The 288,358-nt window shown below is 44.2% G+C and overlaps 20 protein-coding genes across 20 annotated transcripts; 5 read left to right on the top strand and 15 right to left on the bottom strand.

Moving 5' to 3' along the window:
• Positions 1-470: 470 nt before the first annotated feature.
• LOC128706793 (organic cation transporter protein) lies at positions 471-21,676 on the bottom strand. Its single transcript, XM_053801735.1, has 7 exons — positions 21,200-21,676; positions 10,587-10,995; positions 2,051-2,631; positions 1,780-1,954; positions 1,031-1,176; positions 641-843; positions 471-561 (listed from the first exon to the last, which is right to left on the bottom strand). Exons 1-7 carry the CDS (start codon positions 21,674-21,676, stop codon positions 471-473), a joined length of 2,082 nt encoding a protein of 693 aa, XP_053657710.1.
• A 5,209-nt stretch (positions 21,677-26,885) lies between these two features.
• Positions 26,886-51,399, bottom strand: LOC128710273 (organic cation transporter protein). Its single transcript, XM_053805319.1, has 10 exons — positions 51,087-51,399; positions 31,423-31,892; positions 30,801-30,947; positions 30,296-30,551; positions 29,938-30,205; positions 27,725-28,025; positions 27,389-27,569; positions 27,184-27,329; positions 26,994-27,118; positions 26,886-26,913 (listed from the first exon to the last, which is right to left on the bottom strand). The coding sequence occupies exons 1-10, from the start codon at positions 51,397-51,399 to the stop codon at positions 26,886-26,888; spliced, it is 2,235 nt and encodes a 744-aa protein (XP_053661294.1).
• A 10,564-nt stretch (positions 51,400-61,963) lies between these two features.
• On the bottom strand, positions 61,964-76,845 carry LOC128710197 (organic cation transporter protein). Its single transcript, XM_053805241.1, has 4 exons — positions 76,770-76,845; positions 63,267-63,636; positions 63,053-63,196; positions 61,964-62,975 (listed from the first exon to the last, which is right to left on the bottom strand). The coding sequence occupies exons 1-4, from the start codon at positions 76,843-76,845 to the stop codon at positions 61,964-61,966; spliced, it is 1,602 nt and encodes a 533-aa protein (XP_053661216.1).
• A 4,303-nt stretch (positions 76,846-81,148) lies between these two features.
• On the bottom strand, positions 81,149-110,719 carry LOC128710003 (ribosomal protein S6 kinase 2 beta-like). The gene is made up of 9 exons (XM_053805043.1): positions 110,680-110,719; positions 99,921-99,964; positions 83,580-84,209; positions 83,204-83,512; positions 82,976-83,137; positions 82,585-82,907; positions 82,226-82,511; positions 81,575-82,150; positions 81,149-81,493 (listed from the first exon to the last, which is right to left on the bottom strand). The coding sequence occupies exons 1-9, from the start codon at positions 110,717-110,719 to the stop codon at positions 81,149-81,151; spliced, it is 2,715 nt and encodes a 904-aa protein (XP_053661018.1).
• A 1,632-nt stretch (positions 110,720-112,351) lies between these two features.
• LOC128707897 (RRP15-like protein) lies at positions 112,352-113,328 on the top strand. The gene is made up of 2 exons (XM_053802853.1): positions 112,352-112,379; positions 112,442-113,328. The coding sequence occupies exons 1-2, from the start codon at positions 112,352-112,354 to the stop codon at positions 113,326-113,328; spliced, it is 915 nt and encodes a 304-aa protein (XP_053658828.1).
• A 75-nt stretch (positions 113,329-113,403) lies between these two features.
• LOC128706853 (RAB6A-GEF complex partner protein 2) lies at positions 113,404-114,815 on the bottom strand. The gene is made up of 3 exons (XM_053801795.1): positions 114,688-114,815; positions 114,394-114,614; positions 113,404-114,329 (listed from the first exon to the last, which is right to left on the bottom strand). The coding sequence occupies exons 1-3, from the start codon at positions 114,813-114,815 to the stop codon at positions 113,404-113,406; spliced, it is 1,275 nt and encodes a 424-aa protein (XP_053657770.1).
• Positions 114,816-123,713: 8,898 nt separating this feature from the next.
• On the top strand, positions 123,714-128,895 carry LOC128706710 (ribosome-binding protein 1). Its single transcript, XM_053801652.1, has 8 exons — positions 123,714-124,175; positions 124,245-124,415; positions 124,494-125,381; positions 125,569-125,644; positions 125,817-126,202; positions 127,791-127,895; positions 128,124-128,693; positions 128,773-128,895. The coding sequence occupies exons 1-8, from the start codon at positions 123,714-123,716 to the stop codon at positions 128,893-128,895; spliced, it is 2,781 nt and encodes a 926-aa protein (XP_053657627.1).
• Positions 128,896-135,969: 7,074 nt separating this feature from the next.
• On the bottom strand, positions 135,970-142,745 carry LOC128709110 (ATP-dependent RNA helicase bel). The gene is made up of 3 exons (XM_053804093.1): positions 142,674-142,745; positions 136,169-138,542; positions 135,970-136,079 (listed from the first exon to the last, which is right to left on the bottom strand). The coding sequence occupies exons 1-3, from the start codon at positions 142,716-142,718 to the stop codon at positions 135,970-135,972; spliced, it is 2,529 nt and encodes an 842-aa protein (XP_053660068.1). The 5' UTR covers positions 142,719-142,745.
• A 2,028-nt stretch (positions 142,746-144,773) lies between these two features.
• Positions 144,774-145,898, top strand: LOC128710200 (ribosome production factor 2 homolog). The gene is made up of 3 exons (XM_053805244.1): positions 144,774-144,793; positions 144,861-145,076; positions 145,157-145,898. The coding sequence occupies exons 1-3, from the start codon at positions 144,774-144,776 to the stop codon at positions 145,896-145,898; spliced, it is 978 nt and encodes a 325-aa protein (XP_053661219.1).
• Positions 145,899-148,273: 2,375 nt separating this feature from the next.
• On the bottom strand, positions 148,274-150,912 carry LOC128707090 (acyl-CoA Delta-9 desaturase-like). The gene is made up of 4 exons (XM_053802037.1): positions 150,555-150,912; positions 148,724-149,246; positions 148,424-148,647; positions 148,274-148,350 (listed from the first exon to the last, which is right to left on the bottom strand). Exons 1-4 carry the CDS (start codon positions 150,910-150,912, stop codon positions 148,274-148,276), a joined length of 1,182 nt encoding a protein of 393 aa, XP_053658012.1.
• A 1,173-nt stretch (positions 150,913-152,085) lies between these two features.
• On the bottom strand, positions 152,086-159,067 carry LOC128710356 (acyl-CoA Delta-9 desaturase). Its single transcript, XM_053805409.1, has 5 exons — positions 158,680-159,067; positions 155,239-155,575; positions 152,557-152,742; positions 152,235-152,458; positions 152,086-152,153 (listed from the first exon to the last, which is right to left on the bottom strand). Exons 1-5 carry the CDS (start codon positions 159,065-159,067, stop codon positions 152,086-152,088), a joined length of 1,203 nt encoding a protein of 400 aa, XP_053661384.1.
• Positions 159,068-168,239: 9,172 nt separating this feature from the next.
• Positions 168,240-168,829, top strand: LOC128710210 (uncharacterized). Its single transcript, XM_053805255.1, has 3 exons — positions 168,240-168,401; positions 168,462-168,550; positions 168,616-168,829. Exons 1-3 carry the CDS (start codon positions 168,240-168,242, stop codon positions 168,827-168,829), a joined length of 465 nt encoding a protein of 154 aa, XP_053661230.1.
• A 1,238-nt stretch (positions 168,830-170,067) lies between these two features.
• On the bottom strand, positions 170,068-171,443 carry LOC128709789 (acyl-CoA Delta-9 desaturase). The gene is made up of 4 exons (XM_053804808.1): positions 171,185-171,443; positions 170,980-171,110; positions 170,350-170,845; positions 170,068-170,279 (listed from the first exon to the last, which is right to left on the bottom strand). Exons 1-4 carry the CDS (start codon positions 171,441-171,443, stop codon positions 170,068-170,070), a joined length of 1,098 nt encoding a protein of 365 aa, XP_053660783.1.
• A 5,394-nt stretch (positions 171,444-176,837) lies between these two features.
• Positions 176,838-179,038, bottom strand: LOC128710213 (acyl-CoA Delta-9 desaturase). Its single transcript, XM_053805257.1, has 4 exons — positions 178,726-179,038; positions 178,207-178,337; positions 177,075-177,642; positions 176,838-177,001 (listed from the first exon to the last, which is right to left on the bottom strand). The coding sequence occupies exons 1-4, from the start codon at positions 179,036-179,038 to the stop codon at positions 176,838-176,840; spliced, it is 1,176 nt and encodes a 391-aa protein (XP_053661232.1).
• Positions 179,039-185,965: 6,927 nt separating this feature from the next.
• On the bottom strand, positions 185,966-187,082 carry LOC128708266 (small glutamine-rich tetratricopeptide repeat-containing protein beta-like). Its single transcript, XM_053803227.1, has 3 exons — positions 186,718-187,082; positions 186,240-186,653; positions 185,966-186,173 (listed from the first exon to the last, which is right to left on the bottom strand). The coding sequence occupies exons 1-3, from the start codon at positions 187,080-187,082 to the stop codon at positions 185,966-185,968; spliced, it is 987 nt and encodes a 328-aa protein (XP_053659202.1).
• Positions 187,083-188,879: 1,797 nt separating this feature from the next.
• Positions 188,880-193,061, top strand: LOC128710218 (odorant receptor 94b-like). The gene is made up of 4 exons (XM_053805265.1): positions 188,880-188,913; positions 191,390-191,491; positions 191,805-192,928; positions 193,002-193,061. The coding sequence occupies exons 1-4, from the start codon at positions 188,880-188,882 to the stop codon at positions 193,059-193,061; spliced, it is 1,320 nt and encodes a 439-aa protein (XP_053661240.1).
• A 588-nt stretch (positions 193,062-193,649) lies between these two features.
• On the bottom strand, positions 193,650-194,900 carry LOC128710351 (odorant receptor 4-like). Its single transcript, XM_053805404.1, has 3 exons — positions 194,602-194,900; positions 193,764-194,526; positions 193,650-193,691 (listed from the first exon to the last, which is right to left on the bottom strand). Exons 1-3 carry the CDS (start codon positions 194,898-194,900, stop codon positions 193,650-193,652), a joined length of 1,104 nt encoding a protein of 367 aa, XP_053661379.1.
• Positions 194,901-247,041: 52,141 nt separating this feature from the next.
• Positions 247,042-247,950, bottom strand: LOC128710220 (zinc finger protein 501-like). Its single transcript, XM_053805267.1, has one exon. The coding sequence runs from the start codon at positions 247,948-247,950 to the stop codon at positions 247,042-247,044; it is 909 nt and encodes a 302-aa protein (XP_053661242.1).
• Positions 247,951-252,942: 4,992 nt separating this feature from the next.
• On the bottom strand, positions 252,943-258,958 carry LOC128710225 (CLIP domain-containing serine protease B8-like). The gene is made up of 8 exons (XM_053805271.1): positions 258,438-258,958; positions 258,073-258,368; positions 257,696-257,980; positions 255,138-255,357; positions 253,925-254,091; positions 253,719-253,830; positions 253,337-253,635; positions 252,943-253,274 (listed from the first exon to the last, which is right to left on the bottom strand). Exons 1-8 carry the CDS (start codon positions 258,956-258,958, stop codon positions 252,943-252,945), a joined length of 2,232 nt encoding a protein of 743 aa, XP_053661246.1.
• A 939-nt stretch (positions 258,959-259,897) lies between these two features.
• On the bottom strand, positions 259,898-261,720 carry LOC128709739 (CLIP domain-containing serine protease B9-like). Its single transcript, XM_053804755.1, has 4 exons — positions 261,633-261,720; positions 260,618-261,128; positions 260,265-260,554; positions 259,898-260,196 (listed from the first exon to the last, which is right to left on the bottom strand). Exons 1-4 carry the CDS (start codon positions 261,718-261,720, stop codon positions 259,898-259,900), a joined length of 1,188 nt encoding a protein of 395 aa, XP_053660730.1.
• Positions 261,721-288,358: the final 26,638 nt, after the last annotated feature.

A 288,358-nucleotide genomic window follows, 5' to 3' on the forward strand; every position in this document is an offset into this window, starting at 1 on the left:
CTTTATTATCACATGTTGTTTCCTTCGTTCTCGTTCGTCGGCGCTTTGCGATCCTGTATGTTCCCATTTGGTGCTTGTGTGCCTGCATTATTCTGCTGGCTGGCCGGATAAACACCTTTCATCCGCTGTTTACTTTATTTGTACACCAGTATCCTGACCCGTTCGAAATACTGCCATGAAATAGTTAACCTTAGCTAATGGTTAATATTAACGCGTTTTAACCTAATGCCACAGTTGATGCATTTAAATACTAGCTTTAAACTCTGTGATGAAATAGTACGCATGTTTCCTATTTGCTAAGCTAGCCCGATGAATCTACTCGCTAGCTGCATTAGAAAGATTATACTTATTTTATCCCAAACCGCATTCTATTCGTTACTTTCCATTATTATTAATTATAGTTGTTCACTTTAACCACACAGAGAGAAAGAGAGAGAGAGAGAGCGAATATAATTTGCTTCTACAAATCTTTACAGGAAGATGCTTTCGTTTTGTGCAAATCCTATGTTGCTGATTCCGGCCGGTTCTTCAGCGTCGTACGGATACTGAGTGCCAATGCGCCTGCAAGTAGACAATCGGCATAACACATTGTAAAGCGTTACAAAGCGGAGCGTTACCATTTAAAACACGTGCTGCTTACCGTTTTGAACTGTCAGCTTCCATCGCAGCATGCTGTTTTTCGTGAGCGATGGCGGTTGTATTCTGATAGATCGATGCTTGTTTTGCCGCCTTTCGTTGGCGATACTTTTGGCTTAGTTTGTCCTTCAGGATAGCGAGCGAAAGGGCACCAATAATACTGAACACTCCCATGATCGTCATCGGCAGGTACTGATCAATGTGTTCCTGTGAAGGAATGCGAGAACAAAAAGAGGTTAGAATTAGCCCACAAAGCTAGCGATGAAGTCTCCAAAAAGGGATGGAGTTCGCTCGTGAAGTTCCGTTGATTGATTGCATTGGCCGGACACGGACGAGATTGCACGAACAGCGCAGAAGAAACAAACAATACAAACGTGCTGAATGAAACACTCACCAGCAGCCACAGGTACGGTACAATGATAAGCGCCACGCCGGCAGCAAAATTTCCCACCCCAACACCAAGGTTGCGCATGGTGGTCGGGTACTGGTACGCGGTAAACGTCGGTATGATGGCATTACACGCTCCAACACAGCACTTGACTGTAGGGAGCGGTCCGGAATCGGGAAAGCAGTCGCGATGGAAAGAAATAAAGAAGCAGAATGAGCATGAAATGAGTGTGAGTATCAACTGACGAGGTGAAGCCATGTTAGAAAAGCCGACAACGTCCGCTTTTTATCCGACGTTGAAGTGAGAAATTGATAACACTTGAATAAATCAGTGCGTTGTTGGGTGCAACGTGTATCAACGGCACTCATCGGTGAGTACGGCTCCTGGAGAACACTGGAGCGCGCGACTAGCACTAATTGAATAATGTTTTAGTATCATCTCCGGATGCCTGTGGGTTGAATGTCGTCGTTTTGGGAACGGTGAAACGAACGTTGTCAAATTCGTTTCGGTATGATGAAGATGAATGCTAAATTTAGACATTTTTGAAGGGCTTTAAGGGCTGAAATTTCATCCCTATTCTTCGCACGTTAGCTGCCCGCCTGGGATGCATCCTCGGGGTAATTCTTCTCACGGCACCTTGATTAATTAAGCTGCTCGTGTTGCACTGAGTGTGGCAAAATTGGATTGTTCCACACACACACAAACACACACACACCCGCATGCTCCCGCTGTCCCGCTCACACGCAAGTACTCACCGATCATCGCCAGCGTAATTATCAGCCAGAGGTTACCATCCGGCACGAAGTTCATCACGATGCAGGACAATCCAGCGACGACCATGTAGAGGAATAAATTAATCCGTAATCCGAGCTTCAGCACGACCACGATGCTGAGACAGATGGCAATCGATTCGACCGAACCGGCAATGACCTGTCGGGGGTAAAAGAGAAACCACCGTGCAACATGACGCCGGTAGGTGAGTGGGATTGCTTCATACAGCGCGGCTTTGCACCTTTGCACCCGTACCGTGTTCAGATAGATGTCGCCTCCAAGATTGCTCAGATGCAGCGTAATGCCAAAGTAGATCAGTATGATGCCGAACCACACGACGATCATGACGAGCGTGGTGCGAATGTACTTCCGGCGGAATACGTCACCGACCGAGACGGCTGCTTCCGGTGCGCCGCCCGATTCCGTGCCCGATTCCACTGTTAGCGCCTTCCGGTAGTTTGCGGGCAGCTGTAGATTGTTGGTGGTAGCGGCTCGCTCCAACAGCTGGCAGAGCTCATCGAGCCGTCCCTTGGCCAGCAGCCAGCGGGGTGATTCTGGACACCAGTACCAGCTGGTGACGAGCAGCAGACCGGGCACCGTGATGGCGAACTGCATCGTGCGCCAGTCGCGCGCCACGTAAGCGATACCTGCTGCCAGGATGTAGGCCAAGGCCACCGGAAGTATGTTGAGGATGCCGATGATTGTGCGGTACCGGCCGCTCACCAGTTCCACCACCAGCACGAAGCTGACCACGGCGACCGACATCGAGGCGAAACCGATCACTACCCGCAGTCCCATGTACAGCTCGAGCGACGTCACGAACCCGAGCGCGATACCTTTGGTGAGTCGTGGGGACGAAAGAGAAAGAGAAAGAGAGAGATGGGGCGATTAGAAGGATGATTGATTTTTGCTAATTGTTTCTGTCACTGCGAGGTCCTCGTGTGACGGGGATATATTTGGTGGTTGATTGGTTCATTCCAGTGCGGATACTAACGAGTTGTAGTAATGATCTTGCTGAAGGGAAGGTTTTGAAGTTCGTCGATCGGTTGTGGATGGAGTATTATTGATTATGTTTCACCGATAGCTGTTTCTGTTATGGTTTATTATGCCAGTGGTACGTTTTACTTCCTTGCGTCTGTTATTACATCAGAGTATCATAGAGCATTTTGCTCGGGTAATAGATGTGTCAACACTGTCCGTAATTAGTATAAGCTTTACGGAAGTTAATGACGATTTTTACTACCAGCGTCTAACTCTGCTAATGGGGCTGTCCGTTAAGTTCTTTTAAATTTTAATGCTCCCGATCGTTCTCATCCAAGGTCAAATGTCGTCTAAGTGGTGTAATTTGAAGATCCTAATTTCCTGCACCAATCGAAGCTTTTAACGATCCAGATAGGAAGGCCCAAAGCCTTTCGTTTCCATTTGTCATTTGATTGCAGACATCGACGTCTCTCGGCGAGTTGATAGAAGAGAGCCAGCTTAGCCGTTAAAATGCCATAACTGCACGTACGTATACATGACTAACCGATTAGTTTCGCACAGTGTCCGAGACAACACACATGGTGGCACATGCTTCGCTAGAGTAGTTTGGTAAACAAGAGATTAAAATTATCTACCGAGTGCTGAAGGTGATGTGATTTGGGTGAAATTGATTTAAGATTGCTAATTATCTTCAGGCTCAACATTGTCACTCTTTCAACCATGGGCGAATGACTAGTGTACGAGTGACGCTTGAGCAAAATTGTATTGTAACTGTTGGGAGCACCCTGTGCTCGGCTAGTGCTGGGCAAGGCGCAGACGTCAAGCACTCCCTTTTGACATTAGGCGTCAAAGGTAGAGGATGATAAAAACGGTGCTCCAGAAATCAAGCTATTGTAAAAAAAATTGCAGCTAAACCGTTAAATCATCAATTGTTATTTTTGTGTTCTTTGGCGTAGGATTTTATTAGCAATTTAAAACACGATTATACTAAAACTGATTAATATGAGTGTTATGGACCACCCTATGTCGCATCTGTGGATCCGACACGGTAACTCACCGCTGACAGGTAACGGCCAGCGGTCGATGGTGTAAGTGCGATCCACCGGTGCCAGCGAGAGGTCAGCGTACGGGCGCGCGCGGCCAGACACTTCGGTTCGGACAAGCGACCGCGATGAACGTTTGAGAGGCGGGAGTGTGCATGTTGTAAGGTGTCGAATTTCGGTATAGAATATATTACTTTATAATACGTGTGTTGTAAACGGTTCACGTGTAATTCATTTTCGTGCATGTATAGTGTCCTCCTATTTGGCGCGAAAGAAAACATAAAAGTGGCGACGAGGAAAACGAAATTTAAAATAGGAACTATAAGTGTTGAAAAAAAAAAAGTTTTTTTTCGCGTGTGAAGTGCTTCCTATTTAAATCCTAGACAATTCCGTCAAAGATACCGCAAAATAAATGTATAGTCCCGGCGAAAATCCAGAGACAGACGAACAGCGTCGGTTGTCGCAAAATGGTGCAAGCATTTTGAACGCGGCTTTCTCACAACGCGTACCTCCACCATCGCAAAATGCATCGACCCAGCAACAGCCGTCGCAGCATCAAGGCGTAGCGTCACTCCAGTCAGGACCGGTAACGCAGAGTCCTGAATTCGGGTTACTGTACCAAATGCTGCAAGTAATGCAGCAGCAAATGCAACAGCAGCAGCAACAAGCAGCTCAACAGCAGCAGATGATGGCTCAGTTGATGCAGCAGCAGCACCACACGACACCCCAGCCCCCCGCCCAGCAACAGTCACTAGCGCCACGGGATCCCGAGCTGATCATGGACGCCCTATCGGGAAGCATAAGCGAGTTTCGGTACGACGCAGAATCCGGTGCCACATTTCAAGCGTGGTACTCGCGCTTCGAGGATCTGTTCGTACAAGACGCTTCCCGGCTCGATGATTCAGCGAAAATCCGCCTGCTCACTCGCAAATTGGGTACAGCGGAACACGCGCGGTACGCAAACTTCATTCTTCCCTGCCTGCCCCGCGACCTCACGTTCGACGAGACGGTAAGCAAACTAAAGAAGCTATTCGGAACCGTAGAATCGCTTAGTAGTAAGCGATACAAGTGCCTCCAAACAGCGAAAGAGCGAAACGAAGATCTGCTTCCGTTCGCTTGTAGAGTAAATCGTGCCTGCAACGATTTTCAGTTCGCTAGTATGACGGAGGACCAGTTCAAATGCTTAATGTTTGTTTGCGGGTTAAGAGAGGAAGTGGATAACGACGTCCGAACAAGGCTCCTAGCACGAATTGAGGATCGGCCGGATCTCACGCTGGAGCAGCTATCCGCCGAAGGCCAACGGTTAACAGGCTTAAAGGTAGTAAGTACAATGTTCGCCACTGGGAAGGAAGAAAAAGTTCTTGCATTGCAGAGCGAGAATAAGCAGCGCAGCGCTCAGAAAAACGAGCGTACTAACCAGCGACATCCCGACCGAAGTTCACCGGCATCGAAGCCACCGAGACCGTGCTGGTTATGCGGCGATTCCCATTGGGTGAGAGAGTGTACGTACGGCTCTCACAAGTGCCAGGATTGTGGGAGATTTGGCCATCGCGAGGGTCATTGCAGCTCGTCAGGCCGAAAAAAGAAGTTCATCCGATCTCACAAGCGCACTTCGACAGCGACACGTGTAGTGGTAGTGAATGTTCGTAACATTCATAAGCGCAAATTTGTAAACATTCAAATAGGTAACAAATCAGCTAGTTTGCAACTCGATACGGGATCGGACATCACAATAGTCGGAAGGAAAACGTGGAAGCAGCTAGGCATGCCGCCTCTAACGACAGCAAAAGTGCATGCGAAGACAGCATCCGGTACACGCCTTCAGCTGGATGGCGAGTTTGAGGCGAAAGTCACGATCAACGGTGTGACAAAATCCGCAACGATTCGAGTTGTTCCCTCTAATCTACAGCTTCTGGGGGCCGATTTTGTCGACATTTTTTCGCTAGGAACTTTGCCAATGGACCAGTTCTGCAATCGAGTCGAGTGTGAATCTGCGAAATGGGAGAGCAGATTTCCGACTGTTTTCAACGGCACCGGATTATGCACCAAGGCGAGTATCAAGCTGCAAGTAAAAGAAAACGTACGTCCGACCTTTTGTCCCAAGCGCCCAGTAGCTTATGCCATGCAAACAACAGTTGAAAAAGAGCTTGATCGGTTAGAGGCACTTAATGTCATCACGCCAGTCGATTATTCCGATTGGGCAGCGCCCATTGTCGTCGTAAGAAAAGGGAACGGTAGTATTAGGATTTGCGGAGACTACTCGACAGGATTGAATTCGGCTCTCCAGTCTTACGAATACCCTTTACCGCTCCCAGATGATATATTCGCAAAGCTGGCTCAATGTAAATTTTTTAGCAAAATCGACCTTTCGGACGCGTTTTTACAGGTCGAAATTGATGCTAAATACCGTCCCCTCTTAACCATCAACACACATCGTGGACTGTACCACTACAATCGCCTACCACCGGGTATCAAAATAGCACCGGCCGCATTTCAGCAACTAATCGACACAATGCTCGCAGGGTTACGAGGAACATCCGGCTACATGGATGACGTAATCGTTGGTGGTAAAACGGAAAGCGAGCACGACGAAAACCTTCTTAACCTTTTCCACAGAATACGCGATTACGGATTTACAATCCGTGCGGAAAAGTGTGCATTCAAAACGCACCAAATCGAATATTTAGGTTTCATCGTCGATTGTCGTGGACTCAGGCCAAACCCTGCAAAGATCGAAGCGATCCTAAAACTACCAGCGCCAACTAACGTAAGCGAAGTCCGGTCTTTCTTAGGCGCAGTAAATTACTATGGTAGATTCGTTCCGAAAATGCGCGACCTTAGATACCCTCTCGATGTTCTTTTAAAGAACGAAACCAGTTTTATCTGGACTCGCGAATGCGAACGCGCTTTCAAGCATTTCAAGGAGATACTATCATCGGATCTGCTCCTAACACATTACGATCCAAACGCCGAAATCGTAGTATCTGCAGATGCATCAGCGGTGGGACTTGGCGCCACGATCAGCCACAAATTCGCAGATGGCTCGTTAAAGGTTGTTCAGCACGCATCGAGGGCACTCACGAAAGCGGAAAACAACTACAGCCAAATCGATCGCGAAGGCCTTGCCATCATTTTTGCGGTGAAGAAGTTTCACAAAATGCTGTACGGTCGGCATTTTCGTCTGCAGACAGATCATCGTCCGTTGCTACGGATATTCGGATCCAAAAAAGGCATACCGGTCTACACAGCTAACAGACTGCAACGTTTTGCGCTGTCCTTGCAGCTGTACGACTTCAGCATCGAATATGTTCCCTCGACAAAGTTTGGAAACGCGGATCTACTGTCGAGGTTGATAAGCGAGCATGCGAAGCCGGATCCGGAATACATCGTAGCCAGCACTGAACTCGAAAAGGACGTAAGTTACATTGCCATACGGTCAATAAATGCATTCCCTCTTAATTTTAGAGACGTTGCGAACGCTACTAGGGCTGATACGGTACTGCGACGAGTTCACCGCTACATCCTGCAAGGTTGGCCTCAAGACACAACGTACGGCCAAGATTTGGCACGCTTTTTCAATCGAAGCGAAGCGCTATCCACAGTACGTGGATGCATTTTGTTCGGGGAGAGAGTGGTTATTCCCGCAAAATTGCGCCAAAGGTGTCTTAAGCAACTGCACGAGGGGCACCCAGGAATGCAGCGGATGAAAGCACTAGCCCGAAGCTACGTGTACTGGCCAGGGATGGACGAGGACATCGCACAATGCGTCAGAACGTGCAGTGCTTGTGCGGTTGCCGCCAAAACGCCACCGCACACTAAACCAGTATCCTGGCCAACTACGAAACAGCCATGGGAGCGAATACACGTCGACTACGCAGGACCGATTGAGGGCGAATATTTTTTAGTAGTAGTGGACGCCTACACCAAATGGCCAGAAGTCATTAAGACGAGTAGCACATCTTCATCGGCAACAATCGCCATATTACGAAACCTATTCGCGAGGTTCGGGTCTCCGGTAACGCTCGTAAGTGACAACGGACCGCAATTTGTTAGTACCACATTCGCGGAGTATTGTGCTAGCAGCGGTATTCAACACGTCACCAGTCCACCATTTCATCCTCAATCCAACGGGCAAGCCGAACGTTTCGTCGACACTTTCAAGCGTTCAGTAAAGAAGATTGAAGAAGGAGGAGCATCCCGTTCAGAAGCGCTTGAAATATTCCTGCAAACTTACCGAGCAACCCCCAACCCAGCGTTGGAAAAGCATCGGTCGCCAGCGGAGGCTATGTTCGGAAGAAAGATCCGGACAGCAATGGAGCTGTTAAAACCACCTTTGACACCGGAAGCAGAACCAGTAAGACGAGATCGTAGTTTCCAGGGAGGTGATCTTGTCTACGCAAAGTGGTATACGCGGAACTCATGGAAATGGGTTCCTGCAAAAGTCCTACGTGCAATTGGTAACGTGGTATACGAGATCGAGACCGAGGATCGTCGTTTACATCGCCGCCACCTGAACCAATTGAGGGAGCGAAATACTAGCGCCACTCGCCAGTCTTCCACACTAGCGCCTCGCCACCAGCTACCCATAGACTTTCTCATTGAAAGTGCTCCCGACGACGAACAGCTAGTGCCTGCTGGAGGCACTGAAGAAATACCTTTACCGAGTGGACCATCTCCCAGACCGATACCCCTCATTCCGAGAAGGCGACAACAACCAGTAGGATCACCACGCCGGTCTTCTAGGACTAGAAGACTTCCGCGTAGGCTCGAGGGGTATAACCTGCAAATTAAAAGGGGGAGATGTTATGGACCACCCTATGTCGCATCTGTGGATCCGACACGGTAACTCACCGCTGACAGGTAACGGCCAGCGGTCGATGGTGTAAGTGCGATCCACCGGTGCCAGCGAGAGGTCAGCGTACGGGCGCGCGCGGCCAGACACTTCGGTTCGGACAAGCGACCGCGATGAACGTTTGAGAGGCGGGAGTGTGCATGTTGTAAGGTGTCGAATTTCGGTATAGAATATATTACTTTATAATACGTGTGTTGTAAACGGTTCACGTGTAATTCATTTTCGTGCATGTATAGTGTCCTCCTATTTGGCGCGAAAGAAAACATAAAAATGAGAATAGAAACGGTTTAATATATAATAAAATACTCTTTTCCGTCCGTTCGGTCAACTCTCTCTGATCTACGTCCTTATTTGTGTCGCGCTCGTACTACTACAATTATAGTGTGTAAATGTCATTGAGAGTGACAGCGTTACAACACAGGGTGGTTGCCAATAGTTATCATCAAAATAATCGATTTTAAGTTTTAAATCTAATGAATCTTTCGACAAGATTCATTGAAAAGAATCTCTTGTATAGTGTCGTTCAAAGCATGAGTCGACTTTCAAAATATTCTTAAATCGTCAAGAACCCGATAATAACGAAACGATAATGAATCTTTGGAGATTCATGAATCTTTGAGGAGTCATAAACCAGGTGTTAGAGTCAATAATTCAGAATAAATATCTTTCAGATTTGCGAATCTGAATCATATTCACCCAACACCGGAATTGGAATTGTCTCTTTTTATGCGTTGAAATCACGGTCGGTAGTGCGAAATTAATGTAGAATGACCTGAAAGTTTTTAAGAATTTTGTTCAACCGACGAGGAAGTAATAAAAAAAAAAAAGAGTTAGTAAATAGACTAAGCCCTTTTTATTTTTAACTGAAAATTACATAATAAAAACATGCCTAAGCTTGTTCACGGTTCACGAGCTAACACAACGATCGTTCCTATGACATGAATAATACGTCATAGTACAACCATTAAATACGCCGCCATCTCACGGAATCGTGAAAGCTCAAGCATTATGTGTTCTCAGTTCGTAGAGAATCTTCACCTCAAGGTTATTATTAAGAATTTGTCGTGCAGTTGGGTGTATTTCTAGTGTACCGCCAACGTAAACCGATCGTGCGCTTGTGGTAGGAAATTGTTTTCCGCCATCCGCGATACTACGAGTGAATGAATCATTAAACTAACCGCTTCCACCGTAATGTGAAGGGAGGCGAAGAACAACAACCTACAGTTGATCGTTTTTGTTTTGCATTCCACACATTTTCTTATCTGTTGTCCACGGTAATAGCTGTTCCGTATGGGGTTTACTTACATTTTACCGAATTTGCACCATGTTTAGGCTCGTGTTTGTAATGATTTGCATATTTTTTTTTACAAATTCAATTATCTACTACAATACAATTACTCAAAACAAACAAACCCCAATCGGGACATTTTGATAATGGAAACAAAATTGTACCTTTACGGTCGGATTGATTGTGGATTTGTGACACGCAAAGAGGATTATCATTACCAGAAATAGTTGATCGACGTATGTAGTTGGGCAGGGTGGACAGTAGACCACCAAAACAGGCTTCATTGCAGTGCGGCGTAGCTAACAAGTTGAGCGTTCCGGACGGCACGCCACTAGCGCCCACAACCCGTGTACAATTACTACGAAAATTGAGCGTGTAATTGGTTGCAAGGCATGCAAATCAATAGCACGCCATTCAATGGTAGGCACGTACTGAGCTGATACCAAATTAGAAGTGATTTTCAGTGGGATTCTTCTAACATTAGTTTCTTTGACTCTTCAAAATTCTACCGCAGTTGATGCCTGACTTTTACATACATGTTCTATGATAAGATCTCCGAAAACAATGTTAAAACGACTACGCTAGATCTTCAAAATTGCTTCTAAAGTAACGGTTTAAATATCCTACCTGTAACACCCTGTATCAGTGCGAATCCCATCAGCGTGTGCCTTCGGCCGAACTGGTCCGAAATCCATCCACTGCCCACACTGCCGAGAGCAGCCCCGGCCAGAAAGCACATCTCCACGATGCTCATCAGATGGCCGCGATCGCAGACGAGCCCAAACTCGGCTATGATCGTTTGCCCGTAGATCGTATCATCGTACTCGTACGCACTGCATCCAATGCGCTCACTATCGCTTCCATTCTCCACCCCTTGGAAGTACTCGAGAATGCTGTCCACCGTCAGATGTTCGTACGGTGCCGCCCGAACACTGCACTGGTTGGCGGTGGTCGTTTGCGTGAGGTTGCGCCACAACTCCAACGGCACGGAGGTTAAATGTTCCGGTCGGGCACACCAAAAGTCTCGGGCAGCCGCCTAGCGAGGGATGAAAAGAATGGAGAGAAAAAGAGCTTTAACTCGGGATCATAAGAGTAAGATCTATAAAATACTTTACTAAATTAAATAATTTTGTTCAATTTAGATGACTTTCATGCCAGAAGGTAGTTAAAGTATTAATAACTGGAGCAGTCGTTCAGCACTACGGCTATAAATAAAACATACCCATTGACACCAAATAATCACGATAATTACCAACAGGTATTCAAACCCTCATTAATAGCGAATGCCGTTAGCGCCATCATTAGATCGGCTGACAGTTAGCGTACCGAGAGCCCAATAGGAGTACAATTCATCATATCATGTCACCTCCGCCAGGTATGTGGTGTGCCTTTGTTTTGTGGCGAGAGTGTTGGAGCTTACGTCTAAGTAAACCCAGGTCTGGCAGGTATGGATACGTAAATTATGCTAATGTTCTTCTTGCTTCACCCCGTACTCTAGTTTTCATCTCCAATAGAGTTCGCAAGTTTTGATAAATAATAGGAACACCTGCTGAACAGTGTGACCTGGTACCGGTGTGATCATGCAGCCGTTCCATTGCTGATGCATTGTGCATTGTGCACTATGCGTTTAACTTCCCATGCTTTCACATCCAAAAGCCATCCCTTACAAGGACACCATCTGCAGTCGGTAAGTGGATCAATGTGACTTCTGCATCAAAGCACATCTGTAACCATTCCATTCGACAACAACCTAACGAGCTTGCTTCAGATAAGCAATCTTTCATCGAAGCGGCAATAAACATCAATGGTACGCATCCACCGCACATTAACATTCAACACTGCGCAGTACCGATGCGATACCGTCTGTGATTAAGCGCGCAACCCCTATCCACGTACCCGCGCGTTTCTGTTGGCGCAAGGTCACGGTCTGTGGCATGTACCGAGCGGCCACCCGCAGCTTCCATACCAACGCGTGTCCTTTGCCGTGTGGGCACACGCGCCGAACCGTTTCTGCACATACGACCAAGCGTGCGCGCGCAATCGATGGGACCCATTCTAGACACCGTACACGATCGGCTCCAACTTCAACAGGTTGATGTGTTGATTTAATTTCACGCAAAGAACTCAATTATCCCGTACCACGCGCCTCGGCCATCTTGGCCGTCATCTTGACCGTGGCGTCAAAAGAAAATGCTACATTGTCCGTGATGGAAGCGGAGGGCAAAACCGGTATCATTATCTACTGCCGTCTTTGTGATGTCCTGTGCATTAGATTAAATAGATCGATCGAACGATTCAAAATCTAGCAGGCTGTGGAGGTGCGGACTGCGAAACGGGCGAGTGTAATCAAACGGGTCGCTTTGATACAGTTTTTGACATCTGTTTGGTTTCACATCTTCCAGCGTGTGGAGGCGATTACAGGTCGCTTCCTGGTCGATTGTTACCGATCCAAACTGATTGATTGTTTCCGTGCGGTGCAAGATAATTTACATGTAAAAAAGAAGGTTGGTTGATAAATCAGATAACAGTGCCAATTTAATGTTAATCAGGAAAAGTAAGAGTGACGCTACACTGGCCAGCATTCATGAGGATCGAACTGGATCGGATAGGTACGTTACATATGTTTACTTTTATCGCAAAACTTAAACCGGTGCCAGTGTAAGACTAACCCGTCTTTCGATACGAACCCTATTACATTCGTGTGCCCGACGTCGTTGGCGTCCTTGGGGACTGGGGAGAAGGTGGAGAGGTGGAGCAATGGGTGGGCAGGAAACAACAGTACGACGCGACCGTGCCTATTCGTCGGCGGTCGAGGTTTCGATTTCCTGATTCGCCAAAGTGATACTGGCGACCGGCGGCTTACGGGGGTTTTGTGGTGCACAATTAATCCAACGCTCGCCGCACGGTTAATCACTAAACGGGGTTGCCGTTGGGTGCGAAACCTTTGATTGATTGGGCGCGTGAGAGTGCATGAAGAGCCGAGCGGCTTCCAGCGATAGATTTGATTCGCTGTAAACCATTTTTATTCCCCCCTTCCACGTGGACATTGTGTTTGGGAACTCCTTTTTAAAGGCATGGCATGTAACATGAACAGGAGCGGCACACTGGGAGCGCCATTAAACTGTTGTTGTTTCTATGTGATACGTTTCTCTTCTTCCTACTGTGATTTTACAGCCGTTGTCAGTATTGTCCTGGTTGAATTCTATATGCTCCAAGGGACAGTGTTGGGAGCATATATTGTTGCGGTATCTTTTGTAGTCGTTATTGACTTATCAGACACTAGGAGGGCTTTATGATGTTCGCTCTTAACAGAAGTGGCTGGGAACTTCTTGTAATCATACGCCATCAAGCATCGAGTCATTTTAGTCTGTGTCTACCATGATCCTTTTTAGCTGATCTTCAGAATAGTTGAAATTTGAAGTCTTGGTTACTTGGTTTACTTGGTTTTACCACTTGACATAGACTTTTACTACTTTACGTTACTTGGTTTTACTAAATGTCAAAACGAAGTTCAAAATGCCGAACTAAATCTGGGCTATGCATCGACCTGTATCATATACCAACTTTGTTTTCCGGATGGATTATTGAGTGCTTTACACTGCAGTGGTTTCTCTATCATAAGACTTTGGTTAGAAGGCTAACATCCTTTCCAATTTCTTCCTCTCGACCTTCCTCTGGAACAGATATTTTTGATAGTTATGAACGGGATTCTTGTCTCAGGGACGTTTGTAAATATTGGAATTCTAACCATTTAACAGTGGACATTTAACATGTTGCAGTACAATGTACCGCGGTAGATCTGGAATTCTCCGCTCATAACGACTTTCTGACACTAGTGAAGTGTGTGAGTTTCTTCATAAAATGTGTCAACTCAAGAAAGAGCAAAGTATTACAGCTGTATCTTAGAGCATTATAGTTCAAGTTGAACAGAATCCAGTATTGGTTGAGACTCAGTTCAGTTGGAAATGGTGTGGTCCCGTTGGGTAGCGATTCCGCCCGGAAAAACTCTGTATGGAATGGAGCAAGGTATGGCGTATTCGAGTTAAATATGCAAAGATGATTCCATTTTTGATTTTTATCAAGTAAAAATTAAGTAGGGTCTAAGAGGTACTAGGTTTCTTCACAATTTCTGGAATACTTTCCAGCTAAAATTGATTCTGTTCTAAGTTTTTGCAATTCACACATTTTAGTGTTGAGTAAATCTGATTCAAATTCATGAATTTTGATGATTCTTTGAACTGCATGAATGATGATGCATCCAAAGATTCCTGACTCCTCTAAGATTCATGACTCCTCTAAGATTCATGAATCATCCCAAATTCCTCTGGACATCTATATTCTATGCTTCGTTCTTGGCCTTGGTGGTTCAATTACAAGCTTGAGAACTTATATTGAGTTCACATAGACTTAATCGAACTAATCGTTTTTAAAGTATTTCAGTATCTCAGAAAAACATAATGATACGATTAGACCTAATAACTGTGAAATTAGAATGGAATACATATTAAAACAGAAGAAGGAAGCAAATCAAATATGTACTTCTAAACAGCATTATTCATTTCCTCATACTAATAGCAAGAAATGCAAATAATTGACCTCATCGAGTATATCGATAGAACTATTAAGCAAACAGAAATATCCTCTACCGATAAACAGTCCGGACTGATAGCATCGATAGAGGCGTAATGTGCGTTACGGGTCATAAAACAATTAATTGCGCACAAGAAGCGAAGAAAAAAGCAGTGCCTGTACTATTTATTACGCCTACCGTAATGGTTTTGGTTTTGCAATGAGCCTACATTTAATGAATATTGATATGTTCTAACGCATAGGAAGTCATCGCGCGATGCACGACGGCACGGCGGGTAATGGAACACGATCCGGAAGGATTGCAGATCAACTTTTGTTTTGCCCTGTACCTGGCATGGCTATTAGAAACGCTGGTGGGGTTGTAGTCGATTGAGACATTGAAATACCGGCAGGAAGTTGCATCAGTTGGTGGAAAATGCGACGCAGGTCTGGTTTTCGATCGTACGTAATGGTCGGCTTACGCGTAATGGGGGGATCTCTCGGTCCGTTAGCACGCCCCTAGTCGGTGCAAACTGACGCGACATTTCCCTGCGCCAATGAGTTTGTCGAGCAAACGATCGAGACCACTGACATAGCGTCCTTACCCAAGGGACCAATCGTACGCGCCTGAAGCACCGGTCATTAGCAACATACCAACCGTGTCTCCGTGTTTTGACTCGTTCAAGTGCTTTTGCATGTTAGATCTGCACCAAATTGCAGTGTCCGCAAGCAGAAAGTGAAAAGGTCACCACAAATCGGCACAGCATGAGGCACTAATGCCCGCGGGGCATCGTGGGGAATGATGGCGAGCAATTGCTTCTGTAAGAGTTCTTGGTTGCGTTACGGTACCGATTCCGGTTCCGAGTGGCGATCCGCAGTTTGTGAAGAGGCCCAGCGATGGGATTGAACTTTTCAATGTTACGCACCGGCACTACAACGCCAGGGTCACTCGTAAGCCGGTACCCAGCCGGTCCCGTTCATGCAGTACCGAAAGGGATTCGCGCCGGTCTTTGACTGGCGGTCTTGGGTGACGCACCACCAGTGCGTCGTCTGTGCGTTGCCTGTGAGCGGTGTGGAGCAGGCGTTGTTGTATCGCTTGGGGCTCTCGCGGAGGTCAACCGGTTTGTGTGGCGCGCTGCCGGTGTGCCGATTGCTGGAAGGATGCAGGAAGCTGTTCGACTGACTTCGATTCGCCAAATCGGAACTAAAGCGAAAGGAAATCCCGTAAGTCGTTGCGATGCCGGACGTGAGATAGTTCTTTATTATTATTGTTTGGATTGATGTATTGTGATTTGGTACGGATATCAAGATTTTAATTCATTTGAGTTTAATCTTTAAAAAAAATTGTTGTATAACATTGATATAGAATAGGTAATAGAGTAGAAATTCTTGTTATCGAAGAATATACTATAAAAATCAGGTTAGATTAGTCTATAAAAATCTGGTAGTCTTTCATACCAATTCCAATTTTATCGTAGGGAAAAGAGTTCAATCACCCAAACGACCCAGAGTTATCCACCCGAGTTGCAATGAACGCACACCACAAGTCAAGGTCTAGGTCGTGTTGACCTGCTGGTATATTTAGTTCGCCTTTTTTTATCTCTGCACCATATAAAAATCGAAAAGAAACTCACGCCATAAACGAATGGTCGTAGAGAAAATGTCCAATGATTTGTACGTACTATCCGGCAAAACGTGGAACGGAACTGGAATCGAATCTGATCGGTTGATCGGATTTTCATTCGACCTTGACGCTTTTCATCACCTCAGAGCAACTAAGAAGTAAAGGTCTTAGTATAATAAATAATAGTCCTACAAAATCCCCCACTCATTCTTATCGTTTTGTGTGCTACTTTTAAAAGTCCAACGATTACCACAACTCAGGATGACGAATGCAATTTAGCAAGCATAATATATCTACTATAGAATGTACAGCATTTATCACCGACAAACAAGCAATAGAGCAAAAAAAAAAGAGGCTAACCACACAACAACGAGTTGACCTGGCACGTGCCACGTTCGCTGCTGTTGCTCTTCCGGTTGCGGGTTCGAATCGGCGAGCGAACGGTGTAGAAGTAGAACAAATTTATAACAGCGTATAAATAATGCATTTGCTCGGTGGTGCGAAACCTGGTAGATAATACCGAAAAAAAAATAATGCATTTATGAGCAGCAAAAAAAGGTGAAGGTACGAAATCAATCAACCTTTATGTGTTATGACTTCGATATTGATGAGTGTAGGCCCGGGACGCCCTGGCGCTTTCGTTACAAATTTAAATTCAAATCAGTGCATTTATCATGTCAAATGTAACGAACTGGGTGGCTTGCGTCATCCCCACGCGGTTACGATCGCAAAGACGTCCACCCAACGGGGTTAGTAAAACAGGCAATCCGAACTGGATGTGGAGTTCGAAAATAGTAGCAGCTTTTTTTTTCGAGTCTTGCGCCAGAGGCGGTTCCGTCCAGTGTCGGTAGAATGCTATCGAAATCGAAAGCTTGGGAGTATATTTATATGGTAATCGAAACAGGTCTTTGCTGTAGAACATATCGGTAATCGTAATACTCTCGTACTTGACGAAAGGAGTTGTGTTGTCTATTGGAATAAGATAGCAATTAATCTTTCGCACAGGATCGCCATCCATGTGTTGCGTAAACTGGCAATCGGCAATGTCCATCGAGTTCTCACGATCTTTGAGGTGAAGTTGGGATTATTCGCTTGAAAATTCTTTAGATTGTGTGACTTTACTGTGAACTTTATTCGAATTTCATGAGACACTCCGATTCTCTAAATTTTAAGGGCGATCAAAACCATGCTCTAAAAGTTGACTGACTTTTTTTAATGTTTTTATTTTTCTATTTCTTTATACGCAACAACAGTCTCAAGAGGTCTAGGCCAGCCATTTTTGGCTTTCTTCAACTTTATTTACCCGTAACCGTAACTGTAACGATTAGTCAGTCCTGTGTACGGGGGTTCGGAAGGGAATTTGGACCGGTCCTATCGTGTTGCGGGTTGGTGCCGCTACTAATCCACCACCAGGCCACTCCTGTTTTAATTTTACAACATACAGTCGCTGCCGCTAAATGATGTCTCTAACGCATGAATTTTTGTCTCAAAGCAATTATTTTTTTGCCAGTGGGCATTAATTTTTGTTCTCTCGTTGTAAACTACAGTTCCGATTAACCGAGTGCCGTTTATATATGTGTATGTGATAAAATAAGACCAAATCCTTAAAGAAAAGAACTCAAATTTACCTGAAAAATAAAATATACTCCAAACATGCCCTACCTGTGGCACATTACACACTAATTTTAAAATAAATTCGAGATGTGCTTTATATTCGTGTTATTCGATTATCCGGCAACCGGCGAGTCCCATTGATTACGGATAACGTAGAATAACGACTTTAATTTTCATTTCATCTTAATTTTTACAACAGTTTTCATTTGTCAACATAATCAACAAGAGAAACAGACGAAACTTGAGGCCAAAGTCTCTATAATTCTGATAAACTTGCACATTCATCAAGTTGTCCGTACCATGACATGATTTTTATTAAAAGAAAAAAATGAATCTTGTTTTATCTTCTCATATATAGCGTATAGCAACACCTCTATCAGGTCCGCCAATCAGCAGCTATTCATCAGAGGTGCCACGTTGTACTTGAGTTGTTCAATGTAGGCGCTCCATGTGGTCAATTTAGTCCAAACGTGTTCTATTTGTGTCCTACATTTATGGTTATCTTTTAAACAAATGGCAATATTAATCATTTTCCAGACAGCGTCGTCTTAAGAAGCTTTTCAAAACAGTTCAATGATGTGCTTGGTTTTCCGCGAGCTTGTAAATGGCTTAATTAAATAACCACGCTCTCACGCAACCTGTTGATGTCACACACGGCTAATGTCAGCACAGCGCACCGAAAAGCCCTTGTACGAAAAGCCGTACGCGGTATGCAATGGTGAAAGCTAATCGATTTTATAGTTGCCATTTGCGGGCGTTGTGTTGTGGTGTCTGAAGCGAAATTGATCGAACACAAACCAAACAACAACGCACAATTGCACCAAATGCATCAAAGCGTAACTCAAAACACACACCGCCCTTACTTAGGCGAAATGCCGACCGAACCCATTCGTACCACGCGACAAGAATAGCGCCCGAATTATGTTGCAAAGTCAATGGCCGCGGTGGTTTCGGTGCGGTTTTGAACGGTGATGGAGCGGGGCGAGCCGTTTTATGGTTGATCGGAAACGACAGGTTTCCCGCTTTCTTGCCACCGTCCACACGTTCAAGGTTTCGGCGGTGGCGAAACGTTCACTGGGGTGGACATTAATTTATTCCCAACACATGTCGGACAGTGCATGGTTTTGCTACAGCACCACGCAAACGATAAACTATGGACGATGTAAAACGTATGTTCAATCACTGTTTTATGTTTCCAAACTACGCTGGAGTGTCATTCTAGTGGAAATCAGTGTTTACGACTTAAGAGCACGATTGCAGTACAAGCGCAGTAGTTGCTGTAAAAAGTCTCTCTTCATTTGCTTGTATTTAAATGAAATTCTCGTCTATCTAGATCGCACTCGATGGTTGGGTTGTTTAACATCTATCAAAATCGAGAAATTAACCGAATAAAAACACGAAGTTCACACGAACCGAACACGACGTATTTACGCAGACAAAATGTCATGCTTAGTAGGCCAGATTTATTAAAAATGACAACCTCGATGTTTGGCAGTGCAACCCAACTATAGAGGTGCCAACCATCGAGTAACCCAACTAAAATAAACCCAATCAGTGGGGGTCGAGTGCATTTAAGGCAATTTCAGGCAACTTTGTCGATTATTGATGTATATCTTAATCGATTAATCGATGAAATGATACTAATAGTAGAATGCACACACTAAATTCGAGTAAAAGTACAAGTCGAATCTTTTCTCAATCGCCAACTTCATTCAAAACGACTGTTGAACGACTATTCGACTGTTCTTCAAGATATCGCCCAAAGCATGATCGATGGTGTAGGATTAGAAAGAATGGAAAATTAGTTAGGGCTGGTTTTGTTGAAGGTTGCCACAACCTTGACACGATTATCATTAGACGAAATCGTTGGTCGTAAGCTACAATTCGCTAAACTCCCCGAACGCCGCCCAAACGCGATTGGAACAATCGTTTGACACGTGCCTTTATGCCATTACCGGAGGGAAGTGCGAGTCAAGACGTCTGTCGCCTACTTGCTAAGGGAGTCATCACCCACAAACCCACTCGCCAAAGGAAGAAAAAATCATAATTCAGCGTGCAATTCCTCTTACTCACCCTGGCGCACCAAAAGAGCATTGAATGACATTGACCTAGCGTGCGGAAACCCCGTTTATGGATGTTGCTTCTTTGCTCTCGAAAAAGTGGCAAACATGAGAAACAGGTTTGTTTGGCGATTTGTTGTCACCGAATGGTTCGGGCTCCTCTTCTTCGGCTGGCGTGTCCCATAGTCCAAGGTCGGTGACGCGCGGTGGTCAAAAGTGTATGTTTGGGCTAAACCGAAAGTGAAAGGTGTCCATTTTGAGCGATTTGTCAAACAAAACGACACGTGAGATGTGGGAACTTTGGAATAGGAATAATGCGAAAAGCAGTCCAGTAAGGAAGCACTCTTTACGAAGAGCTACTCTTCAATCCAACTTTCCCAATGCCCGATCGATTACACAAAGCATGATCCACACTAACGGTGGCGTAAGTGGATAGCTTCAGTGAATCCATCCAATATGGTGCTGCGACTCTCGGCCTTATCATATTACCGGTAGAAGAAGCGCACTCGCCTCCCCGTTAGGAGCCAAGTGGCAATTTTGCAGGTGCAATCCAACACCAGCCATCGTCCCGGGAAAAAACCATTTGGCACGCGAGGAAGTTCGGTCGAGTGAGCGAGCAGACGGTGTTGCCGTATCGCAACGGAAATGAATCGCGAATCAGGGCCTTTGAGAATCCAATCAAGGCGCGCTTCATCGCCGATGGTCGAGCGTGAACTTGATGCCGTCTTCCGTATTCAATCAGCTGCCGTAATGCGTGCCCCATTCAGAAGAAGTGCCGAAGGGACTGGGAACACGGCTACGGTGTCCTGTGCATGCACTCGAACCAGATTGTTTAATATTAGCACTGCTGATGTTACATGAGCTGATTTCAGGCATATAACATAAATAAGAACGCGTCAGAAATTCATACTCCAACCTCCCCCAGAAGACCGCTGACAGTCAGACAAAGTCCACAAAAAGGTATTGAATTGATGATGATGTACAAATACATCAATGAAATTCCAATCACACCAATGGTAATGCATCAACTTCGATGGGCAAGGTTTTATTGTTATGATTAACATGCATAACGGTGGGTCACCCGGAGACGTTTTCACGTAGGACGTCCTAAAAGTAAACATCCATAAACTGATGCCGGTTCCGCTGACATTTTATGTGGCCTGGTTGATTGGATTCCAAGCCATAACCGTAACTGGTTACACCATTTTGCCTTCAAACGGCGCTATCTAAATCCCTGAAATTGCTGAAGGGTATCTGCCTATTCTTTGATAGCGTTCGACTGGATCTTTCAGATATCTCGGAAGATCTTTTAATGCAGAGCCTCAAACAGACAACGTTGTACACAGTGGTAGTTACAGACATCCATCACTCACCTGAAACACCAGACAGAAGATGTGAAACGTGGTCGGTATCTGGAACAGACACAGTAAGAACGTCCACCCAAACTGCCACCGACCGTAGTGACCGATATACTCAGATATTATATCACTGTCCTCGTCGTTCGCGGTCACACTGAGATTGCTGCTGTTATCGCTGTTATCATCGAAGGACGGATCGAGCATCTTACCGTCGGGTACGGTACCGCTGCGACCTACCTTCACCCCACTATGGGGCTGCTGGTAAATATTGACCGTCCCGAAGTCAACGACGGTCTTCGGCGGTCGCTGCAGAATCGACACAAACGTAGCACTTGGCGTGCGCATCCCGGTGATGGGTTCGGTACCACCCGGTACAGCCACTTCCACCCGTGGCACAGTGATCGTATAGATGCCGGTCGTATCCATGCCGGCCGATTCTTCACCCAACTTTTCTTGGCTATTCATTTTCTGCACGTAATAGTGTCGCTTCATTCTACGCTAGCACACGGACACCCCAAAAACACACCGGCGGTTTGGTATTGTGTAGAATGTTGTTACATTGACACGCGAATAACACGCACCGAATTTCGTAACGTACTGCACCACCGACTACCGCGGCACAGCCTTCTATTGCGAATGGTTGCGAAGCACCATCAACCTGCCTGTACACTGGCTTCGGCACGGCTTCGGTTCCCCAAGCACGGATCGCGTCACTCTGTGTACCCTTCGCAGGTTTAACCGTTGTTGCGAGATCGTAACGTCTGGTACCGTACGCGTTCACGAGACGAATAACCGGCCGAGTCGTGTTCTAGCTGGAAGGAAGCGTTACTAAACACTGAGCAGATCGTGCGCGTGGACGCAAAGTTAAATAGACTATCGGACGTCGTCCGGCACGTCGTGGTACCGCGATCTACAACACGTACAAAGGAACTACGGAGGTTCCCTTCTCTCCCCCCACTCCCCACACCACCCGATCTAACCGATCGTTCGGGCACTTTTCTTCCCGCAGCGCATGCAGCTGCCGACGGTTTTGCTCGTCGACATCGTTGACATTCCATTGCCGATCGGTGCTGTTCGTCGATCGCCACGTTACAGCGATCGAGCCAGCAAATGTCGGACCGGAAAGGCAAACCTTCGCACAGCAACGCACACACTTTCGCATCGATCCCCGTGCGGTCCATGCCGAGTTGTTTAGAAAGAACGTTCAAAGCAAACGCGCCGATTAGATTAGGTAGTAATGAGAAATGTTAACGCTAACACACCAATCCAATTGCCAACGGGCAATCTATCACTTACCTGCAAAGTGGTGTCCTAAAAGCGCCTTTCCCCGGAGAGTAGAACCACCTAGTAGTGGGTCCGCAGCTAGTAGTGGACTACTCGAAACAGTTGATTGTTTTTATTTTTTGCTTCACACATGCTCCCGTCACCCTACTTTGTGACAGCGACTTGCAAACGATTAGTACTGTTAGTTGTTTTTTTTTGTTCTGCCTTCCCAAGGCGCTGCAGCGTGTGTCCATAAAACAATCAGCACCCGCGGGTATGTAAGTGAGCCCACAGAACCGCGTGCGTTCTACCGTTACTGGCATGTCTCGCCGTGTATGTGCAGAGCAGAACGTGATCGAGAAAATGGTCCATTTAGGCGAGCGACGTGAGGTCGGATGATGACGGGTACACAGTGTCACGATGAACCACACAGCCAGCCGCCAGCGGTAGGGTTGTGGTGGTGTGCTAATCAAACGTCATCGCATTTAGCCACGATACACTGCCTGATAAGCTGTTGAAGGTGTAAAGTGTTGCAAACGTTTGATGTATGCTTGATCGGTTTGCTATAGTTAACGCAAGCGGGGTTTGCCGTACCATTTCTTTCCAAAAGGGCTGTGGCATTGAGTAGTGTTTGTTCAATATTAAGATCACATGCAGATCAGTCTTGATGTACTTATCTGTGACCTGTTATGTCTAACGACTTTCTCTACTATTCTCGTGATTTGAATAGTGTGTGTTCTTCACATTGACAGGATACTTCCGACATGAAATTTGAACTCAGACCGTGCGTATTATTGAGCCGTGTACAACCGATACGAATATGTAGAATTTTTTACTTAATACAATTCCATATATTTGGAATGCAGGATGGTGTTCAATCGTTGATGGTTTCCAAAAATACTGAAGTTATCGAATTACCAATACACACCACAAGCCAGAGCAACTTGCTATACGTTCCATTTACTAGAATCCACGGCATGTGTCCTTGAGCAAATGGCTGTTCCTTTCAGAATATATAGTCCGAATAGCTGGAGGTGATTTTTGGTGTCTGCATCGGGCGTTAATTCCTGGTTAGTAGCATGTAGTGATCATATCTAGCGGACATTTGAAACCAACGAATATTAGCCAAAGCGTTTCAGTTCGGTGTCTGGTATCGAATCTGACATGCTCTGGCAGAACACTTCCTACCGAGCAGCGTGTAAATTATATAGATGTGAGAGCACGTGGAAGAATAAAGCAACAACAACCTCATCGATCATGTTACCTTTATTTGCCGGTGCAAATGTTTGCTGAAACTTAAGGACAGCAGGTTGAAACCTATCAATGATCGGGAGCGTAATTGAAGAATTATAGTCCACGGGCGTCTGTCCTGATTTATGGGCAGTGGAGGAGAAACTGCACGCCACTGTCTAGCAGGAAGCTGCACCTAGCTGTCGACAAAACTTTTGTTTTTGTATCACTGTGGTGCATTCCTACCGGCGAGTCCTCGCCGGACAGAGCCACCGTTTATCGCACAAACACCACCGTGGTGTGGTGGTCGACCAATGTGGTGACCTCAATATCGATTGGCGGTGCGTTCTAGTGAGCGCGTTTCGTTGAAGTCGATTGTCTCCCGCTGGGAATTGGAGGCTAACTGTTCCGTTGGTGCAGGAATTCAGCCGTAACCTTCACTTCTGTCCAAACCTGCTCCTGGTGTACGAACTGTGAGCCATCGTTTCCCGAGCTTCCATTCATCTAGCTTCAATTCCCTGGGAGCATTAGAACTCAACAGAAGTTTCGCACCGTGTGGCATGGTGACCGGAGTACTTTTGTGGCCCCCCCTGTCAGGTGCTCCATCCTTTGTGCCTTCTTACGAAACATTGAAATCGTGACACTGCCGGACTGCATCAATTAACATACAATTAACTCAGTGGCTGCTCCGCCGGGTTTCACTTTTAACTTTTTTACCAAGAACTCGAATTCTTCCCCAGGTACGACCCGACAACTGTTGCCCTCTGGTGGGAAATTGAATCAATACTGCTGGCCATACGGCTCGAAGGTCGTCGGTGCGTGAAAATTGTAGATAAATCACACGGATGTGTACGGAGTGCAAGCCTGCCACCATTAGACGATCGTTTAGGCCCTAAAGAACTTTAGACGGGGGGCTTTTGTTTTGTAAGTGGCACCGCGTTAGCAGCTCAATTGCCGGTCGCGCAATGTGTCTAATGGTCTAATGGCTGGACCGAGTTTGGTTCGGATGACTTTAACCATGCGTTCAGCGAAGATCGCGCAGTACGGTAGTGTACCACATTTATTATGTCTAGCGTATTTGAAACTACTCATACTCGCCTTCGGAGACGGTTAAGACGGTTCACACTCATGCACGGTATTGGTTACTCGCGTTCACTTATCCTTTTTCGCCTGCCCGGCTCGTGGTGTGTAGTGTGTAGGTGTGGAAAGGATATATACAATGACGATCAGCCTCTTACACTAGCACCGGCGTGTTGCATTAGCAGTTTGCCCGTATATTTTTACTCTGCAGCTGCAATTTGCTCCAAACGCTTAATACTCATCTAGACACACACAGACACACATCCTTTTCGTCGTGTTGGATCCACCTTTGGCTCTCTAGCTAAATGCTCTAATACCTTTTTTAGTTTGCTTGAGAGCATCGCCAAATCGATATCCCGTCTGCCCAGTCGCGTTTGTTTGGATGCTGTAGTAATGCTTAAGTACGAAACGAGCGAAATAAATAAATTGGAAAGCTTCCATTGCTCCAACAATGACAAACACAGATCCGCCTCCATCTGACTGCGCACGGCTAAGTGAATCGCGTGAATGCGTTTTTGATCCTTCTTATTTGTGTGTGTGTGTGTGTTTAGTTTTTATAAACTATTTGCTAAATATTCTTATAACAACCCAACCTTTCGCGTGCCTGATTAGCTTGTCGCAAATTCCTTCGTATTACAACGTCCCTATTTATTGTAGATGTATTATAATCTCGATTTAAACAGTCATCACCACTGACCCGGCCCTCAATAACAATCCTCATTAACGATCAACCCACCATATATGCTCATCCTTTGCTAAACTATTAACACGAGCTTGTTACTCGCGCTCGGTAGCGAACAAAAACAATCTCCTGTTCCTTATGCAATTCGTTTTCTTTCGGTAGGCTAAGTGTGGCGAAGAGCATTACTGCTGTCCGTCACGGGACTTGCTCCGTACTGGCGACACGACACATGACACATTAACGTTTAAGTACAGCTAACATAGACGAATCACTCACTCCATGTTCGGGATAGATGCGCTAGGCCATGCTACTTAAACAATGATGTTTTTGCTTTTGGGTGGCTGCAACACATAACAACCTTACCGGGAACATTAAAAGGACAGTAAGAGAAAGAGAGCGACCTTCAGAAATGGTTTGCAACATTTGACCCTTAGTATAGTGTTATCCTGTTTTTTGTTTTTTGCCTAACGCCATGTCGAAGCTTTAAAATACACACATAAAGCACTGTTACATTCTATCGACCATTAATCGTTTGCAGCAGATTATTTGTATCATGAGTAGCTACTTTACAATGGTCTATATACCACACACACACACACATTGGGCTTTCCGCCTCTACATCCGTCGGACCATAACGTTGAGCATACGCTAAGGGAAGGAGCTCTGCGTGGATTGGGTTGGCATGGGCATGTTACTAAACGGTACGGTACAAAATCTCATTCTAAACACGTCTTCCTGCACTGGAAGATCTTCAACACCTGCCGGTAGGTAGCTGCGTGGTTCAGTAACTATTGGTTTAATGGTAATGACTGTGTTTTCATTAGTTGCAGTTGAGTTTATGCTTATTTGTGAACCGGTCACAACGACATTTTCGATCTCGCTGCGTAGCCCCTGGACCAGCCAGTGCAACACGCACGCGAGATGTGTTCGAAATGTTCGCTTCCTATTGAACTTTACGCTGCTTATTACACTTATGCTTATTGTAACCATCGTTTCTGAGTGTGAAGAACTGCGTTTGTCGGCTAAACGAAATGGTAAAGTGTTGTATTACATCATAAATGCTACCACGCTAGCCTGGTTGGGTTAGGAAACTAGGCGAGTACCTTCGCGCGTGGACCGGGTCTGCCCATACGTTACGGTGCGTTACATTGTGCGGTTCTATACACCAATGCGTTTGGAATGGGACAATTTCCCCATTCGTTCCCGTACAATTGACCGTTTAGAATAAAATTGAGGAACCCTCACTGTGACTGTCGGAGTTTGAGGTTTGTGGGAATCAAGTATGCTCCATGTGCTACAAAACTCGTGCAGGGAGTAGATATGGCAGTTGCAGTTGTATCGATCGTTGATCATTTCTGTACTCTAGCTCCGCTCTGTGCGTTAGCCGTCATGGAACGTGATGTTTTGCTGTGGTGCGTTCGAACATCTCGCTGCAATGGACGCACCTTAAGCAGCTGTCTGTGTATCAATTTCCCTGTTGAGTAAGTGAGGAGAAGATTTTTCTTACTGTAGAATTCATTACTAAAATGATATGTAACCGGGGACTCCACTCACTTGTCCTCATCATGCTCCTCGTGTTCGTGATGCTGCATGGCTTCCGGCAGGAAAATGATCACAATTGCGCCAAAAATACACCAAGCCGTTAGCAGTGTCATCAGCAGATGGTCCTCGATTTTCGTCTGCGGATGTTATCAAATGGTTAATCGAGGGTATATTGTTTTCAAACCAGGAAAAGTTTACTTACCAACATCGATAAATATGGCGTCAGGATGAGAGCAAACCCGGCAGCCAAGTTGCAGGCACCGACCCCGACGTTACGTATTGCGGTCGGATACAGTTCGGCCGTATACACCGGCATAATCGTGTTACCGGCACTAATAGTAAATTTACCTGCAGTAGAAAATGGTATTGTAAAGCTACCGAAACGCTACTATTCATTACACTCCTACCGATCATCACGAACGTTATTTTCATCGCTAAAAATTCCGGCTTTCCCTCGACGATCGCGGCACACAGACAGGCAAGGGCGGCGGCAAAGAAGGTCGCACAGAACAGCCACTTTTTACCGGTACGGTTGATGATGTACATTGCTAGTGCAATCGCAGGAATTTCCACCAAACCGGCAAGTGCCTGCGGATGTTAGCAAGGGCAAATCGATGAAGGCGCATTCGAGTTGTGTACAGCGGATTGCATACCATCCGGCGCATAAAGAACGTTTTATAGCAGAGTTTAAATATTACATCGTACGACGCAACCAGCATCGCGCGTACAGCAAATTAACTTACCGAGTTGAGATAAATGTTGCCACCGAAGCTGTTCATGTTCAGTACCAAACCGTAGTAGACGAGATTCATCGTGAACCAAATGCACAGGAAGCAAAATGTCACCAGGCGCAGATATTTCGAACGGAACAGCTCGCACACACCGGCCGCCGTTTCCTCCTCGTCCACCGGCGGTTTCAGCAGTTTGTCCAAATTGTCGGGCAACGTGCGCTTGTTGAAGGCTGCCGCCTTACGGATGACTTCCTTCACCTCGGTAATTCGACCTTTGCACAGCAACCAGCGGGGCGATTCCGGCAGGACGAACCTGGAAGAAGGACATTGAGGGCAACGTTTCAATGCTAATACTGACTAATTGTTTTACCATTTGGAATCATGTTTTGATGTTTAAACAGGTAGGCATTCACAAACATCGGTTGAGGGCCTCAATTTCAACAAACACTATTGCTTATGACGAAAGGACTTGTTTAGGTTGTGCGAGTAAAACAGCTTTAATGCGTGCCCCATGCTGACAACCGGTAGACAACATACCGTACCGACATTCCGATGTCAAACCACAGCCATCGGTCTGGTCAATGGTGCCGACCATCGGTACGGAAGGATGCCTTTTACCGAGCAAAACTACCACTAATTGCTAATTTGCAACGGAAGCACCATTTTCCAACGCTCCGCATCGTATTACGCCGGCCCGTGCAGGCAACATTCCGGCGGGATGGCATAGAAATTGGACGACACTGGGAAGGGTAACTCCCCCGGCGGCGGGGTTGTGCAAATGCCAACCGTGAACCGTGAGTGAAATTGATGTAAACATGGAAGCATCCGAAGGTCGGCACCATTTTCCACGCCATCGTTTTGGGGGTTTTTGATACCGGCAGCGTGTTGTTTGCCGCCAGCGCTCAGTCGCGTTGGAATTGTTTTGCAAGTTTTGCCTCGGGTTGACGTGTTGTCCTCTAGCTTAACAACGGTACGAAAAATTATTCGCAAACGAAGACAGCTGGCACCGTTGGTCGTGGTGTTTGTTTGATGGCAAAACAAACATAAAACAAACACAACGCCGGAATGGTATGTGCATTCTTCCCAGCGATTGAATTGTTGATAAGTTTGGCATCTCATTATCCGGTGATGATTTTTTGAGCTTAATTAGCTTCCCACTGACGGGTCGGTTTGACCGGTGGGTGGTACTTTAAACACGCGCATGCCTTCCATTCGTAAAATGTAATAGCGCCACATCTGTATCAGTTGTTCACACACACACGTTTGGGGGAGTTGTGCAAAAGTAGCTAACCTATTTTTAAGCGATCACTTAAACAAATTTTCCCCCCCAAAACACCCGAACCAGGGTCGTGTAGGATGTGGGCGAAGATACTACTTTCGGCCATTCTTGCGTGCCGTAACCTGATACCGGGCGAATAGGAAAATTTATGGGCAGTCGAGAAGCAACAAGTTGCAGCGACATGCGCCATGTACTCCATCGGCCATCAAACGGTCTGTGAAATGGTTCCACCGGTTTGACAGGTGAAGCGGTTCGTGTGTGGTTCAATTTATGACTAGCGGCATGGCTAGGTAACTGACTATTTGGGGAAGATCTTCTACTTTGCACAGAACTTCAACCGGCCGTAACATCACGAGACAAGTTCGGTGATGCACAGCAAGTAAGACTATTTCATTGGATATCAATTAAAGTGGAGTTCATATTATGGATGGATTTTTTTTAAGTACATCGTTTAATGAATCTTTGGAAAGGAATAATTCATATTCATGTTCAACAAATAGTTATTCGAATCATGAATCTTCAAAGACACATGAATGTGCAGTGATGCGTCTCTTAAAAGTGCTGAAACGTCTATGAATCTTGGGGTGAAGTATTTGGTGACTTCACCGCTCTCTCAGGGCATGACTGGTACAAAATTCCATCCGTAAACATGTTAAAATTGAGAATCTAGTAAGCCAGAAATGATGGATGGAAATTAACAAGAAGTTCGTTACGCCCTGTAGAAGAAGGGTCTTTAGAAATTCTTGAGATCTCCTGAGATTCGTGAGATCTTAGACAAGATTCTTCAGCTATTCACGAAAATTCGTAATTGAGCAATTCACCAACCTTCGTAATCGACAAGTCCAACTCTAATTTAAAGTCAATATATAAAATATAAAGTGTACTTTTAGTTACACAACTTGATTTTACCAACGTTTGGAAGGGTTATTTACTTAATTCTACTTACCACAGCAAGCACAGAAACACTCCCGGCAGACCAATGCACAGCTGCAAATTTCGATAGTCCTGCGTCAGGTAGGCAATGCCGGAGATCATAATATAGGACACGGGCAGCGGAAACAGGTTGTACATGCCGGCGATCGTTCGCCACTTGCCGTCCACGTACTCGATCGCCAGTATAAGTCCCGCGTACGTTACCGACACGGATACGATCCCAAGCAGCGCTCGCAGCACAAGATAGAACTCGAACGAATCGGCAAAGTAAAGAGCCAGCCCTGGAGGAGGGGAGATACAAGAATCCAATGGAGATCGTTAGCACGGTTAGGTTCGTTAGACACCGTCGGTTCGCCACTGAATCCCCGTACCAAAAATCGACTGCAGGACGGCGGAGATGAAGAGCATCATTTTGCGGCCAAACTTGTCGGACAGTACGCCGGACGTGATGCCACCGGTTGCGACGCCCGCCAGGAAGAACATCTCGGCCACATTCTTCAGGTACTCCTTGTCGCAGACGAGATTCCACTCCGAGGACCAAGTGTTGCCGAGGTTGTCATGTACGTCAAACTCCCAGGCGCTGCACGCAACCGTGTCGGTGAGGTTCTTCGGTAGCGAAAAGTTGCTCTGAAACAATCGTGCATAAAGGAAAGAGAATGTGTAGGTTTCCGCAGGAATTCTATGCGAGATGAATTTCCTCATCCTGCACAGGACCAGCAAACCACCATTCGTCCTGCGGCAATAGTTGGAAGTAATTCTTCCGCCTTTCCTGTGTGTTTCCTTTTGCCTTGGCTTCAAAAACGAAACACAACCACAAAGCAACAAAGCAGTGCTTTGAAAGGGAGGAGAGAAGGATGGCCACGGTACGCTACTTACCATCGACAGCTGGGCGCTCGTTAGCGCATTCCAGTCGTAATTCAGCATCCGGCAATTTTCCACCGAACCCGTCACGTTCCGCCACCGGTCGATCGGGACATCGTCCAGATGTGTTGGCCGTCGGCACCAGAAGCTTTTATCTGCTGCCTAGGACGGATTGATTATGCGCAACATTAACCGGGAAATGGGACACCGTATGAATATTGAAATGGGTTTTGCTTGTGGTATGGTTGCGTGCGGTAGCAGCGCAGCGAGTAGAAGAAGTAGAGGAAGGTGCGAGAAAACGAGAAAACGCTGGGCGCTTTCAATTGGTCTAATTATCTTGATGCGAATTCTTGGCATGTCGCAAATCTGTCGTACACGGGTTTTGAAGTTAAAGCACGACCGAAAAGGAACAACGGCAAGCGAAAACAATGGATTATGGCGGTTACAGTGTGGGCCGGTTGGTAATGCAACTGTATCGAGCTTTTGTTTCAATAGATTACTTTATAAAGTTTCAATATTGCAAGAATTCAGTACGAAATATTGAGGAAACAAGAGAAAAAATACATTCTACCATAGTCTCGTTTTCTCGCCCCGTCACTGTTCTACAAGAAGATTCCCCATGCAGGGGAGGCCTTACCTGAAATGTTGGCGAGTAGATGTGGAACGTGTTCGGCACCTGGAACAGGGATAGCAAAAACGTCATGACGAACTGCCACTTGCCGTAGTCCCCGATCAGCTCGCCAATGATGTCACTATCCTCGTCCGAACATTTGCTCTTCTTTTGGGGGATGTTCGTACCGTCGCCACCGTTGCCACCGCCCTTGCCGCTCGGTTTGCTGTTTGCCTTGCTGTTGCTACTGCTCCTGTTGTTGTTGTTGATGCTCTTGGCACCGGTTTGGTTGTGGCCGAAGGTGGCGGGTTGCGGGTTGGCGGAGGGTGTGGGCGACGGGGTGGCGCTCGGTTTGCCCCCCATCATTGAGCTGGGGCTGGTGGCCCGCGACGAGGGGTTTAGCGTAATATGCATCCCGGTGCAGTCCTGATCGGGATGGGCACCGGGCACTGGGGACGGTTCGTTCGGAGAGGTGGTTTTGGATTTGAACATCTTCACTGCAAAGAACAGACAAAAACGCGACACTTTCATTAAGAGATGTGATAAAGAATGGAAGTTGTTGGAGGAAAATTTCGTATTATCGACAGATGCAACACCCAAAAGGAAATGGGGACGTTTTGGCCACTTCACCACACTCGACCTAGCCTGTGGGTCAAGTGTGAGCAACAGTTCGTGCCCGTGCATAATTCGTGGACAAACGCGCACTTCAACTGCTCCGCACACCAGCAAACTCCATCGCAAATCATGTTTATGCATCTCACATACGGTGAGGATCCCTCAAAAGGGAGCGGAATGTATAAAATCGTTTGCTAAATAAAGACACTGCTCTTGCTACCTGCCTGGAATGTGGCGCTTTGATGTTATGCACCTTTGCTAGCGATTCGATAGCACTTCCGATGTGATATATGGTACCAAATTCCGCCAAGCTCCCACGTACAAACACCACAAACAGCACACACTTAGTGGCGGCGATCGTAACACTAACGCGTCTCACACTCCAATACCGAGCAGGGTGTGTAAACTGGGCCGCCCGATGTAGCCATTAAAACAAGCTTCTGTACCATCCCTTCCTAAACGGTGACCCTTCTCTAAACTGGCTTTAAAACAGCAACGCACCGAATAAAAAACCTTGCCCTTGGTGTACTGGGTGAAGTTTGAAGGAAACACCAAACTGCATTCGATCCGATCGGCGTTGCTTTTGACGCCCGTGTGCTACACGTTTTCCGGATTAAAATTCAATTTGTATCGTGGCGTAGCTTGCCTAACGATGAGCCTCTCTTCAACGCTGCCTTCCGGTAACACTCCATGAAGGAGGACGGTCGCTGGGTCAAGATTACACCCTGAGATGGTATTGTTTACACACAGGGTGGTGTACTGAGGTGTGTTTTTTCTATTAATTTAACTTGAAAACCATTCGATATTAATCATATTCGATAATTATAATTAGGCTTGAGTTGATGAAGATTCACTCAGGATGGCGTCAGTGATTTGGGATTATTTGAAATGAAAAGGACCATCAATAGTCAATATTTGAATTCCACACCTATGCCCAGGTCTATTCCATTCGATTAAGCGTCCCAGAAATCCTGAGGTAAAAAAGTCATTGCATTACATGAAAAGGAGATGTTATACGCATAATAAACCACCACCAAGGAGGGAATCGTTTTAGGTGGTGATCGTGTAATAGCAAATCTCCATAGTTATCAATTACCGCTTTGTTACAAGCAATCCAATCCCGCTCAAACATTTAATTAACGGTCGTACAACGTTCGCACATTGAAAAAAAAAATGCAACACTACTAACGTTATATTCAACGATATTAATAATTCATATCACACTTAATCTAAATACCTCTCGTGCCCTCAACCTTTACAGAGAAAAAAACAGCAGGTAAACCACACCACACAAACGGACCGTCTCGCCTTTCCCCTTTCCTTACGATGGCGCTAGCGGACACCTTTGGGTGGAATAACATTTCAATTAAGTCACGTACGACGTATCCATCAATCAACCGATTGCCACTCAAATCGGTTTAATAATGGCGTAAACACTGAAACCATCAATTATGGATCAGTATCGCCGCATTGGCGTTGTCGATTGAAGCAACATAAAAACAAAGAAGCACAAAAAAAACCGACACAATTCGTAGTGTTACATTTTAATAGTCAACGCACAGCAAAACTGTGGTAAAGAAAATCATTAATATTAATAGATCGTATAACGACGACCAGAAAAAAAAATCATGCCAATCGTAGTACTTTCGCTCCTATTGCCCATCCGCAATTCAGAGAAAGAGCGAAAGGAAAAAAAAACATGGATAAACGGAAATTACATCAACTGAACCGGGGACAGAATGCTTTCCATTTGATTGACATCTGAATGGGCAACATTACGCACGTCCCACCGGCCAACATAATGGGCTGCTTGACATCTCGAGAAGCCACGGGCTAGTTAATCTTCATTTCAACGCTTCGCAAACGCGTTTTTCGGGCGGGATCTTGTTTTTTTTTTTTGCAACCGTCAAATGCTTTGCGTTCGATTGATCGTTGAAAGGGATCTGTGCCGCATGATAGCGCATTATATCCATTAATCTTCGCGGCTTGATGCGGTTCGTTCGCGCAGATCGTTGATCACGCCGCCTTATAAATGTAAATTCCGCCAACGAGTTGAATGAAGCTCAAGTGCGATCGCAGCAGCAGCAGCAGCAGCATTTTGATTGCAGTTGAATGAATGGAATGTAAACATTGAAGCACATGTTTCCGTTCTGTACGTGTTTTTGTTGTTCATTCCCCGTGATCGGTTTTGGTTGCGGAAAGAGTATTATTTATTGTGCGGGCCTCCGTCATCCACGGTTACAATGTTGCTATGGCAGTTGATCTTAATTTGATAATTATTTGTGTGATGATGAGCTCCAACCAAATGTGTATAAGATAAAACAGTGAGGTATTTATGAAATTGCTGAACTGTTTTACAGTCCGTAGCATGACTATACGACTGGTTTCTTTTTGGGCATCAAAGTAATGGAAAAATGGATTATTGTGCATATTTCCCACTATTTAACAAATTAATATAAACAAGGTAATGTGCTGACCGTGTGGATGGTGTTCATGTATGGTAGAATTACCGTAAAAAAATCTCGGGATGGGAAACTGCCAATAAATTGCGGAGTACCCTGTATAATGTTTCTGTTTAGGTTAACTTATCCATATGGTTATAATTTTCCTGTACAGATCCTGTCCTGTGATTATAATAATTGTTATAATCACCAATATGTTTACTTATATTAAACGTTTGTTTTTTAAGCTGTATGCTAAAAAACATGAAATTAAAAACGTGCCTTTAACAAGCCACCATGTATTAAACAGTAGAACTCCGCATCTAAGTAATAATATTTATATGGCTGGACAGTCAGTCGACAAATTAGAGGATTTTTTTTTAATAAATGACATTTGAATGAATAATTATCACAAACAGTATTTTTTGACAGCGATCGCTATCGCTATCTAAATCGAAAACTAAATCGCGATCTGGAGAAGAAATGTAATATTGGGCGTAAAAACAGGATTCATAATTTTGTTCAGCATCATTTTCAAAGACAAGATTCAAGGTAAGGTAATCAACTACTATCATTACGCAAGAACAAGAAAGCCAATCAACAGAAAGCCCCCCAACCCCCCCTTAAAATCAAAACAGATTTCATCCTATCCTTTACCTTTCGCACATGATAAAGAGCAGATGATAAGATCAACTAAATAAACGTTTATTTACCCAATCCCCTCGAATGTTTCGTTCGCCAGTGACATCTGTTGCACCGCTTTCCAGTGTTATCCATCCCACGGTACAGGCACGGCAGGTGGCACATACTTCATTTCATCGCATCTTGGGATACGTCCCATAACGGGCGTAATCTCGGCGCAGTGCGAACTTTTCCAATCCGCCACCAGTTCGCCAAAGGTGAGCGAGTCGACCTGAGATTGTTGACTTTTAATTTACGTTCGCTTCGGGTTGTCCGCGGAATGGGTTTCGTGGTTTTGTGATTACAATTTTGCTCCACATCAAACGTTGCGGTGCAGCAAGCCAACAGTACCAGGTTCATTCTACCGATGGTACCGTGCCACGCGAGCACCGAAAGCCCACCCCCCCAACCCCCATCGAGAATATGGTCGTTGGAGTTGACGGGGTAACTTTGTGTAAAGTTTTCCTAATTGCAAAACGCTACCGACTCGGTTTGACGATCGCTGGGGCTGGTGGCAAACTAATATATTCTAACCCGATCGGTCGTGGGGTCATGGAGTCCGGGGGATTAGCGAACGAAGCGAGCGAGATAGTGGCCAGCTGATTGCTAGTGCAGACCTGAAACGTATGACAGTGGCTCTATTCTACCGGGGGAGGGATAGAATGGCTGCTGGAACGGATGAGATGAATGTCTTGTTGTCGTATCACGTCCAAACAGTTTCTACCTTTCGATTAGGTCGCTACAAACGCAACCGCGGGAGGTGCTTCTCTGTGGTAGATTTTTAATAAACATTCTGCCCACATCCTTCCTTCCACCATCACAACCAAGCCACCCAAAGGACCGTAAATAAATACCATTTCCGTTCGTTTCGGGTAAACCGCGGTAAACCGATTTGGGTGAAATTTAGTTAGAAACCCATTAAAATGTGACTCTGGTTTTTCTGGTTACGGAGCCAAGCGAAGACGACTCGACGTGATACAAATGTAACCAACATCAAACAGGAATGATAGAAAAGCACACACACACACAACGATCCGATCCAAAAAGTTCTACCACCGACGAAGAGCTACGGCAGTGGGAAAAGATCTAACGTAGCATGGATGAAAGCGATCCCATTAGAGGTTTTTCGGGGACTTTTTGGGGGTGAAAATTACTTATACAACCACAAACAGTTTTCAAATTAAGAAAAAAAAACACTCAAAAAGAAAACTAGGCAAAGGAAACAGCAGTAAACACAACAACAAAAAAAGAATTCGCAATAATTTTGCAATCTTAATCATTCCCAAACCGTACGGCACGTCATTTCGCACCACCAAATGTTACCCATCGGAGCCCAAGTGGCAACATTAGCGTCTGGCATGGCACCACACCTCCCGAATGCTACCAGACCGATTCCATCCATTCATCGTTGGTGCGGTACGTGACTTCACGACCCGAAGTTTGTCTTCCTGGCATCCTTCAATGTCTTTCTGTTTGTCTCTCGCTCCCTACGGTTCGTTTCGTTGGTTAGACCAAACCCGTACGTCTACGAATTTGCATCGTGGGAAAGTTTTCGGTTCCGACGTTCTATACATTCGTGGCACAATCTTAACTTTCTCGATTTGCAAAAGGATACCCACGGCACGTTTGTGTGTGTTGGTGAAGCAAACGATCCACCGCTACAGTTTATCATTTTAATGCCATCCGGCGTACGGCGGTTGGGGGAGGCTTGGTTTATCCATTTTAAGCTACAACTTGGTGAACATCTTTTCACTTTCACAAACTACATCTGCGAATTCAATCGGATGTTCGGGATGTTAAGCTGTACGGAGACGGAGCGGAGGAAACCGGGACAAAGGGCAGTGAAAAATTCAATTGAAACTTATTATAATTGCAAGCTGTTTTGGCTTGAGTTTGAGTAAACTATTACTACTATCCATCGGACAGAGTTGCTTTACTAAAGTTATTGGGTTGATTGTTAACAAAAAAATTGTTGTAAAGGTTAATAATGTGAATTCGTACGTCATTTTATCCATCATTTGTACTTTAGAAAATATACTGAAACAACGTTGAACCCACGCATGTTCATCTCTTCGCTTCATTAAGAAACAAGTTCGGTTTTCCAAAACAGTACCCACCCTATCCGGGGCCGGGAGAACACCAAGCTGTTGCAAGCTTTATTAAATTAAATGTTATGCTACAAAGTTTGACCACCGTCCAACCGCAGCTTAAATCTCGTAAACCAATTTGATACTCTGCTCGCGGATGTAGCTCGATACATCCACCCGGTCCGGTCGGCCCAGCCAAGTATTATGGAACTGCGGCGTAACTTGAGTAACGCACGTTATGGGAGTTGATGGCAACCGTGTGATTTATGAGCGGATACGACGCCACTGCGCACCACTGTTGCACACCGACACCGAAAGTTTGATGGATATCGTTTATCCAGTTGGCAATAAATTTGAAAGTGTTATTAACTCTTTTTCGGAAAAAAGTCCCACAAGGAGTCCCCGGGGGGAGGGTGGGCGCTCTTGTTTATTATGCATAAGGGGTAGTAAAACTGTCCAATAATCATTTGTTGACTAATATTGTCTCGTTTCACGACATGATGTTTAAAGCGAAACAGCTCGTTAATGTTTAATTTTGTTGGTGAAATATTTCTAAAACATTGCAGGCAAACTTTCCTCCTGAAATCCAGCACAATTTATGAGGTTGAAAATACCTTTTCCGACCCTCATGAACTGTGAACCGAATGCGAACCGAGACATATCCTTCGCTCGGTACTATATGCCCGTCATTCGAAAAGCAACAGTTTCGCTATCGGTTGACTTCATCCCGGTCGGAAAACATCATCCCCCTCCCCCTCCCCGCCCCCCCTTCCCCTCCCCCTGCAGCAAGTTAGTTCGGAAAAGAGCACTAATCGTTCAGGGTCATCCACTTGCAGAGATGCTGCCGCTTCACGGAAAAGGTCAGTTATTTCCGTGTTCAGATAGCCCGAGCCCGATGGCCCGGGAGAGAATGGGTGCCGGAGGAAACAGCACAGCACATCGCTACATCCTTCGCGACCATCGCTTCACATGCTGACGTTCTAAGGCACATCCTTTGTGCTGTTCGTCCGGCTATGCATCCTTCCATACACATACATACATGAGTCGATGGACTTGTCGGACGATTGATTGATTGATTGGCTCATCTCACCCATCGCTGGGTTAGCAAATGTTTTCTCATACTGCTCAAGGTGAGAGTGACGGTTGGAACGTACCATACGGTAGAAGCTGACCCAAGACCGGATGTACGTTTATTGGTGCATGGTTGCCTGACCTTCTGCACCGCACTTTCACCAGCAACGCGCGGGCAACGGTTAAAATTGGTATCCTTTTTGCTGGAACTGCAGCGCTGAGGCTGTGCGAGGTAAAACCGTGCCAAGCAGTACACTAGGTTGAGCAACATTAAGTGGGGTGGGACAGGAACGTTACAATAATACAGCAAAATAAAACGTCAATTGCGACTGACCTTGGAGAACCGTCAGCAAACACACACGCACACTCACACACACTCCGGCTATGATAAACAGACACGAGCGAGGCAGATGTGTGGCTGGCGTGCAGTCAACCGAGGTGACACATCCTGTTGATCCTTCCCATCCTGACCGGCACTACTTTCCATCGCAAATCTCTCGGACTTTTGCCGTCGCGTCCCACTAGTGCCTGATCTCTGGCACATCCTACAACGCACATACACACACACTGGACCAATGGCTTTAAAACGGAAAGGAAATGAGAACGAATGATCATTCCCACCCAAACCCAACCGAGGGTTCGAAATGAAGAAACGAAATTGTGTTTCGCATCGAAAATAGAATCTGCCCTGCTCGGTGGTCGTGTTTTCCTCACCGAAATCTTGCTTCTGCCCCGTCCCGGGGTGCTTCGATGATTCTAAGCACATATTCTGTGTTTTTTTTATTGTACGTCGTTAAGCCCAATGGAGACGCATGGTGCCGTAAGCGTTTACAAGGGATGTCCTGCAGGGCCATTCGCCGTGCCGACAATTGAATTAAGCTTCGCAAAACATTGCCAGTGAAAGATGGAGATGTAAAATAAATTCGTGTGTGTCGTGGTTGGGTGAGCTAGTTGGTGAGGTTTATCGGAGCGGGAGGGTTTGATTCCACGAAATCTGGCCTTAACAGGGATTTAAGGGTATTGCGAAACCGGGGTAAACATGTTGGGAAATCGCTTTTAAAGGATTAAGAGGTGAACGGTTAGCTTTCTTTTTCGGTAGAATAATACCTACTAATCCTTAATAGAGTGATATTAATAGGAATGAACACTTCAAAGTCACATCGCACGTTAGGTTCTTGTTCTTGTTAAGATTGTTTCTCGTATAATCTTGGAGTTAATAGAATTTGGTGGTATTTTCAAGCACCATACCAAAACATTTGTAGAAACATCACCACCAACATGGTTTCATGTATATTCATCCTTTTCCCTTTATGCATCCATTTTCCTTTCAATTCTCTATTCTCACTTTCTACAGTTGTATCATTGCTAAACCAACCAACCAGTAACTTCAGTGGATAGCACAATATTTTCCTTTCATGGTTGCTCGACGGTGCTAAATGTAAAAAAAAAACGTCGAGAAAAAACTTTTTAATCAACTGCAGACCGATCGTTTTTAACGAGAAAATGCTCCGAGCACCTGTTTTCCGGCTTAAAGACAACCGTACTCAACGGTCGTAGCAAGGCAGGCCTTCATTACGGTACCATCTTGAGCATATGTTCAAGGACGTTGAGGAAACTGTGGAGATGTTTTTTATCCCTCCGCTAAAGTTATCACTTTCAACATTAACAGCCACTGTCCAGCGATCGTCCCAATCATGCCCCATCGGAGTTTGCTTTATCTTGTCTCCATCTTCAAGATGCCTTCTCTTTCAATAGCTTTCGTTCAACCGTTGCGTTGCCCTTCGTTAAGGCGGCAATAACAATTTGTGCGGCTGCAAATAAACACAAACGAAAACTGCCAGCACCGCGTCAACGAAACGGTCTGGATAATGTTGGCAGTGAACAGCTCCATCAAGGGTTTGATTTTAAACAACAACAAACACACAGCGCTGTTTTCAGTTGTCTGGCGTTGTGATAGATGTGTTCAAGTGTTGCGAATATAACATTGCACCGATTGTGCCCCCGCGTGATTCTTCGCACAAACGCGTGCTTAAAGTTTTGCGATGAAGATTGACCTTGCCAACTTCTTTTTAACGCGAGAGTGCATTCTCAAGTGGGCCGCCCGAAACATTTTTACCACCACGGCAATGACGGCACCGGTTTTGGAGATGATTATGGAAATTCAAGGAAAAAGGTATTGCTCTCCATAGATTATTCATGAGCAGTTTCGGGTCACCTTTGTCACCCAACCGGATGACCGGATACTTCGCTGTGTGCGAAGGGGAAAAGTTTTCAGACGACGCTTACCCGCACCGTAACGAGATTGACAGCCGTGTGGGCAAGGCGTGGCAAAACAAAGTTTTGCAATTGAATGTAAGAGCTGGCTTTGCCAAAAGTATGTTACCAAGCTATTTGAAATGAGGCGATTTTTGTTTTGGAAATTATTTTATCCCCAACAGATACATTTAGAACATATCTGTAATGCTGAATTCCTGAAAGACCGCTAAACGATTCGAATAAACGATTTGCGCAGAGCGATACAAATGGTTCCGGCCAACTTGTTGGGTTCATTGGACGTTTAAAGCGCCTTATAATGTTGAATTAACCGCAGACAGTGGAAAGTCGCATTCATTCTTCATTTTACAGTTCAATGTGTTTAACAATCTTTTTTAATTGTAGCTATTTATATGCTTCTGTCTCGCCAAGATAGCTCGAATGCGAATGATCGGGGCGCCCATGACGGTTCTTGTTTACGGTAATCGAACAAGCTGATAGCCTGGCTTTAACAACCATTTAGTCGCCTTATTATCGAGCATATTTTGGAAACATTTTCCCTTTTTTATGGCACTTTGGAACGCGCAGTATCAAAAGCTGCCCCGGCCAGTCGGTTGTTGCCCTGACCGATAGGCCACCCGAGCTATCAGTGGCGCTAGCGTGGTGCTTTTATTATGGCATGTTTAACACGCTTCTGATAAGACGAACCACTGTTTACGGTTAACGTGTGCTGCTCGTAATGTAAATCATAACTCTTTAATCTTTGCGAAAAAAGAATGGCTGCGAATAATTAATCTATTTTGAAGATTAATGTTAATGTTTTCTTCGCGAAACGGAACGTATTGTTTTGGGAATTCTATAATAATAATATTAATATATTCGAGAGTTCGAGATGAAAAGGAATTCGGGATTTACCCGAAAGGTGGTATAAAGTAATACAGAGCAAAGGGCAATATTTTGATTGACCCAGTTTTTACAAATAAAAATGCCTCAAGAAAAACACAAAACAACTTATGAAAAAACGGCCGTTATTTGTTTGCGGTCTTAATTTTTTCAATGTAGTGGTAAACCTTTCCTTTTTCAAACCACGCAACGGAATGTCAGTGACACAAACTCTATTAAGAGGTTTTCTTCCTTGGTATTGGCTGTACGAATCACTCCATTTTACCTAGGATTTTATTGATCTTATTGAGTAATAAGAGTGACAAACAATGAGACAGTTTGCACCAAACTTACAGTAAAATGTGTACGCAGTATCATGTCAAAACATTGTACTGTACTGTCAAAACAACACTTTCAACATCTGTTTGTAGCGAATGAAACGCATCGAACGCCAAGCATTCACGCTCGCAAGTGCGCAAAGCTCTCATCGACGATGGCAGTAATTGTTCGCCCGTTCGCTCCCCGATTGGGGTTGGCAAGTTTGTCCAAGAATCGCAAAACCTGTTTGCACGGGCCGGGGGCAGAAAGGTGGATTGTATTGAAATGAGTATGATTAAGCCCGTGGTTGAGCAATGCGCGGCACAATGCATAGAATTTTAATTTCAACCGAAGCGATTATTCATCCGCGAGTGTGATTGCAGCCGTTTTGAGCGGTTGTGATCGTGCCTGGGATGAAACATTAGTTTGTAACGAAGGTGCTAGCGTTTGCGGCGAGTTGTACGTTTGGTAAACTGCATGTACACATTGTTGTTTGGCGTTTGTCCCATTCAAACTATTACAAGCTAAACAGAACATATTTACCCACATCCAATGGAGGGTTTCAAGAATGTCTCAATTAATGGGTTTTAATTGTGAGGAAGAATGAAAATTCGCTCCCCACAGTATGTTAACGAATTAGAGTCTTTCACAGAGTCTTAAGACGCTTTCAAGACAATAATTTAGTTTACACGTAAAAGCTCGAGCTTGAGCTTGAAAACAATCAAGGTCCACCACAGTGACGGGGTAAATAACGTTGGCGCTCTTGAACGATGATGGTACTATTGGTTTAAGAGAGTCTTTTCTGCCTGCTGCTGGACTATCATCACGTAAATCTTGGAATATTGTTTTTGTACCCTTTATATTCCATTATATCACACTTACGGATGCTTCCGTTACGTGGAGTGTGGCACTCCACCCACTTCTTCGCTTGCGGTTCTGATGGGATACGGAAGGTAAAATAACTTCAAGATAACTTCTGCTCCGATTGGAAGTAAGATACATGTGGATCGGTTTACCACGGTGCTTAAGATCGACCCAACCAAGGGATGCTTACGCAAGGCCCATCCATCCACCCGAAGCCGAAAAAGTAATCCCGGCTCACCGAACACCCGTACGGAGTTCCAATCCGTTCGCGATCCCATTGGAATCGCTATCAGCGTGTGGTGTTGATGGAATTTCTTGCGCATTTGCGAGCACGTTGTTCCATCGGTTACCGCACGTTTTGTTTGGTTGATTCAGTTTTTCGGATAGCACGAACAAGATAATCCTTCCGGTTCCGCCGTGTACGTGTGGTAATATGCTCGGTTGCGTGACCTTGGGTGAACCTTTTTGCGTGGAGCTTCACGCCAAACAACACCATTTTTGCCCGGTCCACCTTCACCAGATGACACTCCCATCGAAAGGGACGAGCCCCCAAAGAGAGAGGAGAGCGAGAGAGCATCGGAACAAGCACATCACGGCACATCGTTTGGCTTTGGTGTAATGATGTTGTAAAACGATGTTTGCCTGTACGTCGTGTACGCACCATAGCTCGATGGGGATGAACGCCCTACCAGGGAGCCGGGGGCTTTTGCACGGGCGAACGCTTCCGGTAGACAAGCGACACACACACGCTGTCGTTATCTTCATCAAATTCTCATTTCGTGGCCGCAACAGCAGATCAATCTGCTAACGATTGGTCTCGTTTAAGGTGCTGGCGCAAAGCAGCTCCGAACCGGGAGCACCCATGCATATGGTGCCATAAGACAAAGTGCTGCGGCACTCGGGCTATATAATGTACTCGCACCGTACACACGGTCCCGGGGGCGTATGGCGAGCGTATAGAACAGAGTGTATTCAACGTCACCTCGCGTCATTCAGATGTTGCCGAATGGATACCATTTCAATGCACGACAAGCTCATTATGTTGACATCTTGTCTCCATCTGGTTAGTTAACGTAAATTTAAATCAAATAATCAAACATTTGAATATGCTAAATTGCATGGTAGAAGGTTGCAGTAAGTAGCGCAATTTACGAACGTATTGCAAATTATATTCCTCCCAAACTGAACGCTACCCTGATGAGATATGTCGGACGCGATATTAAGCATCCGGATTGAAAACCGATCGTTGATGGATTTGTAGCAGTAGAATTAAAGGAAGAAATCAACTCTGATTGCTTTCCCCACAGGGTCGTCCGCGTACCCATGGTGCGCGGTTTATCGACATCCAGCTCCATCTGCATCCACCGACCCGGGTGGAGCGAGATGGAACCGGCTGGGGATGGAAGGAAACGAAATGAAACATTCTCGATGCCGAACGGAGCAAAGTATGGCTGCCATACTGGCAGATAAATCATTCTCCGGTTCATCGTGCCTGCTTGGCAATAGGATACACGGTACGAAGATGTCACAGACCGCTGCTGATGCTGATGAACCGTGCGGAGCAACAAGCGCCAGTCCCGTTCTGCTCCGTGCCAACTAACCGATATGGCATGCCGTAACTGGATGCTACTGGGGTTGGTATTGCAAAATAAGTGTTCAAACACATCACGTGTACAAAATTTAAATCAACAACCAGAAACCCTAGCCCAGGTGTTTCGAAGCTGCGATGGAGTTGCGATGGAGGCGCCTGGTGCATGACAGCGATAGTGAATCTTAACTCCAAACCACAAAAGCGTAACACAGCGTAACAGACAACATAGAAATCGAAACAAGTAAGAAACTTTCTGTGGATGCTTGCCAAAGAGAGAAACTAGTGACACTTCGGAGCGATAAGACAAAAAGAAAACCAAACTGAATGTAAAATATAAACCAATATAAAACAACTGACTGACCGGAAATGCCTTTCGAGAAGTTTTGTAAGAAGTGAGAGTCCACGGAAAGCAGCATCACACCAACGACCATTGCAATGAGGTCAAGGGTGGGGATGAATTTGCATTCCTCGTTGTACGAATCGGTTACATTTATTACTCCAAAAACCCGACTGTGGCTTCCCTGCTCAGCCAGGTGGAAATGGATGGGTACACACAAACAGATGCAGCTGGAAGCAGCAGATATCCGGCGCACCGAGTGTCTTACGGAGTTAAATCCTTCCTGCTTTCGGGAATCGAATGAGTTGCTCGATTCGATACGCTTCACCTGAGATGCACCCGTCTGGCTGGCGGCGATAGCGCTCTGTTCACTGGCGGCACTCGCTTACGATCGAGTCTTGTGCAAACCGAACCGAGCATTTTTTTTTTGTGAATGATAAACCCGTCCTTCGGCGGAATCCGTGCTGATGCTCAACAATACAGCAATATACAAACCGTATTCGGGTCGGTGGGTTCCTTCAACGGTTTGTTTGAAAACGTCCGCAACGGCAAACGAGTCGGTGCCATCGCACGGCAAAACGTTTTATGCGAAGTTACACAATTTGTCTAATGGCAACGAAAACGAACCTGGGAAAATTGTTCCAACGCAGCGTGTCCCATGGCAAAGACTGAATGGTGCCTGAATTTTCCTCACTCGTTGCGAGCGGATGTCCAACGGTTTTGCAGTGAAGCGTCTTTGAGAAGCAATCGTTACGTATGTAGAGGGAGGGTTTCTTTTTTTTTGTTACCATGCAACAACCAGCGACATGATGCATTCTAACCGGGTTGCCGTTGCTTTGAACACGGGCACGGGAAATGGAGATAAAAAAGATTAACAGGATACAATAATAAGATGTCCTTATCTACATCACGTTGCCGGAAGCGATTTGTTTCTGCGTTTTGTACGTACGTCTCGCACTCGAATGTAAATAAGCTGTGTGCCAGGGAACTTGGGGTTGACGTTTGAATGCTAATGCAACTCGGGGTTTTCTTTTATCTTTCCAGCACGGGAAATAGTTTTTGTTTCATGTATAACCGTGCAATATTTACACATAACACGTAAACAACTGGGCTTACACTTTTTGTGAGTAAAAAATCAATATTTTCTTTACGGTTTTTTTGGTGAAATAATACTTTGCTACGCTTCACACATTTCGAAATTTATTCCCAGAAAATCCCTTTGACCGATGAGCTGACTGTGTACTATGTCTCCTACTCCCCCTTCTTCATCCTCCCTCATCCTCCCTTCCCCCCCCCCCACCCCCCCCCCCCCCCCCTCAAAACATTCAAACCCATTCGAATCAAGATGCAACAAAGCGGAGATGAAAATCCTCACCTGAATATTAATGTAAATCAAATCACAATCCAAATAGGAATAGGAATAGAATAGCGTTTGCCTTCCAAGATGTGCGCAGGTGAGTAAATAGCACACATTCAGACAGACATCGAAGGCTCGACCGTATCGGCAATTAATGCAAATTTAAACATTTATTCGTATTACTTGCATATTACTGATATGGACGATTTGGGGGAAGAAAAAAAAAACATCCATGCGTTACATCAGTAAGTTTGTTACAAAGTGTTACCTTGTTTTTTTTCGGGTTTGTTTTCCACAGCAAAAACCGCTTTGCTGTTCTCCAGCTCTGGGTGGTGGGTGTGGAGGACTTTCAATGCAATGCGATCTGGCTGGCTACACACCACACTTTAACTCCGAACGCTCACTTATTACGAATAGCTCACTGCAAGAATAAGTAGTTAGCAGATCACTTATTCCAAGGACACCCGAATGGTTTGGGGTTGGTCATTTTGTGGAATTCTAGGAATCCTTGGAATTCTACGTTCGCTTTAACTTGTAAGCATAAGAGCAAGCTGTACTCAACCTGTAAGCTCGCTTGCAATGTGGTCACATCATGAGAGCAACTTAATTTAGGTTCATGGACATTGTTTCTTAATTGATAACGCGTACGACGCGTACGAAGTTGTTCTTGCAAGAAGCTTTTCCACACACCTTCACGATCAATCAACCGGTACCTTTTGGGCAATGCGCTAAACTAACTTACGAGCTCACCACCACACGCCACCAATACGCGCAATTTTTCAATCACAAAACCGCACGGAAACCGGTTTTCCCCTTTTCTTGCCACTGAAGGAACACGTTTGAGACAGAGTAGGAAAACGCTTTCCACCACTCTTGTCTAACTTTTACACGGCGGCAACGGCAGGATGCAATGTTTTAAAACAACCGCCACTCGTGCACGTTGTTCGGGGAAGATCGCAACGTGTTGCCTTGCACAGTTCCCACCGGGGTCTCCCAACCAAGCGGCGGAACCTGATGGGAAATTAAGCGGATTGCCCCGAAAATGGCGTCACTTCCGTTTGGATCTGGTACCGCGTTTCAGACACGTTTATGTCGACCTCGACGGCGCTCGTTATATTTTTCACCGCAAAACCCGGTGCAAGGGACCACGCGACTGTACTTCCCAACCCGTTCAACCCGGTTTTGCTGCTTAATGTTGCGGAATTGCAGCAAACACGCTGTACCTGGCTGTACAGGCCAGTGCGAGTGATCGAGTTGACCGTGCCGGAGCGACCAAACGAACGGGGCAGCGGATGAACGTGGCAACGTTGCAGAACAGAACCAACAAGACGGCCACCAGGGGCCGAAATCCGAACCGCGACTGAAAAGCGTTCAAACGCTGCTGGAATACCACTGCAACCCTTGCTGCTTAGATCGGATCGGATTTTCCCGAACGCCAACTGTGTCGTGTGTTGCGCGAAGAGAGAGCGCAAAAATAAAGCCACAGTGTCACAGCACACACACACACACACACAGCAACGGTGAAGGGTACATGATGCAGCGAGAGGCTGTATGGCGCCAACGGGCCAAATGGAGAGATGCTGTAAGAAATCCCTATCTCGCAGTATCTATCGGCACTGTCGGCAACGTGAGAGCGTGAGAATACGGACATCCCCCAACCGTGCTTGTATCGTCGGTCGAACCGATCTGTCAAAACGCGGTAGCAGGTGGTTCTTGTAACGACGTAACCGTGGCGACGTAGCATGCCGTCGCCGTTGTTTTGCTACATTTTCCTCCGAACGCTGTGTAACGTGAGATGAGTTTTGTCGCAGCAGTAAAAAAAACACGTTACTGTGGGGTGGGTGAAGTTACACACGAACGCATGGCAAATATCAAAGCAAAAACGACTGCGCGACTATTTGACTGCCCTGTTTTTTATGATTTGGTATGCCTTTTTTTTACTTGCATGCACTTGATGGGGCCGGGGCCACGGATGGATGGACGGTTCATTAGGAAAAGTAAACAAACAGACAGACGAAGCCGCGAGAGAAGTCGGAGAAACAGGTGGATGTTCGGTGTGCGTTTGGCACGGTTGGCAAAAATCCCGCCAAACCGACTGTTGCATCGGGTGGGGAATTGTGATACGTTGCAATGCTGTGCCGTTTGTATTATTCGCTTGCGTTTGTGGTTGAGGGAGGGAAAACGTGTTTTATGCATTACGCTGCTGCAACGTGGACGGACATTTTTAAACACATTTTCCACCTTCAAACAATTCCATCCATTGATTCAAAATAATATTCTCGTGTACTGTATGAGCAATTCGGAAGCTTATTACTTCTTGAGGGTTCAAAAACTGTTCCCTTAAAACGCCCAACATTTTAATCAACGCACAAGATGATGACCAAACTTTCAAGTAAGCATCTTAATTATAAAGTAGCACAGAACTACGAAAGTAACGATCGTAAACAACTCCTCTTGAAGGAAGTTATACAGTCAATACGATCAAGGTTCAAGAAATCTCTGGTAAAAAACTCCAAAACAATATCCTAACAAAACTTAATAAAAAAATAAATATTATTGCAAGGAATGGAAATTCATCTCGTGAGTTTTTTTCACATAAAATCTCGTTTAAACTTCCTAGTGTTACCTAAAATTCTAGGAACTTCAAAGCTTACTGATTTATTTTAAATTTTCATTTTTCTTTCAATTATTTCAAGAACTTCTAGTTCTTAACCCCATTTATTAGTACTTGAGGAGATTACTGAAGAGAATTACTCTTAGTTAGTTGTGGTACTCTCCTACGCCTTTAAGACATAGACCTTGTCCAAAACTGACGAAACCCTCTTGGCCGCCGCCGAGGAAGATGCTCAGAAGAATTTTTGGCCCCGTATGTGTGGCGACAACAATATTGATGTTGAGATACGATACTGGCTGCCAACCGGTCTTTCTACAGTCTGAGGAAACTTCTCTACTCCAAACGTCTGTGGTGACGAATGAAGCTGGGACGAACACCTCAGAGACATAGACTTTGTCCAAAACTGACAAAAATCTCTTCGTTCGAAAAGAAGAGGAAGATGCTCAGAAGGAATTTTGGCCCCGTATGTGTGAAAGGACAATGGAGAAGCCGCTACAATAATGAGCTCTCTACGAGCTGTAAGGCGAATTTACTGTCGTACAGCGGTTTAGGCTCTCCGGGCTCCGGTGGACTGGTCACGTCATGAGAATGACAGCCCGTGAAATCCTGTTAAGTCGTGCACATGGACAGAGGTGGCGTGGTAGGCCCAAATTGAGATGAAGTGATGGCGTTGATACGTCCGCTAGGAAGGTTGGGATGATGGATTGGCAGGCGAAGGCGCTGAAGGACCGTGAACGGTTTAGAGGACTCTTGTAGCCAAGGCCAAGGCCGGAAAGCGGTTGTAGCGCCGGATATGTAAGTAAGTAAGGAAGTATGTGTGGAAAGAGCTATGTGCTGTACTATGAACTCCCTATCGTACAGTGAATTAGACTCGTCAAACTCCGGTATGATGGCCATGTCATTAAAATCACACTTGGCCACCCAACCCGTAAAGTACTTTTAGGTCATGCACATGGACAAAGGAGGCTTGGTTAGCCCAAATTTTGAGGCAGTGATCGGGGGGCTCGATAGTGTATTTGTTAGTAGTGCCGGTCTACACACGACAGGACCGGTCCAAAATCCCATCCAAACTAATCCCTCGTATGCAGGACTTAACTATCCAGCTAAGGGTAAATTAAGTTAAAGAGAGCCAAAACTGACTGGTCTCTAGACCTCTGAGATTGTTGTGCCGACGAAGAACTACATCTATTATAGGCACAAATGATCGCAAACATGATATTGAATGATCATTGATTTGTACCAAAACGATGAACTTTTTTTTATTATTGTGTATAATATAACGCCAAATTAAAATATATACAACCTAATCGATCTTTCGCGAATAAAAAAAAAAGAAAATTCAAATGTCATTACTTAATTGTTTTTATCAAAGGTTCAGTCAAATCTATCCATCAACACCACGACATCTTTGACATTAGCGCTGCTTCTGCCATAGTACACGGTAGTAATAAAACAATGAATAAATCCAACACAAAGATCACCCATGATGCTCTATAAATAATAACTTATCATTTTCGGTGATTCCCTTTCTTGGCTTTCGTCGATGCAATCATAGAACGCCCATAACTCAACCCGCCATAAACATAGATGCTTCCGGCAAAGGCGTACCCTTGTGCCGGGGTGGTCACTTTCCGAACATCACCCCCCGCAAGCCATTTCTTCCCCCGTCTTCCCGCTCGCCATTCACCAGCCGCGGTCCAAATCTAGAAACACAGGAAACTAATCAACGCAATTTATCCGTAATTTGCATCCGTCGGCAATGGCGAATTGTTCGTATGGGTTGGGATCACACGATCGTATTGCGCTCGGAGGGCAGCGCATCACAAAACAAAAACCAACATGCCGCAAAGGAATCGTCGTACGCGACCAGTTGCCTTCTCAATAAGAAAAGTGGTCAAGATGCTGGGTTTTATCTTATTAACGACACCACCACGAAGGCGATACGATACGATTTCAGGTCCCACGAAGTTGACCACCACATACGGTACAAGTTACACCCCTTTTCTATTGGCTCCAATTGAGGGTGCTGGCTCCATTTGGGTTGGGTTGTTCGTGCTGCCAACGGTGGTGCGTGCGGTGATTGTATTTCCCAAATTAAACTACTCCGCTAGAATGCGAAATTAGCACCGGGTGGTGGGAAACAATCACACGCCATCCCATTGCTAATGGTGCGATTTATTCAATCTTCTATCGTGGATTGGATTGGTGGTATTGGGCAAATGATAGCTACGCAGCAGATTCCAAAAACTAAAGAAGAAATCATCGGGGCTTTAATTGAGAATTGAACTGATGAGCATCGTGAATGAAAAGGGTTTGGAGAATTAGCACCTATCGGAGAATTATTGAAGATATCGTAACTCTCCCTAATGAATCTTTCCCCAGTTTTATTTTTTCGTCCAAAAATCAGTATTTATTATCAATGTGACCAATGGACTACGACTCCATGAAATTCTAACCACGATCCTCGATTCCTGTGATTCATTAATTTTCTTTCGAAACAGGACCCCGGCAATAAAATACACACCCCAAAAACATATGAAAACCCAGACCCGTGCAACAATTAACAGCATAATCACTCACCTTTGGCATTGCCGTTCCATTTCCCCAACAGACGTTCGCTCGCCTCGTCCAACACCACTATCTCGTCTGCATCGCTGTGATCCAACGCCGGTTCGCCCTCGTCGCTCAAATCGGCATCCACCCTTGCCACTGGGCACCGTCCACCGGAAGTGGTCCGATGCCCACCAGGACCACCGTTCCGTGAGCGCGAGTGATCCCCATCGTCGTCCGTTACCGATTCGGCCAGCATCGAAATCTCGCACTCATCCACACCACCACCACCACCAGAACGTCGCCGGCGCCCAACTCCTGGGGACTCCCACCGAACGGACATGGTGACGGTGCTGTGGTTCTTTGAATGGCCGTTAATCGCCGTTTGTTTTACTGCCTCTCTCAACAAGCGATGCTGGCTGGTGGCTGTTTTGTGTTTCTCCACTAAACGATCGCGATTTTACGATCTCACCAACGCGCACGATTCACACCACAGTATAATCAAACAACGACACCAGCGTCAGATGGCAACTTTACACCAAAACAAATAAAAAAAGAACATGAACAAAACAATCTACCCGATCACACTAATGCGCACCGAAGAAGAAACAAATAAAAAAAACACCACAGCCAACAGCAACACGCAAACGAAGCACACAAACGATCGCCGTTTGCTCGCACTGATTCAATCAAAACTGATCATCACTAACCGGAAGTTGTACGGGGAGCGATGTTGCGGGTGTGTACGGTGCGGCCAGGCTGACTGTTGGTGGCAATAAACATTGGATGAACGCAATGATAGGAATAATAGAAAAGCAAAAAAAAAACACACTACACCACCCGCACACTATCACAACACTTCACGCTTAACAGATTCGATCTACACGCACACGCACTAGCTGGGCAGGCAGCTAACTACCCCAAGGCCACCGGAAAGGCACTAGGGGCTGTGTCACACTAGGGGCTGTGTCCTCACTTCACGCCTTCACACTTGACACTGACACGCCGTGACGCTATCGAGGCATCTCTCCGATAAGCCCAAACATTCCGGAACCCATTATCCTTGCGCTCAGTTTCGGGTCCAGACACTTCCGTTTTCCGCACTAACGATGCCCGGATTCGTCGGGGTTTTTCGAAAGCCCTAATGAGCCCGGACGGCGACGGCGGCACTGCAGCCTTGCTGGCACGATCTTGCAGGCGATCGGACACGCGGAGACTCGCAGTGACTGAGGCGTCACGCGCAACCGTTGAAAACCCCTTCTACGGTGTGACGAACGAGCTGACGTACGTTTCGGTTTCGTGTGTTTGGGCTGCAATTACCCCGTGTGCCCGGGTGTCAACCCTAATTGCGGCTCGCCGACCGGGTAATGGATATGCAAAATTCCGCGTAATGCCTCGATTGGCACGATCCAATGCCCTTGCGGGGGGACGTATGCAGCGCGGTGTCTCCGTCTCAGGTCCCTTGTTTTTTGCACCCAACTCCTCAGACACGTCGGATAACGTCACGGATCACCGATCCACCGAGGTGTTGCACTGTTTCGATTCGATTCGTTATTGGAAAATCGTTCCAACAAATTGTGTGACGGTACTTCGCGCACTTCTCAACGAATCATCGCGGGATGTGTATCTCTGCAAGAATCGCTGCCCGGTTCTGTGTTGCTCCGAGTCCGAGTGGTTCAAGATCTGCCAGATAGGGCCATATCGGTCGGAGATGTAGCAGAAACGGTGCAGCACGCTAACTAACTGGCAGAGATTATAAATTCTTCATTCGTCCGCTGATGAAGATATCACGTATCGCGCGTGACTCGCGTGACACGGAGGCGCTCTGGAGGGCAGGAAAGAGAGATAGAGAGATAGAGATCTAGAGTCAGGAGTGGGATGCTGTGCAGGAACAAGGTGAAACAGTACTTAAATAGCCACACACTCGCACACCAACTATATGCCACCGGCGGCGGCAGGCACTTATCCCTGCTCAACTGTACGGTGTACTGTTCACTCCGAAACCAACATCTAAACCTTCGCACCGTATTTAGTTACCTCACGCGTGGCGTTCCAAAAAAAATAACCCCCCATTCCAAAGGCCTTTGGGCCAACTTGGGCACGAAAGAAGATCCTACCCAGGCGTGCTGCGATCGGTCTGGCGCGACGCCCAGCAGCTGACGACAGCGCTAGCACACATCCGTGCGTTATGGCGTCCACCGGCTATACTGCGATGCTGGACACGGGCTCGACCACTCGAAGCATCCCATCCATCACGACCTCGACGCTGGGTTTTGGTGCGGCGACCATTACTGCCATACGTGGAACCGAACAGCTGTCGGTGACGCCTGCCGCACGTCGATCGGCGCGATCGCGAGGCGCTCCCGGTTAGGCGCCAGCTAGGTGCTGCGGAAGAGAAGAATTTGTACGACAACATCAGATACGGTGCGGGGTGAAGGTGTGAGCTTGACAGATGGAAACGCCGATCGTATGAATCATACGGCTTGATGTGATTTGGAAAAGAACTCTACCCTATCTAGCGATTGCTTCACCGCACACAACAGCTTACGATAAGAGTCGGTATCAAATTTACTCGGAATGCCGTGGTCCCCCACCGGCGGCTAAGCGAAATGCTGCCCAACCGTACACACCCAATACAGATCGAGCGTGGTGTTCCGGTTGCACTTGGAACTGCACAAAAACAAACAGCCCATCCCCAGGCCCGGTCGGGTGGGTCCAACTGACGATAGTTACGGGTGACTGCGGGACCGCAAGCGCATCATCTGTCCCCGCGGGCGTGAGAAAACAAATTGCCAATCAATATGCCGCTGCGAAGCGCACGGAAGTGAACCCAAAACCCAGGCGCGACGATAACGCGCATCGGGAGGGCGCAAGCGACGAATGTGTTTGCACCACCGATTGCGACGCATTTCTGGTGTTTGTTTTGGGAGTTTTGTGAGGGGCATTATCGTGGCGTGTGTAAATATTCACACCCTCGTCGATGGCACCAGCCATCGACACGTCGCTCAGGCGCTACGGTTTAATTACATTGCGGTGATCGTTCGGGATCGGCAACATATGCGGGATTTGCGACTTAGCGCGATCGACCAGCCGGTCATTAGAATTCGCCACCCGTATGTGTGGCCGATCCACGGGCGTATTGGACTGTTGTCATCATTAATTTTCACTAATGGTTTTATGACTTTGTCGAGCGAAGGCACCAACAAGCGTGTCATCCATCCCATCGTTCCATTCATCGCTGTCAAAACGATCTGTTTGCGCGTCTACGTTTGCAGAGTGATCGAATCGATGAGAGTATAACGAGTCGAACGATTGACAAAACGGATGTACCCCTACGTGTCGCGGGTACAACCGACCGAGAAGTACGAGCAAACGGACCGGGCCCGGGACAACAATGTTTAACGTGAATGGCGCCGCGTCCGTGTACGAAACCGGGAAGCGGGTGGTGCTGTACGGTGGGCTAAATTTAGCCGCGTGATGAATGTACAATGGAATGAAATTGTTCACATTCCCCCATGCGGCCCCGTCTATTATTGAGCTGTCATCGAATATCACTTCGCTAATGGGTCCTCCTTTTCTGGTGAGATGACAACGGATTTTCGGTTTGAATAATTTCCTTCGGTTTATTTTTAGCAGCGAGAAGTACACAGACCCAACAGCAATATCCGTTGCTTAACTTTCCAATTATTAAGGTACACACACACACACACGTACAGGAATGCGAATTCAATTCCACCAGTGTCTGATGGAGAGATGTCACCGCGTTAATTCCTCACCGTGCACAAAGTAAAACGATCGTAAATTACTATTTACAACCACTGTAACATATGCACTTCGAACCCTTCGAGCGAGCGGGCAGTAAATGGTGCTCGCAATAGGAAGGGGGTGGGGGGCTCGTTAATTCGTACAAATTGCTTATCGAGGTAATGGACACGTTTCACGAAACTCGTGCTTGGCTCACCGTTTGAAAAATGTCATTTTAATCAAACGCTGAAGCCTGCCACGGTGTTGGCACCGTACGAATCGAAGCAATTGCATCCTCGACCCCCCCAATTGACCGCTTCTTCTGGATTTCCACCACCACACCCTTCCCTTCCCCCACCCAACACCCCTACCCGGGCGTTATCAACCCATGTTTTAGTGCTTGCACGTCGCGACCCAATATATGTGCACCGATTGCAATATTCTAATTAGCAGTTCCGACCAAACCAGCGGCTCCGCCCAGCTGGGTTTGCGTGCCGTTACCCCGAGGGGGAGGGCGCATTCATTCAACACTCACTTGTTGGGCCGTTTTTTTTTGTTGTTGTTGTCGTTGTTGCTGTACCCGTGCCCTTGCGCCTGATCACCCACCGACCGACCGACCGAGCGGAGAAAATGGTTCGCAGCCCTTTTTTTCTACCTTCCCGGCAAGTACTGTTGGTACCGGTTGCGTCGATGATTTACTTTAATTACCGGCAATTTAGATGTAAATTCCAGACGAAAACGGCACGGCCGTGGCGTTGGTTGCTTCTAAGCCTGGTGCGATCCGGCATCGGGGAGGGGGAATGGTTTGTAACGAGCGTCGTCGCCAGAACGATCGGGCTTGATGAGCAAGATCCGATCTGGGGCGAGAGCGAGGCAAAAAAAAAAGAACGCCCCAAGACGTGGTACAACAAACGTGCACTGTTACACGGTCGGAAACGATCACCGGAAGCATAATAAGAACGGCAGACATAATGATAAGCTGCGCTATCATAAGCAGACCCATAAAGCTATGATTGCATAAATGCAGACTGACGAGTAACGCAGCAAGACGTAAATATTTACACTTGTTTCAACGACGATAGAGACTGTGCTCAACACTCTAACTGATAGCCCAATGTAATCAAGCTTTTGTAAATAGAGTTTTCGCCTCGAAACGCACACGCAACAAACGCTCTAGATCGATTTAATACTGAACGATGTAAGCCCAATAGATATATTGGGTGTACAAGTAAGTTTCAATTGGTTTTTGTCTTAAAATTTAAAGCTTTTTTGTTACAAATTCCACCAAACTTTGTGGTAAATTATCAATTATCAACTGGTGAATTTCTTCGGTTCGAAAAAGAGGCATATTTCGTTAGGACTGTAGTCGGCAGCTACTAAGATTCTCATATCTCATATCATATACTAACGGAAGTTTTACCACAAATTGTTGCTGCATTTGAACCACATCGCTGATTTATGAGAATAATCGAATTTAAACATTGTGTAGGACTACAAAATGCTCCTAGTGATTCAGGAACCTTAAGAGATCCAAGATCTCGTTACTTCTGCACAGCCTAATATTTATATATAGCCAATACGATATTATGGCACTAGTGTCCTCGCCATCGTCATATGGAATTAGAAGACAATGTACGATACAGGGTTTTCGGTGATTATTTTCACTAGTTCGGCAAGTTATTAAATTGTACAGAAGATGGCGTTGACATGTTCGGCATAATTATTTGGCGACGGTAGAAAGTTATTGTTGGCAACGCGGTTGCTATGGATTTGACAGAAGCTACGTTGCTATTCGCTGTGCACTTCGCTAGCAGCAGTGTTGCCAGCAACATCATTCAACGATTGCTCAATAGTGCTGGCGAACATGTCAACGCATTCTACTTCGATCGAAACAACAATTAGACGAGAATAGTTTCTTGTCTGAACAATAAATCGAAGAAGGTAGAATGTCCCATCAACAGTTCTCCAAATACATATTAACCCATGCTTCATACTAGTAACTCGTGTCGTGTTATAAAATAGCTGCATTGACTGCGTCGTCCCATTTTTTTTATCAAAAAACGCCGTAAACTTACTTGTAAACCCAACAGTAAAACTTGACAGTACATTACACCGAACACGCAACACCCAAACATCATCGTGCAAGTGCATGCATGCTCGATCGGCGTCACACTGATCGCACGCGACAACGGTCAGCACCGACAGCAAAACGAAATTTAATTAAAAACAAACTACACACTAATCAGGCGACCGTTTCACGTTCGGCAAACGGTTGGGCTGTGTTGGTAAGCGCCACTGGTGCCGTACGGTATCAACCGGTAACGGTACAGTTTACTTCCTGTGTTGTCGCTTTAAACTGACCACCCAGCCACCCACCTGCATCCGTCCATTGCGGGTAGGCCAAGTCAGGGTTTTCCGACGCCGTGGTCTCGCACCGTTTCGAATGACGTTGACGTACAGATCAATAGGTCAGCGCGATAAAACACGACGGTCACGCGATCGTTTCGGTACGACACAAATCACCGATCGGCGATGCTGTCGAGAGCAGAGTGAAGAGCGGTTGCTGTGTTTTCTTTTACCACGTACGATTCGGGGGAAGAAGGAGGATTTTTATCTGTCTTTTATCGTCAAAAGGAATTTCCCTCCAATTCCGAACGAGTGATCGCCAAATAAGAAGGCTGAAGGTCTAGGGTGAAGTTATCTCATTAGCGTTATCAACTGAATTCGATTAACGTTCCGTACTTTCTTACCCCCCCCCCCCCCATTTACAACACCCCCACCCCCATAGCACATTTTGAACCAATTGTCAACACATCAATCACGTTGTTTCTTGGGGCTGTAGATGATAGACCTTGGATATCTTCTTCCAAAACTGTGTGCACAGAAGGACCTACCGTCAAATAAACTACCCTTCCCGGAATTGTAAACCCGCTCGCACAATGCCATTCGTTGATGGGCAGACAGTAGCGGCAAACCCACAATTAATGGTCCCTTGCTCACATTCTGATATCAGTTCACACAACACTTCAGCACGCTGGCTCACGGCGTAATCGCCGGTGGGGGTTGGTGGTCTCTGTGTGGTCTCCCTTTTTTTCGTTGTTGGTTTTGCAATGCCCACACTCCTGGGCGGATGTTATCAATGGAAGGTGTGTACGGTGCAGTGCAATGTCCAGATCGTCGTTCAACCCTAAACCAACCCTTTTCCCGTTGGAACCAGCGCAACCGTGGTTGGTTCCTGAGTACTTTGACATTGTCGTTGTTAAGCTAATCAGTGTCGGTGTGATGTGGATTTTTTGTTTTGTTTCACGGCAAAGCATTTCTATTTACACCCCCATTTGGGATGATCTCGTTTCGCCGTTATAGTATGGTGAAGATCGGGCGGGGAGTTTTTTTTTTATTTGGGAAGTTTGAGAGATACATTCGCTACGGGTAGGTTCCCTTGCGGTTTATTAGGGGGCATTATTCGAACAAAGGGGGGATGGAAACAGTTTTATGATTCATCTCTTGTTGGGTATCGTGCGAACTTTGTATCCAACGGTGTTTTGCAGGTCAAATGTTACGGAGGGGTTTTTTTTTATTATAATACTAAAGTTATATTATACATACTTATTTTGTTTTGTGCCGCAAATAAGCTCACTTTCACGTTTCAAAAATATCACCAGCTTTGGCTGAAACACTTCTTACTACGCATCGCTCTACACACACTGAACGCGACAATCGACGACACATCGAACATTGGAATCGTGTGACATTTGCTGCCCACTGTCAATTTGTTTGCCACCGCAACCGGCAACCGATGCCAAGGGAACTAATTAATTAGTAATAATTGGACTAATTTAACACTTCGAACCAAACAAACCCACAGTGGACAGTACCAACTAAAAACCCCTTTCCGGGGAAGAGTGTAGCTTTGTGGTCGAGAGATCGAATTCGTGCTGGAGATGGGTATAAGAATAGAAGAATCTACAGTTTCCACAGCAGTAACAAACCACAAACAAGAGCTGATTTCTTAATTTACATCAGTGTACTACAACAATTACTTACAGCAGCGAGATGCAGATACGCTACAACTGTTCACGCTGGATTATCCGTATCATTAATTTATCCTTTTTCCTTCCACCGAGCAACTTTGCGCACACATCAAAACACAAGTTTTACTTATTGCGTACTATCTGTCACTGATTGTTTACCGATAAAAGCAACACAAACACTCACACACAACTACGCACCTGTACGACACGGCACGAAGGCTTTACCCTTCCTGGGTTCAGCGTTTTGTTTTGCGCTACCGAAACACCGAAAGATTGATCCCGTACCGAACCGATCCGTTCGAGGGCCTGATCTGAACTGGCTAGCGGCCAGAACGGTTTCGACGTTCGCGCATCCGATAAGCGCGAAACGAGCAAACGGGCGGCACCAACACACGCGCGCGCGCACACACATGCTTCAGCAGTATGCGGAACGCTTATACCAGCAAATCTTTGAAACAAAACCGGTCCATAGGATGCTGTGCGTTCGCGAGGATTCGCAGTGCATTTACACTGAAGGATCGATTGTTTTCGGGGTGACGCGCTTGGGAAAGGTAAAATGGGAAGGCTGCTTGGATGAATGAAACGCCGATGAGCTGCAAGGTGTAATGTAATGCAAGGGGCCCATCGTTGTTCCAAATCACACGGAAGAATTTGATTTACGAGATGCGTTGCTTGCACGGCAAACGTTTGGTGCAAAAGAGAGAACAAACGATGATCATGCTAATTTATTCTTGCTCGAAGCGATACAAAAATGAATCGCAAGAGCATTCTTGATATTTTTTTGAAGATCTTCTCATATTCATCTTTTGTTCGCCGTTTTTAGCTGTTTGTTATCTCACAGTGTGTCAAGGAATTTCTTTCAAGGTGGCAACATTTTTTTTTCATAGAAATAAAATTCTTGTTATTTCGGAAGTTGAATTGCCAACTGAATAATACATGCTTCATAAATGGCATAGTGTGGCCGACAGAAAATCGTCTCATTCTGACATGCGTCAATCATGCCCATGATCATATGTAACGATCCAAAGAACAATTATAATCAATCCACTTCAATTGAAGCGCTGTTTCCTGTGCGACTCTTCAGGTTTTTGAGGTGTTGCTAGTTGGTGATTGTATCAGTCAAAGATTGAACAGCGTAGTGTGTACTTATAATATTAATCCCGATTCCGGTAATATAATTTTTACCAATATTAACTTACTGTAGTATTGAAACATTTGTAACCGTACGGAAGTAGCTCCAAATTAAAATTAAATCCCTTTTGTTTGGGCCTTGGTACGAAAGGTTTCATCAAAGTCACGTTTGGCCTTTGCCGGATACTCCAGTTAAGGACGTTCGTGGCAAATTTCGCACCACCAAAGTCACTTCAGCCAAGCGTCATTCAATGAGCAACACTCAAGTAGATGCTGTTGATCGTACCGGCGGCCAGCATTAGCAGCAACAGCAGGTAAGCAACAATCGATACCATTCCAGCACTGTTGCCTGTTTCCTGTCCCGCGGGATGGGAACTCCTTTAGCGGATCGATTCCGTTTCCATTCGGGGGCTATTTTTAACCGTAAGTTTATCTGCGCTATTGTTACAGCCCGGCACGGGAAGACGGATACGAACCATTTCCCCGTTTTCACCTGCTGGTAGCCCCAATCGAATGTGACGCTTGTCAGGCGGGTGTGTAGATTACGTAGCAAATCGAACGGGCAAAATCATAAGTGCTCCTCAAGTGTTGTGACAATGCTAACGAGCAACATCTTGGGTGGTTGGCCGTTTGTTGATAAGTGCGCTTTAAATCGTTGAAGGGTGCAAACTGAGCAAAACTATAAATGGGAAAATAATAATGGTCTGTTTGATTTTTATCAACTACGTGCTTCGTTGTCATACCATGTAGTTATGGTTTTGAAATAAATGGGGATGAAAGGTGTTACAGATATGTTCAAACATTTACCTTCAAGAAGCGATTATCGTTTAAGGATAATTATTTGTTTGAGTGTATTTTTTATATGATATTTATCTACCGGCATTCTCGTGTCTTGCGAGTTCGACACGCGAGTTGCGAGTTGCGAGCTCTTGTTTTAATATTTTTTTGCTTATCATATATCCAAGCGTGAATCGGATCGTTGAACATAATCTAATATAGGTTAATATTTGTGAATTTCATAGCATCGGCTTTTTACAGTAAGCACTGTATCATTTACCTAGGGCATAGTAGGGCATACGGCATTCGATGATAATTTCACATTTTATTTTTAAACCATATTGAAGTAAAAGAGTATTAGAATTTAGTAAGCTAGATTTTGCTACTAACAATATACACTTTCGGATGTTTTAATTAAACTGATGAAATTCACAGTGAAAATAAAACCAAACCATCCAATCATGTCCATGAGTTTATCCTACCGTGCAGTGAAATGTGCTGCGGATTGCATACCTTTTCTACAAATTTAAGCGTTACCTTGCACACTGTGCGTTGATCATAACATGTGGCTCATATTCAAATTGAGGTGTAAGAAATACTTTAATGATCTTTTTTCATGAACTCGTACTATTTGGACTACAATTTTTACTTAAATTTTTTCATCTAATACCTTCTACTTACATTAAAACGATTAAGGAATATTATTATTACCATTCTTAGAAAACATGCAATTACACAGTTAATTTAATTTAAAACCGATAAAAACCAAAACGATTTACTCTTCTGTTTGTGTTTACATTTATTTATCACTTCTCTGTAGTCGGTTTTGGATTTTTTCATGCTGCCACCCCTTGGGATGGGAAAATTTGTGTTTATATCTAACGCTACATTGTCATTATGAGGAATCCTGTTTGAGGTTTCATTCGATCTGCTCGTTGTTGTTGTTGACAGACTACTTACAGATTAATAGTAAAAAAAACACATAGTTTTGAGTAAATTAATTACTACACATTAACGATCATGACGCAACCCAACAGCGGCGCTGCATCTAAACGTCCCTTTCCGATAAGGCAAACATGGACACATAGTGTCGCTTGAGAGATAATGCCAATGTCTCGACGTGCATCGATACCTCAACGCAATATCCAGTGGGAAAGGAACGAAACAAAAAAAAACCCTACACTTAAAAATGCTAACAGGTATGTTTTACCACCCGGTCATATTCTAGTGCTTTCCATTCTCTACACTCGCCGTGCCGTTGTTATCCGCGCTCGTCACACGTTTGCCAAAGTTTTCTCCATCCTCCAGCGTCTCCGGCAGTGGATGACCTTGCGTTTCGGGTAGGAAAAATACGCAGAACGCTCCGACAAGCGGCACCAGACCGAAGATGCACGGTGGCAACCAGTAGGCGATCGAGCCCATACCCGCCACGAACGGGGCAATCATCGATCCGAACCGGGCAATCATCGAAGCCGTACCGATACCGACGTTACGCACCACGGTCGGGAACAGCTCACCCGCATAAAGGTACACGGTGGGGAAGCTGATACTCATGCCGACCAGCCCAACTGATGCCAGGCCCACGTTTAACGTGCTTGCCGAGCTGGGTACAAATGCGATCGCCAGCATCGAGATGCCGGCCAGGGTGTTGGAAAAGATGAGCGTCTTCTTACGGCCGTACGCCTTCATCATGTAGATGCAGAGCAGCGTGCCGGGCAGCTCGAGGGCCGCACTGATCGCGACGTTCGTGTAGATGTCACCACCCGCATGGCCGATGTACTGTGCCACACCGAAGAACGCCAGCCCACAGACGAACCAGTTGAAACACATGTACAGGGTCTTGGCACGCATGTTCGGCGTACGGAACAGATCTAGCACGTTGCCCTTTGACGCGTTGGCGGGCGCATTGCGTGACTTTTCCTTCGCGTACTGCTCGATATCGTTGCGGATCGTGTCCGTCTGCAGGTGGTTGCGTTTGGCCGCTTGCTCCAGTACCGTTACAGCACCGTCCACATTCCCGGAGGTGAACAGGTAGCGGGGTGATTCCGGTACCAACCAGTAGTAGGACAACATCAGCACGGAGAAGATCGATAGTGCGAACTGCAGCTGGCGCCATTCGCGCAGATAGTAAGCGAACCCGGCCAATGTCAGATGGCCCAGATTGAACGGGATCTGGTAGAGTACGGAGAACAGCTCACGCCACTTGGGGCCAATGATCTCCATCACAAGCACGAAGCTGAAAAGAAGGAACGGCAACACGATTTGTTAATCTTGCTGTTTGGTGGGATAATCTGCAAGAATTCCAATACAAACCTAGTCACCATCGTGCCTCCAGTGGCGACAGCTGTGAGGAATCGGAGCACTACGAATATCCAGAACGAACCGATGACGGCGGCACCAACTCCCGTCACGAGCTGAATGATGACCGCGATCACTAGCGGTGGTCTTCGGCCATATCTGAAAAATTCAAAACCGACACATCAGTTTGAACAGCTCTTCTAGCGAACCTAACCAATCCAACACGTACTTGTCTGCAAGGGATCCGAACACGACGCCACCAACCAGAATGCCGAACATGAAGATGGTTTGCGATAGTTTGACCAAATTCGCATTGCCACACACCAGATCCCACTCGCTCGTGATGGTCGTTGCGAAGGTGCTGTTATCGTAGCTCCAGCTCGTACAGGCCGCATCGCATTTATCGACCGATGGATCAGAATCGCACGTATATTTAACGGACGGTCCGAGGAAGATGATGCTCATCTGATGCCACGCTACCGGGAACTTTAGCGGAAAGATGACGGCACACACGAGTATGTGCCACCAACCGAGCTGGCCCATCGCCCGCTGGATCGGGTCGAGGTTCCATTTCCGGTCCGATTCGGCTTTGGCGGTTACTGTAAGTGCAGAGAACGGGACATTTCGATTAGTGGATTGAATTGTTTGCGCAGATGATGGTATGAAACATGATATAGCCACAACCCTCCCCAGTAAAGAGTCCATCTACCTTCACGAATTGGTAATGTTTTCTGTTTTCTGGTGGAATTTAATTTTAAAACGAACGTATACGTTCAAAATGCACCTCTCCAAATGTTACCCATCGTAAATTGAAGCTGTTCGGTGAGAGGGCAGTGAATCCATTATTCGGTTCACCACTCACCTCATTGTGCGATCAGGCCCGTTTGCCACATTCAATGGGCCGACTGTTTCCGATGTCAGAGCACGTGCTGATTTCGAAGAATGGTCAACGATCACCAGCTGTGATGTATTTTCTCTATCTCTCTCTCTTAACTGCATATCGATGAGCAATACAATATAACTAATTTGATCACCATCCACCATTTATTAGTTCATCCACTCAGGGGCTTTATTGTATTCGCCTTAGAATGGCAGTCCCATATATTTTAAGCTCCACTCTAATAGCACGCGAGAATTGATCAGCTATGCCTGAGCACGTTAAAACACAGCCCCTCCACAGCACAGTGGGCAGTTTAGAACAAATATCGGGATAAAAATAATTTTCAACGAGACAACGTTTATAACTTCGTTACACTCAAACATCATGCTGCTGGCCAACACCACCAGGTGGCGTAGTATTTGATACTATAGTAGTAGCAAGAGATATAGAAGATACATAAGGATTTGAAAAGGGTAACGCTTTCATGAAGACGTCTTATATGTTAATTTCCCGTGAAGCTTTTCGTGCGTGGTCTGGGCTATTTGTTCTAAAGATTTTATGCCGACCCTCGACAAAAAAGGGGTTGATTTACATTATTATTTATAATGGATGATATCAAAAAAGTATACGCACAGGCACACGCTTACTAGTTCCACGTTCAAGAACTCCACCGTTATGGAGACGCCTAGTTTCTCGATTACAATTAGACATTAGACAAAAATTACAATTATTTTTGAATTTGCGCATGTTCACCGGTAAATTCTTCATCGCCCCATAGAATAGGTCTCAGCCGTTGTGGGACGATTTTTTGCGGGAATTATTTTATTCTTTTTTCCATAAATTGAAATTCATACAAAAATCATACAAAAATTCATACCATTAAAATCCTTTCCAAAACAATATGAATGATAAACCCTAAGGCTTGATTTGTGTTTAAATAAAATAAATTAAATTGTTAATGCATTACTGAACATTTATTGTTAATTAATTTCTTTCATTAATTGTTACTTAGGGTATTTTTATTTCACTTATTTTATTTTTGGATTTCACTAAGTTTTATCCTGTAGTCTACCGGAAAAATAGTCATTTAGTGCACAGTCCAACTTGCCTTTTTGCCATTTTATTTCGGTGTTTGCCCACTGTGCCCACGGTTAGCCAAGCATCGCGTTCCAATTCTGCCATCAAGAAGCATATAACTCCAGCTTTATATGACACTCCGCACCGTGGCTCACTTTCTCGTGCTCACGGTACAGTAACGCGAAACAGGAATGGAAAAAAGCACACGGCTAAGGTTAGTGGCCGCGTCATGTGAAGTATTTATGAATTATTAAGCGATATCACAAAATCGCGAATATTGTCACAGAAAAAAAAGGAAAAAGCAAACCGAGAAATCGATTGTTCACATGCTTTTTTTGTGCAATTTCCATGAAGTTGGGTTCAAAAAAAAACACACACACACCCGCTTAGCATGGTGTTCCCAAAGGGGCTTGATTTTGCTTCTTACAACTGGTTTTGGGTGGCATCAACAGGTCGCTCCAGGGGAGCAGGAAAAAGAAACTCCACTGTTGGCTTATTATGTGTCGGTTACGCAAGCTGTCCCGCAGTGACGTTAATTGGCCACCAAACAAGGTCACTGCCAAAGTTTGCATTTGATGAGCTTTGGGCCCGTGCTTTTAGCACCTTCCTTGCTAGGCCATCGCAAATGGTGATTAAAATTCGTGGAGGACTTCTTAGTTGCCGAAAAGGAAAACTACACAGACTCACACACAGTGTCATCTTTATATTTTTTATTGATGAAAGATCCTGGTTTATTATCGTTGCGACCGTGCACATATAGAATGCTGGTAGATACACTATCCTTGAAGATCGTGTATTAAACGATCTCCACACAATCAATTCTTCGATCCAAACCATGAGGCATGGGGCAAATATTTGCGATCACCATTATCGCACCACCGAGCGCAACAAACTATGTAGCGCACGATCGTTGTGCGCCGATCATACATTCATTAGTTTCCCATCCCATCCCAGCTGTCGGTGAAGAAAAAGCTCGCTTTGGTGAAGGTTTCCCCCCGTCCACGTCGCTATCATCAATCACCGCGATCGCGATCGCGCACGTGGTAAGCAGTTTGTGCGAGTTTGTGTCCGGTTTATCAATTGTATCGGTAAATATGTGGCAAAATGGAGGTACTTTCACCAGCCCCCACAGTTACCAGTGGGTCTAACGATCGGCACACATAGATCCGGTATTTTTCGCTTTCAGGGGTGGGTTTTTTTTAGGTGTGTTAACTTATTCACCTTCACCGATTTGAGGTTCAATTCCGAGAAATATTTCGTACGGCTTGCCAACGGGAAACGTTGTACAAGACGCAACACCAACAATTATTCACGTATTTAAACATGCCCCAAAATGTTTAATCGGTCTGCGCCTTCCCGCTGATATAACTTCCCTACTTTACGTAATGGCATTGCGCCCACGGCAGGAGGGCTTCGCAATCGAAAATCTGTCCAAAAATGATTTTTTTTGCCAAACACTACATCATCGCACCATTGCAGTTCTCTCGTATTTGATTAAAAAGGATAACTGAAGCCGGCAAAAGTAACAAATGAACTGAACAATCGTGCAAGTTCCACAAAAAAAACATGATTACTTTACCACTTGCATGTTTCGCTCTTTTGCCATCTCTTTTATCGCTTTTCTTCCTTAGCGGATTATGCTTTTGGGGCGTATGCTTTAATCTTAATTTTTGTGGAAAGGTGGCTTAACCTTCTCGCCATTTCAATTCCCAAACTGCACGCCTGCAAACGTAGTGCAAATCGAGGACATATTTATTGACACGTGTCAAAAAACATTTGTGAACGGTTGTTGCCAAGTACGAGCTTTTCTGGTCAAGTTGAAAGAGAATAAAACGGAATGGCATGCCGGCTACAGGTCAAGTTGGGTCACTATGTTCGGTTGATGTAGGGGTTCCTTCACCAAGCTGACATATGAAGACCAGCAGATTCATTTTAACGAAAGAAACACATGGTTAACCTAAATTAATTGTTTATGGAGACGTGGAAAAGGTTGTTAAAAAGAAACTTTACATCAAAACGGTGGCGGAACACAGGGGTTGGGGACCCAGTACCTAAGACCCTGTAGGTTGAAACAATCGGCCAAGCAATTCCAACTCGGCTCGGGACCTCCATTGAGCTAAACCCGCCACTGCATCAACATCTAACCAAGAATATGTCATTGAGTTCATTGATTAGTATTTCATTCGCATATATTCCATGAGGTCTTATCAAGCTCTTTATGCTGATTCGTTCTATATTACTTTGGGACTTTCTACAAACTTATTCCATGCAGTCCGATCACATGATATACAGAAGCGATCACCTGCCTTCTTCTTCTTCTTTGTCGGCACAGCAACCTCAGGAGGTCTAGGTCTACCAGTTCTGGCCTTGTTTGAATTTATTTACCCGTATAACTTGACCCTATGGAAGTATCTTCTAATGTACAATACAAACTTCTCCTCAGTTCGTCAGTCTATTTTTGGGGATATTATGTTTCTCCCAGACAAAAGATAGTCAGTGAACAATATAAAAAAAATTACCGCAAATTTCATGACACAACAAAATTCAAACTCGCTGAATCCCTCCGAACAAACCACTTTTTGTCAAATACCTTTGCTTCTTGTGCACAATCGAACTCCTTGACCCGTTTGAAGTTTTTGGGGTGGCTCAACAATACGCACATGTCACATCTCGTGCTGGAGATGCGTTTTGCAATCACGTGGTCGCAATGCTTTCCTCCGCCAAACAGCTGTTCGTTTCAGGGCGTCGTATCGTTATGCCGCCCCAGGCAAAGCTGCTGAATATATGAATGAGTAATCGTAGCCAATTTTTTTTGCCCTCCTATCGGTGTTTCAGTTCCTTCTCCGCCTCGCTAAAAGCTGATTTGTACCAAACAAAACCGAACAAGCCGAACATCGAAACTTAGAGCCGTGACGTTTGTTACGAGAGCGAGAGAAGAAGCTGATGATCGCGTCAATCATCAACGGCAGATTGGACGGATATTGGATTCGGTAGTTTCCCTCCCCGGCACACAACATCACACCGATGACGAAAGAAAGTGTTTTGTTTCTTGGTGCGTTTCTTCTGCCGGCTTGTTGTCTTCAGCGCGTTGATCTGGATCAGGAGCAATTTTGGCGTACGGGAAAGTGTTTTCTCTGCCTTAAATGGACCGTGAGATGCTTTACCTAGGGTGTTGGGTGGCTTCAACAGCAACTTATGCGCTGTGAATGCATCGTTTAAACTAGCATCTTCATCGTTGTGTGATTGGTATTGTCTAAAGATTTAATTTGAGCAATTAAATCTTTTTATAGACAAATGGTTACAGTTGTATGCAATTTGGAAACGTGTACAATTGCAATTAAAACTGAATCAACATATTTAAGCAGCATCACATGTAACACTAAACGCGTTAAATAACAACTACCAACATGCGACTTTAAAGTTACTTAACTTAACGATTTACCCCATTTATCGAAAATTAGAATAAAGGAGACGATATGCAAACAATCGCAGCAGATGACAGCTAAACGGCCACGAAAACGACAGGACAAGAGCAAAACACAAAGACGACAGATGATAGCACAATTGTGGCACATGATAGCACAAAACCCCCAAGACGATATCAGCGCAGACTGGGATAAACTCGCGAGAATCGATGCGATCACGGATACATTTCGATCGTCAGTCAAAAAATTCGTAGCCACCATTGGGCTATCATCTGCAACGATTATATTACGCCTGATACTTTCGTCATCTGCTGAATTTTATTGTTAGACTGTCGCTTATGATATTCTAACATCCAGAAACTCCTGTACTAAGTGGTATTTAAATACAAAATGAAAGAGCTAAAACATTAGATAAATAAAATGCCAGCACAATTAAGAAAATGGGGACTCCAATGCCGTCACTAATAACCAGCACTGATCAACCCCATAAAATCGACAAATGGACAAACGGCCTTCCGTGATAAAGCCTGTTAGCTAGTACGTTGAGGCTCGCGTGATGGCGACCGAAATGATTGATGAGAACCAAAGACACGTGCTCGAGAGCGTAAATGATTAGCTTTCAGTGTCATTCCACTGTTGTAATGTTGGTCCCCAGTACGTCCACATGCGTACGAATGTGTGTGTTTTTCTTTAATTTTACAATCCATTTCAGAGGCCACTCGACCCATGAAACACTGAAAACACAGCGCGATGTTTAACCAAAAACCACCGTCCCTGAGCGTGAAAAAAAGGGAAGGAAAACTCCCTCTTACGCCATTTGGTGAACAAATCACTGTCAATCCGAACCTCGTTTATCAATCTAGGGTGTATTTTTGCAACCGACCGCCCGCCCATCATCAACTCGCACACCCCCCGCGGTGGTACGTGCTAATGGGCTAAAATTGCTAGGAGAAAACCTCGTGGTGCAAAAAAAATCATGAAATGAAAACAAACAAACGGAACAATCGCGTACGGCAGCAGCAGCAGCCAGAGATACATTTTCGCACTTTTCACCTTGCCACCAGTGTACAAACAGCTTTTCCCTGTACCGGCCACGTTTTTCAACGCACGTTGGCGCAAAATTCGCGTGCGTAAGAATGACCATGTGCGTGGAGCGCGTTTCGAAATAGCACAAACGGTGGTGCGGTATCGGTTTGTTTATTTCCCTATCGAATCGACGCGGTGTTTACCCCAGGTCGAACTTCATGCGCACACCCGCATTTTTCCTACCCCTCTACCCCCCTCCCACTCTCTCATGGCATCCTCCAACACTCGTCGCGGGGTTTTTCTTCCGTTATCAGTTCACGGTCAACCGATGGTGGACCGGTGATTCAATGTGCTTTTGCGTAAAGCGTAGCGTGTGTTCGGGGCCGGTCCCTCTATTTTTGGAACAGCAGCGCGCACGGACCAGCCTCCGGATCCGGATGGCGGCTCGCGCAAACGTAGACGTAATAGCGCGTCGTGCTGGTACCCTAAAGTTTGACCATCGTGTCTTGCCAGTTTTGCGTCAAACAAGGCAAGAAAGAAAAGACAAAAACCAAAACATCGTCTAAACAAGTTACCGTTAACCCCTGTTTGGGGGGGTGGGACCTTGGCATTGTACCATGTCTCGATCGGTGAGATGTTACAGGGTTTGGCACAGCCAATTCTGGCCTATCAAATTGGCTCCAGAGAACGATCAACCTTTTCATTAAATAATTGTTGCGATTTCAATGGCAAAATTATATTTTTAAAGTTTGAATTTGAAAAAAAATATATTTTTATTTTATTAAGCGCACGCATGCAAAGAGCAACTAGCGTATTATTCGCTCATTTTAAGATAGCTGAAAAAGAGTCGAAAATTTTATTTTGTAAGAATAATAATAATTATTAAATAAAAATATAATTTTAATCATAATAAACAGGTAGACCAAATAAAGAATTTAGGAAAACCGATTCAAAGTTCTCAACGCCATTGATGAATTTACGCTACCGAATTGTGTGTTTACGGTGGCAAAGTGACTGTTGTTGAAGACATGTAGTGGATTTACGTTGACCGATTGGCTGTGTAAACCCTGTAATACACGCATCACGCAGTGTTTTCTCAAATTTGATAGTGTCGTATGCGTTTCCGCTTCGTTTTGTATTTATAAAACTACCTTTTAAAAACCTTGCCTTATCTATTGGTTGGTGTTGCTTTACATAGTTTCGCATGTTTTGCTTTCGGTCACTTTACCTCAACAAACCCAAATTGACCCTTGGCTGTACGTACCCGGTCACATACATTTGTTAATTCATTTCCATGATTAGCTATGCGGTGTGATGGTGGTTACCACTGCTGCTCGTGACACCGATTATGCTCTTCAGCCACAATTGAAGGTAAACCGAGCAGATAACTGGATTTTAACTTCGAGCGGTTGCAAATATTGACTAACAGATTGACATTAAAGCAACTCACACTGAGCCACTCTACCGTGACAACTACATCGAACGACAAAAAATATCGAATCTAATGCCCATTTTCTTACATTAACCTACGCGCGTTATCCAGGTCAAGATGATCGAGTGGTTAAGGCTAAATTAAAGTAAAGCTATTCAACTTCGAAAAACAAATTTCAACTTACTTTTCATGTTTATCACGTTTTCTCTTTGTTCGGGAAGCAAAAAAATATTTAGGTGTTGTAATCCTTCCTTCCGACTATTTCTTTACACTTTTTAAATTAAGTAATAGCAGATATATTCTTCACACAATTCCAATTGCCCTTTAGCTGAACTTCGATTCCTTTTCGCCCACTGACCGGCTCGCACAAACACTTCAAGGGCACAAATAAAAAACAAAAACCACCGCAAAGGGAAACTACAGTATAATTATCGTTTGTTTTAAATTTTCCCCTTTCACAAAAACTGTATGCCAACACACACTAAAAACTGCGACAAACTTCTCGTTGTGTTGCGTTACACGAACTCACAGCACAGGCCAAAACGTCCGCTATCGAAGCGATCGTGCGCCTTACTGTCACCGTTCGGTTTGTTTACGATCGGTTTTATACGATCTTGGTACGAGCTGGTTGGGAGGGATGCTAGCATGCGTTGGATTTCCCCACGAGAGGGAAGGGGAGGGGGCCCACTTGCAATGGCTAAATCACGCGAAAATCTTCTCTCTTTATGTTTCCACCTGGCCAAGAGGTGCCGGTATGCCTCGCTGGCTTTGGTGAAACCTGTTTGTAGAGAGGAGAGGTTGAGCCAGTTGCGTTGTCGGGGAGAGAGTAAAAGCATACACAAAAAAACTGCGAAAAGTTCTCTTTTTTAACGAACTTCTGTTAATTTAATAGCTTATTATTTGACTAGTTTTACGACAAATCAATCACATGTACTACAAAATGCTTGACTCTAAACTGTTGAAGTTAACGAGATGGATCTACGCGTGAGTGAGTGGGACGCTCTCCACTCCGAGCGCGTTCGACAAGATCGTGATGTACACTCCATAAACCAGTACCAGCAGTTCGGTGACTTCTGGCGTTGCAATCAGCCATCGGAGAACTAGGGCCGCTGTGTAGTGCGCATAAAACTAGTCGGACGCGCTTCGTGTGTAAAGAGCAGCATAGCATATGATCAACCCGTGCGCCGAAATAGAAAGGGAACGGATTTTACCGGGGATTTCCCGCGCCGAACGCAATACGAGCATGAATATTTAACTTCAAACGACTACTGCCACCAGTTGAAGTACTTCGAAGTAGCTGCCCCACGATCGGGATTATCCACAGTCAAACGTTGTACATTGTAACGATTGACATGGGGCACGTGTTTGGGAAGTTTGATTGACAAAACATTAGAGCGCACGCTCATTGGGAGGTTAGTTATGCAATTAGAGGGACATTATTGGAAATTACCCGCCAAGAGAGGGATGCACTTGGTTGGACAAGGCATAGTGGCCCACGTGCCCAGAATTCGCCGGGACCGGGTGCAAATGGAATGCGCCATCAATGTTATCCCACAGCAGAATGATAAGGCACTATATTAGCACACACAAGTTGCTCCCAGTTTTATACGTTTATAACCCATCGTCCATTATCTCTGTTCCCAGCTTTATCCCACACACTTTCAACACACTTTGGAATTAATTACAGTAAAGGGCTTGATTTTACCAAGAAGTCATTTGGCTACTAGAAAAACAAACAGGGCATTTCGAACGTAGTGTAGTTGTTGAGGTGAGGAACACAACTTCGCACCGATGCCAATCCTGCATAGCATTGGGTAAATGTATCCGTCTGGGACAATTCTTGCGGTAATTTGTCGGAATGCATCAATTTAGCGGTCGTAATCCAATCGCATCGCTGACAGTAATCGCCATCTAGCTGTTACTTCTGTAGCATGCACGAACATCCATCAGCGGTGTTGCAGTTCGAATGAGGATGAGCTGAAAATTTGCACTCAATTATGATGCATACGCGGCACGCAACTTCAGCACATTGTAGCAGCAAACTGTCGTAATGCTGGGCACACATTCAGCCCTCAATGCTCTCAAAGTGGTAAAACAAAACATATGAAACAAACATTTTAATGTGAAATTAAAACATAAACCAATGAGCCTCAAACAGTTAGTTATTATAGCACAGAAAAACTAATTCCCCGGTGTACTTTTTTCACGCCAAATGACACAAGTATTTAGTGCTAACGGATATAAATCAATAATAAATGGACGGATTATATGCAGCACCCATGTGGTAGACGTGCCTCGTACGGCCACAAAATCACCTTATTGCTACGTAAATTTCCCCCAGCAATAAAATTGATCGTCAGATCCATCATCGTCCTACCTCGCTCGCCAAGCGGCTACTACTACTACTACTACTACTAGTGCACTAACCAGTTCCAGCCGGTTTTCGAAACATCCCAGATCCGTGCCACCGCGTACGGGGCCATAATTTAATGTCCGATACCCTTCCAATGGAACTCCAACTCAACCCATATGTGCTAATTTTTATTTTGTAGAAAAAAAGTATGTATAGAACGCAAAAGCCTGTTCTCGGGTGAAAGGCTGAACGCACGTAAGTAGGTGCTGCAGACATTCGGCGTAGCGCTAGGAATAATCTTCAACTTCCAGCGGCTCAAGGTCGCGGACGATCATACAAGTGGCACTGAGTGGTCTGAGTCATGGTACCGAACCGCATCGAAGCATAACGGTGGCGTTTTTTTTTGGAGCCAATGGTCGATTTGCACCTATGCTTCATAAATTGGAACCATCAATACAGCAATGAATCAAATAATAACTTGAGTCCCACTTTCAGTTCCTGGCTGGGGAAGATCGGCAACACGATGCCTTACTTCCCGGAATGATTCACTGCCAAATGGCTCTCGGGACCATATGTTGCACGGTGAATTTCACACCTTCTTTGGTTAACACTGATCTGTGTACTTCGTTCATTTACCAATAAAATTAACATTCTTAAAATTTTACGGTTTGACCAATAAAAGCCACCCCCCTTGATGGAGGCTTATTACTCGCAACTTTGCCAGTTGTTTTCGCTGCAAAACAAATGCATTAACAGGGGACAGAAATGTTGGCCAACCGTTCCTATCGGCAATTAACATGGTTGTGCGTTTGCGATTTACCTTCCACGTGATTTATTTCATTATTTCTATCGATAGTGAAGGAAAATAATTGAACTTTAAATTGGCAGCTTTTAATGATCAAAACTAGCCGTTAAAAATTTATCACCAAAAGGGGCTCAACTGTTGCTGAAGGATGGATGGGTTACGGTGCTACGATCCGTACACGATCGCATGGTTTTGGTATGTTAATGTACATCAAGCGGTAAACTTAAATACTGCCACCTTACTACGATTGACGTCAGCAAGGTGTTGGGAGTTTTAGAAAATCCAGTTTGTAGTAAATCTTCCCGACATCACCTTGCGACCTTGAAATGATCAGGTTTTGTTTTGGCAAACATACTGAATGTGCGCAAAATGTAAATGCGCCGATCACGAGCTTGTTTCGTGGGTTTCAAAGGAAAGTTCTGCAAAGAATACAATGCAAAAGATAATTTCTCCTGTCGGTCTTCTATCGAATTTCTTGTCTTTTGTTACTAAAAATCGATATTTCTTGAAGGTGCTTATGGCTAATTTGGAGTGCATAAAAAGTTACATTATAAGTATGATACAATTAAACTGATAAAGGAAATTGTCAACGTTTTTAAAACAACCTGCCCATTACAGAGGATCGGAATTTGCAGTTCGGAACAAATTACGGAAGAGGGCGCCACCGTCAGCGGAGATAAAAAGAGTTGCGTTTCTAGGATCGAGCCTTTTCCAGTTGCAGACAGTGTAGAAATCAGTAATAAATTTTGAATTTCTCTCACCATAGTCGGAGTTGTTGAAAATATTACACAAAAAAATCCGAACATTTGCAACAAAAGTCAAAGTGTGACAGTCATGATCTAGATTCTAGAACATCGTTAAGGCGAAGGACTTCACTGTCCAGGTACAAGTATGACATGTTAATCCACATGAATTCGTAAGATTTGAACGGTTGGTTATCACTTCGGTATTATTGAATAGCTCCTGAAACGGAAAATTAATCAGACCTTCACTATTTGGTTGACCTTGGAGAAGATGGCGGAGCAGCACAGCTTCACTCGTTTCATCTCTTCGTTACTTTCAAGTTTATCTGCGATAGCATATCACAGGGCTAACTTATTTACCGTTCAATCTAGCGAAAGAGTGTGTCATTCACGACTCAGTGGAGGTAACTCTGGGGACCATTTCCAATGAGTTAGTAAAGTTCCTGGCGTATTCTGTCAACAAATTCATATCTGCACAGAGACGATCGCAGAGAAAAGGTGATCGGATTATCTTCAACTACCTTGGGTCAAAGTTCAGTACCGGTAACAGCATTGATGTTGAGATACGCGCTAGGTTAAGCCATTGACCCTGTCAAAACAAAACCCGCTCAGTCGCGTTCGAGAGCGAGATGAACGATTTTTGGTGGTGGTTGGTAGTGGTGTCTTCATCTTCGATCTTCACACGACAAGACCGGCCCAGAAACCTATCCGGACATCCAGAAATAAAGTCAAGGAAAGCCAGAACTGGCAGACCTTATAGACCTCTTGAGGTTGTTGTGCCCAAGAAGGAGAAGTAGAAGAAGATTTAAGAAACCAGAATAATAGCAAACTCCAGGAAATGTAAAGAAGATCATAATATCGTATAACGATTCGTAAGGCTCCAGCGCCCTGATCATGGCATTAGAATGACACCGGTCGACCGATAGAAAGTCTCCTTACATCATGTACATGGACAGAAGAGGTGTGGCAGGCTCAAATCAAGGTGGAGATAATGGATTGGCAGGCGACGACTCTCGAGACCGTGAGCGCTTCAGAGGATTCTTACAGCAGGCCAAAATCGGGAAGCGCCTGATAAGTAAGTAAGTATTATTCAATTGAAGAAGGGCAACACTCTCATAAAAATAACATATGAGTTTCTTTTAAAATCCGAAATAAGCTGGTAACTCCCCACAGATAATGGACTTTTCTTAAGAGCTATTGTTGAACGTCAATCGTAGAAAGCACTTGAAGAAAGGAATTACGTTGAAGTGATGATAAATATGTAGGGTCAACTTGGTACTAGGTCCCAACTTCCCAACTATTAACTACTCTCTCCTGGCAGCAGTATTACCTCCACAGCTCAAGCACTGATAGTGTAACCACAGAAAACAAAATAAATACTGGCAACTGGAAAATAACTAATTGCTTCATCTGATTGGACCTTTCACTTGTAGATAAGCGTACCATAGACGGGCGTGACAACTAACAAATAACACACTTTCCGTACCAACCCGAAATCTATGCTCTTGATAACCTTTCTTATGCTCATTCGCCTTCAAAAATAATGCATCCTGCTGATAAGAAATAACCGCCACAACTGTGCAAAGCAACAACAACAAAAAAAAAGAAACATTGTACAAACATCTCCTATGATTTAACGCTTCCATAACGTAGCCGTTGGGCAGAAAAAGCAAATTGCGCATCCTCATTGCCATGGTAGCAGCTGTCCGTCGTCTGTGCCAACTACGACTAGCCTCGATGCAACACGACAGTTTGTTTGTTTGTTGATATTGAAGGTTAGCTACGTTCGTTTACGGTGCTATACGATATGACTACGGGTGGATAGATTTGACAAACCAGCAGAGCACCAGAAACTTGTTTTGGGCAAGCCGTGCGACAGCTGAGTATACTACTTCTAGACGAAATGTTTCTTATATTTACAGCACACAAAACAGACACGCTTCAATTGAAATCGACACAGTACATGCTTGGGTTGACTAGTGTTACCTTACCTGTGTCTGGCTGTGCTTCACGCTCGCTTTGATTTTGCAGCTCTATTCCGGGATTGGATTCGGTTTTATCGGTCATGTTGAACTGTCACGTTTCTTTGCGTTATTCGCACTTTCGTTTCGGTATAGAAAAGGCGCTTCTAAACTGTAACTAAATCGCAAACACACAAAATCACATCACCAATTGGACGCACACGCACGGCTCAATACGAAAACAGTTGTACCGATACTGGTTGCACAAGCTATGGTTAACCATCAAATGGTTCTGCTACCGTTCCGTTTAAACTACGGTACGTCCAGCCCAACACGGCAACACCCAGGACAACAGCGATCCGTCGATGGCTAAGGTTCGCCAGCAAATGATGATACCGCGGGCTGGAACATACCGCGACAAGGCACAGTGTGTCTTATTCCCTGTGGCGGCGTATCACCAGCTGACCTATCCGCTCGAAGCGTGGACTCGCGCACCATGCGGTGTGTACCGTTGACGATGACGGCGATGTTGATGATAATAGATTTAACAAGCCGCAGCTATTCGGAGCAACCGGAGCAAAGGGCCGGACTGCTGCGATGTGTGGATGATGGTGTCGTATTACGGTGCATTGTGTGGAAGAAAGCGAGCAGTCAACTGCACCGGACCTGTCTTCCACGCCCGTCCGATGGATTTATACTAGCTGATTTGCGATAGTGAGGCAAACTGAAAAGAAAATGATAAATTGTAGCAGAAGTAGAATGAATAAGGTAATAACTGGAAAGGGCCATAAGTTGTCAACTTACCGTAGCCCATTAGTGCGGTGCAAATTGTATTGAAGTCCGGTGTTTGATTAGAAATACTCGTTGAAAATCGTTAGCTTGTGATTTAAAACCTTTCTGAAGAATTACTTTTAAAAATATTAAAACTAATTAACATTCGTATGATTTTCTTATTTCTTTGTTGATAAATGCCTGTAACTTTTAGACACTTAATAAATAAATAATAAATAAATAATAAGAACAATAACACTTATTTTTAGACTTTTTTATATATTCTTCAAGAACAACCAAGCCGTATGGGTAAATTTAGCTTTCATAATGAAACAAAATACAAAAAAAATTCAGTGTTAATTAAAAACACACGGTTGAAACGGCGCAAAAATGCTGGATAAAACCAGACACACACCGGAAACATTAAACATATGCCCTGAATATTGATACAAGCAATTGTAAAACCACCGGAAACATGAACTTATTCACACCAGTGTGCATTTCGGTAGGAAAATTAGAACATTTCAACGCACCGATGACTTTTACCACTCAATGCACAAAACCCCAGCAAAAGGAACGGCGCTCAGTGTGTCTTGGTGTTACTATGCTGAAGCTAATTTACCCCCAAAAAATCAGCACCGTCAACGACCCCACACCAATGCGTCACATCCTTCCGAAGGTGGTGGTTCGCCTATTCAATCGAAACAGTAATTTGCATTTGTTATCCGCCTCGTCGTTTTCGGGCTGAACTTGGTTAACTGCACACGCGTGGTAAGACATTCTTTAGCCGGCCGTTCCAAACCTGCTCACACTGGCCGCATTTTGGCAATTTAACTTTATTTAAAAAACTTCCAACCAAACGGCACTGTTCGTGCTGAAGCGAGGGAGTAACGGAATGCGATTACTCAATTGAATTGGCCGCAGACCACAAGAGCACGATCTTCTTCCGCGAAGGGAATAGATTTGCCCGTAGTTCAAGGTTGCCTGTACGCTGACCTCAGAACGCATGGCATCCGTTTTGTTTGGCAATTCCGTTCCATCGCAAACATTTTAAACTCGAACACCCAAACCAGTCGGGATGGAACCAGTGACAAAGTATACACCGCAAGTAATGTACCTCATTGGCTAAACCCCGGTCTTAACATAAGAATTTAACGCTTCCTTCTCGACTGTGTTGCGAAAGCGCCGGCATCGTAGTTGTCGTTTGGAAGATTAATTAAACCAACAAAACGATGGATGAAAGATACGCGTTACGAAGGGACCGTCTCATAATTGGTAATGCTACCACCAGCATCGTATTTATCCTTAACGAGAGTTATTAATTACTTCGAACCGGCTAAATAGAAGGAAGGTTCGCTTGTCATCTAATAGATCGAACCGGGTTTCGATATTATTTTTTACGATTCAATTAACCATTTTTAGTCATTTATTTACTTGCTTTTTATTATTATTCTTTTGTTTGTTTTTTTTTTTTGCAACGTTTCATTTCGTTCCACCTAATATGAGAGAATGTAGTTTGTTTTTTGTTTAGTTATCGTGTTCGTTTAGTTAGGACGTACTCGAATGAATGTTCAGATTTATTTCATATTTAGTCTGTTTCTCTTTATACGTTCAAACCCCATTCAGATTGTTAAGATAAGATGTCTTTCCTTCCAGCTTTAAGAAACTTCTGAAACGGCTTGTGGTGAGATAGGATAAGTTTGGAGCAAGGGAAGATATTTATTTGTTTTCTTAAATATCTCACTGTTTGCAGCAATGATGCGTTTTGTTTTGTGTGTTTTTAGACTATGTTTGAACATTTTGCGAGCCTTCGATTCGAGCCACATTAGTATGTTAGTAAATGAGAGGGATAATGCATTCGCACAGCATTCTAGCTCTGTGCACAAATATGTTTAGATTGTTTCCCATACGAGAACGAATAATACGTTCGAGCGGGAATTGAGAACCGTGCTCGGTATAACTCAACAACGACGTCTATCATTTTAAAATGCAAATTTGTTGAATTATTGACTAAGTCGAAATGATGCACACAGACACACTGTTGCACACATTATTATATTCTCTCTCCCTCTATCCCTCTCTCTCTCATCTTACATGATCATTATTGTACGTTGAATATGTTGAAAAATGAAACTGTTTGAAACACTGGAAGCAACAATTGTAGCACAACGCACACATCGACAATACAGCACATCAGGTAGCAACGGTACATAGACAAAAGCACTGTCTCCATCATTTCGCGGCAAATGGGTGATGCTCTATCCGAACGTGAGCATCCATCCCCACCGCCAGTACAATACCCACTGATTTGAGCCCGATGGAATCTACTCGTGGCACGCTGTTTCGCTGTTCAATGTATAGACCAGAATATACACTATCAAGGCTCGCCTGACCTTCCAATATTAGTATTTTTTACTCCCCTCGTTCATTTATCGTAGGTTATCACAATGATTATTTTATATTCAGCAGCTTCTAGCTTTTCCCCGACGTGAAATTCCACAAATTCCGTTACACATCCACTTTCACACACTCAATGGCACGATACAATGTAAATATGATTTCGTTTTCTTCGCTTTTACGGGCTGTTGCTGCATTTTCACCAGCAAATCGGCTCAAACTACCCCTGCTCGTCCGTCTTGCGACGATATATGTATATGATTGTATATGTTTTTTAAGTATATATATATGCGTATGTGTATATTATTGTTAGTCGATTTTACTAGGTGTACCTAACGTAGATCAATTTATTGTTAGTTAGTTTATACCCTGCCCGCACGTTTAACCAGCCCAATTCAATGGTTTGTAGTGTAAACGGTTCTATAATTGAACTATACGCCTGATGCTAGGTGCTGTGTTAGAAACAATCCACATTTACACATATCTTTCACTGTGCGTAGTTTGCGTATCGTGGAACGTATGACTTTGATAACTTTGAAATGGTTGTTGAAATGTTCTAGTAGTATTAAATGAACAGTCTCTGTTTGTTTATTTGTTTTCATATACCTGAACTAAACGGGATTAAAATAATGCCTACGGTACAGTAAAACAATACAAAAGCCGCTGCAGATTGTTAAGAGCGTAAGATTTGTTAGTACTCCCGAGTGATAGGTTGAATTGTAAGTAAAAAAGAAAGTGACGAAAGTAAAATACAAAAGCCTTATTAATCTGGAACTTACTGAGGTGTGTACAGTTGCATGACCATGGGCATAACGTCCATGAGCCATGCGTTACGCAACATGCTCAATAAATACACCACAGTGCACTTTATAAAAGTGTTTATCTGTCCGCATGATTTGTGTCCTTCTACCAGTCTACCATTCAAAAGTGATCAAATTAAACGTTGTTCTAGAATGTTTCCAAAAATTGCCCTTAGTTCATCATCTTGCGCGTCTTAATGTTTAACGTTTAGTGCTGCAAGCATAGCTCTAGAGGCTTACATTATACATCTGGCACAAATGTCACTGGCACTCGTTTATAAATAAAAGTATTCAAAAGTCATCCTTCATGAGCATATAACACAGTTACAAAACAAAACATAACAGATATAACAAAATATGACCATTCTTTACCAACGACTCCCAGATGCAGATGCTTGCGTGAAGTGTAGAAACGAAACACAACGTTGGCTCGAGACCATATTATGAATGATTTATCTTGTCCATCCGCCTGCGTGCAAGATCTGACATTCCGACCGGGCCCAAGTTTGCCGCCTGTGGTGAGGATATCGCTCGGAAAGTGGCATGTACCGCTCCTTTTATAGCTTCCGTGTTTACATTTGTTGGTTTTGTCTCTTGCGGTTCCACAACCATTGGCCGTTCACCGCCCGCATGTTGTGTGCCCACCGTGTTGTACATCATGCGCGGCCCACTTCGCGATAACCAGGGATGCCTTAGGATTTGGGCTGCAGTTGGGCGCCTCGATGGTACGATGTGAAGCATCTGTCGTAACAGATCTTTCACTTCATCCGATATCGTTGGCCATTTCTAAAAACAAATGCATATCCAAATCATTCACGATATAGGGGAGAGGTTGATCTTGTATCGTAGTTCATTTTGATTACTTACACCCGTTTCTAAGTCAACCTTTCCGGAACCGATGCGTGCTAGAATCATGTCAGGCGAATCGTTCGGTGTGCTGGCAAACGGTGTCTTTCCATCAAGCATAATGTACAACAGTACACCCAGGGACCAGATATCGCAAGCTAGATCGTATCCTTGCTTTTTCAACACTTCGGGTGCGACGAAGTTGGCCGTATAGCATGGGGTCATCAACAATCCGTTATCGGCACGCAGCTGCTTTGCGAAACCAAGATCACACAGTTTCAACGATTCTGGCGTATGATTCACCGAAGCATATAACAAATTCGATGGCTTTAGATCGCGATGAACGACACCGTGTTCGTGCAGATAGGCGACTGCCGATACGACCGTTCGCAACACGGCACTGGCTTCCTGCTCTGGCATAAAATGAATCGCTAGAATGCGATCCAGCAGCTCGCCCCCCTTCAGCAATTCCATCACCAGGTACACATAGCTTGCATCTTCATGCACACCGTACAGCGTCACGATGTTCGGATGATTACCGTACCGAAGCAGTATCTCGACTTCTTCGCGACAGTCATGGTAGGATTTGTCAATAATCTGGATAAAAAACAGGAAAGTTTGTTGATGAGTTCGGCCGTTGCATTCACATATTCTAAGGCTCTTTTAAAATACCTTCACTGCGTAATGCTTCTTTGTTGTACGATGTTCACACATCCGGCAGATTGAGAACGTTCCTCTGCCAAGTTCTTGCATTAAACTATATTCGTCACCGAACGCAACAGGCTTAACACCAGGGATTTCGTTTAAAAACGGTGACCTAGAAGCGGGCTGCTGTTGCATCACCATGTTGCTTCCGTTGGCAAAGTTTGGCTGTTCGTCCAGCAGCCCCGGTGCAATAAAACTGAAACCACGGAAGATCTCGTATGCACTGGCGCTGACCGGTCCACCCGGTGAGTCTCTGTTAAGAAAGTGAAATTATTTTAATAAGAAACAATTCCCCAAAACTGGAACCGCAACTAATCTTGACATACTTTGGAGATTTGTTCGTATACTCGGGATCAAAGTAGAAAGCATCGTCCCTCGAAACGGCCGGTATGAACGGTGGCCGGACTTCCTTGCGCTCAAACGCATCCCAGTCCACGTTGGCAAAAAATTCGTGCCGCTTGATATCCTCGATGCCATTAGGACCTGCCCCAAGCCGGTTCTGTGGATTACGTTTGAACAGAGCACGCAGCAAACTTTGCGCCTCCGGACTCAAGTTTTCTGGCATACCGAGCTTCGTTTTGAGGATCTGGTTCATTGTGTCGTTACGATTGCTACCGTGGAATGGCAGATTTCCCGTCAGCATTTCGAACTGTGAAACAGAAGCAGATACAATAATGAATAATTATGGTAAAATGTTAACGTTCATAATAGTATTACCATAAGCACGCCGAAAGACCACCAATCCGCAGCAAAGGTATGACCTTTACGATTGACAACCTCCGGTGCCATATATTCAACCGTCCCGCAGAAGCTATACGTTTTGGACCCATCCAGTGGTTGTTTCGAGAGTCCAAAATCCGTTAAAGCTATATGGCCATCCTAAAGCAAAAGATCACATATATTCACATTAGAGCTAAGAAAGCCCAAAGCAGGCCTCTTACAAACCTGATCTAGAAGTATGTTTTCCGGCTTTAGATCGCGATAAATGATGCCGATACTGTGCAGGTGATTAAGGGCCAGCGCCAGTTCCGCCAAGTAAAACTTAACATCCTCCTCGGTGAACATCACTTCTTTGCTCAGGCGGGTAAATAAATCACCGCCGCGTAAGAAGTCCAGTATAAGGTACAGCTTGCCGGGCGTCTGGAAGGCATAGTGTAGCTTAACGATAAATGCATGACCAACGTCGGCCAGGATGTTCCGCTCGTTCGTACTCCTCACGCGATCTTTAACCTTCAGCGTTGCCTTCTTTAATACCTAGGAGCGGGAGGAAAAAGCATCGTGTTAAACGCATCCGTTAATGTGCAGTACGTCATCGACTTACTTTCATGGCATACAGTGCGCCGGCATCGATGCCGACAATCTTTCGCACCAAAAACACCTTCCCAAAGGAACCTTCGCCGAGCACCTTAAGCAGCTCAAACTGTGACGGATCGGCTTTTTCGTGTCCTTCCCGTATGATATCCCTGATATCTATCTCGTGCTCGTCACTACCGTTGCCTCCGCTACCGGTACCGGCATACGTGGCGTCGCCTCTTAACTGCGACAGATCACCGACACCGCCACCATCCACACCGCCCACCATCATATCCAGATCCATTGCTTCTTCCGCGCCAACCACCAGCCCGGCTTCTGGTGAATCACGCTGATGATAGCGATAGGTACCGTCTACAGCGACCGCTCCATCTACCATCAGCTCCTGCTGGTCGGTTGCTGAATGTTGCGGCAGATAGGTGACCATACCAGCGGCTGGGCCCGGGAGCTGTTGCGGCCGGCTGTACTGATGCGGTTGCGGATGATGCTGATGTGGATGATACTGATGTTGATGTGCTAGCACCGTCTGATGGTGTTGCTGCTGCTCTTGATGCTGGGCATGGCGGTGGTCATGCCCCGTGTGCTGCTGCGGATCATAGCTATCGTCGATGACCATCTCTACATTGTCCTGAGACGCAGACTGCAAAACAGAATAGATCAAAACATAAGTAACATGCCGGCGATTCAAGGATAGGGTAGAAAACATAACATATTCGACTGGTTGGACTAATTCCATTGCGTAATCGAATAGTGGTAAGAAAAAAGACCCGATTCGAGACTACAAACAAATTACGCAACTTGCCACAACGGTGCGGTGGAGATGATGCAAACAAAAACAGTAAGACACCAAAAAAAGGCCACTACACGCTTTCCATAATGTATATAACCTTGAAAAAATTTAAAAATAATGTATTCTAAAACAATAATTCGCTTTGCATGCACATTGTAGATAAGTAAAAGGTAATAACTATATAACTCCATCAACTTCATCGTCTATTTACAGAATATGAAGAGCATCCGGTTCGTTACGGTAAATGATCATGTATTTGCTAATAACGCTCCCCCCCCTGCAGCGAAAAAGCAAACATCAAAGCAAAGTTGAGCTTTCGAGAAATACCAGGATGGATAAGGTTAAAGCCACACGAATGGAGAACGGTGAAAGTATTTGCTTTATTTTTTTTTGTAACAACCGAAACAAAATGCCGTCCTGCTTTGAGTTAACGCATGTTCAATTATGTTTCACTACGGCATCACACAGCATCCCTAGCGGCCCTAGCGAACATTCTACCTTCTGGTGGAATGTGTTCCAATGCCTCTTTGCTTCTACCGTTTTTTTCATCTACCAACGACCCACGTGGCGTCCCACGTGGTGTAGCTTCATAAAGCACTGGGCGTCTCCATTGAATGCTGTGAGTAAAAGGCTTCGGGCGGCTACTGGGATGAAGTATTGGGAGGGAGTTACAACGAGTTCAACGAATATTAATACCACGCATTCATTTGTGACTGTAAAAATATGCCTAATTTTAGACACTGTACAACGGAGTAGTCTGGTTGTGACCTAGTTGCTGCAAAAGGTCTGCTTTCATGTATACGGATACAGCTGTTTAAGTGGATGCTGCTGTATTTGAGTAAGTATTCCGTAATTCGCGTAAACACAATAAGAATTACGAATCCATGAGAAAATTAACTCCTAATTAATAAACAACAAATTTAATTTACCAGCATTACAGCATCCCACTTGTCTAGATACCATTAATGAATGGAAACCAATATGGCATTATCATATCTGAGTGTGTGTGTGCGTTAATGTTTTAACAGCCTCGAGACACCTGAGCAAAATGGATAAATACAGATAAATTAGTGTAATTCGATAATCACAAAGTATCGCCATCAACATCAGATCATCAGTCTCCTTCCCCTGAGACACACACATACACCTATCTCTCGGCTCAACAACCAGGTGTTGCTTATCCGTTGGCCAAGAGCCAAAGAACCAGAGTTTGTTTTCCCTTTCGCCATCATATTAAATGATGCGAGATTGCGGTTTTATTGTTGTACAGCTAACACCAACGCATCAGAATAAAACATATTGACTAAATCAATCTAAACTTCCCTCAATTTGTAGTACTTCATTCGGTAACATTGACCCTCCTTTGCGGTACACTCACACAAGTGTGCTACAGCTTTATTCATTCCACCGAACCGAGCTGGAAGAAAGCTTGGTAAAATCCGATTAGAAGCGGGCAAACTGACAGAAGGCGTAAAAATCAACCACAAATCGTATTACCTTCGAACAAAGCAAAGCAAAAAAATAAAATAAACGTAAGCTATACCCGCGAATAAATCGACTGGTTAAAAAGGATTTTAAACCATTTGCAGGGAAAGATGGTTTCAACCATATCCTTTTACCGATTCTTATTCTGAACGGTTTTTTTGTAGCATCAAAAGCTTCTTTAAACAATCTAAAGCTTTAAAGGAAACAGGCAAGAACATAACCGATACAAAACGGATCATCAATAACATTTTTTTTTTCAAGCTCAAAGTACCAAAAATGAGAAGGAATACGCAAGCTGCACTGTAATTGTATGAACCTTTCACACTAAAACTACCGGAACGGTTGTTGATTTTTATTGTTCCGGTTTCTTACAATCACATTAACTGCACAATCGGTTTATCGTAATTAAAGATTATCTTTAACGCAATGGTACACCTTCTAAAAGCTATTTAAATCATAATTCAGCGAAATTTAATATAAAGTATCTGCCAATAAACAAAAGATTTCAAACTTTTGGTAATTCTAGCGTTTAAAGCAAAACTTCTGGCACCAGCAACTCTAATTGAAGGAGAGAAAAAACAAACCGAACCACGCAATTGAACTATGGTATGGGTGAAACTTTCCGCTTTACATCCAATGTTACTCCATCTAAAATCGCTTCCCAACCAATCGACACATTGATGAACGGACAGTTTGTCTCGCGAAGCTTCCATCCTCCCAACAATCAATCTCATTCTCACTCAGTGTAGCGGCAGTCGTGTGGTTTAAATTCAATTTAGAGCTTCAAACAAAATATAACCCAGGGTGAAAATATGTTTTCTCTTGTAGGAAAATGGACACAAAGCAGCAGGAAATATACAGACTCCGATATTATTTCACATTATGACGAGCATCACAAGGATACACTAACCGATTCAGAATCAGTGCAAATCATTGTCTAAAAGAAATTTGTGTTTGTGTGAAGGCAGCTACAAATGTTTTGCCCCGCTTGGCTGAAGCATAGGTTGAGGAGGTTCGATTGATAAAGTTCAAGTAAACGAATGAACGAAGTGTACACACATAGGACACGCTCTCCAACCGGGTAACCCGTATGCTATGCCTTTTCAATCGTTTTCTAACGAGACGAACAGAAGAATGGCACATTACTGGCGCTTGCACTGGCGTAGGTTTGAAAACTACTAACCGTACCGCGGAAGGGGCAGGCGTAGCAGAGAAATATTTATTTTTCAAACGAATTCACCGAACAAACGGACCTATTTCCTCTCTCTAGGTTGGTGAATTCACATATAAGCAACGTCAACAAAATGGGTATCTGAGCACTTACGATCCTCCTTGGAGCTTGGCAATCAGAGCGTTTCATGAAACCCCGGCAGATGGGGTTCAGCTCGTTTTATGATACATAAAGCTTGTCATCAACGGAACGCCGATAATGATCGTTGGGTTCATGTTTTCCCCAAAAACGAGATGCTGGTACACAATTGTGTGCTTGTGTCAATATAAAAATCAAGCCAATGAACTTTGCCTTTATGCTGATATTAGTTTTTTTTTTTACATATACCCCCCCCCCCCCCCCCCCCCTTAAATGATCCCTTCAACCATGACCTTTTTGCAAAGCATGGTTTATTTTCTTTTTGTGCAGAAGAAAAGTCCCTAAAAGATGTACACTATGATAAATTGGTTTTGTCTCGCAAATAAAAAAAAAACTGTTGTACTACACACAACTAAGCGTGACTAAGTGAATTGATTTGCCAAAGTATACGCCATCAAATGCGAAACAAACAGTCGTAAAGGTTGGTGCCTTTACATTAGGAAGGACATTGACTAATAGGCACAGGGAAAAAACTGGATTCCATCTCTGTAAAATCCCAACTCAACTGCGGAAAATGAGGTTTCGATTAAGGTAACCGGCTGGAAGTTTATACTGCGTGTTTTGATACACCATTGTAATATTTGCACATATTTTAATTATTGTACTTGTTTTGCGACTATTAAAACTGTTATGATAAATATAAGTGAATGAAAATAATTCGATTAGAACGATTGCAATGATACGAGCATAAAAGTATCGAAACACGCAGTATAAACGTCTAGTGTGTCAGTGACAGAACCTAGACAATATTTTATTGGGGATTCGAATTGTCGAATTGTCGAATTGGGAATTTACAGAATTGGACTCCCGTGTTCCAGTGTTGAGCAGGGTTAACAGACCCGAATTGTTCGTACGATTCGTGAAAAATAGTGACAAATAGTGACAGATTTTTGTGACTTTATTCAACATATCCCGAGTAAATTAATGAAACTGAGGAGGTTTGAGACAAAACCCTTTACAGATGTCAGATTGACCATAGTAAACCATAGCCTCACCATTTCAGTTTTTTTTTTCCTTCGGTGTGACGTATACAGTTTGATCTCGTACTGCATGTCGTTGGAATCGTTGGAAACCAAAATTGAATAAAAAAACTATACAAGAAGATACTTTAAACTGGTACTTGAATTTAAACAGTAAACACTTCAGAATATCAATTAACAATAAATTGGTGGAAGTTAGAAGTTAAAAATAGCCATATCTGACAGGAAAATTCGCGAGCAAAGCTAAAAACATCTTAAGCAATGAAATTAAGCTCCCGCCAAGTAGTAGCAACCATTGTCAAGAGCACGTTGATGAACATTTCAAGTCAATCAGGTTGCGAGAAATTCCAAGCATCGATGCACAATACGGTGTTTGTAGTGAAACAAATAGAATGTTTGAATATTGAATGCGCACGTTTGCGCAGGGGGATGAGTTTACCCTTCGGGCATTAACTTCGTCGTTTCTCGGTAGATGATGGATTTAAAATTTCTACAAAAAAAAAAACTCCTGACATCTCCTTCTTAAAAAAAATACGTAACAACAAAAAATGGAATTTTTAGAACGCGGGACAAAACCCCACGAGGCACAAGTGGAATAATTTATGTCCATTTTGTAAAGTAAACGAAGAGTGCTTTCTTTGAGACATTATGATTCGAGGGGTATTCGAATAACAATGATTTATGAAGCAAAAAAAAAACTGAAATGTTCTACCCGACAATCAGTACAGGCGGATTTTAAATTGAATCCGGTACTAAGAAACTAGTGAAAAAGGGTAACTCTTCCCTATGTTTTATTCACCCATCCATGCATTGAAAGCTCTCGGAGGTTAATTTAAGCTTTAAGCTTACTCAACCCATCCGGCAATATCGCTTTCAGGTCAAAAGATCCTCTGCCTGCTAATTCAATCGGAGGCCAATAAATCACGTCACAATTAAATGTGTATCTGCGCACACATAATGTACTCGCTATGTACCATAGCAAAGGAAAGGTCGCTCAACAAATCGCTTAATTCAATTTCGCCTAAGTAGGGTCACAGTGAAAACAACTTATCCGACGGCACAAGGTGAAATGGTTAGGAGCAACATAATTGCTTTACATGTTTCGATCCACAGCAAAACCTCCCGTCCGGGTACTTACTGGCATTATTTACTATTAGCTTTTCGGCAAATACGAGACACGGCAATTGTCTGCACTGGAGTACCATCAGCCGGGTGGCACGGCAAATGGAAATTTAAATCATTTTCAATCGAATGGCACGTGGCGTTGGCAAACAATTTCGCACTAAAACGATGATGCTGTGTGCGGACGTGTGCGATAAGGCGCATGAAATGGCTAGGCAAATTGCGTGGAACCGTTTTGTAGGTTCAAATGTACACAATGTAAATATTTATGTTGTTCTTTTCCGTGACGATGGCATGGCTATAAGTTGAACAATTAGATCCTGCGGCAGTTTACGACTGTAAAGATAATAGCCATAAAGATACCTGCGAATTGTTGTTACAAAGGCGATACAAATTCTACTAACAATTGTTCAAAGAATTGGCTAGCTACTCGGCCAAACTACCTCAAACAAACTGCCTGCACAAAGCTTACGCACAAAATGTCGAACTTTATAAGCGCAGAGGGTAAAGAAAATTCCATTACTCCTGTACAAGACATTCCCTCGGAGGATTTCGAAGTAGCGTGAGGGTAGCCAGAACTGTTCTGCCACCATATTCCAGCGGCACAACAAGCTAACTTTTCGTAAATCTGTTTCAGTTTATTCACTTCGGGAAAAGTCAAATTACTTCCTCCTCGGCGTACCATTTATCCCTGGTCGAATGAATATGCTATTTTCGCTATTACCATCCCAACACCAATAGCGGGCTAGCGTCGGGTAGGGAAGGCTGGCAAATAGCTTTTCCACGCCAACAGTTGCAACATTGTCACAGTGGACAAAGAATCCGGGCAAACCGGGCGGTTTTCCTTTGCTTACTCATATTATTCTTCATTATTATTGGTACGAAGAATCATTAACAACGGCACATTGTTGCAGAGCGAAACGTTCGATAGCTGTGTGTGCTGTGATGAGAATGGTAGGAAAAACGGTGTGTCCGTAGCGATGCACCTGTGGTGATGTTATTCTTGGCCGTAACGACCTTACTAGGCCATGCCAGTCATATAATGATGATGGTAGCCGAGTGATAGGCATAGTTTTATTGCATAGCAGTAGAGTAAGGTCTTTGCGAAAAATGGGTCGATCAAAATGCAATTCGATCCAGAATGCCATCAATTCTTAGTCGTCATAGTCTTAGTAGTAGTTATAGTAGTAGTGTTCATTGGTAACATCAATATACTGTGCTTTGAATAGACGATTTTTGTTTTTTCCTGCGCATAATGGGTTCGATATCTCTACGCTTCTCATTGTTGCGAAACTAACTAGTCTAGCCGGTTTTTACGAAGATATATCAGATTTATTAGTGTTTCTAATTAATATTTCAAGGGAACAGTTATAAAAAAGCCTTAATTATGTTTTTTTTCTATTTTTTTTACTTATTACTACAGAAAGCAAAGAAAAAACAAGATCTAAACTAAAAACTATCAATAGAACTATTTACACTTAAATGCTATGCGAGGCTAGTGCGCTGATTTGTTGTAAAACAGGATTTTCGCTTACTCTGTAAGAAATTTGTTCGCTTTTCGCTTAGCAGTTGTTATAATATTTTAGGCTCATAAGCATAATGTGTTCTTCCAACTTGTTCATATTGCTATACCATATAGATTTGTTTAGCATTATTTTTGAAATGGCATAAGGCAATTCGCAAGGAGAAAATGTCTTGTAAAATTTGAAAAAATTTTAAAAACCCAACACTATGTTGATAAGACTTCAAATGCCGTCATTATGAAGAGAGTAAAAATTTTAAATATTATTTTAAGTCAATTGTAATATATTAGTTTCGGCTCAATTTTGAAAACTCTGTGCGCAATGTGTAAGTATTGAAGAAGCTTATTTTTTCAATTTAGCTTGGAATTTCGATTCAGAAAAGGGTTATAGAGATTTTAGCATGTTGCCAGAAAAGATTTAATTAATTTGACTAAGTATGCAGGAAATTGGCAAGATAACAGTTTGTTTAGTAATCCTTCATGTCTTTTCTTCGTTATGCATAAATAGTCCTGTTCGTTTTTTAGTTTTTCTATTCATTGGAATATTTTTTGCCAAATTTCCATTCTTTTCCTACTGTGCATTGGGCTGCCGTGAGTTAGTATGGTTTGATCTGAATAAATATGGGTTTTTATTGCACATTGAGAACTAGAACATGGAAACATTTTCTAAAAAGCCACCGAACACTTTATAAAAATTTAACTGAACCGAACTACAGAAGTGACTGATACCTTCAACAAAAAAAAACAACCCTGACCTATAAATGGTACAACTTCGCTATTGCGTAAATGCCACACACGCAGGATTTAAATTCCACTCCCGGCACGCCACTCGCAGCCCATCGAAGTTCATCCTTCTCAAGGACCTTGTGCGCTCAAAGGATTCTTGATTTTTGAACGTGCAAAAAGTGCGTCAAACATTCGCGGCAAGGGACGGGAGCAGTGGCAAACAAGCGTTCATGTATGAAACGGAAACCGAGTGGCGTAAATGAATGCGCCCCAGAATGGCGCACGACACCGCCACCAGATATACAAAAGACTAAATGCCACGGGCAGGTAAATAATGGACCCTGTTGTCCCCGGGGACTTGTAGATCTAATCACACGATTTACCACGATGGTGACGGGTAGGGGGGCTTAAACGATGTGTAAGTTTGCCAACCAGTTTGCCGGAGGACGCACACTGGAAATGAAGGATGCAGGCACTTTAGCTTCCTTTTGCTTGTCTTGTGCGCACCCATCGGTCTTAGACATTGTCCAGGCAAGCAAGCACATTCCGTACAGTAGTACCGCATGGCTAACTATTGGGACCATTAACGGTCTCATGTACGTGGATGCTTCACGTCTCCAACAAAAAAAAAAAAGACTGGGTATCGCTTTAACACATTTTGTTCATAAAATCATTTTCCAGCCAAACACATCGAACATCAAACAATATTCTGCTCCGGTACTGATACACCACCATGGCATGCTACGCTTCTGTGCTTTTTTTGGTGCAAAATAACATTTGAACCGCACACGGTCGTACAAACATCGGGCAACGCATTAAGTTGCGAAAATTATGCAAAATAAAATTTTCCATCCACCAAAGGGTCTCTCTGCCCACGCGCCAAACGGCAGCGGTAAAGGGAAGCCGTTTCCTGCAGCTTCTCCACATCTGGCTACTCCGCAAAATGGGCTAAGTGTACATGCGATAAACCCTGTCAAGTATCATCATCTCGAACGTTTGCAAGCAGCACGGGCTTATCGTGTGCCGATTCTAGCGAATAGTCATTTTCCACTGAAAGCACCGAAAGGATGGAACGATTTTTCCTTCTACCTTAACCGACAGCCACGTCCAAGCGCTACATTAATATTGTGTGTATGTGTGTGTGTGTGATGGTTTTTCCACGAAGATAAAGCTTTAAAGCGCACGCTACGATGCAAAAATGGTATGCCTTTTGCGAGAAGACTTGCTCTCGAATGGATTGGTTTTGTTGCACGGTGAGGAAAAGCGCCAGTCTTTCAGTTCGTAACAGATCATCCCCGAAGGAATACTGTTCTATTGCTCACGTTTTTACAACGTAGCAATACGAAGCTTCCCAACCATACTTAGAATCTCGGTTGAACTTCTTTATTCAATACGCAAACGGGCATCGACAAATTCATGCCAAAAATGTTCAACAGAAAACAGAGCAACACCCACTGTGGATTGGAGGATCATCAGAGCGGCATGTTTGCGTTCCAGGACCTGTAGAACTGTTTCACTTTCAACGAAAAGGTTTCTCTAACGAGAGGTTTTCCAAATTCCCACAAAAAAAAAGATGGAAAAATACATTCATCTCAATAATAAAAATAAAAAAACCTGACCCAACCGACATTGCACCTGGGGAAATAAAAACTTCAATGCTTTAACTTTGCTGCTCTACTCTACCACGATTCGTATCACTCACCATTCTTGTTGACTTTTCCTGGGTTTGTTTCTTTAGACCCTTAAATTGTTTCCAAAGTAAATCACATTCCACTAGAAGTTGGTTTCAACTATGTTGATTCTCAAGATAAATGAAACATTTGAACCGATTACCGGTGGTCTACCCGACGCGCTGCAGCAGCAACAACGCTTCTCTGCGAGTATTATGGACAGAATGTTTTTTTTAAATCTCTCTCTTCTTGACGTAACGACCTTTATAGGTCAAGCCTGCCATTAGAAAGCAAAAAGCATTCAGTCTATATCTGTCAAATAATCCGCTTTACGCTAAGCTTCGGGACCGAACGCTTTGCCGTACATCGAATTTCCTTAGACATTTGGTTTATATTTCAAATTGAAGAGTTGAAATATAAACATGTATAAGGGGTCTGAAAAAAAAATCACAATTACATTGCGTTGAACTACGAGGAATTCGTATATTTATAATATGTATTACCCAATTAACTAATAAGCTTCACATTTCTTTCTATTTGTTAATTGCGTTTCCAAGGTTTGAGAACTGCCGTTTGCATAATTCCTTTAATTATCTTGAACTGTTATTTTTTCAAAATATCTCGATACAAACCGATTGTGGGACAATCTAACAAAATAAAAGTGCCTAAAAGTGCCCCGTGTAGATAATCGGTTACAAAAAAGCTACCGAAGCCATTGGCTAAAATGGATTCATGGAAGCAATGTTCGAACTAGGTATTTGTTTTTAAACTCGTTGCGAATGTTTGGGGGCCGCAACATTGATGATTTTTGTGATGGGGAAGGATGTTCTAAATCCCATCCGGACCAAATCCCTCATACGCAGGACCGACTATCCAACTGCGGGTAAATACAATCAAAGAAACGGCAGCCCTGGACTGCTGGAGTTTGTTCTGTCGCTAAAGAAAAATAATGTTTACGATTGTTAATAATGTCTATGTGGCCAAAGTTACAATTTTAACCTATTTGTTGATTTATACAAACAATATAATATTTAGAAACAATAAGGAATGAATGTGCCTTCGGTTTTTATGTTAATAAACATATAACAAACAAGCAGAAGAGAAATAATTGTACAGAAAAACATAAACAGTGCATACGATCCGATACGCCAAACCGAACCAATCATCTTGCACACCCAACCTTTATCCTTCTTAACGCCATCGACAAAAACCAACTAGGGTGTAATGAAACAATATACAAGTGACGCTAATTAACGTCGCCCCAACCGGCCCCAGCACACTGGAGTTGGAAGAACCATATCCAGTCCGGTGTCTCCATGCGCCGACGACGCCGAACAATGGATGGTGAAGTTTCTTTTCCGATCATCGCTTCGTCACCATAACTCTTCTGTTCGACATGATTAATCTGATGTTTTTTTTCTGTGGATCGACACTTCGCAGCCAATAATGGGGTAGATCACGGGATAAGCCAGTTTTTTGTATGCGTTTTGACGTTGACCAGGCTTATAAGCTTACAGCTTCCCATACAAACTGCCAAGCCAGATAAGCCTGGGAATCGATGGTTAGATTGTTTTGCTTATGAAAGTGCTCGACAGCTGCTCGACAAATATCAAAACAAAGCATTTTTCTAGCAGGTTTAAACTAGGTTAGGCCATATTTCCCATAGGCTTAGGATGTTAAAAAAGGAAAAAAAATACATAAATACGCATTATTAATAAGTTTTTTTTTTTTTAATTTCTGGTGTTCTGGTGTTTAACAATTATTATTTTTATAAAAAAATCAGTTAAAAAAAAATTATCAAAAAAGGTAAATTATTATTTCAATTTACTTGCAGTTTTCCAGTTCACAGTTTACAAAGTCTAAACATCACTTAAATATTGCCTTGAAAATAACACGAAACATAAATTATGCTTTAAAACTGAACCGAAGTTTGCGTCCTCCGATTATTTCTCTCGATTATAATAGCATACAGAATATGAACATACCGTTTGTTGTTGCGTTGTGATGCGCAAGCTCATTTAATTTAGCTCACCCTCGTAGCTTCTATCCTTTTAAAAAATATGGTGATGTATTACTTTCTACTTCATGGAACTGTTTCGTGCATTTATACATTTTTACTGTTTGATGTCAAACTTCAACAACACGGAACCCAAACTAAGCGATCTAGAGTAACTAACATTTTGTAGTCCTTTACTTTAATTAAACCCGTTGCGGTTTACCGTTGTACATGGAATTTTATATAAAAGACCCTGGCATTCTGTTAGATTCGAGATTCACCGACTGCTTTAAAATTAAGCATGTGCTGTTAAGAATAAACAGAGATCTTAATTACCTGCACCATTTGGATTGTCAGTTTTGGATAATGGGATGCTTGAGAGTGCTATACAATTTCTTTGGCTGAAGTATGCTTCTTTGATTGGTGTCCTTCCTTAATACAGCTATAGCACGAGGGGAATGATTCGACGAAGTTTTCACACGACAGCGCAAGGTGTATGGAAATACATGTTCAACAAAACCTCAGTACTCTAAGCGTTGCCAGTTAGTTCGTTATAGCTCTTCTCTTCAAAGCCATGAACGTCCGTTCCTTATACTTCTCGATCTCTGGCTTACTCATGGTACAGCAATCATCGCTCGTAATGAGAACGTCATAACCATACTGACGGGAAGCCAGCAAATAATTCGTCCAGCTCTCATCAATCTATCAGCATTATAGGCTGCTTCGATGGTCAATCACTGTTTAAAAAAGTTTTTTTAGTGCCGCACCATGACCGTCACGATCTGGATTATATTCTTCGAGTCCGGCCGTATCAGTGTCTTCCACTTGCCATGTTCTTCATCGTTGATACAGTAAAATGCTTCGGATATATTCGCAACGTTGTTCTAAGGATCATGCTTCAAACTCGAACGTTTGTCAGTTAACACACTGAACACTCGAAAATGCGACATGCATGTGATTTCTCCTTTTATTTATACACCAGATTTAGCTACATACGGATCGCATACCAACTACAACGCCTACTTTGAACACAACTTACACAACACAACAAAACTGTGATGTTTCTTTAATCACAGTATTCAAACGAATGAGAACGAAAGCGCGAATGAGATATAATCCTTTGATTTTTTTAACATGTGGCGTGACGGGTGACGGGTTAGTTGTCAGCATCGGATTGAATTCTTGAGTTCTTCGCTCGACTCAACAATTGATAATTTTTTAAGTTGAATGTTTTTTTTAATGTTGAAATAAAGGAATTTCATCCTTTATAAATTACATAAAATTGTTTTTGACTCACGATACTTGAGGAAATTTCTTAGCTTGTATTTACGTATTCCCATAAGTATGAGTATAAAAAACGGTTTGAACATGCTTGAACCAATCTTTTGAAAGACATGTAAATACCGAGTAGGATTAATAAGCTCATAAAGGTTTTGAACCGGCTTTTCTTGTTGAGACGGCTCAATTGACTGATATATAAATAAGGTTAATTATTATAAGTATCTATGTATATAAAAAATGTAGATACAATTTTAAACTAAAATAAAAAATAAATATCCTGAAAATCTCGGTACAGAATACCTAATGTCATTCTTTATGCCAAAAATCTATGTCCGTATGTGATTGATGCAACCCGTTACCGATTCGCCGCTCGAAATCTGCTCGATTATTTGACACATACCGGCTTAAGCTTAAGCTTTCTAACTTTTGGGATGATCTACCTCAATAATAGCCTACGGTACGCTCACGGACAGCGTTGGTGCGAACTACTCCAGTACGATACGATGGCAGCTTGCTGGACGGGAAATCTAATACCCGGATGCTGACTTCCGTTAAGCAACAACTGGTCCGCAACGATGTGCAGATGTGCGGTGTTATGATTTTCAAGATGATTCAATCCGCATAATAAATATTACAGGCACAGTTTCTATTGGCACGTGATTTGATGCGAATTCGAGACGGAAGAGTTTCTAATCAATAACATATTTAAACAATGTTAATTCAGAGCCACACAATAGTTTATTTTATATTGTCACTGGTTTGAGGTTTTCTAAAGATATGGCAAGTACAAACTAGCTCCAATTAGGAAGATATCCTTCATAATGGTAATAACTGCTATCAAATAATAAAACCACTTAATACTTCAAAAACGTTACTATAACAAATCTTTAGTAGACTCTACACAAGTTACTAAACAAGCTGTCACAAACAAGGCAAATGGTGACTTAAAAAACCGCTCCCCTAAGGCTATTATCGACATAATTCCTCGTTCATTCTATTATTTATGGAGCAGTCGAGACGTCTATCCCATTGCAAGTTTCAAGGATAAAAAGAGGCAGAAAGCAACGGACAAAAAACACTTCCCGGCTGCAGCCGTCTGCGTGTGTCCAAGCGAATGTAGGTCGACTGGAAAAATGCAACTGGAAATCATGATGATAGCTGTGCGAACATGGCCTCCCCACCTTCGGTACCGTTATGCGCCGAGTAACGCATTTCCCGGTGATCCGATCCGATAAATAAGGATGAGATGATTACAATCCCAAGGGCGTTCAATTACACATGGTTGAAATGAAGCCCTTTCCGACGCTATCCGAGAGAGAATGTGGAAAATGTTTGCTGCCAATTAGCTATCGATAATTTACCATGGCACTTCATTACTATGGCTGGAATCGTCGTTGGCATTCGATTGATGTTTCACTTACAGCCCCAATCAATAAGCTGCTGTTACGACGTACACATGCGATAAACAAACTTTAATGAACGCACTGCAGTACCACCAGCACCAGTTGATGCGGGATTAAATTTATCACATCCACATGAAGATAATACTTATCGTACTCTTCGTTACTTAATCCCACAAGACACACCTTTTCTTATCGTAATGGCGAAACATTTCACTGTTAACAGTGTTGCAGGGTTTTTAAGATGGCAGAACAATGCAAACGCCTATCACTATAAGCGCAGCACATGACATTTCCACAGCCTTAGAAAACACCACAACCCCAGCACATGATATCGCAATGGTAGCACAACTGAAGATCGTACCAGTGCGAAGTACGATCCGACCAGTATAAACGCGCCCTGGAAAGGATTTTGACAACTAAACGATGTTTGTTTTGAAGCGAAGCAATATTTGCTGCATTTATCGAACTAAATATGCTTCATTTAATAAAAAAAAATACAGTAAATGTTACTAACAATCATCGTCCTGACTGTAAAAATCCATCCTAGGACACGTTTATACTCCTTCAATCGTACTTCGATTCTACCGTCGTACTGGTGTTGTGGTAAACTTCGTTGCCGATGTGATATTATGTGATTGCAATGAACCATGTCTGATAGGCGCTCGCGTTGTTCTGTCATCTCAAAAACCCTGTATTTTGTAATCTAAAAAACCCTGAATGAAACAACGCCGCTTATCATCATCGATCGTTAGTCAATGAAAAGAAGCTTTAAAATGTAGCAAACATTAGGTAATGGATTATTTATAGAACGTTCAACTGGTGATATGCATTGTGCATACGCTTTTATTAAAGCAAAATATTGAATTAAGCAGAGGCGTACAGTTTAGCACTCTTGTTACATAGGCTAGGATAACATGAAATGGTGCGATGGTGGTGGTTTTAATGTATTTTATTTTTTATGTAAATATGTTTTTTCTTACTTACGTCTATTGCATCGAGTAGAACAAATTTATTATATTGCATTTAGATTCAATAGGGCTTTGGACGTAAGGTATGTTCATGCACTTTGCTAGAAGAAGGTTAAATAACATTATTTAAAAGAAACATATCTATTATATACTGTCTAGACATTCATCATTAGGTTAAAAAACGGAAAAAATATTAACAAAAATGAATATAATCAAGCATATTTTGATAGTATTAACCAAAAACACGAAGCAAACGAATGTTGTTATACAAATCCATGCAAATATAGGTAGAGCATTTCTTACACAAAATTGCATTTGATCAAAAAGTAGTTTTTTGTTGCAAAGATCTAACCATATACAGAAATGCAGTACATAAGATAAAACTGAGAATGGTTAAATAAAAACATTACAATATGCATCTATATGCGCAAGCGAAAGAACTGATGGGTGTACTCGAATGAATATGATCAAAGTAATGTATGGATTAATGCATTAAAGAAAGGAATAGATTAAAAAAATACACTTCATTCGTATCTCACGACCATTCATTTCAAGGCACACATTTATGACATCAACAAGAGCGAAGAGGATTACATTCATTCCAAGATAATGCCATTCCGTTCGGTTCATGCCGTTTTGCATCGATTGAGCTTCAACAGGAGTAATTACGAGACATGAAACATTAAAAGTTTGTCTTTTGCGAGATATTGTTAAACAAGCCAACTGCACTACGATTTACACACACACACACATTTTTATACTGTTTCGGTGAGCCGATCGACGAACGATTTCCCCTTTTGAACAGTGTGTGCATCATCAAAACACAATTAATCGAGCAGCTGAAGAACATCTCGCAAAAAGGTATCAAACAAAAAGACAGATCAAATAAAGTTGCAAGTAGAAAAGGGACACACAGTATTGCAAAATCTAGCAAAAGGTCAGAAAGAATAGCACGGAAGTGTCACAAACATATTGGCGGTTGGGTCTCATTTGTGTGGGTGTGCGTTTGTTTTGACTTTTTTTATCAGAATTTACGTACAGAAACTATCCGGAGCCCTGAAATCGAGTTAGACACTCCGTGCGCTGTAAGAAGAAAAAAACAACACGAAACGGAAAGTAGTGAACGATAGATGGAAGAAAGGTAAATGCGTCGAAACTGGGCTGATGGACTGGTGATGGAGTGATAGAACGCAAAAGGACATCCAAGAAAGGTTGCAGATAAATGACAAACATATGACGATAAATAAAGCAAGAAAGAAACGGAAACTGTTATAAAGAACTGGTTATTTTAGTAATAGTTCTTCATCGTAGACGCAATGCTAGTGCATGTGTTAATAATAGATTAGTACACTGATAGTAAAAGTTACAACAGATACACTTAGCCTCATTATCATCAACGTACTCTTTAGCAAGGAATTCAATTATATAAAAAAAATATAGTTATTTTACCATTTTACAATTACAAAAATTAAGATTATATTTTAACTTTAATCTTCACGCTTTTTTGCTTTAGATCTACAAATTTTGGAGACGTTTAAAATAAAACACAACAGTACGAATTTCCATGAAAAGTAACTTGAAACAACGCTCAACGCTACTATAATTCAACAACCTCAACAACAACAAAAATGATCGTATAACCGCAATACAGTAATAAAAACAAATCATTGGTTTCCTAACGAAAGCAGTTCGTATATATTGTTTCAAATGAATGGAATTTAAAGATATATTTCTAAACTTTAATCGATTTTTGTAAAACTGTGGTTTTGCAAAAATGATCAGGTGTGTCATTTTTTAATGTCATTTACGAATTTGTGCATCAAGATACAGGCCTGTACCTAGATTATTTGACAGCTACAGGCTAAAAGCTTAAGCTTTAAAACTTATGGTATGATCTGCCCCAATAACGGTGGGACGCCTGCAGATAATGAATGTATGGTTAATAATTTAAATGTTCTTTACAATGAGATGTTAACATAAACAAACAGTGTTTAGTTTATTTAAATAAAAATGTCTATAATTTCGGGGCGTAGGATGAACCGCAAGTTACAAGTGAGCCTCGTCATAAACTTTACACTGAAGGTTAGTTCAGGTCCGAAGGTATTTTAAGTTTGATAGACAGTATAACATAAAATTAATTGATTTTTTTTTTAATTTCTCACAAATTATTTCTGTCACCGTGAGTAGTTGTGTTTTCTTTATCTAAAAAAAGCCTCTTTTGGTGCATTCATTTATGTCCATTTTGCACCCCAAAATTAGTTTCATTTTGTTGTGTTTCAACACAATCAAACAAAAATCCAACGTACGATGACAGGAAATTTATCGGAAATTAATGGAAAATATCGATTTTGTCCCTATCCTCCTCCTCGAAGGGGCCACTATGATGTCCACCGATCAGCAGATTTCCGTCGAAGGTACAACACGCAGGATCAAGTGCAACGGTCAAATACATTTTCTTGTGTCGGGCAAATAGTTATTTTTTGTATGCAGAGAACGTCAGAAAAAAAAATCAAAATTCCAGTTTTATCATACATTTTTTGCTGCAGTGATGATTAAAAATTAACCATAATTTTCCGGAACAAATATATCTAATTATTTAAACTTATCGTAAAGTTAAATATTAAATATTACAATGAACAACACTGAGCCATGTACTCTTGTTCTCATGTTTAATGTTCGTTTTGTCCGATACATTACTCATCTTTTACTCAAGCTGAATTAATATTTAGCTAGCATCGAAATGCGTCCCACATTCTCTATCTCCCTTTTACTTTGAAGTTATTTAAGACATAAAATGTTTTTATTTAGTCTACTTATTGAAGCGGAGTACTACACCGCACCGGCTGTACCATGCAGACGGTGCAGAATCTTATGCACATGGAGAGCACGTGCATATTTCGAACAAGCGAAACGCTAACACTGCCGTTAATGCAACAAATCTACAGAGCCTTTCAGAGGGGCCAATGAATTCGTTCGCATCAGGGATGGTTTTTATCGAAAACAGCTGCAGGAAAAGCGTTTGAGGCAATATTGGATTGATAGTCTGATCCGGGTTTTGTCTGACTGTTACGCTCTATGAATGGTGGGATAAAGCAACAAGCATTTAAGATTCAGTCGACATGAATTGCTTCGGTCTTTAAATACGTAAGTTTCGCTACAACAAGGCACGAATTGAACCAAAGTGTAATATGTCAATCTGTGGAGATCAGTAGACAGTATATGGTATTAATTCTAACTGATGGGGTATTCTGAGGGTATGTTGAGAAGGGAAGTCATCAGTAATGAAACTTCGGCGACCTAAAGAATAATAAGATCCAAATTCGACATAGCCTAATGACGACTTCACTCGATTGGTTGCATTAAATCCAAAATAAAATCCTCAATAGAAGGTACAATATCAAAATATCCAGTAATCGGATTAAACTGAAGAAATCAATTGTGATTCTCATTAAAATGCAATTCGAAAATGCAAAATATATTAAAAAAAGAATCACTATTTAAGGCTCATTTTTTGGTAGGCAAAAATAGTAAGGGAAATTAATTCGGATCTTTGATTACATCTTACGACTCTTCTATTCTATTCCCTTGATGGTAATAAATTGAGAGGTCGAAAAGAAACAAATGATTAAGAAAAGAATGATGATCACCAGAAAAGTGTCCTGAAACAGTAAAATATTCAGCAATCGGCAAAGAGAATATACTTTGCTCTAACGATCGAATGATTAGGACAGACAATAACGTCAGATTAATCGGATACTATCAGCGAAAGTAGCAGATAGACAGATAATCTACAATCGATTGGTTTATCAAGCACTTCACAATCAATTATGAAATGAAATTCGTGATTGCATTCTTTTCTCATTATGGAAGCAGAATTTGTCTCCAGTTGCTCATGCGGCAGAGCCTTGATTATTGTCAATCAAAGCCTGCACATTGTTTTCCACGCGGTTTATCTTGTGGTGCGCGCGATAATCGGTTTTTGATAAAACATTTGTTCTAACCGAACGAACGAAACCGAAATCAAACTGATCCCCCGGAGGCATCTAATAATCCCCGGTAGATAACATGATGGAATGTAATTATCCGAAACCTTGGGCAAAACTGATCCATGGGTCGAACCGTTCAAATCTCGACCCGGTTTATATTTTCCCCAAAGCGAAACTTAATGAGAGTGGGCACCAAATCAAGGATGGGTCCATCTAAACTACGCAACAAACGCAAACATAAAAGCATACTAAATTTTACCGGACTTGTGTGGCACCGTGGCAGAATCTCGCCCATTAACGTTAACGAAGTGGTTAATTAATGCAACAACATTTTACCGAACCGTCATTCATTGCTGTCCCCCGTTTTTTTTTTGCACTAGCGTACGCACACAAACGGACACACGCACGGACACCTCGAGAAAAAAACCGCTTGAATCCTGTTGAAGGATTCACGGGCACACTGTGGCATCCTTGTGGCACCACACTCTAAACAGCGACTGACAACCTTGGGCGTTCACGAAAGGGCGCACATACGGTTCGCGTGTTCGTACGATCCTATTTAATATTCATACACGGAGCACATCCCCACAAAAAAGACACTCCTTAGTGGAGAGTGACGGTAACCGTCAGCCCCAAGAAGCCGGGTTCGTGCCGGGGGCGAAGCATGGCGAAGGGAGTGATAATATCCTTTTTGCTCCGTCGCACGTCATTGCATATAAATCCACTTATTACGCTTGCTGTTTGGTTAGATTAAAAACCGCTCTACAAATGTATGATATGTTCCATGACACAACCCAGTTTCGATGTGATACGTTCATTCTTTGGGGGATTCCATCCTAAACCCACCGATTAACGGGCGGATAAGAATCGTCTATATATAGAGGAATGCCATGTGTAGTTTTTTGGTATCAAATCTGTGAGCTTAGACTTGTGTACCATGAGCTTTTAATGTAGTTGTTTGTACACTTTGTCGATACTGAAAAGCTGTGCCGGTGCATTCTGCGATGAATCAAGCAGGTTGAGTTTTGAAAACGGGTTAACCTTCATCGGAAACTACCAAACACAATATCGTCCCGTTCGTGTTTGATTCGTGCCATCGCTGGGTAACTTCGCCTCATTATACGCCAAACCGGATTTGAAGATGCCGGTGTCATGATAACAACAACAACAAAGAAAAAATCTATAAAAGCTGCAAACCACGTAGTAGTTTCGCCACCACTTGACCGAGGGGCTGCATCTGTCAGGGCATCGTACAGCATAAAGTTCATCACCAACCGAATGCGACTTTGAAAATTGCTATTCAAACCTGTTCCGTGGAAACACGCTAATGATTTCGATTCGACTAGCAACTAGCATAGTTCTCCTTAGCCAAAATCAGGTTTGATCTTTAAATGGACGGCATATATACTGGTACACCTAGAGATACACTATTACAGTATCGATTCTGGAAACAATGATTCAGAATGAATGTGTGAGTTAATTCAAATCTCCCAGAAACATATTTATAATTCTGTTGGATTTAACTCATACACAAAGAATTAAATCTTTTAAAATAATAACGATTTAACTCTTCACAGATGACCTTCATCTCACGTTTCAAATCGTGAGTTAACTCTGGTGGGAGTTAACTCGTGATTTAATTCTTCACGACGACCATTAAGAGTTCTTCAACGAGCTCTACGAGATCTGTACGACGAACTTACTGTCGTACAGGGGATGAGACTCGTCAGTCTCCGATGGGCTGGTCACGTCATGAGAATAACTCCGGAAGACCCAGCCCGTAAAGTCCTTTCAGGTCGTCTACTTGGATGAAGGCAGCGTTGCAGGTCTAAATTGAGATGGAGTGATGGCGTTGATGCGTCTGCCAGAAATGCCGGAAAAATTTGAGCCGGGATATCCGCTCGACCGTGAGCGGTTTAAAGGACTCCTCCTGTATCTTGTATATAAGTATGTATACTTCGGAGTTCTAGGGTTGACCTTACTGGTTTAGCAACTGGTTTAGCAACTCCAACAAAATTTATTGAATTGAATTAGAAATCAACCACCTGTTTGTCTTATTTGCTTGAACGTTGTGCTATAAGCTCTTTGAACTGTCAAACTACAAGATCTGCGTATCAGGGAATCTAAGTACATCAGATACCTTTCATCTTGGCGACAAAATGTGTGACATGAAGGCCGCATTTTATTAAAATGGCAATTTCAAACAAGCTCTGATCTTGTTACTACGATAAAATTTTAACCGTACGCTAGAAACCGTTCGTTACGGTATATTTTTGTATCTCATTGCATCACGCGTACTCAACGATAAGAACGTGATTCTGTCATCCTACTGCCTTCCTCTCTTCGACTTTCGAAAAATGTAACAAAACAAGTGCCAAGTGAAGACGAGCGGAGTTAAATGATTAGGCACGAACTTACTACCAGCGTCTTAAGGGCCGGATATCACAATCAGAGGCAGTTAGGGCGAAAGGGTGTATCGCTGACGGGAACACATTTTTATGATAGTTATCACTAGCCATCGTCGGTCTAAGGTAACAAACACGAACCGTTAAGCCACAAGGTTAGGAAAGATTATTCCGCGGATGGAAAATTCCTTCGGGTGGTATGCCAGTGCTCTTTCTACTGCACGGAGAAAGTGTCACATTTTGTTAGTCTCTTTATTGCCTGTATGCAAATATGTTTTTACGTGTAACGACATTCAACAACCTCGTGATGGTCGAAGATCATACGGACGATAGCAAACGTACAGTAAAGCAAAGCATATCGTAAAGTGATGACCTGCTGGCTTCTGACGCACCAACCCTTATAGTCCAATGTAAGCCACCCTAAGATCACGGACAAAGTGCATTAACTAGCAAGTCACATCAATGGAACCGTGATAGCGTGACCGTATATACCCTCTCAGTGCGCGGCTGATATCAATCTAATCCACCAGTGTAAAACCACGTTTGGACGGCATACGAAGCACTCCCAACCAGCATCCGATAGTCGTATTTTCAATTGCCGAGACCCCAACCAACATGTTCGGGCCGTAGAAAAGCTTGACTCAATTACACACAACTAGGAAACAACTAACGTGCACTCCCCGGGAGATCTTCCACTTGCAGCCACCGGGTAACGAACGGACCACGTTCCGCTTGACAGCCGGGTTTGGTGCCACCAGATGGGCCGAAGAACTGCCACCCAATCAATTGCTCCTTCAAGAAACTTCAGCGAAATAAGTAGCAAAGAATATCTCAACTTTCTCGCACCAAGGGCCACCAATTTCGCCTTCAACACATTACAATTAGACTGTCGGTTTTCATTAACGGTGGGGTTCATCATCATGCTGAACGTACTCCGTCAAGGGTCAAGGGTCAACCATGGGGCTTTCCTCCTACGCTAGCTGAAGTCCCTTTGGAGCTGACAGTCTGCACCACGAATCGATCCACACACACTTCGTGGTTACTTGTTGTGCCACGGCGAATGAATGAAAGGGCGTATAATTGCTAATAATGCGCCACAATTACGCAGCCCCGCTGCAGATAAAAGCAGCACAAACATGGCGGAGGTAGTTGGGTTTCGATCGTTTTAGGTTGGAAAAACTGAAATTGAATACCCATCGGGCGAATTGGCAAAGGCAGATCGATGTAACTGTAAGGAACATGTCGAGAAGTTAGCCACCCATTCGCGGTATCTGATTAAGGAGCATAATTAATGCATGTTCTACCGAAATTGTGACTATGTTTATTGTCTAGAATGATTGATATAGCTGAATGGAGAGTGTTTTGGGTATAAGTTTCACAGGTTTCTTGAAAATCCATTCATTGTCTTTTAGGGATGTAAAAAATACACAAGTACTGCTTGGTTTGCGGACGATTTTATCGTGTTGACCGAAGTCGTGGATCGAGTCTGGGTTTGGACTGGTCCTCCTGAAGTCTAATCAGCCATTATATGGCAGTCATGAACAGCGATAAGCCAGGATTAAGTTTTATATTTCAAATCTTTTGTCAAAGTCTAATGGTGTTATATTTCAGCACTATTAAACGATATACATCGAAAAAAGTTACAACGAATGTAACTAATTTGAGCGATTGTTATGCAAAGCAACGGCAAAACTCGTCCATACACCATTGGCTTATCCGTAGTAATGCCACATCCCGTGTCTCGTGTGCCAAAGTATTCTAATCAACTCAACAGATAAACTAATTTACGTCACGAGGAAACGAAATGAACAAATGAACGTACGAATGGAGATGAAAGCCAGAAGAAAGCTCGTGTCCGTTCGAACGTGACTTTTTCCGTAAAGCAATATAATGTAGGCAATAACTCTACGATCCGCATCATGTAAGGGAACGCACAGAGACAGTTCCACACCACTGCCGTCACACAAACCCGTTTTTGCCTTACAGATCTCGTAAACGAAGCGCTTGGTATAGGCAAGCCGCAGCCAGTGGAGGTACCAAGCGGAGAACAAAAATGTTGCTCGAGTTATTGGATCCGTGTTCATTTTTCATTCCATCCTGGCTAGCTATGCTGCCGGATCGTCTCATTTCCACAGCCGGCATCCTGCACGAGCGGGAGAATAACTGGTGACTAAAATCTGTAGACGGACGGAAATATCTAACAGCTAATTTTGATTGATTTTCACAATTCCGTAACGGTGTGACGGTGCGCAGAACGCCATAATGTGTGTTGTTCAAAACATCAAAACAGCATAGGTCATGGACTGGAACCGTTTCGTAGTCCGGAATTTCGGAAAGTTCCCTTCGTGGTTTCTCAAAATATGCTCAATTTTGGCATTCTTCATTCCAATTGTCGGCAAAAAAATATGGGATTCGGCAGAAAAAACGTCCTAAAAGTCAAAAATAACGATGGTTAATATTATGAGTAGCTAATAGCTTTAATCAAACAAACAAAAAGTAAATGTACAAACCAATTAATGAATTGAAATAAGTAATAATAAGTAAATGTCAATGTTATTTATTTCTCCAAAATATATAAAAACAACACACCTTTTATCAATGTTTACGTTTCACTTCACATTTTCCCACGAATAAACATTCCCAAAATGGTTCCAGGTATACACTAAACTTTATTATTTTAACCACAAACGCTCTCCACCGTCATGGGGACAAGATTAGTTTCAAATATAATTATCATTGTCGTTGGTAATAGTGGTTTGGGTATTATAGTCGATGATTAGATTTATAATTTCAAAGGAAATTGAAAATCAATCCTGATATCATTCCACTAATCCAATCATTTTCCATTTTCGTCCAATCGAATCATCATGCCACGTGTTGCGCTTCACCTGGGAAGCACCGGAAATGAAGGTACGATGGTTTGGAATTGGAACGAAATAATTACTGCCATTCCCCCCGGTGAGTTAACTTGCTGTGGTGTCCAATCCGAACTACTTAAAACCACAAGTGCATCGGAAATATAAGCTACTGCAATAAAATATTCTCCAATATGTGCAACCGGCACTAATTAATATTGACTCAAAACATATTGGATTGATTGAGTCTCCCCAAAGACAAAATTCATCGCTTAACGTTATGCTGAACATTACGATATTACGATTATTTTGATCATTATTCGCTTAAATTATTCAACATCTATAGCATCGTATCAGAAGTATTGCTATAGATCGCACTTAGTATTACCAGCTGTGACTAGGGCAATTTAAATCATTACTTTAACGAACAATAAAATGTTACCCAACCGCCCAAGAAATGGAAAGTTCTTTAAAACAAAATTTAAACAAACTTCACACGTACATAAAAATGTCGAAACCAGGTACTTTCTCCAGGCGATATTCCATCCCTCCATCCCATCGGCATACGCTTCTGGGAGGCTAAAATCAATATTGAAACACGCAACCAGTACACGACATTCGTATAACGCCTACGGCCAAGCGAAAGCCCGTTAGAGTGCGGGAAAATCACGCGGTAAAGGGTAAGCAATTCCCGTTCCCTCCCACCGGGAAAGGCTCGGGTGTATCTCACAGGTATTTGCTGTGAAAGTGAAAATGGCTACAGTCATGTTCACACACACATTTCCCGACACCCGTCGTCCGCCGGAGCGAAATGGATCGATTGCGTCTACAACAAGAAGAGAGGTACTTAACACTAGACCTACCGGAACAGAGTCCTTTCCAGTACTGGCACACTCCATTCTAATCACATTAATTTAGGCGGTAAAGCAATTCGACCATAGGTAAGGGCTGGCTTTTAATTATCTTTTCTACAGTATGAACTACAAGAAATATTAAAACTTATTCCAGCAATGAGCAAAACGATTAAAACACTTGGTGTTTATAATTGCTTTCTACATAAAGCAATTGAGTGTATATTTCTGACCTGGCTAAAGTCACACTCCTGCTTACTATTATCGTTTCAATAATTCAATACTAATAATAATATTGATATTGATATTGGTATATAATAGATAAGTAATAATAAACTTGTAGTAATCGCAAGTTATCTGCTTTATTGTCTATATAACACGAGATTATATCCTCCTATATCAGAAGATCTTTCCCTCATCAGTACTCGGATCTACCTTTTCCCTGCTTTGAGGACAACTTTAACAGATAACGATAAAACATGTTTAACAAATCCAAATAACATTTTGCCAACTACAATTCTTGGTGTTTTCATACAACATTGAGTTGAGTTGTGCTGTTGTTTTGTATACAAAGTGCCTTGACTTGAAGATGTCTGTAAGCATTGACTAGATGAATGGGTAAATTTAATTAGCAGGTCATGGGTGCGTTAATACCATGACGTCCAAACGCCCATAGCTTCCATTAGCGGTCCTTGAAAGTTGTTCTAATGATGTGTTGATATGAGCGAGAACAGAAAAAAAAAACGAGAGAAACACTCAAACAAACATGAATAGGCAAATAGTACCCTAAACAGAAAGCAAAAAAAAACCATCTCAACGCAACTATTGGACGCTCTGAGTGTTGCCTATCAGTTCGATTCTGTTTAGACGTTGTTGTGTGCTACGAACCGAAGACAGATAATCGATACATGATAAGAGATTACGTTTGAGCTAGGGTTGATTGCGATGATGATCAAAACAAAAAAAAAAGGAGAACCATGATATATATTCTGCAGTGTGGTGGAACGTTACAAAGATCGCTCAGATTCATAGAAGGGAAAAAGATCTAAAATAAAAAAGAAAATGTTTCGATTACAGCACATTAAAGAATACACTAAGATGGTACGGAATCAGATCATACAATAAACGGAAGATTTATGTATGACTTTCAAGTACAGTAAACATGAATAATCGATCAAACACTAAAACCAATTAAAAGCCAAACCATAAACACCATAATTGTTATTCCGGTGGGCCCTATACAAACGCCCTTAGTAGCTAAAATGCAAGCATCAGAAGATAACTGCAGATGTCTCTATTCAGATAGTATACGAATAGCAACGATGAATGTTGTCGGAAATGAAGAACTAAACGAAAAAAAACGATTAAATAAACACAATCAAAGCAAACCACGGGCACGAACAGAAGATCCGGAACAAATCATACTATTGACAGCGTATATAGAAATGAGCCAAGCGGCAAAAAAAACGATACAATAATTGGGAAAGAAATACCCGGGACAGAGGGAGGCACTTTCATTAACATGGAGCAGGAAGGAAGGAAGAGAAGGATGGTCTAGCGGAAATCGGAACCAGCACAAGTCCCGGATCCGATGCCTTCGAGTTAAAGGACCGATAAAGAGCAATACATAAAATATAGAGACACACGACGTCTGGGCGAGGTGGACATGGAGACCGGACCGGGAATGCTTCAGCTACGTACCTCGATACCGACGATACTGATTGGGACTTTCTCTCTCCATGGGTCGATCGAGTTGGCTAGCGGCATTCTCCAGCTTTGAAGCGTATGCAGGCAGGTGGACGATATCGAGAGTGTGTGTCCTTCGACCGGGGAGGACGTTTGTCGTCGCCTGTCCTGGGATGTCCTTGCTGGGCACTTTGACTATCTTTCCAGCTTTGCACTGGTGGTACTCTACCGTTTCCGCTTTGCTAACAGCTGTGTGTGCCCAGGTTAACAATGTGCGCTGCCACCACTTGGCCCGTGCTTTACCCAACACCTCCGAAGCAGGATACGGTCGATGACCTAGTTCTTGCTGAGAATAGGGAATTTTCTACCGTGGGCAAAACCGGGCAATCAGGTCCTAGCAGACGCCAGACTGAGAGGTTCGACGGGTTTTTTTCTTATCTGCTGACGAATACCGCACTTGGCGCACTTTGGAACGAACACACTGTACACACTGTGCGCGACTTGCTGCAAACTGCTAACATTTAATCTTCAATCAAAGCATTCACATCAAACTACACACAGATCGATTTGATGATGAGAAGCTGGCAAGCTGGCTGATGATTTATGTCATCAATCTCTTCTTTTTTCAATAACCGTGTGGATTCTACAACACATACATCACATTCCACTACACAGCACTTTTACGCTTTCACACGCCTGTAAACCGTAGAACTGAAATGTTCTCAAAGGTGGTGCCTGGACTGGGTTCAAAATCGGCCCAATCTAGGTGCCTAGGCTGCAGCAGTCTCTTTCCTCATCTAGCAACCAATGCACACCGAAGACACACTGCCGAAGGACGACAGGCTGGTTTTAGCGATGATAATGCGCCAACGCGAAGCAACGCGATGATGATGATGCGCTATTTGACGGGCGATGCAACTAACGGCACCTTCACGGTTGTTCCTGTTGCGCGGGAGACAGCTGCTGATATTTGCTGCTAGTTTGTAACCCATGCACGGGCAACCGCCCATAAACACCGAACGGTGGTGGAGTGCCGCAGGTATTAGTGGGTTACACCAAACCAAGTGAACCACATGGAACCCACCGCCCGATACTGCGAACAGCGAACGCACGTTACGCGAAAGAGGTGACTCGGAAATAAGCTCGCTTCCGTTCCGCTGTGATTGATAGCGATTTACAGCAAACAAAGTCGCTGTGAGCGATAGGACAAGAACAAGGGCACACACAATCTCGTGAAAAACGATGCACGCAACTCGAAAACCAGTAAAGAGCAAGGTGATTCCTTGTGGAGAAAAGTGACAGCACCGGTTGACAGAAGGTTTGACGTAAAAAAAAGTTTTCCTGTTTGTTTTTGATAACTTTTCAGGTTTTAATACGGGTTTTCGTTTGCATGTTTGGTTTTATAACAACATTATTAGTTGTGCCCTATCTCTACTCCAGATTTATTGCATTCGAGTGATATTTAAGCTTTTGTTTACAAATACACAGAGTCTCCCCAAACTGTCAAAGTAACCATCATGGCGGGCTTGCTAGACGTACCAGCTGTGGAATGCGCCGTGGTAAAGTTTGCCGATTGCTGTCATTGAAAGCAGGAGGTGAAATACGGTTTATTTTGGCTGGATGCGCCGCACGTGTTGACTGAAAGCTGTTTGTTTAGTTTAGCAAGTTGTCTGTAAACCGCCATAAAATGTTGAAATCTGCGACAAAAACGAAATGTACGTATGTTAACAAAATTTTTCATGTCGGTTAGAAGGTAACACTTTGCTTTGCTTCACAGTAAAACCCGTTCCTGCTGCGGACAGTGATACCGATTCACTGGCAGACGATAGCAGCGGCGAAGATGAGTTTATGTCCGACGAGGAATACCCAATGTCGGCAGATGAAATGGAGTTTGGCGATGAAGGCGATGACGCACCGGAAGATACGGAGCAATCCGTTGAGCCCACGAAATGGGCCAAAGCGATGGCAAAGTTCCTGCGCAAAGCTACCGATGAAAACATTCTCTCCAAGGCGGCCACGGACGAACAGAAGGAGCGCAAAAAGAAACAAAGTAAAGAGTACGAATTCGAGCTGGTAAGTGCTGAAGGCGCTGTTAAAAAGGAAGCGGAATCTACGAACGGTGACCAAACGGAAGACAAACCGTCCGAATTAAAATTGGCCCAAGAACTGTTACGACAAAAAGCGGCACTAAAGAAGCTCCGACAGAAAGACATTCTAGGCCTACGGGTGCGGCCATCCATTCATGATTATGAGCGTGAAAGAACGCTGCGGAAAGTGGCCACCCGAGGCACGGTACAACTGTTCAATGCCGTACGGCAGCAACAGAAGGAAGTGAACCGAAAGCTGGAAGATGCCGGCAATCTGGAATACAAGCGTGACAAGGTGCTCAAAAGTCTCAACCGGAAGGAGTTTTTGGACGTGCTCATGAACGGACCGCGGGCAAAGTCGGAGCTGGTAGATAACTTGGTCAAAAAGGAGGAAGAGGAGGACGGCATCAAATCAGAGGTGGATTCGGAAGATGAACCGAAATCCACGTGGGGCGCTTTGCGAGCCGATTTCCTCACGGGGAAGAAATCGGGTTGGGATAAAGAGGACGGTCAGGAAGAATCGAAAGTTCCGGACGATCTAGACGACGATATCGGGTCGGGTTCGGACATGGAGTAGAATAAAGCCTTACTGTTCCAACAAGCATACGTACTGGGTCGCTTTTTGCACGGCAGCAAAGGTAATGTACCAGTTTTATTTTATGTGCAGCTTGTATTCCCCACAAGGCTGCGGTATTTGTAACGGTGCCGTCGGGTAGATCGTTATCGGAAGGCTCCATATCATTGTTTCGATTGCAATGTCGGTCGGTGCGACCCATTCCAGCTCGTCTTCGTTTGCGGTGGTACGATCCAGCAGTATCTCACTACTCAGTTCCGCGTTCGTGCTTGTCACGAACTGAAAGTGCAAGCGCCAGCTCACCTCTACCAGATTCGTGCGGAAAGTGGGCGTCACGTGCAGCGGAATGGGTAAAATCACCTGCGTTTGTAGCATCCCCAGGCACACCTCGTGATGTTTGCTGTAGTTGGTAACGCGGGAAATATGTTTGTGTCGTTCCGGTTCGTTCGCGGCTTCGGAAGGGTCAGCGTCATCTGAACCGGCCAGTTCATGCTTCGTGTCTGTCGTAACTACTGCGGATGAATTACCACTGTTTAATTCTGTTTCTTCACATTGTAACGTCACCGACAGCTGAACGCATTTGATCGTTCCGCAGCTAAAGTCGATCGTGGCCACAATATCCTCGCCTAGCTTGTAAGCTGACTTGAACAGACAGAATCGGCCCACCTTGCCCCATTTGTTGTTAATCATGAAGAAGTTCGGTCGCCGGCGTGCGGTCACACCTCGCAAGTAGTGAAGCGCATACTCAATTCGTGAAGGGGGTCTTTTTTTCTCGAGAAATGGATTGTTCGGTGCCAAATCTTCATTCGACTCGTCGTTCAGTGTGATCGCTTCGTCGAGATCGCTCTGAGGCAGCGGAAGCGGAAGCACCCGAATGGGAATGTTCAATGCCTGCACGGTAGAACCCAATCGCTGTGTAGCAACCGTTATTTTATAATAATACTTCACACGGATGCCACGGTACGTGGGCGGTGTATTAAGCGGAACTGTTTCACGATAAAGAACTGCAAAGGGAAGCATGAACGATTGCTGTTAATCAGTTAAAAAATAATTTGTGTCTACACATACATTGTTTCGCTTCCCCCGGCGAAAGTCTTAGGTCACAGAACAGAATCTTCGGTTCGGTTGAATGAAGCACCTCGCCCTTGAGTTGATTGCTCGCGTTTAGTGAAGTGCTTCCACCAACATTTCGGTTCGCAGCTCCATCGGTTGATGATTTCTCGTTGAAAGAAGCGTTACAGTAACAGTGCAGTTGCACCGTTGCCCATGCGAGATTTTCCAAAATATCACTGAAACGGGAAGAACAGAATTGTTAAACACACACACTCACTCCTTTCGGTAGGTGGATTGTCCTTCCTTTACCTATTGCTTTGAGAAATTTTGTGCTCCGGTAAGGATGGATGGATGAAATCGATAAAACATTCAACGATCTCACCGCACATAAATACCGCACTTTGGTCTCTGAGCAGTTTTGCGTTAATTTCTATCATGTTTCTTCGAGTATTACCGTATATTCCCAAGTGGGAAGCGACGTGTAAATATGTGAAAATCAAAACAAACACCCCACTGCAGAAGTGTTGCCAGCTGGAAGCTGGTGCATTTTAATATTTTTTTATCTTTCGTCACAAATTGGTTGCAAATATTCTCGATCTCTTCTACAATGTTTTATAAAATTGAATACTATTTGTATCGAATATCAATTAATATGAAATAAGTAAAACGATTTATTTTATATAAAATTACACGGTGCCCGATGGGTTTTCAATGTCAACCCTCATGTTCATACCCTGTTTTGAATTTCGACATATGCATACCTGCGCTTCGATCACCTCTCTCATTAGCATCCACCGGCCTCGACATCATCTTTGGAATGGAAATGGTAAAAAGAGTTCTCCTACCGCAGATTGCTCTTTCACGAGACCGTGGTGGTCTAAATCTATACAATCCAGTCATCAAAGCACCTGCTCTACTATAGAATCGCTACGCCCCACATACGGAAAGAACTTTGTATTTCGCATTTATTTTGGATCACAATTTATCATCGACCCCAGCAAACCCGCCATGAGTATACTTTTAGAAAGAGCTAATTAGACACTAAAACGATGTCAAATAACACCTCTGAATATCGTTACAAATGAATCCCTGTTTTCAGCATCGTTTCAAATAATGACAGAACGAATTAAAACATCAAATATTAAGTGCACAATAATCAACTAAATTAAAATTAAAACGTTTTCGAATTTACCTGTCCTTGAAATTAATATTATTTTCAAACAACTCGTTGACAAATGAAAACCAACCGTACCACGAACTGTCAGCGCAAAAACTAAAAATGGTCGACGAAAAAAAACACCTTTGCAAACTTGGCATCGTGTACATGTTCATTGACCTCATCAACTCACGAACACAACCACCCATACTCGAAACGCTCTGGGTGTGCTGCATCACGTTCAAGCCCACCTGCACCGGTATCGCTTGCGCTCGCTCGCACACAACCGTACGTCGAATCGGTGTGCGCCGCTCGAGTGTGTGCGTGCAGTCGCGCTTCAATTTTCTGCTCTCCGTGTTCAATTTCACTCCATTCTGTTCCTACGTGTTCAATTTACAGAGAAATTTGTCACTCGCTCGATTCACATTCACGTTCACACGCCTGCCGACTCGTTTCCGTGCTGTCGTCGTGGAAGTCTCTTGGTGCGTGTGTGCGTTTTGCGGAAAATCGGTTTCCCGTTTTCGGTCCATCCGGTTTACCACATCCCGGTTGGGGCTTTTTTGTGTGACGTCGTGCCGTCGTTTGTGTCCAGGCCATTTTTTTTCGGTTTTCCATTTTTTCCGTTGTTACACAGCCCAGGCCACGGAGTGCGTGCCCCTCGGGTCCGGTTTGTGCGTAGTGTGTGTGTTTGTGTGTGTCGGTGCGCGTGTGTGTTCTCTTCTCGCATCCGTTCCATTCTGGTGCCGTGTAGTGTGACGTTGGCGTCCGGGGTCTGTGTCCTCCCCATCCCATACACACTTGGGCCAGGTTTGGCCGTATCTGGACACCCGGGATTGTGAACCATTGCCCAAGAACGGCGGACGTGGTAGTGGTGCCTACTTTGAAAGGATAATTTTGCCAGCAGCAGCAGCAGCAGCCGCCGCCGGTTACAACGCATCCCGCCAGCTGGAATTTTTCACCGAGTGACCAGTTCTAATCTAGCATCGGTTTTTGGCCGCTAGTGACAGCAAGGAAGCTAAAAAGAGGTATTCACTTTCGGTATCCAATCTACCGTTAACCCGCGCCTAGTGTGCATGTGTGTGTGTGCGCGCGTGTGAGTATGTGCCTTTTTGTGATTTGGTATGAGTCGCCGCCGTACGGGTGCGTGTGCGCTTCAGCGAAACAAATGACAAGAACTCGAACCTGAACACAAAATGAACAATCAGTAACAGAAAAAAAGGTCCAATCGAACAACACATTAATCGCAGCAACCAAAGAGAGTTCCCCTGTCTATGCACACACTGGATGCTACAGTGGATAACTTTTACCTGCGATGCGTAACTTATTTGCCATTTCTCTCGCACCCCGAAAAGAAGGGTGTCAAATTTGCACTTGTTCAGTGGCATTGTGTCTTCCACCAGAAAACTGCTCAAAATTAATCGCTTCCGGATCGGTCAAACATTCATACCTCACGAATAAAAAAAAAAACACCACACCAACCACAGTGCTACGTGGACAACGTTTTGCTTTGTCGACCATAGCTAGGTGGGTGGCTGATGAGATGAGGCAGAGGGCGGGTCTTATGAAGCAAGTTCCCCACCCCTCCTCAGTTGCAGTAGTGCATTTAGGGGTTGGGGTGGATCTCTAGTCTGCAGGCGGAAGGTTTTTGTTTGCTTGGCATCCCAGTAGGTGAGATGCGGCAGCCCCTGTTGGGAACTTTCGCCTTCGGCATGAGAAAAAGGTGTTTTTATACGGCGGCATCGAGTGTGTGCGTGTGCGTAGCAAGAGATAACTATTGTTAAATCACCATAAAGAAAAAAAAACATTTTATAAAAATGTTTTCCATACTGTTGGTGTGATGAAGGTTGTGTGATGTGAAGGGTTAATTACTTGGCTAGTAATAATCGAACACAGCAATCTTGATTTAAGTTTTTTGTATCTATTGTTTTTAAGGATTCTAAACACTGGACCTTTTTGGCACAATGGAACACGGCTAACAGATGCAAAGGACAAACAAATAGATGTGCGTTGATGCGATCCATTTAAATGTGTCTATGAGCCACAGAAACATTCGGAAACACATACACATACAAACGATCCGATTAAACCGCCGCCCCAGACACAATTGAATAGAACGCGCCCTGATGGATGGTGGATTTTCCTAGGTTTTCCCTGTCTCCCTACCCGGTCTCCCTACCCGTTAATGCGACACGCAGGGGAGGAGGAGGAGGGGGGGGGATAGATTACCCTCCCCGCGTTTATAAAGCCTATCAGCAAGTGCCGAGTTCTAGAGATGAGCTTTGGGTTTTGGTTTGGTCGAACACACGCACACGGTGCGGTTGCGACCGGTCCTCTAGGATGGGGACGCACCAAATATATTACAATGTGTTGCTATACTAGCGGCGCACTGCCATTCTGCTTCCGAATTACATTCACGATGCGAGTGCGTGAGTGCTGTGTGTGGCCCCCGCGAAGGACCGTCATCATTACCACCAGCAGATGATGGGTATTGTGTACCCGGCCGCCCGGTCATCCCGTGTGGTGGGGGGAGACGTTTGCAAATGGACACGGTCGAACGTGTGAACCGCTCTTCCCTCGCCCGTAGCTGTTGTTCACTTGTCAGTGACACTTGAATAAGCAAATTAGAAAACGGTCTGGGTTTGATCGTGTCTCAAGATGCGGCCGGGGTATCAGAGAGCCACAGAAGCATGGGTAGAATGTGTGGAGCGCGGCAAATGAGAGTGTTCTAAAATTCCCGAGCACTTCGATGATGATGTTTTGTGGCGATTTTGATGACAGCGCGCTCAAAACAGCCGAGAAAACCAAGATTTTAGGGGATTTCATCATAGCGCGTTCGAATGGTCTCTGGCTGTGACTGAAACAATGTGCGAACGAGAACGAGGAAAGGCGTTCTAAATGATCGCATGGACATGATCGAATCAAATGAGATGTTAATTGGTAAACCCACAGGTAAACCTGGCAGACGATTCAGGAAACATCGAATTCATCGATCACCAGACCAGATCATCAGACCACAGGGCTAAAAGAAAACGGGGAACACACCTGAGACAGTGCCAAAGAATGTGCGGATAGGATAGAGAATAGATGTCCAATAGAGACACTTCCAACATATGCACCATTCGCGGCGGTACGCCTCGATCCAGATTTTAGTTGCCAATTGACGGGGGAGATTGTGTTGGTTCGTATCTGCTTCTTCGCCATACATTGCCTCCGGTCTGGCGACGTGGACCAATTCTTTTCAACGCGGGAGAATAAGACAGTGAGAAAATGGAATGAACTCATCATGAAGGCGCGTGGTTATGCTGCCTGCCTGCCTGCTCTGCGAGCGAATAGTTTGATCCAAGTGGAAAGCGCAAAAGCGATCGGAGTCAAGAAGGGGGATAGGGAGGGAAGACTCTAAGAGAAGAGCTATTACACACACACACACACGCATACGTCCCGCGGTCGTTACGCGTCGAGGTCGGGACTCTCGCCGTAGCTGAATTCGTAATTGGTTGTTCTAGCCTAGTAGTTAAAGAGACGCGAATGAACTCCGTGGAGTACGGCCAGACGGTGGAGAATGATGATGGTTAGCTTTTGCCTTAAGAGATCCACCCGTTGTAGTCTTTCGGTTCGTGGCTGTGACGAAACATGAGGTTGCAAAGCGAATTAACTTGTAGCTATTGCATGGTACCACCATATTGCTTTTGGAGAAGAGTCGTATATATATATATATCAGTTAACAACTAAATGAAAGTTTGATCCGGATACTAAAATGATCATTCCTAGTGTCTTCTTAACCTCAAGAAATACTTTCAGTACGGCTCTAGATGGATAGAACAAAGAAGCAAAGATGATGTGTACAAGGTTGTCTGGCAACCGTGTTTTCGCCCAGCTATGGCTTGGCAACGATCACACTTAACTGCTCAGTTCTCTCTGGGTTCGTTGTCTCAGGGTTTTTAGCATATTGTAATGCATAGTCTTGTACGCAGGACCATAATTTCTTGATTATGACCACTGTCAGACGGACAGCAGCAGAGCGTACGTCATCCACCGAGCCGATCGACACTCACAAACACATGCGCTATATATGCACATATAATATATAATAGAATGCAACGCGCCGTAACTTATCCATGATCTTTCCGTGACGAATGATCGTGTGTCGGTGCTCTGAGTGGGGCCGTGTAATACCACCATTATCGTTACTACCATGTTCTGCGTTCCTGTTCGCATTGCATCCACGATCGCGCTGATGGGCAACCCCTTGCTGCTGGAACATCACGCAGTTGCAGCACCGGGCCCGGTTTTGCTTGTGGAGCTTACCAGCGGGATAATCGTCCAATATCCACCGCCAGCAGTCACAGTGGCTTCAGGGTTTGGAACTATCTGCGATCGTCACAATCTGCGCTAGGGAACGAACGACCATGAAAAGCAAACGCGGAACCAACGCACACACACTCGTACGCTGGTTTGTAACTGGTTTTGCTGCTTCCTTTCTTGGTCCCGCGGGAAGACGATCGTTGACCACGGTGTGGTACACCTTTAATGTCCGAAGGTTTCTCTATATACGCTCCTTTCTCTCTCTCTCTCTTTCGTATATATTGGCTGTACGCTGTGGTACAGTTGCGGTTGGCATTGATTAAAAGAAGAAATCCCTTCCCACAATCCCAGTTGCACCCAACTTATGCCTTTCTACGCGTACCGGGACCAGTTTTGTCGCAATCGAGGATCTGTGACCTTCAGAGGGTTTCCCCGGGCATTCGTCGGAACGCCCCCACGCACTTCCCCGTAGAGTTTGTCTTGCATTTTGTCTCGAATTTGTTTGTGTTGGTTGCATTTTTCGCTGGAACATCTTTTGCCGTACGTGCAGGGGCAGAACTTGTTTGACCCTTGGCAAGTAACGATTCCTTTCTGCCACGTTACTTTGTTTTGCCCCCTTCCTTTGGACCACGGCAGATTCCGAATTGAGGCGCCGTGATGGGTTTTATGTCAGTGGTCGGCAATGCATCTCGACAAATCGATACGACGGATGCTCCGGTAGATCGTCTAAATCTGTTGTGGTTCTGAGATCTCGAGGTTCTTGTAAATCCGTTGCGTCCATTGCGTTGATCGCTTGGTTGGTATATATATTTTTGTTTTTTTTATTACAATATTTTTGTGTTTATATTTTTTAACATTTCCTGAATGTTGTTAGTTTAATGATATGCTTAGCTCTTTGACTTTGCTAGGATAAATTTGCCGACATAAAGACGAAAAAAATTCCACACTTATTAAAGTCTCTCCAGCCCACTTCAGCCAGCAACAGCAGGTTTGCCAACCACTGGAATAGGTGAAGGTTGTGCAGCGCGAATGTTTCGGATTGCACAAGCGAAAATGTGCCTGTGTTTAGTTAACCATATTCTTTCCCCGCTAAAATGCTGCACCAACCATCAGTACTGCAGTTGCACGTGGCACTTACGCTGCGAAACGATCCTTCTCTCTGTACGATCACCGTTGGTGCGACGCGCCCGGACGCGCCTGTTGCCTCCGTGCCTTCGACGTTGCCGGTTCGTTTCATACACTTCCATTGTTTCGTTGGGGAGGTGTGTTTTTCGAAACGACATCCAAAGAAAGCTGAGAACGCGCGCGGCATATCCAAGCGAAATAGAGACCACAAAACAACGAACTAGTAATTAACTTATTTTTTCTTGTGATTATTAAAACACATTTCCACTCACTTCCTGCCGGCCGGTGTATCAAATTTATTTTTTTTTTTCGATTCCGAGGGAACCAACAACAAGAACAACAAAAACGAGAGCGGAAATGTACGACTACGGGTAAAAGTTGGGACCATCCCCTTCCTAAATGAATTGGCCTGGTGCGTTGGTGAGAAATTCGTCAATGGTCACACCGCATTGATTTTCCCTTCGCAAACACATCAAAAGCGTGCCGACCGAGCGGTGGGGCAAAAGGCGTTGATTGATTTAGTGCGCGGCGTTCGATAAAACGGCGTACAACCATTGCTTTTTAAAATTCCTCTCACTTGCAGTTGTGACCGCTTCCTTGGATGTCATATCAATCAGAATGTGGACGATTTTTCAAGCCTTCGAAATTGTGAAATGAACCTCAAGCCAACAAATCGACACGCTTTGCATGTGGGCTGGAATTATGCAACGCATCGCGTCTTATCACGAGTTCGGTTCATGTTGTCCACCAGCTAAATCCCCAAAGTCAATTGCCCGATCAAACTGTGGCCTGCTGTAAGCGTCCCGACGACAAACAAACACACGGTTTTATCTGTTATCGGTCGACACTGACTATGCTGGAGGGTTCCATCAACAGCAGCAACAAGATCGTCCATTTCGGTCGAGCCACGCACTTGCTAACGCTGCTGATAGCCAGCTCATTCATAAAGGAATAGCTTGATAAAGCCCTGCTTTCTCGCGCGCGCTTCTCTGAAAAAAAAACCCTTCGTAGTTTCACGGCACACCTCCATTTTCGGTCAGCCATCTCTGCTTCTTGCGCCGTGCCTTTATGTGGCTGGGTTTTCTTCTGCTCTGCGCGATAAGAAATCATTGTTGGCAGTTATTAAAAAAAAGCAACGCGCGCGGGTACGCCAGCACGCACCACCCTACGCGCAAACAATATCGGTGGTAACGGGGAACCGGGTGAGCGCGACCTCTATTCGAATGGGCCTAACTACACGAAAACCCCATCAGTGATAGGAAGGGGTTGGTGCACTTGGTTTTGCAAGCGAACAGTGCGAGTGTGAAGATGAACACGGTCACATCTTTATGACACGTTGATTGTGCCCAAAGTTGTGTGTTGCTAAATCAAACTTCAATATGAAAAGCTAACAACAACAAAAGGTTGATCTTGTAGAAATTCGAACCTTCTTGCCAGTAGATCTAGCGTTGTTCGTACAGCTACCGGAAGAAATAACAATGCGTACCGGCGGATGTGTTGCCCATAGTGAGCAAGAGAATTTTAAGCCGCGCTATAGTAGAAAAAGAAAGACAAAACAAGATGCTTGAGAGGTTTGTTGCCACCACGACTCAACTACCAACTCTGATGGACAACGTTGTTCAGAACGCTTCACTTGCTGCAGCACTCTCTGTCTTTAGTAAAACCTGTGCAAATTTGCGCTTGCTGAGGTACAACTAATTGCGGTAAAGCTGTCTTATCAATTGATTCAGATCACCATTCCGGACCATTCCACAGAGGTTGCTGTGATGAGCAAACCGTGTGCGAGACATTTATCGTCATCTACACCAGATTGGGGGATCTATCTGCACGCGTCACACGGAATCAAAGTGGGTCGGTCGTATGTTTGGTAGTGGTCTGAAATGTGTAAGCTAAGTAACAGCTAAACAAAGGAGCATCAAGAAGCCTAACTGCTGCTCCAGAAGACAATCAAGATCTATTCAAACCCGTTGGACGGTTCGAATGCGAAAAGGGTTGTTGTGTGCGTTCAATCAAAAGGCGTGAAACTTATCAACGAGAGTTCCGATTCCATTGCCTTACTGGGAAGTCCGGCCTAAAAAATAAACAGAGACAGCAGTGTGTGTGTGTGTGTGTGTGTGTGTGTGTGTGTGTGTGTGTTGCTTCCCCGTCCCCGGTGCCAAAGTACAAGGATCACTTGAGCAACCCGGAAAACTGACAGAATAGTCTTAAATCATTAAGTAAGCGTGCCCGTTTGCTGTTGAATGCCACGTCGGCAACTGTTTTGACGCGTGTTGTCCACTTCGTTCGGCGCGCACTGACAGTTTCGAAGTTTATTGCACGGCGATAAATGGACGAAGAGAACAGCATGGTGGTAGCCTCCCCGTTTGGCGTATCATATCGACGAACCCTTCTGTGTTTTGGTGGTGGAATGTTTGGGCTAAATGTGCACCCAGCGTCACAGCAGTGGAGCATTTGTATTTTATTAATTTCTGCTGGTAGCCACCGGTTGACGCGTGTGCACAATCACCCCTATCGTGTACAATTAACTGTTATAGTTCTTCGCACATCAACTCTAATCATTGGGGTTTTTTTCTTTCTATATTTACAGCTTCATTTGACTGATTCGAGACAGGAACGCTTGGAGTAAAGTTTTCGGTTCGGAGATCGTGTTGAACGTGCGCCACAAAAATCATTTGTCCCGGAGACACAGGATAACGCAGATAGGCAACACTCTTTCATCGCCGAACGCCTGCGTACAGCAAATCATGCAAAAATGGATCTGACTACATTGTCGTTCATCGTAATTGTGCTGTTCTTTTCCCTTCTGTCGATGCTGTTTATCAGCCGCTTTCTGCCCAAGGGTAAATCGTTTGAGGAGATGCTAAAGGAAAAGCGTGAAATGCGCGAAAAGATACTTGGTTTAACGTCGCCGGCCTCGTCGGGACCGCCGACCAAGTCCACCAAGGAGTCGGCCAACAAGCGGACGAAGAAAACGAATTCCGGTGGCAATGCGAACCAGAACCAGAAGAACCGTGGTGCGAAACAGCAGCAGCACCAGCGGGTCGAGGTGGTAGAACCGGAAAGTGATGGCCATTCGTCTGAAAGCCCACTCGAGGAGGAGATCAATCCGCTGACGTACGGTGCTAAAAAGCGCGTCATACAGACGACAAATCTGACGGTGGAGTACGCAGAAACTGAAGCATTTCCGCTGAGTGATAATGCCGGTGGAAATAAGGTAGGTAGAGCTGCAGAGTGTAGTGATAATGATTAGTTTTATTAATGTATTTAATGGTACACGTTTTAGAAAAAAGATAACAAACAACAAGGTGGTAAGAAAAACAAGCAAAAGACAGCTGGAGGCATTCTGGTGAACAAATCCGAGCCGGTTCATGTGAAGTCGGTAGAAACCGTGCCAGAGATGAATCACTTTGCGGAAATACACCCGAAAGATGCATTGGAAATCGCACGTCAGCAGGTAAATAGCGGTTAATGTGTTTCTTTCTCCGGGAACATTTTAGTATGCTAAAGTGATTTTACCTTTTTCGCCACGCAGAAACACGAGGAAGATACCAAGGTTGGAAAGACGCAGACACCAAAGGAGCAGCGTCAGCAAAATAAGAACAAGAAGGACCATCAATCGAAACTGTCCCCCAAGAACAATGCACCGTCTAACGTTACCGAGCCGCAGCAGCAGCAGCAGCAGGCCCATCATCAGCAACATCATCATCATTCCGCAAATGCTGCGCACGTCGCTGAAGCGAAAAAGCAGACAAACGCTGATAACAAATCTGGCGCCGGTTCGGCACACAAGGACAAATCGAACAAGAGAAAGAAAAATGAGCTGATCACGCAAGAGCTGGCGGTGGAGATGGCCGACGCTGCGAACGTGCACTCGCTGGTGAACATCCTCAACAAGGCGGATCTGCCGCGGAACGATATCCAGATTCTGATCGACTTCCTGCTGAACAAACAGCAGGATACGCTGGCCAAGGATCCGTCCGAATGGAACGATCCGTCCGATCCGCTGCAGAAGCTGAAGAAGCAGCTGCAGGAAAAGGAGGCGACACTGCTCGAGGAGCAGAAGGCGGCAGCTGGGCTGCACGCCAAGCTGAAGGAACTCCGCCAGGAGCTGAACGGCGAGAAGATGCAGGCCGGAGCTGTGCTCAAGGCGTACGTGGAGGAGTTGAACAACAAGAAGCAGGAGGTTCACAATCTGACGCAGGAGCTGAACTCGATCAAGGACAAGCAGGCAAATGATAAGCAGGCGATGTCGATACAGTTCCAGCAGCTGCAGGCAAAATATATTCAACTGTCCAAGGAGCACGCCTCGATGCAGGATCATGGCGCAACGATTGCGCAGCTGAACAACGATCTGCAGTTACTGCAGCAGGAGCTGATGGCCAAGAGCCAGCTGCTGAATGAAAAGCTACAGTCCGAGGAGGTCAGTTGCGAGTTCGTTGTACGGATGATGGCAGATCGATTACAGCTTGCTCTGGCACAACAACGGTGATGCTGGATCACCTTCAACGATCTGTGTGTCTCTGGCAAGATTGCAATCTATCGCTTTATGTTGCAAATTGATAACGTTTGGTTAGAATAATTTACATGCGCTTTTTCCACCTCCACAGGAAATGATGAAGAAAAAGACTGAGTTCGAAATTTTATTACACAACAATGAGGAGCTCATGAGACAGCGTGTACAGGGTGAGTAAGGGTCAGCTGATTGCAACGGCTTATGATAACACGCGTGCTCGTTACGCCGAACTCTCGAACCGTTGTACCTTATACTATATTAATTCTCTCTCCCTCTTTCTCTCTCTATGTCTCTCTCTCTCCCTCTCTCTTTCTCTCTCTTTCTCTCTTTCTCAATCTGTAGAATTAACTGCCTACGAGAACGATTTACGCCAGCTGCGACTGGAGCTGAGCAAGAAGGATGAGCTGAGTCAGACCTGCCAGCAGCAGAGCTACGAAATTGACCAGCTAAAGGCTGAACTACAGGCGAAACAAAAACAGGCAGTGGCGGCTGCATCGGCCGCCGCAGCTGCGGCACACGCCACCAACCAGGCGGACGAAAGCAACCGCGTCGAAATCCGCAACCTCCAGAATGCCTTAGACTCTACCAAATCGAAGCTCGAGGTCTACCGGAACGAGCTGGTCGAGTGCAAGAGCCTGATGACGGACTACAAACAGCAGACGAACGAGCTGAAGGCGAAGGAGGAACAGTTGCAGAAGCAGCTCGAAGAGCAACGACAAAAGAATGATGTAAGTCAAGAAGCGGCGAAACCGTTGCTTGGGTCTGCTCTTACTGTCCATGCTATGTTGTTCCCTTTGTCCTCTATTTTCTTTAGACTACTCATTAACCACTGCACTGTGATGGTTTTCTAGTGGCTTTTCTTAACATAAAGGCGAATTACTCTGTGTGTCTGGTTCATTATTCGTTCTGTGCTCTGTTTAATGTATAATTTAACAGTGCATCACTTTTTTCCGATATTCGACTCATGTCCCGGATATTTGTACACCACTGATGAAAGGTTTTTGGTGGCGTATACTACTCTATATAGTATGTTGAGATCTGAATTTGTTTCACTGTTTGAATTGTAGTATACAATGTTGTGTCAGTTTGTAGTCAAAAATTATAAAGGAAATCCTTGGGTTTTATTTGAGTATATCATTGTTGAGTATCACTTACAATTCAAGTTGATATGTATTCCTCCTGATTGAACTGTATCCCGGATAAACGGTGTTGCACTGTAATGTAATAAAAAAATTTCATATGTGTGTGTGTGTGTGTGTGTGTGTGTTTGAAAGTCTGTAATCATATACTTTACTGCAAAACCTGCTTAATATTGATTTTTTTGTTTCAAGATCTCACTAATGATCATCGCACTATATAACAGTGTAGCTATGCGTAACATTGTCATATATAGCAAGTATAACACCTTTTGTTCGATTGATTGTTTATGAACTGTTGATTCGTTCGGCTTTCTTAACATTACATATGTGCTCGAATATTCATATTCGTGTAATTTAGTAACGGGAAAAATCTTTAATCATTGAAAATTAAACTTAACTATAAGAAGGTTTGCGTCAACAGCACGTTTTACGGCATGTTTTGCCGCAAGAAAGGGGTAGTTAGACAGAAAATGTTGCTAGAAGTGCAATTTTTCTGCAAATTCTGCCGGTGCAATTTTTCTGTCCTGCAATAATGACGAAGCGATGGAGTGATACATATGTTCTTAGCGGTTGGTTTGAACACTGAATTTGATTCCATGTAAAAAAAATTGCTTAATCCAGCATTTTTTCAAATGACTGAACTGTGCCAAATAATCCCGTACCACTACCCCTACCCATTTAGTTTAAGCGCACCCGTGTGAAAGGCAATGTTGCACAAAACGACCATCAGCATGTTGTACAGTTAAACGACAGTTCCTACCTACTACAGCTTAAGAAAAAACATTCATTTGCTTTTTAGCATGTCCGTTTACGTTGAATTTGTTTTTTCTTCTTCTTTTCTTTCGTTCTTGCTCTAATTGCACGCGCGTTTGTGTCCCGTTGCTTCCGTTGTCTATTGACTATTTGATCTTAACAACACACAAACAACAAATCGATTGACACGCAAACGGTACACCACCTAAATGTGCAACAATAACACCCTACCGCGCAATCCAACTTATTTTGGAATGATCTTCTGCGTCCACTTGTTCCTTTTACCATCACAACCACCACCTACAACCGGCACCATCATGCATTGCCTTTCCACTTTTGCTACTGGTTGGGAAATTTGTTTGCCACGTGGTGTTTGGCAAATGAAATCTAAAAAAACCCTCCTCGCCCCGCAAATCGTGCGTAGAATTTGCGTACGAAAAACTGGAAGTTGGTGGAGGCATTGCAAGATGCCGAACGCCGACGAGGACAGACACCAGCAACGCCAGCGATAGCGGGTACGAAGAATGTTGTAAGTGATAGATGTGTGTTGTCCAAAATGGGAGATGGGCCAAACAACTCCCTAGTGGCGTTGGCCTCATCCCCATCGAAAAAAAAAGAACATGGGGGAGTTTGCGGGCATTTTGCGCATCTTCATCACGAACTGATGTAACGTAAAGCTGAAGTGAGATCTGTACTAACGAGTGCTGTGTTATGTTTCTGTTTTGTTTTCTCCCTCCCCATCGCACTCGGTTCTTAGGAGCAGCAACAGAAGCTGATCAACAGTAGTGCGGAAAAGGTGGACGTCGGTAAGGTGGTGCTGGAGGAGCAAAACCGGATGAAGGATCTGCTGGTGCAGCTGCTGCAGCCGACCGGTGTGGTGTCGGCCCTGCCCGTCGATGCCACCGACTTCCAGAGCTGGCTCGAGGCAACGGTCGGTTGCATCAAGGAGCAGTACGAGAGCCTGCAGCGGACGCCGCACCCCACCAACAGTACCGCAAACGACAGCAGTAGTACCACCGGTGGCGGCAATACAAACGCGGTGGTCACGAACAGCCACCCAGAGCAAAGCTCTGGCACCGCCAACAGCAACAGTGACAGCAGTAGGATTAACAGTAGCAGCAATATAATCGCTAATAATAATCTTAATACCAATAACAACAGCGTTAATAGTAGTTTACACGAACACAGCAACGACGGTGTCGTGATCACGAACAAGAACGGTGCGACCAGCGATAGTGGCTCCGAGGACGATCAGCAAGCGATGGCGCTGCGGTACGAGCAGATGCAGCAAACCGTAGATCAGTATAAGACTATCATAGCCGATACGGTAGGTAGCGTTTGTTGATGGCCGCTTCAGCACCAGTAGCTGCGATGAACAACTCATTTAACGTCCTTTTCCCACACAGGAAAACATGCTGAAAAACCTCGAGGCGAAGGTGATCGAGCAGGACATCCACTGGCGCACGGTGGTGCAAGCGAAGGATAAGGAACTCACGCTGCTCAAATCTGCCGGTACCGTTGAACAGTAGAAACCCCAACATCGTTGGCAATTCGTTCCTCCATAAACCGCTGCCAGAATTAATAGGACGCGAACATTTCGCATTTCTCTCGCAAGTTCTCGTCAATGGAATGAGCAACAACAAAACACCCCTTATTTTAAGGTGCAATCATTTGGAGGAAGGTAACTCATGGGAATGGGGGCTCAAAAAGGCACGTGGGAGAAGGCACGCAGGGTAAAAAAGCAGAGGATGATCTATATAGCTTGGTTTTGTGTGTCCATCTCACCGTACACCACATCCCTGTCCCAATTGAATCGAATGTGACGCAGTGAACCGAACCATGTAGGACAGGGCCACACGAAAATAAGACAGAGAGAATGTGTACGCAATAGTAACAACAAAAAAAACAATCCCACACACACACACACACATCCAACAAGCGCGTCCGTGTACTGATCGTGAAGAAGAATGCGCAAAGATCGTGATCGTGCACAAAGCGAGAAAAGATCGGTAAACGATAGAAAAGAAGGAAAGACCTCCCAAAATTCAATCATTCAGACAAAAATCAGTTGGAAAGTGAAAGTAAGAGGGCGTTGTTAACCCCAGAAGAGAAGGGAAATGATCGTTCGTTGACAATTAATCTGTCACCGCCACCACCCAAATACGAAAAGATAGGACAACAACGCGGCTAAGATTAGGCAGAACCCGGAAGCCCTCAATTAAACATATTTATATTTATATATGCACACACACACACACCCAACACACGTGCGCACATGATCGCTCGCATATAAACGTCCTGTTTTCTGCTCAAGAGTCCTTATTTCGATATGCTTTCCTTCCTCTTAAACACAATTCAATACACACGGACGAGGGTTCTTACTTCTTCAAGCACATTCTTCCGTTCGTAATCGAAATAGAAACAGACAGCTATTTGGGACAACTAATCCCCGTACACTAATGTGGCCCCGGAATGTCCCAAAAGCAAAAGCAAAAACGAATTTATGTGTTACAAATGTGTGCTGGTAGTTAACCACCAATTAGCTTAATCTCATGTGTATGTGTGTTGTACTGGTTTGTATCAGTTGCTTTACATTTAAATAACAGATTGGACAGATTGTGAGGTAAAAAACCCAGTTTAAAATAACCGACCTCTAACCTCCCGGTGCATTTATACGTTCTGTTGTGGGGTTTTTTTTGTCGTAAGCAATAGTTTCATGCATCCAAATTACGGTTATTATTGACGTTTTGTGGAAGCGTTTATGTGCAATCGGTTTATTGTGAGTTTTTTTTTGTGTAAAATGTTTTGTATACCTTGATATTGTTTCCGACTGTATTGCGCGCGCGTGTGTGTATATATTTATATATTTATACGGTCCTACATTGATGTCTGTGGCTAATAGATGTTTTACAATTGTTTTGGGACAGTTGTGTAAAATACATTCTTCTGGTGAGACTATATTTTTGGAGGTGGGGCTTGGAAAACAAAAACAAAAACACACACACACACATTTGTAAAGACAAATGAAAATAGGAATTGGGTATAGTTGGTTGGCGTGTGCGCATGGAGGTGGAAAAGCGTGGAAGGACAAGCTTTTTTTTATTTAAGATTTCCTTCCCCACCGTATAGATTATTCGAAAGTGTTCGATTTAATATATTAACGCATGATGTAGCAGCAACAAGCGCGCACAAACCCATTAAGCATTTATCATTATTCTGTTCCATGGTGTGCTGCTGCTGTGCAGTCTCTCAGAGCCTTGCGAGGCACCATCCGTCTGTGTGGTTTCCCATCTCCTCACCTTCCGCCGTTGTTTCCGGCATCGTTTTCTCAGCGCCTCATGCTCCAGAACAGCGCGAATACTACTAATAGCTGGAATGCAATTGAATCTACAACGAGATGTGTGGTGGTGGTGGTGGTGGTGTAGGTTTCGAGCAGTAAAGGATATGGCGGCGAATCGAAGGTATGGAGAACTGAACACTAAAACCCTCCTATGGTGCGCGCCGTGTACAAGAGTGAAATGAATTAGAAAATCTGTACTCAATAAGTTTATTAAACACGAAACAAGCGAAAGATTATAAAAAAGGGAAATAGAAGAAAAGGTGCGCAAAAGAAAGCGGGAGAGAAAAGTACATTACGCATATTTTGTTTATTTTTATTTCCCTTCCATCTGTTCGGTCTACGACAGTTCTATTATTATATAGGGACAGGAGAGGTATAACACAAGAGGGAAAAGTGAAGCAAACATAGTAAAAGAAGAAAAAAAAAACAAGAGTATGTTCATAGGTTCATAGTAAAAATGGAATCATAGAAACGAAACGGATAAGAGAGCAAATAAGAAGCCGTAACGGATAATCTATAGAAGAGAAGCTATTCTAACAAAATATAAAACATTGATTTGAAAGTGGAAAAGTAGCAGCATACTACATTCTGAGATAATTTCAAACAAACAAACAAAAAACCCGAAGAACGCAGAACGAACCGAAGATGGTAGCGAGAAAAGAAGCAACAAAAAAAACAACAAACAGCAATATTTATGTTATAATTTTATTTTATTTCCTTACTTACGTTTCATAATCGACATTCTGTTCACTAATTGAAACTTCCGTGTTTTTTTGTTGGTGTTTCGCTGTCCTCGTTTTACAACAAACGAAAAGGAAACGTACTTGTTAACATAACAAAAACAAAACGAACACTCCCCTCTCCCACCCCCGCAAACTTTTCCTCGTATCCAGTCCATGCTTCCACTTTAAGGTTAAATTAAGTATACCATATGCGGGCGCGAGGTAGTATATGGTTTGAGGTTAGGAAAGGCGAAAATATGTAGTACGGAAGAAGCAGTAAGCCCCCCTCCGAGTGAGTAAGTCTAATGGTGTGGCAGGAGGGGAGGGGGAAAAGGCACAGAAGGCAGACAGTGAATGCGTTGATGACAGCCTCGGTTCCTCACACTCCATACACGCGGATGGGTCTGTTGGTCGAAGATTGTGTATAAGTAAGTAAGAAAGGGTAGAAACGAAACAAAACGTCGGTTATGGTGGATAAGGAGAGAAAGAGAGAAAGACACACACACGCAAACACCGTTGTCACGAAAAACGGAAAATTTGGAATAAATGCAGAACAATATATGGCCCACGAAGCGAAAAAGGTGCAGCGTGTCGAATCGGGCGTTCGGGCTTGAACGATTTGAAAGAAAGAAACTTACCATCGTTTGTAAATCTTGTTGTGAACCTTTTACACTACCCGTGCGGTGTCCCGAATATCCGGGTGTCTGATTGGTTGTTGTTGTCAGCTTCCGAAGGAACGGATAATTGGCGCTCCACTATTTTAAAATTAGAATAAATTGACTGTGTGCAAAATAATTCATACACTTGGGTATTGTTGAGTGGACTCCATGGTGAACTAGTCCACGAGGACTTCTTCTTTATCGGCACAACAACTTCAAAAGGTCTAGGCCTACTATTTCTGCTTTCTGTGATTTTATTTACCCATAGCCGGATATTCAGCCATCACTCCCCATCTCCATGTGGGTCTACTACATGCTCGTCCATCCGTGTGTCCATGTCCATCAACCTAAAAAAAACTTTACGGGCAGGATTGTCCGATATCATTCTGCCCACCGAAACTCCATTCCATTTACCGAACTCTGGTCGCATCTACGTCATCATTTCGCCTCAATTTGGGTCAATCATGTCTCCTCTGTCCATGTGAACAACCTGAAACAGGCTTCACGAGATGGATCTTCTAGTGTCATCCTGATGTCTTCTGAGCGTGTTCGTTTCGCCACTCGGCTAACAGGGCTTCGATAACATTGGACAGACTGCCATGCCTCAGAGTATCCACGCAAGCTTACTTACTTACTTAACCGGTGGAACAACCGCTACGCGGTCTTGGCCTGCTGCAGGAGTAATCTAAACCGCTGACGGTCGTCAGCGATGTCGTCAGCTAATCCATTATACCTCGACCTTTCTGACAGATACAACAACACCATCGCTCCATCTCAAATTGGACCTACCACTCCATCTCTGACCATGTGGACAACCTAAAAGGACATTACAAGCTGGGTCCTCCGGAGTCATTCTCATGACGTGACCAGACCAACAGAGCTTGGCGAGTTTAATTCGCAGTGCGTCAGTGAGTTCGCGGTACAGTTCATAGAGCTCTTCATTTTAGTGACTGCTCTATCGTCCTTCCTCACATACGAGGCCAAAAATCCTTCTGAGCATATTTCTCTCGAACGCGGCACGTCAGTTTTGGACAGCGTCCATGCCTCAGAGGCGTATGCGGGTACTGGAACTATATAAGTTCTATAAAGTCCCAGTTGTGTTTGTCGCGACAGCTGTCTTGGGTGGAGAAGTTCCCTCAGACTTCTGTTCCGTTTTGAAATCCACGCCAGCACTGGAAGGTTCTTGGTACACCAGATTCGGACCGTCGCGAAAGATGTTTCGAGAGGAGTTGTTCAGACTATCAGAACACGGCCGGGGGTTCATTTCTTTCCGTAACACAATTTATTCACACACACACACACAAGAGTTCCATTCTCTTCCGCCTTTCACTTCCGACCGACGCGCGTCCGGTGTTCATGCAACCACCATTTTAAGGTGGCTTTTCCTGTGTGTTTCGTTCGACGATGAGCTGTTCATGAACCTTCGGGGATCGGTACCGTTACCGGGCGTTACTTTTATTAAGCTTTCCATCCAGTGTTTTGCCTTTGCTACTCTCGCATTAGGTAATGGTAGTACCATTAATGCTTTACCTTCCCTTAGAAACATGCGGAAAGAAGTTTTGCTATGTGTTTGTTTTTTTTTTGCTGTCCGGGGGTGGGGTACGTATTTGAATGCTCTTGCTTCTTCTCAATTTACTTTTAATGTGTTTTATGTTGTTAATAATGCGTGACCGTCTTGGTACACACGGTTCGCTACACCCTGTTCTGTTGCTCATTCTAACGCTCCCCCAGTATATGTTGTATGTATGTTTCGCTACAATTGCTAGTACAAGTGTTCCCCGGTTCTAAACTGGCATTATCCTCCATCATCGTGACTTTCGTGTGGTGCTGCGCTTGCTTTCTCGATCGATCCACCGGGCTTTAGTGGGTTTTCTTTGTTGCAGGCATGGCCTGCAACCGCTAACCAGTCACTAAAGACATTGCCATAAGGTGGATGGTTGGGCCACTAATGTCTACAGTATGATCGATTCCTAATGTGAGCTCTGTTTCCAACTGTTCTTGCTCCGTGTTATGCTATCGTTAACCTGCCGTAGACGGGGTGTTCTTTTTTTAAAAGACCTTCTCTTCCACAGGCTATAATAACCTACTGCTGCACCTCATCTGTGCTTGCAACCGGAGCGGCAGCAGAGTGCGAAGATCTCTCAGATCTTCGTGTGGAAAAAAGAAGATAACCACACACACACACACACACCTGACCATTATATTATTATAGCAGCAAGCATACCCCCTACAAAAAGGGGAAGCTATTTTGCAATGGGGGTGTCTCATTGTTTTAATGTTCCTATAGTCTCATTCTCTCAGAAATATTTGATCCCCCTCATCCCATTTATCATCATACGTCCCTGGCCCGTTTATTTTCTTTGTATAGAACCATATCTCCGGTAGCTTATGCGTTCTTTTCCATAAGATGGCACTCGTGCTCCTCCTGCGTGCTGTTGTTGGCATGTCCTTACGGTTGAAAGGATATTAAGGAACGAGATTGGCACCAATTCCCCCAAATACGGGTAAGGTTACACACACCCAGGCGTCAGTTTCGCCATCTTTAACTTTCACATTCATCTTGGAACCGCAGACACGTTCTGAAGGAGGAGACGAGAATCCACTTCTTTTTCCACCTAGAAAAAAGATTCACGTCTGGATCGAGAATTTTAAAACAATCGATGCCATACTGTAGGAAACTGTGTTCTCTACCAATAGATATATATATATGTATATATGTATAGCGTGTGATTTTTGTTCTTTCGTTTAATAGATTCCACATTGACCGGTGCCGGTTGCTCCGGTCCATTTTAGTAATAAGTGTAAAACATACGTTATAACCGGGAAGTTCATTAGTTGGCTTCAACTGCCAAATTCTTTTCTTGTTTGTTTGTTGTTGTTGTTGTTGCAATATTTCACGATAGAATTTCACACACACTATTTTGCGTTTCTTTAACTTAAGAGCCAATGTTTTCCAACGCGCATACACACACGCACGTGTGTTTTCATCATTCATGGGATTTAGTTACTTGTTTTTTTTTTGTTTTCTCAATTCGATCTACTGGATCCTGCCTCAACTACCTTAATAAGGGTACACCCCCCCCCCCCCCCCCCCCCCCCCACACACACACACACGCTCATACAGTTTGTTTCTTCGTACCGCTGAGTGAATCATTCTCACATTTCATCGCTTCTATTAGAAAAAGCTCGCAAAGGTGTTGCTCCAGCAAGAAAAATAAGGTTATGTGTCTAAAATATACTTTTTTCAGCTAATCAGCTCTATCATTATTCGCTTAACTGCTCTCTGCTGCTCTGTTCGCTACTCCACCCGCTCCACACAGCTGGCCGCTGGAGAACAAAATACACATTCTTTTGGCAGAGACCTACAGATTAGCTTCTTAATCTGGGGGGGGGGTGCGCGAACCGGGGCTGTCTCTTCTTGCTTAAACCCTCACTCAGTTTGCGTGTCCTTCCACCAAGGCGATCTGCGACGGTTGTAGTGAGACTCTTACATATCCTCCTACCTTGGCGCGACCTCCCGTTTCCCTACTCTGGGGGGCTCTTTGCTTTCTTTCCTCAAATAGTTTCACTACTTTCTCTCAAACCACAGTTGTTCCTCCTCCTCCTCCTTCTTTCCATACTTCACGGGGTTTTTAGTGTGATTTTTTGTTTGTTTGCGGACAGATTGCAGATTTGTTATACTGTTGCCAGTGTAGTATTTGCGTAGTGTATCAATGCGCGTGAGAGTGTTTATTTACTTAGAGCAAAATGTTAGTTTATGTGGTTGTTGCTGTTGTTGTTACTACTGCTGCTATTTTTTGACCGGGACTACTTCGTAGCGGGGCGTAGATTGCGGTGCATGTAGTAGCTAGCGTGCGTAGCTGGACGCTGCTGTTGTGCGTCTCAGTAACCATCGCCCCACCAGTCGACACCGTTGCCTCCATCGTTGTTGCTGTAGCTTCCGCCATAGCTTCCACCACCAATGCCGTTGCGTCCATAACCGTCATCCCGTTCTGGAACAGAGGGTTGCAAAAGAAAAATCCACATTATATTACCGCAACGTGGCACACATGATGATGCTTTGATGACATGTAATACTTACCACCGTATCCACCGCCACCACCACCGCCGCCGCCGCCACCACCACCGTACCCACGGGAACCACCACCGCCGCCTCCACCCATCTGACGATGATCGCGCGGTCCACCACCCGAGCGGGCATTGTTCTGCTGACGATAATCTCGTGATCCGAACGTTGATCCACCACCACCTCGTTGTACCCTTCCGCGGCGGCTTCCACCATACCCGCGGCTGTTGGTCATATCCTCCAGAAAGCCAGGAATTTCTTGACCCGTTTCGGCGAGCAGCCGCACCAGCCCGTTCGCAACGTTACGGTTTTTCTCATTAAAGAAGGACGTTGCCGTTCCGAGATTGCCCATACGGCCGGTACGACCGATACGATGCACGTACTCCTCCACCTCGGCCGGCAAATCGAAGTTGATCACCTGCTTCACGTTCGGAATGTCCAAACCACGGGCGGCTACCGCTGTCGCGACCAGAATCGGGCAGCGACCACAACGGAACAGGCGGAGCGCTTCCTCACGCTCGGACTGCGTACGATCGCCGTGGATGCTCGTGACCGGGTAGCTGTGGTTGTACAGGAACTCCTCCAGCGAATCGGCGGCCTTCTTTGTCTCGACAAAGATCAGCGTCAGACAATTTTCGGCGTCCTCGTCATTCTGTGCCGTAATGTTCGACAGCAGATCGAGCAGATGCGAACGCTTGATGTTTTCCTCCACCCAGAAGATCGTCTGCGTAATGTTGACCGAGGTCGAACCGACGCGTCCCACAGCGAGGAAAATGTAGCGATACAGGAAATCGCTCGCCAGCTCCTGGATAGCTTTCGGGAAGGTGGCCGAAAACATGAGCGTTTGACGTTCGCCCGTCACCGGCATTCGGCTTTCCTCGACGATGCGCCGAATCTGGGGCTCGAAACCCATGTCCAGCATGCGATCGGCTTCGTCCAACACCAGGAACCGGATGTTATCCAACCCGACCTTACCGCGTCCAATCATGTCCTCCAACCGACCGGGCGTGGCCACGATCAAGTGACAGCCCCGCTCGAGATCGCGTATCTGATCCTGCGTATTATTACCGCCGTACAGTACGGCCGGGCGCATACGCGACCGATAGCAGAACTTTTTCGACTCTTCAAAAATTTGAGTGGCCAATTCACGGGTAGGCGCCAGCACCAGCCCCAGTGGGTACTGCTTGCGCCGGTTCATCGGCCGGTTGGGTGGTGGGGCCGCGGCACCATGCTTGTACATCTGGTTCAGGATCGGCACCAGGAATGCGGCCGTCTTGCCGGATCCCGTCTGGGCGCATGCCATCAAATCGCGCCCGGACAGAATGATCGGTATAGCGTACTTCTGCACCGGTGTCGGTTTGTCGTAGCGTGCCAGCTTTATGTTATTCTCGATAATCTCTGTCAGCTCAATGTCGTCGAAGCTGCTGATGTGCCCCGGCACGTCATCGCCCGTCGCCTCCACGGGAATATCTTCGTACTTGCTGAAATTGATACCGGTGTTGCCGTGTTTGAACAGCTCCGCCTCCAGACGCTCGTCCCGCTCGGTAAGGATCGTGTAGTCGATCTGACCACGTCCGGATCCGTATCCTCCGCCGCCACTACCTCCTCCGCCACCTCCCCGACCGTCGCGCCGATCGGAACCACTCGTCCAACGGCCTCCTCCTCCGCCATTCGCTCCCCGATCGTAGAACGATCGACCACCGGCGCCTCCACCCTCGCCGGGTCCTGTTCCGCCACCGCTACCGACACTGCCCGGTCCCGGCGGACCCATCGCCGGTCCCGGCTCCTGCCAGCGATCGTTTTGTGGTGGTGGCCCATCCATTGGCCTATCACGGCCACCGGCCGGAGGTCCGCCAGCCGGACCACCACGAGCGCCACCGTACGCCGGCCAGTTGTCCCGGCGATCGCCTCCGTAACCTTCAGAATTCTGATAGCCTCCGTCTCCGCGGTAGCCGCCACCGTCGCGCCCATTGTTGTAGCCCCGGTCGCCACCGCCTCGACCATAGTTGCCATAATCGCCGCCGCGTCGATCGTTTTGATAGCGGCCACCTCCACCGCCGCCTCCGCCGCTACGTCTATTGTAGTCACCTCCGCGATAGTCACGATCGCCGTAGCGTCCGTAGTCACCACCGCCGCCACCACGATTCCGGTTCGAATCTCCACCGAATCCTCGTCTGCCACCTCCACCTCCGATACCGCCGCCGCCGCTTACAGGTATACCGCCGGCACCGGATTCAGAAGGTTGAAAGTCGCCGCCACTATCAGCACATTCTCGCAATTGCGGTGGAACGTACCGCCCGGCCGGATGCTTAGGATTTCCGGATTCTGGGTTGCTGCCTCCGCCGCCGCCAAGTTGCTGCTGCTTCTGCTGCAAGTCCAGACCAGCAAACTGTGGGAATACAACAATGCGTTAGTTGACGTTATACAGTTAAGTCACTATTTTTTTTTGATCCTCAAACGTATGTATCGGTGTTGCTGCAGCAGTAGATGAACTTGATTGTGTCGCTAATAGTTGATCGTGTCACGGTTAGATCGGACGTGATCACCAACTTAAAACAATGAATTTCATTACTAACCCGTAAGGTTTAGGTAAGTAGTTTCATCAGTGTAATCGGATTAAGTTACATACATCTAAATGAATCTTTAGAGTTGATGATCTCTTAATCTCTATTTTGTAGATTCGTGAGTTCTTAAAGACAAACTATGTTTCCCTAACGATTAAATAAAACAAAACAATCATTCTTTGACGATACATAAATCTTTTGCGAGTCGATTTCTAATGTAAATTACTTCCTACTGGAGATTCACAAGTTCATCATTTCAACTCACTCCTTTCAAAAGATTCAAGATGCAGAACATTAGTTCAGATGCGTATTTTAGCGAAACTCAAAGCTTTCTAAGATGCAAACCCATCATGATCAGATCTACTTATGCTAACGGTTGGATTCATGGGGAGTAAACAGAAACGGTTAAGCTTCTGTACGGGAGTAGATCACATGCGGACACACATTCCCCTTCATTCCGAACCTTAAACGGATAACCCTACTAACAATTAAAGCGAGAAAGCAATGTTGGTCTCGAAATAAGGAGGATTGTGTTCGATCTGCTCTCGAACGGCAAGTAAGCTATATCTCACTGTTACATCCTACCAAAAATGCCAAACTCTTAACATCACGACCAAAAAACATCGCACAAAAGTTACCACAGAGAGAGAGAGAGAGAGAGAGAGAGAGAGAGAGAGAGAGAGAGAGAGAGAGAGAGAGAACACACACCGAGTATCCATCTTTGGCCGCCCTTCTACTATGCGCTCCTCTGACAGGGAGTCATCCCCGCAAACAACCAGCAAAACCTTTGCAAGATTATGAAGGTGTGCTGCGCTGTGGAGCTGCCCCATTGTGTTGGCAATGGACAGATCATTGTGGAACAGTGTGCGAAGTAAAATGAAGGAATGAAACGAATGAAGGAATAGGGAACAAAGAATGGAGAAGAGTAGAAAAAAAACAACAACAACAACAACACGGCCAACATGAAATGGAGAAACAACGCAAATACGCGGTATGGCGGCCTTTTTTTTCGCGTTCATTGTCCGCTAGCACCGTTCGCGCACCGATTCCAATCACGCGAAGCAACGCGGCGCAAAAATGAGGTCATTAAACTTCGGAAACGCTACGCCAGCAAAGGGAGAGGACAACACACACACACGGTGTATGGACGAGGTCTTTTCCGATATGCGCGTCTTGGCGATGTGTGTGCGGGGGGCGATGTCCGCAAAAAAAGGATGTGAAATGACGTTCTGCGAAGTGTTTAACAGCCGTCTGCCACTGTTTTGCGCAATAGATGTTTTGGCTGAAAGAACCGTTGTGCGATCATTATTCGATGCTATCCGTTATCCGAAATTGTTTTTTTTTAAACGATTAAATAGTTTAGTGAAAAGGGGTAAATAAAGTCCCCCCCCCATTCATTCCTTCGTTCAAATTTCGATGGTTCATTTTGGAACCGATAAGGCCATGTTACACGGTACAAATTGATTTTATTTTTTTCTTATGATCACTCTGAAATCGATAGCGAATATCATGATTGCGATTAGGACTTTTTAGATGCGGAGCTTGTGACCCGACGTGTACTCTCCCCACCTGCAAAGGTTTGTATTGAGAACCAGGCCATTACAGTCTCTTACGAGCAAGTGGAATTCCCGATTCAACTCAAAATTGTTTCCACATAAGTTTTCTAGAAGCCCTTATATATTGTTATATTACTGTTTAAATTATGAAACAAACATTTAAACAGTGTGTGGTGTATAATGGTCTTAAGCGCTACGAATAAGCTGGTAACGAATGAATGGGGACTTAACACTTTCATCGTAGAAAGGAAAGGAATAATCTCCTTATTTCACACTGCTTAATACCCTTGCCCTAGGGGACAAAGTATCGAAGTTAGATTATGGGACACAATCCTCAATCGCTTAAGCGCTTTCCCATTCATTACACTTCCGCAACGTGACTCGCGCACGCACGCGCTCACTCATACATGCTGCAGAAAGAGACCGGACGCCCTTATCACGATCCTTTCCCGTGTTACTCTGGGCGGTTTGAGCACACGATCCGTGAGCTAAGGCGTTCGCGCGTGACCATCTCCCACACACGGAAAAGCTAACTGGCTTTGACCTAGAACTGCGCTTCAGAATTTATTACACACACATACAGGTTACACGCTTAGGTTTGTCGCGTTATGTGAAGGTAAGCAAGGGCTTTGTGTACGATACAGCGAATGCTTCTACAATAATACACACTTCAGGCTTTAAATATGTAAAATATGCTCCATGGCTAAATTGAAACTGCATCCAGCGCATTACATTGCTTGGGATGCAATTTCCCATACAAGAAAATGCGCTTCAGGGCTCAAATAACCGCGGCATCACATCGCAATAATGGGGTGTCAACGAAACGACGACATCACAACACAGTCCTTGGATTGTATGTGGCAAAATAGAAGTAAAAGAAAATGAATCGCACACGAGTCGCGCAACTTACAGGTTGTGTGTGGCCACACGAAAGTAAAACTTATCAGGTGAAACTCCATTCACGTGTGTTTGAGTTGCTTACAATTTACAGCATCAGATGCGCTGATGATTCATCCGATATTAGTCAGCGATTTTTTTCACTTGTTTTTCAACGGGAATTTCTAAACGTGTCGCAATAACTCCAGTTTGAGGCATTTGAAACCCTACAGAGGTTCAATATGTTTCGTCATATTGGTTACTACACCGACACAGAATTGAGGCATCTTTGTCTAGACAAACAATGAGCGTACTGTAAACTCATCGTTAGCAGTCGTGAAGAACATGCCATTGGACCTGGTTGCCGTAACTACGGTGGTGGAAGTTACAGTACGATGGGAGCAAAAGGGTAACCCACACGGCAACAGCAGCATCATCCCATCGCGATTTATTCCACCGATGACACACAGGGTGGTTCAAAAAAAAAAAGAGAGACACGTGAATCATGGCTACTTCACCGCGGCGTGTGACTGAAATAGCATTACTGAAGAAATACATATGTAGCTCTAACCGCTAGAGAAAAAGAGCCAAAAATCATCCGCCTTTATTCACCGCGAAATCAGAAAAAGCTTGAATCGAAATGTGAGAGCTTTACACACTTGCATGTCTCTTCCACGCGAAATAGTTACACACACACACATACACATATATACCAGTAAACTACTGATGCCGCTATACCTGCTTTTTTAATCAGTATCCAAGCACACACGCCTACTAAGGTAGAAGGCATCTCGTATTGCATATCTAGAGATCCATCTTTTCAACGCTGCACGACTTCGTTTTATGTGAAATTTATACGTAATTCCTTCATCGCTTCATAACTATTTAGGTCATATGTTCTTTTAATGGCTCTTGTCTAAAGAAGGCTAACAAAGGAGTAAAGGTGGTGTACTCGTGTATTACATGGAATTACATAAAGTGCCGTTTTTCCTTATTCTTCCCCCATTCTTCTATTGATTTTCGTGCTTGATTGTGCAATGGAGGTAACATTTCTTTAAACCCTTGATATTCTTCTGCACATGCAGTAATAGTTCTTCATAAGTAGTGAAGGAATATTGTTAACCTCACATAACGAATTGGCGTTCGGAAACAACCTTCCGAACGCTAGGTAGAGGTCGTGACGCGACGTGAAACACACAGCCACACACTTTGAAAATCCGCCGTCTCACACACAGATGCCCCGGCACTACATACTTAACAAAGAGGCGCGCGCGACACCGACCAGATGCCTGGGTGTGTGGGTAGGTCATAGCGCGTGGAAAAAACCCCCTGTACACCAGAATGAATCCTTGACCATAAAACGTCATCGTGCGCGTTCTCATTTCTGCCGAGGTTGTATCTCACGCACGAAACCGAAACCCGTGCACCGATATATCGATATATCAACCGTAATGCAACAACACACCATACAATGATCGTTAAACAGATGATAACCCGCTCTAAAGGGACACCCTGTGTACATACCTGCTGTTCTAGACCTGTACCATTTTGGTTAATAGCATTACTCATATTACAGTGAGCGTTCGTATGGTTTTGTTGTCTTCCTTCCACCGTAGGTTTTGGGACACAATGTGCAGTAGTTTTTTTTCTGGAGTACAATTGTTTTTCTTCACAATAAAATATTAAAGCGAAACAGTTTCTTGTTGCTTCGATTCCACTTCTATACACGGGCGCACACACACACACGAGCGCGTATACAGAGTGACACTAGAGATTGTAGTTGTTGTGAATCAGGGTGTTATAAACCCCAAGTAAGTTAATTCAAAAGTACAGTAATTTGTATTTTTTTCGCTTCACAAAATTGTTTCTCTTTCTTCCTTTCGCTTTGTCTCTGCAACGTGGGATACAGTACCACACTCGGCACACAACACCACACACTTTCCTGCTCCGCTTTCACTCTTCTAATTTCAGTGCGCGTACAGCACACAAACACACGCGAGGCCTCGTGTCACGGCTATCTTTGATTTCGATGCACCAGACACACGGTACATACATACACACTCGCGCGCACGTACACACAAACGGGCTACTGTTGCTGCTTCCGCTTCTTCTTCCTTTATGTTGGTTGCGCTCGTACTGTGCAAAGATGGAAAAGCGTTGCAATTTGCTGAAAATGTAAAACAAAATTAACACCACAAATCAGACACATACACAAAAAGGAGATTTATCAAATCACTGTTCGTGTTTAGGGGTTCCTCTTTTTGGGCTCATTCCTGCTGTGACGCATGTTGCTTTAGTGCTAGGAGGCTTAAGGAGCCGTTGAACACCATCGTGCTTCGCTTGGATAAAGGAGTAAAATTGTTGCACAATTGACAATAAAATGGCACACTCAGCAAACAAGGCCACCCAGTCACACGGGCTCTGTTCCTGCACTCTTCACCCAAAACTGAATCATCGACTGGTCTTTGTGTTTTTTACAACACCAAATTTCATTAAAATAACACCAACTGTACCTTAACGACTCGTAATGAAGTATCCTAAATACAATTAGGCTACAATACTTCACTAAAAATCTTGGTAAAACTTTACACTATCCAAGAATTGTATAATAACGGTCAAACGCGGCGTACCGCTCTGCTGCGACTGGCTTCGCGTTAACTTTTACCGTATACTCCTAGCTTTTTCTTTCTCGCTCTCTCTTTCTGTGCAACTCTGCTGAACACTGCTGATTCCTCTTTCCCCTTTTTTGCTTCCCTATGCAGCTTTTCTTGTCTGCTAGACGTCTCTTCACTTAGCTAGTCCTCCTTGAACACCAACACACGCTCGGTGCGATTCTACACGACACACAGCGGCTCACCGCTTTACTATGTGTGCGTGTGTACGGTATGTTTGAACGAAGTGGTGTAAGTGAGAGACTACACACAGCGTCGTGGCGAGCGGAAGAACCGATGCGAGGGAAAAGAAGAAGAAGAAGCCAAGACAAGGCTTTACACCACCGCACACGGTGAGAGTGAGCAAGAGTGAGACCACACGATGGGATTCCGCTTCATCCCGTTGGGATGAAGAGATCGAAACGAGCGGCACAGTACATGATGAAGGGCAAGAGAAGGGAATTCGGAAGAAGAGTTCGGCAATTTCGTGAAACCCGCACCGCATTCGCGATAATTAATTGCAACTTTTTACCCTTTCCAACACACTGCCAGTCCCTGCAAACACGCCGACACCGATGCCAAAACGTTGGCGACCACGTAGAATGCACTTCCGTAGAGGTTTTGCACAATTTAACGTTGGTTTTTGCTCATACAAAACGGGCACGACGTTACCGACGTTCTTTTCCACTGTTCGGAGTTTTCTCCAAAAGGCGTCAAAGTTGGCAACAGTGCTTCGGCAGTGTTGCGGGCATACCCCCGATCGCTTGTACTGTGCGAACGTGCTCCTGGACGGACGTCAGGCGAAAAAGGCCACATTTCGCCCTGTCTTTTTTGACAGCTGTTGTTTACATGCGGACATGTGTTTTTGTGAATTTGTAAACTAAAGTTCGGGTAGGAAGCAGAGCACAGAAACGTGTTTTGTAGGGATTAAGTAGTGCTGCGGTGGTAAAAATTGTCTAGCAAGTTTGAAACAATGGCATCTTTACGAGTAAAGTAAGTTTTGGGAATCGTATGTATGTCGTAAGCCGTTCAGATGATCTAATTTGGCGTTTCGTTTTAGAAAACCAAGCACCCGCAAGGGTAAAAAAGCTCTGGAGGAACGAGAGCCCAAAACGATAGAAAATCTCAAGAAAACGCTCATCATGGAAGGACGAAAGTGTTCGAATGATATTCGGCAAGCGTTGAGGGATTTGAATTTGCTGAAGAAACCCAACTCGCGCATGATGCGACGAAACAATGATGTCACTCCGTTTGAAGATGCCACCCCTTTGGAGCAGTACGTTTTTGCTACTTTACCCCGATCTAAACATTATGTGATTAGTAAACTAACCATTTATAACTCGTTTGTCTTTGTAGCCTGGCAAAAACGAATGATTGCCATCTATTTTTGTTCGGCTCGTCCTCGAAAAAGCGTCCAAACAATCTGATCTTGGGACGGACCTACGACGAACAGGTACTGGATATGGTAGAGTTCGGCATCGATCACTACACAGCGCTGGAAAAGTTTAAGACGGAAAAAATATCACAATTCACCAAACCGGTCATCATTTTCAATGGCTACAAGTGGAAGCTGACAGAGGAGCTGCGGCGCATCAAGAGTTTGCTGCTGGACATGTTCCGTATCGATCAGATCGATACAATCCGGCTGCAGGGAATAGAACACGTGCTCAGCTTTACGCTTGCAGATGATCTGACCATTTTGGTGCGTTCCTATCGCATCCAGCTGAAGAAGAGTGGCCAACGAACGCCCCGTATCGAGCTGGTTGAAATGGGCCCGTCGCTAGATCTGTCCGTGCGACGCACAAAGATTGCCTCGGACAATCTGTACAAGGTGGCGATGAAGCAACCGGCTATACTGAAGGTGGCCAAGAGGAAGAACGTAACGCGTGACGAGCTGGGCAATGTACACGGCAGAGTGCACGTTGGCAAGCAGGATATCAATGTGCTGCAGACTAGGAAGATGAAGGGCCTGCGAAAGACGGCCGAAGAGAAACGGCAGGAGAAACTGAACAAGCAGCAACGGAACTCGGCAAGTGCAGATGCTTCGATGGAAGAAGGTGTGGAAGGTGAATCGAACGAAGAAATGGACGAAGAGTGATGATGGCGGCTGGTAAAAATAAATGATATGAATTCCATAAGAATAATCGAGTACGAATTGCAATATGCATCTGATGAAACGTTATTACAGCGCAGTGAATAACAGAGCGTTACGCGATGTAACACCCAAAAGCTCAATTTGGTTATGGAAAGCTTTCAAAGCTCTCAACTCTTGCATTTTTGAAACGATCAATTCTTCGACTGTTGAATAACTACAAAAATTATGTACTTCTGCTAAACAGAATCGTTTGAAGTTGTGTTCAAAGTTAGAGACCGAAATGCGAAGTAGTGTACACAAAACTTCATAGGTTTTTTTTTGAGTTGGTGGGTATAATAACATAAAAACCGTTCGTCTGGTTTGAACGTGATTTAATTTTTTTATTTTCTACAAAAAATCTGTAATTGTAGCCATTTTATCAACTTCCGAAATGTGCTTATGGTTATGTCTTACATTATCGAGCGTAGTATGGCATAATACGATCCAAAACTTACCCTCTTACTAGCGGTAAATCGCTGAAACTCGTTCAACAAAATGATCGTTTTTTTATCGTTTTAAAATGCTCATTACCATACTGTTGAATGAATCGAAGCCTCCATAAAAAAATCGCTATACGTGTTTTATCGCTCTACAATGATCGACAATCGTAAACAGTGGCGGAATTGTTGAATGAGCACTTGATCCGAGTAATGACCGATAATTGCTGTTGCTGACGAAATAAAGCACCGTCAAACATTACCTCTAAGTTCAACCAGCCGCGAAGCTCCATGGGCTGGCGCCTGCCCGTAAACCGGTTTCATACGGTATGACCCGCGTAAGTGCGACGTAATAGAAGTACGACAAGTACCGTATGTTGGAGGCCCGTACGTGTGAGACATTTTTTTTATTTATCTATTTATTTTGGCAATTTGCTGGGGGAAGGGGTAATTACCACCAGACTGTGTGGCAGACGTAATTGGGGTTTGTGTCGTGTACGATAGATGATGGAAGGATGTGTAAAACGGTGTACGATCATTCATTCATGCTTTTGTTGCTGAATGTAGTGCGCATAGACAGGAGGATTTTGATATGTTTGCAGCTCGGCTGTTTTGACACCTGCTGTTAATATCTCTTTCATTTTCTATACCTTTACACTGGCCTTCACCACATGCAAAAAGGAAGTCATCAAAAGCTGCATGCAATGCACCAAGGACTCCGAATGGAAGAAGGCTACCGTACGTTAACTGATCGCAGCGAACCAATGTCTTCGATCGTCTGTTTCGGTTGATGCGATAACTTAGCTCCGTTGGGCTTAACGAACCGTTGGATATCATCGGCTGTAGCTTTCAACGTTGGTGGATGTTACCTTGCACTCGGCTCGAGGAAAAACAGATCTCTTTCACACCAAAAACAACACAAAACCCCGCTTGAAGGTCACACCGGACGGTGGCGGATATTCCGAATCCCCCACTCTCGGCAACTTAAACGCGACTTAATCAACCCAACATTGGGGTACGTTGGTCGTTGTAAACAGTGGAGCGCTTGAGCCAATCTTCCACCTGACGGACGCCAGTGACGCAGCTGTGACCCAGCAATATTAATGCAGCCATCTCATGCAGTAACTCCAACTCTAGCTCAGGGAATCAAAAATTTGGGCGAAGCTTTTGCGCAACAGTACAGGTGTCTCGCTCGTTCACGTTCACTTGTCTATGATGCGCACCGTCCAATGATTACGTTACGCTGGACTACGCCGACAGTCCGAAAGTCCGAGAAACGAGTCTTTTGTCTTGCGTGTGTCATTGTTGCCCAGTCGTCGCCCTGCCATCCGTCGGTTTTTGGGGTGCGCTTTTATACGCTAGTGTGCGTATTTTTCGCTCCCTGCCGAGCACGCGCCACAGTATGGCCACGGGCGGGGAAGGTCGAACGAACGAAACGAGCTGGAATACAACTTTTTTGGGTCAACTGCGGGTGATAGTAGTCTAGGTGGTTTGCTTTTACAACAAACAAACAAAAAATAGGCAAATAATCTTAACCTTTCTCTTTCGTATTGAATTCATGCCGAACGGGCAACACAGCAAATATAATTCACCTTTGTTTTTAAACCAGTCTGTTGATCATTTTATTTTTAATAAAAAGCTTAAACCCTGTAGTTTCCCCAAAACTTCCCTTTTCCATCGGTACATCGGTGCTGCGGATGATTTCCCCCAAAACCAAACACACCGAAAACGCTCGATCATCTGAGATTGATTGGAGAAGACCATCACGGGGCACGGTCTGGGATGTGTTCTGTGCGGGACGGGGGTTGGTTTTATTTTCTTGCAACACCAGCAGCATATACTTCCGGTTGTGAAATCGCATTTCGCTCTAAGATTACACCGGAGCTGGCGCATTATCGGCCATTATCTGCTCTTGGTCGATTCCTGCTCGGGAACCTCCTTCAGATGTCCGATCGGTGTCGTAATGTGTGTACCATCCCCTGCAGAAGAAAAAAAATGGGGTAGCTAATGAGGATTTCATTCTTGGTAAGGGTGGGTAAAGGTGTGGCGTACCGTATTTTTCCAACGTCCGACGGATGAGATCCTTGGACGGTTCCTTCAGATCGTACGCCCAGCCAATCTTGGAGAACAGGTCCAGCCAGAAGGTGGTCACATTCACCGAGTAGTTGCCGAGCTCCGCTGCCTTGTAGTCCCACGGGAACACGTGGTGGTAGTTGTGCCATCCTTCACCCATCGACACGATCGATACGGCTCTGTTTTCCGCGGGTCGGATACGGCTATGAAGGTACGAGAAGTTCCCATTAGCAACACCAGAAATCCTGCGAATATCCGAATTTCTTGCAAAACACCTACCTATCGTACGGTTTGTTGCCGTAGATGTGTGCCGCACTGTTAACCAGCCAGGTAAAGTTCAGTGTCAGCACGTAGCGCAGCAGACAGTTGGCGAGGAAGGACAGGTACAGCGGTTCGCCCAGGAACAGCCACGGAACCATCGACGGCACGATGAACGTGAACAGTATCTTCAGCCCCATGAAGTAGCGCTGATGGAACTGTATCACCGGATCGGCCAGCACGTCCGACATATCGATCAGCCGGCCCTTCTTGATGCACTCCGGATGCTTCCGGATCAGCAGCCAGCCGACGTGGGCGTAGAAGAAGCCACGGTTCGAGTTGTGCGGATCGGCATCCGTTTCCGAGTACTTGTGATGGATGCGATGGTCCCGCACCCAGTCGAACAGACTGTTCTGGCCGGACAGGCAGTAGCAGCACATCAGGATGATACGCAGCGGCAGCTTCGCCTTGTACGCACGGTGCGTCCAGAGCCGGTGGGCACCGCCCGTTACGCCGAATCCTGCACAGCCACCCACGAAAATGCCTAACGCCACCGATGGACGTAATCACGTAATCGAATTAATTAGCGAACGCGGTAATGAATGGATGGATGGTGGATATTAAAAGCACAAAATAAATTGCCTCGGTGTGGCATATCGCATGAACTCAACGCTAAAAAGAAGCTGTAACGCAGTAACGTAACCACGGTTTTGGGCCAATCCGTATATTATACATCCGCGCCAAATATGGACACCGGATGCAACGATGCAATGTGCGCAGGGCGGGAAACGCGAGTCGTTTGCACTATCCGTGGCCTACTGTGACGCACCGTTTTTCTTCGCCATCTTGGGCGCCCAAGATTCAGATCGTTTCGACACACACGCATGGCCTCGCAAGCTTCAAATTAATAGAGCGATTCTTTTGCGCTATTTTATTGCGTTGTCAAATGAGCGATTTTGTTGGCCTCCATTCGGTAGCGTTAAAGATCGTACAATTGAGCGTTCTGGAGATATTTGAACTATTACGACACGAAAAACCCTCATGCTCTACTTGTCGAAAGCGTTTCGATTGTGAATTCAAACCCAAAAACAAACTAACGACAGTTTAATTGGCTCACTGCGTGTTGCGTTGTTTGACGTAAACAAGCTGTATCGCGAAATATAACCCGTTTTCCAAACTAAAAAAAAAAAGAAGCTGCGCCATGATGAACTAAATACACTCACGGATCAACTGCGCTGATCAAAGCGACCAATAAACTAAGATAATTTGACTTTATAATGTCGCGACTAGGGACAGTGTGTGGAAAACAAGCGGGGTGGTGTCTGCTAAACTTCTCCTAACTTTGTCCGCGGCTGATAATTTTGGCACGATGCGCCTTACCGGTAACATCTCACGCAACATTTGCATACGATTCTACCGTTCCGACCGCTGGTACGATGGCCCGCGGGAAGGTTTTTAGTGTACCAAATTTATGCGAAAATGCCTCCACGTCCATTAGACGCACCTAACACGGCGTAGATCGGGCGATTTCGCGTTACGAACGATTTCGGTGTCTAGAGAGTTCGCGGGAGCGAACGGAACCTGATCGTAGATGCGTGAAGGTTACGGACGGGTCTAGATATGCTAGAAATATGTGGTTTGGAATCACTGATCTCTGGTTGTTGTTTTTTTTTGCTGGAGAGTTCGCTGTGATAAGCTTCCGGGTTCCGGAACCGAGGTTCGTCGCTTGTTTTATCGATCAAGTCTTTTGTGTTTACCATACGAACTCTAGCTCTCGCTCGTGCGTTCGTGAACATTCTACCACATTCTAACCGACTAATGGCATTGAACCACACCGTCCAGACACACTTACCCCACAGCCACGTCGTTAGCGTTGAGTACCAGACGTATTTGAAGAACAGCACCACCGTGGTCAGATGCAGTCCACCGATCATCAACACATTTTTCCACTTGATTTCGGCATCAAACTTTAGACCGAGATGGTTCGCGATCCATTGCTGCAGGGCACGCCCGAATCGGCTCTGTTCCCATTTGTTGTAATGGTGCAGATAGTCGTCCAGATCCTTGTCCGTGAGCCCCTTGCTATCGCCCATGCCGTTGAAGTTGTTGTTCAGATCGCTGACACTCGCGGCCGATGCGTTCTTGACGTTCACATCCTGTGCCGCCAGTACCGTCCCCGGGACGGTTTCGGTTGTGGTTGCGACCGTCATTGTGCGTCACTACACAACAATTGCACCACGAGCTATCGTACCGATCGCACGTCCACGCGTCCCTACGCGTTGATCACTAATGCACGAAATGTTTCTGCTGGTAGTTCTGCTGGTTTTCGCAACTTGTGTTTGTCTTTTGTCGCCCTACCACAATGAACGGCGATACACACGAGAGAAGATTCCGGCCGTGATTTTCGGTGGTGGAATTCTTGATATTCCGGTATTTGATAGGCACACAAACACACAAACACACACTACAGCCTAACGGTCAGGTTGACGATTAGCTCACCTGATCGCTAATGGCGCGAGAAAGAGAGAACGTTTCCGAAACAACCGTTCTACCAAACAGCAGGGGCTGATTTCGCGTATCAGCACGCGCAAAATTTTGTGGACACTTTAGCAGCTCACTCTGCCTTAAAATCTACCCAACGTCTTCGCTGCGTGGTTGACCGGGTTGCTCTTATATATAACATTTTTCGGGGTGGCCCAAAACCTAAACGCACACTACCACCCAAACGCACTACCAACACAGTCGTCGGCACGGGCACAACTTTTCTCACCATTTCGATTTGCGTCACGCTGTCGCATCTGCTGCTGGTACGCGGTTGTCCTAAGGCACCGATGTGAGTGCCACGGAGACCTTAGAAACTGTAGCTGTGTTTTTGGAAATTTCTTTCAAGTTCGCGCTGCCACTCAGCGAAACAAAGTCACCCCGAAGTTGGACTAGCTCGGCCTGATCGCGGTGGGGATCACCACTGTTTGGTTCGTGATGTTGGCGGCTCCGTGTCTCACTGTTGGCTGCAGGGTGGCGAAAAAATGGTACTCATTCGCTGGAGACATTCCACGATAAGGTGCTTAGATAATGGGAAAGGTTTCGTCGGCAAGCAACCGAAACGTTGAGAAGCACCGGTAAGCGATTTGATATTGATGATGTTGCATTCGCTGTCCGGTACAACAAACACAACGTTTCGAGAGGAAAGAAAGAACTGCCCATTGATGGTGGTGGGATTGTGGTGATGCGAGAAGCAACGCGCATCTTAATGGATTCCGACTGGTTTTTTTTTTAAAGAGGAGATATTTATTTTAAAATAGTGTTAAAACAATACACAGAAACCTGACAGTAGTTTGAGGAAAGGCAGAAACTTTGGCTTGCGATGTACACTGGGGCGGGTTCTATGAGTCTGACGGTGCAGGAACCTCCTCCATGTGCCCGATCCGGGCAGTAATGTGTGTACCATCGCCTATATGGGAAATATACAGATAATCATATTAAAATCCATATTTTAAAGATAAAAAATCTTCTGATAATCCATGAAACTTACCGTACTTCTCGATCGTCCTTCGTACCAGATCCTTGGACGGTTCCTTCAGATCGTACGCCCAGCCAATCTTGGAGAACAGGTCCAGCCAGAAGGTGGTCACATTCACCGAGTAGTTGCCGAGCTCCGCTGCCTTGTAGTCCCACGGGAACACATGGTGGTAGTTGTGCCATCCTTCACCCATTGCCACCACGGAAACAACACGGTTTTCCGCTGGATTGATGCGCCTGATGCGTAAAACCATAAAGTTGGTTAAATGGGTTTGCAACATTATTCGCATGCTGTCACCAGGTGAACCATGCAAAAGAGCCGACCGGTTACTTACTTATCGTAAGGATGGTTGCCGTACAGATGGGCGGCACTGTTAACCAGCCAGGTAAAGTTAAGACTTAGCACGTACCGGACGAAACACTGGCTGAAGAACGACATCAGGAATGTTTCGCCGAGGAAGTACCACGGTATGAACGTGGGTAGAATGAAGCAGAACAGCAGCTTCATCAGCACAAAGTTCCTGCAAAGTTTAACCGAATGAGTTATTTGTAATGGTAAAACAAAATTTGCAAATGTGCAGAATGCATTAACAGCGTGCTTTGGACCGAGCCGAATGGTGCAGAAAATTCGAACGTATCGATTCGTATGGTGATAGTGAAAGGTATAAAAAGTTAAAATGGCTTATCATGCAGCTTTATCCCCACGATCCATACAGGTACAAGGCTATTATGTGGATGAATTGGATTTTGGACTTTCATTTCTAGACTTGTAGTTTGGTTAATGCATGACATCAGTACGCAGAATTTATCGACTACCGATTAAAATGTGTCACTACGAACGACACTCACGCATGCCTTTCGAACTTTGTGAGATAATTTAAGGTTTTATTACACGCGAATAAAAACTATCGTTTCCTTTCCAGTAATATATTAGATAGAAATCGTAGTATCGCGGTAGCTACTCAGCCCTAGATTGGAGCGACTCACTGTGCGCCCCAAAAGTATGCAATTGCACATACATTTTAGTATATTTTTCCATGTTGTTGTTATTTATTGTTTTTATAGACACTTTGAGCTGGATTTTTTCCGTGTTCTATAGCATATTAATGAACGCATCTTGACGTTGATGTAGTTGCTGTTGTCTAGAAGATTCCTGATGCAGAGTAGAAGAGTTGATAATTGAAAAAAATATGTAGAAAGTCTTTTAGCGATAACTTAACACATAACTCATTCATGGGCCGAAGAAAAATCAGCAACATAAAAACATTCGTACAATGGTACAGTTGATCGCCTAAAACTACGAACCTAAACTCAAGACGTGCTATGTGAAGTAGGTGAACAAAGTGAACCGATACGTTGGACAAACGGTTGGAAGATTACAGTTTTGTCGGTCGAAGATCCGGTAAGATCGAATGTTTCATGCAGATGTATCTCTCCTTGGTTTGATTAGTACAAATCGACGAGCAGGCAACATTAATTTATTCAACCGAGACGGTGCAAAATTCACACCTCTGCAAGATGTCAAGGGCTAACGCGTTAAACTAGTCAGATTGTGCAATACCGCTCGTGTTACGAGTGTGGGGCTACTGTGCGTTTCGAGGGAAAATAAAGCTTGCGGTAGGTGCCATTTTGCGACATTCTCTGCACCGTGACGCCGTGCTTTCTCGATTCACGCTTATGTTTGGTCATTTTCGTGACCTTGGCTCGAGGCTGAAAGAATGACATTACTTTCGCTTGAATTGACCAGATACGCACAACGATGAATCACGGGCGAATGGCAAAGAACCGCCTTAAAACAACAAACCGTTTGCAGATTGACTACCCCTGGCCTGGTAGTGTCTGAATGGAAAATATTGACCGAATGCCTCTGTTTGATTGGTACGGGAAGGCAAACCAGCAGGGCGAGACACGTGCATAGAAATGTCCGGGTGAGGTGCTAGTGACTAGGTGGCCCGATAGGCAAACACTTTATTCGCGGTCGTTTCGCTTTGCACTCTTCGATGCGCAACCGGTATTGTCAACAGGGGTGGGCTTTTTCCGTCCACTTGAAGGTTAATATCGATCCGATGATGGTCACAGGTGTCAAATCCTAGGGGTTTGGGTTTAGTGTTTTACTTAGCTTTGTTCTCTCTAGCAAATGGCTCGATATTTAAATGGGAAGTTTACGTTTACAGGGAAAATAGAAAACAATAATTGATTTAGTTTCTCAAGATTAATGTTATCAAGGGGAAAGCGAATTGGCGACTGGGATTTTGTTACAAGATAATAATTCAATGCATAAAACCACATTATGATGAAAAATAAAAAATGAAAATGACATTGTTATCATGCATCTAAATTTTTTCTAAATCTTAATTTAAATTATCTATCTGACACATATCTCTGTATAACACACAGCATTCAATCAGGTTCTATTACGCTTTATTTCTCACGGTATATGCAATCCGCAAAACAACGTAAAAATGTTGTTGGACTGTTTAGTAAGGGTGAAAGAAGGACAACTACATATCTAGCTAGATAGATCATCAATATCGTTGATCACAGGGCGATCATTAACGACACTGCGTGGCTCCTAATTAATCAATTTTGAGCACACCTCGGAAGAAAACTTCTATTATTGCTATAAACAATTCACCCATCAAAGAATAGCAATTATGGTGAAAATCAATTACTCTCACGATAAACTAAAGACAGAGAAAATAGATATTGCCCATGATTGGTGTTAAATGGGTTTTGACCATTGGTGCTGTGATTCAAACGCTTTAGCACTTAAGCACGTCTAATATTGATGAGCTCTACCCGTTCAATTTGCAAATGACATTTTAACCACCGCCCCCGGGCAGTAATCAACGTTGGCCGACAGCAGTTTCACGGTTAATTGCACGCACCAGTCTATGCCGTCGCGTGCAGCACCGTACGTGCGTACCCGCCATTGAACAGTAGTGCGTGGTGCGGAACGGATTGCATACCCGGTAGGCGCTTAGCGAGTTTTTGGTGCGTCGTAGTGCGGTACTTACTTGTGATGGAACTGCACGACCGGATCGCTGACGATATCGGACATATCGATCAGCCGGCCCTTCTTGATGCATTCCGGGTGCTTGCGTAGCATCAGCCAGCCGACGTGCGCGTACAGGAAGCCCCGGTTCGCGTTGTGTGGATCACCGTCCGTTTCCGAGTACTTGTGATGGATGCGATGATCCCGCACCCAGTCATAGATCGTGTTCTGGCCGGCGATCGAGTAGCAGCACATCAGGATGATGCGCAGCGGCAGTTTGGCCTTGTACGACCGGTGGCACCATAGTCGGTGTACGCCACCCGTCACCCCGAACCCGGCACACCCACCAACGAAGAAACCTGCCGACGTTGGGATAGAGAAGATAGAGGAAGGAGGGAGTGAGCAAAACCATAAACGAGGCACGTTTAGCGGTTAGGAAATTCCGTTTTCGGGAATACGGGAGAGGAAAATTTCCAACCACCGAGTGGCGATGACGCGAGATGACGTGAACGCGAAGTCAATGTAATGCCAAGCTTGCCTTTCTACCACACCAGGGGCCGGGTTCCAGCATTACCATACCCATTGGTCCGAGGTGTTGCACTGCGGTTACGTTATACAGCCACTTTCGATCTGCCGAAACACCGTTCGAACGATGTCTTAATCGATCGTTATTTTTCTTACGCCCGAAGATCGGTCAAAAATTGCAACTACAATGACAGTAGGGGTCGCGATATGTTGATGCGGAGATCGCTGACCACCCGTCTGCAGATGGCACCAGGCTTGTTGTGGGCAAGTGAGGAGTGTGCGTGTGTGTTTTTTTGAGTTATGCATACCGTTTGGATGAGATTTGAGATTTATGTATCCACTGCAAGTGTTTTTAACTGTTTGTGTGTATTTATTCCGCTTTGTTGTGGTTGTTCGTACAGAAGGGAGTGCAAAGTATGCTGAGAAAACATGAAAAAATCGATGAGACGCTGTGAAAAGAGGCAAAGAAGCTGCGCGCATTTCGATTTCATTTGCGTTTTTCAACTGACGATGATTTATGTCGCGGTTTCGAAACACGATCAGCTGTTGCGTTACGTTGCGCGTTACAGTCAAGCATTGTGCTTGAGTTTTTTGTTTTCTCCCCGCTCTTTTTAGGAGACCTAACCCAAAATAGGGCGAAGAAATCGAAACGGAACACATCAATGGGCTGTGTGTTTGTTGCCTTTTTGTTTTTTTTTTCGACATAGAGAAACGAGTTTTGCTGTGCTAGGGCCTCCCTGAGCCTTTTCGTTAGGGGGGAGAAGGGATCCCTTACAATGTCGGAGAGATCTCAGATAATGGAGCATCAGACACTAGCACCATGGTGTTAAGGACTTTCTTGATTAGGTCGCATATTGCAACAGTTTCTCGTTGTGTTTATTATGATTATGCATGGCAATGATACACGCCGTTATGTTTCTCACCCCACCACCGTATGGATATGTTCTGTTGGATGAAGTTTTTTGGATGTTATAAATTACGAACAACCGCAACCTTCGAAGACGAAGGCAAAAAGGGTGTAAAACGGGTTTTTCTTCTTCGAAATTGTGGGCAGCATAACTGTCTTCCCCCGGAAACGTAAGCTTCTTTCGTCATATGAAGCCCACGGAGCGATCTTGTAAACAACGGCACAAAACAACTGCCTCGAATCGCGAACCAACTCCAACAGGTACGGCGCTGACCGAACCTATCGCTAGATCCTGCAGTCCTCGTGCCATTTGGTTTTGATTACACCGGTACAGGCTCGCGTCATGCAATCGGCAATTCCCACTGCGAAGGTGTGTTTAAGTGTCGCGCTACGTCACAATGGTACAATGGTTCGTCTTCAGGCGCGATAATGAAAGTTTTCGGACGACGAACGGAGCTGCGATGGGAAGGAAAATTTTAATATTCATGTAGTAGCGTTAGCATCGGTTTCATAAAACTATGAAGCGCTCGGGTACATTGAAACGCGTTTTATTAAAAAATGGACATGCCAGAAGATGATGTGTTTTTTTTTTTAAATATAAAACATACCTGCTGACAGTATGCAAAACGTTTTGCTCAGCTCATTCTTCGTCTGGCGTTACGCGGTAGGTCGAATGGTTTGTGCCCAACATTCGCTGATATGCAAATACATCGCTTATCGCTATGCAAAACAACTGGCTTAAAGGATTTTTGTTTTGGCGGCTGTTATCCTTGCGTCAGTTTGTGCAAGGTGGATTATGTTCTCGTTTTGGTCTTGCATGTATTAAAATGTATTCAGCGAAGACTTTTTAAAAAGTTCTGAAATGCTTATCTCGGAAATGTGTGCAGAAAAGGTGCAGCGGGACGTCTAAATTTAGCAAATGATACGTTCGGCCGTCTCGCGTACATTGTGGGAGACAGTTTTAAATTCTTCTTAAGGATTCAATAGCCTTATAATGCTGATAAGGTAAAACGAATTAACGTTAGAAGCTTGTTTTCGTTACCGATTTACAAAACACACAATCGGATCAGCAGCAGGACCTGTTTTTAAAATCACCTTTAAAATTAATAAGCATATCACTTATTATTTCTTTGACCTTACACCAGCAGGAGAAAGGAAACGTGTTTGTTCCACTGCCAAAATCGTGCCGAAAATTCACGGATTTCCATTGGCAGTCGCACTGTAACCTATTCGGCAATGGCTCAGATTAATCAGATTCAATTTGCGATGCTTTCAATATGAGCTGCAGTCGATGATTGATCGTCTGGCTGTCTGACCTCTGCATTATGATGTCGTTTGCATTCAATCTACGCTAGTTTGAAGCCATGCCTTCGTGAATCTTCAATTTCGGCCAAGCAATCCCATCACCACTGTACAAAGACATCCTCCGTCGGACTGCACGTTCAAGGCTTCAAACACGCATTGTGCTGGATGAATCCAATTTTGCGATGGTCTCAGTTTGTGAGACAACTTTCTAATTTAGATGCAACAGATAGAGCGGTTGCTGTTTGTACAGCTACAACAATTCACAATGGGTTCGTCGCTTGTATTCTTCGCATTGCAAAAAAAAAATCACGGGACCTTCATTGCCGCTTGTTAGCGCACACCATTCACTCGATCGGTGTCTAATTTAATTACCGTTTGGGAGTTTTGCGGCGAACTGGAGCGGGTGGTTTGATATCCTGGTGGGTCGGGTTTTTTTCATAAAGCTAGAGTTGATCGCCAACAAAACAAAAAACAGGGTAGACAATGTCGCAAGAAGTGGTATTGCAGGAAGTTACTGATTAGGTAATGGTCAAGGCAAGTCGGGAATGGAAGCATTAGAGATATTGAGATATAGTGGATTAACTCGTGCCAAGATTTGCAAACTTCAAACCCGTCACAGAAATTCGCGAAACAAAAAACCAACCCCACCAACAGCTTATCAGACATCATCTCCGCTCATATGCACTCCCTTTTGGAATGGCTCGTACTTTCGCGCGGATCACTTACCCCAGAGATAGGTGACGGGTGTTGCCAGCCAGACGTAGTGCAGAAAGGACCATATGGCGATCACGTGAAAGACCCCGATCATGAGCACATTGTTCCACTTGATTTCGGCATCGAACTCGTAACCGACGTACCGCTTCAGCAGCTTGGACAGTGTGTGGCCCCAGGCCGACTGCTGCCAACGGTTGTAATGCTTGAGATAGCTGTCGATATCCTTGTTGCTTACGGTACGGTCATCCTCCAGCTCGTTGTTGTTGCTGTCCGGGATGGTGCTGGTGGTGCGCCCGTTCGCAGCATCCGCCTGCGGTGACTGATCATTCTCGCCCGGTTTCATGTACTGGGCCGAATTACCGGCAATGAACTGAAGCGTGCTGGTGATGCCGACCGTCATCTTGACCAAACACTAATCACAGCACTCAACACTTTTGGCACTTCAGCAAAACTGCACGTACGTGCGCATATACCCACACACACACTTACACTTACAATACACACATACACGCCACAAGTACACGCACCTTCACCGGGATGTAATGAACACCGTTCGCACCGCGTGGTTTTATGTTTCGAAGATCGAACCGTTTGTGGCGTACGGATCGAAAAGCATTTGAACTTTCTCTTCCACTGTTCCTTCACTGGATTACATAATCCCGAACAAAGCGCAAAAAAAAACGCAACAACCACAGCCCGTTCGATTGTTCCCTTTCCCAGACCAGCGGCTATGGAACGGTGGCCGTGAAATGCGTTGGCCGCGTATGGCAGGTATGCAGGGCCCGGCAGTGCCGAAAAGCTTTGGATCGCTCCGTCGCAAACTACAGCGCACGCACGCGGGTGTTGTCTGCTTGTCTCGCGGTACGATGACAGACAGAAGCGTGGTGCCCCGAGTCCCGATGGTTTTATATCGGTTTGTACGGTGCCCGTCGGTCACCTCTCTCGTGTGCTCGCACGTACTGCGTCACGACCGTGCTGTGACGGTAGACCCGAAAAATAAGAAGACGCAAGCGGTGCACGAAACTGGCCCGGTTGTACCCTTTTGCGCCGACGCGTGGTACAGGACGCGCCGGATCGGAGGGATGCAAACCCACATGGCGATGGAGCAGACTTTTGGTCGATCTCGTTGCAAAGGGAGAGGGTAAAACAGTATCGTGGTAGCGACATTATGAGCGCGAGAGACATCGCAAATCGAGTGATCGATCGATGGAGAGCATGCGCCATCGGTTACCCGTTACACTCGTACAACCATACAGCCGAGCTTGTACTAAGTACCCAAACCTGACAAGGAGGGGAAGGTACCCGAAATTCAAACATTCTTCATCCCGAGAAGGAGTGGAGTGCACTGGAAAGGGCAGTGAGAAGCAAAACCAACAGATCATCTCCCATCCCGCATTGGTAAATAGCACCTGCGCGAAGCATTGCCGGGGTTTTTGCTTGAAAGCTCGTCGCTAGGGTGAAGCTTAATTGTCCTCAATTAGTGAGCAACGCTGCGACCGAAGGTGATTTCCACCCGAAATGGGGGAAACCAAAAGCGGGACGGTTACGATCGGTTTGCGAAAATAAATGTTGGCACAATAAATTCTCAGCCCGGCGGGTCTATGGTCGGGTGCTGCGGACGCTAGTGCATGTGCAAGTTGAAGCGCTCCGCTTGAAGGTTCGTTACGCTGCACCAGAACCGTGCGTCCTGTGTCCGTCATGAGGCGCGCGAGCGTAGTTAAAGATCGTTTTCAAGGGCCCGTATCGGCGCGTGTTGATTGTTCTGCTTTATAGCGCTGTAAACGAAACCCCAAAGCGTCCGGCCGGGTGCGCTTGCGACGGTATGTCGCAATCTAAGCCAATATCGTGCGTCAAACCACCCATTTTACCTTCATTTCACTCGTGTGTCAATGGCGGAGGGCAGATGATTAATGAGCGTTTGCCGTGTGGGCTGTGGCCCGCCTCGGAGCATCGAAACGATCTACTTTCAATCGTAAAATAATTTCGATACATCGATTTCGGATATGAGTTTGATGCTGGGGTCAACTCGGCTATTTCAATGTCCGGGCGTTTGATGAGTGCAATGTCCTTGAGTTATCCAATTTTTTTATAGTCTTGACATATTAAAAAAAAAAACCAAACCAAACTCTCCGGAAACAGAATGAGCTCTATTTTTATAACCCCAAGGATATCCCCGATATTGCAGTTTCCCTTGGAATTTGTGTATAGTCGGACAATGAATAATAATACAACATTAGAATATTGGCAAAAAACAGAGTATAACAGTGGTGCGTCGCTTAACATATAGCGAGAGAAGCGAGAGAAGTAGTCCAATTGAGCCTCTAAGCCGGACTGCTAAGCTGCTTTAATATTTAAAATACATAAAAAATAGGCTCACAATCAAATATCTTCACTTCAGGACATGCCGCATTACCTTTCCAATTGCAGAAAACGCTGAAACAGATCGATTGGACTAGATTCGTTCGCGTTCGCGATACGAAGTAATGTTTTCCGCTGTCAAAACGTATAACGCGTTCAGTGCTCGTTTATTTGGCTAACGCTTTGCGAAAAAGCTGAAGGTTGCACCCCTTGGAAACGGTCAAAGCTTCCGCTTCGTTGACATATGTCCGTCGGTTAGGTATATTGGTTTAACGCAGCGGGACGCACTTGTCCTACACGCAACGTAGCTTCGGGGCGTTCGGACTCATTTTGGGGAATCGATTTCGGTGAAAGGTGGCCGACACGTTTAACCGACGGCGGGACGGACGATCGTCGTAGCGGCGCGTATGGAACCGAACGGTCGAGCGAACGTTTATGAACGGTACAAAACCGATCTAATCGCGGTGGGCCGTTTAGCGTTGCTGTCAATGCAGTGCGTTTGTGTGGCCAGGGTTGCGTTTTCGGGGCTGAAACCAGCTTTACACGCATCTATGGAAATGGTTCGATATTTGGGGAGGTTTGGTGGTTATAAAAATGTCAACTTGATCGTAGATCGTACGATATCCAACGCAGCAGATAGTAGCTGTTGGCAGTACGGAATGCGGCGGGAAGGTTGAAACGATCATAAACGTCCACTGTTTCGACAGAAGGATCATTTTAATTATAACTAGTTTGTCTAACGATGAACAGAGAAAAATGGTCTTGTTTGAATATGGGTATTACACAGACATTTTGACAGCGTTCTTTCATCATTTTTTAAGTTTTTGCTACTGATGGTAGTAGTATTCAGTATTAAATACAGTAGAACATCGATTATCCGGGACCTGATTAACCGGTGTGCGAATTATCCGTGAGTTAAAAAATGACAGCTAGTAGAGTAGTTTTGAATTTTTAACGGTTAACCAGTTGTCCCGAGAGGAACTTAAGTGTCTTCTACATAGAGTTTATCTAGTTAAACTCCTTGTAAAATGTCCATATTGTTAATAAACAATATATTTTAATATTAAAAACATATGAATACGTCTAACGTTGGTTAGTCATCTTCATGTTCAATTATTGCACGTACAATGTTGAAGTGCCTGTTATCCGTGGAAATCAATTAACCGGCATGAGGCCGGTCCACCGTTCTTCGGATAATCGATGTTCTACCGAAAAACTTTTTTTTCATATTCCCCTTAAGTGTGATTTTTTTGCCTTTTTGTCTTAGAAAAATTGAAATTTGAAATTGCAGCTTCTGTCGTGTATGAGCTATTAGTTTTATAATGATTTTTTAACGTTAGAAAAGTTTTCATAAGTTACAGATCTTCATAACCGTTTAAACGTAACATTAAAACTAAAGTACATGTTAAGTTGAACGTGCGTCATGCAAGTGGTTTCGAGTGCGAGTGGAAACGTTGAAACCATTTCTGGTCGGTGTAGAAGTTGAATGCGAATGTGTCAAGGTAGTTCTGGAATCCTTACCACTTCCTGGAGTTTTCTGCAGGTTGAAATAGATTCTCCCCCTTCAGTCTGCAGGCTGACAGTCCGTAGGTCGCTAGGAAGCGTTGAACGAAGATCGATTACGACTTGTCCAAGGTCCAAAAGTTCGGCTCTATCACGACACATTCAACTTCAACATGAACAAAATCCAATAGTGGGAAACAACTCTGTCACTAGAACCCGAAAATCTCGTTCAGCTTAGCTCCCAAAGCAATTAAACACTTTGCGTCATAAGTACAACTAACTATGTTTCATAAAGATTTTATATGTTTGTTTACGTTCTAGGGAATTTGTGCCGTCGAGAGGATGACATCTCGTTAGGATTTATCGCTCTACATAAGTGCTGCCATAAAAGTTGAAAGCTTTTACAGAGCAGCGTGTACTGTATTTTATTTATTGTCTGCAGTTTACGCAGTGTTGGAAAATTTTAGGCAGTTTTTTAAAGGGTTTCAACTATACTCGTCAGAGCCCTTTATGTGTAATTCCTTCCCTTTTTATTGAGATAATTCTCAATAGTCATTCACAAGATGTTTTAGTGCATTTCAACGATATAATTTTAATAGCGTGAATTTCTTTTCGTAGACAAGGGACAGTGACGTTGTCGAGAAGTTCAATGAGACATTTGACATTAGTTAGTTAGATTAGGGTAGAGTTAATTTCGCTCGCTAACTAATTTTTATAACTCGAATTATATTTTTACGACACGATCTGCAAAGCAAAATACTAACGTTGTTTTACTGATTTTATTTTGCACAGATTCGATGAAGTATTATTAGAGATTTTCTACAATCGCTTGTACGGTAACAAGTGGTTCTTTAATATCTTCCAAAGATTATTTATTATGCAATTATTATCGTTTAATATTGTGAATAAATACCTTAAGTTATCCATAGCTCGTACGAACAGCGAACAAAACATTAATTAAACCCACAGCAGCGCACCATTCCGGAGGGAACAATGTGTAAAGTTTCGTTGGCGATTTGGTGTCTGCTACTGCTGACGCTAATTTTCACACCACTCACGCAGTCCACCGCGGCCCGGCGACACGATCATGCCAACACGCACGCTCATCGATTAACGCACGAGCCAGGCATCGAGTTTTGGGCGCAACTGATCGCGTACACAGGCTGCTCGCACGTGGTGCTGCTGGACAGCTTCGAGTTCCTCGGTACGTCACCTTTACAGTCGCGTTAGTTTTGCTTTTCTTTGCTTTGTTTTGTCGCGCTAGTTCTAGCGTAAACGGTCTAGGGCGCGCTTAATGACAAATGCTATTTGAAACTTTCATCGCACAACCGTTGCCCGGCCAAATTTTGCTAAAGCGCGCCGGTAAATGATTCGTTTGCTATCTCTATTTTGTACCGTAGCGAATCGGCAAACGTTTGCCAGGCTGCTGTTCGTTCGGCTGTTCGCGGTTGGCGTACGGGTGTCCGTACGGCGTCAGCTGCGAGCGGGCGAGCGCCTGCCACCGGCAACGCACCGGCTGGCTATTATCGTGCCGATCGTAATGAAGCCATCAATGGTGGGCACCGACGAGTTGGGGAACTTTTTCCGTCAGGTAGGACACTAAGCGTTTTTTTGTTCCAAGAACGCGTGAATTGTTGCGTTAGTCTCCGAAATAGGATTGCATCTGCGATCACGTACCATGACGATGGAAAGAGGTTTTTAATGATTTCTTTTTATTGGTCTCTCGTGTTTTCCTCTCCCCGTTCTTTCTTGAAGATCGCTCGCGTATCGTACTTTGTCGAATTCTACAGATGGATGTTTCTGTTCGTATCTGCCCATGAGAAGGATGTTTGGTATGCCCTTCAGCACTTGCCGTTACAGCCGGACACGAACGTTTGGTGCGTGATGGTCGGGAGCGGCGAAACCCTGCCCTTCGATCAACCGATTCACCTTGAGCGGAAGATGATGCCAATAGATCGATTCGTACGGCGCATGCAAATGATGACGGTTCACCCGGAAATGCCCAACCGCACCGTGGCTACACTGATGCTACCGGGCCGGCACACCAGGGCCGGTGTCGCCGTGTGGCAGCTGTATCGGGTTGGAACACGCACCAAAACGATTGACGTAGCGGTGGAGCTGCTCGGTACGTATCGGGCATGTAAAATCTGAAAACACTCTCGCCTGACCGAAAGAAGCTATCAAGCGGGCACACCAATTTTGCCAGATCTCTCAGGCTGCGGCACTGTGTGGTTAATCGCGGCAGAGAATTAGTATAACCATGGTTAACTTCCATGAAGGTGAGCAGGTGGAATGTAAACGTGAAACCGATCGCATAAGAGTTGAAATTGTCTGCTTTGTCTGTGATGCAGACGTCGGTGGTAGTTTCTATTTTGGAGATTGTGTGTGTGTCTGTGTGTGTGTGGATTGGCTCCAAAGTTCCAACAAAACTGTACAATTTTGGGAAAAAAAAGCACAACACAATCTTTGGGCGTATTGACATGGGCGTATGTTTAGTAATACATTATGACGGGGATGACTCGCGTTCGAGGCGTGATATTATGTTTTCCATCTCCCCAGCGCGCTGACATTAGCGGGCACGGTGAATGAGGTAGAAAAATAAAGTTTACGGCCAATAAAACAAGTTAAGATCTAACCAAGAGGGCAAAAAAGCGGAATAATGCCACGATCCTCCTCCGTATCGGATCGAAAGCCTTCGCGTCCCGTTTTAAACCAGCAGTGAGCATCTCATTAGATGCAGTAACTACGCCGCCGTGACGTAATGCGGCGTCCGTTTTTTTTTGTGTTCGTCCAAAAAATTGAGGTCTCCCCTGCGGGCAACTACTCGCTTAATGGATACTTGCGCTTAATGGATTACTCACGCTGTACTTAGCTCAGGTACTGAGGCATTTTATTAGCGTGCTCCCCCAACCCCACCCCCGGCCCGGAGCCATCTTTCGCTGGCAAACAAATCGGGGTGGTATGCCTGACCCACTGAACCTTCGGTGGACTCTTGGCAAAAGTTCAACAAAGGACAATCACGATGCCTGTGGCTGCACGGCGCACTGCAAACCGTTTTAACGCGTCGGTATTCTCCTATTGCACAATCGACCGCTAATGGTGTGTGAGGCGGTGTGTGTACTTCGGGCAAATGGGCGATGTGTAGCCCCGTTGCAGCGGGCAGTAACCAAAAGGGGCAAAGATTCTGCGACTCCACCGAACCACCTTCACCATTGCGGACGTTTTTTGGGGTGGTGCGAGTGGATGAATCAATGGTAGGTGACGTTGGGACGTTGGGTAAAGCGTAAAACTTTCGCTTAAGACATGGCACGGATTGCCCCCGTTGGGGTTGGTGATCCGTAGGATCGACAGTCGACATGCATTTCGGTCATAACTCAGGCGTTAGAGAAACCAAACACTGATCCGCGATTGATGGCGTTGTGCAAGGGTATGACCGGGTGTGTCCCACTCGCGGTGACATCATTCGCAGGTTGGAAGATCTCTATGGGGATAAGGTGGCACCGATCTCAGGATCTCACGAGGCAGTAGGTCACTGAGTTGATAGCTAGATGTGGTTGTTCTTGGACATCGGCTCATCTTTTGAACGATGTCAGAGGATTGCTTCTTGTGTATTTACGCCGCAGAAATAAGCGATACGGGACGGATGGTACTACACCCGGCCCTAACACCAGAGCAACGGAACGACTTCTTCGATCAGGCAGAGTTTACGATCATGGTGTACAACTGCACAGCCGAGCATGTAGACTCTACCTACGTGGCCCAAACCATGCCATTGTTTCGTAACGCAAGGTGAGCCGGTGGATCGTTTATCATCGTTTGACTAACTATTCAGCTTGTCGAATGACGGTAATCTTTCTGTAATCCCATAGAATCCGCATCCAGAAGCACAAACATAGGCGCGGACGGGAACAGATTGATTTTCACTTTCAACTGAGCATCACCAATAACTTTCAGGAATACTTGCCAGGAAGGTTCGCATACTCTCTACCAATTACTCATGAACAGTAAGTAATACGCCTGCTACTGAACAAAATATTCTTCTTGCTTCGACCGAGTAACTGTTGGCACGTTTTACAGCCTCAGCTTATACATTCACCAAGCAAATATAGGTTACCACGAACGATCGTCGAAAATATTGCTCACCATTCTGCTACCGTTGGCAACACTGGGCACGCTGCTGTGCTTATCCCTTTACTTGGCATTAAACGTTACCAATGGCCGACGGTCAAGAAGCGGAAGAGATCGTCCGGCGGTTTCCATCGCCGATGTGTTCGTTTGGATTGTTGAGGTTTTTGCGCAACAGGGCAGCACCATCCAGCCGAACTCGTCGTCCAGCATGATCACCATACTGGTGGCACTGTACTTTTCCTCCATCATGTACTGCACATACCTGACGAAGGTCACATCCCAGCTATCGGTCGATGTGGACATAGATTCCGATCTGGGCGCGTTACTAATGGCGAAGCAGTACCGCATCGGTGTTGTTGGCAACGTTACGACCGAACAAACGTACGGTATCGAGGTGCGTATCTGTCCGAGCCGATGCGAAGACGAAGATGTTTTATGCGCGCAGATAATGGTGTTCTAAAACCTGTTTAATTCCATGCATGGAAGATAAGGCAGGAAAAGGTTGAAGGTCGAAAGTCTCGATGGAAAACCGTTTCCGCTTGAGAATGGGTTTGTTTGTGGGGTTTTTAAAACAATTCAGCTGCGTATTCTTAACTCTTCGAGGAGAATACAAAGAAGGAGATTGGATGTTATACTAGAGATCATACATTCTTGGGGCACCTGGAATGTATTCTTGGAGCTCTGAGTTGTTTGGAAAGGACAATAGGACAATATCTTAGGCGGCCCGGTGGCATGATGGTAACGGCGCCGGTCTTCACACGAACGGACCGGACCATCCGGGCCAATCCCCCGTAGCAAGGCCGGGGATACGGCCAGGCCGTTCTAACGAAAAAAAAGGACAATATCTTGATGATGTCTTGATGAATTTCATCATGATCTGATAAGTTGCGCAATAATTTAAACTTGTTTGGTTCTGGAGGGTAGTACATGTCATTAGAATTAAACCGCAACCCGTCACAAACTAAGGCAAGTACAAAACTAAGACTAAGCACAAGACTAGTATTAATTATTTTCCAGTCTTGCTCCTACAACTAGAATCAATGAACAAGTTTGACTCTCTGATCTGGTGACATCGTAATGATGAATTCCCGAACAAACTAATTTCAAACTACGATTCAATTCAATATTTTACACCCCATCAGGCCATCGTTTGTTTTGTTTGACACTGATGAGCATTAATTTAAGTTAAACTCAATAAAAGCAGCTAATGTATTTTTTTCATAGCGCCTTGAATAGTGTTCACTCAACCAAATAATGTTTAATTATCTTCTTGCCACCTCCAACATTAGTGGCATTAATTATTGTCCAAAACGGATATTAAAAACGACACCAATGGGTGGGTAAGCTTGATGTGGTTGGCGCGACTTTCATGGTTGGTTTAGTTCGTTTGACACTAAATTGATTTACGGACAGCGTTGGTCTACCGGAATTACGCCTACTGTGTTGTGGAACACAAAGCTGTACAGTGAGCGTAGTCCCGAAAGCGTAATATTCTTTTCTTGCTCTACTTCGATAACATTACAGCAAAAGTATGATTTCATGGCAATCCGTTTGTATTCCTTCAGAAACAATACGATCCATACATGCAAGAGGTTGTGCAGCTACTGCAGCAAGACAGTTCGCTGTACGCGTTGTCATACGAGGAGGCTCTGCAGCGTGTACTGACTTCGAAGTATGTGCTCATTGGCAACACTGGAACGGTCCGCATGGCCATGGAAACGCTGGAGGAAATGCAACGTTGTAACGTAAGTATTGCGCGGTGCCGAGATGTGTCCTAGTGCCTGGTTTCCCTCTTCCATTCACAGATCACCGAAAATGACTTGTATCGAATGGAAGATATGATTGCGCTTAGGATACCATCAACTTACGCCTACCGTAAAATGATCAACTACGAGTAAGTGCATCGTTTTACTGCGCGACACAGTTATATGCAACTTCACTCTCGTTCATTTTTGACAGAATCCTGCGATATTATTCGAATGGCATAAACAACCGCATGAGGGAAGCAATGAAGCCGGATCTACACATATGTTACAAGTGGAATCGTTTTTATCGCATATCTATGCATAGCATGCTATTTCAGCATCACTTATTTGGAATGGGTGTTGCACTAGCTGTTGCTTTGCTTGGACTAGAGGTATTGTACTATCTCTTAAAGAAACGGATACGATAAAGCAAGTTCGGAAGCAATTGGATTGAACCTTGTCCGTCACGAACCATGACCAGTCGAGCCGCATCCCTATCGGGGGTTGTAAATGATGCCATTGAGTGGTGGATCTTGGTGGATCATTGATCGTGTCCTACCCGCGTGAACCGTTTTAAACAGCAAAAAGCAGAGAAAAACAGCAAAACGAAGACAAAAACAAAATGGAAAATGGCCACCACAACTTTACTCCCCATTTCCAACGGCACTTTGATGTACAACGCATCACAGCACTAGATTCAAGCATTATAAAACAATAACACTTCAATGTTTTTTGGTGTGCTTCAACATATCCCAAGAGTGATATAGCTTTGTGTGATAAAATATTAGGTGTATAAATATGTTCGTGGCATTATTAATCCTTGCTTGGCTTGTAAACAGCTGGCTACTAAATCATGATTCAAAATATTGTATTTTACTTTATACCAAATTTTTCCTACCTTTCGGATAATTCAGGCTGGTTGATCGATATCCGATCAATGATTCAGATTCAAGGTAATTAGATAATCCTGCTGCTTACTCAGTGTATTTTAAGAAGGGAAAATTGTTTGCTGATTACCTCCAAGTACCTTTGGAAGCTCGTCTTGTGTTTATGCCAGGATCTTCGACGAGCATTGCTTGATGCGTTGATATTATAAACTTCAAAACTACCACTCTTAAACTATTGCAAAATACATCCGACATGTTGGTGCACCTGGAACATAATTAATTTAAACCGTTTTAAAATTAAGAAGCAAAACTACAGTCAATATCTTCAATTTTAAACAATAAATAAGTGTAGCTAACAGTGTAGTTTGATTGGTTTTATTTTATTTAACAATCGAGTCCCCCACTTCCAAATTTGTCCACTGTCCTTGGCATGTTTAATTCCTTCTTTTCCTCCGTCTGCCCGCATTGAATTGGAAGCACGGCAGTAGCAATAGCGCCAGATGAAGCTTAAATACAATAAAATATGGAAACTAATGCTCGCAACACACAAACACACTGCCAACGAAAGTGCAACGTGGTGCAGATGCGATCGATCAACAGGACCTCAATATAACACAGACCGACAACTCCTGTCATATGGCAACGGTGCAAGCCAATGTGCCGGGGTGAACGCGCAATAAATTATTCTTCGTCCAATCATGCGTTGGAAGCAGGTGGGTGGACCTGCCGGTGACACTTACAAGGATAAGGTAGTCATCACCCGAACGTTGCCGAGGCAGCTAGTGAAGTCGTTCATTTTGCAGATAGTGTTCACGATTCAGATTGCACATGTCCTCAGCGCCGGCCTGCTTGAGACACTCAACGATCGGTTTGCCACTGTCCACCGCCATCGTGAGTCCCCGCTTAACGGCGTCGGTGGTCATGGTTTGTAGCTTCTCAGCCTGCCCGGTAGCAGCGCAGATGCGTATGAACGCAGTGGTACATCCCGCACCTGGATCGGACAATGGAACAAACTCGAATTACTCGAGAAATTGTGGCACAGGCTTTGGCGGCGTTCTTACCGTAGTTCCCGAACTCCCCGCTCTGGTAGTCGAAGGGCAGCAGATAGTGGTACTGCGGCCAGTAGCTCTTCGTCACCAGGAACACCATGTTGGAGTCCGACTGCTTGTGGCTTTTGTCCAGCCCCCAGACAAAGTGCGACGAGTTGACCATCCAGGCAACGTTCAGGACGATCAGGTAGCGCAACGAGAACGCCACAAAGATGGCTGCCTGTACGGTATCGCCCCAGTATTCGAGCGGTGCGTTGATCGGCAGCAGCACAAACAGCACCAGGTACAGCAGCCAGTAGAAGCGCCGCTGAAACATGACGATCCGGTCCGCCTCCAGGTCGCTCATGTCGACCTTTTCCAGCAGCGTCTCCTGTTTCGGGCTGAGCTTCCGTATGTTGGCAAACACCTGTGCGTGCAGGAAGTCCTTATCGCTGTAGTAAGGGTCGTCGACGGTGCGGTACTTTTCGTGATGTAGCCGGTGTAAGCGCACCCAGTCGTAGATGGAACCCTGCGAATACGGATCAAAGGTGAAACGGTGAGCTTTAGAGCTTTTTTCGCGATCGGATCGGTGTAAGCTTTCGACCGTGGCCGTTTCGAGCAGTCGAGCAGTAACACGGGTCAAAGCGTTAGGCGTTACCGCACCTGTCCGGCCAGCGTTTGGAAGATCATCAGCGTGAAGCGGAGCAACGGTGTGGCTTCGTACGTCCTATGCGCCCATAGACGGTGGGCCCCGGCCGTGACGCCCAAGATACCGCATAGTGTGAGCAAGAATGCTGCAATAAAGCAAACAATCAATAAACGCCACTCGTGAACAATTGCATTGACGGCCCGAACCGCAAACACTCACTGAAGATACACGTTATCACTGAGGTGTGAGAAAATAAAACGAAAATTCCGTACACGCCTAGAATGTTGAGATGTATGTAGAACAGTACCGACGGCCAGCTGGCCTCTCGCTTCGTATCCCTCGAGAAGGAACTGACACTGGCGCTTCCGGTGGGCTGTGTTTGGTCCTCCTTCGTACCGCTGCTGGATGGTGGCTGCTGTGATTGCTTTGCGTCACCCAGGTCCGGATTGGGGGCGAAATTTTCATTGTGATCGGCCATACTGCTAATGGGTGCGCACGTTTCCCCCTCACTGTTGGTGTTTTATGTTTTGTGCGTTGTGCCTACAAAACCGAAAGACATTCAAAAGTGTTGTTATTTTCGCTCCAGCTTTCGTGTGTTACACTGGCACTGAGATGCGGTGGAAATTGTTCACTAGTGGTTCACCTTGTCGCAATAAAGAAAAGAGCTTATACCAATGGAAATAAATCAAAGGAACCCGCGCTCACTCGGTCGGCTGTGCGCGTGTTATGGGGCCATGAAGTTTTACAACGGTTATCGGCCAGATAGCACTGTGATGATGGAAAGAGGATAGGCAGTACTGGCTTCCGTGAAGGTCAAGGGGTGTAATTACAAGGACTGCATTGAACCGCTTCCCTTTCGGGGTTTAACAGCAATTATGATTCTGACTGGTTTGCGCAATCCGTATCCTTTCACTTGCCCAATCACGCGCTGCGTTGTAACGACGGCCGTGACAGTCCAGCTGAAGACAAATGATGGCATAAAGGGTGTCGTGGAATGATCTCATGTGTCGTGTGCTTACCCGTTGTGGGGGAGAGGGTAGCACAAATTAAATTTCCCTGTCACTGCTTTATTCGTCTTCTTTTTTTTTGGTGGGGGTTTGAGTGAGGACATTAAAGCGACCTCTGAGTCTGCGGCAGTTGGAAGGACTTCGGTTTGGCGATAAGGTTTAATGGGGCCCGCAAAACCCGCAGCACAAGAGTCACAAAATCACAACCATCAACCCAACAATCACGCCTCGTTAGTGACTGGCGGAAGGCGAAAGGTTAATCGTATGTAAAGCTATACCCACCAAACGTCATACCGCCAAGAATGAATCGTTTAAAACGTACTTGAACTTGCGTAACACAAGCGCTGCAACAACACAAAAAAGTATCAAGAAGCCCCATTAAATATGCAATCATGCCATCGCAGTGGAGTCACACTTTAAAAGTCACTGTTCCATTACCCAGCAACGCTTTTGTTTTTCCGCGATGCTCCCAAGGATCGGAGGCAAATACAATGTTCGGTTCCGTTTGCGCCATCGAGAGCAATCAACAATGGATACCATGCGTACGTGTGGGCACTTTTTCGTAACATTCGCACGACGATTGAACGACCAAATTCGTTTACCCACGTGGATGAGACGTACCGGTACCGGTTAAACTGGTTTGATACACCCGATAGCGGGAAGGCTGAATTCGGGTTCAGAATTTTAGTTAATACAAGTTCTACCAAGCCACATACGTTTGGTACGGTTCGTTGACATCGTCAGTGTATGCCTTGGGTTCGGAATTCATTTGCAGACCGCCAGAACGGTTGCTGGAACATGGTTATTTTGTTCCCTTTCCATCCGAACTTTAGTGTAATACTCGACTGGCTGATCGTGGGGTACGGCACTGCCAAACGGTCCAGGGTTAAGTTTTCGTTAGAACAAAACCACAACAATCATTGTGCACCATTGGGCGCAAATTAAAATTGTAATGAAAGCACACACACACACACCTATGACACGCACACACATCATACACGCATCCATTTGTAATTGTCCGTGGATTTAATTGACCCTGGGAGATGGTTCTGCCAGTCATTGGAGGCGCTTGCGCTCCGTGCATTGTTAACGATTTTCCCGACCTCCGTCCCAGGGGAGGCAGGGGAGGGAAAATGATAGTCCCACACGCATCTGTTACTCATTGATCGCAACAACGCTGGTCAGTGATGAAAAACAAGCGCGAAAGAGCGAGAGAGAGAGAGAATAATGCGAGCAGTTGCTTTTTTTCCCAAACCAACTGATTAACGAAATCTTGATGGTGCAATCCCTTGTTAGCAGTACTGGTTCTCATTACTAGCCTCATTTGACTGTTTCGTGTGCAATTGCCTGCTCCGCTGAAACATTAACCGGTTAATATAGGTCAAACAGGTGGCCAGCTTGCGTTTAATTCCAAATCTGAACGACCTTAACCGCCAGCACTCGAATTCCAACCCTTAACTTCAGGGTGATAATAATCTCATGCATGGCAGTACCAGCCTACCGATTCGGGTCTGTTTCGAGAACTACGTGTAAGAAAAGACGCACACACAAAAAAAAATAACAGAAACATAAACATAAACCGAACCACTAGACTTTGTGCTAACCTTGACAATGCGGTGACACTTAAGACATCACTAAAACCACCTAGCCAACGATCGCCATGCTTTGGTGGTTCCGTTGATAAAACAGTGCGACTTAATTCTCTGTTGACGCGTATATGTGTATGTGTGTGTGTGTGTATGTGTGGCTTATTCTTCTAGTTCCTCTTTTAATTGGACGCCTCTCTAAGGCGGTGGAGACGGCATTTTGTAGCACCGTATTCATGCGTGTCTCGTTCGGTCACAGCTTTTATCACTGTTGGCCACTTAGCGTTTCGGGACATTATAATTTCATCCTTCGCACGGCAAAAGCAAACGACAAGCAATGTGTCGCAATGCAGGTGCGAAAACAATCGATTGAATTATCGTGACGTGAAGATCCAGCGGCCGGGAGTTGCAACTTGCGCCACGGTGTGAAGATCAATATCAAACACATTGTGCGATCGGCTGCGTGATGTGCGCGAGCATCACGGTGGGTTTGGGGGAGGATTAGCAATGCTTCAGTAAGGTAAGGTGAAGAAGATTGCTACCTCGAACAGGGTTGGATTAAGGTGCTATCTTTGCTCTGAATCAACCGATCTACTGATCACGCCATTAGTCGTGAGGGGGTAATCGTACCTAGCCGGACGAGATCTACTAGGTTCGCCCTTCCTATTCACACACTCGCATATACACACACACACAAAAGGCACACGTATAGATAATTTTTTCAGCACCTTTAACACACCGCACACTACCCTAAAACTCATACGAACCAACGAATGCGAAACTTCCTTATCGATCGAATTAAAATTCACTCACTTTGACCACGCCGGGCTTTGTGGCTAGCGTCACCAGTCGTTTCCGTACGGCGTCACCTTTAATTGTTTTTTTTTCCTTCCCCCTCGTTCACCCCGTTTACCGGTACCGTCTGGAGCGCCCTCGGTTGGTTTTTGTTCTAAAGGCAGATGACAATCACGAAGTGATATTCTACGAATTCCATCCGCGGTTCGTCGCCTGTCGCCGCGTTCGAGTCACCGTGATGGTAGCAGCCTCCTCGCTGATGGCGCGCACATGCGCCTATCTGTAACGCGTTTGTAAGTTCCCGAACAGCGTTCGTATGATAATAGCGCGTTCTGTGTTGGATGACGCGGGTGAGAGCCCACACACTCCGAGCGCTCCGTACGGGTCGAGTGTTCGATAGCGAATAACCGTTGACGGTGGTGCGTTCGTTGGATTATTGCGAACCCGCCCGGTGTGTAAGGCCACCAAATGGTGTTCGGCAGGCGCTTCGTAGCGCAAGGTGAAATGAGCGGGGAAAAACCGTTGCGAGGGGGGTGCTGCTCATTGGGATAGGAAGTGCGTGGGTCAGAAGAAGGAAAAAAAGGGTAACATGGCCAAGGTTGCCCTTTCGGTTCAGTTTTTTGTGGTCGATCGTACTTTACGGTTTTACGGTGGAAAGGTAAATATGAATACTACAAGTAAGTAATGAGTGATCTACATCGTTGCGAAATAAAATATACTAAAACAAACTTCAATTATTTTAATTATTTATTTATATTTAATTAACTTTTGTTTAAAATATAACTCTAATTAGTCTTCAATTTCAATTTCAATGTTTTATAAAACATATTATATGTACGCCATACATTGTAGGGAGAGTTTCCCTAAAAGAATATCTGAAAAAGGGTGTTTTTGGTTCCAGAAAGTACCAGATTATTGTGTCCTACATTAACCTTATTTTTGTATTTTTGTTTTGCTCATTAATCTAAAGAAAAACAACAATTTGAAACATTCTTTTACGCATGTCGACACAGTGACCAGTAGGAACGAATGCCCACCGGTAACCCGGAAAACTTGACCTCATGCCCGGTACCGGCTGGAATATTCAATCAGCCTTAAAGTTTTTACGCACCGTAAGAAAATGATCACACTTCTCCGTACGAACGGTCGCGATAAAAACAACGATCGCGTACAGTTCATCCATTCCATTCTCAACCGTGACCGGCCCTTTACGCCCGCCTGCCCTGATACCGCACCGTTCCAGCACACGCTCGAGGCACGGCAATCGAAGCGCGGAATTAAAAAGAAAAATGCCATTTTTTATGCAATCAAATGTAAATGTTATTCTCAACAAAACACTGCCACCACCACCACCCTTCGGGAACGTTCACGGCAGCTGCAAAACTATGCCGTAAGGGTGACGACGAATCGAAATCACTGGAAGAAATTTAAGCGGGATGCAATGCGAACGATCGATGGGGAATTCCACGTTAAAGGTGTCGCTCGCGAGACTCGCTGCACTCCCGGTAATTGATGGTGCTCGCGGGGGTGTTTGACAACCCCGAACCGGAAGTGAATGTACGCGGCATCTTTGGGATGTGGCCGATCCAGGTCCAGGTGATTGTCCGACCTTGCAATTGCAGTACACTGCGGGAGATGCATCGACACCGACAATGCAGCCGTCGATCGTGTTAATATTGTTTCGCAAAAGCCTCATTGCCGATGAATGGAAAGCTTCCAACGATACGCAAACGAATGGCGATTGGTTGGTGGTGCAGTTGCAAACCACCGCCAGACAGATCGCAGTGTCAAGTTCAAAACCCGACGCCGTATCGGAATTCTTCGAGGTCGGATTATGTTTAGTGTGAGCGGTGAGTTTCCTTGCTGTGGTAGTTACGGTTTTTGGCACTACATTCGTATGGTGGTGTTGGTGTGTTTATTTAACGATTCGTTTGCTTTGCTGTACGCGTTAAACCTGACTCGCAGAACTAGATTTGGAATATGTATTAAAATGTTACATTGCTATCAAGGACGGGTTGCGGGTTTTGCTATTTTACGGTTGCCGATGCAAAACATTCCTTATCTGCTTGGTACAGTAACCCATACATAAATAAATAATCAAGTGCTGCATATTACATAAGAGAAACTACAGTTAAATAATAAGACGTGTATGAATTAATAATTGCAATGGAACAACCGAAAAGGATACATACTTTCTTGTTATGAGTTTATGTTTATTTAAACTACGATTGATTTGTATTGTAATTTTACTGAAAAGTTATTCCTAATTTCTATAAAACATTCAACTCACAATAATTCGTTCTTTCCCGTACTTTAAGCACAAAACACTTGACAACATTAAATTAAAAAGGTGTTTATTCATTAACCATTCGCTGACTAATGCTGCAACACATTCTAGTAAAGCTGATTATGCACAAGCTAACGCAGTGTTACTCCCCTGCATTCGGTATGCTGGCTGCCAAGGCTTTACGTGCCTTCCGTTGTTCAGCACTGTGTCCTTACAATAGCATCCACGTCCTCCTTTGGTATGTCCTGATCGCCGTAACCCCACACGGCATCCTGGTGTGCGTACTCGTCGGTAAGGAAGCGTGTACCATCGCCACACTTGGCCGCCCGACGTGCGACAACTTCCGGTGGCACGGATTTACCTATTGCCGGTAGATGGAGGAAGGATATCGTAGAGTGATACGAATTGTTTAACACAAATCCCAATCCACTTACGCTCATAAGCCCATCCAAGGCGTGCAAAGCAATCGATAAAGCCCGTGGTGACGTTAAACAGATAGCTGCCCAGCTCGCTCGTCTTGTAGTCCCACGGGAACACGTGATGGTAGTTGTGCCAGCCCTCACCCATCGCGGCGATTGCGACGGCCAAATTTTCCACCGGGCTGATGCTCTTATCGTACGGCTTGTTGCCAAACATGTGCGCCACACTGTTCACAAAGAACGCAATGTTCAGCGTGGTGGTAAAGCGAAACGCAAAGCACACCCAGAACGCAATCGTTAGCTGCTCGGCCCAGCAGTACCAGGGCACCAGCACCGGCAGCCCGATAACAAGCAGCGCAAACAGTGGAATGTAAAAGCGGCGCTGCAGCATAACGATCGGATCAGCCTCCAGGTCGCTCATGTCGATGATTTTCCGCTTAGCGACCACTTCCGGGTGTGGGGTCAGAAACACCCAGCCCACGTGCGCGAAGAAAAAGCCACGCTTGGCGTTGTGCGGATCGGCATCAGTTTCCGAGTACTTGTGGTGTACGCGATGGTCGTGTGCCCACGTGTATGCATCACGCTGCAAAACAAGTGAAAGTAACGGATGAAAGGTGCGTGAGAAATAAATATTTGAAATCACATGCACGGAATTGCCTACTTTTAGGCGTATATGTACATTTAGCAACACGTGGTGGCAAACGGGGTAAGAATCGTGTATTAAGTAAGGAAAATCAATTTGAACGCTTTTTAATCGTTTAAAAACCTTCTATAAGGAGTCATGATCCCATGCAATTTGTTTAAGTAATAAAGAAAAAGTTAATTAATAAACAAGGTTAGTTGAGTTTAAGATGCAAAGGTCTTTAAGGTTCATCATTTACGACACAATTAAAAAAGCTTTTAAAGGAAGAATTGAACTTGAACAAGAGGTTTGGTTTTACAGGTCAACCTTATAACTTCCTATAAAAGGGTTTTAAGAGGTTGAAAGATTGAAAAGCTGTGCAACATCATCAACAGTCACAATAAAACTAATTTGATTAAACCCTTACCTTTAATAAAACACGGGATATTGAAGAATTTTTAAGGTATTTTAGGAACTACTGCATCACAAAACACATACAAATAAGTAATATTTTAATACACATACCTGCCCACATATTGTAAATAGGAACATCAGTAATAACCTCAATGGCCAGCGGGCTTTGTACGATTTGTGCGACCATAGCCGGTGAGCACCGGCCGTTATGCCCAAGCCGGTGGCCCATACCAATCCCAGGGCTAGGGAAGAAAATAAATATTATTATTACATTAAAGGACCTTTCTGCCTAAGGCGCAACGTTGGAGCTTATGTTGAATTCTATTCAATTAAAACTAGAATATGTCGTGGAGGATCAGGGATCTTTTTACACATTCTCGAGCTGTTGCAAGCTGAAATAGATGGAGTTCAACAAGAATTGCAAAGCTTTCAGAGGGAAATATATCGAGGAAATTTCGAACAGAAACACTTTTTACTTACAAAAGACTACTATAAAATTTAGGAAGTATTCTTGATCTAGTTTGTTACACAATTTAATCAAATCGGGGGCTTCAACTTAATAACTCCTGAACTTAATAATACCAAATTGTTAGCAGCTCACATACGCACACAAACAACAATTACACTTACTCCATAGATATGTGTAGAACTTGGCGCGGAATGCCACCAAATAGTAGAACCCAATCAGAAAGCCAACGTGCACGAACAGCTGGGCGCAAAAGTCGGGCCACCGTATCTGCGCCCGAAAGGGTACGCCCGTGTCATGATCACAGTGATTAACACCACCACCACCACTATCGCTGGTTGTACTGTTGTTGTTTTGGTCGTTGATTGTACTTTGGGTGTCCTGTTTCCTTTTCCGTGGCGCTTCCGACCGCGTGTTTGTTGTGAGACCGTTCGGATCGGTGTCTGTCGCTACACTGTCCACCACATTAGGTGTCATTTTTCCTTCCTTGCGCTGTTTCCGCCACACGTTCGATAATGTTGCTCACTGGGCACTAATGTTGCTTTGAAACATTACCTGCAGGAAATAATTTAGAACAAAAAAAAACAAGAGGTATGGGTGGGTAAACATCGTGCACTACAGCCCTGATACAGGTACCACTACCACAGACTAACCACTAACGTAACGATTTGAGGTTGGTACGTTAATTGCACACCCAATGGTTGACGTTTCGTTATCCGGACCAGAACCGGTGGTCGATCTACCCGTGACAAACAGCAGCAAGGAAAAGGACACCGGCAGAGAAATCAAACGACACGCAATCCCCCAGCAGACCGGCGAAAGCAAAGCCCTGAACCCGAAGGTGCCACTTGACGTTGCAAGAAGATGAAATTTTCAGGATTAGATAAATAGAAAATTGATTGATTGGTCAATATTTGAACGGGTTGTTGGTGCTTGTGTTGGGTCGGTACCGATACGTTGATACGCGACCGTACGCGTCAGCGCTGGCCGGGTTCCCGAGGAGACTAGAATTGTAAATGACCTCACAATCATAATTCAGACCGTTTGCTAGCAAACGCTTCCCTTAAAGTGTTCGTTACCGGGAAATAGGTGAACCGTACGTACTGGAGCGTATCTCTTACTGACCACCGTCGCAAGTCGCAATGGATAATGTTCGCGGGGATCGGAGATACGGAGAAAATGATAACTTTGCTCAACCCGGTTGATTTTCCAACAGGGAAAATAAAGGATTGGCCTTTGGCGGTATGCAGTACGCAACTTAATTAATTGGAACCCGTTTACTATTTGTTGGTGTCTAGGTGCAGTTTGTCTGCTAGGAAGGAAAAGATTATTAGACAGTATAAATGCGTTTTTTTAGATGCAATGCCCGTTCTATTTGCTTGATGTAGGTATGAAGTGGCTGTTACACATTTGAATAAGCGAACGAGCTGACCGTATCTGTACCGATAAGAGAATAAATTGTTCTGCGCTATCGCTCATGAAGTGTCTTGATCAAGTTGTGATGAATGGTGAGTGGCTTAACAAGTCGAACGGTAATTACATTGTAAAATTATTTCTATTACTATTGGGTGTACAAGTTAATTTAAAGCATTTCCTGAAAAAAAACAAAAGGGTCGCGGGGCCCGAACATCAAGTGACCTTGAAGGTCAAGGTTACGAAGAACAAGTGGCGAATAGGGAGACCAATAGTCCTCCCTGCTCAGACGTTTTAAATATCTTTCAGTCCAATCTGTTTGATAATTGTTTCTGAATTGCTCTTTCGTAAGGAGAGGAGCATAATCCTCCATCTTTATTCGGTGCTCCAGCTACTATCGGTGTACTAACGTAAAGAATATCATTGATGAGTGGTACAAAAGCAATGACTCGTGTCTATCCTGGTATTGAAGCCATTTTTCCATTCAATGCTCGCTTTAAAAGAATCAGGCAAGTGACGTTTCTCGTTCCCCGCTAATCACATGTCGACATGCAGAGGCTAACTTACTGCAAGAGAATATTCTGTTTTGGTGCTGATGGAACTTAATCAATGCATGCTTAAACATTGTGTTTCCTAAACTTCCTGTAATAAACCTTACAGACCTTCATATTCCAAAGTTGAAGAATAGAAATAACGTTCTCTGCATATGACGTCATTGCAACGGAAATCATACTATGATTTCATTCAAGAAAATATTCAACACCTTTTAATACGTCCTATTGTAATAATGGTGTATTAAGAGATGACCATCCAATAAATTTGACACATGAGATCTAAATTTGGACTTCTGGGGCGGCCTGGTTGTGTATTTGTTATCGACACCAGTCTTCACACGACATGACCGGTTCAAAATTCCATCCGCAGTACTGATTAATCAACTACGTTTTAAATAAAAGTCGAAGAAAGCTGAAAACGGCAGGTTTAGACCTCTTGATGAATGCTTCAAAACTTACTTGTACACCCAATAATATACAAGAGTAAAAGGAGATCCATCATGGAAACAAACTTCATTTTCTATTACTAGTGACGACTTTACTAACTCATTTATTCTTTAAAAAAAAACCTAATACATCCTAATTGCTAGACACACAGCTAATGTTTATCTCCGAACATGTAAGAACGATGAGCACAGTACTACCACAACCATTAGTGTCGCGATTACACACCGGCCCAAAAGTTAAGCAATCCAACGCGAAGGTGTAAAGAGTGACTCATAGGGTCACTTCCAGGGAACAAGGGCCGAGTAGAAGCGTTTTTTTTTGTTATGTTTACCACACTTCTAGGCTGTAAAAGCAATATCAACAGGAGGGGTAAAACGGCTCCATTATCACTCAGCTAAATGCCATCCGCTGGCAGACGTGATAACGAACAATGCACGGCAGAACAGATGGTGTGTGTGTGGTTGTATTGATTTGATCCACTCATTACATGCCCGGCAAGTTATCATGCTCAGTGATAGGAACCAATAGTCGATAGGGAAATCTAGCCCGATCCGGTTTGCGTGAGAAGTGCGTTTCTTGTTTACCTCCTCCCGCAGCGTCATATGTTGCTGGACGAATCAAACCCGAGCGTTCCGATAACCGAAGCGAATCCGCGGCATCCAAATTATGGTTATTGGTCGATTGTCTACTGTCAACACGTGATTGACGGTAGCTCATAAAATGGTCATAAACGAAATATTCTAGTGTGCATTGCAAGGGCATTACAGTAACCCTCCCAATGGCTACTGCGAATGAGCATAAAACACCTTCGGGAATGACTCATCGCCACACGGTTGGTGTGTGGAGTTGGCGCGGCATAAGCAAACGATGACCACAGTAACGCGCGTACAGTACACGCAGGGAAATGGTGATGTCAAATTCCTGCCACGAAATGGGGCCAACCAAACGTGCGATCGATGAAATGTACGATGTTGTAATCGAATAGCAGTTCCGTACCCCGTTTAATGCTGCATGAGCGTCCACGAGGGAAGCGTTTGTTGTCTGTCCGAAATGGTATCAAAATATTCGTTCATTCCTCACGTCACCAAAACAAAAAAAGCAACCGAAATGGTTGTCCAAATCAACCAAAAACACGCTTAAGTCATTGGGCATGTCGTTGGCGGGTGATCAAATATTTCAACATTCACCTAAAACAGTCACTCATTACTACCGTCGCCCCATGCGGACTGGATATGGCGCGCCACCATGCGTCACCGATACGCCGATACTTGGAGAAACTTGCAAACGGAAGTGATGCGAATGTGCGAAGTCATATTTAAATTCATCCATGCTGCATATGATCGGTTTCTTTATTTTTAGCCCAATATATTGGACCACCCCCCACTCCCCCCCATCATATAGTGGACGGGAGGGGCTGGACGGTGCAACTGCTGGTCAGGAGATGTTTTAAATTTCCCAATTCCGCTACGCCCCATCCAACGTACATGGGCAACTTCGGCAGTGTATGCAGTGCGCTTGGTTGACCTTTGAAATCGAAGCTACTCGGCGCGGTTACGCTTCAGGAATCGGGCAATCGATCGGATGCGGTTCAATTGGGTAGCCTCATTGACACTAATCAAAGTCTATCACCCAGAGTTTGGCGGCACCACCACTGGGGTGGGGTTAGAACGTTTGCGATCCCAGCAACGTGGAGCAACCTCAGGAAAACCTTGAAGCCCGTAAGCACTTGTTTGCTGAGTGAAGCCACAGTTGTTTTGGTACTACTTAACTTATTTATACACCACAAACAGTACACACCTTAACAAGCGCACCACTGTGATCGTCAGTGTCCAGAAACGGATGGCTAATGATGGTACACCTTCAAAAGAGCGTCCACTGTGTGCGGCTTTCAAATCCGGCTAATTAGCACAGCCTCCACCCACACGGTGTATATGCTGTGGGATGGAAATACGCGGGAATCTAATGCGTCACCCTTGCGATCCGGCGATCCGAACTCAAACTCAACCGAACGCTAGCCGATGACGGCACACACTGCTAGCCCAGATCTATCTGACCGGTGTTTGATTCTAGCCCGGTTAGTCCGGGACCCCGTCGACAGCGTTGCTTGCACCTACGAAAGCATGTCCCGTTCTCTCTGTCTCGCGCATTCGGGCCTACGTACCTTGGTGGTGGTGGTGGTGGCAGTTGTACAGCCACACACCGTACAGCACACGCCGGTATCGGAATGCTCTGTTTGAACAACGATTACGCAGACGGATGGGAGGAGAGCTCAAAAACAAACACCGGAATTATTGTACACCACACAACACATTGTATGAGACACACGCATTCTGCCGGGTTATTCTATGCTTTTTTTTTTTACTCTCCCCGGTGGTACGCTATGCGTCCGTTCCGTTCAGCGCTATCGGTCGCGCCTCGCTCTTGTGTACACATGTGAGTTCTTCGCCTCATTTTAGGTGTACTTTTGCGGGATTAAACCGGGCCGGGGCGGGTTTGAAACTAACCGCTCGCAGGAAAGGTAAAACCTTTAACCAACACGATGAGTTCACTCATAAAATAGTTCGCAGTTTGAAGCTTTATCAGATGCGGTGATAATCTTCTGTCCATATTTAGGAGTTTTTTTTACCATTGCTGGGTGGGTTGAGCTATTACAGTAATTGGTATGGAGACCTTATCGCTATCCACTCTAACGGATATCACTGATTGCAATAGAGCTATCGAACTATGTAACCCTATTATGTAGTTGATATTGTACGGGAATTAATCATAAATACCCGACGTTTTCGGTCTTGATCGAAAACAATATCTCCATCTTGATCAACTGTTGGTTGACAGCTGTACGTATTTTGTAACCTTGAGTGACAAAAAAACTGTGATGAACGATTAATATTTGTACAAAATAAAAAAAAAACACGTCGAAAAATGTGTGTTCTGTTTTGTTTTATACGCACACACATACACAGGCACGCCTAGTCACACAATGCTTTCGTTTCGACTACCAAGCGTCTCCATTGCGCTTACAACCCGTCAACCTAATCACGTTCGTTTGTGTTAAGATAAGTGCCACAGGGGAAAAAAGAGGTTCGTACCAAACTATTTAACAAATATCAGCAAACTATCAACTGGGCACGGTCACACCTTATCGATAACTTGTTGCACTTGCCCGGTGGACGCACGGTTACACCGTTCGATTACCAGCGATGGAATGATGCTATGCTGTGTGGGGAACTTTAGGAATACTGGCCGCATGCCATCGGCTCGATACGTAGCTCGCTCCCATCTTCTCTCTTTTTCTCTCTCTCTCTATCGCGTGTGGTAGAGGGTTTTCATACAATTTGGTTGAACGTAAATCTCCTTCTCGTTCAGTACGATAACCCATTCGTCACTAAGCATTGTAAGATTACATCCGATGGATTAAAAAAGAAAAAACAAAAAGCCACTGGTAGGTGGGCGATAAATGGGATTATTATAATCGGATGCTTATTTTCTCACAGGGAACCCAAAACATCCCAGTGGGAACGTTTCGTCGGTACTACCTGTAAGCGCAAAAAAAAAAGAATGAAAGACTAAGCCCACGCCACGCTACTCTCCAAGTTCAACCATTGCCACCCACCCAGGCGCACAAGATGAACCACCTAACGCACCCACTCACTGGTAGGAAATGGCTTTAAATTACAGTGTGAAACAATGTGATTGTTTTTGCGTCCCTTTTTACTGCTAACAGCAACCCTCCCCGTCACTCCATAAAGGAAAAACATAAAATACGAACAAAATTTGCGTTAAAAACGCACGTGCGCGGGTGTTCGCATGAATCCGAACGTACCGAGACACATCAATCCAGGCAGTGAACTGATGGTTCGTGATCCATTGCATGGATCGTTACGGACTGCAGTGGAGCGGTATCATTCTCATACATTTATGACATCAACTGTACGGAGAATGCATCCCGAGCGAGAGAGAAAAGCAGACATTAGTGATCTTGATTCAACCTAGCAAGAAGATTTACATTACGTGGCATAATACACGCGTTCTGAAGTTCAAATAAATTAGCCTAGCCGTGCGTCCAACAAGGTTTCGTCTTTCTGATACACATCACCTCACCGGAAGGGGTGAGTATAGTTCTTATCAAACGTATCATAAAAACGCAACCCCTCCCGGCTGATGAGTGTCCGCCGCGAGCTAAGTGGGTTAACAAATTGTTCGATGAACTTTCAATTTTCTAGCTCGTAAATTAATCCACCAACGGCGACAGACTCGGAAGCACGACGAAGACACATAAAATGGGCGCCAAGGTGGCCAACATTAATTTGAAGAGCAAACATAAACTTTTACCTTTTGTCAACTCGGACCAACATCAGTCCGTACGGCTTTTAAAAGAGTCGAACATTTAACCTAGTTGCATGTTGTTCTCGGTACGATCGTATGTAAGCGCATGTTTGCAAACGGTCGTTATTTTTCTTACATCACACCTACGAAGGGTAAGGATCGATTGCAGAATACGAAATGAGTTTTCGGAAAGTTTGTGTCCGATGACGAACCGGTCATATACGCTCGGCGAGCCGCTTCTGTCGCACGTGATGATGTGCATGCGTTTTCTTTGCCTTTGAGTCCGCATGCATCCGTATGTTTGTGAGTGATTTTTATTAGTCATTATTTATACCTCCACTACAAAATGCGTGGTTGCCGGACCGGAAAGTAACGTTCGCTACCGCTTACTGGATGCTATATAATGGCCGTTACACTCATACACGACGATCGTCCAATAGTGACACAAATGGGGGAGAAGAACAAGATAAGGGAATTTCTTGTAACAAAGTATCGATCGTCCGTCTTCTAACGTAATGGAAGCTTTGGTTGGGGGCGGTAAATTTTACGCCCCGGGAACAAAGCGTATAACATACAAAACACAAAAACACATGCAAAAATGCTCCGGTGTTCCGCTATTACTACGATTTGGGAGGGTGGCTCCATCGGGAAAGGGTGAAAGAATTTACGAGGCCGATGGAGGTGGTGGTGGCGGTGGTTGACTGCCGTCCGGGTTGGGCGGATTGTTGCGGGGTAAGTTAATGCCGGCCTGTTCCATCTGGCGCGCGACATTGTTGAACAGTTCCGGATTTTCACTGCTCATCTGCATTGCCAAGCGCCGGCCTGTCTCCAGCAGTGCGTCCATATTGTTCATCCCTCCCAGCTGGCCCAATCTAAAACGAGAGAGTGATTAGACGACTGGTTCGTAGCAGCCCATCTGTGCCGGTTCCATCACTTACATGTTATGCATTGTCGGATCGCTCATCATACGGGTTGCCATTTGCACCATGTCCGGGTTGTTGATAACCGAAGCAAAATCAATGTTGGCTAGAGGATTACCACCGGCGCCCGCTGAAGGTCCGGGATTGCGCGAACGCTCCTCAAGGAACTGTTGCGACACACCCAGATTATTTTTGTAGTCTTGATTTTCCGGCTCGAGGCGTATCGCGTTCTGATACGCTGTGACCGCCTGTTTGTGTTCGTTCATCTTCGAGTACGCCAGTCCCAGCCTGCCCCAAGCCTTACTGTAGTTGGGATCGTGCCTAAGTGCCATCCGGCAGTCATCCGCTGCGCGAACATAATCACCCAGCCGGCTATATGCCGCTGCCCGGTTGCAATAAAATACCGGATTGGTTGCATCTAGATTGATGGCTCTGGAAAGTGTGACATGTATTAATGGAATATCAAAAACCGGACGTTTTGCTACGTTCGTCTCACTTTGTGTACGTGTTGAGGGCTTCCTGGTATTTCTCCTCCTTCATCAATCGATTGCCCTCGTTCTTTAGCACTTCCGCTTCCTGTTTACGTTCCGGCGAAACCTCTACGTACGTGCTCCGGTACAGTTCGTACAAGTCCACATGGTTCCGGGGGTCGTCTTCCTTTTTGACGCTCGCCTCTCCTCCCGTACCCGCCGCATCGTCACCATCGTTCAGCTCGTACACGTTTTCCAAGCACTGTATGGCCACTTCGATACTTTCCCGGGAGTCTTCGTTGAAGTTGGGTTGGTCGATTTGCTTCGCTAGGAAGCGGATGAACGAGCGGACGAAATACTTCGCATCCAGACCGATGGCGCTATCACTCATTGTTGAGCAGTTGTATTTCTGAAGGTAGTTAACAAAACTGACGTGGGCTGTGAGTTTTCACAGCGGGTGGAAAAGCACACGTATTGTTTGGAAAACGTTACTGGAAAACACAAAGCTGGGCAAGAATGGGATGCAAGCAGAAAGAGCAAGAAGAAGCGAATGTCATGATAATTTCCGACGGTATACGAAGTTTGACAACCGGAATAAAATCGAGTTTTGACCAAGGCACAGGGTATTGTGGTCTGGTGTGCACGTTGTGCAAACCAAAAAAACGAAAACAGTTTATGAGATTTAACTTTATAAACATTGTATTGTACTAAACGGGTTGTAACGGGTTGTAAAAATTTACCAAAATAGTTCCATCATTAGTTACAAAGTGAAAGCAAAATTAGCTTTGTTAATTAGCGTTGAAACTGCTAAAAACGAGCTCCATACAACTACATTTGATTTTTTCGACTAAATATGAAACCGATATGCACCAGTAATGATTATGTTGTCCCCACTTTGCAGAAATAATGTAATATATACCAATTTGAACGCTTATATTACAATAAATGCCAGTTGAATGAGCTTCAGACAGATTTTTAAATATGAAATTTATTAATTTCAAAAGCTGGGACATGAAATATTTCGCACTACGATGAAATATTTCAAGCTTTCAACATTTGAAAGGGACTACTCGGTCCTGCCGTGTGAAACAGACATCGTTACAAAATACATAACCGAACTACAAAAGATGTCCAAGTAAACAACCTTTATTTCTGAGTTATATAAAAAGTAGACCCCAAAATATACATTATGCTACGGTCTTTCGAAATATGAAGAAGGTATATTTATTACGTTTACTTATTTGAGCTCGGTAACACTTTTGGAATAATTTCCAGAGTTCTGCAATTCGTTCTACTCATCTCTTCAGAGATGCAACGTGAATTTATTTTTTACGTACACACTTCAATATAATACAGCACTTTCTAGTGCAACACATAATGTAAACTATCTAAAAGTTAATTATCACAATAGAACGTTGAATTGCATTCTAACAAATCTAATAACGAACAAATAAGCTAAAACAATCACCAAACAAACATCTTTGCAGGTGGGCTCAATTTTTTGTTCGTTGTCCTAAGGCTAGTGACTTTTTTTTTGGGACATTAGGATATTGCATAATTGAAAATAAATAAACTTCGTCCCAAGAGAGTGTGGAAATGGAACGACATAAAAAAATCTTCATTCTTGTTCGATTCCATTCATTTCCGAATTGGACGAAATTATCTTTATAACACTGTCCGTATTCGAAACTTGCTCATCGGGAGGCGTGTCAGGAAGGGAAAATTTATTTACATTTAATTTTCTGTTGACACCAGCCAACGTCCCAGCGTCCGGATGAGGAATTACAGGGTCCTGCGCCGTAGCGCTACAAATTTGCTAATGACTTGTCGTTAAAATAAACATTATCATTTCCCCTGTCCCCATTATTCACAGCGTCTCAAACCCAGGCCAGTTTTCCGTGCCGTGCGTGCCGTGCGTGATGTGTTCGATTATAATATCAACGGCGTAAGACGGTAACATAAGCGTGCCCGAGAAGGATAAGCTGGTACCGTGTGCCGTGAGCTGCGAATATATGAAACCAATTTTTGGGGCAAATACACTGAAATTCCTAAACAACTGGTTCGGAAGGAAAGTTTCGTCACTGTAACAGCGATTATTTGCATTTAAATTGCCACGCTGAATAGTTTCGCATGACGTAGGATAGTTGGGAGGCTCGGGACGCTTCAGTGACGCTGCTCATCAGCAAAGATGTTTGTACATGTCGTTAAGATCGCACCGATTGGTAAGTAAATGGAAGAACAACATCAAACGGAAGCAAACCGAAGAAAATCGTACACCTTCTCGCTTTACGCTTATCGGTCAAATTGTGGTGGCGGATTATAGAGGGAAAGTGGATAGAGTAGCAATTCCTGCCAGGAATTGCCTTCATCTTTCACGATTGATTCGCTGACGTAACAAAAGAAAAACCATCCTGCCTGTACTCGGCAAACATTATACGCGCGGTACTTATTTGATATTTTTGAAATATTACCTTCAAGATAATCGTTTGCCCCAAAAATGGGACGGTGAATTCATCCACGGAGAATACACACGGCACCGGAGAACCTGTAGAAAGCCATTGCTTTAAATCCCAATTGTATGAAGCGCGGGAGCATAGGCGGGCCCAGTTTTGTGGGCCCATCAACATAACGCACCGGCGGCGACCCTTTGTTACCGTCGATAGGCCATGGTAATTGTACATTCAGTCAAACAATGCAAAAGCGAAACATGAATAGAAAACAGAAAATATAGAAAGGATGTGCATTATTATCGTAAAATTTAATAGATTTGTCCTGCAAAATCTGTAATTGAATTCTCGCTCCTGCCCGTGTACTTTTTCCTGAGGGGAGCAACGAAGGACTTTTGATATATTTTTTTATTTATCCAAGGCTGTTTCCGTTCGAACGCGATTGGGACGGGCGCGTTACACCGGAAATGTTTATTATTTATTCATCTAGCTTTGTGCCGTGGCGTGGAAGGATTTCATGTTTTGAATGGAAAGCAATGCAGAATGCCAAGAATCAAGATTGGTACAGAGGGAGTACTAAGAGAATGGATAATGGTTAAGGGATAATACTATTTAGCCTTCCGAAAAGTTCCGAAATCATTGATGGTTCCAGAGATGAAGGATGAAGGGAGCATTTAAAATGACTTGCTTTATTTTTAAATGTGTCAAAGCTGTTATGCTTTGCAAACACTCACTTACTTATTTACTTACTTACTTACTTACTTACTTACTTACTTACTTACTTACTTACTTACTTACTTACTTACTTACTTACTTACTTACTTACTTACTTACTTACTTACTTACTTACTTACTTACTTACTTACTTACTTACTTACTTACTTACTTACTTACTTACTTACTTACTTACTTACTTACTTACTTACTTACTTACTTACTTACTTACTTACTTACTTACTTACTTACTTACTTACTTACTTACTTACTTACTTACTTACTTACTTACTTACTTACTTACTTACTTACTTACTTACTTACTTACTTGCTTACTTACTTACTTACTTACTTGCTTACATACTTACTTACTTACTTACTTACTTACTTACTTACTTACTTGCTTACATACTTACTTACTTACTTACTTACTTGCTTACATACTTACTTACTTACTTACTTACTTACTTACTTACTACTTATTGCATCGCTTTAAAACCGTTACATATCTTTACACCTTCTTCAACAATCCAATCAATCAGCCACAAACGCCATGAGAATCCACTTTTCCGTTACGGTTGGAGGATCCATTCGTTTGCGAGAGAATTCATGGTGTAGCACACTGTATCTACCAAGTCATTCATTACGATTGCTTATCGTGTGTAGAAAATTAAGACTAGAATTTTCACCATTTCGATCCTTCGTGGCCCTAAAGTGCACTTTCTTCCCAATTTAAAACTCATAAATAAATAAGAAACAAGCTACCCGTTTCTCGATGTCGCGTTTTGGTCTCAGCAACCGGCGTTGAATTCTTTCGAGTTTTCCGCCCATACACACGCACGCACGTTCGGTGGGGAATGAAATTAGAAAAGTTTCTGCATGACACACGCTTGACGTGCATTCATACGCTTCGGTACCATACTGTGTGGCCATGAAGCACTGTGGGTAAAATGTTAACGAGGTACTTTTCTAATAATAAAATTAAAGACTTGTTTCTTTAACCGTATTAACACGTGTTAATGAGTGTTCAACTATTCTGTATTTAGTTTGCGTAATATTTTTTTAACCATTTTAAGCATAAATTATTATTCCTCTATAACATTTGAAACGACTTCACATATGTAAGTTTTAATTATTTGATTCAAAAATTCTTACTTCAGTTAATTCCATTGTGCCGCCTGTATGGTCCGCTTCGGTTCAGTTTCAAAATTGCGATTGATTCCCTCCGGGACACTCCCGAACACGTCACGGTACGGCCAACGCCACCATGCAACCCCTCGGGCCCATCCCCGCCATGACTCATGATTATTTATTCATATGTGAAATTCTTTCTTCCGCTCTCATGCCCATCGACCAATGTGTGCCATCCGTGCCAACAAACAGAAACAAAACGCCCCCCTCCCAAACTTTCTAACTCTTTTTACTTTTCACTCGCCACGCTTGGGCGGTTTGAAGGATGCTGTATCGCGATAACACGATTGTTAATTACGACCTGCTATCCCGATCTAACGCCCGGCCTCTGCCCAAACCGTGAAAGTAGCTGGCAATAGCGCACGGGACACTTTTATTCTCGAATGCTCCGTTTTGTTGGTGGCATGGTGGGTGATGCGTCGCTTAAGGCTCCGGTTTGTGACGGTTGGCATATATGAATGGCATGTCTAATGCATTGCCCGTGTTCCGGCATCATGCCTTTCCACGTACTGCAACTTTTGCGATGATTTATCTACACGTCCTTGTTGGTGGTGGCACGTGATTGCGGTGATTTATTTGTATCGAGCAAATAGGTGCCGAAGAAAAGGGGTGTTGGGCGCGCGTACGGCACAGGATGTGTATGGACCGCACCTGCCACCGTATAGTGAACGTTCCCAGGCTCCAAGGAATGTGCAAGTTCTCAGGAGGATGGAAAGATTTCCCTATAAAAGTGAGCCACAGTTGCCGGACGGCACTGTAAGACTGTTACTGCTCCATCATGAAGAAGTTGGGCACTAGTGAAGGAAACTTGGAGTTCTTGTTTGCACTGATCTCCTCGCACATGAACGTGCTGAAGCTGAACATCCTGAACCCCGACTGGCGCCTATCCGTGCTGCCCGCCATAGTATTTGCAATGATCGGGTTTTTACCGTTTTTAACAGCATATTCGGTGTGCAAGTACTACCCAATTTTGGAGATCATAGTCGAGTGCCTGACGCAGACCTGTACGGGCATGCAGGTGTTATTTCGTACGTACTTTTATCTCTGCCAGCGTAACGTTTGCCGACAAATCGTGCGGGAGATGCGTGAGCAGCGGACCGCGTACGGTGCCAATCAAAACGATCGGATGGAACAGCTGTTCGAGCGTGCCACCGCACGGATGTTGTGTCTGTATCGGTTAGTCTACGCAATGTACTGTGGGTCGTTTTTCTTCCTACTGAGCCCGCTGATTATTCCCGATCCGCGCAAGAGTAGCCTTCCGTTGGCTTTTCAGCTACCGTTTCTGCCGCCGGATGAAAACTTGCTGTACTGGTGTCTGAACTATTTGCATCACATCAGTCTCAACATCATTGGCATTCATCATCTCGCGCCGATGGACGGTGTCGTGCTACTGGCATTGATCAGCATCAGCACGAGAATCAATGCTCTGCAACTGATGCTGGAGGAACTGGATGGGAAGATTGCCGAATCGGAATGGCAACAGACGGAACATCTTGAACCGTACCTGGACCGTATCATCGAGCTGCACAGTGACATGAAGCGGTTTGCCGAGCTCGTAAAGACTACCTTCCAATTGCATTTCTTCTCGATCATCACCATGATCTGCTTGATCCTCTGCATGTGCCTGAACGTGATCGTCATCCAGCCGAAAAACTCGATCTATCCGCTGATGGTGGCTTCGATCGTGCAGTTGCTGGTTGTGTGTCTGTTCGGCAACATACTGCTCATTGCCAACGATCGGCTACCGGCTAGCATTTACGGGATACAGTGGTACCGGCTCACCGTCGCACAGCAGAAGAAGATTCTGTTCTTGATGGCTAACGCGCAGACAGACATAGAGATGAGCGGCGTGTTTATGCCGGTAAACATGACATCGTTCGTGGCGGTAGGTGTTCGGTGTGGAAGGTGATAGGTACAGGTGGAACTTATGGGTACTGTTCTTTGCTCTTTGATTGCAGGTCCTGCGAGCAGCCTATTCGTACTTTACCATACTCAATAGAAGTGCCTATATGTCGTAGGGAAATATATTGATCCGAAACTATTGAATGAATCTTTACCACGCAGCAGTTTGCAATCATGGTTGATTCAATTTTTGCTCTATAATTGGTTCAATTTGAATGTTTTTTTCCTGTACAGTTGGCGAAATATTAGTGACATTACCTTCGTTTGCTTACGTATTTACGCCTGAAGGTATGCAATGCATCAATATATCTTCTGCTACATGGCTAATTTTGTAGATCTTTAACCAAAGGTATATGAAATCTCTCTTCCATTCGTGCGCTTAAAGGACCAGAACATAGTGAAACATTCACCGATAATCGAATCCTTGTTAGTGCCTATTTCGAAGTTTTGCATCGTTATTATAGCTTATTGCATATTTTTTTTAGGCGCCAAGCATCAAACATGCGATATTGTACTAGATGGTGTGCTGCAGTTTGGAACTCCTAGTGAAGGCTTTGTAACTATTTATTATCCCTGCTTTGTAGTTTTTCGTTGCGCTTGTGCACCTATATAACCTATATAACAACAATAAAGGCTTATATCTGCATAGAAACTCTTGTTTTAGAGTCGGTACATCTGTTACCTAGAAAGAACTTCACCCGAACTTAGTGCAGCAGTGTGAAATATGAATAACTTGCCTTAATAACCTGTAAGAAGATGCAGCAATGGGTAGCGTTAGTGAAACAGTTTTAAAGTTAGCTTCATCTTTATCACCTTACCGACATAAAGCTGGACAAGATCAATGGCATGAAGATGCCGTTCAGCATCTGTGGTTTTTGTGCATTTGCAATCATAAACATAAACAGTTTTTGCTCCGACACAGGCATCAAGTACCAATCGATGGAGTACAGACAGTCTGACAGTGAATCACTCTCGATCAGCAATAGATTACCGCAGAAGCAGAGCAGAAACAGCTGAAAGGCGACTGATAGCAGATAGAATCCGATCGGTTGCATTATATCGACGGCGATCACGTTCAACCCCATGCACAGAATTACACAGACGAGACCGAAGTCTACCAGCAAATCTAGATAGTACGTTTGTTCCAGCAGACGAACGAAGGTTTTGATGCTTTGGTGCGTCTTGCAGATACGCACCAGCTCTCGGTGTAGGTCGGCTTGTTCTACACCGGTGTCGAGCTCCTGAAAGCATAGCTTTAGTCCCTTGATCTGGTAGACGGCGGCCAACATGGACAGCACGAGTATGCCATCCACCGCGACCAGAAACATCACACATATTAAGTTGATGAATGTATGAAAGGCGTAGTTAATGTGCCAGTACGGTGCAACATCATGGGGCATATGTGGTATGTACACCGCCAGTGGTAAATTGCTTTTATTCGGGTCGGGATACAGGATCGGGATCAGCTCGAACATCATCGTGGAAAGATATATGCCGCCAATCATGTGCAGCGATACCGATACCACCTTGTAGAATTGGTTCGCAAGCTTCTTGAAGCTTTCGCTATGGCTGAAAAGATTGCTTTCGAATAGCAAAGAACAAATAGCGGTAGAAAGTAGCGTGCAATAGTGTACTATCCAGAGCAACACTACTTACTTTTGATTTCCAATGGCTTCAATCGCTTCATTCAGCATTTTGCGATGGTATATGAGCAGCCTCATCCGGATGACAATTTCCAGTCCGACCGCCGATACCGAAAAGCATTCGGTGAACACTCCGAACGCATCCAGGTGCGTTTTCAAAAATAAGAAACTCCCATAATGCTGGAATGCAAATATACTGATAATGCACATCGTCAGCGGTGACACCTTCCAGTTCGTATCGAGCACGTCAAGGCCGAGTAGTTTTAAGGGCCAGCGGAGAAAGTTGAGAATCTGTACCATTTCTTGATCCATGGCGCTACACTTTTCGACAAATGGAAAATGTTGAACTCGCACTCGAAATAACTGACCGACCGGTGGTTTATGGAGTGCATTTATATAGAGGTTTCTGAGAAGGAATATGGAACAGTCTATAATCAGTGAAATGTATAATCAGCAACTTGAACGAATTGATTATATGCTTGGAGGTTTGGTTGCATTGTTACATTGTTGTTATATAACAAAAATCTTCATGCGAATGATAGATCGACGTAATTTTTATTTCATTAAAAAATATCGCGTTTGTACATAAATTTATATTAGATTTCGAAGCTGAAATAATGTTTTACTAGTTGTTCGATTAATAAAGAGATTAAATCGGTCAGTGTAGAATACGCCTAAATGTATACTATGTACTATCTCTCTCTCTCTATCTAGACTGTCTGCTGTACGAAAGGGATATAAAAAAAGATCGCTAACAGCAATTCTATTTTCTTATCCGGGTTCCTGCTAATACATTTTCGTATTTCAGAAATGTAAACATGAAAGGGATTTAAGCTTTGATAAGTACATTTCTTATAACATATCTAAATTGTTGCTGAAAAATCGGGCTGGGAGTGAGGTTAATTTTTTATACCGTTACAAAACAGTTCTTGTTGTCCATGAGAATTACACAACAGCATTCTTCATCGCTCAGGTGCTTAAAGACCAGATGCTTTCCAAATCATTATCATAAAATGGTAAAATCGATCGATTCGAATTTACTGTGGCTATGCAGTGCAAGTGTTTCATTTCGCACCTCCGGGTCGTTAGGACTAAATTGCGGGTTCCACGTGCCCACAACAACGTTCACTCGTTGCAAGTAGTTTAAAAAATTCCCAACCGTATTCTTATGGTTATGTCTTCCGATGTAGTAGTTTGTTCATGAGCTTCATACCAATTCCCCTGTCTAATCCCTGTTTACGTTCCACTTCCAGTGCGTAGTGTACAGTCCTGCACGATGACGCATTTTCCACGTTCCAGTGAATCAGTGGACGACCGCCGCGTGTCGTACGCGGCCGCAAAAGCGAGCAGCTAATTGTCATCTCGGTTTCCTGACAGCTCGTTACAATCCGAATGTCTGCCCTGCTCGGTGCCATTATCCAATGGAGTGGGGTTTGCTTTTGCATCTGACAGGTAGCGGAAGATGGCTTTAATTAAAATCTCTCGTAACCGGAACCCGAACTCAGGACTCGGCCATGTCTTACACACCGAACATTGGGCTGAAAATCGAGTGATATTTGTTTGCTATTTGCTTAACCAATCTAACCCCGGACACTTCCCAATCACCAACACCGCGTCGTAGTGTCCGTTTCCCTTACACCCTACGTGTATAAGCATAAATGTGCCCCTGCGACTGTGGCTGTGTTTTCATAAAAAAAGGAAAGAGTTAACAAGCAAAAACTACAATCACCGCAAGCAAGATCTTTGCCATGGAAGGGCGAAAGGGCGTAAAAATACAACCGAAAAGGTGGCGAGTGAAAGTGCAAACAAAACCATAAACTGTACGGCAATATGATGCCAAAGTGCAGGAGACGGGACCGCGTCATACTTGCGCGTCACATTCAGTGACACCGCGCCACTGCGGGGTGAAGTGATTGCCGCGAGCACGCCAAATTTTATGGCCGAGGGTTGTTCGGCGTTGTTCGCCTCTTGTCAGCGTCGTTTGATGTAATCTTTGCGTAGCAGCGTAACAGCAGCTTCCGCCTGACATACGCGCATGAAACGGGGGGTTTGGTACGCAACTTTTGAACGAACGGTTTGGGGGGAGAGTGGCGAAAATGTGACTTTTGGAACGGGTTTGGAAAAATCCAGACGAAACCATTGTAAAGGATCGCCTGTTGGTGGGTGCAAAAGGGAAAGCCGTTTCCATTTCCACCCTTAAAGATAATGATAAAATTATGTTCATCTCAATCATCTGTGCAAATAAAGTTCGGGTCGTTTTAATTAAGCAAGATTAAATTATCTCTCAGCTCGTTGTACCGAGGTTGACTTTACGCGCACTAAACGAAAGGATTAAATCAAATGAAAGGCGCCACCGCCGCTTTCGCACCGGCCTCGGGGGAAGGAACGGACCGGGGGGTTCGGTTTGTTCCGAAGAGTGAAACAATATTTAAATAAGTTTGTAAAACAAACCCGGTCAATGCGGAGTCCACATCGTACCGTGTACTGAGGAGGAGTGAGAGACGTTTTTCACCGCGTTGGCCCCTTTTTGAACGTGTCAGCGCTGGCAGGTTGTATCGTTTAATCAGCAACATTCCAGCGAATTTGGAACCAATTTTCAATACGAGCGCCATCACATGATTAAACTCATCATACCCGATGCCCGGTTCCCAATAGTCTCCGATTCGATAGGAAAGAATGCGCGCAAATCCACCAACCTGTAGACGAATAGGATGGCCATAAATCTTTCGCCAGGCTATTTCTCATTCCCGTGCTACTCGTGAGCACTGGTGGCCGGAAATTAATTTGACTTTCCTTCCTCTCCCCCCTCCCCCATCCCAAACGTGTTGTTGCGAGAAGGATTCGTACGGGTTTTCCACATTGTTGTGCTGTCACTGGCATTGCGCACGATGTGTACGTGTATTTGCGATTCGATTATTTATTTGTTTGTGGCAAAGTCGCGAAAAAACGGCACCCACCGATGGTAGGGTTTTGGAGTTGCGAACTGGAAAATTGAGAGGGAAAATCTCTAGATGTGCTAGTCTAGGTCGCGAATGACATAAATCCCGCCCGCCTGACAGCATCGAAGGCCTTGAACCGTTGGCGTTGCTCGGTGCCGTTACGCATATGGAACGGGAAAGCACAGAACGTATGTCCTGCTTCCGTGCCAAATACGAGCACGATTGGGGCTAACGGGGCACCACACTGCATGGGGAGCGTTTACGATTTCGCCAGCCTTTCTTCCGGGAGTTTGTTGATTTATTTTCGAACCTATTGTTCCGCGTGCGCGCCCTCGGGCCAAAAACCGCGTCACCCCGTTTGCTAAGTGGCCGGAAGTGAGTTGACAGGAGACAAGCGTGTCTTGAGAGGTACTCCCCGACGCATTGTGCTGTAAGATAACTAGCCGGGGAAATGTTGAGCAGCAATGCGCAGGGAAATCCAATCAACCGCTGCGCTATTGTGTTTTGGGTGGAACTTTTTTTGTGTCAGGACTTGTTCCTTTTAAGCTCAACATACTGCCTCATTTGAACAAGTACCGTCTTCGCCGTCTATTCTTCGAGAGCCAATTTGGTGGAAAATTACACCCGAAAAGACTAACATAAACAGTAAACAAAAAAAGGATAAGCTAAAAATAATATTGAACAGGAAAAAGAAATCACAAAAAACGCTCATTTTGTTAAAAAAAACAGAAAAAAAGAAAAACTATAAAGTACTTGCTAAAGGAAAGCGCCCCGAAGGGTGCACTGTTAAAATCGAAAACAAAAGAGATGAATTGAATTAGAGAAGTAGAAGGAAAAAATCGAAATGTTGATACCCAAACTGGCACACCAGCGGTGTCACGCACCAACTGTTGCCATTCAACCCTTTCCTAATCTTTAAATTTTCTCATCCCCCCCCCCATATATCAGGACGTGAAATTAGCGAATGAATTAGTGCCTGGAGGGCCAACAAACAATGTATCCTTCAAAACACCAATAGCCAAAAAAAAAACCTTTCAATGAGAAAACAACATTTCAAGTCGAAAGAAATCAAGTCCAATGTTGGGAAGAAAACAACACCGAAAGGGGGGGTAAAATTACAAAAAAAGAGATTACAAAACTTTAAGCCATCCGCGAACCACACTGCGCGATCCGTGACTGGGTACACCGGGGACTAATTAACAGTTCCAGCAGTTGAAGCTGTGTGCGCTTTTTTTTGTGTGTGCCTGTGTATGTGTGTGTGTGGGAGAGCATAAATCATATCACTTTCCGACCAAAAACCAAACGGGGCCTCGGCGCCCGATGGAATGGGGTGATGAGTGAAATTAAAATTAGGAAATACCTACAGCGAACGTTACTCTTTTTCGTTTACGGGATATTTTTTTTTATTGTCGTCCATACCAACAATCCTTTCCATTGCTTGCGCTTCGGCGTATTTGCATATCATTTGCATAAGAAAGTCGGACGCTTTATAGAATATTTGTTTCCTTTCCGAAGGTTCTTTTTTGTTTCGCTTGCTTCTTTCGGCACACTAATCGCTTGCTTTCGGTTCCTGTTATTGTTTTCTTGCGCTTCATTTGCTAGCAGCTGGTGTTCAGTAAGGTTTCCTATTGGAAAAGGGTTTTTTTTTGTTTGTAAGAAGGGATAAGATATGATGTTTGGCGAAGCAGCAGGTGAAATGAGTTTGCAGAATATTAAGTAATTCGGTTTAAGAGTTTAAGAATACATTCGTCGTTTGTAGAATTGCAAATATTGGTAAAAAAACATCGTCAATGACAATCATTCTTAAAGGTAGAAAAAGTCGTTGCATACATACAGGCGTTAAAATTCCTAACGCAACTCAAGACAAATCTATTCTAAATACAAAATTCAATAGATTATAAAAAGGTACGAGAAGTATTGAGTATTGATAAGAAGTACATAAATTTGAAAAACCTGATTTATAGATACATAAATAGTTCGAATAATTTGTTCATAAGATTAATAATAGTTTAAACCCAAACCAATCAAAAATAGTTCATATTTAGTTGATATGGATTAATCGAGGATTTTTGCTTGAAATAACACATTCTAGGACAATTAATACGCATTTGCAACCAATATTTATGGACTTTCCAATGGTTGAATTTAAATTGAAATTTTTTAATTTCCATCTTTTTATTTGATTTTAGTTTTCATCTATTTCGTTACATGTTATCGAATGGTTTTATTTTTTAAATCAAATTATCTTTTCAGCTCTCCCATTCTCTTAGTTTTGAATCTCTATTCCTAGGTCGTAAAACTTATCTTTTTTTATAATATTGCAGGTTAGCCAGTCATTACTATGAGCTTCTATTTACGATCATCCGCGGGTACACGACCATCGGGTTGCGAAACCTCAAGCCCGTTAGGATCATCTCATTCGTCTTAAATTTAATTCTTAAACCTTTAATCCAATATTGTTTCTTGTTTAGATGACGTTGATACTATTAACTGGTGTACAAAATGCTTGTCTAACTTGAATGCCATCTACACGGTATGAAACGATTGGGTTGTAATCGTTACATGAGACGCACCACTCAACGAGCGTCTTTTACTACAGTGACTGGAACAGTGGTTAAAATAGGAATTAAAAATTCCTTCAACAAATCACACCGAAATAGCTTAAGCGTACCTATTTTACGACCACCGAGGAAAGGGAACGCGGCTGAGCGACGCCCATAAACTAACCGCCCACAGATAAGGATGAACATTGGGCGGGATGCTTTCGGAGTAGGAAGTTTTGCCTCATTCCCCGTTCTCGATATCACGCTGATTAAGAGGATTTTTATTCGATGCGCAGCAAGAAGTGACGGCCGTTAAAAAAACCCTTTCGCTAAGCCTAAATCGCTTTCTTCGGTTCGGTGGGTTATTGTGTCCACCCTGTTTTTTCCTTCCCCGAATGGGACGTCTTTTTGTGGTATTGTAGTCGGGACTGGGTGTGCGCGTGTGTTGCGGGGTAGATTTATCTACCGGAAAACCTGTGTTCACCGCCAAGGGACTTACCGTAAATTTTCCCACAACCTTTCCCGCAAACTCTCCCGGTTTTGGGCTCGAGATGGGCGAGAATGTGCGTTAATTAACTTCTGATCTGCGGGATCGGTTTGTTTCGGGCTGGGCGTACAATATTCACTGCAAGAAAAACGTATTACAGCTTCCGGTGGGATGGGAAGCAATGGTAAGAATTTCCCATTTTCGTAATCCGTAAAAATGTGTTAATTATTACGTCGAAGAATTGAATTTCACTAACGGCAACCAAAGTTTGGAATGAAATATTTCAGCAGTAAGTTAGGGAGAAATTAAAAATAAAATGCGAAAAATGCTCAAGAAGTGGAATTATTTTAGGAACGTCACGGATCTGGCAATGGGTTGCGCAGTCAATGCTCCACAAGAAAGTCAAACTCCTCGCACTGATCATCGAGCCCAGAGGGGAATTTGGAAAACAAATCCTGAATATTATTTATTTGCCAAAAATGCTAAATGCGAACATTTATTCACTGCTTTGCTATCTACCCAACGCTGTACGGTCGGAATTCTCACACATCCTTTATGGAAAAATCGTTCCAAGGGAGAGGGTTGTGGTTTTTCGTTTTCCATTCCCCAGAACAAGACGCACGGTCACTGGAAGTGAGAATGATTAACAATCTATAAGCATTCGATAAACATAATCTTTATGCCATAAATCTTTCCGTTGCCGTGTGTGTGTGTTTTTAAATTGGGTACAGGAATTGGAAAGGATTTCAATTTTCGGATGCCCAAGTGTATCGGCGAATAAGTGAAATATGTGTCGGGATTAGGTGCGGAATGAGAATGTCTTCCTTTGCTGCACCTTCCAGCGCTCGGTGGGCTTGGTGTGGTATTCTTCTCCTATTTCTTGTGACGTTTAAAGTCTTTCGCAAGAGTGTTTTGAATAGAAGTGACATGATAAACGAGACTGAGATTTACTATGCAGCTTCCCTTAACCGGATAGAGGACTGCTTCATTTTGTTCCATCTACCTTTACGGCACCTCCCTTCCCTTAATGCATTAATCTCGTAACCCCCAAAAAAAACCATAATGCACTGTTCGTGGTGGTTCAATTTGTGCACAATTGAATTTCCTGCCTCCATTATGGTCCATTTCGGTACCAGCAAAACCGAACTACGGAAAACAGCGCATATAAACACAATGAAAAACAAGCAGGTTGGTGGTTTTGTTGTTGAGGGGATTTCACTTTAAAAAGAAAAAAAAAGAAGGAATGTCCGATACCATATGTGACGGTGACAACATCAAACAGGAAAGCCACTCAAGCCACGGGATCGCGATTTTGCCTTCATGTGGTTCTTTCAATTCTTTCGTTTGAGTTAGAACCTTAATCAAAAAATTATATCTCTTAGAATTCGCTTCTCCAACTAAGGCTTTACGGATGAAGTATTGAATTTCGATGTGTACTTGAGTGTTTTAAAAGTTCCTACCATCCATATCATTTGCCGGGCAGCTCACTGCTTTGTGACCAGTTCAATAGCTGATGCAATCACACGTTTCGCATCGAAAACACAGGCTACTTGTACGCAATGCGTGAATGTCCCTTGTGTGAAGCATCGGTGCTTCCCGGTGTGTCAAATTAATACACCAGGGGGTAGAAATGTTTTCTTTATGATGGGTAAAATTTAAAATAAATAAATCCCACCCCCTCTTTCGGTTGCTTTCCAATAGAAGCAAAAAACCCCAATGCGATTAGGGGTTCCGTATTGAATTACAGGTTTCCGATAAACAGGATAATGGCAAGCAGCACTGCAGCGAAGACCATTTGGCGGATGAAGCAGGCCGTTTCTGCTTTGTGTATGATACGGCCGCTCATCAACCTGTCCCTTGCTAATCGAAAGAGATTTGGAAAGTATTTCAAAAATCACCACCACCCCCCGCCCCCTGAAAATCGACACATCGACGGAATCACTACCGGCCTCGGCGGTCGGCGACCGTTGTCAAGTGTCCGCGTGAATGAAGACAGCGATCGGAAAATAGACATTTTATGGTAATTTTATGGCCACTCGGCCCCAAACAGAACATCCAAAAGCAGCCGGAGCTGAACGTTTTTATCATAATTTAGCAATATTCTTGAATAGATAAAACCACACCGCTGGCGGGTGCTAACCGGGGGGAGCTATTCATACTGCGCCGGTACCATTTCGCATGAGTTGTGACAAAGAAATGTTTTTGAAGTAAGTTTAAGCGGTTGTTTATTAGCCTTCCGTGCAGTGACGCCCCTGGCCAGTGGGTGATTATGATAGTAATAATGTGTCATTTGCGTACCCCTCTGCTAAGTAGGCTTAAGCTGGCAATCACTCTATTCAGAAAATCATGATTCACGATCGAAAGTCGGTGAAAGTGTTGGAAAATTTGCACGTGAAGCACTTTCGTTCGTGGCTGGGCGTTGGTGTTTGGTGTTCGGGAATTTGCGGGGATCGGAATTTTTAATTACAACCACAGTGATCCGGTGATCACTTTTTTCAAGCATTCGGCAGACATATCCCACCATTGAGCGCACGGGATTGACATTAATCAAATTAAACTTTAAATGCCTTCCGTTTCGTACCACTCGGAGTACGAGCACCCGTTCAGGGCTGGGGTATTCGAGCGAGTTTTGCCCAACTGTCATCAACCACTCGCTCATTAACCACGGGCAATAAAATTCGAATAAAAATAATCCCATTCCAGGACTAGCTTTCCCCGATGCAAGCGATACCGAGCCATCCTACTGTGCGAGTTCCGTCGAGTAATTAAATCAATCTCATTTGAATTCCACCGCTAGCTAGAAGTGACGGTAGCATCGAATCTGCCATTTCTCTTCTATGTTCCCTCGGTATTCCAGGTTTCCAAGGAGACGGGTGGGTTTTTTTCGCATTCAAAAAATTTCCCTTAAACGGCCTACTGTTTGGATGCGAAGATTTTTTATTTCGACTCTCTTTCGTTGGGTGGAAGGACTAGCAGGACGAGCGTAATTTACAATCTTGTTAATCAGAATTTTACGTCTTTTTTATCTTTTCGTGCTTCAAACTCCTGCGCTAGGACACCAGTGCTTCGATTTTTTTCTGGACATTCCTCCGACGTCCATCCAGCATTTGGGTTCGAAATGGTTTGAGCATTTCATTCCGCCCAAAATAGAAGTGTTTTCGCCTAATGTTCCAAAATGGAAACCATAAAAAATGGAATGCACATTCTACGGATGAGGGATTGATGAATACATTTTGTACGTGTACTGGTCTAATTAGTGTTTCGTGGTCAGAAGGACAAGTACTTGTTACGGGTTTGACCGTGGCATAAGCATCCCGTTCCAGCACTGCAAGGGAAGGTGCTCCTTTTTAAAACGATCGTTAAAAAAAACGTCCATCCACACGCTTAAAGGACCGTGAATCGTAAATCGCGTATTATAAAAATTCTATTCACCGCGAAAGCTAATGGCATGCGGCATACGCTAGGGAGTCCAAAATGTCTTCTTTATGTACGTCTCTTAAATATTGCTGATTGATGGTAATGAGAATTAGTGCAAGATGAGAGTCTTTTTTTTGCGAACAGGACATCGTCGTGAAAATTAATCGTCGTGAAAGAATCTTCTAATTGCATGTCCCTTTATAGCGTTATCGAAGGTACACGCTTTGGTCGTACCAAGTGTTGTTCTTCTAGTGGCGTTGGTTACTTTCTAAACGCAAGCAACACACGAGGGACAAGTAAGTATTTTGGGGAAAAATTATTTGATTTAATTGCTGCTGCTTTTTACATAAAAGCGATGGTTTCGTTTACGTTTCCCATCGTGAATCTGTAAATGACAGGACATTGCGGACAGCTTGCGGAGTACTTCAGATGTCAATATGCTTAAAATTTCCGTACGCTTTGTTACTACGATACAAACGAAGCCAATATAGACAATCGTAGAAGGTTGCGCCATTTGCAACAAACTCTCCACAAACATAAAAACTTACGAAAAATATGATAGCCCGGTACACGTTGCAGATGAGAGTGTTTGCTTTGATTTCGAAAACTCCTTCACGGCATTCGTCCACCAGCAGCACACGGCCGCTATTTGGATGCGGTTCAAACCTTTTGCACCTCATTCCTTTTAAACGCAATTTATTAACTGTATCAACATGGCAGCATAATTGGTGAGTGGTACCGTCCGTTGCAGTAATGGGGCTCTTATCAATTCAATCGCCATCATCATCATCATCGTGCACGTCATCGTTCGGGGTTGTGAATAGTGGCTGTATGTTGGCTAGAATGTAAAAATGTGAATGGAACACCCCTTACATGTCCTTGTTTTCCCTTCGCAAGCTGTACCATTTCGAAATGTTTACTCTTTCTGCGTCAGGGCACTTGCATTGAGTCGGCAGGCCCCTTCGGGGTTGAATGATATTTTTTACAATTTTCCAAAATCATCAAGTATCGGTTTGTTTGATCAGTTTCGGTTCAACGGGGGGATACATTTATTTACCTAGTTTACACAGCCACACAACTAGACCAAGTTTGTTTGCAATCTGTGTACCAAGGATAACCATCCGTTCCAGTGCCATCCATTCGCAACAGCGTGGAGAGCGCTTACGGAGATGATAAAAGTGTACCAACAAACGCACTATAATTTGCTCATATTTCACTAGTTTTAGGACCACCCGTATACAATTAGATAAATTTCCGTCCGATACAGCTTCCAAGAGAACACTGCCGGACACATCGAATCCTCTACGGGGAGAAAAATGCGTAACCAAAATAGTCCTCCCCTTCCTAATGTACTCAATGGTTCTGTTCGCACCATTTGTCGTATGTTTGCACACCCCGATAATGTAACCACGATAGTGAAGGTCGGGTGTAGAAAAAATGAATTTTATTTCGTGTGACTAACGATATCCTTTTTCTTCTTTCCTTTGCGTTGCTTTAGGTGAAGGTTTTTTTTTAAACCGTTCCATCGTGCTTTCCGGACGTTAACAGAGGGTTATCTACCCAAGAGTTGCCATATATATGATGTCCATTTGGTTAAATGTAGCCCCATCCTTCTGGCCACTGCTCGACGGGTATAATGATGCCCATTAATTCGATATTTAATTACAGTGCGAAGTGCTCTTATCACTCCAGCGAAAGGCGATCCGGGGCAGGGTGAGTCAACAGCCTACCAATGCGCTCACTTCAATTAGCTCGCCATCGCCATTTGTTATGTTTTATGTTTTCACAGCTTGAAAACATCGTTTTTGATATGTTAAAAAAGAGTCCCCGAGAGTACTCCACGGCTGTCGAGCCGGTGTGATGGGGTATACTGGGGTTGAAGGTTAACAATAGCGCAAGATACACACAGTACAGCCCGACTATCGAGAACCGAGGACAAAAACCAATTTTCTATGATAAATGTCAGTAAACCCCTCGTTTAAATTGATTTACCACCGATGGGAGAGAAAAAATGTGAAGAATAACAGAAGATCCCCTGGTAGGGGACCCGGGCCCAATACCCCAGGACCGTACCGCACCGGGAAGATAGTGATGTGTGCTACGCACGGTAACAGGCATATGTGGTGATGCGTGGCGCAGTTTTCAGTACAGTTCCATAAGTCATACCCCGTTTTGATTCTCATATTTTTTTGTTCCACTTTCTTCTACACACTTTCTCCCCGTTTGTCCTTCCATAAAGCCTGATAGTCGTTTACGTCACCCAAAACCATAATGGCTTCTAGACATGGTATCGGAAAATTGATGCCTAAGATACTGTATGCCTGTCCGCTGTCGGTGCGTTTCCCCAAAATATCCGGCAAAGCGTGTGCCTAACGGAGTCTTCGATGATGCGTGAAAAATGTTACATGTTTTGACAGTTCAATTCTGCGCGAATGAAGCGAATCAAGGCACCGAACTGTTGTGTGAAGCTTGTGTGTGCGCGTCGGTCAAAGTGCTTGACGATTGATGGATAATTTGCCGAACAGAAGCCCGTTGGTTCTTGGGCCGGAGTGCTCATTGTGAAATCATTGGCGGTGATATCCGCTGGTGGATGGTGCAATTAAACGTTTCCGTTTTCGGTGGGGCCCCTCAGAATGGGGGATTGGTCGATGAATGCGATTCGCTCGATACGCACCATTGAAGCGGTGATCAATAGTCAACTGACAGTTAATGATCTGAAGCATCACCAGCTTCACTTGTGGAAGCGACCGTCCGGTGCAAGAATTCCATCAATTGCACGAAATTCCCGCTTATTTCTTTTCTTTTACTGTCGACCACAAATACAGACATTTAGGTTTGCTCTCGGCTAAGGAACCCACAAACACATACGATTCAATCGATCGATGAAATCACTTCCAAATATCACTCGCTCCAGCTCAACCTCTCGTCGGCAGACACCGGCTTCTTGCATTGCCACAGTGGAGACAGATACCGCGATACGATAAACGCAACCCAGTACATATGGTCGCAAAATCTGTCCAGCTTGTCGGGAGAAGCTTACACAACCCCCGTTCGGTGTATACCATTAAACTCAGCGGAAAATAGACATTCAAACCGTAATGGCTGTGGTTGGCACTCAGCGTCAAGCAGTTGCTGTTTATCGGTTTTTCCGGGCACTTGTTTACGGGCGCCGAACAGGCTCGAGATTTAAATCATCTTTAACGGCCATCTCGTAATGTCAGATTCGTGTGTGCATACAGGCAGTTTTTGGGGGTTTCCCGTGATGATGTGGGATTGCTTTGGCAATTGGCAAGATTAGGAGGATATTTGTGTGGGTTGCATGTATGTTTTTTTCTTCCTGGGCCCTAATATTTCTTTCCACGTGTGATGCGGCATGGTAAGATCAAGTAGGTGATTGAATTTTACGATTATTGACGAAACAACTCCGGTCGGCGGTGCTGGTTCGGGCAAGGTAAAGGTAGCATTTGAATGGTTTGGAAAATAAAGAAAGGGGAAACACTTTGTTTGCCCGGTTAAAGTGTCCCGGAAAAGTCAACGGGATATCAAACATCGAACCTAATTAAGCTAACCCTCTCCATATCCGCTGGAACACGTTGGTGTGCCTAACGGGTGCCTATATGTGGTGTATAAAAGATCAAAGGATATCAGTATCCTAGCGATGGAAAGTAATAGAACCAAACGAAAGGGAAAAAAAGCGTATCGTTACTAATAATCTTTAAACCATATCGCAAATGGTCGCATGCATGACGCTATCGGACGATGAATGGAGAGATCAAACGATGGAAAATATTGCCAAAAAGGAAAAAAATGAATCCGTTTGCTAACGGAGCGCAACGAAATCTTTAGAACTAATACACACAGAAAAAAACATAAAACGTGCTATCATTTTGGTGGCAACGTTTCAAAACCATACTGTGCCTTACGAATCAACAAACAACCGTTTTGCTCTTTTAGCTACTTTCATAAACATCACAGAAGACGATTTGGAGTGCAGTGCAGTGGTTCGGTTTTGTTATGTATCGAGTGGTTTTTGCAACGTTCGAAGCTCGAATTCACCCTGAGTGTCCTTACTGGAAACGTACAGTGAAAATAAGTGAAATTCTACCACCGTGTCCGGTGAGGCGGAAATATGCACACGCCAATTTGACGGTTGCCACCCACCGATGGCAACGGTGTCGTGTGCGTTGGGCTAGGCCCAGTGCGGACGAAACGATGTTTATACCACACATGAAACGGAACGGATGAAATAGCACCATGCACGGTGTTCTTGGGGTCGTTTTTGGGTAAAGTGGCCCGATTTTTGGCCTTCCCGTTGGGGTTGCTATTTGTTGGTGAATTAGGTGAAAAAGGTTAGGTTAAGTAAATAATTTATGCTGAATGAGCAGTGATGTACCGTTGGGTAAATTTTAAATACCCCAGTATTTATTTTGAGGGTTTTTTTTGCTGGGAATTAAAACAAAATCCATTTTGCTCTCAGAACATATGCCGTTTTCAGAATGAAATGTACTTTAATTTTATTTGTTTTATTAACATTTTACATTAAATTACTATTTTATTTTCTATATATTTTTATTCTCGGGCTTGTAAACATGTTTTATAGTGCTTGATGTGTATAATAACCCACTTAATGTATTAAGCATTTATTGAGAAAAGGTTTAAATGTACTTTTTTCCTAATAATTTATTCTTTTTTGTGGCTCAATTACAATTACCATTATTTAGAAAGTTGTGAAAAGTTCCTAAAAGCCTATGCATCTTTGTTTAAGTGGGGAATGAAAAGGAGATTACTTCTTCATCTTTATCGGCACAACAACCTCAAGAGGTCTAAGGTATTTCTGAATTTCTTCAATTTTATTTACCCGTAGTCAATTAGTCAATTCAGCGCTCGAGGAATTGGTCCGGATGTGATTTTGGATCGGACCAATACCCCACCGAGTCGCCCCACAAAGGAGGTTACTATACACATGAAAAAAATGGTTGAATAAGGAATCCCTAATTAATCCTTAAAACTACCATGTTTACCGTGTATTTACTTATTAAAATAACGATTTTATCTCCCATCGATATAATAATATGAATTTTTGTAACTAAAACCAACTCATCAATTGTATCCACCTACAATAAACTCTCGTGGCATGCCTAATGAAAACATCATTTCAACGAATTTTCTCACTCAACTATTCTTTTCTCATTACCCTGTCACCTTTCAGACCGGGGCCGGATGAAGATCGATAACGGAGCAGCTAAATAGCATTTGCACACCCGTTCCCAACCAAAGACGGAGCTTCGCATGCGGAGCTGCACAAATCGTGCACTTAATTACGAGCGAATGAATACAAACGATGTGAAAAATTGCAGTCGTCATTTTGGCCCTCGTTTGGGGTTATCGATGGTCGGGTTACTGGCGTACATTGGCAGCAAACTCTCCGCTGCTCGCGTCTGTTGATTAATGGGCTGTGCGAGAGACACGGTTCCATGCGGTGGTACGTTTACTTTTTTTTCTATCTTCTTCTGTGTATCCTTTTCTCCGCCCGGTAAGCTTATCCATCGACGTCACGGATGCCGTCTGGATGTGGTGTGAAGTTTTCCGAACCGACGAGGAGTGTGGGCGATGAATGAGTATCGTTTAATAAAAATCTAATCAAAGAAAGTCATTGCCGTACCGAGAGAAAGAGACCCGTTTCAACGAGTTTGTTGAATGAATGGATGAATGGATTTAGGAAAAAAAATAATTAAAGTTATCCTTTTTTTAACTGTCGCACACTGGACACGATTTTTCTCCCGAAATCGCATACTATGCTCGACGGGCAGGACGGCAGCCGTAGCAAGTGCACTTAAGTACCACTTTTCCCTTTTTCTATTAGATTTTTTTCCTCGTAAAACCCTTCACACGCTGGTCAACGCTTTTTGCCTCCGAAGATGATAAACGAGGACACCTTACCGTAGCTGCCTGCAGCAAGTGCACCTTTGTTCCACCGGCTGCAAGGAGAGAGAAAAAATCTAATGAAAGAATGGAAAATAATTATCAACAATGATACTGTCATTTTTTACTCGCCCTGAAAGGATTACAAAACGAAATTAAAATCGGAAACAATCTCCTGCTTTTCGAGTGTCTCAAGAATCTCAGCTGGAGATCATCGGAAGGAATGCAACCAAGTTTGATATCGTTGTTGGTGTTTTTTTTTGTCCTGTGCAACTCCTGTGAAAAATCCAATGACAAATGCACACCGGGCACGGTGATAAACTTTAAAGCACGCCGAACCATTCCGGTGTAGCGCGAGGATGGCAGAAAAAAAAACCCCATCATCGGTTGTAATAGGAAAGGACACAGAGAATTAACTCCCCGCTTGAATGGCTTTCTTTGGCATTCTTTTATTTTATGATTACGCCGCTCGTTTTCGTTTTTCTTTTTTGTTTTGCTTTACCAAATTAATCCGAACCCATTCCGTTGAGTGTACGGAGGCAGAAAATCTGCAGTTGATGAGTCGGCACGTTTTCGGCAGTTTGCTGGCAGCGTGTTGGCAGTACTAACTTTTCCGCAAAGGTGAGTGTGTCTTTGAGACAAATCGTAGCGATATGGTGCGATAGATCCGATCCAGGAGGGTTAATGCTTTTTGGATTAGTTTTTGCTGATATTTTGTTTTTCCATTTTTTTTGTATGGAAAACGATGTGTGTTTGAGGAAGAGTCGAGTAAAAATATCTGCAATGGCTATTATAATGGCAAAAGGTAGAAGAATAGTATCCAAATACAATAATAAGTAAGTGAACGATTGAAAAGCTTAATAAATAAATAAATAAATCACTCAATCAATTAAAGAAGAGAATGAATAAATAAATGAATCAATAATCAAATGAATTATAAGGATAATATAGTAAAATAAAAAATTATAGTATGTGGGAAGCGGACGAATTAGGGTGTATCCATTTCTCGATCTCTCCGCAAGGGTCCCTGCGAGCTTGGTTTGGTGGATCCTCTCTGTGTAGGTCTTGTATTTATTCGGATGATGTCTCGACTCATATCGAATCATTTCGCTTTGAATGTACACCTACAGCCTATTAATCTGGTAACGTCAAAGGTGTGTAGTTTGATTTGATGATAGTTTTTGAAATATTTAACTTGTTGCGATGATACTGATTTTCATTACCTTCATCTTTCAGAAGAGAAACCATCATCATACTGCAATGAAATGCCATTTTTGTAGTGATTTGACCTGTAGCAATTCAACTCACGCCACAGCAAAGTTAGATTACTCACCAAGCATTCATAACACACTTCAGATTTCGTTAATGTGCACCGTTCATTCCATATATCGCACAATTATCTAATATTCTATATCCAATTCCGCACCCCCAAAACTGGTACACACCAGGCACCAGAATCGCTAATATCATAACTCCCCCCCTCCTTAATGAAACGACCCTGCTCGTTACGATAACTATCACCCCGTGTGCGTTGTACCATTATCGGGCAAACTCTGGCTTCGATTGCTTCCCAACTGATGTCGGCTGTACGATGCTGTACTCGTCCGTCACGAATTGCTCTAATTAAAATCGATCATGCGAGTTTTCTCCTTATCGTTCTCCATAATCCAGTACGCTTTCCGGGGACCTTTCGTGCGTTCTGGAGATGATTACGCACTGATTGACTTTGACAGCGACTTTAGTACAAACGTCAAGCTATTCTTCCCTTCCCCTCACGGCACAGTTCCGGCATGTTCCGGTCAGGCTATGCCAGAATGATACCTGCAGGCGGCCGTTTCGCCAATTCTACCGAACGCTCATTACTTCACCCTGTTGCGCTGGCGGGTTTGGCAAATGTCATGCGTTGTAGCTTCCACATATCCATAACCTGTCAGAAGGTGGTTGGTTTTTGGTGCCGATTTCCCAGCCTGCCATGGAGATGAGTGGCTGCAGCCGCCTCATACGCCGCACAAGGCAGCTAAACTAATCCGAGGAAAATTAATTATGAAATACTGCTTACGCACGAGCGATTAGAGGTGGCCCGTGCACCACTCTAGGCCGGGCTTGTACGCTCGCTTAATGCGATTAAGCCACGTCACAAATCGAGCGTTCTTAGTCACCTCTCCCTTTTTTCTGCCTTTGTGGCTGCTTCTCCATCTACTCGTGGGCCACAAATGGAAGAGAATCCTTAGAACTTTCTTACAGCAATTGGCTACAATCGTGCAGCAGTTAGGATTGCCGCAAGTCCTCATTAGGATCGGGTCGTTTAGGGTATGTAGTGCTTGGTAAAAGTGTGAAACGGTAATTTTTTATCATTATGCAGCTAGTGGTGAGATGATGCTTTCCGAGACTGCACGTATCGCCGCAAGGCATTTAGGGGTCAAATTAAAAGATCGTCTTACTAACATAGTCTTCCCCGTCCGCCAGACAGATCGTTAATGATGGGGCGTTAGCACACGTTTCGCTTTTCGTATAATCCTACGGTGAAAGTGTCTTCATAAACCCGATTAGCATGTTTCATTCTAGTGCGCCAGCATCCTGTTTGCGCTGAGGGTTGGGAACATTAAGGATGTGTGTTTTAAGAAGTGAGCAGAGAGACAGAGAAAACATCTGCCCGATTGTCCGAACAAGCGATACGTAAGATGTAAACGAATGATTGTTAGTGCAAATATTGGCGTTTTACTTTCAGGAACTGTCTGGTAAGGCACTCCAAAACAAAAAACAAACGAACCCCACCAAACCAAGAGAAGATTAGCCAGCGCAATGAAAGTACCTGCGATTGTTCCATATCAAATAGCGACACGGTAACTCGCCGACAAGCACGTTGGTTTGAGCGATGTCAAATATTTACCCACGAAGCACACTCGTGAACCATCTTCAATCTCGCTGCATCTCGCGGAAAACCATAAAAATTATAATAATACATTATCATTCCGGCGAGATCATCAAACCGGAGCACAGGAACTACGTACGAAACCCATCGTACGGGACCGTCTCCCGGCAGGATATATGGCCGCTCTCGATGCCAATCTTCGTTAGGCTGTTGGCAGTAGTGAAACCGGGGGCCTACTTCACAGGGCACTCGTTTGCGTTTCAAGATTGTAGGCTAATTTTGGGAAAGATATTCCACACCTCACTTCCTCCGGCCGTAGGATAATAAAGGTATTTATGGAAACGTATTCCCCTGTCGCACATCCGTGACAGGATGCGGTACGCACTCGAGGTACTCGATTGTTTGGTCGGGGAGTGAGGATTTGCTTCTTGCGCCAGTGAGATTTTTGATAATGATGGTAAAAGCTAATAATTTACCGAGGAAGATTTATTGGATTATGGTGAGCGTGGGGGATTCCAACGTGAGTACATATGTAGCAGGGAGCTGAATTATCCGTACAGGATGGCTTTAGCTGTTGAGCCGATTTTTCTTTCATTTTCCCATTTAGTGGGTAATTTTGGAAATGGTTAGTTACCGCAACTTTCAGACAATGGTTGCTTCGTTTCCCAAAAAAAAAAGTGATGTATCGTAGAAAAAAAGTAGTATCATAGCAACAAAAAATGCATCCTAACATCGTACACGGAGCTGAGCACAAACACAATAAGGGGGGAAATTAAAACAATAGTGCAACTGATTAATACCTTAACCACGGATGCTGAACCAAGCTCCGTTCGGACGGAAACGTTGACAATAGTGGTTCATTATCATCCCGTACCAGTGGAAGCGAGTCACGTGTCACGCGGTCAGTTTTCCGCCTCGGAAGTGATGTTAGCTTGTGTTTGTTTTTTTTTTGTTCTTTTGTGTAGGTGTATTGAGTTGCTATCCGTATAAAACATGCTGGTCAGCACAAAAAATAATCTTCCGTTCAATTTTGTTAAACCGAATTAAAAAGCATTTTTCCGTAGGCTGTTCTGGTACGTTCGTTTGTTCTGAAGATTTCCATCGGTCTGCGTTACGGCTTCACAAATCCAGTGCAGAAAAATGGCTGAATATTAAAAACGACGTTAAACAATCTTCAAAATATCGTTTAGGGAATTTATAGCGTTTTTTTAAAGTTATAAAAGAAGGAACTTTGGTAATTAGTCACCCGTCGCCAGTGGTAAGGGAATTCCAGAACTATACTAAACTATATGATTATAAAATCGGCAATATCTATCAAGCATTAAGTGGCATTTACAAAATTATCCTCAACAATGAAATTGAAGTAGTATTTCAAAAATACTGTAATGCAAAGATGCTTTTTTCATGTAACTAATTGTAAGGGTTTAGATACTTTATAAAACTTTAATAATTAATTTTTCTCTTATCGTGTTGTTTGGAATCTATGTAAACTTTACCTGCTTTAGTTTTATATTTAACAATACATTTAGTACTTGTTTCTACGTAAAAGTATTGCGAGTACTGATGTCTTCACAAGAGATATTTTCGCTGTTGGTTTTTCTTAGTCTGTTTCCCGAAGATGTGTACTTGAGAATCCAAATTTGAATAATGAATATTCCTTGAAAGAAAAATCATTCTCTAACGATGGCCTCGGCTGGTCAGTTGGCTTGAAGCGATATTCTCTTAAAGAAAGATTTTTTCCTCCCCAAGTTATCCGAGGGTGAGTGTGATAAGACAATGATTAGGGAGGCTGAATGAGTAAGTTAAAAAGGAAAATTATCGTTTCCCCTCCAGCACGGCACTTTTGTCTTCCGTCCCCACCCAACCTGTTAACGGGAATCGCATCAATGAGAAAACAGCTCGCAACAAACACATTGCAAACCAGATCGTTCGATCGTTCCATTTTATTGCTGTCATAATTATCAATCAAATGGTGACAATGTTGATGCTGTTTTTATCTTGTCGCTTCCATTGCTCGGGGTGGCTTTGGAAGTGCTCCGGGAGTGACCACCAAGATGGGAACGGAAACGATGGTCCCCCCCTGGGACTGCGTCGTGATGTAAGACGTTGTAAAGAAAAGTCCACTTCTTTCGCATTCCCTACTGACTGTTGCGTTATCTTGCGAAGCATTCCGCTATCAAGGAAAGCGTCTGATCGTATCAAAAGTATGGCCTTGTTTTTGCCCTGTCCAGCTTGGCTAACCAGCAGTGTGCCGAGTGTCAACGTACTGTAAATCAAAAACAGATTTACTTTCTCAAGCACCTTCCGCCCCCTACCCCCAGCCCACCCCTAGCTCATCTTTCCCTCCCCGTGAAGGATGGGAAAATGTGTTTTTATTACCAATAAATTTACTTTTATTTTTAATGTTATTGCCGGAACTTTGGCGCAGATTTCACTTACGCCCTTGTGCGCGAATGATTTGATAGACATGGGTGGTGAAAGGTAGAATGAGGAAGGGAGAAACAACATGCACAATTGGTACTGCTGCCGAGCGGCACGGTGGAAGGGCTGGGAAAATAAGTGTGGCCGGTTGTAAAAACAAACCGAAAGAAATTAATCTTTCGCGCCATCCTTCCCCAAACGCGGGGATTAATCTGTGCGACAAACGCTGGTACGCCGGATCGGCCTGAAACAGCTTCCGGAATTAGCTAATATTATGCGCTATTAAGCGCCATTAATCGTCGCGAAATGTGTTTCGTAATGTGTACGCACGGAGTGTGTTTATGTTAGTCCGTGTTACAGCGCACGGAACTGCTTGCTGGAAGTTGGGTGCGATAAAATCCTTTCCTGGTACTGGTTACTGTGCCCGGTACTGGTTGGTGATAGTGTTGATGGAGTTATTTAAATTTTATGCTTTGACAGTAAAGTCTTCTTGTTTACCGGGGAAGATATCATAAATCACTGTGAGTCTATTTTGGTTCTTTTCCCGTGGTACGGAAGGATAAGACTGTCGTACTGTGGGATGCGACATGGTACAAAGTTTACGAGCTGTTGGGTTGGAAGCGAAACTGAGAAACTTCAATTTAAAGCCAGGGATTTGGGGGATAAATACGCAAAGAAAAAATCTGACACTATGCCTCTCGGGAGCAGCGCACCAACAATGCCCGGCATCCGCTAACAAGGTTCCAAATTCACAAACCAACCTTTCAGCGGCACGTATTGATGGAATCATTACGCGAGATTTGGCAACCTGTCACCGCCCTGTTGCAACCTGTGCGAGTGTGTACCGTGTGGTAAATGTGTCAATTTACACCCCTCCGCAGGGATGGCTTTCACTTTCCAGGGCCACCGCATGAAGATGATCCCGCAGTGCAGAAAGAAGATCAGGAAGTGAAGTGTTATTTTTCATTTTCCTTAACCCGAACAATGGCCAACCGGTGTACGGTGTCAGGGGTTCAGGTTCGTAGAAATGGAAAGTTTAAAATTTCAATCAACACCTCGTTTACGTACGACGCGATATGGTGCCCTTCGTTCGTTGCGTACTACTAAAAACTCTTGATTTCGAGACTATTTTTTGTCCCCCGAGTGGGAAAAGATGACACTGATGTCGATGTTGAAGACTTCACTCTGTGTGTGTGTGTGTATTGGAAAGGAACCAAAAATCCCTCCTGTATATGCTAACGTGTCCATCATCCCCCGGCATAATCCTTCCTATTCCTTCCCGGTGGAATTTTTCCCGACCAACGTTTCACTTTCACCCAAAGGATGATGCTCTTCTGATCGTTTTGTCGTGCCGAGTCGGTCGAGCATATGTCGGGTGTGTGTGTACTCGCGATGAGCTCCTTCATCGGTACGAGTCCCGCTGCGCTTCGGCATCAGTGGCGTAAGTACATCGTAATATGTCACACAGTGGGAGATGTAATCCCGGTACCAGGGTTTGCTATATCCCTGTTTTTTTTTTCTTGCCCCTACGCTCCATCATCACCCAACGGGGAAAATGTAACACTGACAGCCCGAAAGCGAAAGTTGCACGAAAAACGCGACCGGCGGTATCGAGGTGCAATGAGCTAGAAAACGCCAAATGATTGCAGGGGAAATAAAAAAAGAAAATAGATATGGGCAAACCGTGTGGTAGCAACCGTGGCCGTCGGTAATGGGGTTTTGCAAAAAAAAATCGCACTCACTGCATCCGCTACCACCCGTTCCCATTACACAATCGGAAGCACGTAAATAAGTAAATTTATTATTTACCGAGTGCATGTTTTCGACTGATGACAGCTCCCGCTGTTGCCGTTCACACTGAATGACACACCGCCGGGAAGGATGGGTTTAAAACAGTGCGTTGTGCCCGGTATGTGAGCCGTGGCTTATCGAAAGTCGCTGATAAGCGCCGGTTTCGGTACATTTGCTACGAAAAGGAGCAAATAATCGAATCAATGCCTTTGCGTTGGCATGATTTAGTGTGATAATGAAAATGGTTAAAGGTTGCCGTTTTTTTTTGCCGTGATTTAGGTTTAGTTTTATCGGAATTTGTTGGTTAAGTAATACCGCTAAGGAATCATTCTTAGTTTCTTATCTTGGTGATAATAATGTTTATAGAAGGACTTGAGGACCTGGTTAAGGAGAGATTTACAATCAACATGTTCATACGAATTAAATATGTTTCAATGTATTCTTCTGAAGATCTCGATTTGATCAATATCTTATCTTTCATCATCGATTAATAACAAAGTTACAAGAAGAGCAAATGCATCCTCATGCGATTTAGACATGCTCTAGCACTTATTTTCTTCTCAAAAACAGCTTTCTATAAGCGATATCCAGCAGTTTTCACAAAAACCTGTGAATTGTTGGATTATGAAACCTGTGAAAACTAAAAGCGACTGAGGGTGTCCCTTGCCTAAATCTACATTATTGGCAAAAAGTAAAGAAAAATGAAGAGGAAGAAGAAGAAGTTAAGGATAATCATTAAATTTGAGTGTATATGTTTTGTATAGTAAAATCATTTTTTCAAATGTTAACAGACAATTGAAAGGTAGAGCATATTCATATTTAATTTAAATACTTTACTTATCTTTGTATATCCTTCCTGATACCAACAGAAACAATTACAGCTTACTCCTGTAAAACCATTTGAACTGATTGCCCTTGTTTCGCACAAACAAATCGGATTTAAAAATTGTTTTTATTGCTCCAGTTTTGAATTGAAATTGAGCTGTTACGTTGAAGTTACCGGATTGAAATTCGCAAACTTGACTGAGTGGAATACGACGAACATCGCGAGTGATGCAATTTAAAGCTAATCAAAAACATATAAACAACCGCCGTAGGACTGTTCCGAATGGGGTAACTGTACCTTCCAAGCGGATTACAATGAAAATCGATTTGTGTTTTCCGCCGGCAAAACCCTCCTGGTGAGGAACCGTTTGGTAGGGTGAGCCCGGTTCAGATGCAGAACTTGTTGATGCATTCGTACTGCAACCGAAATGATGGGGTGACTGTACAGCGATGATGGTTTGTTTTTGGGCAAACCAAAATGCCGAAAACATTGGCCATTGAACTGTGAAGCAAAGGGCTCCTTTTGGTTGGCAAGTAATAATTAAAAATTGAATCCAGCACCACCCAATGGTCCGCCCAGCGCCCGGAATGTTGAACACACCTTCGTTTTGATATGCAAATGTGTACGTACCCAGCCCCAGAGACTGGCTATTGTTTGGCGCGTAAGAAAGGTCATAGAAATTGGACTACGTACACACATTTTCCATATCCTTGCACCCAAAACCAGCTTTCAGGAGTGTTTTCCGCGAGCTCGCGAGTCTATTGTTTGGGTTTATTCATTTTTTTTCTTACGATTTATAGAAAAAACAAGATTCCGTAAGTCTTTTGTTCATCTTTTGCTTTACCGTATTACGCCGTCAACAAACGCAGCGAGAGTCAGTCGGTCGTTCTCCTTACCGGGTCCTGACAGCATGTCTTAAGCGGGCTTAGGCCCTAGCTTTATCCCTTCCGTACCTTTGATCACATTCCCATTCGCCCAACTAACCTACAATCATTCATCGTTTTGGTGAATGATGAAAAACCGGATCGTAAGAACACGGTTTCTAATCGTTCACCTCGCGACCAGGGGTGAAAGTAGTTCCACCCCACCGGTACCGCTCTTTCACAACCAGCCATTACACAATCCGACGTACCCTCTGGGCATGATGGATATTTACCAATAAAAAAAAACCATGCACCCCGTTCCAAATGTTCTTCACGGATGGAAGATTCGCGCTAGCATCTTCTGGGACTGGAATTGTAGGCATTCCGCGGATAAGTAGCGGAACTCGCGAATGGGCATAAAAAAACTATGCAATCAAAAAATAGAAATAGAAAAAAAAACCCCGAAACAACGACCGGTTCCGATCAATTCCGTGAGGTTGGATTTGTTCGGGTTGAGAGTTGGGCATCTTTTTTGATTCGTAAATTACATCTCGCGTTTCGCCTTTGTTTGCTGGCGCTTAAGGAAGGTGAAATTTATTGCCACCGGTTTGGATTGGTTTGACCAGTTTTTGGTAGAGAATAAGGAAGCGTGAAGGCTCGCTGTCGCTTGGTTATGTTTCGATAATCCGCTGTAGAATCAGCTGCCCGAGGACAGCTGAAATGGAACGATGCACATGAAAATGGGAAACTAATTCAATTAGACTGTTTACATTGCTTCGCTTTTTATGAAATGAATTCAGCATACGTTAAACATCCGAGATTGTACACATTTAGATCTGTTTTACAATGTCCTTGCACGTCGCCACCGTATATCATTGCATAGATTTGAGAATGATGAGTTATATTCAGATAGTGTTATACTGACGAAATATACTGCAGATCAACTCATATCAACTCTCTGCAATCCGAGAAGCGTCCAATAAATAATGGGAATAGTGTTGTTAAGTTCCTGAGTCGTCCCGGTGGCATGATGGTAGCGGCACCGGTCTTCACACGAGTGGACCAAAATCCGATCCGGATAAATCTCCCGCGCACAAGATTGACTATCCAGCTACGGGTAAATAAAGTCACAGGAAGCCAGCAGGCCTAGACCTTCTGAGGTTGTTGTGCCGATAAAGAATAAATAGTTGTTAAGTTCCACCTTATACTCCGACATGGGTTTGCAAATGGACGAAATTGCCTTGGAGATATTTTTAAGATACAGTTGAATATTTCGAAAATAGGTGATATCGTAGGTGTTCGTCTCATAAAAGTCAACATCTTGTGCTCATTCTTAGCATCACATTAACCCAAAAACACGGTCTCATGCACAGTTTTTTTAATTGTCTAGGCTACTCAGGTCGTCCCTGCTTAAAATCTGAGATCACCTGAGTCTCAATAGCTGAGATCAGGGCACTACTCTCCATAACAGGCTAACCTAATGTATCTCTCCACGTGGTTGAGGTTACCAAAGAATTAGACGAGAGGAAGTAATCAGTTAATATGATTAGTAGAGATTAGAAATATCCAATATTTTGGTCTACGATACATTGTTATTAGTAGCAATACCAGAGAAAAAAAAAGTTCTTGGAATACCCCAGGTCTCTTCCTAGGCCCAATTTTTCCCAAAAATTGTTCGATATTTATCATTTCTTCAAACATCTACAATAGGCACTTTAACAATGTTCCAAATTCTATTTTCGTTGAGGAACTCCATGTTAAACATTCACACTTTGCATACCTTTGCAACCTACCGGCACGAAACATTCCGGTGCACAGTTGTGCAAAAATTTTGCACCAATCATTTGTCATGCTTGAGCACAAGCTTTCAGCGATGGCTTATTTTGGCAACTACCGCACTCCAAACACTCCGGGCGAGACATTGGCCACGTCGGGTTCAACAGTCGCGTTACAATGGAAGATGAATATAAATGACTTTTCGTCTGCTTCCGACTGTATCTTTACCCCGGTTTTGCCACCCGCGTATGGCCGTGGCAACCCGTGGAATCGTACATTAGGATATCAGTACAGAAAAGGGAAGGAACAATCTAAACCCAACAGGCACCCAAACAATGTTGCGCTCCGGGGAGAAATGATTTTTTTGTTCCACCTTCCCCTCCTTTCCTTTTTTTTTTGCTTCCACGACCATTCACGTGCTTGTGTGCGCGAATTCACGCGTCTGCATTAAATTGCACCATTTTTCACACGCGATTTGTGTCATAAGCACTTGTCCCGAGCGAGCGTGCCGTGACGTGATAATGGGTTGCCGAGATGCTATCCTTGCCCGGTACGCCGTACACCGAATCGGAGTTGCAAATCGTGTTGTGCGTAAAAAATGAAGTTGCGAAATTTGATCTCCCGAAGTCCCGATTTGATCCCGTGCACCGTACGCGGGATACTTACATCGGGTTGACATTGTTGCGACTTGTGAAAAGAGGTAATTGACTGTGAGTTTGTCCAACCAACGAATGGGCATTGGGGGCCGTCGTTCGGGGACGAATTCGGTGACAGTTGTGCAACGATTGATGATTATTTTAACGCACCGTCTGCATAATGTCCTAATGGTTGCGTGCCTTGATTATTCGCCCGGAACTACATGCTCCCGGTGTTAGTGCGGTCTATTCAATGGGTGTAGCAGATAAGCTCTGAACCGGAAGCGAAGGACTTGCAAATTGAAATTTCATATCCACCGAAAAAGGCAAATATATCGGTGCTTGTAAGCACGTGTACGGGTGGAAACAGAATCTAAACGTTTCGAACGCTTAATGCATTCATATCTGCTGCTGCTACTTAGCGGTAGCGTGGTAGCATCCATACTTAACGATGATGTTCGTGCAATCCGCTGGAAGCGACAGGAACGACAGGAACAGGAGCGGTGGAAGCCCTCGAGAGTACACGAAAATCAAATCAAATAAATCCGATGAATAGCAAATATTTGCCTATCAATATTCACGCGAATCGATTTCCTCGCGTATCCAACAAAAGGCACCATTCTTCAGTGTCCTCTCGAGGGTTTCCGTTCGCGAAACTGTCCGTACGGAGTGGAATTGGAACTTAGAAAACTCAGAGTCTCCCCCCATTTTCATTCGATTCAAATTATGTTTCCATCATGCACGTTCGTCCTGCACGGGGTCTGCCGCTTTTGTGTTTGCGCTAAGGAACAAATAACTTATCATTATTATTAAGGTACGCGATGAATTTTCAGCAAAGGATTCCGAATTCCGCTGAAGCGCTAACGAACGGATGCGGAGATTCTTGCAGTGGCGGACACAGTCTCCGTTTGCTCGCTCGGTATCTTTTCCTCCCGTACAATATTTCCGAAATTGATTATCGTTATGCCAGCCACCATCTGGTCGTGGCATAATGTGCAGTTCTTTAGTGCTATCAGGGCGGCTGGTACTTGGTGGAAATAGTTTTCCATGTTTACAGCTGCCAAATGATGGCAAGTGGAGTGTGTGGCCAACAGAGTGCGTAGTTGAAGGGAAATCTAGCATGAAGGTAATTGAAAATGAAAACTAAAGCTGTAGTTTGTGTAATGCGATTAGAAAAGACGGGGTAAAACAATGGCTGCACCGCTATGGTAGAGATATACTCACCGACACACTATAAGCGCCTAAAGGTAGGCAACTAAAATGCGTGGAATGTACGGGAATCAATTTGTACATCATTTACTGAAATTTTCTCTACAATTTAATAAAAAATATAACGTTTCGAAAATTGATGAGTTGAAAAGTTTTTTGGTCATTTTACATTTTTTATTTTGAAATATTACATTACTTTAAACAATAATGAGGAATGAAGTTTACATCGAAAGCTGGGCGAAATGCGAGTCAAATCTCTTAGAATATCTCTAATATTACATGGATTATTTTCCATGGCAATGCCAATAACAGCATAGGAACACAAAACTACACACTTGAAGAATTTGGACACCCCTTTCGCAAGCACTAGATAGAAGTTCTTTTAGCGACCGGCGACAGTAACAAAAAAGTAGCAAATAAAGTGGAACTTACACACGGAATGGGCCGAAATAAACAGGGTATTACATTGTTTATTTCTCCATTATTACTATCCACAGTCGGTTTCGGGTTTTTTCTTCTTCTTCTCCGTAGCACAACAACAACCAAAGTCAGCGGAACGTACCAAAACGGATTAAACCGTGCCCGGTGGAAGCCACACGAAAGGATGCGCCAGTTACGCAATGAAATGGTTTTTCCCGTGTTGCTTTCATCGGCAAGCTTACGATTTGCGCTAGGGACGCACGGAATCATGGAACCAAAACAATAACAACAATCGCTGCTGTCCCTTTTTGCGTGGCAACTGTACGAATGGAAAACAAGAGTTTTAAGTACGATAAACCCGGGACCGACATGAAAACTCGTCACCCCCCTTAGGGATGGGATGCGAAAAAAGGGGTGCCTTTCGGGTCCCGTGCTCTGGGTCCCTGTTGCGTTCCGTTGTTCCTTTCAATAATTATAGGCTTCTGCCGTGGATTGCAAACTAGGTCACACAGTAGGTGAGCGAATTTCATACCTTTCGGAACTGGTGAACATAGAAAAATCGGAGAAAAACTAAGACGCACTCCTCAGTTCTCCCAATCCCAATTCTGCCCAAATCCCAGCTTGTGCGAAAAACACGACAAATCTTTCCATCCGAATCAAACACCAAGTACATCTTCCAAATCCATTAAGATAAAGACATTGTCCTTCGTGCCCGGAGAGAACAATAAAACAACAGCAATCAGCAACTTTTCGCCGATGTTTCCTCACCGGTGAAAGTGTGATCTGCCCCCTTGCTTTTTGTGGAATCGACCAACCGACCGCGGGGCATTCTGTGCCGGTAAAGTTGCTGCGGGATGAGGGAAAAATCTTGCTTCGCTTGACATAGAAAACACGGTAGGCTTTGTGTATTGTAGTGGCAAGTTGCAAACGCCGAAGATATCGACACCCGAAAGGACGAGACAACTTCTGCCAACATGGATTGTAACAGATCCACGCACCACACTGACACGGCAGCACAGTAACTAATAATAGAAAATCTATTAGCAAAATTGAACCGATAAATCTTTTCGCCAGCCCATAAAAATAAATAATAATGTCCTTCTTTTTTTGTGTACTTTCCCACTGTTTCTCTCTCCTTCTATCTCACGAGCCAATGTTTCCAATGTTTCCCTTCTGTCGAGCCGGTGTCCGGTGTGTTAGGTGAAGGTTTCGGATGAAAATCGTCACCATCTTTGTTTAGGCTCTTCTTCAGACGTCAGCAGGAATCTCTCCTACGGTCGTCCTCACATGGGGATAAGCGCCTGGATTCCTGAGGGCCGTGTAATCAAATTTGCCCGCTTATTTATTGCACTCTTTGGTGGCGCTTACACTTTTGCGCTAATGTGTGTTTATATGCGTTGGACATTGGGGAATGTGCCGCTGCCGAGGGTGAACAAGGGTCCCATGCACAGTATGCAGTAGCAGTAGGCTGTGCGTTAGAGATGCGTCGATAAATTTTGTCCCATTTTTGCTGCCCCCATTGCCCTATCCTGCGCCACGAATGGATCGACACCGGAGTGATATTTGAATCTTTTTTTTGCAAGACATCAAACACATGTGACCGACGCGTTCGGTTCTTCGGTTTGACGCTGCAATTCGCTAAATTGAGTCGTTTATCGCAAACGTCACCGATAAAACGGATGAGGTGAATGGCTTGGAAGAAGACGTTCAGCTGGATGTTAATTTATTGAAGCAAGAGGAGAACTCCGCACAGTACATTTGTTTTAAAAATGTATAAAATATCTTTAAAAAATCATACTTTTATATTAGCAAGGTGAAATTTATTACTTCGTCCATGAGTGAAGAGAACCCGTTGAATAAGTGAACATTTTGGATCACTCACAAAATCTCACGACATCTCATGCTTCAAAATGGGGTAGCTTAAAGCCAAAGAGTCCTCAAAATAAATTGTCAAAGAATCATAATCGATAGCATCAGACATTTGATGACAGGCATTGAGCGAATCATAATTTATATGGCCACTTTTTGATGACTTATTCCGTCGCTAAAATTCCACGGAGCACCGGCGAAGTTTTCGGCATCAAGTTAATGGGGCTGTACGCGGTCTTTGTGCACGATAGCAACGGAACGCCATTGCTACTGCATTGGTTTATGGCGTTACGATTCCTTTTTTCACAATTGGAATCATGTCTTTTTATTTTTAGATGGGATGGGGGAGGAACCCCATCCGGCAGACCGTTTCTTTCCCTCACCGTGCATTGTGTCACATTCCGACGTTGACGCTGATGGTACATGCTCGAATTGGTGGCACAATGGACGACCGTGTCGTTAATTGTGTGTGCACGCTATTTTGTAGCTGATGAGCAGTAGCGTGGACGAGCGTACTTGTTAGGGAGATCGTCGTTTTGCCCGTTTCACTAGTCCGGATCCGGAGCCGATTGGAGTGTACCGTTTTCCGGTACCATCCGTGAACGGAAGCTACTTTTATGTCGGTTTCCGTTTCGTTGTAATATTGCGTACACTTTTCGTTCGATTCTGTTCTGGCACTGTACCAACGAGGCCGGAGATCTGAACCAGCGGATGGACATCACAGGTCCAATAAAAAGGAAAGTGTTACCGGTCGCATCGGTCCGAGATGTTTGCGCGGAGTAATTAGTCGTAGGAAAGTTTTATGGATTTACAAGCAAAGTTTAATTGGAGTTTTTTTTCCGACACTTTCCAATAGTTGAAACAGTTGTAAAAGGGATAGAACGAAAAGAGTTTATTGGTGGAATCATTACCTTCATACAGTTTTGTACTTTCTTTATTTAGTGTTTTCATCACATCTAACTTGTCTGTAAAATTGATTTTAACATCAGTTTGTCTTAATTTATTGATTTTTTTTTGTTATGTTAAGCCATTCATTGGACTCAAATGTAAAATATTGTCTTTTTGTATGATTCCACAGTAAACAAGTACCAATTTTACTGAATTTTAAGAAAATAAAATCCGTTTCTGAGAACTTACTTACGTACTTATCCTCAACCTTTCTGACGGATGCAACAACACGATCGCTCCAACTCAATTTGGGCCTACCACTCCACCTATGTCCATGTGGACGACCTAAAATAACTTGACGTTCTGGGTCGTCCGGTATCATTCTCATGACGTGACCCGCCCACCAGAGCCTGGCGAGTCTAATCCGCTGTATGACAGTAAGTTCGCCGTACAGCTCATAGAGCTCGTCATTTTAGTGGCTCCTCCATTGTCCTTCCTCACATACGAGGCCAAAAATCCTTCTGAGCATCTTCCTCTCGAACGCGGCTAAGAGGGTTTCATCAGTTTTAGACAAAGGCGTATGTGTCTCCATGTCCATGTCCATGTCTCAGAGGCGTATGTGAGTGCTGAAACGCTACTAATTCTATATAGCCCCAGCTTCGTTCGTCGCGACAGGTATCTTGAGAAGATAAACCCATCTCCTTGGCGCAGATCCTTGGTGGTAGCAAAGGGCTCTGAGAGTTTAAGCGAAGGTCGGTTATCGTTGAGTCCGTTTCGATGCTTCCTGTAACTTTCCGTAGCCCGTCTCGATACTTGATGCAAAGTGATTGGCCCTACGCTCAAAATCATGCACAGGTTGCCCGGTTCAAACTTTAGCACGTCCAGCACCTTGCCGATGGCGATGTAGCACTGGATCGAGTCATGCTGGTGAATGGTCGGGTCTGGGTTTCTGAGTTTACAAGTGATAAATATTATTTTTCTTAACTTCAATTTAGTATATAATTGTAAAATTAGAAAAGCACAAAGAATTCTTCTATTCGTTTAGGTTGTAGAGTCTTGAGCCATCCTTTCTGGTTTGCGTAACTTTTATAACTTTAGCAGCGCTAATTTTGTGCATTCTACAAAGCACAAGGAGTTATTCTTGAATAACAGTATAACATGGGTTAGGTGATAAAGCATAGGTCTTTATTTCTTCCGAAATAAATGTACTGCTTCAAAATACAGAATACAACATAATATTCGTTATAATCCACCTTTAAAAAAACCCCCAATCCTATGCCGATTCTCGTCAAAAGAAACAAAAGTCAATCAACTACCACTGAACCGGAATACCTTCCCAGAAAAGTATGCCCAACAAAAGCGAAACCCTATAAAAAGCCGGAAAAATAAATACATCCACCAGCGAAACATCTAAATGGGATGTAATTTCCGTCACGTGGTTTTAATCGAATATTGCGCAAAAATTCTTCCACAATAACCCCGTGCGTCTCGTGCGCATTGATGTGTTCATGTCGTACCGTAGCGTCGGAAGTTTCGCATTTCGTACCACATTCGGAGCTAAATTGAAGGATGTCAATTACAGTGCCTGACTGTAGCAAAGCATACACCGCTGGGTGGGGGTTGACGGAACGGATGACGCCGGTGTTACGGATGGAACGTTTGCCGGAATAGTTTGCCGAATGTTGTGCAAGAAAGGGTTTATCGAGCCATCGGGCATGCAAACTATCGCCGCTCGATCACTTTCGGAAGTACATAAATAAAGAAATATCGCTTGTAATCGCTGCTTAGCACGCTTCTTCTCCGAACATTAGGGAAGTGTCCGTATCTGGTGCGCGTATTCGGTTTCAGGCCGAAATCGATGGCTCGAAGTCTCAACCGTGGTATGGGGAGTGGGAAAACTGTTCCAGAAGCATCCAGTGCAAAATCACTTTATTGCTATTTATTTTTACGATATTACCCGTGCACACCGCGCAACGTACAGCCGGCGTAAAAAGGGTATCGTTCGCCAAATGTTTCCGGTCGATGCGTAAAGCTGCGTGCGTACGAAAGGATGCTACGCTTCACGCGAACCGTTGCGTTTCCGATTCGCTCGAAGATGTCGACAATCCTTTTGCGTTTGGGCTGGGCACGGTAGCGCAGTGTGGTTCCTGCCTTTGTTACCACCACTCCAGGTCTGCTTTACCGATGCCGAGTACAGGATGCGTATTTGGGGCTCGGTACCGTACCGCCGGCAATATGAAGCTTCCGTCGTCTGGTGGAAGTGGTGAAGAAGTGAGATGGTTGAGCCGAGGGATGGCACGTAATATCCCGCACCGGATGCGTAATTGCTGCGTAGCGCAATGCATGTGTATCACATTCGAACGGCGGGTCGCTTTTGGTCTTCATAAAATTTCGCTTCCCTGCCTGCGCTAGGTGGAAAACCTGAAGCCTCCTTGACGGTACAGATAAAAATTCGCGCAAGACGGCACGGGGTTCGATAAGGTGCCTGGGTTGAAGCAGTGTAATTCCCCTGCGGGAACTTTTGATCTGCAGGATGGATATATTGGAAGCGGCATGTAATGAGCGTTGTTTTTCATTTCACTGTTGACGGCTGTCCCTGGTGGCTGGTTTTGGCGATGATCGAGTAACGATATAAGGGTAGGGATGTTTGAGAGGACCAATAGCTAACAAAAAAAAAAAAAACCATTCCTAACGATACGAAAACGTAATGCTTAACAAATCAAATATGTATCAATCCGCTAGCCAATGTTTACCATCGATGCTGTATAGATGATAGACGAATCTGAGTAAACGCTAGGTAGACGTGTTTTATACGTTGAGGGTCGTCGTTAATTCTAGGGTTTATGACTCAGTCAGTTTCAGTCAATGGCAGAAGTTGTATGAAACAAAATAATAGTTCCAAAAGGATGTATTTGTACAGTCTTATCCAAAATACCGCACTGCTTATGTCATTCTGTTACTGGTTGAATTATAGCTTATTTAAAAATATTGGCTATTGGCTTAATACGAAATATGTACCTATGAAACGCTATATTGAAAATGTATCAATTTTATGGAAACTATAAAAACTATAATTATATAACTGAATTTCCTGGAAACGGGTTGGTGACCTGGCCATGTCAGCACGACGTGCTCAACTGTGAGCGGGTCAAGAAGAAGCTGAAGATTGACTATATAACTACAGGCAGTAAAACCCGGGAAAAATCCGCTTATCTCCAAGTTTCGTTTAAGTCGAATCTGGGAGTAAGATCGGTTATACTAATATATAATTATATAGTTATGTAGTTAACATACTTCTCTACACTTAATTTATTCAGCAAATCAGGCGACTTTATGAAAAATATATAAAAATAAATTAAAAGCAAAAGTTTTATACGACAAAATAAGATATTTTCGACCCATCTTATGTGTTTCAAGTTTTATCGATATTTTTATTTTGGCTATAACTTAACAATTCCTGAAGATGAAACAAAAACAAACTCTATTAAAAGACATGAACAAGATAGAAGAACTTTGTTATTGTCTGCGTAATTTTACTGTTTGGAAAAGGACTGTATTGAAATAACTCCAATATACTCGCGAAGTAATAATTATACTGAAAGGTTTTAAATGTTCAGGGTTCGAAGATTGATTAGAAGTTTAGCGTCATTATCGTACTTTAATCTCCCATTAAACCGCTACTTCTTCATTTTCCATCCCATACGATACCAATGACTAAAGAAACGTTCTTTAATCACATACTTTCCAATGCTTTTGCCCAACGGTATACCCTATTCCCCCAAAAACTCTATCCTCATCACGCGTGACATTTGCAAAAAGTTGTGACAGTTTAAAACGGTAACGATTGGTAAAGATTCAATTCTGCCTGCACTAAACCCACTCACTCTCTCCTGCTAAACACACCTATTTGAGTGTCGCTTGCTTACGACAGCTGTGAAAATTAGTTGCCCTGCCAGTTGGAAATCCTTTCTTTCCTTCACCCTTCGATCCCACCCAGGATTCCAGCCATTCCTGGGCATTAGATTTGGTTCGCGAATTCCTGCAGCGTTCCCGAATGTACCGAAAAAAAAGGCAATCCACGGTATATTACCGCACGTTTCCTTTCTCGCGGTTAACTCGAATAGTAGATGGCTTGACATTTTAACACCGCAACATTCCACCGGTAAAAGTGTTCCGGCCGACCGTACGGTTCCCTTGCGCGGCAGGGTTCTGGGGTATATACTTTCACCGCGAACGAATTCTTATGCAAATGAATAAATCAAAATCTATAAATTATTGAACCTGGCACAAAACACAGAACGGAGGGAAAGTGTACGAATGGAAAGGCTTTCTTTATTTCGCACCACGCTTGTTATTTACTGTACACACATTGCAGCGGTGTGTTTCGTGCAGCGCTGTAAAACTATTTCATCTTGAAGCAGCTTTTAGCCAGCGCGCACAAAAGTCAACCCTTTGCGTTTTGGTTAGTGGAATCGTTGCCGTACAAGGGAGGGTAAGGAAGAATTAAGCATTCACCGAAAGAACAGCACAACAAAAGAAAATTGCTTCGCTGGTTTTCTTGCGTCCTATTGAATGACGATTTATTATTATTCAAATTCAATGCTTCAACAGTTCCTCCTCCCAAAATCAAGCCAGCCAGAAAGCCTTTCTTTTGGTTATGGGTTTTTTTTTGTTGGTACGACCATGCCGAAGACAGCAAGCAGGAAAAAGTGAAAGAAAGAAATGCTACCCTCAGCAAAGGAAAAATCATCCCCAAAATATGAGCTTCCCGCTTCCGTTTTGGGTACACGCCGCATAGCCGAATCTGTCCGCCTGATCAAATATAAGAAAGAAAGAACCAGGACGTTTCCTCGCTAACCGTGCCAGAACCTTACCGTGCGGATGTAGATTTATGAAACGTCTTAAGTGCACCGGACGGGCTTTTCATTACCAGGGCTCCTGGTTTACGGCACCATTCGTTCGCCACCCCAAACGGGTTCGGTTTCGGCGCCATTCATCGATTTCATCATTGTTCACGATCGGTACGGAAGCGTTTTACCGTTTTTCGCGTTTCGCAATTGAATTGACCAAAACAGAGAAAGTGTAAATAATACATTCGACGTCATAACTCACCAGGATTCGTCGGGATTTTCAACCGATGGACATCTTCATGCAGCACTAGAGCAGGCGAGATGGTTTTGTTTTCTCCAGCTCTTTTTTCAATCGCACGCATCACGGACTAGATGTGAAATTATGTGAAACTTTAAAAAAAGTGAGTTTGTTCAACGGGGGTGTAAACAAGTGTTAAACAATTGTTGTTGATTTTCTACCAAACCAGCCCTTTCATTTCTGAACGGGAAGTATAAAATACGAAATGGAAGAAGGAAAGGATTGAAAAGGGTCTGCTTCCGCGTGGATAAAATTTCCTCTCGATCATAACGATGCTGTTGAAAAGTTATGCCATTGAGTGCAATGATGATTTGGAAGAGGATTCGTATGGGTTATGATTATTGTATAGGTCTAACTTACTGTTCAGCGATCAATGTTTATTCCGCGATCATCATCAGCGCATTAGCACAAGAGATTCTTCAGCAATAGGTTAAACATTATGGCTGCAATTAAATTATGGTTTCGTATGTACTTGATTAGCATAAACTAAAAAGTGAACTTTTGAATGTTGGTATTCTGTGATATTCTCAATACGTATGGAATTCTAATAAGATCCCATCCTTTTGTTTCGTTTTCTTCATCAATGGTGTGCTATTTTTTATTTCTGACCACAAGTTATTCTTGTTTACTGTCGTTATACGAGCTGTTCTAGTTTGTTGACGATTGTGATCACCTTCGAGATATTACTGTATTTTGAATATTTTGAATATTTTTGTTTGTTGCCTCATTATGATAATTTTGGAAAATTTGGATTAAGGAAATTTTGTAGGTCTATAACACGATATCTCAAATGTACTGATTATTAACATAATTGTTATTATTATCCATTTTTTATTCCTTTTTCAAATACGAATTTATAAATCTAAACTTGACGACTAATCTAAAAGTATAATAAAGAGGGAAATATTGGAAATGGTCAACAGAAATAAACTGCACATGAGAAACATAAAAAGAGGAAAAATAAACGCAAATAAACAGGACTATGAATCATGAACATGAAGACGATAACGGAAAGCAGAAATTGACATCCTACCTGTGATAAAATCCATGATTGGGTTGGTAACTTAAGTACAAGTATTGGCAAAGAGACCAAAAATACGCAGGTATTGGAACAAAATTACTATATAGTAATATTGGTGTACTAGCAATATTATTGGCGATAGAACACGCTTCCTGATCATAAGTCTAACATCCTTGCCAAAGGTGTTGACTCAACTTGCCAATTATGCACGATCGTAGTTCGGAACGCATGACGAAAGAGGGCGCCACCGTCAGTGCGGAAGTACAGCAGTAATACATTTTTAACCCATACTTACCATAGTCGAAGTTGTTAAAAATATTACTAAGTTTTCTTAGTAGTAGTAGTTAGTATACAATTACTGCAATAGTAGTGCATCAATTCTACATGCATTGAAAATCGCATGAGCTTACTATCACTATTTTGACTTCAATACAACTACCTTTTACTATTCAGCAACCGTGTTGTAAAAGTAACGGCGAAAAAAGGTTTTGTCGGTTGTGCTAATCGTTAGCAACCACAAATTGGTCTTTATTGCCGCTTAGTTTGGAAAAGAACGAAATCGTCCCTTTCACCCCCTATTTATACAATTTTCCGCTCTCCTAACGGCCATCATCTTTCTCCAATGTCGACTCGCACACTGTTTCGTCATGATCCTATCTCGCTTGACATTTCATCAAACGGTGAACTTATTACTGCAGTAACCTTCGCTGTCACCGCGTGCGCACCACTACATTGACGCGTTGTTTTCACAACATTCTCCCCTCCAGTGTTGCAACTCGGTTCTTCACTTAACGAAACGTCACTGTAAACCACGCGGTTCCTAGTTTTGTATGTTCTGATCGTTTGATAAGTCCTTATTCCTTCCGCGGTTTTACATCTAATACTGCTATTTTAGTTGCGGGTCGCTCGATCGTACCGGTATTGGTTTGTATTGTCGCACGCCTAACCTGACCGTCACTAGCCCTAACCGCTGCAATCACACGTCCCTTCGGCCAACTGTTGCGAGGCAGGTTCCCATCCACGATCAACACGATATCGCCGACCGCGATCGGCTTTACAGGCTCGAACCACTTAGTTCGACGGGTTAGCGTGGGCAAGTAGTCTTGGATCCACCTCTTCCAAAATAGCTGCGCATTGCGTTGAGCCGCGCTCCATATCGCTCTCACTGCTGCCGGTGAATCGTCAAGGAAGGCTTGTGGTTTAACTCCGTCCGAGCTACCCAACAGAAGGTGGTTTGGCGTTATTGGGGAGTCCATTTCGTCTTCTAACGGTAGGTACGTTAACGGCCTGCAATTAATAATAAGTTCTATTTCCGTTAGTGTTGACAGCAGCTGCTCGTCGCTCGGAGTCTTTGGTAGATCCAGGCTACTTAGTGCCCTCTTAACGGACTGCACCAGACGCTCCCAACAACCACCAAAATGAGGTGCAGCTGGCGGGTTGAAGCTCCATTTCGTTGTCGGGCTCGAAAACCTTTCCATCAACGATTTAGCGTCGACGTCCTTCATAGCTGCTCGTAGCTCTCGCGCTGCGCCGACGAAGTTGGTGCCCTGGTCACTGATGATTTCGCGCGGTGATCCGCGCCTCGCCATAAATCGTCGAATCGCCAAAATGCACGAGGCCGTCGTTAGTGAGTGGGCCACCTCCAAATGAATTGCTCGCGTGGTCAAACAGGTGAAGATCACCCCCCATCGTTTCTCGTGGCGACGTCCAACGGCTACATGTATCGGACCGAAATAGTCCACTCCGGTGTAAGTGAAGGGTCTCTGTGAAACCGCAAGCCTCTGATCGGGAATATTCCCCATTAACGGGGGGTTTGGCACAGCATCACGAACCTTGCACCATTGACACAGTCGTCGCACACGGTTGAACTCCATTAGCACCTTCGGTATGTGAAACTTGGCCCTCAGTTGGTTTACTACTGTCCTATGGTTGCGGTGACAGTATCTTTCATGGAAATCCTGAATTATCAGTGTTGTGACATGGTGTCGTCTCGGGAGGATGACCGATCTCTGAAGCGACTCATCGAAAAGGTAATTATTAATACGCCCGTGTGTCCTAAGCACGCCATGTTCATCTAAAATTGGACAGAGTTTATATAGTTTACTATCCTTTTTTAGGGGTTTCGTCCAAAGATACTTTCTGTCAGCGGTGTTCGTCATGCGTTTGATCTCGCAACCAAACTCTTCCCTTTGAATCGTGATGAATATGATTCGTTCCGCCGTTGATAGCTCCTCTTGAGTGAGTGGTCCCCTTGGTGTTTCCAACTGTCGAACCTTGTGCCGTAAAGTTTTTACATACCGAATAACGTATCCGACTGATCTCAGGAGCGTTTTCCATCGAGAAAACCGTGTGAAGTTAACGAAGTGATCTTCCATTGTGTGGTGCAGGATCACTTGCCGGGCTTCCTCGGTCGTTTCTCCGGCGTCGGTGTTGTTAATCGGCCATTCTCCTTCTGGTTGCCAGATAAACTCCGGTCCACGGAACCATCGTCCTGACGGCCCCATCTCTGGTATTGTCTGCCACTTAGTCGCGTCGTCCGCGACGTTTAGCTTAGTTGAAAGCCATTGCCATTCTTCCGCCTTAGTAGATTCGACCAGTTCGCTTACCCGCACAGCCACAAATGGTGAGTATCGCCTGTGATCGGACCTGATCCAGCTAATGACGTTCTTCGAGTCGGTCCAGAATACCCTTCTAGCAATACTCAATCGATGTTCTTCTTCTATGTGCTTGGCAAACCGGGTTCCTATTAGCGCCGCTTGCAGCTCGAGTCTCGGGATGGATAGGTACTTGATCGGCGCCACTCGCGTCTTCGAGCCGACTAGCACACACTCTATTACACCATTTTCTTCGAAACGCAGGTAAGCCACCGCTGCCATACCATTTTGACTGGCGTCGCAGAATATGTGCAGCTGTATGTTCTTGGTGTGGTACGATGATAGTTTTCGATAACATCTTCTGATGGTTGTTTTTTGCAGGTCGGGCAGCACGGCGACCCATTTCAACCATTTCTTCGCGACGTCACCCTCCAGTGTATCATCCCATCCCAGTCGGGATCGCCACAGTTCTTGCAGTAAGACCTTTAAAAACATCAGGAAATGGCCAATCAGGCCTAATGGGTCATATATGACCATCAATGTTCGAAGTACCTCGCGTTTCGTGGGCATCCGGATTCCAGCTAATAGTTCCTGGTCATTCTTCGGGCTGAGTCGGAATGTGAACGTGTCGTCTTCCGTGTTCCACCACATTCCCAACACCTTCTCAGTACCTTGCTCGGGGCACATCTCGATGCTTGCTTGGTTGCATGCTCCCCCCCGCAAGCGCTCAACGACCTCCCTGGAATTGGATAGCCAGTTACGGATTTCGAACCCACCTTGTGCATGTACGTGTCGAACGTCTTCTGCTAGCGTCACCGCTTCCTGGACCGTCTCAACGCTGGACAGCATGTCGTCTACGTAGTGCTCAAGCTTTATACACTCCGAAGCTCGAGGAAATCTGTCTGCGAATCTATCCGCGTTGATGTTCTTCACATAGTGGGCACTACCTGGGGAACATGCCGCACCAAAGGTCATGACGGAGACTGCGTAAATCTTTGGCGATCCATTTGGGGTTGTATCGCTGTTCCAGAAGAACATTTGGCTCCGCTGGTCGGCTGGCTTCATACGGACTTGGAAAAACATCTCGCGAATGTCTCCCGTTACCGCAACCCGGAACTCGCGAAATTTGTAGAGTACTGCAACCAATCCTACCAATTGGTCTGGTCCTGTGAGGAGAAAACTGTTTAAACTAACTCCCTGGACCTGCGCGGCAGCATCGAACACCATTCGAAGCTTTCCAGGCTTATTTGGATTAAAGACTGGGAAGATCGGCAAAAACCAGTCTCTGGGTCCCCGTTCGGCAATCTCGCTCTCCGTCACTCGGCGGATGTAGCCCTTCTCCTCGTAGTCCTTCATCTTTTGGATAATGGCATTCGCTAACGTAGGATCTTTCTCCATTTTCTTCCGTAGGCCCAAGTATCTCCTCAACGCCATGCTCCTGTTACACGGTAACCGCACATCGTCGTATTTCCATAGCAAGGCGGTTTGGTAGCGATTATCCAGCAGCCGGGTTTCTGAGGCCAGTATTGCATTGGCCCTTTCACTCTCCCTCGGAACGAGATGGTTTACGTTGCTAATTCCCAGCGATTCAATAGCGTAGTGTGTCTTCAACGTATTGTGTAGAAGCTCGTTCGAGGCGTCGTCACATATGCAGACATGGTAGCAGCTGCGGACTTCATCTTCATGCATCGACCCGCCGCGTGCCCCGAACACTGTCCAGCCAAGCTTCGTCTTTGTGGCGATCGGTTCACTACTTCGTCCTTCTGCATACTTGAGGGGCCTTCCTAGACTCCAGTTGTCCACTCCAATCAGTATGCGTGGTCTCGCCTTACTATACGAGGCAATGGGCAGTCCCTTCAGATGAGTATACCTCTCACCTAGCTCTTCCATGTTTAGCGATTGTTCTGGAAGAGACAAGTCATTAATAGAATGCACTATTTTTAGGTGAAATGATCTTGACCCATCGCGCACGCCTGCGATGCGAAGTGCCGCACGGACTGAGCCAACTTCCTGCCGAGTTGTGCCTCCCGTCCACCTCAAGCTCAATGGATCCGGCCTGCTTTCAACACCTAACTCGCCAATCAAACTATGTTCAATGAAGGTCGCCGTTGACCCTTCGTCGAGGAGGGCGTATGTCCTCACCTCCTTGTCGTTGCCGTAGAGGATCACCGGTACATAGCGTAGTAGGATGTTTGCATCTGTGCTTGAGTGTGTGTTACATTGTTTACCGTTACGTGTGGCGCCTTGTTTAGTGTTGTGTTCAGTGCCGGTTTTACGCGTAGTGTCATTTCTCTCGTGCAACAGTGTGTGGTGTCTTAGTTTGCACCCGTCGATGTTACACACCGTTTTTATGAAGCACACACCTCGATGCGCTGCCAAACATCGTACGCATAAGCCTTCGTTTTGTACGTGTGCACGTCGTTCCGATAACGGTAGTTCTCGAAATAGTTCGCAGTCCACCAGTTTGTGCCACGAGTCATGACACAACTTGCACTCGCGGCTGGTGGATGGTTCAGATGTGTGTACGGATACGTGAGCGTTTCGAGTTTTCGGCGGCCAGTTCGATTCACGACGGTCAATAATCGGCCCCCGTTTCGATGGTTTCGCCATTAATCTGGCCGCAGTTGCGATCTCTCCTATCCAAGTGCCAAACTCACTGACTGTAGCCTCCGACAATTGTAGCTTGTATCGGGCCCACTCTAGTAGACGCTCCGGGGGTAGCTTTGCCTCCAGCTCTTCGAGTAGTGCGACGTCGCAGTTGTATTGCCGCATCCCCGATATCTGGATCGTTGCGCACATCTTCTGTACGCTCTTCCCGAAGGCTGCTATGGTCTCCAAACTTTCCGCCCTAGGTGCGGGCATTTTCCTCACCTTCTGTATTAGACTCTCCACAATGAGCCCCGGCCTACCGTATTCGGATTTGAGGATGTCCAGTGCCTTTTTCAGTCCCGACGGCATTAGCAGAATGTGGTCGACCGAATCCAAGGCTTGACCCCGCAAGGCTCGTTGTAGCCGTAGTAGGTTTTCTTCCTCGTTAAAACCACAAGCTGCAGACGATCGCTCGTAGCTGGAGTAAAACATCGGCCATTGTTCTGGTACCCCGGAAAAGGTAGGCAGCTCTCTGCTTACAATCTTTCGTGCCGCCTTTTGACGAGCTGTTAACGTGTCATCCTCTGGGGTAACATCCAACGGCTTTGCTACCTGGAAAGACACACCACGCTCACCTGCTGTCGTGTTTCCGGGTTTCTCTTGTTGTCCGTCCTGCGTCTCACGGTGCGTTGCAAGGGATTCATCGACCGCGCGACGCCATTCCGCGTATTCCTGATCTGCTGCTGCGGCTTCATCGATGACCAACGTTTGGTCGTAGCATGGCGGTGATGCGGCCATCGCGCCCTCGAATGGACGCCAGCGACGTTGGTTGACCGCCATCCTGCTGCTGTTTGGTTGCGCCATTCGTGCTCCGTATCCATCCGGGGACGATACTGGGGTCAAGGGGTGATGAACTCGCCGGTCAAGCTGCGCTATTGTGGCTGCGACCCGATCTGTCGGCGTCGCTCCCAGCCTCTCTGTGTCTCGCACCCAGCCCTCTAATCCTTCCACTTTTCCGCTCGGTATTCCGTCCGAAACGGCTCTTTCGCGTTCTCGTGCGAATTCGCGACGCTCTAGTTCCAGCTCTCGACGTTCCAACTCCAGCTGCTTTCGCGCCAGATTGAGCTCTCTGGCTTCCAGGTCGGATCTATTCGTCCTTCTTGAGCAGATGGACTCTTCATCAGCGGATGGCGCATGTGTATCAGTACGCCTCCCTGAAGTATATTGAAGTGGCTCCGGCTGAAGCTCCCGGTCCACACTCGCACTTCCTGAACTTTTTGCTTCTTCCATGTCCCTTACAACAAACGCTTCACCTCGTATGAGTGCACTAAAATCCACTGTCGATTGACGGTTTCACTTTCGTAGTTTTCGCGCGCGTACCGTAACACTACTTGGTGATCGAACGATTTGCACTTTACCCGCGAGTGACTTAACTACGTGAAATTGTGAACAAAAAAACGAACTCGGGTGAATCGCGTTACACGATTAACAATTTGTGGAATGTTGTAAAAGTAACGGCGAAAAAAGGTTTTGTCGGTTGTGCTAATCGTTAGCAACCACAAATTGGTCTTTATTGCCGCTTAGTTTGGAAAAGAACGAAATCGTCCCTTTCACCCCCTATTTATACAATTTTCCGCTCTCCTAACGGCCATCATCTTTCTCCAATGTCGACTCGCACACTGTTTCGTCATGATCCTATCTCGCTTGACATTTCATCAAACGGTGAACTTATTACTGCAGTAACCTTCGCTGTCACCGCGTGCGCACCACTACATTGACGCGTTGTTTTCACAACAAACCGTGTTCAGTTTAGTTGATTCAGCTTTTATAGCCTTCTTATGTAAGTATCTTACGTAACCTACGCTATCAGATAAGCAAATACTAATTGAAACCATTAGCAATAAACACAATTAACATGAACGTGATAAACGGTAGAATAATGGTACAGTAGTGTCAATTTCACCCACTATTTAAACTCTTATCTCTCTCGCGTTTCGTGATTGATCATTTACTCCTACCGCTAATGGTTGTTGTTATTCTTTTATCCCTCATCGTGTCATTTCTGGCGATTAAACGGCAGCATACTCTCAACGTGTCACCGTCGCTTAATTATGTCATATTATCTAAACTGTTTCAATTAGATTGCCTTAAATGACTCGACCAGCTTCAAATCAAACGCCGCAAACACATCGAGCCGGCTCAACGGGACTGCTTGCTTCCCACGACACTTTCACCCCTTTTTTCCGGCTGGATGTGCTCAGACAAGGATATATTTAAATGTCACCCAAAGGTGACAGTGGTTGATGGAACGGGCGGAATGGAACGAGTGAGGGAAAAATAAAAACGATCAACCTCAACCGCTCAACCCGGACGTTCAAATCATAGATCAAAACTCGCGCCCCGTGTTCACCGAAACCGCATCCGGGAAAGCTGGGGTGTTCTCGCCTAATTCAATTATCGCATGACTAACGACGGTCGGCGCTCGGTGAAAGTGACACTCACCGTACCTCATCAGCACATTTAGCCACTTTCGCGTGATATTGCGGTCGCGTCACTTTTGCTGCCTAAGCTGCCTTCTATCTTACTACCTTGGCTGTCGTTGTCGGTACGCAATCCGGTATCCTTTTTTTTCTCCCGCTGGCAGCGTATCCTTCCGCCCGACCAGCCTTTGTCATTCGGCGTGACGCACCGTATGCATGTTTTAATATGTAAATTTCTTTAATTACTTCACTCAAGAGCTTTGCACGAATGTGCTTTCCGCAATACTTCTTGCACCGTAGCTGCTGTTGGGTGGTTTGCTTGAGAGTTTTGTTTGTTTGTGTGTTTTTTTTTATCCGGGTTCGACCGGGTGACCGGCATTTTTATCATATCCGCTACGATCGACGATGTCACCAGTGTGGAAAATCTTATCAATCACTTTCACTTCGCAGAATGGAGGATGAGTGTGACGAAACATCAAACCAGGGTGAGAAAAACCCATAAACCTCCTCTCGATGTTATTTAGAGCCCCGGTCTGGTGCAGATCCTGTAGGATTATAAAGTCATCAACTAGGGATACAATAACTGCGGTTAATGAGATGGATTCAAGGTGTTGTGTTTGTTTTGATTTTATTCGATGGCAATACACGATTGTAAATTTTTACATAATATTCAATACACTTTTGTGTGAATATTATGGAACGACTATTGAGCCATTATGATAAAGTTGAGTAGTTGAAATAAATTCCTACAAAACAGAAATTAAAGATCTTTAAGGTTACGGATTAAACACTATCAAATCATTGTGAATTTTATCATGTTCTTTGAAGTTTTGGTTTCCTAAAGCATGTTGAGGCAACTACGGAGATACACAGATATACACTAAAATTCCGAGATTTCAGTACTCTTCAACCGATATGAACAAATTTCCCAACAACCCAAAGCTATGGAATCATTCCCATTTCTAAGATCTTGCTAGAAATTTTATCAGTTCTGCTAAAAGCTTGGTAAAATTCTTATTCTTGTCAACATATCAATTCTGCAGTTTTTTTTGTTGTAAAGAATCTATTTCAATTTAGTTGTATATAGCGGGAAGAAATGAAGAAATGCAGAAATGAAGAAATGACTCCAATTTTTCCACTTAAATTCGATAGTTCTGCATGAGGTTTTTTTTTATTTTACTTATTGTTCCATGCTTTTGAATTTGTTTATCTTCTCAGGGAAACGCTCTCGAAATTACTAAAATCACCATCTTTGTATAAAATCAGTTAATTAATCAGTAATTAATACTCATATTAGTTCAATGAATGTTCATCGATTTACATCTATCTATCTCATCTATCTTTTTTATCTATTCTACAAATAAACTACTCAAATGTAAGTTCGTTTTTGTTTATTAATTGTATTTTTAAAAAACTTGCTTTTATGCCGTTTTTTATTTATTTTTATAATTGTTTATCTATTTTAGTGTAAAACAAATCTAAAAACCATGCATTTTTATTCAATCAATACATTCTTGGCTGAAGGGACAAGAATCGAAAAAAACACACTGCCACTTCTTCACCCTCTTAAGCGCGTTCTTGCCCATCTAATTCAATCCGGAACAATTTTCACACTTTTATTAAGTCACCTAGCAACGGATATCCTGCCAAACGGAATTCCCACCTTTCACCAGCCCCAAAACGATAATGAAAAATTCCATAATCGTCTCGTTTTGTTCATCCAATCGGATCGCTGGTTTCTTCATGGTTCGAGTCCATCGTGGCAATATCGAGTGTAGATGACTTTCCCTAATCTCTACCTTCACCACGGCGGCACCCACCGTGCCCAACGGCCCAGAACGTTTATTAGCCTTTTATCCCGACACATTTCGCACGCTTTTCCGCATCCATTCTTCATGCCGCCATGCGACGTTATCGGCGCCGACACGCATCTACGGTAATCGGGATTGATGAAATTATTAATATTAAAATATTTCAATATCCTTTTTCTCATCGGTGGCATCGGTTTGGAACGGTATGCCACTACCCGGTGATTCTCAACAACAGAAACACCAGTTCCATTTGCAAAAAAAAAAGTAAAACCGTTTCCCAATTTTGCATATGAAAAAGGCCACCGCTCGTATCGATATCAAGGAAGATGCGAATCGTGGCGAACGTTTAATCCGCGAATCGGGCAGAACAGCTCGTCATGGGAGAATGACGCAGTGTACCACGATACCGTGCACACATAGTGCCACATGTCCTACCCGCGGTAGCAAACTGTTGCGAACTGTGTGATGCGATCAATTAATCATCGCCCCTCAATCAAGTTATGGCAGCCGGTTAAACGGTTGACGGCTGCAGTTGGCCTACATTAGGTGACAAAACTGCGTACTCTGCGTGTGTGTGTGCCCGTGGAGGGATGGAAAGCGGGAAAGACGACTGCCACGGGCACATGGGACAAACAATTGAAGCACTTCGCATTAGGGTGAGCGGAGAAGAAATGTACTCTCTACTCGATTGTACGCATCGCATGTTCGATCTTTCTCCGGTGCAAAGGACACAGGGGTAGTCTCGAGTGCTGTACTGTCGGTCGTTGGTAAAACTATTGTTTGAAGTACAGTGGCACAAAAGCGCCTACAGTCTATTTATGATCGTGCTTCAAGTGCCCACTGTTGACACTATTGTCCTGCCAGCCCAGTGCTTGCGAGAAATGATTATTGATGGACTCATCGAAGATGTCATTAAGCGTATCGCAGCCCAGGGAAAAGGACCTTTATTTACTAGGATTCAACATGCAGTAAAAGGATGTAACTTTATTGACCGTTTTATTGTAACGTGAAGGACAGTGACGGTTCCGAAACTAACCGAACCCACAAAGTACTGCGCTTGACCCTGTCCCTTCCGGGGGACCGTTTGTGTGTTGCACTTACAACAAATCTCAACAAGCCATTTTACGATATTAACACGCAAACATCACAACATATTGCACCATGAAGCGGAACACTTACCAATCAAAAAGGGATACTTTCCCTTAGCTTCTGCAACTGCATCCAAGGGTCAGCCGGTTGCGCCGTGTTTCCGCCTCGATGTAATTATCCTTTCGAACGATCATAAAAGCATCTACCTGTAAGTGCCCGTCGGAATCGGATACGCTACTTTTGACACACGCAACACACGAATCCTGTTCTTGGATCGTTTCTCATGGAAAAAAGGACACTGACCCATGCCGTTATTAATCGCCAGCAACTCGAGTGATGCATTTCGTCGGTATCTCATCTCGCTAATGGGTTTCCAAGGTGTCCAAACAATGGTTTGATAACCGAGCTGTACCGTGGGACTGGATTTGCTTTCGCGCCCTGAAACACATTGGCGGGTTCGCGCCTTCCACTCCACATGGCAGCTGTCACAAGCGCGATACATTGGGTTGATGCTCGCGTGATTGATGAAGGAACGAACCGAAAAAAAAGATACACGCATATAGTTAAGCGGCAATGCTTAACGATTAACGTTTAATCGTGTCCAATTTCCCTTATCCATCATGGCGCAGGGATATGTCCACTGTTGTCCAGGTAGTTCCACTGGTGCCAGGATCGAAAGGGACGAATGTTTAATAATATTGTGAGACTGTACCACGAGCGATAGGAACGGTGAAAACAACAAAGCTTGAAGTATTAGCTAGCTCTATGAGTAGCTCAGCGCTTTGTTTGATTGTGTCCCATGGCATAATCCCCAAAGCAAACAGAGCTGTACAGGCTTTAGTTTAAATGCGCCCCAAAAGATGGGAAGCAAAGAATAGACAGGAAAGGAAATGTGAGTTCAATCAAAAGTTATGGATTTATTTTTATCGACAAAGCGCTTCCCTAGCACATTTAATCTCTAATTGATGTTTTATGATCGGGATGGTATTGACTTTATTGCTTCCGCTCGTATCCGGGAAATCTCGTACGATTTGATTAATATAGATGATGGGGAACAGATAAAATCGGTAGATGTCGTTCATAACAACAGAACCACAATACTTTTCTATTTCATTTAGAAAGTGTGATTTCTTCCAACTCGTGAATTATATCGTGAGTCAACTCAATATTTAACTCATCGCGGTGATCTTCAACTCATGATTTAGATAATGAGTTGAAGGTCACCGAGAAGAGTTAAAGGTCACCGTAAATCCTGAGTTAACTCTCAATTTAAATCATGAATTAAAGTTCGCCGTGCAGCGTTAAATTCTAATTGTTATAAAAGATTTTATTATATGAGAATAGTATCATATCAAATCGTATAAGCATTATAAGTACTCTCCATGAAGATTTGAATCAACTCACTCCCTAGCAGCCACTCATTCTAAAACTTCCTATCTTATTCACTCATTATTAATCATTGCGCGCATCACTACTTTCTATGATAAACAATACCTGAACGAAGGAGATCAATTATGTCTCCCATTTGCCACAGATTTCGCACAAATGTAGTGCGAAGATTCAGTTGAGGAATACTGTTCAATGTTCACTACAACATATCACATCATTTGTGCCATAACTATGAACTACATGTCTCCTATACTCCATACCCGACTTTTCATATAATCTCTTCAGCCCACTTCGCTGTTAGTACGAAGCATTAATATATTAATAAGGATTTCCCGTTATTGCCTTCAAACACGTCAATGACATTTGATGCTCGATGAAAGTGAATAGCCAGCTGTCAATTTTTCCCTTCCTTAGTTGGAGCATCTCAACAGCCACCTATCCACACTTGAAGCCAGAGCAATGGGGCATTTGTTCTTTTATCTTGACTGGGTTCTTTCTTCCTGCTGTCCTGCCGGCCGTCTAGCTCGACCATTACCAACGTCTTGGCGAAGGGTTCTCCAAGTGTTGCTCCTTATTTCTTCGCACCTTTTCATCGACATCGGCCATAATGCGTATGTCTTTGACGTAATTTGCGAGCCACGCAAAGATAAAAGGAAACCGTACGCACCACTTCACCGACGAACAGAGGCGATTGCCGAGTGTCCTTTTTAGGCTGGCGTTCCGTACGCGGTAGAAATCCCCAATTCCTTATGGCTCTCGAGCAAGCAGCGGGATGGTAAGGACACTTTTGGCTCGCAAATCAGAACCTTGCAAGGGGTTCGGTGTTCGGGGCCCGCAACGAAAGTGCGAACGCAAACGCAATGCCATGACGTGTGAAGTGTCCATTTCTTCTGCACATTCGACTGGGCACTTCGACTCGTTGCTCTTAGAGGGGCAACTCATCACCGCACATTGAAGGACATTTCATTTCTGGAAGCGAGAAATTGTGAAAGGACGTTTTTGTTTTTTTGCTCAAGTGGCTGTTCTCACACTCACCCAACCTTTCTGTTCCGTTCGTTTCGGGACCCGATCGTGGGGTGGGTTCGGAAGACGCTATCCAATGCCTTGCATGCTATTTGCCCGCACCAAATCACAGGGAAAAACATGACGTTTTCATCTTTTATTTACACGCACAAGTGAGGTACAGCACTATTATCCTTAACATTCGATCCGATTCCCGGATGTCGGAGAAAGCCTAAACGACGAGCGACTTTAATTCCCCCTGTTGCCACCACCGGATAATACCGGGGATTAAAGATTGTGTCGTGTCAACACCACAAAGCATTATCGTGAAATGTGTGCTACATAAATGTATGATAAACGAGCGATCGATATTTGTACTAAATAAAATACACCCAAACACTACACGGTTCTTCGCTTCCCAAAAAATTGTAAATTGAATTTCGAGCAATTACAGCATCAGCCACCAAAATCGGAACACATTGCGCTGTTCCAGCCTGCTTCCGGGCCGCATCAGGGCTGTTTTTCCGGACTGAGCTACACCCAGCACGCGCGCTGCTTGATGAGAAATTAATGAATATTTTATTGAAAATCAATTGCAGTATGGAAATCACGAGTTAATGGATGAAATAATCGATCCGAGTGCCATCGAATGCGTTTGGGCCGTTATGAATTTTGGGTTAACCTCATTCCAACCAAACCCTTCGAACCAAAAAATAAAGGAAGAAAACACTTACATCAAGGGATGCCCCATGTATCCGCACAGCGGAAATGGCACGCGGGAAACGCGATTTGCATCACCGGCTGGAAAGTTAATATTTGTCAGCGCATTATGTTAATTTATCGACAAATAATAGAGCGCTCTAACTACCGACTTCCGGGATCTGTTCCTTGCTGCGAGCAAGAGCGAACCTCATAATGCACTGGGCGTCGTTATTAAATCGTCCAACTGACAGATACAAATTGACTTCCACCGATCGACAGTAGGACGTTTTGCGAAAAACAGCTGTTGCTCTACATTTCCACCATTTGGGCTAGGGCGAATTCGGTGCACGTGGGTAAGGAAAGCCTGCCGAGGCCCTGGTTTCCTTTTTTTTTCAACCGGCGTAAGTGTAATCTCCTTCGGCGTATATGTGGTGTATGTGTTGCTGGGTATGCAAATTGCGACCAGCGTTCGGTAATTTGTCATTGATGTTGCACTTTGCCGGGTAGCGGTGTAATAACGAACCGATTGGATCGGGCTCACGGTTGAGGTAAGCTATTGTGAGTTCATTGGCAGCTATAAAGTAGTCGATCATTTTTCAAATCCTATTCCCCCTTTCTGTTACGATACAATAACGAGTGTTGAGGACATTTGTCACAACTCCCTGGTTGCACAGTTGATTGCAAAAGTTAAACCATTTAATTGTTCTTTCATTAAGAGCATGAGCAATGAGAAGTATTGATTAGTAATGCATGTGAAGAAATTTATTATTTAAAGCACTACATTTTTTAAATTTGAGTTTTATACATATTTGGGAATTGAATATTGAAGAAACTGTTTTGACGTAATAGAATATTTTTTTAAAATGAATCGTAAGAGGTGTCAAGTCAATCAGCCAAGAAGTTAATTATAGGAATTATATATTGTTACGCAATTGTTTTTAGCTTTCTCCAGTTGTCGAAAAAGCATATTGTTGTCAGGAAAAAATAAATCTCGTGAGGATAACTTAACTTTTTAAGCAAACCATTAGCTTGGGTATATGCTAATTAATTTTCATGAACTATTTAGAGATCTAAGACCTTGCGCAATAATTCCAGTGACTAGTTACCGAACAGCATTTGGTAACTCAAATTCTTCATATGTTAAGTGTGACATTTATAAACGACATTATAACAATTACTGAATGTCTTAGTCTAAATTTCGCGAGTGTTAGACTGTTAAACAATATGTTGAGATACGTTCAGACCGAAATTCCTCTCTTGTGTAAGCACATCGCGTGAATATTCGTTTCATGTACCAAGATTGAATGCTTCATGATCTTCAATCTTCCGACATCTTGGCAAAGTTCTTCGCTGGTCAATGCAGTAATTCGTCAACGTCTCATTCGCTAATGGCCCTGATGGCACCTGTCCAATCGTTTTCATGCCAATGCAAGTCACCCATATTCCATGTCGTCTTTCAAGGTCTTCCTAGTCTTTGAAATGTTCACACACACACACACACACACATACACACACACACACACACACACACACACACAAACATATGACATTCGCCAACACGAAGAAATTCACCAAAGCATGAATGAGTTCATACGCAACCTACCCGATCGTCCAGAAATAGGACATCGGTTTCTTTCGGATTGGAGAAAAATTTGATCGTGAGCAAACTCATTGAATGATCTCAGAAAATAGCATTTAAAAGAAATGTATTCTTCAAAACCATTTACAAACGTACTTTTACCACTCACACCTACCCCTTGGAAGGTTCACCTTTCGGTGACTTCTTTTCCCGATGCACCGCACCATGCTTTCTCAGCGTGCCCGCATCGCTAAACTGCATCGAACAGATCGCACACCGGAACGGTTTCTCACCCGTGTGAATGCGCCCGTGCACGGTCAGTGCCGTTCGACATCTAAACCCCCGGTTGCATATCCCACACAAATGGGGCCGTTCGCCACTGTGCCGGGCACGCTTGTGAATGCGTAGATGGGCCAGCTGAATGAACGTTTTCGGACACTGGTCGCAGGCGTACGGGCGCGTTTGGCTGTGGATGCGCTCGTGTTGCGTGAGACAGTCCAGTTTGGCAAACACTTTGCCACACTGCTGGCACGCATACCGCACCCCGAGCGTGTGTGTGTTTTCGTGCCGTTTCAACGCATTGCCGGTGGTGTAGGTGTTACCACAGTGACAGCACTGGAATCGAACCTTACCGGAACGGTCTGCCGGTGTCACCGGTAGGTTCTGACGGGTCGATGGAGCACTCTGCAAACATTTCTGTTCGCCCTTCACATTATGTGCACCACCCCGATGGTACAGCCGGACGTGTGACTGGAGATTGCGTCCGGTGCGAAACCGTAGCGCACAGTAGCTGCACTTATGCATCCGCTCGTGGACATCATGCAGGGCAACGTGTTTATTAATAGCACGCATCGAACGGATCGGAAAGCATCGATCAAAGTCACAAATGTCGCACCAGTACGGCATCAGATCGGACGCATGCCGATCGTCCAAATGTTGGTCGAGCTCCTGCACGGAAGTGAAACGATCACCACAGATATAACACTTTGAAAGTCTCACAGTTGCCTCACCGCGATCAGCTGTTACCGATTCCCGACACACACGATCTGTCACATTTACGGTCGCATTTTCCATTTCCATCACTGTAACTTGCTGCGGAGTTGACGGCGTCTGCCGGCACAAATAAGTTCGCAACCGAGCGTGATCGTGTCGCGGATCGTACTGCAGCCAATAGCAGCATCAACGCGTCTTGACACCGGAACAACGGTCCGTGTGCGAGCACGTGCGGCAAGCAGGACGTAGCCAATTTCTGCGACGAAACCTTGCGATACAAAAACCGGCAGGCGAAAATAAACAGTAGCGTGATCATGCAGGCGGTGCGCCTCGGAACGTTTCGCTAAAATTAGACCATTACCGTCTGGCGCATAGGGACACACATGCGTTCCCTCCGTGCGTACGTGTGCGGGTGCAACATCGCCGATCGCCACGAATTTGACGGCATCCAGCCATATCATCCCGATAGGGTGTCGAACAGATTTTATTATCATCGCACGAAGAAGATCGTGCCGGTGAGCAGCTCCGTAATCAACTGGCCGGCACTGCTAGAAGTCGATCCGATCACGTTCAGCTGTACAAACACAGTCTAGCGCAGATCGCACGAAATTGAAAAGTGATTAAACCGAGCAGAAAACAATGAAACAAAAGTTGGTAACGCTGGGGAAGGGTTTCAAATACCCCTTATAGGGGGATAGGTGCAGTGTTGGTTTTATGGAAGATTTTATTTATTTATCTTCATCTTACCCTACGAGCACGAGTTCGAGAGATGAAAATGGATTGGAAGCGGCGAAGATCACGCATTGTCACATGGTCCGTAAATCTAATTCGGTCGAACAAACGTTTGCCATTTGCCATAAGGAACTGGAAAGAATAGTGGTTTTTGTCTGGGCATATTCTTGTAACTCCACCTCAACCACAACCGAGATTAGCTGTGCTTATGGACATACAACTTTCCGTTTGGGTTGCTTCGCTTTGAACGCACTTCTCTTATCATCGAATGTGCTGTACTTCTTCATAACATACACCCGAAACATTCCACCGGTGATAATCAACAGTGACGGTTTAAAGTACATTTGATGACAGTGAAAATCCCTTCGGAGTTTAATTTCCCCTTTTTGAAATGGCGAACCAAACAAACACAACCAGCACAGTTCAAATTCAATCATAATAATATTTTTCATTCAACTCATAATCAACTTTCTGGGTTCGGTTTCATCAAACGCATACATACGGTTCGATATCCCCGACGACAGCATATGTGTGTGCGGATTGGTTTTTGTGATAACTGCGTTATCGGGATGTGGACAGACCGGTTGCCCGTATCTATGACAACCGGGTTTTAAAACGCAAACAAAACGGACCATTTCGTACGTCCATCTCGTTGGTCCATCGCGTCCCCCTAAGGATTCGGGTGTTGTACTTTTGTTTTTTGGCTATAGCTTATCATGTTCTGCCGTGAAAGATGATGCTCACGAAGGTGCGTTCTGGTGGACCTTGCTCGCGTTATGCTAGGGTAAGCAACCTGAGAGGGACCCGAAACCGCGAAGGCAACAGCATCCCAGATCTTGTCCTCATTCTCAGCTCGTTAGCCGTAATTTGATCTTCTCTTTCATACGGAAAAGCGCAGCATCTCCCAGGAAGGAGGGAAAGCTGTGAGTTTTCCACCAAACGGACAGACTTCTTGGCGGCTCCGGATGTGACCAGGCAACGGTTGGAACCGAAGGTTGGACCCGGGTTAATGGTGAAATGTGAGAGGATTATTGAGGTAATTAAATTTATCAAAATGCCCCGCCTAACAGCAAACTTCCGAAACGTGACCGGTCGCTGGGTCACAGTGCAACAGTGGCCACTGTGGAGTTTGGCCCAACCAGCGGCAGAACGGGTTTTTCCGCAAAGGGTTCTGGCACCACTTTCTCACGCCGCTCGGGAGTAACTTTCACTCCGACGGCAGCCGAAATGAATGCTAATTGGGATGCTGTTCTTGGTCGGACGAGAGTATCGTTCCGAACTAGTTTTCTAACTTCGTTAGCTAACTGTTTAATCCGGTTTTTTTTCCTGCACCGGGATTGTGCTTTTCCCGTGTGCAACCATCGCTCGGTTGTGGTTGTGGAAAAGGACACTGTCGATTTTGGAAAATGGTTCGTGTACCATTGTTTACTGTTGCCGCTGTTGCGTACGGGAGGAGTTGAAGTTGTGGCGTTGAAGACTCTCCAAAAATAAGGCAAAAAAAGGAAAGCGTAACAATTCCATTCTCTAGAGCCGGTGCGTTTTTTTTTTGTTGCCTACTCAAAATCAGTACAACGACACAGCCGGGTTTGTAGTTAGAAGATTGACCGGTCGCCCTGAAGCTGTACTTCAACCGATTTCCAACGGCGACACGTGACCGAACACCGATTCCTACATCGGCACATCGGAGACTTCATCTAATTCATTACCAATTTCCAGGCGAATGGAACATAATGATGGTTCCTTGGGGGATGGGTACACCAGGCCGTTGCTAATCGTGAGAAATTGATTGGAAAAACGACCGTGCGACATTTTCTCTGGAGGATACGGTGTGCGGGGCATGGAGGCAACCGGCCGTGGCGGGGTTGGCCGGCTTCTTGGCCGACCTTTTCCGGCCTTCGCAGGCCCTCCGCTCAGGTGTACTACAATCAAAAGCAGAAGCAGCATTTGCGTCACTTTCTAATCGGGTCGGCCATAATTACAGCTCACCGTTGACAAGCACCGGTTCGGTTCTATTCTTTTCTTACATTTTCCCCCCTAGTCTACGGTAAACGAAATGATGTCCAGAATATCAGTACGTGTGTGTTTTTTCCCCCTCTTCTCATGCGGAAGGACAGTAAATATGCGTGGACAGTCGGACCGGCCAGACCGGCTAGAAGGACCTTTTTGCTAGATTAATTTACTTTCCCCGTCTTTCATCCCGTGCGTGAACCATTCTTATTCAAGGGTTTCCTTGTACTATTGTGCGCGTGTTCCTACGTTTGTACGGCAATCTATACGTTGCCATAGTTTTTTTTCCCTCTTTTCTTACTGTTATGCTAGTTCGGTTTCATTCCTATCCGCTCTCCCTTTTGGTTGTCCCTTCCGGATGTTGTGGAGGAAGTGATCCCGAAATCAAAGCCGATTCAATGAATAAGCACCAGCAAGCGGGAATCGATAAACTCCAGTCGACCGTGGTGCCCTACGGTCGTGCTGGGAAACGTGCCGGTTGCGTTTACTGTGGTCATCTTCACCAACTTCCCGCCCCATTTCCGGCACCTTCACCGTTACCCGTAATCACGCTGATGAAGATGCTGACCAAACGCCGGCGGATGAACCGTTCCACCCAAGATGCATCTCAATTTTACGCAACCGTTTCACATCGAACACGGCGTCCGTTGACGATGAGGTTGGCCGTGGCTGTGTGTTTATATATACCAGCCCCGAGAAAACTCACCGACGCAGATTGACTTCGTTTTCGCCAACCTGACGTCCGGTAAGAATGTGAGCGAACGTTTCGGGTGCCGTGGGGCAGGGTTTGATACTGTTGTGACAAGATTTTGATTGAAATTGAAAAATAGACATTCTAAGGGTTCAGCGTAAATTGTTTACAGTTTCGGTGGTGGAAAGTGGCTTGAGCAATGTTATCATTCGTTTCGACAGGTTTGACTTTCCCGCCACGGGAGGGTGAGATCTTGCGTTGGCTTTTCATTCATTTGTCATGTGGCGAGAGGGCGGGAGTGAACTAGTTTTGCAGCAGGGGTTTAGGTGGGCGGTGCCTAACATTTCCAATCCATTTAGTATCTGATTTGTTTACAAACAGTTTGAGCATGGTTGTAAGCAATCATTCCGAATTTCTATGCAATGATTATGTTTTACGTGGATTGATGCGTTTTCCGGGGTTGCTTTGACCTATTTCTTCATTATCTTACAAAACGTAGTGCTGCATGGTGTTCATTTCAGTACAGGTTTGTTTAAAAATCATGTTGGTACAATTGCGTAATGAATGTTCCACGATAAGCTACTGTATCGCTGTATGTCCTCTAGTATCTACTCTGAAGCAGATACCTAGTGTAGATATGACTGCCTCCTAACGCGCAATCATGCCTTAGTTTTCGGTCTAAAACATCGATTCTATGTTCATGTTCTAGAATTCTTCAAACTACATATACCGTATGTTTTTTATTAATTAACATAAGAACAGCCAGATCGTTTAACTGATCTGATAAACCATACGTTAAAGATGCCATTATAATAGCTCTCGTATATTTTTGTTCTGCATCTTTATTAAAAGTTCATAATTTTTAAACTGCTATTTAAATTACATTAAATATCTATTCCCATTAGCTATCACGTCTTGTAAAGTATGCTTATAGGCTGCCCAATTTGATCATAGAGTTAGATTTTTGCATCCCATGAAGTTAAAGTTATCTGGTCTTCATTATACACCATGTTGATACTTTGTTACTGGCATAGTTTACTTTCGGCTGTGTTCTCTTTGTGAAGAAATCCCCCCATATCACCCAACAATGCACATATTAAGTCCACTGTATGGATTTCCAGCTGTTTTACATTAGGAATAGTTGTAACTCCCGCAATGATTTGACCTACTTTCACGATAGCAATATAATCCAATAAAATCGATCGAGCCAGAAACATGAAAGGATGTTATTTTTCGCTCAGTTGGCTACACATACTCAAAAGGACACGCAGCATGTGTACCACAAGATCACAAAGACTTCTTAGTGAAAGTATAACGGATGGAAGAGAGTGTTACTGTTACGACAAAACCCATTATTAACGCTAACCCAAAGGTCTGTGCTGTGACCTTGTGCTACTCTCAGGATGCTCGGAAGAATTTCGAAAAGCGGACGCAAAGGTCAAACACACTGTGCCACAGCAGGTATCGAATGTATGAACGATGGGAAAACGCTTTTCTCCTTACTAAGGCCGATGAAGGTCAAGGGATTGTTTGGCCACCGAGGAAATGTATGTACCCGGCTTACAACGAGTTGCAACATTAACAGCTAATGATTTATTAGATAATAGCTAGACACTCGAATTTCGATTGCGTTGTTGGAATCGTATCCCCTATGCGGAGGTATACATCTTGATCCACGGTAGATAGTAGTGTACGTTGGTGTACACTCCTGGCAGGCCTTCGACGCCACAGCCTCGCACACCCAAACTGACGATGCCCGTAATGTACCAGATGCCGCGCACCATATCGTAGCTCATCAGCGGTGATCCACTGTCACCGGCACACGTATCCTTCGCCCGTTCCCCGCCGGCACACATTTGGCCCGGTCCGAGTGAGAACGACCACGGAAGGAACGTCTTCTTGCAAACGTCCCGGTCGACGTACGGTAGGCTGAGCTTAAGCTTGATCGGACTCAGCACATCTGTACCGAGATTGTCCTTAACTGGAATGAGATTGGCAGTTAGAAATGGATTCCACACACAGATGGATTGCACCCATACTCACAGATGTCCGTACGACCCCAGCCGGATACACTGAGCTTTTTGCCCTGCGTAGCACCAACTTCAAAGTTCTGCTCCGGCAGACAGATCGAACGCAGAAAGTCAGTAAATGGAGGCGTTTCCTGGATCCGAATCAGCGCAATATCATGCTGCTGGTTGCTAGATTCCGAGTCATATTCCGGGTACGGTATGATCGCTTGCGGTGGTAATTCGATCACATCTTCCGAACAGTCCTTCAGCTTGTTCTCGTACACACAGTCCGGGTTGGTGTGGATGTTGTACTCCCGCAACCGGATATACTTCCTGCAAACAGAGCAAAACCCGATGGAAACAAGGTAAGCATGGGTGGCGCCGTTCCGTTTTTTTCCGAATTGCTTAACACTTACAGCCGTCCCTTCGTTTGCTGAAAGTTCTTGCCGGTCACGCAGTGCGCCGCAGTGATCACGTACGTGCGACTTATCAGCGCTCCCCCACATCCCTGCGTCAGTCCACTGCTATCTATCGGTTGAGCGATGGGGAGAGAGAGAAGAGGTTCATTACTGGGGGCGACTAGTGTTGGACCATGGCTCGTCAGCCGGATGTGATCTCTTACCACGCTCATACAGCAACATTGCCATCCACGGGAACTCATCGATCTCCGCCAACTGACCACCGCGTATTTTCGCCACGTAACTCTGAATACCGCAGGAATCGGCATCGAAAGCGATCCGACTAGCGAGCCGGTTCTTCGGTATCATTGTATCGTTTACAAAAGGCTCACTGCAAAGGCAGAACGAATGTGAAGGTTATTGTTCGGCATTGTAATCAGATACTTCAATTAGACTAGAATTAAACTGTACGGGCAATAATAAAATAAGCAACAAAGTAGTAATAAAAACAGAACGGTGGAAGATTCTCGTACCATCGTTGCTCCAACGATGTGCCTTATCAGTAAATACCCCTAGAAAACTTAAATACTACACCGACTCGACATACAGCAAACCGTACCTTCGATTCGTTTAACCGAGGCACCCATATTATGCAATTATTCCATACGCTGAATGCACATGTTTGTGAACCTATTAGCAAGTGTACGACTTTCTTCACGTTCCGTGGAAGCTAATCGTACGCAGTGACGTGCAGGGTTGTGATGCATTGGCGTCATATGATGATTAATACGATTGACATGGGAACTGTGTTGGAGTACGCATATCTTAACCTTGCAAAGGGGATCCATAGTTGAACTCTTGCGGCATACGTCACACGGGCTCCAGAAAGTCTGCCGCAGTAATATTCACCGGGAAACGATGCGTACAGCTCTATCAATCCAATCATGGATTGATTCAAAGTTCAATGATGAGGCCTTGTGCTTTTTAATCATTTTCTATATGATGGATGATAATTTCAAACAGTTCATCTTCTCCCTTTTTCACGTCTCAAAAGTGGCTGTGATCGTTATAAATAACAGCACTCAATGGTATTGTGTACGGTTTTGATGATTCAGTGCGATATTCGTTTGATGTTACCACCACTCCGACCGTCGTAACTTTCCTACGGTACCAAAGAAACTCGTTCTCTATCAATCAATCAACCGTTTTGTGCGATCTTCTCGTCGACTCTAGGCAATTAGCTTACATGTGCCACAGAATTCCCCCGAAAAGGTTTGCGCAAAAAAAAACACGAAAACCTCCCCACACATTGTTCCAACCTGCTGCTAAATGATGTGCCGTCTTAAGATAATCCTCTCTCACATCGCTACTGTACAACATTCCCCCGGGATTCGTGAGGTTAGCGGTGAACAAGAACCACAGTGTTATTCTACTTACAGATATACGTCACTGTTGCGAGGGCAGCACACGAACGGTTCCGTCTCCGACCCATTGCACTGGACCTCTTTGATGAAGCTGAAGCGTTCGACCGAGCTCAGGCTGGACACGTCGTTGATCTTGCCGTAGGCGACACAATCGCCCGGCGACATACATGCACCCGGACCGAGCTCATTAGGAATGTCGCACAGACGCACCGAATCCCAGACGGGTCGATCATCTGCCGGAATTTGAGAGCATAACAGCAAAGAAAAAAAAAACAGATTGGCTGTAGTTCAGCGCCACAATCATCAAATTTACAGTTCATCAAACTTGTTTGTTCGCAGTGACTCGTGTGCCAAAAACAAGCCGGCCGAAATCGTTAAAGATTGCGATGAGATCAAGATGATCGCTGGAATGCAACGCAGCATTGCGGGCACGAAGCAGAAGCCAAAGAAACCCAAATTCCACACCACAACCTCAGCCTGCACTGCACCACTGGGCGGCGGGCGCTGTAGTGCTGAACCGGAAATGCTAAGCATACTTTTTCGTTAGCACATCGACGCGTCCGTTGGATCGCAATTGCGAGGTCGCGATCCGCCATCACTGTCACCTTTCGCTTACCCGTGTCAATCGCCGCACCGAACGCAACCGGCGGCCCAACCGCGAACGTACAACCGCAAACCAGCAGCAGCACCACGAGCGGCATGATCTTGACCGAGACACTTGCCGTTAGCGAATAGAGCGACGAACGCGCCCGACCAGCTGATAAAGCTTCCTTCTGCCGGGGCCGGATCGGTAGCTCAGCATAATCAAAGCGGCATCGTAGCGGCGCTCACCTCCGGCGGACGTTGTTGTGCGATGCTGGTGGTCGATGTGGTGATGCGAAGAGTGCCAGCATCAGCGATGATCAGAGGCAGCCGTGTCAAACACACTGCCTGCAACGTGGCTGGTCGCCGTTTAGCGATGTACAGTTGAAAAACTTGTCGTCTGAGAGACTGAGTTGGGGAAAATTAGTTTAAAATAATTGTATGTGATTGCTTATTAATAATAACAGTTAAGAAATTAATAGATATTGAGGTATAAAAAATGAATCTTCAAGTTTTAAAGCAATAACGCTAACATACTTTTATGTGAAAGGTATTAAAACATCTACAGTCTCATCTATATCATCTACTAATATTATACAACTTGATTGCAGAATTATGTATTGAAATGAATTTGGTCATACATGTGAGAATTCTTTATAGAAATATAGTTATGCATAAATTGGTAAGTTTCCATTAACATTTGTCACTAAAACACTTCATTACGCTCGAACAAACCTTTGACATCCCTGGCCGATGCGATGGGCGAGTGGCGGATCGATGTGTTTGTGCGGGAATTTCCTCGCCGCGTTCAACAAAGTCGTTGACTTTTTTTTCTTGCCAGATCAGCTCACCTCCCTCCTGAATGCGAAGATCAGGTGCTGCTGGATCGCGAGATCCGTTTTGCGTGAAAACAACCTACCACCCCAAACCACCCCCACCCGCCCCTCCCATATGCTTGACGCCAAATGATAGAGACATTCTGGCACTGTGGGACTCACCCGTTTGTGCGCAGTCTGGTTTGGGAACGCGATTGTGTGCTTCTTGCGAGAAGTCGCGCAGAGAGCCTGCGCGGCCGGATGAAAAAAAAGCCCTCGCAAGCAGCTGTACACATGGGGTATATCCCCATGCCGCATGTTACCGGTTTAGTGATTTTTATGCCCACTTACTGCAGCGCACACAGCATACACACGTGAGATTGCTGGTACCTTGGACGGGTAATACCTTTATGAAACGGGGAATTCCCGACGCCACTGACCTGTGCCAGCATGCGACGCGTAATGATGCAGATGATGGGATATGTTTTCCAGCTTGCATGTGCTCCGTACGGTACGGTTGGTGATTTGAGCGGAAATGGGTGCGTGGTACGAGTGGTTTGCCGGGCACTCAGGAGTGTTGTACGCGATATTTCTATTCTGACACTCGAATGTGTAGTGCAAACGGTGGGTTATTCTGGCATCGTGTACCATAACAAAACCCAATGGGAATGTGGACATACCGATGCTAGCAGGAAAACCCATGCAGACAGTGATAAGTGCCACATGGAGGCTAAAAAGTTATGTCAACAGAGAACTTATCGCTATTGACTGAGGTTACAATGGAGGTGTTTATAGTTAAAAATTAACAGCCTGCTTCGGTCTCTGATAAAGATGGTGAGGTACATGTAAACTCGATGCTAATCAGTTCTCGCAATCAATGCACTTATGCAAGACGGTATATCATTTGCAGATTCGTTTACAAACAAAGATCTAAAGTTCGCAAAACAACGCAGTCTGAAAGGGAATCGTTGGGGTTTGAATGTATCTGTAACGTCGGAGATTGTTCGTTCAGTGCTGTTCTAGTGTTTGCACGCTCACGTTTCCACTTACACTACGCAAAAGAAGTTTATATTAACAGAGGTTGTAAGGAAATACAAGTGGTTTATTCAACTTAATTACTGTCCATAGTTCGATATTTCGACCGACGCATCTGAACCACTCGGACGGATTTAACGGCGAATATTCTGCCGAATCCAGTCCAGATAAGCCGACACCCTGGTGTACACGCCAGGCCAACCCTCTAAGGCGCATTGATTGCCGAAAGAAATAACGCCCTCCTGTATCCAGTAGAACCGTCGCACCATCAGTGGTCCACCAGAGTCTCCGCTGCAGGAATCAATTCCAAACACACCACCGGCACACAGCTGCTGCTCGATAATTTCGATGTTCTTCCACTTCTTGTCGCACTCCTCCTGTGCGAACACCGGGAATTGTGCCTTCTTCTTGATGCCGCTATGACCTGCACGAACAGAAAAGAAGAGGTTGCCAGATTCAACAGTGTTGTTCAAATGTTTTATTCGAGCAAACAAAGCTGCCGCGACGAATGCTTACGCTGTTGTCCAGTGTGCCCGAAACCAACGGCCGTAACGTTAACATTCGGAGTGGTAGGCGTAAAGTTATCCGGTGGAAGACACACCGGCGACACGAAGTTGTTCATGGTGGCATCCCGATCGAGACGAATCAGAGCGATGTCGTGGTGTTGGAAGGGACCATTTTTGTCGTATCCGGGATGAACGATTTGTGCCTCGATGCCAAAGTTCTGCGGTGGATCGGCACAGTTGTCCGCATCACCATCCTCACAGTCCATCTCGGTGGCGGTGTTATACTCGCCGAGACGCACATTTACACTGCGAAATGGAAATCCATAAATCATGTCAAGCATCTACTGCCTTCATCCCGTGCCGCTTCCCACTTACAGCCGTTCGCCCTCGTCCAACTTCTTGTTGGCCAGACAGTGTGCGGCGGTCAAAACGTAGCGCCCGTTGATCAGGGAACCACCGCACTTGAACGCCCGTTCGCCCTTCTTCGACACGTACTCCAACAGTGCGTACCACGGGAACTCATCGATCGCCGTGTAATTACCACCGATGATCCGATCCGCCAGCGTATCCAGCCCACACTCGAACGCTTTCGGGTTTGGTAAGCCATCGCGCACGGCCGTCGGGTTGCGGTCCACCGTTGTTACCCCATCCGAGCAGCATATTGTTACATCCCTTGTTTTGCACTGCAACCCGCGCACAAAATCGATCTCGTCCTCGTCCAACAACCGGTCGGTGTTGAAGAACTCGTCCCGGATGCTGGGACACTGCGACACCGGCGTGCAAACTCCGTCGCGATGATCCGGCGTTCGGCAAGATTTTTGTCCAAATGCAATGTTCACATTGCCACAAACGAGTCCCGCGAGCACAAACAGCACAATTTCTATCCTCTTTGCCATGACGATCGTTACGGCAGGCAGAACCGAGATCAACTGATCTCGCGCGATCGTACCAATCTCCCGTCGGGTGGAATCTGCTCAAGGTGATACAGTGAAAACTGGTTGCTGACTAGCGGACTCGCTGTAGTGGTGAACCTGATGACCGTCGCAATGATAGCTGGCATTTGGACTCGCAGAGGTATTTCCCATCCAGTGACACCCATACACGGACGCGTGCGGTTTGTTTGATTGCAAACACACGAAAACAATACATTTACGATGGGAATGTAATGCGATTATGGATGCGTATTACGTTCAGCAACCTTGGTACGGATGCATTCTAGTAACAACAAAGCACTACTGTTGAAAGTGTTTTGTTATTGTCATGTTTATTAAAAGTCAAACAGAAATTAATAACATTAAGTTGCAACTTAAGATTCTTTATCACCTAAACCTGTCTGCAGTTGGCCCAAGTTTACAAATCCGTTCGATTTGATGGGCTTTTACCAATCGCATCAAAGAAAAGAAAGGAATCCATTTATTCTATTTCGTTTAAAGATCATTTCTGATCACCTACTGTAGTAAGGGTAGAGTATTAAGGAATGTTCTAATTATGCGTCATTAGAAATGCGTCACCATCTAGATTGCTTTCTCAGACTGGCATTGGGGTTCTCTCTCTCCTTGGCGTAACGACCTTCTAGGTCATGCCTGTCATTTCTGCCTTGCTGATAGTCAGTCCTTGCTACGGGAGATTGGTCCGGATGGGATTTTGGATCGGTCCTGTCGTATGAAGACCGCTGCCGCTATCCATACATCACCGGCCATTGGGTTTAGTAAGACGTATTAATTGTTCATTCTTTCCTCCTACACCTACCTTAAGTCCTGTAACAATAATCCCAATAGTATGCTTTACTTGTTCGTGACCTCATTACTTAAGCAAAAGTTCTCCAACAAAACCCATTATGCCCTGATGTTGCCCCTCACCCAAACCATGTACGCGGGAACGTGCGTGTAAACGCCGGGCCAGTCTTCTAGCCCGCACCTATTCCCGTACGACACGATCCCCTCCAAGTACCAAACCTTCTGGAGCTTCATGAGCGGACCACCGGAATCACCGTGGCACGAGTCCTTCGCAAATTCGCCTCCGGCACAGATCTGGTTCGACGTTATCGGCGAGTTCTTCGTCGCGTACTTCTCCCGGCAGCGGTCGTGGTCGTACACCTTGATGCCGAGCTTCTGCTTGATAGGGCTCCGACTTCCTGTAGGAACATAACATGTACATTAAGAGACGAGCATTTCTCTTGACGTTCGAATGTTCGCTACACACCTTTAAGCGTACGACCGAACCCGGTGACAAAGTTAACTTCGCCCGCCTTCGAGGCCCGGAAGTCTGTCAGCGGTAGACAAACCGGTTGCACAAAGTCAGTATACTCGATCGACCTTGCCAGCCGCACTAGGGCGATGTCGTGCGCGTGAGCCTGCTCATCATAGTCCGGGTAAACGAGGCTCGATTCAACCGCCACATCGATCGGTGCATCGGCACAGATTTGCTCCTCCCCTTCCGTGACGCAATCGATTTCGGTGTTGGTGTTGTATTCGCCTAGCCGCACACCAACGCTACAAATAGTGGGTCATGGGTTAGAACGGATGGGATGCGAACGAGTTCTGCAAGCAACTTACAGTTTGCCTTCCTTGCGCTCAACCTCACCAACTACGCAGTGGGCGGCAGTCAGTACATAATGCTTGTTGATCAGCGACCCACCGCAGCTGAACTTTCGTTCCCCTTTCCGATTTTCGTACTGCAACATCGCCAGCCAGGGAAAATCATCGATATCGGCATTTTCGCCGCCGTATATTCTCATGCCGATGCTAACACCGCATTCATTCTTTTTCGGATTTGGCAACAGCCCGCCGGCAAGCTGATCGAGCAGAGCGTCACTGGTCGGTGCTTGGGTTGTGGTGGCGCTTCCCCGCTCACCGGTACTAATCGGCGATGGCACGACCGGTGCGGCTCCGTTACCGGGACAGCAAACAAACGGTTGGCGTCCGCTGGTGGTGCCAGTGCATTGAGATTTGCGCAAAAACTCCCGTTCCTCCCAGCTGAGTATCCGCTGCTTGAAGTAGTCCAGTATGCTGTCACATTCGTAGATGGAGATGCACCGTCCACGCACTTTCGTCGGCGTGGTACACTCTGGAAAAGCAAGATGTGGTAAACATGCAAACTGAGAACCCATCGTCTTTGTGTAATTCATTTCAAAAACCAGCTACAAATCGTATAAAGCAAATGATTAGAGCTGAGATGTGATTTTTGACAGTTGCTCGTTATCACTGGCGCGTCCTTGATCTCCGACATCTAACATCATTGCAACGCGCGCACACACACGTACACACGAATGCTCGGTATCAGCATTCAAAATGGCAACAGACACACTGATTCTGGCACTGACTACCGAGCCAACTTACAGCCACATAATCAGTCACGATAGGGGGGCACTCATTTCTATTTCCATCATCACTGGGAACCGATCACCAGATATTTTCGATCGTTACGATAAAAGGCCACGCAACAGCTGTGCAAATATCGGGTTTAATAAAACGGCACAGGAATTCGGACGGACCTGAAATACAGGTTTACTGATACGCACGGTAACGCATGCACGGTTCTCACAAACACCTAACGCTGCTTCAGACTTACGTGGTGGTGTTTGCTGGTGAGATCCTCCGATGTGTAAGGCGACCAGCACGCACACCATAACCCAAACGGTTCGACCGTAGCTGTTCATAGCTATTCCGGTTTCCGGTACACCGTCTGCGGTACGTCCTCGTGTGTACACCGAACGGCAAAGGTCTTCTTCGTACAGAGGTGAATACAGAGCGGCGCGGCCCTCAAGACGCGAGCCGGCTCAAAGAGGTGCGTTGGTTTCGGTCGCTCAAAACGCAACCGACACGATCGAGCACCGATTAGCTACTAATAACGACTTCACTGCCAAACCAACCGATCTCCCGTTCGACAGGAGTGAGGTGCGCATCAAGCGGGGCACGTTATCGTCAAATGCTGAATGCCGTTCGGCTGTAGCCCGTTATTTTACAGGATGGTCCTACGCACCAAGCATCTTACTAACGTGGCTATAGCTCATAGCCGGTAATAGGGTTAGGGTTTCTAAATTGTCTTTATTAGTAAAGGAAAGTCCAACCAGATTTAAAGCCGTGCGAACAAATCCAGTGAGTAAAGCTGGGGATGTACCGTACGTGTGATTTGCGCGGCGTGGATTGATAAGCGACTAGAACGTGTGGCTGTTTTACGTGGTCAGAACTCTCCTATAATGTCCTGTAATATCCGATGCAGCACAAACAAGTCATACACACGAAAACGTGTACAAAAAACCTGTCTTTCAGAACTGCGACCTACCATGCACTTGCTGATTATCCACCTGCTGTACCTCATTTAGCAAACAAACTAAGTGTATTGCATATTCATTACAAAAAATAGAAGGTAGAGCCGGGTGTTTGTTTTGCTTTTCGAAAAACCTGCTTCCGCGTGAACAATACCGAAGAGCATTAACCAGACAAGTACAAGGTAAACGCCGCGTACGGGCAAGTGGTTGATGTTTCGCACGATTAAAGCGGTATGACTCAATGCGCACTGTAGCCCAAAGTGTAGCGCTTCATCGTTGCAACGAAAAGAACGTTCGAATCACATCAGCGGTTACTGGAGTTTGTCTAGACGAGCTGTTAAACATGTGTCTAATCTAACTAACGTTTATGTCAAGTGGCACGTACTGTATAACATGTCTTATGAATTCTTAACCGAATCGAGTCAATTAACCCAATAAAGTCGTGAACATTCAGTGTCAAACAGTGAGCTAAAGCTACAGCAAAGCTAAATGATCAATGCTCAGTCAGGATCTAAATCATAATTTAATGTTTCTCCAATACTTTACCACAAACACTATTAGAAGCCAGCAAATTCTCGATGTGAAATGCACATTTTAGGACCACAAACATGTACGATTTTGGCTTATTTTAAACTGTCTACTCATGAATTTACGACACAATGTAGGTATAAATTGTGTAAAGAACAATTGCGTACCTTCCACTAAACATTCTACCCAAAGAACCGGCGATACCGACAAGATTTATTGGCTCTTGGTTTTGGGTAGCTTTGGTTCGCGGAAAACCCTCTACTCTTCCCTGGGTGTATAATGGAAATGTTAACACTTTTTTTTTACACAACCAGCTGGAGAAATTCTAATTAGTTTTTTTTTTCTCTTTTCATTTTTTTTTCTTTAGGTGTTTCTCGGCGAGGAGGTTAATTTCCTAAAACGCACCGAAACCAATGATTTATGTTGCACCGTTTAATCTACTTACTTCAAAGCACTCTTTTTTTCGCACACTTTACTACGCACGCACATCGTTGCTTACCATCGTGAATATATTGTTTTTGGAACGGTGGCGGATGATGATCGCGATGGTACCCGTCGCGTTGGGATGGAAATTTTTTCGCCAACGTTAACCGTTCGACCAAAGGCTCGTCAGGGAAATGGAACGCTCCCGCCAGTGTTAGTGCGAAAAGGAAAACCAAACATCTGGAAGGTACCATATCGCGACGAAAGTTGAATAACGAACTCCAAACCTGGTGTCTGGTAACGTACGAAGTCAACGCACAACTGATTGATAATACACCCATCGAACCCGGTCCTGGCCTTTTTGGTGGTTTTTTTTAAATTAAAAGTGGTAATACGCACAAACCGGTTTGAGGCGCTTGAAGATAACACTGAAATCATTTTCAAAAAATGCTAATTCGCAATGATACGGGAGATTCGCTAAGGTACAAAAATTACCGAAACAATATTATAGAATCAATTGGACGGGTTTTTACATAAAACCCGCATGCATGATATTTCAATTAATATTATGACAAAAGCTTCAAAACAGCCACCGATGTGTCTTTCAGATTCCTTGTCGTATAACATCCAACATTTATATGAATAATCTAAGCTTTAGGCCTCAATTCGTGTTACTTTACGACACACTGCTTATTACACTAGAATATATCAAATATATCTTCTTCAAAAATACAACTTCGACCCCCCCATTCTTAAGGGGGGACCATCAGCTTCATCATCATCATTCACTGCCTGCTTGAAATTTTGAAGAGATAAGAATTCCTCGTTGGAACATCTTGAACGTCATGTTTATCTTGCCACTAAAAACGCTTTGACGGATATTGAACCACCGTTGGGGATTTCAACTTCATGTTGTCATTGCTGAACAAATATTGCCGCTTTGTTTGTTGCAGGAAGTTCATTACATTTCGATGAAGTCCATTACATGATTATGTACTGCAGATAAATATTATAAAACAGCAAGGAATTTGTTGCCATTCGAAATATCCTTTCAGTCTGCTGCTGGTAAAATAAAACATTTATGTAAGATCTAGTTCCAGTTGATCTGCTTTCAGGATCTGTTAGCTGTTATTTTTGCCTTCAGATATAAATTGAAAGTGGGTAGACGAAGTACATTGTTTCTGGACAAAGTTTTTGAAGTATTAAATGAATTTCTTAGTATCTTATAAAACATTCATTATAATCTGTTTGAAATAGCCAAATAAATAAAAAAATATCTCATATCAGTAAAGTTATTTGCTTAGTCAATATGTGTTATTATTATTGAATAATCGAACAAGATCTTCGTATTTCTAGAATTAAGTGGACAGCCCAAGATATCAGAGAGTTACAGACATTACACATCCCAAATGACATTTTTTTAATTAATTATTTTACTACCCATTGTGGATTAAATTGAACAAATCCTAGAAACTCCTCATCAAATCACATAACCACTTCTATACCCGTCAAGCATATTTAATGGAACTGATAAACAACCGAGCAAGAAATATCAACCGGAAAATGCGAACAACAATTACTTTAAGTGTTTCCACTAATCGAAATTAAAATGAGCTCACAATTAAACTTCACCCGTTTATCACATATCACACACGTGAAGGCTCAACCAAGGTTCTATCCCTTCTTCTGTACGGAACCGATTTGTTGAACCTGTCACCCAGCAAGGATATGATCAGATAATGCGAATTTGATTACCATGCTCACGGGCTGATATGGATGGCATTTTGTAGCATTTAGCAAGGGGAGCATTGTCTTGTTTTGTTTTACCTCGATAAATAATCACCCATCGAAGAACCTAACGTGACGCTCCCAAATTCCCCAAGGATCTGTGCGCCAAAACACAGCATTTGTTTTGCACCGCAACGTTTGCCCGCACTCCTTTCGGCGTTTCGGTGCGTTACTATTGCTTATCACATATCAGCGTCAACCGTGCGACAGGGTACAGCGGGTATTACTCGCGCACTTGATTGTTTATCTATGTCTATTGCCAGTTTTTTATGATTGTGAGTTACACTGAGTCAATGTTTTATCCACCGAGAACCGTTTCAAGTGTACTTGTTGGCTTAGAGCAGTGGAAGAACTGCGTGCACTTGTCGTGCCATGGGTATGGAAAGAGAACAAAAATTTCTCATATATTCTGATGGGCCACGCTTGATCGTGGGAATTGTTTCCTTGCTGCCAGAAAACGGTCGATATTTGAATCGGTCGGATGTGGAGGGTGCACAGTAGGGTTGGTTTGTAACATATTAATGTTTCCAAAGGGTGGATGATGGCAGAGCTCGGAGGCTTAAGCGCTCACGTTTGAAGGGGTTTTCGTGGGTAAGATTAATCATGATCCACTTAATAAAAATTCCTTGGTGGATTTGGAAGAATAGCTGAAGATGTTGTCAGTCGGGAATTCTACATTTGAAATGATACTCTCGCATGCGTTCATATTTGAATGAAGCTAACCTTTAACAAAACTGCAGTAAACACCAAAAAGGATTGTTTTGTTGGAAAGCTGTCTCACGTGGCTTAAAGGAAGAGTTGTCCCACGCTTAATATCGCGACGAAATTCGAACCCTTTTCTTCCATATTTCCTCATTACGGCAAATCACAACGTGTTCGAAACAAATCCTGTCACTTTCACTTGATCGCATGCTGTGTGACAATTACACTTCATTTGAGCGACTTATGGGACAAGCAGAATAAAAAAAAAAAAATGGTCCGAGCTCTGCTTGAATACTCATTAGAAACCATTAAAGTTACGTTTCTATTTGCTCGTCTTTATGTTTTTTTTTTGGGCTTCATTATGAGAAGCAGTATTTTCAAGTTTTAACTAAAACTGCCCCGGGTGCTGTTAAGTGCTTTGGAGCGTTTCCGCTTTCCATCGAGTAAACGGTAATCTATCATAATTTCTGCACGCGTTACTACCCAGCCCAGCCCGCAGTGTACCAACCGTGTCCGGAAAAATGGAAAATTATGACGACACAATTTTCCACCCGACCGGCACCACACTGGGGCGTAATTGTAGGCCCCGAAAAAGGGTTGACCGTGTGTCTCATCGAAGGCTGAGCGGGAAGGATTTCTGTTCTGTTTTTTTGTTCATGCTCATTTACGCCATTCGCCCCCGAGGGCAATAAATAAGATTTGGAGGGAAGAAAAAACGTCGGATATCCTGCTACATGTTTCCCAGCCATTCCAGGGTGCAGTTCCAGGGTTTGTTCGAAAAATCAACTTGTACTCGGCCAGTGCCCGACAAAAGAACCCTTTCAATTGTACTGACAACCGACGAAACGGGTGGCGTCACGGCGAAAAACAATGTATCATTCATTAGTAGGCGACTTGCATTTTGACTTCCTTTGCTGGAAGCTAAACAGCTTCTGCACACGACATGAGAACAAAAAACTAGGAGAGGACAAACGACAGGAGGCCCGAGCACACCGTTCTTTTGCCCAACTGGGTGGTTGACGAAGACGAAAAAAAAAATTTACAACTCATAGAAAAACTCGAAAAAATTGGGAAATCTTGTCGCGTTTTCACAATGTTTTGCTTCGCACCGCTTTGAGCGTTATCCTCCGGCCATGCAAGAAACCCCGAAAAAAAAAACGTGTGGCCAGTGAGGTTGTAAAGGAAGAATTGCAAGACGGCAACAATAACACATACAAAAAAACTCCACACACCATTTGCAACCGAACCATGGACATGGCCGGCATGAATTGACTCGTTAAATATTTAGGTGTAACTGGAAAAATAATTAAAGTTATGGTGGAAGCCCAACCGAACCCTGCCCAAACCCGTTCTGCCCGGCGGGCGTCAGGGGTGGCTGTAAGAGTCCCGTGACGTGGGTTATGAAGCATAGTAGCATTGAGTGCTGGTGTAAGGATGCCCGTAAAAACAAAAACTGGGATTTTAATCCATTTACACTGATCCAATCGTTTGGTGAGCTAGCAAGTTGTTATCCCTTGGGAGCTGTGTGGAGCATACTTGTGTACTAAGCGATATGACTGCTCCCTACGAGCTGAATACAGATTTTTATGCATTTCGATTGAACCGGCACGGTGGGCGGCCTGGTATGTGCCTGAATTATTGTTAAAGGATTGACACTGGCCTTAGAGTGCTAGAAATCAAAGACCAGCCTGTGTGATGTTCATATCCCGGAACCCCCCAAAGTGATCCGACCCCGGTGTGCCCGGGAAAAGGACGTACGCAGGAACCTTTGCCGAGGACCAAACCAGCAATAACAATAAATAAATATAACAGGCGTACCGGTTTTTGGGCAGTTTTTCTTCCTGTTCTGTGTTGTTTTTTTTTTCGTTGTTGTTTATTTTTCTACGAAACATCTTCACAATGGCCCACGTGGTGACCGACAGTGGATCCTTCCGGCCATTTCTCGGTAGCGAGAAAAAGGAAACGAAGTAAATAAAAAAAATCCTCGCTCGCAAGGGAGCATCAGCACAGCAGGATTGGACTTGGGCTTTTGGGTTGCGTTTCCGGCGGCAGTAAGACAGATATACGACTCGGGTCACTGGGGGAAACTTTACATGAAAATCACGGGCCGCACTGGTCAGAGGTTGTGGTTTACGCGTCGGTCCGTGCGGGAGCTTGTGCGGGATTTTATGAGATTTGCTACAAATGTAGCATAACCAAGGCAGATATAAAACGAACAGCGGGAGACACGGAGCGCGCAATGTGCTCGGGGGGCGGGGGTGACGGTTACAGACGCAGGGAAGAGGGGTAGAACATTTCCTAGGACGATTAGAATTTGGCGTTCCCGGCATTGAAAGGCAGCGAGCGACACGAACGGAAAGGGTTGGTTAGGGGTTGGTGAATTGACTGATGGTGTTGAGTGATAAAACCAGCCCTGTTGATAGGATTTCTGTGTTTCGAAAAGATGGTTTAAGAATAAGGGATAGTGGAAGCAAAGTAGGCATTGCTCTAACCAGCGTAGCTAAAGAACTCAACGTGTTGTAATATATGCCAATAGACAGCACTGTTGTAGTGCTGCCTTTGGGGCGATCCGCACTGTAGCTCAAACTGATGGAGCAATGTGCGCCGCGTTGCATAACTTAAGGCGGAAAACGATTGCTGCCATAGCGTTTGAGCTTTGAGCAATTCTGATGATTTTATTGCAATTATGCGTCGATTAATACTGCGTTTTTGCAGTGATTCACTATAAGATATTATCATCTTCACTAAGAATAATATAAAATACATTTGTTAGTTTGTCGAACACATTTGTCGTCGGATATAACATTTCGGAAACTTTCCGTCACAACAGGAGTATTTTCGGTCGAAATGTAATTTTCTGCAAAGTAATGCTGAATTTTACTGTCGTACCTTTACAACAACAAACGGATCTTGTTTTTATCCCTTTTCATCGGTTGTGCCCTAATCCCACTAACCTCAATATCCCGCAATTGCTCACAATGCTTGTATCCGGCCATCTTCATCCCGACCCTTGCAAGTACAGAATTACCATGCCCGATTCCCTCCAGCCAAGCAATCTCATGACACTCATTTCGGCACCCTCAAAAGACCGATTAAGTAAGCACACCTCGGGGCAAGGTGTGTGTGCCCTATCCTTTTGACCAACCGCTGGTGCCGCTTCGAGAAAACACTAACCCAAAACTCGGTGTAATCATTTCAAGCCTAAATCCGGCGTACACGTTTGTCCCCTGCTTTTTTCCCCGAGGTTTCGTGTGTTGTTAAGTACAGAAATCTAGCAACAACACACACACACAAAAAAAAGACAACATTCCAACATCTTCCTTACTCCGGGGACGAAAAGTCCTCACACCGGTAGAAATCCAAAAGCAAATGCATGTGTGTGTGTGTGTGTATGTGTGCCGTGCAATGGGGGAAAAAAGAAAAACGAGTTTCCCGAAAATTTACGCAACACGTTCTTAATCTACATACGGCGCATAAAAAAGCGATAAAAGAGCAGTTTGTGGTGGAAACGGAATGGAAGCTGAAAAAGATTTTCACAGTCAACCGTGTTGTTGTTCTTACGGCAAGGATTGTCGGCCCTTACATTTATGGCTAAATAGTCTCCGGGCGGCTGCGATAAGAAAACCCATACCTATTCTCCCCGAAGGAGTACAGTTCAACTTGAGGCAACAACTTCATTTTGACGCTTTATTTATGGTGAACTTTGAATAAATTACGATACGCCAGGGTCATTCGGTGGTGTCGGACGATTCAGCGCGTGGATGGAAGTGGGCTGCGGCCTGTCGCTTGTTGATTTTCCTACAATTTTCATCGATCGATAGGCTTGTGTTTTAGCCGGGTAGGTAATTCACATGCGGTAAGGATCTGAGACCATCTCCTCATCAGCGTTACCATCAGCATCATCATCGATATCATCGATGTCATCGTAAGGACATAAAAAGAAACATAAAACTAGTGTAATCGACACAATCGCCTTCTGTGGTGTGTCCGGACATCTACGCACGGACTCCCGGCGCCACTTACCCTCGTGTGGTGGACGATTTTGGCGATGAAAGTAGAACATTAATTTTCACTCCACCACGGGTTACTTTTTGCAAACCGCCACTCCACCGGCCAGCAACCGATTGTGCCCTTTAGCCGGAAACTTTGTCCATTTCCCGTTTGCATTCGGAATAAATCATAAAAATATCCCAAACGCTCTTCTGACCAGCCTGTTTCCAGTTTCCCCGCAGCCTGTAGATAGGATGTGGGATGATTTTTTGATGCCGCGTGGATAAGCCTTAGAGAGGGACGAAACAGTACGGGTAACTACACCCGATGGTTGCGTCTGTCGTGGTGCGATTGTCAAGATAAAAGGACGGAAGTTGAGCCAAATTTCCTGTTGTCGCATGTGGTATAATGGAACAGGGTGCCTTGCCACAGAGAAACGAAGTTTGGGGTTAGAATTAGGTCACCAGCGTTGAGTAAATGTTTTTCCATCATTGGTGAAATAATAAATGAATATCGACACCATCAATCAGCAGGATTGATATGGGTGACTTTTGGCCGAGGCAATGCGTGCGAGCGATTATTATTTGTTTATCCGCTTGCTCTCGATACGACGTTTATGTTTCGTTAAGCCCAATAAAATAATACTATTTTACACATAATGATATTAATTTTGATCGATGGAACAAGTCATGCATTCAGATGGTTTTCTACTCTTTGGCTTGATAAATCTTAATTAGTTTCCAGGACAACAAACTAGTTGTTGAAGTGTATTCAATAAATCTTTTTCCCATTTCATTAATATAGATAACCTTTACTTTGTGCTTTACGGAATAAAACCCATGTTACAGAAGCCTTCGAAGAAGCCTCGAAAGACGAAAAGTTTGAACTCATCATTAACTAGGCTGAGCTGATATGGTTCTTACAATAGGGATATATTAAAAATACATACGACTTCCTTAGCTGCTTCCTAATAAAACACACAATGTACGGGAGAATTCATCTCAGCAAGAGCTAATAACTAAAACTGTTTCAAGACTCATATTTAATTCATTTCTTGTAAAAATTGTTTAAACTATTCTAGTAACGCAAAGCAACTTCTACAATTTGATCAGAAAATTTTTCGATTATCTTAAAACATTTAAAATCGTCGACATAACTATGAAAGAGTTCTGAAAAACAAAAATGAGCTATTCGCACTATAAAAAAAGACAGAAGAACGAAAACAAACTGAAATTCTCTCCATCTTCTCCAAAATCCAGGTGGTGCACAATAACATAAAAGAACAGCAAAATAAGAAAATGTTCTTGCCCCACTCCAATTACATAACGCATGGCCTTTCCGACCGCAGGCTTTCATGTCCCTGTCAACACCGTGCTAGTGTGAGTGTGAGCATTTTTCTGTTGTTGTTGTTGAACAGCACTTAAGAGGCGCCTAAAAACCCACGTACGTCTAAACTCCTTCCCTTTGCTGCTTATGGTTTGGCAACCCATCAAGCATATTAGGCAGTCGGTTTGGGCTGTGCATATGCAATATGCTGTCGTGAGTACAAAAGGACCAAATAAACAAAGAACACGAAAAAACTATGCGCCACGCTAAATGCGTTTCGGGGCAGGAACATTTGCCAAAAGTAGGTCTGTGTGTTAGAAAAAACACCTCCCGGAAATTAGGAATGAGGATGGTGTGGGCAGCTGCTGTTACCCGTTTACCTTCCCCATTCGCTCCGATCGCTGCACCACGCCAAAACGCCCCATCGGGCGTAACCTGATCGGCAGGCTGGTCCGTGTTCGGCTGCTTGCAAGATCCTTGTGCCGGCGTGGCTTCAGCGCTTCGTCGAGCCGCGTTTCGTTGTCATTTTGCTTTTCTATGCTGCTTTATGCGCAGTTTTGTTTTGATCGTAATCATTATTGCTTGTTTTGTGCGTTTTCCCCAACGATTCGTAGGATGTGATGTAAAACAGGGAAGCATTCTTATTCTGAGCAACCTCAACAACCCAATTTTAACGCGACCAAACAATAACAGCAAAACCAACCAGCAAGAAAAGCGAATATAAAAACAAAATTAAAATTCTTTACTCGGTTGCATAATAGCGGCATGGTGAAGCCACACAAAATTTCTCAGATGCCACACAGTTCTTGTTGTAGGACGTAGGATCCTCAGGAAGTTGGTAGTAGTTTGGGCATTAGCAAGCAATTAGGTGCTACAACGATGAAAGAAGGTTATTTTCTTTCTTTGTTTCTAAAATTGGTAGGCTGTTTTTGCTTGTAGTTTAACCCATTTATTTATTTTAAATCAGCTAAAACAGAAACCAATATCACATTTCTTTTAACAAATCAAACAAATCACCAATACAGTGATAAAATAAAACTATCGTTATATTCAACTCATACTCTGTATGCTAAAGTGCTCCAGGTTTTGAAATCTTGCTGGACAATTGGAGAGTATTCCGTTCACATAGAGGACATTCAACGCGATAAGACAGACATATGGATCAATGAGACTTTAACAATACGATACATAAGATGCGATATGATGCAAGGCTGACTGCGAGTTGATTCTGTTGAATTTATATTGCCGTGATGGAGTCCACAAGATGCCCAAAAGTACTAGGAAATTCTACAATTCTAGGGCAACTACACAACGCTGATACTTAAGGCTAAACGGTTCTTGAAGCTAGGTTAATTATTAAGGCTAGCGAACGAAGCTCTTTGATAATTATTAGCTGAATATGATGAAAAAATGCTATTTGAATACAATGCCAAGAAATTAAAAAATCATCTACTACTTCAGAACTACACCTTGGTTAGCAATAGTTCGAAATGATCTTGAAATGTTAGTCTGCAGCCTAAATGAACATTCTATTCACGAGTTAAATGTGTGTGGAGCATTAAAAAGTTAGCTATTTTATTGTTCAATATTCTATATATAGATAGCTGGTAGAATGATCAGAGACGAGACCTGAAACAGGTAGAAAGATCTACAGGTTGTCGGCATAAAACAGAGAAGGCATCCTCTCCATCCTCGATTGTAGACGATGAACAATGTTAGAAACCCCCTTGCGATATCCAATTCGTAGAAGCCTGCGTAAAGGGTTGTAAACCTAGTCCAAGCAAGTCCATTTCCCAAAGCCTTTTCTTAGCGTAAAATCATGTTAATTTGGTTCGGACGATATGTGCCCGCTCGTAAAACGAGACGATCGATCGCCGAATCTATAATTTATAGTTCGTACACATCAAATTTTGCGGGTCACTTTGAGCAGTTGTGGAGGTGCGTTAACGAAAAAAAAGGATGATTTATTCCCTTTCGATTTCGAATCGACTTGCGTATGAAGCGTTGGGATGGGTCATAAATATAAAATAAAGGTTGTAAAATATTTCCCTTGTTTAATGAAACTACAGGCAAAAAATAATCTTCATTATGAATTAGAAAGAAATCGATTAGTTTGCCGAATTTGATTGTGTTTTATCATTTAAAAAAAAAATATTTACATTTTTCCATTCGCAATCCTTATCGTGCTGATTTCTTGAAGGCATATTGAAGCATCCCATCCTTCGGTTATTATTATCGGACCGAGCAAACCGATTGAACTTTGGCTAGTGGTGGGCTTAACCCTTCGGATAGCTTCCCTTCCACGTATCCTGCCCAGCTAACAGCAGCAAAAAAAACCCCATTAGTAACCATTTAGATAATGACCGGCCGAAAGTCCCATGTAACCAGTTAAATTAAGTGTCCATTTGCTTAGCGGCCGTATTTCGGTATCGCAGTGCGTCCACTGCTCCTTATACCAAAACCAAACCCCGTGGTGCTTAGACATCGATGGATGTAAATCACTTTTACTGCACTGCAAACGCCATTAAAATGGCTCAGGGGCTCAACGGATGGTGCTCGGACCGATCCGGAGCTGCGAAGGAGGGATGGTCGGCCTAATGGTTCGTCCCGTTCGGCACAAACTCACACCGGAACTGGCCGGGCCGGCCACACAGGAGGACGGACCAGGATCTTCTATAAATCTTTCATCCCACCGGCGTTCGGATTGGGAATGGAGAAAAAAGGATTAGATTTCTTACTGTCGGCGACTGCTGGGCCACGCTTGGACATGAATTATGAACACCGTGGCTCCCCCCCCCTGGGTACCGGTACTTCCGTTTTCGGTTTGCCGCATGATTAGAGTCGATTTGGTCCCTGCGTGAATATTGCCTTTTACACCACCGTCTCGACTCGGCAGTGTGGTCGCACTTTTCTTTCCAAGAAGCAAACCAAACTTCGCTTAAGATTTACTCCAAAATGAGCGTCGTGGCGTACACGCAAAAGGCACAGTTTTATTACCGGCGGGCATTAGCGCAAAAGGCGCGCTTACCGCGTTGTTATTTTTCGGTTTTCGCGTTAAACAACACACGATGAGCAAATTGATGGAATTTTAAACCCGTTCCAAAGGGAAAGGACCACACCGCCCTGGAAAGGGGCTTCCGGGCATGTGCGCGTACGTCACACGCAAGTTCGTCAATATTTGTTTGTTTGATATGAGCATGTCAAGAGGCTCGGAGCTGCTTACAACAGTTTTCTGATGCGTTCTGCCACATGTGGCATGTGTACCGTGAGTTGTAATTAATTTGTAATTACTTTCTAGCCGAGCGAACACGTTGACGCTGGGGCGGTGCGTCAAGATGTTCGTAATGAATTTTGATTTCAGCTCGTCGCAAAGATAAATATTAAAAGCAGCAAAGCTGTACTCGAACCTCCAGCCACTTGGCAGACACTTATACTGGATTTGTTTTTAAAACAAAAAATGGAGTATTTTGATTCGATTTTTATTAAGATTTCCATCTCTTCTTGGGTGTTGCCGTTTCTTCAGTTCGTACGAATTTGTTTTTTGATGATTTCACCGATGCTTTTTTGTGCATGCGATGCTAGAAATTAATATTTTTAATCACAATAAAACGGACGAGCCCTTCCCTTTGGTGGTAGGAATTTTCCCTCCGTAGGGTGATTCATCGCTAGCGTCTAATCCTAATGCCTAAGGGAGGGTAAGGGTTTGTTTTGCGTCTGTCCCTAGGGAGCGGTTTCAATAAACGCTGGCATGGCAGAGCGCGTTACTGTGTGTGCCATAATTAATGAACGGCACTTTCTTGACATCCCATGTGTGTCCTAAAGTTTGCTCCATATTTGCACACGCTTAAATTAAAGCTTGGAAAATTACATCTTGTGAAGTGTTAATATTATTTGTTATGAAGTGTACATAAAAAAGGCTAAGAAAAAATACACTTCATGACGTAACTACTCACAATTTTGAAACAAAGTTGAAAAAGTCACATAAAAATAACATCCTACAAAGAATGAATAAAGTATTAAGTTTGAAAATTGTTCCATTTAATCTAAAATTTTCCCATACCCATAATTTGTTTTAGATTCTATGAAAATGCGATAAACTTAAAGACACCTTAAGGATTACAAAATAATATTTTTGTTAAACAATTATTCTCATTCACCCCGTGACATCATGCCCCCGTGTCCTGACTTCACTTTCAGTCAGTAGTATTTCATTTCGGATCAGTATATTATTACATATAGTATAGTATCATTACATATAGTATCACAAATTTGTATTCTTTCCCAACAAATTCCCAATCCAATCCAACAATTTTTATTTAATTCATTATATTTATCACGGCTCTTTGCTGTATTATCAGCCACACATTGACTGAAGCATTTCCTGCTAAATTTAATAAGTAACTTCGGTAAAAATCAGTCACATCTATCTTTTCAGCTTTTCTTTTTCTATCCTAAACTTTGTTCATATCATACAATTATGTTACACACTGTATTATTCTAGCAAAAACTAATCATCAATGTACTTTTTTTCGTTATACTTCACTGTTAATCTTTGTTGAAGGATTATATTCCTTTATCGTTGTTAAAACTAAAATAGGTTAATTCCAAAGGAAGGAATATTTTTGTATATTACGTACACTAGTGAAGAATACGAACCTACCTGCCGAGCATCACTGTAAATTGATAGCTTAAAAATAAACCCATGTTAAAACATGAGTTTCAAAATAGATCATCCTTCCATTTGAAATCTTTCAAACCTTTTCCTCCCTCCCAGGTAACATGTTCGATTCTATCGTGCGCAATTTCCAGTTATGTTTGGTTCGCCATCCAGTAACAGTGGAAGGCATTAATTCCCAATGGTCGAAACCGGTGGTCGGCAAATGTGGAGACGATGGAGGAAAGGAGCCACCTAGCAACCTGTATGTATGTTCCTTAAAATAGTAACCCTTAAAAGAATTTTAAGAACCACATACACACACACGTGCGCTATCAAGATGTCCAAAGTTGACCGGGTTTTGTGTCCGTACGGCTCTCGAACTGTACCCTTTCCATTCTAAAGTTCTGCGAAGGTAGAATGGTAGTCCCGCTTGCGCCTACCATCGGCGACGCGTGGAGTAGGGCCACCGAGCAGTAATTTAATATATTCATCAAGCTGCAAAAATGAAACCGAGTCCGAAAAACGGTCCAGCAAAAGGTTCACCCTGGCCAACCGTTATCACTGGCGCTGGTGGTGGTGATGAGGCATGGCAACGGAGTTTTGCGACAAAAGCGCAAAGTGTGAGGGAAGGAAGCGTATGGTGGCGAGTGGCGGACGGTGCTCCAAAAAAAAAAAACGTGCACGGCAGGCAGAGAACATAACGTTTGCCCTTCCTTGTCCTTCACGGCATACACAGCATCGGCCGGCAGCATAATGTTGATGATGAACGATGTAACAAAACGTAACGCAAGGATGGCCAAGCGCGGTACGGATGGGATGAAACCGAACGGGGAAGCGTTCGGTTCGAGAAGCCCCAAAAATCCACCGCCCCTCTTCCGACGGTGTTGCTTTCTGTGATGTGCCACCACACAAACGAGCCGCACAAATGGCTATGCTTCTCTCTGTCAGTCTCTCGCGCTTCTGATTAAATCTACGATCGCGCGCTGCTTTTCATTCTCGAAACCGTGTGTAGTCTAATGCGCCGAATGAGCATAAACTACCCCAACAAACGCGCCAACTACGCCGGCCCGAGATGCCGTGGCTTTTATCTGCTTCGACGATGGGACATGCAAAGAAGATCCAGAGCATCGAATCCAACAAAACAAAAAGGGGGAACGAAGGCTAGCGGAATTTTAGCGGCCAAACTTACGCTAAGCTTAAGCTCTCGCTGAATGCTTACCGCTTGATTCATCACGTCTCGGTAAGAAACCTTGAATCTTTTCTGCTATTTGTTTCCTTCGCAAAATGGGCGAACAACACTCCACGTCGTATCAATCGTATTTCACAGCTAACATCGACACGAACACGCAAACTTCTTGGATGATTTTTGGGTGAACTGCTTCCTATTAGTAAGTGACCGTGCAGACCTAGAACGCTCATGAGCATGGTATTTAGATAATTGTGGCTTCGGATGAGTTTGTCGCTGGGTATGGCATTGAAATCGAACGCGTTTGTGGGACGGCGCCACTAAGGATTGAGCCTTCTACCTGGAGCCTTACCACGGTGAGTTTTTGCGGAATGGCATAACCTAATTCAAATAAAAAGGTAAGTTAAATGGAAACCAAACTTAACCAAACAACAAATGTTTAAAAAAACTATTAAATCCTTTTTGTATTCATATATTTTAAAGGTTTGCTTATTGAATATTCATGTATTCTATTGTTTCGTTCTCATATTTAGGAAATACATTTTTTTATTCAGTATTATTTTTAAATATTAAAAGTAGTACTTAATATATTATAAAATTCTTAATTATTAATAATTTTACTTATCTTTTTTTTACGAAAATCAGCTTGTTTTACACATTGGAAGATATATTTTGCTTGTTTTTGGTAGTTTTTTGGGAAATATTCTATTACAAAAAAATATGTTCACAAATGTACGGAAAAAAAATATGTAAAATATGTGTTCATATGCACCTTATATTACCTTTTTATTGCAGTTATTCTATTTTTGCAAATATACATTAAAAACAACCCTTGTTTACACTCACAAAACTATCATGAAGAATGAAGTTTCAAAACCACCTGCGTGTCTGTAATACGCCCAATAAATAAGTTATTGCTCATTTGATGCGAAACTTTACTGTTTGCATAATTGGATAGACATTGCGTTTGGTTTGCATTTATGTTTTCGCTCGGCCATCCATCATTAGTGTTGGTTGTGTTACATCTTGGACTGTTGGGAGCATGTTACATACAGCAATAAATTGCCACACCCTATTTTTTGACGGCCTTTCAAAAACCGTTACGTTGGGCGTTTGTTATTTGAAAACAATTTCCATTTGCTAAAACATCGATATGCCAAAAACTAATGAGAATTGAACACGTAACGAAAGGTGGGCCTCGGATAGAGGATGGAAAATGCAGTCCACACCAAGGACGACTGCCCTTCCCTAGTTGGTGATAGAAGATAGAACTTAGTCACCGCGCTAGAACCGCGTATTGTGCAGGGAAATGATTGCCGGTTCTATGCCTCACCCTGCACAGTACCATATTCAATAATAATAATAAAAAACACACACACACACAAATTATATTATAAAACTCCATTTCACCACATTCGTCGCATTAAAACGCAGGTAGAGCCCCGGTTCCAACGAGGACGAAACGCATTGGTGCTAGGTGTATAATTATCTGCGGCAAGATTTCGTAATTTAGCGCATCAATTCCTACCGTGTGCCTTCGACACCCGGCTAACGGGAAGGGCACCCGGTAAGACCTATCCCATTTGTCTCTGCACAGCGTTCGGCACAATTTGGATGTGGTGGACGAAGGTGGATCAACAGATACACACAACAACGGATACAACGCCAACAACCAAACAATAAAGCGGCCGGAACTCGGCGAAACTCCACCCGGGTATTGAGGAATGGTCGATAATTGCAGGTTAGCATCGAATCGAGGGAGCATTTGCGCGTTTATAAAGCCTGCACGCACCCAGAATGTATTTGAGTTAGTAACTTTCACAAATTCTCATCGTGCTGCATCATGTGATTCGAACAACCATTACCTAAAACTTGCCTGAAATATTTCCAACTTCGATGGTCAACAAAAAGTAATATTCCAACGAAAGCAATACGTTTAATGTTTATACTCTTCGTTTTTTTTTTGTTCGTTTTTGGAATTCCGGATATGGTTCTACTGATCTAGAAAACTGGTTAGCAGCGTGGTCTACCGCCAGCCCTCACTCACTCACTGACTAAAATTCGCTAATTCATGCAACTCTTGCCGCTTGCCAATCATAAAACTTCGCATCACGCATACGTTCTAAAGTCACGCTCGAGCAAGTTCTGCTATATTTCACATTCACTTTTCGGGGGTTTTACGTTTTGTGCGATTGTGCTTGGTTAAATTCGCAATATGCATGCCATTGCTATACCGGTTTTTTTTTAAGCCAGAATGTTTCCCTGTATCCAACTCCACGCGCATTCGTAGTATGCAGTTCTTTTCGTCTTCCTTTATTGTTAATACCTTACTCTGTTATGATTAAGTTTGTTTTATTTTAGGAAGCAATAAATTACGTAAACGATCCATAAATCATTTTGAATGTAGATGTTTAACAAATCGCTAACGGTATTTTCTTAGCTCTTTAGTAAAAGCAATGAAATTCCATTAGAATTATGGATTTGTTGATTTTATTGCAAACTCTTCGAGTTAAAATAAATTTGATAAATGATAATTGCTTATTTCTGCTTTTAAATTATAACATTCCGAAACTAAACCACTTTCCAAAGACTTATGTAAACAAAGTTTCACTGTCTACTCTGCTATTTTTTGTAACCTTATCCATTGCACAATTACAACTAACCAACAAGAACGTCACGATGATGATGATGATGATGATGATGATAAATCGAATGCAAAGAATAAAACACGATAGAAAGAAACTCGCGATTGCACAATTTTGCAGAGCTCAGGAAAAACAAGCACAGTAAAGCATGAGCAAAAAAACAACAGCAAAAACCGGAAAAATGGAAAACGAAGTTAGTGGAGTATATCAACGAACAAGAATATCAGCAAACAACCAGCCTAAAGAAGCAGATGAGAAGGAAAACGGAAAAGGGAAAAGGAGATAAATGAAAGCAAGTAAAACGAAAAAACAAGACCAAGAATACAGCTAAACCTTTTTGACGAACAAAGAGATGAAAATGAAAATGTGGAATAAATAAAGAACTTGTAAAGCGCAGTAACAAACAGAATCTGCCATAAAAGAGGATGTGAAAGAGAGAACGTAGCAAGAATGGTAAATAGAAACGCGAGAACACTGCAAAGCGAGGCATGCAACGGCGGGAAGAAACTTCAAGTTCAAGATCTCCAAGCCTTTCTTGTAAGAAATAAAGAGAAAAAAACCCGCTTGCGAAAGCAACCAGGCCAGCGGGCTAAATATGGGAACCCTGGACCGGGGGCCAGCTCTAACGAGGGAAGATCGCATCACTGCCACACCAACATATCGGTGGACTGCGAAAAGAAAAGGAATTGAGCGTACGGAAACCATTCTGCCCCGTGGAAGTAAAAGTGCACACGAGCATACATACATTCCTTAGCCGGTTTTTCTCGCACCGGTCTCGTGACGCAACACAAAGCACCCGAGAGGAGGGGGTTTTTATTAGCATCACACGATCATCCTTTATTTCTGTTCTCTTCCTGTTTTATCCCCACGGTCCACGCCACGATCTGAACATATTCTCGCATATTCTCAGATGCCTAATGCCTTGCCGCAATTGACAGCTGGTGGGCTGGTGGGACCGGTCGTCGTTAGAAGCCGTCTTTTTCCAACCATTCCAAGGCCAACTTTGTTTTGGAATGGTGCTCGCTATAGAGACCCGTGAGTGTGCGTTCCGAACGAGGCCAAAACTAACAGCAGCGGAAATGAGGTACAGACGCAAAGAAACGCGCACAAGAATTCGTAAGAACTTTTTCGCAATAAGTAAGCAACAAACTGTGGTTTGAATACGAAGTAAAACACGCAATAAAGGCTGGAATAATGCTGTACGAGCGAACGCACACATATACAACACACAGAAACAACATCGGCGAACGAGAGTGAAACAGGGAAGTAAAGAAAGAATCGCAAAAATCAAGCGTATGGCATCATTCATGTGGATAGAAACTGGGAAGCAACTAAGCACCTTTTTCTTACATCACTCTGGACCCGGCATGGTGATGGTCAAAAACGTGGCAGACACTGCGCAGGGAAAGCGCAAGTGCAACGAAAGAAAAGAATGGGGAACGGAAAAAAGGTGTAGCCGATGGGTGTTGGGGAACGCCAAGACGTATTTATTGTGGCGTAAAAACGAATCCAATACGATACGATGATAAAGTGTTTACGGAAGGAATGGATAGAAATAAGTGCAATCAATTACTGAAACTGTAAAGCGACTGCTTTCTGGATACTATTTTCTTTTTTGTATATAAAGGTTTTTATAGCGATACGTTAAGGCATATGTTTGCCGACGCTCTTTGGGAATTAAAAGAAGATAAATAAAACTTTTTAAAGGAAATAGCTATTGGAAAACAAAAGGTTTTAACTGAATAGATGACACTTTAATTTGTGTGATGTAAGTTTTATTAAAAAATCTTTAATGTCTGCAAAGCGACAACTAGAAAAGCAGCCCGGTTTTTCCCTGATGATGGTGGCGCCCTCTTTCGTCAAAGCGATCGAAGCTTCATTCATGTTCGAGTGGCGGTTTGTGTCAAATACTTTGACATTCAAATCATTCGCGTTATATCATTAAAGTGCATATTACTTAGTATCCTAAGTAGAGACTCAATTAAATATACTAAGGAAAAAAACTACCGAATAATCAACTAATTTAACTTTAAGATTAATTAAGATTCAAGTGGATGCACTTTTTGCTTAGTCCTACTACATCAAAATCTTAAGGCAGTTGAAGTCCATTATACAGTTCTTAAGGTTGCTAAGGTAAGGATTTTTGTGTTCTTCTTCATAGTTGCATCTCACAACTACTTCTCTGTGCGTGTTCAATTTCCATTACACTGAAAAAATATTCAAAAAATGTTACTTTTGCCATTGGCTGCAAGTTTGGCTATTTCTGTACAGTTTCTGCCATGCATCGCGCCAAGGCAACAGTCTCATTCCCAGGCCAAGCCGAAACAAACGAACCAGAAAAGGCCAAACCGAAAAACCAAACTCAAAATTGCTAACCGCCTCCCAACGCACCGTCCAGAACCATCATCTTACCTTGTTCGCTCGTAAAAATCCATCTTCACCGCTTCGCCAACCCACGGGGTTTATCTTCATTCCGGGGTGTAGCTTTACTTTTTGGTTAGTTGGCAAGTTCTTGTTCATCGCTCTGTGGAGAAGCCCGGAGGTGGCGCGTGGTGCGAGTGATGCGGTGGAGTCTCAAGAAAATTGGTACTCCGTTCTGCTCCGCTGAGTTGTGCAATTTTTCGGTGCGTGGAGTCGTTTTTCATTTCGTTCTCGGTCGGTTCGCTTTGCGGTTTGCTGGTGAAAGTATCTCGCCATCCAGCGTGATGGGACGTTCGCGAGCGATGCGAGCGTAGCAAGCAGTCTGCTAGAGAGGAAGGGAAAAACACGCGCACTTCCCAAGATTCTGGTGATCTTTGCGAACTGTCACCGACCTGCAAAACGCCAACACCAAGTGACTTTTATCGTCGGCGGAATCACCATCTGCCGTTGTTTTGAGGGCGAAATAATGGCTTATGTGCCCTTCCTTACATTGTTCTATCGAAAATCTATCGTTGGGAGAAACTATAAATTAAGCGCACCATACTGAAAACAACCACTCGGAGACTAGTTCGAAAAACGGTTTGTGGTGTCCTTGAGACGGTGGAAAATGGATGGAAACCTTTCATCGGAATTAATATCCTTACGAACCACAATTCTATTGCACACACACTCGCACACACGATCACGCGTTTTCCCATAAGGGTTGGAAGAGGAAAAAGAAAACAAACAAGTAGTTGCGTGGAATGTTCACTTCTTTCAGGGTGTGAGATGATTCTGGCGTAGATAGAGAAGAAGAAAAAAAAACGATCCAACACCGGGACCGAGAACTCTTACGCACCTGCCCTAACGTACCCGCATCTTTGACCAGTACAGATTTAAAGTGACTGCTGCCAGGGGAAGTGGTTTTGCGTGGTTAAGAAGTAACTTGTCTCTCGTCTCTCATCCCCATCCGTAAGACCTTTGCCTCCAACTTCCGGTTTTCCGGCCTGGCGTCAGAAAGAATGGCGTCGTCTCATTTACCGTCCCCCACCAGCTTATTCCTTCGTCGTGCGTCGTGCGGAATTTAATGTCACTCAGCCCTCCTGACCTGACGGGGACAAATCTTGTTGGGGATGGTTCCACTTACCCGTCTCGCCTGCGTCTTCGTTCCGGGGAGGCCTACAACGTTTTCCTCCAAGGGGAGCATATTTACGCAGCAACTACATTTCTTTCTATCACGTTTTTCCTTCGTTCTTTGTTTTTGTGTGCTTGGCTTGAGATAGTCAATACTGCGTTCTTCTTAACGGCCTGAAGCTGGACGGGGTAAGAAAATATGCCAAGCGTTTTCCGTTGCCGTTTTTCCATGAAGTTCGGAGGATGATTTGAGACCGAAACGGCTCAGCAATGGTTTAGCGTTCCAGTTGTTTAAAAGCCGTCGTTTGCTAGAAAGGAAAAACTGAAGTGTTGGGTAGAAACGAGAGTGAATTTCGTGTAGTGGAAATGGTATTTTTTAATCATGCGTTCTAGTATAACGTATTTAACGTATTGAACATGTTAAACATTTATTTTTGCATTACATCAGTTGATGCCTTTTCTAGGATCGAATCTGTTTGAGACTTCCTCAATTCCTACATATTGCAATTCTCAATTCACAACAGAATTGTTTAAAGCTAGCAAAGCCATAAAGTAGAAAGTACTGCAAATCTTCATAAAAACACGTTAGTTTAGCTTGAAAACAATGCAACAATGGTTGCAAACTGTATACTATAATAAGTCTTTATTTTTTCTCATATTCTCAAAAACTTGATGATGACATAATTATGTTACGGATTGTATAACAAAACTAATTCGCTAATAAACTAATCACTATTTAAAATATTAGTTTATTGGGTTTTTTATACAAACAGTAATACCCCACTGTGACTTGCACAACATGTAAATAAAACTTTTTAAATCAAACAAAAAAACAAACACAACTGACAAAGTTTAAAATTCATGCTGGCAACACTGGTTTGCTGGTCCGTAATGAAATTCTCCCCTTCGTAGAATTAGCTTACTTATACGGCACGAAACGCACAGCACATGAATCGATCACGGTAAATGTATGTCCTCCTCCTCCTTTGCCCGTCTCCGGGCCTACATTTCCACTTACCCATACTAATGCATTCGCATACCCATACCATCCGCCAGAGATCAACTTCCGTGCGCCGCCGAAACCTCCAGGATCTAGTTCAGCTCGGCCGTTGTTTGTTGTTTTCCCTCAGAAGGACGGTGAAGAGCTGGCTGTTTTTTTGTGTCCCTTGTTGCTTTGCCAACAGCATCCCAGCATCCAGGACATCAGCAACGGCCGTGAAGAATTGGGGAGAGCATATATTTCCGAGTAAACCGAGGCATTGCAAGGAACTGGCACAGGATACGGAGCCGGACCGTGAGGAAGGTCTTGCCAGCGTGAAGAGGAGCATATTTTCACCCAACTCCTGTGCTCCTATCTGGCGTACTGTGTCTCTCATTCTTTCGTTCGGTCTCTCTCTCTCTCTCCCTCTCTCTTTTTCTCTTTCTTTCTGTCTCTTTCTCTCGTTCATTATTGTGTGGCCTACCGTTAGCGGCATTTTAGAAGGCAGAAGCTGCTAGCCGAACGCACGGGGCCAGAAGGCATTTTATGTATTACATAATCGTCCCGCAGAACCACTTGCATCAACGCCACTGCCGCCCGTTGTCGGCCGGCCGGTATTGTCATTCCCCCAAAACGGGTGGACCCCTTTTTTCTCGCAAACTTTGCGAAGCGGGAACCATATCGGAGACACATTAGGGTACCGGCCAGGGTGCAACACAGTGGCGTGCCGAGAGAAGTGGTCGATTTTTGGTGAAGATCGTGTGGCGGTGATCAGGCGGGGTTGGGTGTGTGTGTGTTGGAAGGGAGGTGAAAACCAGTTTTCAAGTGCAAAAATCGATTTTTGCCAACAAAATGTGCCCTTCGTTTCATCTGCTTGGCCTTCCGTTCTCTTGCGCCTTGGAGTGTGGCCTGGCGACACAGGCAAAAATCCCTCGCAAAACCCTCTTTTATCAGCTCGCAAGTGCCCTTTTTGCGAATTGAAGCGACTGAAAAACCGCCTACAGGACGCGTTGCGCCTTCTGCATCATCGCGTTCCTGTCGCGACCATCTTTCGTTGGGTCGACCGTTGTTTGGTGGCATAATTCGTTGCCGTTTTCTACTTTGCAATAACTTTCATTACCCACGCATTAGCGCAGACTGGTATCGGGATGTTTTTTTTTTGTTTCGTTTTGTTTCTTGTTTTATTTTATTATGCTGAACGACAATCTACCGAGAAGGATGTGCGTTTTGTGTGCGATGAACAAACCCAACGGACGACAAAGGTTCGTCGGAGTCTCCCATCACCACCAGCGCCGGCATTTGGCCCACACCGCGGTACGGAAACAAAAAGGGTTGTGCCATTTTTCAACATGTCAAATTTTTATACTTTTGCCACACATCCGACCCACCGTTTGCCGTTTCGTTTCCGTTTCTTGGTGATATTTTTCATTTAAAAACATATTAAGCCGATACGTACCTCCGATAGGTGGGACGTGTGGTACTTTCAGGACGGTTGATAGTGATGAACGATTCGGCAGTTCATCGCAGCCAAACGTATGAAGGCATGCGGAATGAAATCCATTTGCCGAACGAACCACACCGCCCAGGTGTGGTCGGGCTGGGCGGTGAAAAAATGGAACGATTTATGCATATTTTTAAATGTGATTTTTATGTTTTCACTTTCGATACTGTGCTGTGATAAGGGGAGGAGGGGTGGGAAGGACCTTTGGTTGATGAGTAATATTAAGTTGAGGTGAATTTGACCAGTTTTTTTTTTTGTTGTTTCAGTAGAAAAGAAAGAATGTGATAGAACACATCATGATTCCCAAAGTTCTTTCCCAGTGAGAAAAGCTAAAAATATGCAAATCCGAACGTTGTTATGGTGGATCATTGGTTAGATACAAATGAAACGTCCATCAAAGATATTTTACGATGGCATAAAATGAAGACTAATCAAAATTGATAATGCACAGCTATTGTTGTTCACAGGCTTCAAATTTTAGATTTTTGTTATAACATTGCGCTACTATAGAACGCCCAACCCTTCTCTTGAAGAAATTATTGCAGAATGTACACCAAACTTCGAAAATTGTAAATATAATTTGGTTTTACTCAATATCTGAGAAAAGTCTCTTCCTATTCGAGATCTTTCTTAATCTATTGATTACAATTCGGTTTGTTCCTTAGCTTTGGGAAAATTTTAAACAACTTCTGAAAGTACTTAAGATGTTTAGTATTTAGCTTTTTGTTTTTTTTTATCCAGCTATTTATATTAACTACAACGTTTAGGCTTACTTTCGTAGATAAGTTCACTGTTCAGAGGGAAGAAACTTTGCAACTAATTATTAATTCTCTTATTTCTAAACTCTTCTTAACTAATTATGTATTTGAATTTTCCTTTATTCAAATTTAAGTTCATTAACCAAATTAAATGAAATATTGCAACATAATGATTGAAAAATATCTTATTCTACTCGTAATACACGTAAGATTTTGTTGCGTTCAGTGTCTTCCTCCTTAGAACTTAACATAACATAACCTAAGGGGAATACATCTCTTTCAGTATGGATTAAAGTATTATTGTTTTAGCACATTTATATAAACATTGTTTAGTTGACTATACACATCTCGTCAAACCCAATCACTGCAATTCAATTGCTCCATTCCGTTACGTTGCCCCAATGATGGCAATGTTTTGCAATACATTTTATAAACGAATGGCGCAAAGTCTGGGCAAACTTATCGTGTGAACTTGTTTTATTCCTTAACCACCAGCTTATTCTCACAACAGTGCCAATGCACAGCGCTTCCCGAGGCTCGATGAAGACCAACTTTCAATGACATTTGTATCGCCGATCGCCATTGTTAGCGTCTGGTACGTCCAGCCGGGCGATGTGAACATGAGAAGTTCATTTTGTCGTTTTCAAAAATTATTCGCTTACTGAAATTCAATAACTGTGGAACCGTACGTATTTCAATCCTATTCAACGCCGTTCTGCGCCAACATCTTCACAAACCATTGAAAAAAAAAGAAAGAAAACCACTCAGAACCACGGATGGAAAGCTCGTGGAAAGGAAGACGCTGGACCAAAGTCGTGAAAGCGTAACCGAAAGCGTCTGACTGTACCCCGAAAATGGCAACTTGTTTGGCACAAAACCAACAAACCCACGACAGCACGATGCAGTTGTTTGCCATGGCAGCGCAGGTCCTGGATGTGCATCGGGATGCATCGTGGCACGGGATTATGTAACGCAAGCTCGTACGCTCGATCGCTACCTAATGATATAATAACCGATATCTCTTCTACCACCATGCCACGCTGGGGGTGTTAATAATATCCCCCCGCCAAATTCGTATTCCTCGATTCACACGACTGGGCATCCTTCCTGGCATCACCATACACAGATGCACGTGTTGAATCCGTCCCGGGTTGGGATTTTATGTTGAACCAATGGATTGCCGTTGAATTCATCCCTTTTTTTTGCATTTGCTCTTTTCAACCCAACCCACTTGAGTTTAAATGTGAATGCAGCTCGTGTGTTCTCCCCCTTCAAAATAAAACCAAAAACTAGCGAGTGCAACGATGCGCTTGCAACTCGCACGCATTCCCTTGCTCGGGTTTTGTTCCCTAATTTTATATGGCAACGAAAATGAAAATCGCATCATGCGAAAGCGCAATTTGCGGTTTGGCAATCCGTAGGAGGCGATCCATTCCATCCACCTTCACGCGTTGCCCGATGCACTTTTGCATGCAAACGAACAATTCATTCTTTTAACTTGAAATGGGAGCGATAAATGCGAAGGGATTGTGCGCACCGGAAGGCGGATACAAGTGTGGCCCGGTCTTCCTATGCACCGGCACTCAAACTCTTCGCGCACACCACCGTCACGCACGTGTTAATCGATGGCCGTGTTTGCAACCCTTGCAATCGTTGCATTTCGATGTGCATGTGCGTCCCGTTTGATGAGATTCTGATGGGAGTCAGAACCGGCAGGAACGTCCTGTTGTGTTTCGACGGGAAACTGTGCGTACCGTAAATGTGAGCTGGACGCGGGGAGGGGAGGTTCTTTGTACGTGTGTTTGTGGGCAGATAAACGTGCCCTCTGTGGGTGTGTGCAGTACGGGCGACCGATAATGATGAGTATTGTGTGAATGCATTCAATTTGCACCGCATTGCGTGCTTGGTTTTCGGAGTGAAAGTCGTCCCAATTGCCAGTGGGAGCTTTGCATTTCATTGAATTCGTATGAACCGTCCCGTTTTGGTTGCTTTTTCTGTGGTTCTAATGC

The sequence above is a fragment of the Anopheles marshallii genome, chromosome 2 (assembly GCF_943734725.1).
Source record: "Anopheles marshallii chromosome 2, idAnoMarsDA_429_01, whole genome shotgun sequence".
Classification (NCBI taxonomy): Eukaryota; Metazoa; Arthropoda; class Insecta; order Diptera; family Culicidae; genus Anopheles; species Anopheles marshallii.

Bases quoted from the DNA above. Each gene is read 5' to 3' on its own strand.
- LOC128706793 (XM_053801735.1), bottom strand. From the start codon at position 21,676: ATGAAGCGACACTATTACGTGCAGAAAATGAATAGCCAAGAAAAGTTG. The intron at 1,177-1,779 runs GTGAGTACTTGC...CGCTCCCTACAG, and splicing joins AATTACGCTGGCGATGATCG to TCAAGTGCTGTGTTGGAGCG. The intron at 844-1,030 runs GTGAGTGTTTCA...ATTCCTTCACAG, and splicing joins TACCGTACCTGTGGCTGCTG to GAACACATTGATCAGTACCT.
- LOC128710273 (XM_053805319.1), bottom strand. From the start codon at position 51,399: ATGTCCGTTCGGTGGGAGTCCCCAGGAGTTGGGCGCCGGCGACGTTCT. The intron at 31,893-51,086 runs GTGAGTGATTAT...TGTTCTTTGCAG, and splicing joins ATGGAACGGCAATGCCAAAG to TGAAGATGTTCAAATCCAAA. The intron at 28,026-29,937 runs GTAAGTAGAATT...TCCTTCTTCCAG, and splicing joins GTGTTTCTGTGCTTGCTGTG to GTTCGTCCTGCCGGAATCGC.
- LOC128710197 (XM_053805241.1), bottom strand. From the start codon at position 76,845: ATGACCGATAAAACCGAATCCAATCCCGGAATAGAGCTGCAAAATCAA. The intron at 63,637-76,769 runs GTAAGGTAACAC...CTGCACTTACAG, and splicing joins TGAAGCACAGCCAGACACAG to TAACCGCCAAAGCCGAATCG. The intron at 63,197-63,266 runs GTACGTGTTGGA...TGAATTTTTCAG, and splicing joins TTCGGATCCCTTGCAGACAA to ATATGGCCGAAGACCACCGC.
- LOC128710003 (XM_053805043.1), bottom strand. From the start codon at position 110,719: ATGGAGAGAGAAAGTCCCAATCAGTATCGTCGGTATCGAG. The intron at 84,210-99,920 runs GTACGTAAATTC...TCTGTTTTGCAG, and splicing joins CAGGGCTCCGGATAGTTTCT to TCTGCGTCTCAGGACAATGT. The intron at 82,512-82,584 runs GTATGTCAAGAT...CTTTCTTAACAG, and splicing joins TATACGAACAAATCTCCAAA to AGACTCACCGGGTGGACCGG.
- LOC128707897 (XM_053802853.1), top strand. From the start codon at position 112,352: ATGTTGAAATCTGCGACAAAAACGAAAT. The intron at 112,380-112,441 runs GTACGTATGTTA...TTTGCTTCACAG, and splicing joins ATCTGCGACAAAAACGAAAT to TAAAACCCGTTCCTGCTGCG.
- LOC128706853 (XM_053801795.1), bottom strand. From the start codon at position 114,815: ATGATAGAAATTAACGCAAAACTGCTCAGAGACCAAAGTGCGGTATTT. The intron at 114,615-114,687 runs GTAAAGGAAGGA...TTCCCGTTTCAG, and splicing joins AAAATTTCTCAAAGCAATAG to TGATATTTTGGAAAATCTCG. The intron at 114,330-114,393 runs GTATGTGTAGAC...TTCCCTTTGCAG, and splicing joins GCCGGGGGAAGCGAAACAAT to TTCTTTATCGTGAAACAGTT.
- LOC128706710 (XM_053801652.1), top strand. From the start codon at position 123,714: ATGGATCTGACTACATTGTCGTTCATCGTAATTGTGCTGTTCTTTTCC. The intron at 126,203-127,790 runs GTAAGTCAAGAA...AATCGTGCGTAG, and splicing joins AGCAACGACAAAAGAATGAT to AATTTGCGTACGAAAAACTG. The intron at 127,896-128,123 runs GTAAGTGATAGA...CTCGGTTCTTAG, and splicing joins TAGCGGGTACGAAGAATGTT to GAGCAGCAACAGAAGCTGAT.
- LOC128709110 (XM_053804093.1), bottom strand. From the start codon at position 142,718: ATGAGTAATGCTATTAACCAAAATGGTACAGGTCTAGAACAGCAG. The intron at 138,543-142,673 runs GTATGTACACAG...GTATTCCCACAG, and splicing joins GTACAGGTCTAGAACAGCAG to TTTGCTGGTCTGGACTTGCA. The intron at 136,080-136,168 runs GTAAGTATTACA...CCTCTGTTCCAG, and splicing joins TGGTGGCGGTGGATACGGTG to AACGGGATGACGGTTATGGA.
- LOC128710200 (XM_053805244.1), top strand. From the start codon at position 144,774: ATGGCATCTTTACGAGTAAA. The intron at 144,794-144,860 runs GTAAGTTTTGGG...GTTTCGTTTTAG, and splicing joins ATGGCATCTTTACGAGTAAA to AAAACCAAGCACCCGCAAGG. The intron at 145,077-145,156 runs GTACGTTTTTGC...TTGTCTTTGTAG, and splicing joins GATGCCACCCCTTTGGAGCA to CCTGGCAAAAACGAATGATT.
- LOC128707090 (XM_053802037.1), bottom strand. From the start codon at position 150,912: ATGACGGTCGCAACCACAACCGAAACCGTCCCGGGGACGGTACTGGCG. The intron at 148,648-148,723 runs GTAGGTGTTTTG...GTACCTTCATAG, and splicing joins GGCAACAAACCGTACGATAG to CCGTATCCGACCCGCGGAAA. The intron at 148,351-148,423 runs GTACGCCACACC...TTTCTTCTGCAG, and splicing joins TCGGACGTTGGAAAAATACG to GGGATGGTACACACATTACG.
- LOC128710356 (XM_053805409.1), bottom strand. From the start codon at position 159,067: ATGACGGTCGGCATCACCAGCACGCTTCAGTTCATTGCCGGTAATTCG. The intron at 152,459-152,556 runs GTAAGTAACCGG...TTTACGCATCAG, and splicing joins GGCAACCATCCTTACGATAA to GCGCATCAATCCAGCGGAAA. The intron at 152,154-152,234 runs GTAAGTTTCATG...TTTCCCATATAG, and splicing joins AAGGACGATCGAGAAGTACG to GCGATGGTACACACATTACT.
- LOC128710210 (XM_053805255.1), top strand. From the start codon at position 168,240: ATGCAAGAGGTTGTGCAGCTACTGCAGCAAGACAGTTCGCTGTACGCG. The intron at 168,402-168,461 runs GTAAGTATTGCG...TTCCATTCACAG, and splicing joins AGGAAATGCAACGTTGTAAC to ATCACCGAAAATGACTTGTA. The intron at 168,551-168,615 runs GTAAGTGCATCG...CATTTTTGACAG, and splicing joins CGTAAAATGATCAACTACGA to AATCCTGCGATATTATTCGA.
- LOC128709789 (XM_053804808.1), bottom strand. From the start codon at position 171,443: ATGGCCGATCACAATGAAAATTTCGCCCCCAATCCGGACCTGGGTGAC. The intron at 171,111-171,184 runs GTGAGTGTTTGC...GCTTTATTGCAG, and splicing joins AGTGATAACGTGTATCTTCA to CATTCTTGCTCACACTATGC. The intron at 170,280-170,349 runs GTAAGAACGCCG...TGTCCGATCCAG, and splicing joins CGGGGAGTTCGGGAACTACG to GTGCGGGATGTACCACTGCG.
- LOC128710213 (XM_053805257.1), bottom strand. From the start codon at position 179,038: ATGACACCTAATGTGGTGGACAGTGTAGCGACAGACACCGATCCGAAC. The intron at 178,338-178,725 runs GTAAGTGTAATT...TTTCTTCCCTAG, and splicing joins GTTCTACACATATCTATGGA to CCCTGGGATTGGTATGGGCC. The intron at 177,002-177,074 runs GTAAGTGGATTG...TACCGGCAATAG, and splicing joins CCTTGGATGGGCTTATGAGC to GTAAATCCGTGCCACCGGAA.
- LOC128708266 (XM_053803227.1), bottom strand. From the start codon at position 187,082: ATGAGTGATAGCGCCATCGGTCTGGATGCGAAGTATTTCGTCCGCTCG. The intron at 186,654-186,717 runs GTGAGACGAACG...CACACTTTCCAG, and splicing joins GCCCTCAACACGTACACAAA to AGCCATCAATCTAGATGCAA. The intron at 186,174-186,239 runs GTAAGTGATGGA...CTCTCGTTTTAG, and splicing joins GATCCGACAATGCATAACAT to ATTGGGCCAGCTGGGAGGGA.
- LOC128710218 (XM_053805265.1), top strand. From the start codon at position 188,880: ATGTTTGTACATGTCGTTAAGATCGCACCGATTG. The intron at 191,492-191,804 runs GCATATATGAAT...CGGCACTGTAAG, and splicing joins GCTCCGGTTTGTGACGGTTG to ACTGTTACTGCTCCATCATG. The intron at 192,929-193,001 runs GTAGGTGTTCGG...CTTTGATTGCAG, and splicing joins ACATGACATCGTTCGTGGCG to GTCCTGCGAGCAGCCTATTC.
- LOC128710351 (XM_053805404.1), bottom strand. From the start codon at position 194,900: ATGGATCAAGAAATGGTACAGATTCTCAACTTTCTCCGCTGGCCCTTA. The intron at 194,527-194,601 runs GTAAGTAGTGTT...GCTATTCGAAAG, and splicing joins GAAGCCATTGGAAATCAAAA to CAATCTTTTCAGCCATAGCG. The intron at 193,692-193,763 runs GTAAGGTGATAA...ATCTTCTTACAG, and splicing joins TCTTGTCCAGCTTTATGTCG to GTTATTAAGGCAAGTTATTC.
- LOC128710220 (XM_053805267.1), bottom strand. From the start codon at position 247,950: ATGGAAATGGAAAATGCGACCGTAAATGTGACAGATCGTGTGTGTCGG.
- LOC128710225 (XM_053805271.1), bottom strand. From the start codon at position 258,958: ATGGCAAAGAGGATAGAAATTGTGCTGTTTGTGCTCGCGGGACTCGTT. The intron at 255,358-257,695 runs GTTAAATCCGTC...AAATTCCGGCAG, and splicing joins GATTCGGCAGAATATTCGCC to ATGATCGACCCGTCTGGGAT. The intron at 253,275-253,336 runs GTGAGTATGGGT...ATCTCATTCCAG, and splicing joins CTGGGGTCGTACGGACATCT to TTAAGGACAATCTCGGTACA.
- LOC128709739 (XM_053804755.1), bottom strand. From the start codon at position 261,720: ATGAACAGCTACGGTCGAACCGTTTGGGTTATGGTGTGCGTGCTGGTC. The intron at 261,129-261,632 runs GTAAGTCTGAAG...TTGCTTTTCCAG, and splicing joins TCACCAGCAAACACCACCAC to AGTGTACCACGCCGACGAAA. The intron at 260,555-260,617 runs GTAAGTTGCTTG...CACTATTTGTAG, and splicing joins GAGCGCAAGGAAGGCAAACT to CGTTGGTGTGCGGCTAGGCG.